This window comes from Etheostoma cragini, chromosome 5 (genome assembly GCF_013103735.1).
Source record: "Etheostoma cragini isolate CJK2018 chromosome 5, CSU_Ecrag_1.0, whole genome shotgun sequence".
Taxonomy (NCBI): domain Eukaryota; kingdom Metazoa; phylum Chordata; class Actinopteri; order Perciformes; family Percidae; genus Etheostoma; species Etheostoma cragini.
The window spans coordinates 18,046,050-18,301,500 of NC_048411.1; the positions used below are offsets into that span (position 1 = coordinate 18,046,050).

Here is a 255,451-nt window from a genome sequence, read left to right on the forward strand (position 1 = left end):
AATTATGCGGGCAAATGTCCACCGTTTATCCAGTCTGATGGCCAGCCATCGGCAACGTGCTCATCGTACTTATGGAGCCGTTTAGGGAGTTGGAGATACGTTCATGCCAACAAGCCTGCCAGATGGCAGGCACCACAGCACTAAAAATGGATGTGAAAAGTCCTATTTGTCACACAGATGAATGAATAGACTCCCTGGTTGAAGAGCTCAATGACATGGTGGCCTGTTGATACAGAAGCGTGGGTTTATTTATCGCCACACTGCTGCCTTTAAATAAAACCCATAGTACAAGACAAACTATTTTGAACCATCGCTGGCTTTTTATAGCCGTTTAGAAGAAAACAAAAATAAAACTGTGAGCTCATACTTCTTCCACTCACCTTTTTGAGCGTACACTAAAGGGATCATTTAATTACCCTTCGCTTGGGTGTGGGATGATGAAATTACAACACTTTATCTTTGACCTTTATCAAACTCTCCATGAGAGTGGCAGGTTAATTTTGCGGGTGCGGCTTGTCTTTCTGTCAATCGAGCTCAAATTTGTATGTCCCTTGACTCCAGCTACAGACATCAATAACAGGTTTATCATGCTGATGAGAGAGTATTAAGCAAAGCTTAATGGGTCTTACCGACAGTGTTAAAGCACACAGACAGCTGTTGAAGACCGAAATGCATAGGGCTTATTAATGTGCAGATAAACAGGGGGAGGGTAGCACTATGTCATTGAATAACTGTGAGTCTATTATGTCATGTTTTTGGGATGCAAAAAAAATTATTTCAGGGTAAAGTCACCATACATTACTGCCCTCACTACTAAGCTTCCTAACGACATTGCCAATCTTCCAACTGAGTGACACCGGAGAGGAGAGGAGAGGAGAGGAGCTAGGGCTGCATAATAAATCGCACTTTTATTGAAATCGCAAAATGGACTGGCGCAATTTCCAAATTCCAAGGGGGGCGCAATATTTGTTGAAAGCAAAATATGTATCAAACCATTCTGAGTTGTAAGTGTTGTGGTGGTGCTGAGAAGTTCCGGCCTACAAATTGTATCCAACAGACTAAATCCTCGTAAAATTCACACTATAATCCTTTTCATTTTAATATTTTTCAACAGAAATGTAAAAAATCCTTCCCTTCAATATCATGACTCATATTACAATTGCAATATCAGTCAAACTAATCACATTTAGATATTTTCCTCATATCGTGCAGGACGATAGGAGAGGAGAGGTGGAAAAGATGAGGTGGAAGCAACATTTCTGCTCTCAGCTTTGTGTTCAGAAACGTGTGACAGAGTAAATGAATTAAAGAAGCAATGATTAAAAGTGACAAAATGAAGGGGGGGGGGGAGGAGAGAATCAGGAATTCTTGTTTGGCTTCATTGCTTCAGCAAAAATCAAGAGACAGATGGAAAAGGAATGTAAATACTGTACGTTGTCTGGCCTTTACATTCATGCAAAGCCAAGATCTGCAACGTAATTTAACTTTTCTCAGAGTCTGCTGGAAAATCCAGACAGCCCACGAAGCCTAGGATGAAGAACTCGTTCAGCACCCTGTTTCTTTGTTTTCCTTTTGGTAAACCAGAAAGGAAGTGAATGACCCGAGAAAAATGTTGAGAGACTCAACTCCTGACGAAACCTGACGAGCACATGTGCGTCCATGCACAGCTGTCGGCTCAATCAATATTGACCTATTTCAGCATTCACAATTGATCTGAGCTAGGGACTGTCTACTCTAAGTGAATGAATCCAGGACCAGGTGAAAAATGAATGATGCATGACTGTCCCCTCACCTGCTCGCCTCCACCGAAGCATGCATTTGCAAGTCAAGTCGGAAGTAACTGTGAAATTATTTATTTTCCAGGAGGTATTGATTGTGTACCACAGAGTTTTCCGATCTACGAGGAAATTACGTTACTACTTCCCGGCCGGGAACTAACACATAGATAAGATGCCTTGAAGGATTTTATTGTTGAGCAAGTTCTTAAGTCAGGACACCTCATTGGACATCATCCAACAGCGCTGCAAACAGCAACATAAATTATCATTAATACACAATGTGAAGGACGGATTTATGAAATCCTTTACCCATGACCTAAATCTACACACGACCCAAATGAATAACTGAGACGTATTTCACATCTCCTGGCAGCCAATTACTCGCTGGCTTTAAGTAAAGCAGATAGTGTAGAATAATAATAAAAAAATCTGTCTTTATCAAGTTAGCATAAATCTCTACATGTCTGCTCTGACAGCTAACCTCGACAAATGTTGATATGCTGCAACATGGTTCTCTTTGATCTCCGTCTGGATGATGATAATAAAAGGCATCACGCCGCAGAAGACCATGAAAACCATCAATAAAACGCACAGCGAGATGGAGGCATTTAATTCAAATGCAGTTTTGAGGTGCCAATCTCCCATGTTGCATCATTTCACCTTGAAAAGGGGAGTACTGACATGCAGAGAACAGACACAGTTTTGTTGTTCTTTCTCCTTCATTCATTTGTATTTTCATCCTCCAGAGGATAACACATCAGGAGTTTGAGGCAGCACAGTTCTAAAAAAAAAAAAAGAATATCTGTGTAAAATTAGCCTCTTGTACCTAGAAGGTCACAGAGACCTCTGGAGGATTAACTTAAAATGGAACCACAAATGCTCTCATCTCCAATCAAATAGGAATATTTTGAATTGAGAAATGAAGAAATGCAATTGATCTATGCCGGTAATCCCCATGATCTTTATATATATATATTCAATAACAGTGCATTGATATACCACAGATCCCGAGTCTACCCCTTATAGCAGAGCAATAATGAGTCACAAGCTACACGTGATCTTATTTGATTCACGCCAACCTTGATGATTACCACTCTTGACGCAGCCCTTAATGTGGTCCGGCTGTGCTCACTGAGTCAAACATGCATTTTTTTAATTTGACTCGAATAATCTACCACAGTTCCCAGAGACACAGTCAGCCCCCTGTCATGTTTTCAGAGAAAATGCCATAATCCATGCTGAATCTCATTTCCTCCAATATTCCCATATTTTTGATGGCACAGGATTTGTGCATGAAGTAGAGAGAGGCACTAATACTGTGAGTGAAAGATTCCCTGTATTGAATTCTTATTGACCAATTCATTTTGCCTGGCATCGTCCCCTTCAAATAAAATAAAATCCAATATTTCAACTCAGTGTGTGGTAATGCATGTCTAAAATACAGCCACAACGGAAATCACAGTTTTACCTGAGAGTGAAGTTAGTCAGCTGAACAGAGCTGGCCATGAGTATGTAGAAGGTGGCGATATCAGTCTTCTTCAGCGGTTTGGAGGATGTCCGTATGACAATGGCATTGCCTAGCTTGAGCCGAGAAAGTGTTGCCATTCCTTTGGGCACCTGCAGAAGACGCACGCTGCCAATCCTCTGCATGGGCGTGACAGGAACAAACTCCGGCTGTGGCTCTGAGTCAGCCCTACGATTTCCATCCACAGAATCACACTTCCCATTGACTTTGGGTTGCGTCTGGTAGTACAACTCCACAGGGTTCCCGGTAGACGGGTCCTGCCTCTCCCTGCTGGTGCCCTCTGACCCTGGAGCAAACCAGCTAGGTGCTGGTGCTAGCTCAGCCAAGCAGGTTCCTCTCTCGCCTCCCATGGCACAAGAACCCTTCACCTCCTGGGTCTGCCAGAAAGCATACACTGTGACACACGGCAGCTCATCAACAGTTCCTTCCCCCCTGCCCCAGTCCCTCCCTGCAACATAGAAGAGCACCCGCACTTTGGGCTTGGAGGAGAAAACCCGAGGCGTCAGCACAAAGGCCTGGATTTTCCAGTCAAAGGTGAAGACGTCTGGCACGTTGAAATGCTGCACAGTCTGGATCAAATCTCGAGGCACAAGCTGCTCTGTGGACATAATGCCGTAGCTGGCGTTGACAGCTGGCTGCCGGATTGCCCGCAAGATAACAAAGGGCTGCGTGTGGCTCTGCATGCTGGAGTTCCTCATGAAGTCCTGCCCAGCCTCCTTCAGGAAGAGGAAGTCAGCATCTTGCACCTCATAGTTGACAGGCAAGAAGACAGGGAAAGGCACCGAGCTCTTAAAGTCAGTTAGCTCTTTACTGCTCAAATCTGTAAGGTAAAAATAGCAAATAGGCTTGTTAAAAGATACAGGAATATGTCATACCACATCTCTTAGCAACTGGAATTCTACTTGAAACTCAAACAGAACTAAGGAATTCATTTCTACTCTACATTTGAGATCGAAATACTGTGAAAAATACCAGCATAAAACACCTGAGCACAAAAAGTCATCCAAGGCCAACTGATCAACTGAGTGGAGCATCAATGTAATACACTAAAAGGCCTCTGAGCTTAACCTGAAAAAAATCCTGTAACAGAGCACATAGGTAAACAAGGTCCGTTTGTTTTAGTTTCTGAGGCTGGGAAAACGCAGCAGTTAAACTCCAGCTTTGCTAAGAGACTGTATAAAAATGATTGGTGTGAGGAGAGCCAAAACCTTCTGTTTACTTTCACATAAAAAGCAAAGCCCTTTGCAGGGATATTCATATTTTCTTTGAACCCGCCTCTTGACTTAGAAGAAAGCTGCAACACTCTCCCCACAACATATCAAAATAATAATAGCAGTATTACATTGGTAAAACTTGTTTAATTGTGTACCTGTTAAGAGATTTCTCTCTTCACGTTCAAGATGGCTCAAGAGATGACACGGGACAACCAAACTACTTTGTACAAAGGGCAACCTGCTCGGCTGAAACACCCAAGAGAGTTGCCCCGAGACAGTTCCTTGTTCCTTTATTTATAGGTTGATACAAACAGAATAGTGTGTGAGTGTGTGTGGTATCAGTCCTAACCGGACTGATACAAACAGAGTAGTGTGTGTGTGTCAGTCCTAACCGTTTGGGCCTTCGTCCTTGTGCTTTAGTGAGATACATGTTTCAACAAAAAGAACATCCTGTGAAATGCTTGCATAAGCTTTATGAGAACAGAGTGTGACAATCACCCCTATATTGCTACACAGCCAAGCAGTTGAATATAGTTGAATATAGTCCATCGAATATATCTTATATCAGTACCCCCCTTTATCCCAATCTTAATGCAACATCTGATGTGCAGCATCATTGAAACTTTAGTAAACCCTTGATGTAGAGACAGAATTGTTGTCCTCTGCATATGGTAAAGTGAACCTTAATAACATGGTGCAAGTTAAAGTTGTCTTTCTGACTATTTACCAAACAGTTTACGGCATTTGCAGAGGACAGCTAAAATAAAATATCAGTATTAGATTAGAGAAAAGGTTAGAAAAAGTCCTACCTAACGTCAAAAGAAAAATACATACATTTTTTACCGCTTATATTTTTCGTACAGTCCCTAATTTAATTTGTGTAACAAATCATGTCACAGAAAGATAATGTACTAAACATGAATTCTATGTAAGTTACTTTTTATGACTTGTTAATGCTACTTAAATGCAAGTAGCAGTAATTCAAAATTGACTTAAAAATGATTGTTTGTCATAGCATTATTTCAATAATACCCTTCCACTGCCCCAGTTTCACCTCACTCATGGATGATCAGCGTTCTCTTTATGGGGAGGAAAGGTGGGATCTGATACATCTGGCACAACATTCAAATCAGGCATCAAAAACTGGGCTTATAATGGTTTTTCAGCTTGTCAGCAGGGCTGTAAATACCCAGCAGACACTCCAAGAAAAAAAACAAGAATGGTAGAGCATCACCACGTGAAGTAAAATAATATATTATGAAATACATCTTGTTATTCAGTAAAATAAAGTAGGTAAGTAAGTAAGTAAGTCAGTAAGTAAGAAGCTTTGTGTTAGACCCATACATTGATCCCAAGGATTACTGTCTGACTGTTAAATACCGATCACAAGTGTGTAGAATGACCTTTTAACAAAACAACAAAACAGACCAACAGCATAAACATTTCCTGATCTGGTTTAAAAGCTTAATGTTAAGTGTCTCAGTGGACATGGGCAGGGGTCACTCGGCCATCATGTGTCCTCATTAAACGTCCATTTTGATAGAATTATGAAGATTATAGCTGCTGACCTGAGTGTGCGCTGTTTATCTGGTGGCTAATTGCCCTACTTGGTGAATTAAGGACAAAAAACACTGGGGTTTACTTGGCAGATTATAATAAAATTGAGGAAGCTGCATTAGCATGGTTGGAAAAACAGCTTTGGTATGGCATCCGAGACCTAAACAAATCATCCCACTGATTTACCAACGTTAACAATGTCTTACAAATGAGATGCTACCTCTAGATCTATAGACTTGTATAAGGTGCATTTGTGAAAGTATAACAATAGTTGGCAGACACACACATGTCTGTCACTGAATTATTAATTGTTATTTTTCCAACGAGGAAGGCTTGAAGCTTTTCTACGTCGATCAGTTGAAATGTCTCTCGTGGTTGCTGGCATTTGGCAGGTATGTCTCATGGCCCGTTCTGCTTTTCATCCTCGCTCATCCACGCCGGCTAAGAGCCTGTCATCATGGTCTGACACTTCACACGACGTTGAATATACAGCATGTGTCAAGATCATGTCAACCGAACAGCCCTCGGCGGAAGACAACAGCATCTTTTTTTTACTTTCTCCTCCACAGACAGACAAGAGTGTCAGTCAAGTTTGCTGACACACTGCATGAGGCAGGGACTGGGTCTGGGAACGTGGCAGTCCTGGCTTTGCCTACCAGTGGCCACAGTGACAGATGTGCTGTTTAATACCCGAGCTGGCAGCAGCTTTGGCTGGAGTGACTATAAACTGGCTCACTGTCTCCTGACGGGAGAATGCACTGCCAATGTGGCAACAAAGTACTTCACATGCAGGCTTATCTCTTTACAGTCGGGTTAGATGGGTCATCTGTGCTCTGCTTGTTATTTCATATGCTTTTCATTCCAGAAAACCCACAGGAGACCACTTAAATGAAGCATACATGGGATAAGTCTATTTTGTAGCAGGGTTTGCAGGCACTGTTTATGGTCCATCCTTCTCTTTGGCCAACAGTTTGGATATTTAACAAGAAGCCAATGTAAGCAAAACTGTTGGTAACTGTGGTCCTCTCATCATGATGAGAGTACTGGCCTCAACTGATAAACACAAGAGCAAATCCGCTGCACCAGCTGTTCCAGCCTCTCAAATCACTCATTTTGAAGACCCTGAGCTCCTCTTCCTCCTTGGCTGAGTCAGAAAGCATCAGTGTTGCCATGGTACAACATGTACATGTACAACATGTGTTGCCAGATGCTACAACTGCCTCTAAAAGCAACCTCTCCAAGACTGCTCATTTTCAATGCCCTGCATTGATGCTTTTTTTTTTTTATGCACAGTATGTAGGTTAAGTGCTTTCTACAAGGGGGGGGGGGGGGGGGGGGGGGATTCCCTTTATACCAATGTTCAAATTTTATGTTGTTGATCAAGTTTTGTTATTCCTTCTCTGTGTCCAAATGCAGAGTTGTTCATATGAAACTAACACTGCTGTACCGCTGAAAACCGCTTTAAAATGGATATGTGAATTTTCATGTGTACAACATCCCTTGGTTGCTCTGTGTTTTCAGCTCGGCCACATATAGGAAGCCATTATATTCCATTAAAGGCTTTACTGCCATGCATTCAAATGGAAAGCAAACATGGTACTTAACTATAAAAAGTGTAGTAAGTTAGCTGACATTTTTTCTGTGCTGTATCTAACTGCACCGTTTACCAAGGGATTAATACAAATCCATTTCAAAGTAATGTTCCTCATCAGCAGTTTTAATAAAAACACAGCTGTTTCTAATGAGCTACATTTTACCCTGCGGTTTGTCTTAAGGCTCTATATTAAAATATTTTCATTGGCATGTCAGCTTCTTTTTAGCGTGCTTGTCTTTTAGCATTGTTCCTCCAATTGTAATCAATCTTTGTGTTATTCTATTAAAATGCTGAGGAACCATTGTGAATTCTAATGTTCAGTAATGACTTTTACCATATGTGCACAACAGCTTGCAGAAGTAAGTCGGCTCCCAATAGCATCACAGAGGACAACGACGGATGTCTACTTTTTAATCAGTAATTGAGAGAATAAAGGAACTGTTTATGCAATCAAATTTCTCTTTCATGCAGTGTTTTAAAGGTTTTTGATCATTTCTTTATGTTAGCGTTATGGGTCACATATCTAGCAATGCGCTGATGACTTAAAATAAGCAAGTGTTGGCAATGGCCTAGATGCAAATGACACTAATTAAGCACCAGTAGCAGATTACATTCTCTATAGTGATGTTAGCACCATGTGTTTTCATCTTTTGACTGGCTGACCTTTCCAGTACATGCATTTTTAGTAAAGCACCACAAGCCATCATAAGGGTCTGACAGCTTGCTGAGAAAAATCTGTGAGAATACAAAGTTTTGAGTCTTTTGGGACACATTTAGACACTTAACAGTCACCTTGGGATGTAAAAAGAGGTTGAAGCTGTTGGTAATCCAGGGACTTTGTTTTTTTTAAAGTTGCATAATTCTCAAAGGGCATCTAGAAAAAGAAGGAAGAACTGTGATCCAAAAAGGTCTGGAGTGTTAGAAACATAAGTAGAATGTGGTGTCTGCTCCAGACACCTAGTGTAATTAAAGCACTCCTAAGTAAATGACTTCACTTGCCTGTTCTGAACTCAAATGTTAGGGCCGTTACAATAACAATGGATGAAATATAGTGAGTTGAAATCTTTCCAGTTGTATTTTATTTATGTTCTGTTGTCAAGTCTCTTTTGCTGATTTGTTGTTGTGCCATTTACTTTATGTCATGACGGTGAATTATCTGCTGGCAACCATGGAGCTGGGAAACAGGCCTGCTCTTACCTACTTTCCAGGAGAAGAGTTAGATGACAAGACTTCTTATCATAAAAGTGTCATGGTCTGGTCAAAGTACTCCACCAGTAGACCATCATATTCCTATCTTACATAAACAAACATACAGCAATAATGTGATCTTATATGTAATGCCTTGAAGGCCTGGTAGTGAGAGGGTGGAGAAGATAGGCAGAGAGAGAGAGAGAAAGGAGGGAGGCTTAAGCTTTTTGCAGTGATTGGTAGGGATTGCTATTTCCAATGAGGCTCTAAAAGCTGATTTAAAAAAAATCTGTTTTACCACAATTTCTCCACTTTTCTCAACATTTTATCTACATGAATGAGCCAGCCTGCATTCACTGGAAATAGCCATCTATAAGGAAGTTATAGGCATTACAGTAAATGCCTTTGTGATGTGCTTGTCTTTATTATCAAAGTTGGGAATTTAGATTGTCTGCTTCGTGTTTGCCCTGTGAAATTAGGGTAACACAGTTTTATTACAGACATCCATAAGGGAAAGCAATACTCCTCATGAGAAGCAAATTACTGAGCGTTAAGGCATGGCTCAAGCTGTAATATAAACCCATCAAGTATTTTACTCCTCACTGATTTCATTCTAAATGTTTTAATATATCCCACAATATATCCCACTCACTGCTGTCATACCCCTTCACCATGATTCATAATTGCTCATGTTTGGCTCACTGGAACGCTGTATCACTGTGGAGTAAAATATGTAAGTTTGCTGCACAAATGAGGACATTTATATATTATTTAAACCTCTAGAGAAGGCTATAGCAGTAACAGTGACTTTGGCAGAAGCTGTTCTTGTTTTCATCCCTGGTGGCCAGTTCACATTGCAAAACACCACAACACGCAAACTATTACTTCCAGGTCACTTACCTTGTGTGAGAACTGCGATTATTGTTGCAAAAAATATCTGTAAGATCCTCCAGCTCTGGTAGTAAAAGCTCATTTTGGCACACTGCGCGGCAAGCTGTTCAAGACAAGTTCCCAGACCGTGGTTTAGTCTCGTTTCAGCAAAGCATGAAGCGGATCGTTTCATCCATTCCTGCGGTTAGCACAATCACCATAATCACACCTGTGTGAGTACAGATTGAAGTGTTGTCCGTGCTGCAGGTGACAGCGCATCGATATCTGATCATCGGCAGGTTCCCCGGTTGTGCGTAAAAGTTGTGCGTAACGTGGAGATGTATCTCCTGAGACTTTGTGCCCGGTCAGAAAATGTGGGAGTCTTGAGCTCAGACTGTGTCACGGAGAATTTTCATTTCGAATGATAATTACCTCTCTAAGCGTAGTGTCTCAACAAGTCCTCCAGGCTGAGTGGGTCTTGCAGACTGCCGCCGCGGCTGGTGCTCCGCGGAGTTAAACGGCCGTTAGCAGATCACGGACTGTCTTGTGCGCAATCCTCAGGGCACTAAACTTATCATCTGTCACTGTTCATCCGCTCAGGAAGCCACGTCCAGTGACCAGCTGGTAGGATTAACCCTACGTTGCTTTGTCTGTCATGTCAAATTATCAAACGTGACATTTTACTCTGTCTACGGATTGTTAAACGCCGAATCTGTTGACTTCACTGTGTGCTGACCCAGAGGGAAACCTACTATAGCCATAATGGGGGATACATGTTACACAAGCAGAATTTGGAAGCGTGTAGTGGACGTTACTTTACCCACCTCTCGGTCTTTATAGTGTGAAGTTGTAAGACGTTCCTGAAAGTAGGATTTAACTACAAATGGTGTCTTTTTAGAGGTAAAATACATTTTCTTTTTAAATAGAAATAATACTTTTCTGAAAGTGGTATCTATTTTTGTTTTACCTCTAGAGTGTTCTCTCGTGACGGAGACCATTGTCTACTGAAAAAGACACACTACAACCACTAGCTGCCTTTTTTTTATGACACACGGGGGGCGCCAAGAGCACTTGAAAAAATGCTAGAAGCGGTTTTCTACTGTATAATCTATAATTTCATTGTGTGGACAATTGGCAAATTAGCGCACCCTGCAGCTGCAGGCGCCCTGCTTTCTAAGAAGATGCCGTGCACAAAGAAGCTGTGTGAGAAGGGATAAAGGGGAGGGGGGGGCAGTTCACCTCTGGGTTGAACGGGTTGCTGCATAGGTGCCGATACCGTGGGTGCTCAGCATTAGCGGAGCAAGCTGATTGCGGTTACGTGTCAGTTAAACTTTTCATCTCCAATCCTATCTGTAATTGGGGCTGTCCTGAGTTGTAAAATAGCCTACTTTACGGCTTAATTGTTGAGTTAATAAGCGTGTTTTTCAAGGGGTGTGCGCCCATGAGCACCCACGGAGGAAGACTCATAAATCTGAGCCTCTGTTTCTGGGTATCCCAAATGAAACGGTCCGGACAGGGGGGGACGTGGGACCATAACCCTCCTTGAGCTTATCACATGAATGCATGATAAGGATCTATCAGACATCTACCCTAACTTTTGGATTGGACTTACTCTACCAGTCATTGTGGCTCGAGCAGAGAAGAGCTTTTCATACCTGAGGTCACCCATGTCCCAGGAACGGCTCACTGGCCTTGCTGGCATCAGTATCAATCACTCAATAGGGGAGCAGATTACATAAAATAACATCATTGATGATTTTGCATCAAGAATGGCCGGAAAGCTCAGGTTTTAGTTTTAGATTGTGTTTTCTGTTCTTTGTTCAATAGTGTAGGCTAGTAATTAGATTCTCTTTAGTGTGTTTTCACATTTGTGTGATGAAGGATTGGTGCAAATGTATTCTACATTTTAGTTGTATATTATTCTAAATATTTTATAGTATTGTTGCTCTCTGCTCGTGTTACACTTTTGTACATTTTTAAGTTAATGTAGAACCGCCACTGACTCCATCCACAATTTGGAGATTAAAAAAAAGTAACTCTAACTGTCTCTGAATTTTCATAATTCTCTACAGCTACATTCCAGTTGTTTAATGTGTATGTTTATTATTCTTCCCCATAATTATGGATGCTTTTCTATACAGATAGACTAGGAATTGCAACCTTGACTGCATGTACTATAGAAACAAACCTTTCCATTCAACCAGGGAAAATCAGGCTAATAAGGACAAACATTGCTTCACACCTACCTCATTATCATGGTTCATTCAACGTTTAGAGATTGGTAAAGAGGGGTTTTCTTCTTAGATTTAAATATAACCAACCATGGACACTGTTACAGTTGTTCACATATTGCCATGAAAAAATTCCCCAGCTGTAATTCCAGTGATATTTGGATGCTAATGGTCTCTGAATAGTTGAGAGTACAGGTGGATTTTTAGTGCCCTCTGATGGAGTTGCTATGTTAGTAAAGCAAAGGTGAGTGAGTGAGTAAGTGACTGATTTACTTGCTTGCAGCCCAGTTGCATCAGAAAATTATTTTTTTAGTTTTCTCCTCATTTTAAATTTTTTTCTTAACAGATAAGCTGATAGATAGGATGTATGTTCATGCATGTACCCTCATTATATTTTTACGCGCAGGTGTTGCATAAAAGAGATGCCACAGGCTTTTTTTAGTTTGTGTATCTTTTGAGAACAGGGCGCAGATTTCAGTAGGATGGAATACAGCCATCCATTACAAACAGACCACGGGTGCTAATATGTTAATGGTTGAACTTGGTGCCCATTTTCGCCCCAAAAAAGTTACTTGTTTGCAGACTTGAAGTGGTAAATGTAATGGGGCTTCATTGACTTATAAAGAGGATTAGGCGACATGTCAACACACAGAGTGTGCAATCAAACCTCCCAGTATCTGAAGACGGGAGGAAGTTGCCACAAGCTACTGCTGTAAGTTTATTTGAGCTCCTCCCTAGCACTGCAGCATTGTGATAAGCTGCAGCAGCATCTGTGTGTTTGGGTTGCTCCAGTAAGCTGTATAGTGCTGCCCAAGGATAATTTAGATCCTTTCCCATGTACCTGCTCCTCAGGCACAGAGAAACGACAACTACACTGTGTATTGAGTAAGGCTGAGAAGATTTACCCCCCAAAAGTGGTGCTGAAGCAGTTGTAGAGGTACAGATACTCTCTCAGTAGTGTTGCATGCACATTCATACTCACAAATGCAGAACTGGAGACTGTATGAAGAGGACATGGATACATGTATTACATGTGCATATTTTGATTGGTTATTTATTTATTCATTTATTAGGCTTATTCTTGCTTTTTCTTTTTTATTGTAAAAAACGTGTGTGTCTCGTATTTAGGTATTTTAAGTTCTTTTGACTATTCTTTTGTATGTTTTTCAAAAGAAACTTCCTTCATTCATTCAAAAACAAATATTTCGTGAAATTCAGCAGGCCTTAATGGCTGCAAAGTCAACAAAATCCCAATTTTCTTTGCTATGTAAATGAAACGGTTTTGACATGAGGAATCGTCAGCTGTATGCTAGAGTAATTTCCCAAGCCAAGCTTTATTTAAATAGGTGAGGCGTGCTCTTGTAAGGAAACTGCCTTTTTAGTCACCTGAAGTACCGCATTTGGGGAATGACTTGTCAGAATTATCACACATTCACCCATCCTTTAACGTGACATTTATCTGTGCAACAAATTTAAAAAAAATCTTAATTTTGTGACCTTCCTGGTGAAATGTCCACAGTAGCTCACAGATGCAGAGGCAACATATGGTGAAACCTGTCAAGAATATGTTAGGGACACTCAAAGGACAGAGAAACAACACAGACGTCCGGATATGCAAGTTTGGATGTTGACATAGATGGATGTCTCAGCAGAGATGTGCTGGAGTGGGGAGAGTGGCCATAAACTGGTGATAGATGCGGGTGCTACGAGCAAGGGAATGCGTTTTCAATGTACATCATCCTTCTGTCTGACAGATAGTGCTAGCTTCTTCTGCTGAGGTGCATTTAGCCACACACGGAGCTCTAATGTTCCCATTCTCATTTTCATCGCAAACTCAGAATGTGAGGGCAGTAAAATTTACATATCTTTTCAACAACAGTGTTACTAACCATTGAAGGTCGAGTATATAGAGTCATAGAGATGATTTATATGTGTGTATGTGTGTGTGTGTGTGTGTGTGTGTGTGTGTGTGTGTGTGTGTGTGTGTGTGTGTGTGGACCAATCTGCATACTCCTATGTGGCTACCACAAGCCCTTCAGCCTGTCTTCAATGAGCTTAAAATGTTTAAGTATTAATATGTTTGCTTTTTGTTTATATATGATAATAATGCAGTTGTAAATGTTAGTTATGATTTGATAAATACTTATGAGTGTCTTAGAAACTGTCTAGAAAGCCATTAGGTGTGATGTTATAGCCTGTTGTTAAAGGAATGGCGCTTATTTGCCTTCTTCATTAAATAATTACATTAATAAAATTAAAATAAACCAGGGGCTGGTTAGAAGAAGAAGATATACTTTATTGATTCCCATTGCGGATATTAAATATTTTTACTCTTTTGGAGTTACACATTACACACAGGCCCAAAATACACACACCTGCACAATCAGGACCTTACACATGCATTAATAGAGAGATTGCAGAGTGAAGGGGCTGCCAATGAATTTGCCCCGTGCAGCTGGGGGTTTGGTGCATTGCTCAAGGTGAACTGGCACCTGTCGCTGTAGCTACCAGTCCACACTCCGTACTTGGGACGTATTGGGCCTTGAACCATTGACTCTCTGGTTCCCAAGCCAAGTCCCTAAGGACTGGACTAGTTCTGCCCCAGACTGAGCTTCTGCTGCCCAGCTAGCCTTTAGGCTTAACATAAAGACTTGACATAGCTAGCCTGACTCTGTAAAGGTAGCAAGAGCTGCCTATTTATTTAATCCATGCATTATCCAAGTGGCAAACTATTCCCTTTTTAATTAGCAAATAAATGTACTGAACAGAGGATCTGAAGCACTGCTGCAGAAGGTACATGATCAAACCGTCTATAGGAGAGTTTTTTTCTCAGGACTAAAAAAAGCAAGCAAGCTAAAAAGACAAAGCACTTTTAACCGCTAAGACTGAACCGCTCATATTCTGGCTAAGTGAAACATTGCATGGATCTAAGTGTGCGGATATTTCTTCTCAGTTTGGAATCATTGAAGCTTTCAGTGCCTTAGTTAAGATTAAGCCAGGAGGAGCGGCGCTCATCCTGCATTGCCTAGTAACCCAAAATATGTCGTTATTAATGGTTATTACAGATAAAGCCGTATGTTAGATTATAAAAACTAACTTGATGATGAACTCTCAGAATGTTAAAAATCAACACCATGTAAGTGTTTTCTATGTCGTGCGGCTTGGGTCTGATCTTGATAATTAATTATTAATCTTTTCCTAAAAGTTGTGTTCACAGCGAGTTTCACTGTGTTGATAAATTGTGACCTTTTTTGAATTGAGAGTTATTTTAAGTTAACAAGTGTGGACATTTCTTGCAAGATGAATCAACACCTCTGAAAATGTGGCTCAAAATTCAAATCTGCTGAAGGTGTTTAAATAACTCATAAGAACCCTGGCATCATGTTGATTTTTAACACTAATGAATGCAGTAGTACTCTGCAGGCAACTGTCCAGAATAAACAGCAAAGTCTGTAGAAGACAGAAGGGCTTGCTAAAGTGACATGAACCTGTGGCCTACAGGAGGAACAATGGAAGGCTTACTGTTGGTGGAGACCTATAGTGGTGGCTATAGTCTCGCATTGCCTAGTCTCACTTTGCCAGACCATCCACCGAGATGGGAGAAAAACGTGCTTTTATTTAATCCCATTTGTTTAAACCAATCACAATTGTTAAGGGTGGCGCTAAACTCTGAATGGAGTTGCTGCAAAATAGTCATGCAAGAGAAAACTTAGATTGGACAGATAATCTAACTAGCTGTCTCAATTTACCCTGCATAGACCTGAGGAGCAGTTAACCATAGTCCACATAAATCCACCGGAGTTTAACCCAAAGAAAGCAGAAGGAAAAGGACATCAGCAAAAATACATGCACCCGGAAGTGTGACGTCAAGGATATAGACTACGACACAACATCATTATGACGATGAAAACCCCTCTCAGTCTCTTCCTCACCTTCTATCATTATGCGAGGAGTATGGAAACCTATCAGGCTTTAAAATGAACTGGTCTAAGTCTGCACTACTTCATTTAAATGGATTTGCCTGCAGTTCTATTATCCCTTCTATCATCCCTGTTGTTAATCAGTTTAGATATTAGGCATTGAGGTCTTCCCCTGCTTAAACCAGATTATTAAACATAAATACTCTGCTGAAAAGAGGATGGTTCTCTCATGTCTGTTCAAGCCCGTATCTCAGTGGTTAAAATAAATGTTTTACCCAGGGTTAATTTTGTGAGCTCTCTGCTACCTCTCTCCCCTCTTGCTGGCTACTTGTGTAAATTAGACTCAGTGGTATCCAAATTTATCTGGAAAGGCAAGCGGCCGGGACTTAAGATGTCTACTTTACAGAGGAGGTGACAGGATGGTGGCCTTTCTGTTCCCAACTTCAAACATTACTTGTTTCTACTTGTTCCTCTTTTTCCTTCAATTAAGATCAGCACTCAAGGCGTACAGCGTCCCTTGGCGGAGGCCTTTGCTCATCCATCCAAGTTATTTACTGTGCACCCTAAAAACTGTAAGAGGGTATCCATGTTTTATCAGTTCTTAGTGATATCTGGTCGCTCTGCCCTTCTTATTGAGAGGATGTGAAAATGCACCACATGAAAAATAATTAACAGCCCGTTATGCACTCTCTGCCCAATAAAAGCACAAGGTACACACAGTGTCTTCACATGATCTGGGAGTGCTCTCCCGTTGGTCGTTTCTGGAACAGGATTGCATCCAAAATTTCCACTTTGTTAAATGTTACGGTGCCTGTTACGGTCAATGTTTTGATTTTGAATGATCTGTCAGCCTTTCAACTCTGTGGAATTCGTGTGCAAAATAGCCTTGTTTTGGTGGAACGTGTGTGCATTCAAAAAATGTTTTAGTCGTGCAACTGACAGCTAGCTAGACAGATAATATAGCTAGCTGGATTACCCTGGAGAGATCTGAGAAGGAGTTAACGATAGTCCTCATTAATAAAACAGAGTTTAAAATTCCAACACAAAGAAAGCGTGAGGTAACGGACATCCGGCCCCAAAAAAGACACGGCGAAATTTGATTATTCAAACAGATCCTGTCCAGTCTTTAAAGTACAGAATGTGTATTGGTATTTGTTTATGTTGTAATAGCCACACAAACAGAGATGGGAAGAGAGATGCTTACAACTTCAAAATGTACTTGGAAAATTGGTTCACTCTTTTACTGGAAAAGCATGCCAATAGTTTTTTTCCTCAAAACTCTTGAGCAGAGAAATGCTCTCTGCAGTTTCCTAATCCAGCCCAAACTGGGCCATGAGAGACAGCTCTCCATGTTTGGGTTGAATACCCTCAGGCAGCCGAAGAAGAGTTTGTTCAGCCTAATCTCTACTGTGCGATGCGTGACTTCTTCCTGCTGTCGTACTCATGTAAACTGCTGTTTGTGCCGCTTTACGTCCGGGGAGTAGTGAAGGGGTTGAAGCGGGAGACTGCATGATGGGAGCTGTCATCTCTGTCCCATCGATGGGTGCTGCCAGTATCCTGTTAATCCCCAGAGTAATTCCACTACCACAACAGAGAAATCAGACACAGCAAGGCAGGCAGGACAGCATTCTGCAGCCCTCTGCACAGCCAACACATTCTCTAGTTTACGCACACAAGCAGCCACTTTACAGCAAAATTGGCTATCACGCCCGATTGACGACTGAAATGAAGTTTACATGTCTGGACAAATAATCAAAATGCATGAAGTAGCTGGGGGTTGCTGTGCATTTTGAGTGAAACTGAGTCACTTCTGGGGTAAAGGAAAATGACATGTGTGAGTAAGATTTGTGACATTTGCCGGTGTTGCCTCGTTTTTACACAACTTCTCAAGCAAGCCACACCAAAATCTCATATAAATACTGTTAAATTAATAAATTATGTATCCAATACAAATAACAAGAATACATATTCTTACTAGAGAAGTCGTTAAGTTTTCTGAGGATGATTTAATTCTGTTTCCCCCCCCCCGAATTGATGGTTATGTGAAAGCGTAGCATCTAAAAGATCATTGAGCCGAGAAAAAAATTAAAAAGACAACACATCTGATGTCACCTCCCTGTGTTGCTTCACAGCTGTTTCAAAAAGTAGAAACCAGATGGGATCTGGCTGGGTGAAAAGCAGATGTTTGGTCGCTGCGTAAAAGCTGCTTCTTACTCTTAGATACAAACGTTTCTCCTTTCTCATATTTTCTTTTTTGCCTCGTGAGGAAGCTTTGATGTCACTGAGAGACAAATAATTCTTACTGGAGGCTGCCATCTTGACAATGATCCAAGAAATATGTTAACAACAGTGACATAAAGCAATAATAAGCTCTCGACATCTAAAGATTTGTTTCCTTTTAACGCAGAAGAAGAAGAAAATGATACATTTAAGGCAATTATCAAACAGCTAGTTTCTCCCCCACCAAAATCATCGGCTACACACAGAATACTCATGTTTTAACAATCCTCTCATTAATTTCCAGTTTAGTTATGGTAATGAAGTTGTAGGGGTAATTAAATCAGCGATCCAGTTTTCAGGCCACAATTAAGCATAGGCCTATGTATCTCATGGAGGATTCATTATAATCCCTTTATCTGTTTCATTCATCTATTATTTATTTCTTCAGTTTTTGTCATGCTGGCAGCATCGCTGTATGGATGGAAATGTCAGTTGGTTGGTCCATACTTTGTACACACATTGATACCTCCCTCAGGATTAATGGTAATAACTTTGGTGAGCTCCACATTTTAATATTTCCATGTAAACTTTGGTTTGTGACCAAATACCTGCAAAACTAATTACATTCCCATCCAACTCAGCTAGAATTTGTGTGTTGTTCTAATTACCATGCTAACACGCTAAACTAAGATGGTGAAAGTGGTAAACAAAAAAACAAAGGAAGCTAATCGTGAGCTGAAAGCAAGATGGCTGAAGGCCTTAGAGCTGGAGGAACGGGTCCACAGATGGGTGCTTGAACAACGTGCTGCCGGGAGAGGCTTGTCAACGGTATAGTTACTTCTCCACGTCCTGGTTCTGTGTGCTATCGCATAGTTGAATAACTGTTAGTGTGTTACAGTTTACATAATGGGCACCTACCGTATTCAGCCTGTTGTTCTGAGTGCTAAATGTCTGTTCTTGGTCTTATGGTCTTAGATTTTGTGAAATACATTTCTAATTCAATGTGACTACAGTCCTGTACGTTTGATGTAACCAAAAACTAATGTTCCGAGAACGTTAAACCAACTTTCTTATGCAACCTAAACACAACCGAAAACTTACCAAACCAAATCTTCAATAAACGTTCCCAGAACATTCTGGCAATCAAAAATTGTTAAATCGGTTGTACCAGTGTGTTAGCATTGTCATTGTGAGGATGCTATTATAAGAAAGGCTGTGACTGTGTTGCAGCATGCTGGCATTAGCATTTAGCTCTGGTGTGCCTAAAGTACACCTTCTATTATTAGCTGCAAGCACGGGTGTATAGTCTTACTGTGGTCTTGTAATAACGATGCCGGTGAAGAAGTTTTTCTTTTTGGACAAACGAATATCTCTCTCTATCTAGTTCTTATTCCCTCTGTTGTTGAAACTGTGTAGAGACATGGTAAAATAGAAAATACAGTAGAGAACTGTGTTTTATAGTTTAATGCCAGCATCATTTGCTCCATGACAGCTATAGTGGATTAAATCTCTACTACAAAACAGTTCGGGTGACAGCTCTAGAGGCCAGACAAGGAGACTAGACAGGCTCTTATTTCAGTTGTTGGCAAGCTGAAAGGCCTTGACCCAAATGTAATATGTTTGCCAAAAGGACATGTACATTCTCAGGATGAGAAGGTTGTTTGCTGTGCACCTTAACAGTAAAAGAGAACCAAAGAATAAATGATAAAGTGAAGTCTAGCCTTGTCTGTAATCGGACAAGTGAACTAAAGGGGCAAAGATGACAGGTTGTTTAAGTGCAAGGACAGTTAAGTACGATGCGGGGAGGCAGCTAAGATATCAATCCACTTTGATAGTGGCTTATAAATTCTACCCAAAGGACCCATGAGTCTGATGAGGTGGATGGAAGGGTCAGAGCGAGTGAATTGCAACACCCCATCGGTTGAACATTAAGGTCATGAGGTGGACCTTGGTAGAATCAGATTGTCAAGGATGAGAGGTGCCGCTGGCAATGTTTAATAAAACATGAGAGCAATCTTCTCACCAGGAGTAAAAGTGTTTGGCAGTTCAACTCCAACCAGCCCAAAACAGATTTCCCCTGTGAGCCAAAAGCACCGCAGCTGCTCATTCACCACGGCTGGCAATCCAAGCTGCCTTCAAATTGACAGCCGTTGCCAAAAGTAGTGCTGAAAATTGGTCAAATATCGCACAGTATCTGACCTCTGACAAAGCTTATCTTGCACAAGAAAACGTATGGCGCTGAAATGATAGTGTCTGTCTGCTCCAGCTCCTCTTTCTGCCTCATTAGTTGCTGATATCGGATAGGTTATCTCAGCTTACAGCACATTTTAAGGTTGTAGCCAGCTCACCTTATCCTGAAAACGCTGCAGCGGAAAGGTTACATTTTTGGGAGAATATCACACCTGAAACTCCTTTTGAATATGATGATTAAATTTGTGTCTGTTGCTTCCCCCATATGTCTCCTATGTAGCAATGGAAGGTGTGTCAACGATGGCTACATCCAGAGTTTGTTCCATTTCAGAAAGCTGCCTGCTACATGGCATGAAATGAGGAGACAGATGATAAGCTTCTCCCTCACGCTCCGGGGAACACAGTCAGCCTTGATGGAAGGAATCATGATGGGCAGGAATCTCAGATAAGTATATACACCACATGATGCATTCACAAACACAATATGGACAACCCATGGTCTGTAATAAAACATGTCCATTGGGTTTTTTCAGTCCTGGATGCATAGAATTCCTGAAGTCTATTTATGTATTAAGAATATGCATGACATGGATGACATTTTTTCATCTGTTGTTATTTACTGGGAGCTACTCTTTGATTAATGCTGAAAACAAAAACAAAAAAACAGCATTTAGTTGTGCAATTTCTGCACATGAACAAAAATAGCCGCCTAAGTAGTAAAGCTTTAAGTAGTGCAGACTGTAAACATCAAACTTCCAAGTCTTCCCAGCATTCTAGAAGACTTTCTGCAATACCTGAGGGGCCCAACATCTTAAGCCAAATTTCTCTTTCAATGATAGAGTGCCAAATTCCAGGATTTACCTGACAAACTGTGATCAAGTCCAAAGGATTAACAGCAATATTCTCTTCCAAAAGTCAGACTGTGTCCTTTTTAAAATCTCCAGAGGGCTCTAGGAAAAGGCCAATGAGTTGATGTCAGAGCTCGACTTTAATTTATTTATATTTCCTTTCGTGCAAGCTCACAACAGCATGACTTGTGGGCTGAGCAGTTAGCCAGCCATGTTATTAGATTTTTTTTAAGGTATTTTTTTTTTTTACCAGGGAGGACGGTGCACACATCAGGAGTTTTAGGGCAGGCAACATGTCAATCTAACAGCAGGTGAATGGACAAATACAACACTTTATGTAATCATGTCATGTCATAGAAGTGATCAGGTGAGTGTCTAAATATTCAATTAGGAATCAGAAGTGCAGCTGTGCTGCCATCTAGTGCTTTAATGCCTCACCTCGCTGGTTGTCGGGCAGCTTGCAATGGGATGTAAAATGAATTCAGCTCTGGACTGCATTCATTTTCTTTTCATTTATCTGCTGTGAAGCAGTGTGTGTGTGTGTGTGTGTGTGTGTGTGTGTGTGTGTGTGTGTGTGAGTGTGTGTGTGTTTGTGTGTGTTGGGATTGCGCCTTCGCACAGCATTTTACAGTGCCAGGAGTGCACATGTCTATAGCAAGGGTAATCCCAGAGGGAATCAAAGCCACAGACCTGGCAGTGTTATTGCCTATCCATTTACCTTCACAGTGCATTTGTGTACTCACAAGTTTGACATTGATAGTTTGCAGTTCACCCACATTACAAAAACTAAACTAAATTCAATAAAAAAAATCTGACATACCTCTAGTGCTATCTCGCCTAGTTTTTTTTAGATATTAATGTCTGAGATTTTTGGCACATCCACAATACATGAATATTACATTAAAAAGTACTTTCTACTGAAAAAATACTTCGTAAGAACTGAAAAAAATCCACAGTGTGTTCTCTGGATATTCAATAATACGGCATTTTTTGTCACTGCAGACATTTTTTGTGGTTTTATTTGACTGCCAAAAATGAAGTTAGCTTGACCTCCACTGCCATGCAATGTTAAAATGAATCTTAAAACCTGGGCAAAACACAATGTGAATGGCTGCATGCGGGTCATAACTGAGAAAACATGCTTTTTTTCTATTGTGCATTGACCAACCCTTTATAGAAATACATTAGGCACTAATAAATGTGTTGGTCAACAAACAAGCAAATCTGAAATCTTAATCTACGTTAATATACCCTATGTGGCCTATAACCATTTTCCTAAAAGTGGAAATGTGAATGCTTACTTGCTTAACATGCTCATAACTTTAATGTCCATTTGCAAAATACATGTTATTCCTATGGTCTAAGACAGTCCAAAAATATTAGTCAACATAATCAACACTCCCAAATCCAAAAACATTAAGAACTGCTCCATAGACAATGAATTGTTTCAGATGGCACTGAGAGCCCCCAGGGGGATTTTCCGAGTATATGGGAACATGTTCTGTTTTAGAACTGAGAATACCACAGTAGACTAAAGCCTATTTGAATATATAAAAAAAGAAAACTTAACATTTTCAGTCTCCCTTTCATTGTCTACGGAGCAGCTCCAATACTTAATGACATCCCAAGTTTGTGACTTACTTCTCTGTTTTCTGGGTTTAAAAGAAAGATAGTTCGTGTTCCCAAATATTCTTTGAACTTTCCTTGGCTATGGATATAACATATTGAATTTTTTTAGTTTAGGTAGCGTTCCCTTTTCATCTCACTTAACAAGATGACGTCAACAGAATTAGAAACTAGCTGTGTCATTAGTAGTTATTGTGGTAGAATTAGTATTATAGCAAAAATAGTCCTTTATTGGACCTACAGTAGCATATCCGTTTGTCACTTCAGGTGATACAGACGTCACCTCGAATTTTGTTGTTGCTCTGCTGTCTTCCACAGGCTGCTGTTGTACTGTGATTCTGCACTGTGATTGACTGTGTATGCAGCGGGATGAGCCACACCAGGACAGAGCCACTTATCACTCCAGGAGCAATGGATGACCGAGGAACAGAGATGCAGCCTGGGCCGCACACTGTGTCATCTGTCAGCCGGCCGCGTAGGTGAACCAGAGGATGAGAGGAGATGAGCAGAACGAGATTTAGAGCCTGGCCTTCCTCACATTATCTCCCCTCACACCATTGCTCATGTTGTGAAACTTCCTGGGCCTAAGAGCCACTGGAACACATTTTTACAACCGGGGGAATAAAAGGACAGCTAAAGGATGACGGAAGGCATGTGACGTGGTTGTGGCTGTATTTCTAATGAGAATTTGACTCCAAATCACTGTACTCATCAAGTACAATGAGTGTCTGGGAATTTGTCTTGTCAGCACTGATGCAAGGACATATCGACAACTCTGCACCAGTGCCAGCCAGACAAATCTCAGTACAGACAGGGGGGTTACAGTTTGATTACGAAACTTCTACTTCACACAGATGGTTTTTGCTGCACATGTTTAGAACAGCGTTTGAATCAATGCATGATTCGATAGGATTAAAAAATGCATTGTATAATGAAACTAACTTTATCCCACGTCTGCATCAAAATAAATGTAAACATGATCACTGACCCAGCCAAAGCCCATCATACATTAAAAAAGCTCTTTTAATAATTGACTACATGCACAGTTCAGTCCAATGTTCAATCTGCCGTGTGTGAGGTATAAGCCAAGCAGGCAGACACAGCTTTCCATCCAGGAAGAGCACAGGGAGGAATGGTGCATTCAGTGGAGCAGACAGGTACCTACCTCTGATTCAATGTGATTTATTTCCACACAGAGCTTAGATGTGGCCACTGCATCGGCACTTCAATTTGGTTTGGGTAGAAAAAGAGTTGTCTGAATGATAGAGTGAGGGCCAGCCATGTTCTCTACGCTCGGCTCCCCCTCAATCAGGCCCCCTGCTTTGGCTGATTAATCCTCTGCACACAGAGTAGAGGCTGTGCCAGGGATTTTGTGTGTGTGTTTGTGTTTGTGTTTGGGTAAACCTCAATCTCTGACATAAGACTGCCTCCTTCTGGAAGCAAGCTGTCATGGTTCATGTTAACATGGGTGCATTTCCATGAAATAAAGCTCAAGAAAATGATCTGGAGTCCTCTATTACCTGCTGTAATGATAAACGTTGTTGTCACCACTAGATGGCAATATCTGCTCAAATAAACGTGGTCATTTTTAAATGCCAGTAAAACAGATTAGTTAGATTATGATCTGTCTTTATGAATTTAATGTGACTTCATGTTCAGTTACATTTAATTTATAGTGTCAAATCATAACAGAAGTTTTTGCAGGGCACTTTACATATATTAAATACTGAGGAATTTATTGCATCATTGAGAGCATCCTAACGGGGAACATCACTGCCTGGTATAGACACAGCACCAAACGGGGCCTCAAGGCTGAACATACAATACGAGGTGCCCTATACCGCCTTAAGGCTAGGAGAATCTTTAAATAGCCAAAGCTCTAGAACTCTATTATTCACATAGAACATTCCCCCATGAGCAACATGGGCAAGAAAAAACATCCCTTAGGGTAAAAAACCTTGAGCAGAACCAGGCGGCTCTGGGTGGGCGGCCATCTGCATCGACCAGTTATGTAAAGCCTGCAAGACAGCATTTAAGAGAAAAATATTTAAGTTATTCAACACAGCCTTTGCTACACACACACTGCTACAGAACTGTCATACAAACTCATGTAGACTACTCCTTCATTGGCACCACCTGCCATGTTCATTTGAAAGGATTTTAAATGGATAATTTCCCATTTAAAATCTTTAAAATCAATTTTTTTCATAGTTGTTTTATTCCCCTAAATCCCTGCTTCCACAGGAATACTCCATAGTCAAATGAAGGAGAGCAAAGAGCTGCAGACTCGCAGCTTTATCAGTCACAACAGCACAGCCAGCCTGCTCCCTGTAGTTCACTTTAATCCCAATCTCCTGGTGCTTTCTCTCAGTGCTCACCCTGAGCCTGGCTGTGTTGGATGAGACTTAGATGAGGGCCCCTCGCATCTTCAAGGCTCTGTGTGGTCAAAGTCCTGCCTGACGTCCCACTGACCCTGCCCACCTCTGAGTATCTGTCCAAGGCCTCCCCTTTTCGCCTGAAACCCCCAAAAGGCTTTGTATCCCTTTATCCAGGCATGAGATCAGAATTCCAGATCAGGATTAGGGTCAGCGTCTGGATCAGTTGTATCAGATATCTATTGAAGCATATCCATCCATCCCTCTTTCTCTTCTCTGGCTTTGCTGGTCCACCAAAAAGACGTTTTATGTTGTGTACCAGTTCTCCTCTCTCTTGGAGATGAGTGACACATCAGAGATAGCCTTTAACTAATCCGATCCTTTATGCTCAGTGAAAGTAAGTTGCGAGCCTGTACCCCTATTTTTGCACTTTATTTGTTGTCGTTTTAAATCATCCTTAATGTCATGCTCAACGTCAGATGGGAGCTCTATGCCTTTTTTAAATTCACTTAGCCAGTGATGTGCCCCTCAGGAACAGAAGAAACTTAAACATCAAAGCAAGACAAGATATCTTCCAGTCAAACTGTTGGTTATTGTTGGAGTGGCTCCAGGAAATGGTTGATGAATGCATTGGCAGCGTGCCTGTCTAACAATGGCATTGTTTCATGGGTTTGAAAGCTTCCCACACTGCTGTCATTATACAACATTGGATTCCAGACAGCAGGGAATGATACACGCAAGGGCATAATGAATAAAATTAAATTTTCTCCTGTGTCTATCTCTGGAGCATCCATAAAAACACCTTCACATGTTAATCTCACAACTGACACAAGCAGGTGAAGATCCTCAGACCTTTTGTCTTTTTTGGGGTTCCTGCTTTTCTTTATCATTTGAGCTCAAATTGAGATCGCTCACATTGTGCACCTATCTGCTGTGCTGCAAATTTTTCCAGCAGGTGGTGTTGAAGAGCTGGTGTTCCCACAGAGACAAGCGCTCAAATGAAGTTGGAGAAAGTGTGTGTGTTTGTTTGTGTGTGTGTGTGTGTGTGTGTGTGTGTGTGTGTGTGTGTGTGTGTGTGTGTGTGTGTGTGTGTGTGTGTGTGTGTGTGTGTAAGAGGGAACTATCCCCAGAGTTCTACCTGACCTCCCATTCCCCTCTGCCACACACCTTGTCAGCAAGTTGGGCCTTATCTCCCACTGAACTGAGCCATTGAGCACACTCTTGACCTTGTCATTATCTTGTACCTTTCTTTGTTTCCACCCTCCTTTCTCCCTTTGTGTGTTTCCTGACTTTCCCTTTCCACACTATTTGAACTAAGATAAGAGTAGTCTATTTACACTCCCCCCCACCCCATCACACACACACACACACTCACTCTCTCTCTCTCTCTCTCTCTCTCTTCATTTTTTCTCACTCCCTTGTTTGTGAAAGAAGCCTTGTGTTTAGTACAAAGAGCGGCCCTTGACCATGACCTTCCGTGGTGGTTTGAGGTGTACTATTCAACTACACTAAATCTTTCTCTCATTTGCAATAAGGATCATACTTTTTGTTCTGAATACAAAGCATTTTTAATGTTGCATTTGGATGCTCTTCCTGCCAAGCATTATTATAAAGATGATGTACAAAGAACTAACTTGGACAGAAGGAAGAGGAAAAACACTTAGGCCTTTAATCTCACCAATTGGGTGCAGCACAAAGCGCAAATAAAGAGTGAATCATAATTTGCAGAGCACCGTGTATCAGACGTGAGAGTGGTAAATACTACTACTACTACTAAGTATAATTGTAAATAATGTGCCCACAACTTCCATTAAATGAATAGTTTTTGGCAAATACTCTTATTCACTTTCTTGCTAAGAGTTTGATGAGAAGATCAATACCCCTCTCAAATCTGTTTGTTCAAGATTAAGCTGGATCCAGCCGCCTGTTAGCTTAACAGGGGGGGACAGCTAGCCTGTACCTATCTAGTTTTATACAGTCTATCGTACCTAAGGCTAGCTAAAGGTTAGCTTATGCTAAAGTTCAGCTATCACGTTCCATCTCGTTGGAGGGGAAAACAAAGACAACAACAACAAAATAAATTTGGGATTTCACAGGGGTTGTTTGCATGATAGTCTGGAACAGTTCAGTACAGTACATTACAGTTCCAGGATAATTGCCTGACATCCTGAGCTTGGCTCACACGCTGGATGTCACTCACCTTCAGCTCTCTATGTGTTGCCGTTCTCAAACCAAAAATGACACTAAAAATAAGTTTTGAAGAAAATTTGGATCAAGGAAGAAGGCAGGACTGCTTGGTTCTTACGGAGAATACGCTACTGTATTGTGTGAACAGTTAACTTAATTTAACATTGTTTGTGACATCTTTTTTTGCGGGGTGCAGGAAAGTTCCTTCCCCATGCCATTTTGCAGAGCTGCTGTTGCTGCTAAGTGCTTCCTAAGACGATTGTGATTAGTTTAAAGAAATACAATCATCCTAGATCAATCTTTTGCTCCTATCCAATAATGTTTGTGAGGAGTAGTCAGACCTTACTCCACAGCACTGGGAAAATAGGTCTGGCAATGCAAAAATTTGCTGGACAATTTCTTAGTCATAACTTCAGACAGAGCCAGGGTAACTGTTTCCCCCTGTCCTTAAATTATGCTAAGCTAACAGTCCCCTGGTTGTAACTTCATACTTGATGGACAGATATGAGAGTGAAAGCAGGATTCAGAAGAAACCTATAAGCATATTTCCCACAATGTTATAATAGATTAGATTTAGTACTACTGTAACATGAATGCTCTGCAATGATTTTAGGTTGGTCATAGTTCATATACATTGCTTAAGTACATGCATGTGTAGTCTGGATCAACAGAAGTACATTGCCCTGATAATTGCCTGACATCCGGCACGTGTGTTGCCATGATTAAACTCGGTTTGCTTTGGAAACTTCTGAACTAGCAAGCTGGTGGATAAGGTGGATTGTCTGCTTGGCTCTTTCAGGGAATGATTGTAAAGATTTACAAAGAATATGTTTAAGGCATTAACTCTCTACCCTCTACCTGGGACGTTTTGGGACCGATTGGTGGGGACTGCTGTTGAAGAAGTGCTGATAAATGATGATACACTGGTAAGTAAATTCTGTTTAAGCATGTATCAAGTAAATCTATATAGCTCATGTTACTGTGTTGTGTGAACAGCTAACTTCATTAAATATGTGGCGTTTTGTTTTGCGGGGTATACCAGTGACCTGGAGATAGGTCTGGCAATGCAAGACTAATGTACAGTATATTTAATTTATGTATCTGTTTGTACATGTGTGTACTAGAGACTTTTGTCCTGATAGGTTTAACAAACCAGCGTATCCAGAGGGAAATGTACATTTTCAAGAACCGATCACAGTAGAGGTTAAAATATCCCATCTAGATGATAATGGAGCAAGCAATTGATGCATTGTATTCCCCAGTATTGTAATAAAGTGAACTATTTCCAGTGTGCACAATTTTGATGTACAGAGCAGAAGTAACCAAGGTATGTAGTCCAGTTTCGATGTTGCTTTTGGAATTACAATATGCATATGCCTCCCATAAAGCAAGCTCCAATATATCTGTCCATCAAAACGTTCACTGACAGCATGAGGAGTGATGTTGCTTGCCTTTGATTCTAATGCTAAGAGCATAATTTATGTAAGATGTTTGAATGGCTTTTTGAGTAAGAATAGATTAAAGGCAGTTTCATGCTTCAGGAGCCAAAAAAAGTGCATGCAAAGCACTGTTTTTAAAACTCCTGGGGCTGCATGAGGGTTGATGAACAGGGCGGGTGCAAATGGTGATTAGCTCAAGCCATTTATTGGGGTAACAAAACAGTGTGCCAATCACGGCCATCCCTTGAGCTTTCCTCTCTTTTCTGCAAATATGAAAGACCTTGTCCCACAAGTGACTTCAAAGGTGGCAGCGGCAGGCCCCATACCAGGACATGGCGTCTCCCCGAGCCCTTCCCCTGAACACATCAAACCCCAGCTGACAAAGCAGCTCTAGGTGGCATAATGAGACGCATCACTCCTTTCAACTATGTGTGAAGTGTGACATTCTCTGTCTTCTTGTGTCTTGTGTTGACACTGTGTGTGAGGAGTTGACCGGACAATCCAGACAGCCCCCGCTCCTTGGACACTAGCCACTAAGGGCAGTATCAAAGCCCCGCGAGTTCCTGAGGTCAACAGTCAGGACTGTGTAAATATACACACACTCACACACACACACACAAACACGCACACACACACACAAACACACACATACATAGAGTTTTGGTGCAGCCCTCCCCCTCGCAGCTTCCTCAAGATTGTTTCTTCTCTGTCCAGCGAGGAAGGCCTGCAGACCAAAACATCAACTGATATCTCAATTCTCATGAATCCTTCTTGGGAGGCTGTGCCAGTCAACTGTAAAGCCATTTTAGTCTATGTTTCACGCACATGTGCACCGTATCAGATAGGAGATACTGGAAGGCATGCTCCTGCCTTGTGACTGACTTTCTGGTATTTTTGGAGGTGATGAAGGCCATTATCAGTGGATTAACAGAAACTAAGAGGGTGGGGGCTCACAGTGAACATACTGCCCTAATTCTCCCTCGCTTGTATCCCATGTATTGCCCTTGTCTACTGGACTGCAGATAAGATCCTTTGGAGGGACGGAAGCTAAGCAACCACGCGCTGCCCCTCTCATATGACTATAATGCCAGAGCCAAACGTAAAAGGCAAGTTCAGTAAGCTGCGTAAAGCTGATCCATGCTCCAATCCAAAGACAGATTTTTCAATTCATCCCGATGCATCGCATAATACAATTGGACAGGTGGATTGATAATCTAACGTGGCTTAGTTTTTTATCCCATTCCCCTCACTTTTCAAATAGTTTACTTGGAGCCTGAGGGTGTGAGCCATCCGGTTTTCTATGGACGCTGAATTACCTCAGAGCGCTCAGTGCCTAGCTCGCTGCCAGAGAGGGAGGCAAGTATTGTTTTCATGACAGAGATCAATGGCTGGGTGAATGTGCTTTAATTCTGCAGGAGCTCCTCTCCCAGGCTAATAAATGCAAGCCTCCCTGCTGACTGGGCTGTCGTGCTGAGCCCAGCGGGGGTCAGGCTTTTTGTGTTCCTGTGCCCAAATTATGGAACCATCAATACGCTCCCTGGAACCAGTCAATAGAAGCCCGCTTTGTGGCCGAAGGGAGACCAACTTCAAGGGTGATAAAAAAAAAGGAAAGAAGTAAAAAGCCTACGCTCTGACACATTTATCAAATAAGATCAAGATCAGAACGTACAGATATATCATACAATTAAAAATTCAGAATGGCTATATATCACCAAAGGGATGCATCCAGCCAAACCTGTTTACACTTTGTTAAGAATTATTTACATGATGGAAATTCTTTTGCAGCGTGAAGCAGGCAGTGTCAGAGAACCATTGTAGTTGTAGTTTTCTGAAAGTCTATGAGTGGATAAAGTGGAGGTAATAGTTATGATAGCGGCAATAACATTGTTATTATAGATACTATCAAAAAACTTGAACTACAATTTTTAAAAAAACGTTGACTTTCAAGATTCTTTACATTTTGCAAGCACCATTAATAAAATCTTAAATAATTAATTAATAAAAACTTTCGAGCATGGGTTTGGTTTTGAGGATACCTGAGACACCACTTTCCTACAAATTACTATGTTGTATTGCCTGAACCAAGGGTTGTGAAAAACTTTTTTTTTAAACACATAGGCGATAAAAACTGTTGTCGTGCATGAGTTTGTTTCCATAGTGCCTCACTGCTGCTTGTAGCATCAAGTGAATTATTAAGTATCCAGCTTCAAAAAGCTTGTAAAACTCTGTCCTCCTCAAAACCTCAAACTTTCTTCTTCCCCTCTTCACTTTTCTCTCCCTCTTTTATTTCTGTTGGCTTCTCAAACATCAAGTTGTCTCCGGATTTTCAAACGGGCTGAAAAATAAGAGTTTCCCCAGCTTGCAAGCGCGTTCAAAGGGCGCGTTCCTCAGATGTGCCACCTTGCAGCGTGGTGGTGGCTGTGCAGGAACAGGATCATTCAGATATGCTAATGGATCAGCGGGGTAGCTCCAAGCGTGGCTTACCCCGCTTTAAAAGACAGCTGCCTTCTCTCTTTCTTTTCATGCCCTACTCTCAGCCTGCCTCTGTCTTTCCCACTCCACATTGATAGCAGGTTGAAATGTAATAACCATTACATTTCTACTAATTAGACAGATAGAGCAATTAGCCGGGGTGCATGTAAATCCAGGTTGTGAAATATATTGGACAAAGAGAGTTCAGAGGATGAGTTTGGGCAGTCATGAACGCAGCTGAGGTTAGAGTCGGCACAGTGTAATGATATCATGCTCAATGCGGAGAGGTGCAGATAATAGAGCCAGTGCCCACTGGCCCTCCCCTTGGTTAAGTGGCCCTCTGTGTCAGCGCCTGTGTATGAGCCGTTGGCTCTGCCGCCGAAGCCCCAGTCCCACACTCTCTTGGGCTATCTATTCTCTCCAGCCAGAGTCATGCTGCGCAGGAATCCTGGGTGATTGGGTTTCTTTCAGGGGCCTTATAGTCAGTCATAAATCGGAGGGGATCTTGCCCGGCCCCTCGCTCTCGCCCCTAACCCTGGCTCCAGCTGGCAGGGGACGATTGTTGGAGAGCCGAGGTCATTGTGGGGTCGCTCTCTGTGGCGCTTCTTAACTCTCCTTGCTTTTTTTTTTTCCACCCCTCCTCTCCACTGTCCCCCCCGCCTCCCTTTTTTTCTCTGTCTCCTGGCTGAGGTTGCTAGGGCTTGGTATTTGCTTTTTAAGACCATGTTGTAATTACAGAGGAGCTCCACTCCCTTTGCCGCCTCCGGCTCCCTCTCCTTTTTTTATCACTGCTGATTGGTGGTAAGAAGCTATACTGGGGCCATCTCACACCCCCCCACCCCACCCCCCACAACAGGCTTTTGTGCTTTCTCTACCCTGGGCACACACAGAACTGATTCATTCACATCTCCTAACCTTCACAGAAGTAGAAAAAGACCATGGTGGCCTCCTCACACCAATCAGACAGAAACAAGAGGAGTGGAGGTGAGAGTCATCTAGAGAGAGGAAAAGGGTGCAGGACTCCCAGCATTTATACGTGGAAACGTATAACGACAATTCTAATTGCAAAATAATAAAAACCTATTTACTTGGTCAACAAAACAGGTTGCTACAGGCTCAGGCCACATTTCATCATGGCCTCTTGGTATTTTTGTATCGAGAATCTTTGTTTGCTGTTTTAGCAGCACTACACCACAGAGAACATCAGACGGAGCCCTGAAATGTCTTTTCTGTGGGATTGCACCCCTCTGCCAACATCTGTGACCATGAATCAAGATCAAAAAGTGATAGTGAAAACAATACCACAATGACAACAAACAAACATGCCATTGGACAATAAGTGGAGGAGGAGTTGTCTGAAATCACAGTTTGGCCAGGGGGTTCCTCACAATGAAGAAGGCAGTTACCAAACTTCTCTGGTGCTGGCTCTTTTCCATGTCTTAATTTGAATCTCTCTTGTAACAAAATAAGATTAAGATAAGATAGATTTTATTGTTTTATTGTTCTTGGACAACCAAACAATATCTGCTGTCGAAAGAATGTACACAGACATAGACTGTTGCAACACACTGCATGGACATGCATATGTTACATGCAGAGACTGCCACTAGGCAACAAAATTGCACACTGCCCCGTTTTTGAGTACATCATAATAGTCGTCATAATATGTGCAGTGAGGGCAACCTGCCAACATCAAATCTTGGTAGAAGAAAAGTAAAAATGTGCATGTGGGTGTTGAAGATAAAAGCAGCATGTCAGTGGTTAGACTGGCTTGCCATTCAGGGCTTTGATGGACAGGGGGACAAATGAGTTCTTCAAGGGAATGAGTCTGCACCGGGGGACTCTGAAGTGTCTGCCTGAAGGGAGAAGCTGGTACTCATTGTGGAAGACATGGTATTATCTTAGGGGCCTGCCTGAGGATAATATTGTCAAAGACAGCCTGGAGTTATTTAATCATATATATATAAAAAAAAAAACTGCTGTAAGTATAAAACTACCAATTTTGGGACAAGAAAGAACCAAATTCATTTACTGTAGCTGCTTCTCAAGCAGTCCTAGGCCTACAAGACAGAGGCCTGAGGTGCAGCAACCAATCACAAATTGTACATATACGCATTAAAACACAGTCTGGAACTAAACGATTGTATCTGCGTCACAAATCCTTCAAAGTGAGCAACACATTTGATGGTATGCAGAGGCTTGTCTTTCCGCTAACACACTTGAAAACAAACTGAACCAAAATATCACAAAAATTCTTACAGCGTGCAGCTATAGAAGCCTGGCTTGTCTTTTATGTGTATGGAAAAGTGCCACAAACTAGGCATTGTTCCCTATGAAATAGGATACAGGCTTGGAAGAGCCATTGTTCTATTTCAGTTTGCTTGAATCTCCTCTGTTGCATGCTGGCTCGCTGCTCCACCGTTCTGACTTCTGACAAACAGCATCTGCACCAGGGACGCCACTTCCTCCCACGAGGCAGATGGGAACAAACCCAGTATAATCACTTCAAATAAACAGGATGCCATTAATTGTTTGCCCCTATCAATTGAAGTGTGTCCCTTGGTATTCAGTGAGAACTTGATTAATCATTTTAATGGATTGACTTATTAGATGCCAATGAGGAGAGATAAAATGTCTGGCAAGGAACAAATGACCACATTACCCTGCAGAGGCCAGGCTTAAGACAGCTAATCCATTTCTAGAGTAACCTCTATAAACTGATGTCTGCATATGAAAGCAGAATCTGTAAGCAACGCGACAAGATTTTGGCACCGGAAGTGTTCTGGTTTCTGCTTGTAGTCCATTTGTAGTCCTAGTATTATTGTGTTTGAGCGGCCTTTACAAATGTAACCAGTCCATTTGGAGCGCAAAAGAAATAGTCCGTTCATCTTTTGAAAAAAGGCAGAACAAATTGCAAAAGAAACAAAATTAACTGATCATGTATCCTTAATATGTCCTGAGTAAGGGAAAAAGCCCCAAAGAATTCCCTTAGGGGAAAGTTAAAAAAAAAGGCCAAATATAGCCTATTCATACTTTTTCTCATGAATAGTGTAAAAAAAAGGAACCTTTAGACTTCATCATGAAAATTACTGAGTTGATTATGTACATCAAGACAAACAAAAAGTGTATTATAAGTTTTTGAAATTGTTTAACATGGGAAAACTGTGCATGATCTACTTAAGTATGTGCTAATTTGCATATATATATATACTACAGCCCTTAACATTGGGTATGGCCAGGTGAAAATGTTTTGTTGAATCTTGTTGACATCTTACAGTATAAAACTTAATGATAAGGTCTAAATGGAACCCATTTAGGCTACCCTTGAACATTGATACATAGAGGCAAGAAAAAGTACTTTAAACCAGCCATTATTAATTGTTATTGCAGAGGGCCGGGTCCGTGGGACTGTTTCTGGGGGATGAGTCTGAGGGAAGAACAGGAGACAAGGGTAAGGAGAATGCAGAAGATATAAGATAGGTACTGTGCCTCTGCAATAATAATTAATAAAGGCTGGTTTAAAGTACTTCTTCCTGCCTCTGTGCATTAATGCTCTCTAATGCCTCTTTTACGTGAGTCTGTTCAACGGGATGGTTGTTGGTTGGCCTGCCTTCTCTTTCGGTCCAGTCGTGCTGCTCGAGGTAGCCCCTTTCCTCCTTCCATTCTCCCTATTACAAGTGTGTAGCGTCCAAATGATTTTGAAGCTGTTATTTAAGGGAAAATAGTTATGCAATGTTGCTTTAAAATCAGGAAGGTTAACTTCTAATGGCAGTTGTGGTAGTTGATGCTAATTTAACTTAGAAGATAGAAGGTGAACCCCAGAAACACATTTGAATTTTTTCTGATGAAGACTGATGAAAGAAATGAGAGATTGAAATGACTGACAGAAGCTGGTGGAACACAGACTAGTCTGACTTCAGCTCTCCTTACTATGCATGAACATGTATGCAAAGTAAAATGATACATTAAAATGCGTGGAAGGATGCCAGAAAATAAATATGATCTCACTTCTGAGCTAAAACAATGTCAAACTTTTCATCTCACACAATGCACTGTACTGCATTCAGGAATGACAGATATCCCTAACACGTATCAGATGTCAACACTGAGCCAAATGTCAACAGGCATAAACAAACACCTCCAGACAGCGGAGCAAACAATCATTAGAGAGGGAGCAAACAGAACGAGTCTTTGCTGAACTTCCTCCCGGTGTTGTCAGGCCTGTGTGCTTTGACGTTGTCACAGCAGCAGGTTAACAGCCTCGGCCGTGGTCAGATCACAAGGGCTGTGACTGCTGGATGAAAGGGCTTCACCAAAAGGTGCTAATGGAAACGTCCTGAACCTGAAACACCAGCCACACTGTCAAAAACCACAGAGGGAATGGAGGTGAGAGAGTCAGGGAGACATGGACACAGATATGTAGAGAGGCTACACTTGTTTGTCCAGACAGAGAGGGTCATGGCAGTGGCAGCATGTCCTATTCTTTATGGCGATAGCTAGAGGACAGGGGACAAGGGTGTCAGTCGTCACCCAGGAGAAGAGCTCGGGGGGGGGGACCATCAAGGTTGCGTCAGCTCCCAGAGGACAGTGGGCCAGTTGATGCCAGTGTCCTCTTTTACGCCTGCTGACTTGTTTGCACTACAGTGGGCTGTCCTCTGTCACCCTGTTTAGAGACAGACAGCTAACTCTGTGCTTACTCTGAACCCAGACTGTCAACAGCACTTGACACTCAAGACGGCACTTAAGACCCAGACATTTTGTTTACTCCCCATTTGGTCTCCCTGTCAGATGAATGAAAGCACGGATCTTCTCAACATCTGCAATAAGGATGAAAAAGAATGATAATTGGATGCAACCATTAAAAAGGTGGCTGTTCTTGTGAGGTTCACACAGAGTGCTTCCTTTTTAAGGCAACACCTTTTAGATGATGAAGCAGGGATTTAGAAGTTAGATTAGTTGTTGCAGCAAAAAGAAGTTACAACTCGCACATACAGACACAAACACATCTCAATTGTGAAATGTTGTCCATTACGTAACAACATGACCAATAACAATTCATCAACCATAGAGGTGGGTCTAGTTCCGATTAGGTTTTCCATGTTGTTTTGAATGAACACAGCAAATCTTAAACTTGGGGGAGTCTGCGCGACACAGGCTTCGAGAACATATATTCTGCCTGCTGCTTAGAAGTGGTTAATGTAAAACTCACAACAACTTACAGTTATATGATTTAAACTCTAACTTTCGTTAGTGGCTGCAAAAATCTTTGGTGTACATTTCCGATCTGTCATAGTAAGCAAGCATGTTGGCTTGGCTTGTTTACTATATTAAGGGAACGCTGCTGTCACCCTGAACGTCCTGCCAAACCCTGTTCAAAAATCTGCCATTTCAACAAAGCTTGATAGTTCATATGGGAAAAAAAGATGTGTAAATGTGTGTTGAACAGCTACATTCGACTAAACATTGTGAGTGAGGTACAGCCCTAATGTCCTGAAACAACAGAAAAATAATTGATATTACTGAAGAGTTCTGAGCTCACTCAGATGTCACCCAATAAATTATGTTGGATTAATGGAGAAAAAAAATCTGCTTCATGGTCAGTTGGAAATCACCTTTAGTCAAATAAACAAACAGATAAATGAAGAAAGGGTTCATGTTTCACACAAACTTACTTAAACATACTTCATGCAACACTTATGTATAAAGTGTTGGATGAAGTATACTGACCTGACAGGCACACTCCACACACCCACCATGTGTGATACAAGCCTTACCCATCCCCCATCTTAAAGTTCCGTACTACAGCTTTGACGGCATGTTGTGACATTTTGGGAAATACACTTATATAATAATATATCTCTTTTATGTCTTTGTGGTAAATATGCATCAATAGCTGAACGCAAGTTAGCTTGGCTTAGCATAGAAAACACAAACAGGTGTAGACATCTGGCCTTTGAACGGAGCCATTCCCCCTCTTTGCTCTGCAGCTAAATGGCTGTTGGCTGTAATCTTATAGTTACATGTCAGATATAAGATAGTATCCATCTTAAGTCCTATCAAGAAAACATATTATCCATTCATTTATAGCTTTGAATTGGTACAGTAACAGCCATAGTAGGGATTGTCAAACTAAGGCATTGAGCGAAGATTCCATTGCAAATTTGCTTCAGTCTGAACACACCTAACAAAAAAAACTTCTTGACTGGGTTCCAATAATTGTTTGTAATGAGAAACTTTGTTTCAAATGTAAAAACAATTACTTTAAAAGCATACAAAGAACCGCTGTAAACTTTTGTCCACGTCTGCTTTTACTTACGAGCTTAAGAGCTCAGACCTGGCCTGGGTCTGTCACACCCAATCTGCACATCTTAACAACAGCCATCTTTGAACATTCAGTGTGCACTTTGTCGTTTCTTGAGTCCCTGGCTTCTTAACGAAGACATCCCCCAAAAACCTGCTTTCAAATCCCTCCACTAAAGCCTCCACATCAGCAACTTTTCCCGTGACGCGAGGCAGCAGCGGTGTTGTCTGCACCAACTATGAAGCAGAAAAAGAAATGTGTGATAGAAAGACACAAATGCATATTGTTTTTATGTGTTGTTCATAATCATAGTAAAAACAGCTCTTCCCAAAGATACCTTCCCATGTACTGTACTTTTGAGATAAAACTAAAGCGTATCAAACAGGATGAGTTAAAAGGGCATGTGAGACAGTTCCAAACAGGACAAGTTTAGGACTTCTGTCGTAGTGGCTCTTTCTTTTGACAGTGTTTGATTGAGTTGCAGGTTTCCCGTTTGATCAATTCAATTCAATTTAATTACATTTTATTTATATTACCAAAGCATAACAAGAGGTATCACGAGACACTTAACAGATAGAGTAGGTCTAGACCACACTAAAATTTACAAAGACCAAACCATACCAGTAATTCCCCTAAGAGCGAGCATTGAGTGGCGGGGAAAAAAATTGTTGCGGGGAAAAAATCTTGTTGTCCAACACACTGAACACATCCGGTTGGTGCTGCAGCGGCTTCTGGAGATCAGACTGCTCGTTGAGGCAGAGAAGTGTGATTTTAGTCTGTTCAGTTCCTGGGCTTCATTGTGGAGAGTAGTCAACTTTGTGTGGACCAGGCAAAGATCAAATCCTTTGGTCTATTCCGACCTCAATTAAGCAATTACAACGTATTTTGGGCTTTGCTAACTTTTACCGCCGGTTCATGCGCAATTACAGCTCTTTGGCCGTTTGGTTCCCTTCGTCTGGTCTCCAGAAACTGTTGCAGCCTTCTCCCTGCTCAAATCCTGTTTCACCTCTGCCCCCATTTTCACCAATTCTGACACATCTCTCCAGTTTGTGGGTGGAGACCTCGGATTTGGGCGTTGGGGCCACCCTGTCCCAGTGCTCCCCCTCTGACCTGCCTTGTGACTACACACACCTGAGTCTCATCTACAATCACCTGCTCCTGCCGCTCACACCTGCCTGCCATCTCCAATCAGCTACAGTTTATCCACCCCGGCTGTCCAACCACTCTTTGCTTGATCGTTACTCCAGTCACCCTGGTGAAACTCTTACAGCCAAACCTGATTCATTGAGTGTCCTTGCCTCTTTGTTTTATGCTAGACAAACCTCTTTTATTTTTTTTCCCCCACAGTCATCACCTCCAGTCCTGTTATTCGTCTCCGGTCAGCTGGCTTCTCCTCTCGTGTCCCCTGCCACGGCACCCTGCTTCAGCCTGTTGCCGTCTCAACTTCCAGTCCCAGTGTCTTCCCCTCCGCTCCTCGCTCCTGGCTTTCCCACACCTCCCCCATGTATCAAGCTTCCTCGTCTCTGCTTCCCTATCCCTGGCATCTCCTTCCTCTCTCCTCTCAGCTCAAATAAATCCCCTTTATTTTGTTGACATGCGTTTGCATCTGTCTGTTCCTTAGCGTAAAAAAAGTCCCTTTTAGGCAGAAACCTCGAACAGCCCAGGCTCTTGGTAGACGCTATATATATATATATATATATATATATATATATATATATATATATATATATATAAAAGATAATGGAACTAAACAGCAGTAGTTATAGTAGTTCATGGTGTAGCAGGACATGGCATGATATAGCAGGGCATGACAAGGCAGTGCATAGATCAACCAGAAGGCACTGATGTGAAATGGAATTAACTTGGTATAATGTTTAATGTCAATATCTGGGTCATATCTGGAACACCAAATGTGTAGAAGTAAAATAGCCATTGCACTTGCTCAGAGTTTGCGTGCGTGCGTGTTGGGGGGAAGCCCATAGGCACATTCCTTAACTGGGTTAACAACAGCTGTCTCTTTGACAAGGGCTTAAATGTGTGAAAAATGTGTACTGCTACTATCTGCAATTTTTAAACAACACCCCTTTATAGTTCCAATTACTTTCTTTTTAGAACGTGTTTTGTCGTTTTTTGTCTGTGAATCGCACCCGCGATGGTATAACCTTTGAACTTCATAGGTTGTACCTTTTGTGGGTTAATTCTTCCCTCAAAAAATGGACCACAAGCTTTATCACGCAGCAACGTCTATGTTCTGGGGAGGGAGAATGACAGGTTATTTAGTGCTGTTTTGATATTTGAGTCGGAGGAATGCCTACAGATACAGTGATCCCTCTGTCTGAAGAGAAAGCCTCACAGATGAGGTAAGACTGCTTACAGCTATGAAACAATATCTGAAACAGATTGAAAGACATTTTCCACAACTTGATTCATGTTCCTTTCAGCTCGCTCCGGTATTACCCCTCACAACAGAGAGGTGAAGAGAGCATAAAAGATGCACTCTTGCATGAGACACGGATAACAAAGTCAGTTGTTGAAGGCTCCAGTGTCGACTGACAGCCATTTTGGATTTTTGATCAGCTTTCCGACATCTTTTGCTACATTGTTCTGCTGTAGATAAAGATTGATGTGCAAGACTGTGTACAGATCCAACATGAGAATTACAGCCGAAAGAAGAAAAAAAACACCCTTGGCCTGCAATGTGTGCAGACATTGATTGTTCCAGCTTGTCTTCATACCTGCTCAGGTTTCACTGCAAGGCTTGTCAATCCCTCCCACAACTTCAAACGCGGCGCAGAATCCTTCACCTTTACCTTCACTCGTGCCTTCACACCTTGCCGGCAACCTGCAGCGCAAGTAGAGTGATTGTAAATTACCCATAATTACCTGGATTTGAGCTCAACATAACAAAGACATCGTCTTTGCTGTTGTGTTATCGTTGGAACATCACATTGGAGCTAGCTCTCTCTAATTAAAGCTGACATCTTTTCGATGTGCAGTTATCTGTTGTGCAGCACTGAGAAAACGTCATCTTGGCCAGATTCTTTGTTTTAGTGCTGAACATAAAAGCAAATAAGAAAGCGGCCATAGAAATGTCTGTCAAAGACACTCTTCAAATGTTCTGGCAAATCAAAATAAACTTGAGAGAGATAGACTCCACATGCGGTTCCTTAAAAAGAGATGCAACTGGATGAGAAGACAATGGCAAAACTTGGCTCTAGGCGCCTGCTTCAATCCACAAAATCACAGCTAATAACAGCACAAGAAGACAATGCTGTTCCCCACGCTCGCTGTTCATGCCACTCTTATGCTTGCCATTAGATGTTCTCATTATTCCTCCCTGTGTCTTAATGCAAAGTGAAAACAGACTTGGACGGCTATGAAAAGTTACCCAATCGCTTAGATGTCAAGCGCTGTGTGAAATCCATTTATCCCTGATCATTATGACAGTGTTTTTCTGTCTGTATCGATAGTCATTTCCTTTCTCCCTGCAGCAGCCTTAGAATCTCCGACACTGGCGCTGAGCACAGCACAGTCCCACGGAGTGCAAGCAAAGGAGGAAATCAATAGAGAAAATATTGCTGCAGGCTCACACATTTTTATCTTGCTTTGAACGAGTCAGCTTTAATTTAGCTTTGATCTCAATTTGCTGCTTTTGGGATAGCTTGGCTGCACATTGAACCAGGAGGAATAAGCTTCCACCAGGGCTTTCTTACAAAAGACCCTTTCAAAAGAGGCCTTTATTTTTGCCTATATGCGTCAGTGTCCATTACTGGTTTGCAGGAATAAAGATAAACAAAATCAAAACAACTAATACTACAGGACTCGGAGACACATGGTGCATGTCCCACGCAGATAGTTTGTCAACTGCACTTTATCTATTCTAGTCAGGTTGTATTTACAGCCAGGCAGAGCAAATGTTGAACAGTGTTAGTAAGGGGGCCACAATAAAGACATCCTTAGTGTTGCTGTCAGAAAGGGCTCAGTGTTGTTTTGGGGTAACAGGTTGACGTTATGCACAGCTGGCGTTGCTCTCACTGCTCTGCCACACCACTCTTCTCCCCTACACATCATTAGAGCTGACACACCAAAGGGTTAGCGATATTATAGCATCACCTCAGGTCTGCTAAAGATGTCTGCCCTTCCCTCATCCTTTTCCAAAACCGGTGCATTCTTAGGGAGCGGAGTTGTTTGGGAATGTGTTTCTCTTTTATAAAGCAGAGACAAAAGGGTAGGATAAATGACCAGGCAGAGAAAAGACCAGCGCCTTGCTGGGGAGAAAGGGAAGGGTCTAATCTAATTTGGGCAGAGGAGGATGTGTGTCTGTGTGTGTGTGTGTGTGTGTGTGTGTGTGTGTGTGTGTGTGTGTGTGTGTGTGTGTGTGTGTGTGTGTGTGTGTGTGTGTGTGTGTGTGTGTGTGTGTACATGGCTGCAACGCACAGTGTGAGGGGACTGTGGGAATGGAACAGGAGGGCTGTGCTGTTGAATGGCGCCTCCAGAGCCAGAAGCAGTGGGGAGTCTCCCCAGACGCGCTGATTCCAGGCCGGCCACTCAAAGAGGGATTAGACCAGAAGAAGGCCTTCCTGATTAGCAATTCACACTCAAGTGCCCCCACGAGGACCTCGGCTAATAACATTACCATCAGCATCCTTCATCGACCCAGGCAATAAAATCATTTCGACTTTTTCCAATTCTCTTTCGTCTTTAACGTCTACTGCTAATCGCTTGCCGTGTTTTAAAATAATTCAGAAGGTCTTATGGGACTTTCTAAAACAAAAAAATGCGTTTACTGTAACTGTGTTTGGTTCATTGCTTCGTCTCAAGCCGCTGAACTCCAACAATCCCCCTCCTCCTCCTCTTATCCCACTCTTCCACCACCACTTCTTCCTCCCTTCCTCTTCTCTATGCTGTTAAACGACCTCCACATGAAAGAGTATGATGTAAGAACACCCCCGCTAAACTAATATTGCTGTGTCAAAGCAGCCTCAACCCAGATGTTATTGGGCTTCATAACAAACATTTATCACAACGCTGTTTATTGCAGATTGCCCGACAGCTTTCCCAGTCATATAACGCTCCACCATCCTTACAATTATACTGATCTACTCTTTAAACACTTGAAAGGTTACAATGACGCAGTGACCTCCTCTTATCAACCCCAAGATATAATGAATGAGGTCAGATGGGACTCTACCCATAATAACGGCAGTGAAACAAAGCAGGTTTTAATCCTGCAAAGTGAAAAGAAGAGTGAAATGAATTAGTCCTCATTTAAACCATATGAGCAAAGAATAGTGCAGCTTTGATGTTGACAGGGCTCTTCAATAATTAATTACTTGATTCATGTGCGTTTCCTCAAAACGTCTGACCCTTTACTAAAACTGATGCTCTTATTAAAGCTTGGGACAGAAAAAATATCACGTGTGATTTTAAACACAATTATCATTGCTTGCAGTTGCAAAAAAACAGAGAAAAAGATGCTTTACCAGCGTGATTTTTTCTTCTTCTTTTTAGCACCAACCTCTTCACAAAATTGTGGAGTGGCAATAAGAGAGAAAATAACAGATTATGTTGATAAATGGGATCATCCTGAGCTAAACGCTGAATGCGTGCGATCAGGAGGGAGAACAGGATCTTCGTACAATGTGCAGGGCATGTGGACAAATGGTCTCACCTCCAGCCGAGTGTGTTGTTTCTTCTCTTTGTGCCCTCTGAAAGAGAAGAGGAGGGCCTTGGTTAAGAAGATTATAGCCCTACCCCACCCGTACGTTTAATCAACATGCCCTTTCAGCGCCAACAACAATGCCAAACATGTCTAAAACGTCCCCCCATCTCTTCCATAGCATACCTCACATGTTGGAACAGCATGCAAGTCAACTAACCACAGCAATTAAGAGAAAAAAACCATGATTACTCTAACTGATACGGAGTTGGTATAAGCAGATCATGTTTTTCCCCCCAAAGAACCGATGGCGTCAATTTCGGAAATGTCCCGTCATAGTGGCGTGTTTGATACCTATCTCATTGCAGGCTACGCAGTATTTATATGTATTAGCTTCAACTCATTTTAACTGATCAAAATTCCCTAAAGATCCCAAGGAGCTTTGCTTCTTCACCCCTTCACTTCTTTCATCCATGGTTAAATATGTAAATAAAATGTCTAAAGTCATTCTTCAAAGGGGAACAAAAGAAAAAAGGCGGCTGAGGGAAAAGACAGCCATAAAATTCCTCCGATTCTCCATAACATTAGCCAGAGGGGGGCCAGCTTCCAGCCAGAGCCGAGCAGCAGGGAGCCAGCTCGCTCCATAGAATCACACATCGCAAATCCCACACACAAAAAAAATAAAATATCTTTTCAGCTTCAGCCATCAAAGAGCCCCCCCCATTCCCCCTCCTTTCACTTTATTAGTTACAGAATTATCTCACAGTTGCTGATTTCTCAGAGATGAAGCTGCGTTGCTTTTCTTCATCACACTGTTATGGTTGCAGAGATGAGATAAAGTTACTGTGTGTGTGTGTGTGTGTGTGTGTGTGTGTGTGTGTGTGTGTGTGTGTGTGTGTGTGTGTGTATGTGTGTGTGTGTGTGTGATGCACTTGTGTGAGTAGGAATAAGCTATAGAAGGGGGCTGTATATGAAACAGGGGGTGGTAGACAGGGAGAAAAAAAAATCATAAAAGAGACAGTAGCTGCTGAGGCTACAGATGCTAAAGACTGAACAGGCCTGATTCCTCCCCTTTTCTTCTCATTTTCAAAGACACATCATCATGACCAAAACAATCATGAAGGAGTGGGAGGCAGGAGGAAAAGACAGGAGCTAGAACAGAACAAAGGCAATGAATTACAACAAACCAGTAGACTGTGTGTTCTTATTAGACTGTGTGACAGTATTATCTTGTCAGCTTCATTACACCAAAGGCAGCGATAATAAGGGCAGATATTTGCTTTGAAACATGCCAGACAGGGTTTCCTAAAAGCTGAATGATCAGTCAATGGAGAGCAGAACTGGCCCTGGCTCTGGAAACACATTGATATAACATTATTCTTCTTCACATTAAAACTGTCATGTCTTTTTGTTCTTCTTCTACGCATCAGCTACATGATGAAGGTCTAGTGAATAGGGAGGGACAGAGCATGCATGTCAGCTGTTACCATTGTCTTTGTGAGGGGTCAGAATATGTCACATGCAGCCTGCTACAACATCTGGGCTTTATTTTTGTTTGACAAAGAAAAAATGCTTTGCATATCATTTTGAATGTGCCACTAAACTGATTTTAACACAAAAATAAAAATACTGCTGAGTTAGAAGTAGGGTATATAAGCGTGGCAGCTAAAAGCATTGCTTACTAACTGGGAACATATTAGCATTGGCCATTTAAAAAAATATAGTGATGAATGTGAGATATTTTTTAGGTCCAAGCCTTTTCAAATATTAACAGCTGGATAAGTGGAATCTGAGAAGCACATGTGCTGCATAGGAGGAGGGTATTGTGTTCATAAGTGTACTCATACCCTATATTTATGCTCCTGCTCCACACACACTGAGCGCGAACAGCTGAAATGCCACCACTAAGATATGCTGTGCTTAAACCATTTAGGCACGCTGGTGCCAGGTTTCTCATCTTGCCCAAACACATTTCTGAAATACTTCTAAAAGCACTTTGGTGACTCTTGTAAAAACTTACTAAAAGCCCTCCTGTTTACTTGGGATCAGTATTTCACCCTTGATGAAGACCACTGCCAGCGCTGGAGTATAAATCTTACCACCACAAACTTTTCATAAGGTAATGTGAGTAAGGTCTGGAGGATCTCACACATATTTAAAAAAAGGTGAAAGGCCTCATAACCTGTTCTTCTATCACGCCACCCAGCTCCTCCATGAACAGACCGACCCAATATAAAACCAAGATGGAGTTGCATTGTTGTTACACACTGTAACAACAATGCATCATCAGGGTTTACGTGCGCCATTTATTACAGGGGTCTATTTGCTGATGCATTTCATGCGGTTTATTTTATGACACACTGTGACTTTGGTGCTGTGTTGTATGTAGGCCGGTTCTCTACAGGAATTGTTTCGCTTTAACGGGCTAATAAAAACACATCCATTCATTCATTTTCTAAAGAATTTATCCTGTCCAGGGTAACAGGGGACTGGTGCCTATCACATGCAAGAGACAGGATATCTGCTGGACAGAGCTAACACATATATAGTTAGTGTAACACTTCCATACTCTATGGGGAGATGGTCGTTTCACCATTTGCTTCAAGAAAGCAGAGTCTTTGGGTGAAAATGCAACAACAGAAACACATTGCATTATGATTGTTGTTGAGCAATATCATTAATTACTTCATTATATTAATTAAAATATCTTCTTCTGAGAAACTTCCATCACTAAGATTACACAACATGGTAAATCAGCATTTGGTTCTCTGCAGCACAGTGCCACAGACACTGCAGCTTTTTAAGATGTGAAGAATGAAACAGCTTTTTACTGTAATGTGTCTGGAAGCCCAGCTGGACATTCACCAAGGAGTGAGATTCTCTTATTAGAATCAATTGATCAATCAATGATTATAATAAGGGGTTTACAGAGGGCATATAAAGAGGTCTCTGTGATGGAAAAGGCCCATTAAATTACCTGGATTTTAAAATAAATATGTACCGTAAATACGGTTGCATTTAAGGTTACATTTGTGATGCCACTCAGAGCTGATTCAATTTCAGTCATATGGTCCAAAAAAGTTAGAGTTAGACATGTGGTGCAAATACAGATTTCACTGTGAGAGAGCTATCTGAGCTACTAATTCAAGCTTCTCGGGGTACGACAATAGAACAATGTAACACTGAAGGATGACATTTTTAAAAGGAATTTCACCTTCTTATTTATTTTGTGGACTACTTCCTCTAATGAAAAAGACAGGACATGACTGCAAGCTGTTGTTGAATTTTGCACGGTTAACATTGGCCAGAACACAATAAACTAAATTCTAAACAGATCCTAAAACGGGATGTGCTTTTATCAACAGTCTCAGACGCTTTCTCAACGAGTGGTTCCTGGTGCGTTCGAGAATGTTTCTAATACAGAAAGCCAAACTCTCTCTTAGTCAACACAATATAGCCAAGGTTTTTTCACTTCAAACATCCGTTACCTTCTCTTCTTTATGCTATGTGTGTGAATATTGTTTGCAAACTTGCATTGTGCAATGAATTAAGCATACTTACTGAAAATGAATTTAGTAAGAAGATGTGGTAAACCCATCTGCTTCTGAATGTTTATACGTTACATGAAATGGCGTTTATAAACAAGATATTATTATTTAAAGGGGACATCCGTGCTACAACATGAGTCATGCTTCCAATCACTTTCATCTTAAATTGATCAGCACTCATTTTGCTTGAACAATATTGAAGACTACGGTCTTGAATCATTATTTTTCAGTTTCCAAAAAATCACTATTGGTGATTCCAGTCAGTCTATAGGGAGATGTCAAACTAACTACATGTACTCAAGTACTGTACTTTACGTGAATATTTTCATTCTGTGCTACTTTGTACTTGATTTCTATTTCAAGGGGGAACATTTTACTTTTCAGCCAACTACATTTATTTGATGGCTGATATAGGTCACATTGCCAGTTCAGATTTTATATACAAAACATGTATCAACAAATAAAACATGGTGCATTTTTATAGCGTAAACTATAAGAATATGAATCAGCACCACCTCCACTTGACCAGCTGCAACATGAAATGCTAGCTGCTTACATGTTAATGTAAGAAACAGAATTCCCTTAACACAACATTGAAGGATGTGATACTCTCAAAGGTGGCATTCTGCATAACACTTAATAAGTCAATTTTATTTATATAGCCCAAGGTAACAAATGACAAATCAGGTGTCTTTAATATCTATACGGCACATGACATCCTTTTTCCTTTTCGGCCCTCACTTCAGATAAGGAAAAACTCCATCCAAAAACCTTTAAAGGGAAAACTAAATGGAAGAAACCTCAGAAAGAACAACTGAGGTGGAATCCCTCTCCCAAGACGGACAGACAATAGAAGACATGTGTACAGAACAGACCACTATAATACAATACACATACACATCACAATATAAACGTATCCATATGAAAAGATGATTCACAGTGTGTACATAATATATGAATAAAATGGATCCAGGAGGATGTCAAGCAGCTTCCAGGTTTTGCAAAACAGCTGGAAGCTGCCTGAGGCACATGGCCTCCACTACACCATGGAACATGGAAAGAACAGGCTACACAACCAGACAAGATGCAAAACACATTATTCACACACACACACATGTATATCATTACTTTACATTGAACAGCATCATCTCTGTTCTTAGACCCATGTACTGTAGTAATGTCTTCCTGTGCATAAGGGACAATATGATAATAGTTTTCTTATGGATTGTCTCATTGTTCAAAGCATTTTCTCAGTTTAAGTAAACATCTGGATTATATTTGGCTATTTAGCATATATTAAACTCTTAATACCAAATCAGAGGTGGCATTGGACCAAACTATGTAAAAATATATAGAAAATGTTGTATAATTGCAGAAAGTAGCAGTAAAAACTGAACGTGTTCAGTCATTTCTCTAGGCTATAGCCTACATGCTATTTAAGAGAGGTGGGGTGCATTCTAAAACTTATTTCACAAGAGAAAGCAATGGAAGAGGGGGAAATAAATATCCTTTTTTTTTTTCTTGCCATGCAGTTACAACATGCAGACAGATAAAATCGGTTGTAACCAAAGCTCGGGTTTTGGTGCGCCTGTGATTCATATAACGCAACATTTTGGGATTCTCATAAAAAATGTGTCCCGTCGAAACTAAAGTTGAAGTTTGGGGATGAGCACAAACAAAAAGAGAGAAGGAAGTTTGCTGCGAGCCCTTTGAAACTGCTGTAATGAACAAGCTGTTCCGCACGATTTGAAAATAATCCGCGTGTCAGTGTCATCTTTCTTATGCAAAGCAGCTGTCTTTGAAGGCGGATCTTTTGGCAGGTTAGACCGGGACGGAGGCTCCGACCAGCTCAGACGAGCGCTGCCACCAAACGCATCGACTGCCTGTTGACGGGATGAGCTGAATCCTGCAATTTTTGGGACACATTTCTTATTCATCACCGAGGATATTTATTTGACTTATTTTCCTGACTGATTGATTGTTTTCGGTGCCTTGTGAGCAGCCGTCCCCGACGCACAAAAGACTGGAGGACAATTATTTGGTTGCTTTTTCCAAGTTGTCGCTCAAGGACTGAAATCGCTCCGCTGCACGGACAGATACTCCGGGGGGTGAAAAAAGTGACGGATGAGTGTGGTTTTTTGGGAAAGAAGTAGGAAACAAATTGGAACACATTAGCACTACCTTTTACTCCCATAGGAGACTGAACTGCACGGTGCAAGAGAGAGGCTGAAAGTAGCTCCAACACTTCAGCTCCAAACTGAGATCGCTTGAAAGCATGGACCTGAACGCACGCGACTTCCAGCGAGAAAACGTGTTGGGACCACGGCGGGGTTTATGCCTTTACTAATTTATTTATTTTATTGCGAGCCTACAATGAGGAAACGATGGTCTTGCAGCAGATAGTTCTGTAAGTCGCCCCCCCCCCCCAACACACACATTGATCTGACACACAAACACCAGCCGGGTTTCATCACTGACTTTTTTTAATGACAAAACCGTGCGTTGTAGGAGGCTAGCGGTGAAACATTTGGCCATTTGTTTTTCTTTAATCATGAAAGGGAGAATGTGTTCAACTGTTAATCCGAGCCTCATCTATGTGGTGCTGGTCCTGTGTAGTGGTGGGTGTTTAGCCATTAGCTCCATAGACCCCGACTGGTCTGGAGAGGGGAAATGTCAACACATCAGCATCCCCCAGTGTAAAGACATTGGCTACAATATGACACGCATGCCAAATCTTATGGGCCATGATGACCAAAAGGAGGCAGCGATAAAGCTGCAGGAGTTTGCCACACTGATACAGTTTGGATGCCACAGTCACCTCAAATTTTTCCTGTGTTCACTGTACGCTCCCATGTGCACTGAGCAGGTGTCCAACCCCATCCCAGCATGTAGAGTCATGTGTGAGCAGGTCAAGCTGAAATGCTCTCCCATCTTGGAACAATTTAACTTCCCCTGGCCGGACTCTCTGGACTGCTCCCGGTTGCCGACCAAAAACGACCCGAACAACCTTTGCATGGAGGCGCCCAACAACGGCTCAGATGAGCCTCCTAAAGTCTCCCACACCCAGCCGCCAGAATTTAGGCCCCAGCGGCCTCTAAACGGACATGACCTGCATCCTAAGGACAGCAGCAGCAGGCAGACGTGCAGCAATCCTGGCAAGTTTCACTTTGTGGAGAAAAGTGAGTCCTGTGCCCCCAAATGCTACCCCAAAGTGGACGTATACTGGAGTCAGGGAGACAAGCAGTTCTCTTTGGTGTGGATAGCCATCTGGTCCATCCTCTGCTTTGTCTCCAGCGCCTTCACTGTGCTCACTTTCCTCATAGACCCACAACGCTTCAAATACCCTGAGAGGCCGATTATTTTCCTCTCCATGTCCTACTGTGTTTACTCGGTGGGCTACCTCATCCGACTGTTTGTGGGAGCCGACAGAATAGCCTGTGACCGAGACAATGGGGTGCAGTATATTATCCAGGAGGGTCTGGAGAGCACCGGCTGCACCATTGTGTTTCTTATCCTGTATTATTTTGGCATGGCCAGCTCCCTCTGGTGGGTTATCCTGACCCTCACATGGTTCCTGGCCGCGGGGAAGAAGTGGGGTCATGAGGCCATCGAGGCCAACAGTAGCTACTTCCATCTGGCAGCGTGGGCCATCCCGGCCGTGAAGACCATCATGATCCTGGTGATGAGGAAGGTGGCCGGGGACGAGCTAACGGGCGTCTGCTACGTGGGCAGCATGGACGTCAAAGCTCTCACGGGCTTTGTGCTTATTCCTCTCTCCTGCTACCTTATTATTGGCACTTCCTTCCTGCTGTCTGGCTTCGTGGCCCTCTTCCACATTCGTAAGATAATGAAAACCGAGGGCGAGAACACAGACAAGCTTGAGAAGTTGATGGTTCGCATCGGGGTCTTTTCCGTGCTCTACACTGTCCCAGCCACCTGCGTCATCGCCTGCTACTTCTACGAGAGGCTCAACATGGACTACTGGCGCGTCCTGGCAGCGGAGCAGAAGTGCGTGGACAGCAGCAGGCCGGAGTCAGATGAGTGCGTCATGAAGACTTCCATCCCCGCCGTTGAAATCTTCATGGTGAAGATTTTCATGTTGCTTGTGGTGGGCATCACTAGCGGCATGTGGATCTGGACCTCAAAGACACTGCAGTCGTGGCAGAATGTGTTCAGCAGGAAGCTAAAGAAGAGGACAAGGAGGAAGGCTGCCAGTGTGTTTACCAGCAGCAGGCCTTACATCAAACCTCACCCATCTCTCAAAGGGCACAGTACTAAATATGAGCCTACACGGCCCCCTCCAACATGTGTATGAGCCGGCTCTTTGTTTGTATTAACCCAAAAAACACTTGTAAAGCCCTTAATGAGACTTTTTAATCAGAGTGCCATCAAAAAAATATCAAGGTTCATGTTTTATTTATGCAAACTGCGTTGACGATATGCAACGTGTTTTTTGTGTCTTGAGCCATCTCATGCAAATAGAGCTGCCTTTGTTTGAGAGAGAAAAATCTGCTACTCCTGGATTCACTTATCCAACTGACGAACTTAGTAGAGAGAAAAAAAAATGGTATTGTCCCCCAGACAAAAAGAGTGGAATAAACTGTTGGGTTGTGCCATGGGGTCACTTGAATAATGTGCAATAGATGTTTTCCTTACAGGCAAAAAAAAACAGACACTTGTACTGTTAGACAGACTGCAGACAATGAAAGGACACCACAGACAATGGAGGGAAATGGTTGGAGAGATAAGTGTTGTGTTTTGATGCTTTTTAATGGAAATGGAGGCAGTGTCATACATATGTTTGAACTGGAGTGAGAGCAGCTGCTCAAGAACTTCTGAACTGCTCATTGTGAGACAAATCCATGCCATAAATGAATCAAGCACTCGTTATTAAGGAGTTGTTTGTACACGTTTACGTTGTAAAACGTTGGTTTTCCATTTTTTTTCCTTTGCTGTTTTATAGCACAAGGGAACATTTGTATATATTTCGAAAAACATCAGATTTTAAAGAAAAATTAATAAAACGTTCTAGTTTTGAATGTTATAAAGCCCAAATTGTGTTTTGCAACTGTGTTCTTCTTATCTCTCATTCTCATACTCATAGCTGGTCTTGTCTTATTTATTTTACTATTGCAGCACTTTTTCTTGTTGCTATTGTATGAAGTTCAGTTCAAAGCCTTCATTTAAATACATTATAAAAATTGAAATCATTCACCGCCATTTATTAATGTGATGGTGCAGTATGTCATAGCTGTGTTTTAACATTTTGAATTCAGAATAGCTTTAAATATAATTGACAGAGATGACCAAAAGGCAACAAAATACATTATTACAATAGTAATAATTGATTGATGCTATGGCCGGTTCAGATCAGCTCATTAATGTTGTACGTACACTGTATTTCTCTTGCTTTGGCAAAACGTTTACCTCTGTAAAAAGGATGTCACCATGCTTGACATGTTGGGGCTTAAGTCAACACACACAGAAAGCATAAAATGCAGCATCACTATTCTTGTTTTTAAATGTTCATGAGGACACAATGGGACATTAATGTTTGTCTCTCTGGTGGCGTCAAAGCCACAACTTAAAGCAAAGAAATTAAAAAAAAAAAGCTAAAGGATTGTACATGGCCTTCCATTTGCTGTTTATAATCAGGGAACAAAGTGACTTTGCATATAGTTTTAGATTGAGTGAGTTCATTTTAATATAAAATCACATTTTATTCACATTTTTGATGTACTAGTGGCTTTATTTTTTTGCATTTGGAATATGTGCAGTTTAAAGAAAAAATTGAATCTTGAAATTGTGTGCATAATTGCAGCCGGAATTCATCAAAGGGAAAAGGGAAAGTGCTGGTGTCATCCCATTGACAAGTAAGCATATTCCCAGTTGTGTGTGTTTGACCAAAATGTCCACAGTTATAGCTGTGGGTTTTGATAACCTGTTAATGATTTTTTTTTAAATTCCTCACTGGCTTTATGCTGGATGCTTACATAACTCTTTGTATAGTTCTTCAACCCAAGCTGAAGTGGTTATACAACTTTTTTTAGTCGCCTCACTCTCTCTCTCTCTCTCTCTCTCTCTCTCTCTCTCTCTCTCGCGCTCTCTGTCTCTCTGTCTCTCTCTCTCTCTCTCTGTCTCTCTCTCTCTCTCTCTCTCTCTCTCTCTCTCTCTGTCTCTCTCTCTCTCTAGCTGTGTTGCGTGTGTCGCTGCGTATCAATGAAGGGGTTATACAATAATCCAGCTCTCATTCAGGACAGGATTAGACCGTTTGAAGGGTTTGACTTTGAAAAGAGGATTGCTGCAAACCAAAAATACAAAATATCTGTCATCTCTTCTCTTCTTATCAGCAAAGCATAGTGGCATTTCTAAAGACACATCTGGCCCGGATTTGAAGTAGTTACATATTGACTGAAGCGGCACTCTGAAGCATGAGTAACTGAATGCATTGTGCGGCACTGTGAGACGTTTGGTGTGTTAAACGATCTTCCCGCTGTCAACAATTTTAAGGTACATGCTCTGAGAGCCACAAGTCTAGTCTTGACTCTAAGCTATGGCAATTGTTTTTTTCTCGACAGTGCTGACTGAGCAACATGAAAACACAGATACTTGAAGTCACTGTCTACATGTATCCGTATGTCAAGACAGAACCACACATATGAAAACTGATAGATGAGTAAGCATAATAGGCATACACCTATGCTTCTTAATGAATGTAAAAAAAAATGATGTACGTTTTATAGTATAAGACCTTTTCTACCTTTTTCTGCTTCACTTTCAAATCTTTTATTGAGAGTTTAAAACCTCTGGTAGAGTCCTCTACAGTTTAATAAAGTTTTAAAAGTGTAGTAATGCTTTATCCCGGAGGGCATTCGAGTTCCAGCTTCAACCCAACCAGTTTTAACAGTCAAAAGCACATGACTCACAACCTCTATGTGGCTGAATCAAAGTCAGCCAGTGTCTATTGATACTCTGAGTTGCGAAAAAGGTGTGAGTGTTTCTGAGAGCTTCAACAGAGGCCACCTGGATAACAGCCCCCGAGGTGTCTGGGAAGGCTGTAAATATAAATGACAGTTACCACCCTCCTCCAGGGCTTTTTCAGCCAAACAGGCTTCACTTCGCTTCTTCTCCTCTCTTCAAAGGGGAAAAAAAATCCTGCTCAGAATAAGGGCAAAGTATTGCTGGCAAGAAAGTTTTTTTTATGTGTGGAAAAATCAGACTCAACTGCATGTATCGCTGGATTTAGGCCTTTAAAAGTATAGATCTTATAACATCAGATCACAGCTTTTCAAGCCAGGAGTGTCTCTCAGCAGAGTGAATTTCAAACATATCTGGTGCTGCTGTTGCTGATCATTAAACACGATGACAGGTTTTATTTGACAAAGCGGGGAAATCCCGACGCAGCTATGTGACTAAAGCCGATGAATCTCAGACCTACATATCATCAAACGTCATCCCACACTCACCCACTTCATGTCTCTCATTCTTTCATGCCATGAAGGAGACATAGCAGTGTTGCCATTGGCTCGTGATTTGTTGACGGAAAGCAGCTTCTGCTTGTATATAAGTGTTGTTGAAACGGCAACAAACCGTTTGATAATTACTTGATTTAATTTAATCTGACTGGTTCACCGGCGAGCCAGGATTTTCATTTTTCCGCACTCTGTAATTGAGCTGATGTTAAGTGCCTTTGGTGGAGCCGAGCAGTATTACAAACATAAAGTCAAAATGACAGAACAATCAAGCCTCCTCTGCAATGTGATGATTCCAGTTTAGAGGGAAAGCTGCGAGGACACAACAACCCCAGTCTAAAACATGAATGCTTCTGTATAAATAAATTACACTACACCTTCTTCTCCATGCCATGTTATTCAAGATTCAAAAATTCCACAATGGGGAAATTCACATGGTTGCAGCAGCAAGGGATAGGGGGGAGGGGGTACAGTAAAAGGCACTCTAAAGAGAAACAAACAATAAATAAATATGAGTAAAGAGAATAAAAAAGTCAAATGTATTTACAGCATAGCACAGTGAGATTATAATTGCGCTGTATATCAGTCCAGGTATGTGTGTGTTTTGTCCATGTGGTCTACTGGGAGCATTGTAAAGTGTGTCTTGAAGTAGCAGTAGGGAAAGACCATTTTGTATGACAGGTGGTGCAGGAACCTGTGTACCTTAACTTTGTCTGCTGCTTTTGCAAACAGTCATAAAGTTCTCTGACACAGTGACATAAATCAAGTCGCTGGGATGACTGGCGGCTGAGACAGATTCTCTTTGATCAGGCTTGGTGGAGACGCCCCATGTCCTCATCCTCAGCTGCTCTAGCAGCACCTGTTTACTAGTTCAGACCTGTCTGTTTGGAAAGCAGTGCTTAGCCTCTCAATGTCACAGACTCATACATGACGCACGCACACACAACATACAGACAAAGGAATTTGGCTGGTGCTCAGGGGTGGGTGTGTTTCTTTCAACATGTATGCTCCAAATGCGCTAGGCTAGACCCACAGTAGTGGAAGAATTATTCAGATCCTTTACTTAAGGAAAAGTACTAATACCACACTGTAAAAATACTCTGTCACAAGTAAAAGTCCTACATTGGAAATGTTACTTAAGCAAAAGTATTTAAGCACTGTCAAAATTGTACTTAAAGTATTTAAAAGTTAAAGTAATTGATGCAAAACAAATTCAGTTTAGGTGTGTCAATCAGCTAAATGTGTAATCGGTTACTCATTTCATCTGCACATGTAGGCCTGCACAGTGTTAGCTTAATTTATAATAAAACATTGTATTTTTATGTGTTTTCTGTGCAAAAAATAAATTTGTAAAGTAACTAGTACCTAAAGCTGTCAGATTAATGTAGTAGAGTAAAAAGTACAATATTTCCCTCTAAAATGTAGTGGATTAGAGGTAGAAAGTGGCATGAGAAGAAAAAACTCAAGTAAAGTACAAGTACCTCCTACTTGTACTTAAGTACAGTACTTGAGTAAACGTACTTACTTACTAAATTCCACCACTGTAGTCCCATACTGATTACATGCACTTCTCTTATCAGACAGCTGCTACATGCAGATCTGAGGCCTTTTTGGGGAGTTTGGCTTTCTTTGGCTGTATTGGAGAATAAAAGAATAGTCGGTGCATCGTCACAAATGAAACAGTTTTGATATCCTGCTGAAGAAGTAACTCAGAGTAAGGGGGTAATTGAAGATTTTAAAAACTTTACAGAGAGAGCTGCAAGTTTTGCAGACCAAAATGTTATCAGAGAATGCAATGAAGGCACACTTTCATCCTTGAAGTTCTTCTGGTACATACATCCAGAGTTCTGAGGATTACGGATGAAGGAGGTGTGGGTGGGCTTCATGTTCTCAATTGATATCCACAGCAAAGAATCTAGGGCAATATAAGAGTACAGTATATATGCTCAATCTGCAGTAACAACCCATGCTGACAGCGGTGACACACACACATGCACACAGGCACACACACACACACACACACACACACACCTCAGTTGTTTCTGCTGAAGGTGAGAGTAATCACACACAAAACCTTGCAACAATGAGTTCTCCCCCCGCAAGGCGGGGGCGGGGCACTTTTTTTCAAATGCATAATGAACTGCCTCGCAGGCCCTCTGCTGATCAAACAAGTGTTTGATAGTGGCTTTGGTTTGAAAGAGGACTGAATATGTTTATTTGCATGTGGAGAAGTGATTGACTTTGAGGTGGAGATCAGGCAGATTAGTGTTAACTGACAGAGACCTGTGCAAACAGACACTCCCCCTGCATACAACCAGGGCAGCGGCGCACTTCCTTGGAGGACTAGTTAGGCTGAATGCAACATCACACAGACAAGAGCTTGGCAACTCCTGCTACTTTTTAGACATTGTTCTTGGTATACAACCCGCCCACCACCACCACCACTTTTTTGGCTCGTGTGGTTCAATGCATTGATAGCTGGCAAACTATATGAGAGATGAGAAAAACAATAATTGGCTATTCATCAAAGATATTTTTCTCAGAATTCACTGCAGAGCCACAATCACAATTAGAAGCACTTTTGTTTAACAAGAGTGATACATTTATGGGAAAATACTGTAATGCAAGGCATACGGTGAAACATGTGGAGATGGGAAGACAGGTGCAGGGGGATTTTTGGCAAATTGTACACCATATCAGACCACAAAACGTCATCAACCTGAATTCAACCTCAGTTCAGGCAGCATTCCTCTCACTGTAAATTAACTTTAAAATACTTTTTGTTCTATTACCTTACAAAACAAGCCACGGAAATAACTATACAGAACTATAATATTAAGATGCCATTGTGGCATCAATATTCTCATCTAACTCTGGACAAGAAAGGGAAGGAACATTTTTATCAAAAATGTGGAACTAATATAAATTAGCAAGTAGAACATGATGTTCTCCACCATCACAATGATGGATATGCAACATTTAACACAACACTTTCAGGTGTAAGCAGGAAATATTGCATTGGTACCCATGCGTTGCAACGTGACTGGGAAGGCAAGAGATTGTGTGGTTATGGATGTGAATAGTCTGGTGTCAGCTGGAAGCAAGGTTTTCGCCATGGTGATTTAGTAGCAGACTCTAATCTGCCACCTTCTTAATCCTCACTGCAAAGAGCTGTGATTTTCTAACACAGCAGCAGAATAACTGTGTGTCTGTGTGTCTGTGTCTCTGTGTGTGTGTGTGTGTGTGTGTGGGGGGGGGGGGGGGGGGGGGGGGGGGGTCGTTAGTCAGTTGACATTCTTAAACTAACACCCCCAAAAATATACAGACAAACAAACTATCGTCTTTGTAGAAATTCAGACGCAGTGATTGGCTGTTGGCTGTAGAAAATCATCAACTTCATAAATGACATTCCATAAAGCACAAACATCATCAACTGCATGTATATGTGAGTACATGTGTATGTGTGTCTTCAAAATCTGCACCGTTTGTCACAAGTGGCGTTTTTTTATAGATGTTATGAAGGCAGTGACAGCATTGATGGTGCAGTGGAGAGAGCAAGCACAACGGGAGACTGTCTACATGTGTATATATTTTTGAGTGTGTGAGTTTACAGACAGTATAGGAGCTATAGAAGGATAGACAGAGGGAGAGGGATGATGATGGATCTGGCAGGGCACTGCTGGGAGAAAATGCCTATGGTTCAAAGACACTTTCAGCAAACTTGACAAAGAAAGATGGCATAGAGGGGGAGAGCATGAAAGCAAACTACACAATCACCTGTCTCATAAACTTGGAGAAAACATCCTGGCCGCGGTTGCAGAATATACTGTGTGCTGACATTTGACTACTTTTATATAAACTCAATGCACTGGACAGCAAGATACACAATAGCGCTATAACTGCAGCTGCTACTACCCATTTAATGATAACTTTCTAACTTCAGGTACTATTGTAAATCCCAAACACCTCACAACTGTGTGTTAATGTTTTTCTTTTCACCCCTAACATACTTGCTAAGAAAAACAATGCAACCAATGTTGGCAGACGGTAAACATCAACCCCCTAAATATGTGCATGCTACTTGGCAACCAGAACAATTTGTATGCATTATTCTGCAAATAATATGTACACAGTACTGTACAGGTACAGATTTCCTTTCAGACTGTAGAAGCATTGGGGAACATGTCTGTGTGTTTGACATTGAACACTGTGGAAGGCTCAGCATTTTTCTATTCTGTAGTCTGACCCAAAGTCTGTCTTGACCACATCCTGCTGACAAGTGGTAGCCAGGCCGCCATTGTAAATGAGAATTTGTTCTTAATGACTTGCATGGTTAAATAAAGGTTGAATTAAAAATTAAAAAAGTAGTAAGAAGTATCCAAGCCTTAAAAGTGCTCTAAGCAATGTTGGCTGTTGTTACTTCTTGTTGTTCTTGTTGTTGATGCCTTTTGTAGACCCTGGGCTGTCTGCACAGACCACTTTTTTTGTACAATGTGTTCTGGGGACATGCAGCTCTCTGATAGTGAGGAGATGTTTGCTGTATGTGACAACACATGTTGTATCTTAAAACACAAGTGACATCTCTTAGAGCACCAATAAATTAAGTAAAATACCACATTGTAAACACTCTATAAACACATTATAATTGTATTATTGCATTGGTATTACTGACACATTAACATGTAAGTAGTATTTTACTGTAGTACCTGTTTGAGGTGGAGCTTATTCAAACTATTTTAAATACAGTGAGGATCAAAGCACCCCCATTTGTGGTGAATATGCAGCTGGAGCCTGCAGCAGGTTAGCTTAGCTTAGTTTACTAAAGTGAAAACAGCTAAACAGCTAGCCTGGTTCTATCCCTTTCTCTATCACTTTTGTTACCTTTGGACAGAGCAGGCCAGCTGTTTCCCACTGTTTACAATCTTTTTGCTAAGCACATATTCTGTTTTGCATATTTACTGTATAATACAAGACTGTCAAAATTGTGTTTCCAGTACATTAGGTGTTGTACTTGAGTAAATGTACCGTGTTCCATCACTGAACACAGCACATGCCCTACATGAGAAAAGCTGTATCAGAGATCTTCATTTCATTCCATGAACACATGATGACAGTGGAAAATGATACGGTGTCTGTTTTCAGTTAGTTGTGGTGTTCCGTTAATTAGTAGTCACAGTATCAGTATTTTGCCATTCAAAGTCTTTTATACAGTTGTAAAACATAGGGTAACACAACAATATCTTTACATTTGTAAGCTTGCTTGTTTTTTTACGGCTCAGAATTTGGCAATTTTTGTCGGTATGGCAAAAATCCTTGCCACTTGCAGAGTATTTTTTTTTGTAGGTGGGGGGGGGGCATCAAGTTAATAGGAATGGGCAACCACAACACAGAACATGTGTCTACAGCAGTCCAAGACAATGTCCCATTTTGATCCCAGCTTGCTTTATGCAGTGACAGGACTGGAAGCAATTTGGGGTAAGTATTGAAAAAACAGCTGAGAAGATGATAAACTACTTTGTTGTTGGGTTTTTGCGACTGTATCTGATACCAGTGCACATGTTCCTTTGAGTAATCAAGCTATAGCATGGCAAAAGAATCTGGGTTTCCTGGACACTGGTGGCGGGCCAGATTGTCTGATCCTGATAATAGTAATGGGAGTGTTGGCAGCAGCAGCTAATCTACACAGAGAAGGGGTCAGGACCCACTTATCTGGCCTGAGTGGAAAATAACGGCCCACTTAGAGGGCCAGTCTTTGATTGAAGCATGACAACCCAATTTAAATACTGTTGCCCCACTAACTGTCTCTGTTTACAAGTGCTGTCCATTTTACGCGTTATTAACGGCGTTAACGCAAACCCATTTTAACGGTGTATATTTTTTCACCACAAGATTAACGTTCTTTTTGGCCTAGCAAACTTTGTAGTTTTTTTCACATGCTGTTGCAACAACCAGTAACGTTAGAAAAATTACAACACTTCAGCAAATCTAACCAAACCCAATACAAAACAACAGGCACGCCGCGCACTTTTTTGGGCTTGCAAGCCGGCCAAAGAGTAGTATCGATGAGTGGATGGCGAGCGTGAGACCCCAAAATGGATGCCAATAAGATTCTGGATGGAAAGTTTACTTTTTAAAAGTTGCTAAATGGTTCCATTGACAAGACCAAAGGCACCTGTGTGTTTTGTCGTGAACTGAGCTATCATTGCATCCCGTCCAGTCTGAAATACCACTTGATGGCCAAGCACGCTGCTGATGCGAATTGTCTGCCCCCCCCTTGTCAAAGTATTTTTTACACCCTTTCATTGATGGACAATGTTACATTGTGTGAGAGATTATTTGCTCCAAGTGTGAATGATTGTTCCAAGTGAGAAGGTTATGTGTGAAATTGAACACTACAGTAGGCTATGTGCCAATGTTGTTTAAAAAAAAAAAAAACATTTGCACAAAGCAAGCCAAACCACTTTTCCATGTTGATAAGAGCATTAAAGTGAGAACAAATAATGTGACAAAACGAAATTAAGGGCCATTTAGAATAGATACAAATGTGTGATTAATTGCGAATAATTGCAAGTTAACTATGACATTAATACGATTAATTGCAATTAATATTTTCATCGTTTGACAGCACTAATGTTTACATAGCAACTTACAGTCTTTGAGGCAGTTTTTCACACTAAAATGTATTTCATTAGCTTTTGATTTGATTTGAGGCGGATTTCGGTTTGCTTATATTCGTAAACTTGTCAACACTTAAATAAAATGCACTCTTATTTGTAGTTTAGATGAGTAAGGAACATCCCCAAAAGATTTAATTCATTCTACACCTCAAAGTCTTCAAGAACAGATGTGAGCATAGCCAGCATTTACATTTTTAATTAAATAAACAGACTGTAGTCCATAACACAGCTGGCCCAAGACAAAAACCATTGCCCTCTGTGGTAAAGGGTGTTCCACAAAAACATGCAAACTATGTATCTGAATATTTACTGCACAACACCTGCACAATATTCTTACAAATGTTCCCAATACAGTGTATCATAAGCAAGAATGGCTGCCATGGAAATAAAGAACTAAATTTAGCTCTCTGTTTGATCATTGCCTCGGGTCATGGACAAGACTTTGAACCGACATGGCTAGATTCACAAAACAACATAAAGACAAGCCTCTGTTCTTCTGCTCTTCAAAGGAGAGAAAGGAGCAGTGCCACAGACGACAAAATGTATGCAGGCAAAAGACTAGATGTAGATGATGGGTGGCGCTGTTGAAGGAATGCTGCTCTGGTTGCTGCTTGTACTTGAGTGGTTATGTGTTTGAGAAATGTGTTTAGTCTGTGTGAATTATAATTTGTGGTGTTTGCTATCAAAAGATTTGTAGCACTGTTGAACTTTTTAATCTGATGTACCGCATCAGCCCAATCAATGTATCCCTATCTACCTCTTCACTGACCTGATATTCATTTCAAATGATTTTCAAGTGGATTAATTAACAATACATAAATTAAGTGGATATAAATGCTATTTATATATATTTGCTTTCATACGATGGACTTGTCGGTGTTTAAATTGTCAATGGTCAATTGTGTTCATGTATTGATCAACCTTCAATTTATTACTTTTGGCTAACTATTTCCAATGTTTTTTACTTTAGGCTAACCATTTCAAAGACTTTACTTTGGGCTAACATTTAAACTGTTTATCCATTACTTATAGCTAACTGTTTTAACTGATCCGTTACATTTGGCTGTTTCTACTGTTTATTCAGTATGTATAGCTAACTTTTTCAACTGTTTATTCATTACAGTTGGCTAACTATTTCTACTGTTTATTTATTACATATAGCTAACTGTTTCTACTGTTTATCCATTACATATAGCTAACTTTTTCAACTGTTTATTCACTACGTTGTTTTAAAAAAACACAACAGCTGCAAAATTATCCCCGTCAGGTTAAAGTACCTCTAGCAGAAATAAACTCTAAACAAATTTACTGAGCTGACTTCAAAATGGAACTAGAAATGCACAGGCAGCGATTAAGCGTTGTTTAACCTTGTGGAATCAGTCTTTCTGGTCTGAATGTGGCAAGAGGCTGGAAGCAGGTCAGGGAGGTCAAAGAGGACTGCAAGAGCTTCTTATGTGAGTCGGACACTTTAGAGGACCACAGCAAGGGGCACCAAGTCACTTCATTGATATTCAAGGATTTGACCCCCTGACAACAGGGATGTCACTGAGGTTAAGACAGCCGTGCCTCTCTGTATTGTGCCGGGCCGAAAGCTAGGGGGTACCCCAGCCCCATCCCCCCTCTGCAAGGTTGTCATGGTGAGCAAAGCAGTCCGGCTGCACTATGTCCCACTCATGTGGGCACATTCTCTTTTTCTTTCTCTCTTTCTTTTCTTTCTTTGACTATATTTCCTTCTGCTTTACCAAGGGGGATGCCAAATGAGCTTTCTGTCCACTGACAATGCCTGGTGGGTCATGGACATCCCCTTACATACATGTACAGTGCAAAGAAGAGCAGACTCTGAAATTTCAAGGGCTTCTCTTCCCAAAACACATGACAACAGATATATTTCCCCACTGTTGTGGGATCTGAAAGGCTGTTTTATAACCAAGGACATGTCGGGTCAGGTGGTAAATGCACGCTTCAGGTTACCAGTCGAGGCTTATTGTTACTGGGACGCTGGCCACCCTTGCCCCCCCCCCCCCCCCCCCCCCCCCCCCCCCCCCCCCCCCCCCCCCCCCCCCTCCCCAGAACCGCCACTGGCTACTTTTGTATCCTTACACATGTCAGTTAATTAGTAATGGACCTCAGTAAAATGACCATAAGTAAAGCTCAGTGATAAGAACAAAAATCAATCAACAGAAATTAATTTGATTCACTCGTAGAGCATACGTTCACCATAACCTTACTGTGTTTTCTAATGGAAAACAACTGACTGATGTCTGGCACTGCAGTGTCTTGTTGTCACACAAATATGTTTCTAGAGCCAATGTCAAAGAAATTAGGCTGAAGGGAAAATTGCAGCTGTGTTTAACAGGGGTTGCTGCTCTCAGGTGATGGGGCATGTCTGTACTTCACCGTATCTGAACCTGACGGCTAATGCATCTGGCTCTGTAATTACACCAGCCTACTATGGCCTCGGGGCCAGAGGAGGCCCTGACACTCACTGTTCCCTCCTAATGCTCTCCCTCTCAATCCCTGCTTTTACTTTCTTTCTATCTTTTTTTCACTCTGTGCACTCACACAGTCAAACAAATGCACACACTTGCAGTCTGCCTCTAAGCACACTTTGCTCTAATTTATAATACAATTCTGCTTTTAGCTGCAATACCACATCAGTTATATTTTAATAATTTGTGTTTTTTTGTCTCCTTTTGTCTAAACCACTCGGTCACAAGGAAATGCTACCACATCAGCATGTATTATTACTGTGTTCAAGGGGATCTTCAGCACAAATTTGGGGGACTTGTGACTTGAGAGATTAAAAAGAAGAATGGTCAAAACCAATATTGAAGAAGCAAAAGTCAAGACATCCTGATTTTAGCCCCTATTACAACTAACTCCATAAACACTGGATCATGAATCAGCTCAACTTATAGATGGCATCTTTCATTATTTTTAGACATCAGCAGGATTAGTTTTAGCAGGTAAAAGTTAGCAGCTGGTTTGATATTTTATATCCATTTTTGACTTACCCACATTCAGTTTCTTCAAAAGAATTTGAATACATTACGAGTGTAGTATGTTGAGGACAGTTTAGGACACTGTATCGAAATGAATCACAATGGTATTTGTTGTTGCCACCAATTTACATGCGAAAACTGCAATTCAATCCACTTTTTGGCTGTTGGCAAAAATTACATTCCTCAGGCTGGTGACATGCCATGAATCAATTAAAAATACACTTTTTCATTCTGATTGCTGTGGTAGCTGACAATGGTAGGGTGCTACTTACTACAGGTCATATATTTTTTATATTTCACATTATAGTGAAACAGTACGCATTTTAAGTTTAAAATATTCACCAAAAATCAACAAAAAGACACTTACCCATTATTAACTAGCAGCCTACCATTGGCAACTACTACAACAATCGGAATGGGAAAATGTCTTTTTTTTTATTCATCGCAACGTAGATTGAATTGCTGTTTATGCACGTAAATTTATTGTGATTTTTTTGATACCGTGTCCTAAACTGTCCTCAACATAATCCACGCAAATATCCAACCTGCTGCTAACTTATAACTGCAGTTGTTTTTTAGAAACAGTTTTAGAACAACTCTCCAGAGCCACAGCATCCCGGTACAGTGGCGGACCCAAATGCATGACTCAGACAGGTGATTAAAGGTAAGTACTTTTATTGTCCAAAGAACAATGCAGGCAACAGTACAGCAGGAGCAGGCAGTAATCGTTGTCAAAAGGCAGGCAGAAGTCCAATAACACTCAGGTAGGCAAAAGTACAAAAGGGGCCGGCAAGAAATGTAAATGGTTAACAGGCTTAAATCCAAAAACACGGGTTGCAAACTCGAAAGAAACCGCTGGAAAGAGTGAGATAAGGACAACTACAATCTGGCAGAGGTTAAGTTGTGAATGGTGAGTATTTAAGTGCTGGGATGAGGGGAAGCTGAAAGCAAACAGGTGAATCAAATTAGGGGCGGAGATGATAATCATATGGGCGGGAAAGCAGACAAAGGCAGGAAGACAAGTGACTGAGGAGGTGACCAAACAGTGGATTTCAAAATAGGAAGTAGATAAACAAACAGAAAACATGGAACACACCACAACAGAAACTTGACAAAATCATGATAGTCGATATTCTAAATATAACTGGTAATTGATTTTTGTGGTACTTTATTTGTGTGGCTGATGTGTGTTGTGCTGCTGTCCCGGTCCACAGCGGGACATAGCTTAGCTTCTGTGTCGGGACTCCTCTCGGGCGTGCCGACCGACGTCTACTACAGGTAACACACTGACTGTGGATAAGTACCTCATACAACACCACTTCAAAATACCCAAACTATCCCTTCAAAGTCTGACATTATGTTGACACAACCTTCCACCCTGACATCCTCCCTTTGTTGCACTATGACACATAACACTACTTCGTCCTTTATTCCCTACAGACAAGAGTCATAGTTTCTATGGCCACGCCACTTTTGGTCATTTTACCGAAACAACTCATGCTCTTGTTTTTCTAGGGAGGATAGTCTGCCTCATGACAAGTAAACTGAACTGCATGTGGAAAAGCAACCAGTGCCCCTTTTAACAAAACAAAGCTGAAAAGAACTACATGCACAAAGAAACTTCAGATTAATAAGTGTTTCACATGTTTGTTTTTTTAATCACTTTTATTCATGTAAAGATCACTGATATACTGTGTGGTCCTCATTGTATCCACAGTGGAAAAGATCTCTTCTGAATACATCCAATAACGGCAGCAAAAATGCTTGATCAGTGAAACACAGTGCATTAAAAACAATGTTTGGAGGAGGTCTTTCATGTGGATCTTGTCAGGTCAGTGTGTGACAAATGTGACAGTGTTATCGACGCATACTTCAGGTCACAAACAATTACTCAACCATGTGTGAGAAGGGCTACTTAAAAGGAGTAGTCCGACAGCGTGAGTTGTTTTGTTTGGATGTGGCACCTTTAAAAAAAAAAAATTGCCTAATATTGGATTTTTTCGAATCCTCACCATCAGCAATAAACAATATATAATCAATCAGCTTTTATTGAAAGACAATATCACCTACACTGAGTCGCCTGGAATAAGAGAACCAATCTTTTCTGTTTAGCAGTCAGCTGTACATTTCCTCTTTATCATCAAATCACAAATTACCCTTCTGTCCAACAAGCAATATCTTACGCTGGAGGGGAAAGTCTATAGACTGTCACTACAAAATCCACTTAGTCTGAATCATTTCATCCCTTGAGCTGTGAAGTAGAGGGAAATAGGGCGTCTGTAGCCAGCCGAATTAGGACGTATGGAAATGAACTTATCTCTGCCGCGACTGCAATAGGCTCCATCGGTATCAGACAACGGCACTCAAGGTCAATGCTTTTCATGTGAAGATAATGTTGCTGAGAAGACACTTGACACTTCCCATTGCATTTTAAAGTCAAAGACCGTAGTATGTCTTCCACTGATCCATAAAATCATTACCAAGCAGCTTTTAACAGGTTCCAAGGACCACGGCTTACTTTTTGAATAAAATATAAACAAGGGAAAATATCAAACCCATTAATCTTTCATTAAGCTCGCCGGATAAAAAAGAATCGCTTAAAGTATCATTCGTTACCATCACTGCGAGTGCAAAAAGCCCCCTGCTAACATCAAAGGCTTCTCAAAGAAACAGAGCGGGAGAGAGTCAGTTAGCTGAATTTGGCTGAGAACCGGTTTGTGGCTGGGTTTTAATTTCGACTGACTCATAATGGCACTGGGGAGGAAATGGGGACCCGGTCTGTAAAGGTTTTTGTTGCATAGGGGCCTTTTCTGAGCAAACAGTCACATATACAATGTGCATGTGTGTGTGTGTTATTAAAAGAGCCGCACATCCAGACTGGATGTTGACAAAGGTTGAGAGCTCATCCTCACTCTCATTTCAGTCTTTGTGTCATTGTAAGATCTGAGGCTTCTCACAGCCAAAGGATAGGGGAGACTCCATTTCAAATACATGTACTACACACACACACATGCACACATATTGCTTGCTTTTGGAAGGAGGGGTGGATGGCATGTTTGTGAGGCCAATGTAGCAGCAGGAACAGACTTCTCCCGCTTCATATGTTTGGGTGGGGCAAACTGTTTAGCAACTGGAGGATCACAAAATCATTTTGAAAATGTATGCGGCACATGTTGGAATTTTTAAAGCATTTTATAGATGATCCAACATATACTGGCTATTGAAAGACACGAAGAAGATAGGCCATGTGCTCACCTGAAAGAAACAATTACGCTCCTTTTTTTCACAGTAGCTTTCTTTCCGTCATTTGAAAGCACTAAAACAGCCTGGCCATAATGCCAAGTAGGTTAATAACATGCAGTGGATTCAGGTTTTAGTATAGCTATGCACTGCTGCTGTTGTAAAGAACTGATTTACCAGGAAATAAAATAAACTCAACACAACTTATTTCTCTGACCTGCATCCCTAACAAAATACAGTGGCCCATTCATTTCTGTCTGCAGTACACAAAGCGAGCAAAGAAGCCTTCCGAGTGACTTCAGAGGCCCAGTATATTACATGAGTTAGTCATGGCTCACACTGAATTAAACATGGGAAGAAGAGTTTCTTTTTATCTACAGCCAAAGTACTAAATCTGACCATTGCAACCGATACTCGCTCGCCCACTTCAAATTCCCCCTGTGATAGTGAAAGCGTGGGAGCTTCAAATGTTGTCCTCATTTTTTAATCGGTTTTAGTTGCAAACTAAAATTTGGTTTGTAGGCCTAGTTGAAAATAAAATTACACAAAGCACTCTTTTCCGCCTCAATCCATGCAGAGAAAATGTGTCATTGTTAGGTTTTTGGTTTGCTCTTTCATGTGTATTTTATCTGTTTTCCTGCACAGGTACATTTAATCAACCAACAGCAGGGTGACAGTTTCCCTCCAAATCAACTCTGTTAGGTGCAATAATAATTACAGTGGACATGACGAGAGAGGCTTGTGTGATAGCCCACTGTTCTTTGGAGTTGGATAATTCTCTGTTCAGCTCAGAGATGTCACAGACGTGTGTTTTGGTCGTGCAGGACTCCTCTTTGCTGGTGTGGAGTTGTGATATTTTTGGACGAGCAAGGATGAAAGCCACGGGTCCTGTGGTTAATGAGATACCAAGGCAGCGGGAATGATGGTTTTAATTAGTGCCCGGGACTGGTCTAAAGGGGGTGTTTGCTGAAGAGCATGCTGAGTGTCCTAGGTTGGGAGTTCAGACCGATGCCAGTCATGCTGTGCCTGGCTGCCTTTGATGCTCACACCCCTCTGCTTTATTCCCACATTGTGCTTATTAGATTTCTTTGCGGCTGATGCTTCACTGCACCTTTGTTCAAACCAATGCTTCGGACAAAGCGAGGCATAACCACTGAGATTTCAACTTCAAATCCCTAGAGTTTCAGTGATGCAGAAGGCAACTTAATCTTTTTGTGGAAATTAAATCGGCAGGGCTCCTATTGTACATTGGCTCTCTGGCAACAGAGGAGATGGATTGTGAGTTTGCTCGGCGGAGACGGCGTGATATTTATTGTTGAAGAATCAACATGCGTGAGTGCGCGAGTCCAAGGGTTAGTATCCTACCAACCATGTATGTAAATTTACCTAAAAATAGAAATTGCTTCTGAAATGATGAAAACTGAATTGAGGAAGATGCCTCCCCGCTGTCTGCTCACATTTCAAGGGAAGAAATCTACAGTAGATTCGCAGGCAGGCTGTGATCCTGCCTGTCCTCGGCTGCTCCCAGCAGGAGAGTGCTGCTACGTGCCTACTCTCAGTTCTCCTGTGGCCCAGCTGTGGGCCAACCCTTGTTGACTTTTCGGAGATCACATGGCATTCTTACTGTGGCTGTCATTGAGGGGGGTCCTGCCTCTGCAGGACTGCCACGGTCAGCATTGGCCTCCTCCTCCTCCTGCTGTCTTTACCCCCTGCATCTCCAAGAAAAAGGTTGTGCTGGCCAGTGTTTAAACACACCACGCATGTTCAAAAACACAACATTTTACAAACAAATCTTTCATGCAACACTCAAAAGTTCTTCTCTCTGCAAACCGACACATTCTTTTTTTTTCAGATCTACTTTCTACATTTTCTTTATTTATTGGACAAAAGCATGCCTATTGAGTCCAATCTTTTTCTACCCAGATTTCCTGTATCTGTATGCACACATAATCTTCAAACAAGTCAAGGCCACCAGACAGACGTTTTTGTTATCAAATGAACAGGAAACTGTGTTTGCCAAATAAATGGAAGCTGAATGGATATGTCCTTGGCATTCAGACTCACAGGAAGTGTAGATAAAGGCTTTGAATCATCTATGAAAAACGTCCTATGATGATGATGATTATGTGTAAACCCAGTGAACGTTTTTTTCTGTAGCAATTTAGCCACAGTGTGTGTTTTTTGAAGGATTGTTTAATGTGGTTTGCTAGAAAGTGTTGCTGAAAGACATGACAGAGAAAGTAAGGATCACATGAAAGAATTATCATGAGTCTGATTTAAAACCTTAAAGTGATAATTCATGTATGAGGTAGCGTACTTCTCCATAGTCAGTGTTTTAACTGCAGTAGCTGTCCCACAGTTTGGAGAAACGTTCATCAACATCTTTTTTTAGTACAGTATTATTTAATTAAAACAACAACACAAGCAACTTCTTATCACTTACTGTAATGTCAGGCCACTTGCTTTGGTGAATGCCAGTCAGACAGGTAATGTGGTTTATTAATGTGAGGTTATATGAAGGATGATCATGTTGTAAAAATATCATGTGTCAGTTCTATTTCACACATATTGTCCTATTTTCACACATTAGGTGACAATGCTGCAATCTGTCTCTTAATTACATTTTTTTTACAATCAATTCAGAACCTTGACGTCATTTTTCAAAACTCTACACACAAAACTCACAACCAATGATCAAATTGCAAATTTTTTCAAAACTCTAACAAAAATAACCGTTCAATATGACAGAACTTAACATAAAAGTACTACTACTTCAAAAAGCAATTCACACATTACATTTCAAATGACTGTCTATTCATTACATTACAGTGATCTAACTAACAATTGATAAAACTACTCAAAGTAAGTATATATACAGTATATATATATATATTGTTGTGTCTGAACAGCAAAGCTGGATGATGTGTTGAATATATATATACATATGAATTTACACATATGTATACATATACACATACTACATTGTTGTTCAACATGCCCGAAGGTTTTTCCAAGATGTTTGCCTAATTGCAATGTAGATGAAAACCTGTGGCCAAAGCAATGTTGATGAAGATGTAGTAGAGTAGTACAGTAAGTACAGTAATCACTTCTTTGTTTTGCTTTTTACAGTACAAGCAAGTTGAGGAACACTGCATTTGATGTTTTACAGTACTTTCTTTTCTATTTCCTGGCTAATTACAGAATTTAGCTTTGATTCAAATAAAACTATGTTGTGATTGTACTGTAATGCTGTTCATGAATACATTTAGATTTTCTTCAATGATTCCACTGTGTCTGTGCTATTACATTGCTTTTACAGGGATGCAATTTCATTTAGTACCATAATGAAACATGAATCACCTATATTTTACTACAATATTTAATGACTGTATGAACAATGACACAGTGAATCAATGGGTAACTTGTGTGTGGTTGATCTAAAGTAAAGTTTTAATGGTGTTTCACAATAAATTGAACCAATGATTGTGCAAGTGCAAGTAAAATTATTGATAAAATGATTGTAAAAAACTGTAATTTCTGTTTTTTTATAGATAGAGTATAATTGATGGCTGCTTATTTAGGGCAACACACATTTTCATACATTTAGGAGAAACCTAAATGTTGTGCTGTGAAAATACATGCCTCAAGAATTTTTTTTGTCAGAATCTGATTGGAAATGATCTTCTCCTTCTGATGGCGGACCACTGAAAGTGAACATCAATGATTTTGACAATACCAACTGAGCACCGTTGCTAACAAAGCTGGGAACTGTTATAAATAGAACACACAGTTTGCTTCAGATTAAACATACTGCATGTTTGGTTTGACTGCTTATTCTTCATGGGTTTGTGTGTGTGTGTGTGTGTGTGTGTGTGTGTGTGTGTGTGTGTGTGTGTGTGTGTGTTTGTGTGTGTAATGCTGTGCCTGCGTCTTTAAACACACTGATGGAGAGCAGATTAGGTTCCATGGCAGGCAAGCGATTAATCTAATTTTCCTAACCCGCTTACTGATATCATGGCACGGTAGATCCTTGTTATTCAGAATCCCCTCTTGTTCCGGTTTTGCAATCAGAAGTTCAAGCTTAATGGGACCACAGTGATTTATGTAGAACGGATGCTTTGATCCTGTTTTGTTTATAACATTTGACACAGGAAGTGAGGTTGAATGCTATGAATATCACATAAACACTACGTATTAATAGAGGAACGTGGTCATGACCGAGATGGGGGTGGTGACATTGTTGGTTTTGATGAAAATAAGGCAAGCATGAATTGTGTGTATTTTGTGAAAGTGCAACCAGTTTGATATACTAACTTTGTTGCATGTTTCCTTTCATCAGCTTTGGGCCATGGTATCTCACGGAGCATGATTAGCGTAAGCGTGGAATCCACGCCGCTGGGGGCTGCAGGGCAAGCTTGAAGCCTGAAGCGCATTCATCAACATCCCTGGCAGGGTGCACCTTTCTCAGCCTCACACTGCTCAGCTTGGAGCCCACTCCTCAGCCACATTTTCGTTTTTTTCTTTCATTCTGACTCTTTTTAAGTGGTCTTTGTTGTTTTTTAAGAGATAGTGTGATTTTTGGAATAAAAAAAATATATATACATATATATTTTACAACAGTGGACTGTCTGTGTCGGGTTTATATTGTTCAGCATTTGACAATATGACATTACTGTGTGTGTGGGATGTTGAAATGTTTCTGTTCGGCGGCTCATAGACACATGCACCATAGTGGAGTTCTGTATCTTATGTGGCTCCTGGTGTGACTTTGCCTTATTTACCCCACAATCAGGCTTGATGACACTGATGTCCTTGCCTTTTTTTTCATCCCCCCTTGGTCTTCTTCCGGCAGGTAAACAGTGACTGAAGCAGAGTCCTCCCAGACTGGTCCCTCAGGTCTGAATCTGTAATCACTCTTAGATCTCAGACATGAAAGACTTGCGTACATCTTCCTTAAAGTGCCCTCTGAGATGCCAAGTTCAGTTTCAAATGGTAGAATGTGGAGAAGAGGGGGAGGTTTGGGAAGAAATAATAGCTTGTGATCGGGTACCTCTTCCATGTAAAAGGAGTGCATAATGGAGGATTTTTTGGACTTTGTCAAAGCTTTCTTAACACATTCTCATGGTCATGAGATAAACTTGAAAGGAAAGGGAATGATAACTCTATACAAAAGGCCATACTGTCAATGTCTGAATACATTCAATACTACAGTCAATTAATTGCGGCCCATCAGTCTGTAGTTTCTATTGTGGGGATAATTTATTTCAGGGGTCTTCAATGTTTTTTAGGCCAAGGACCCCTTAGCTGAAACAGAGAAGGAACAGGGCCCCCCCCCCCACTACATGTTAAATAGAGTTGCATATTAAACTGGGCTTACAATAACGTGTGGGCGGCCTAAAGCCTTTATACATACCTTTTTATAGTGCACACAATGTTAAGCTAACAATTATTGACATATTCATGTATATTTAATACATTATGTTTAAATGCACATACACATGCAGCACAGGGAATCCTTGAAACTTAAATGTATCTGTGGATTGCTACCTTAACTTCGGGCTAGTAGGCCTGTCATCAACATTATGTAAATGAAAAAAAACACGAAATATGACAATTCATCTTTGCTGTTAGTATGTTGGACTTTTGTTAATTTATATTTTCAGACATATTTTAAGTTTTTAAAAACTAAATTTAATTGAAGCTATTGCTTTGTGGCCCCCTGCAGTTACTCTGAGGACCTACTGTTGAAGATCTCTGCTTTATTTTGTTCATTCCCTCAGCCTGAATGCATGTCCCCTAAAATATTCAACATTTACAGTATGCAGTAAAAGGTTGAATCAACCTTCACTTCACAAGTGTTTAAATCTGATGTACACCTGCATGATGCAAATTCACTATATAATTGATTTAACATAGAGTTTGTCTCATCATGCTCACATATTAGAAGTTAAACAGTAACTGTGCAGGCCTAATTGTGGTGTACGTGGAACTGTGGGCTGATAAGCTCATATGAAGATCTGTCAGTTTGTTGCTAATTTTAAAAACTACAACAGTATGTGGATCAGAGCTCTTAGTTTAATCAGAGACCCAGTGAAGTAGGTGTTGGCAACAGACAGCCCAGTCTGTAAATGTACTGTAAGGGCTTTGCTGACATCTAGTGGTCACAATTGAGCTCGCACTGTTAAACAATTGCACACACAGCAGCACTGGGTTAAACGGATCACTGCGCTTAAAAAAATAGTTCATAGGCTTTTTTTACTCATAATACTAGCAATCCTTCAATAACGTCGTTAATAGAAGCATTCTGAAAAGCTGCACTTGTAATATATATTTATGCCGTACGTAAACTGAAGAATTGTTTGATGAAAGTAAAACAATAAAAATGTTCAAGCGCATTCATTCTCTCAGTGAAGAGGCCTATAACTAAACTGCATTCGTATCCTAAGTGGATTCACCTGTGGTAATCTTGCGTTCATCAATTGGGGCCTGAAGACGCTTTCTTCAAAAGTAAATATACCTAAAGTTTAATCAAAATGTATACAACATACGTTGATGTTGACGTAGATGTTTTGTGTGAATCAGATTTCCTAACCATGTTTAGATTTTTACCATCCAGCGAGGTATAGCTAGTCATCATGTCTGTTAACTAACTGAAGCTTACTGTAATTGCTAATAAATCTACTAACATGAGGGCAATGCGACTTAATGATTTAACTAACTTTTAAATGTAATACATTAGTGTCGTATCTTGCGAAAGGGAAGATTTTTATTTGGCGGTATCATTAGCATGCAAATATTAGCTAACATAGCCTCCATATTACGTTAGCTAACGCTAGTTGAGCACATGGAAACGGTAAGGCTTGAGCATTGGGCCGCACTTACCGTTAATTATTAGGCGCCATCTTGTCTGCAACATGTTTGTGGAACATTAGAAATTGTGTAGCGCCAACATTATGATTAATTAAATAATGATTCCTTATATGTATCAAAGGCTTTTGATGGCACAAGTTTTTGTTTGTAGAAAAATGAGTCACTAAATATTTTTAGCTTTCAACTTATCTAGTTTAATTTACCAGGTAATTTTTTTTCTAAAGGTTTTCTTATATTATTTGTTCCTAATTTTGCATTAATGGTGGAGTGTCTTTAAACAGAGCATCATTTAAGACGTTCCGAAAATGACTGGTCGGGCACGAGCTAGATCAAGAGGCAGAGCGCGCGGCCAAGACACTGCTGCACCTGGAGCGGTAAGAGCCGTCTGCAATGTCAATATCTCCGGGTCATTTTACATGACAATGTCTCCTTGATATTTAGAACCATGTTTTATTCCATCTTTTATTTAATATCACTAAAGTAAAAATATGAAAGCGTAATTCTAGTGGTATCTATATAGCAGTAGAAGCAGGAACGGATTAACAATTTCCTGGGGCACTCGAGGGGCCTCTGCCCCAAAGCGACAATCAAGAAATGACCCTATCATCAAGAGGATATAGCCTATACTTCCATATTAACAAATTAGGCTTCTGCATGGCTCAGTGGAGATGTATTTACAATAGCATCAGTATAAAGGGCATTCAATTGACGGAACAGATGCACAAATGTTTAACATATTTTAAAGTGAATCTTCCACCGAACTTGTTGGCTACAGAGTAATTATTAATGTTTCCATATGTAGCCAATCTAATATCTTTTGACTGCAAATGTGAAATAAAGCAGACATCTAGAGAACTTTAAACCAGAAGTATTAGAACTAAGAGTATTGTCAAGAACTCAAACGTTTTAATTATCAAACCTAATGGCCAATCTATGCTTTGCCAATATGAATAACATATTCATATTCCACAACATTACATATTAGGCTAATTCACTTTTATTAACTCTTATGTTTTCCTTTTAATAGGTGACCCTAACACACTGCACCACATCTGACATTAAAACACATAAATATATATATTATCTTTTCTCATCGTCTGTGTTCTTTGCCGTGGCGGCCGCGATAGCAGTTACCCACGGAAACACTGGTACAAATACAGGTTTGCCTATCATACTTCTGAGGCTGGTGACTAGGGTGAACTTATCTTTAGCAGCAGAGGTGACTCTTGGTCTTCCTTTCCTGGCGCGGTCCTCATATGAGCCAGTTTCGTTGTAGCGCCTCATGTTTTGTTTTTTTCAACTGCACTGCATTCAAAGTTTTTGCAGTTTTCCGGAGTATTTATCAACCTAACTTCTGCACAACACAACTGATGGTCCCAACTCCATTAATAAGGCAATAAATTCCACTGGCCACAAGGCAAACCTGTGAAATGAAAACCATTTCAGGTGATTACCTCATGAAGCTCATTGAGAAAACACCAAGGGTTTGCAGCACTATCAAAACAGCAAAGGGTGGCTACTTTGAAGAAACTAGAACATAAGACATGTTTTCAGTTTTTCCACACTTTTTTTGTTAAGAACATAACTCCACATGTGTTCATTCATAGTTATGCCATCAATGATAATCTACAATGTAAATGGTTGGGAAAATTAAAGAAATGCATAGAATGAGAAGATGTGTCCAAACTTTTGGCCTGTAGGTATATAAAATGTATATAATACTTTAGCATATCTACTCAGCATAGGGCTTGTGCTACTTCACATTTTTTAAATGTTAACATCTAACAATTAAAATGACACATTTCATGATGCATTGACATATAGATTTCAATATAATTTGATTTGTAATAAGTTGTCTACTGTTAGGGTTCCACTGCATCTCTTTGAAAGCCTGGAAATTTAGAGGCTAGTTTTCCAGCAATGGAAACACCTGGAACTTTATTTCCTGGATCTTTTTTCTCATTTTTATAATGTTCTCCTCGAAAATAAAATGTAGTTTAGCCCTCACTCATCTAGGTGCTTATTTAGTTTAAAACTTGACTTGTTTGTAGGAAAAGCTGCACCGTATGAGACTTTAAAGGGGGTTTACCAGACTTTAATTTTGGCTCACAAAAGACCAGTGGAAATGCTGTAGATGGTAGGTCTGCACGATTATGGCCAAAATGATAATCAAGATTATTTTGATTGCGATTATTCTCACGATTATTTGTTGTTTTTTAACCGAAACAAATGTTAACGTCACATAGGCTATTTATAACTGCAAGAGGGAGTGTGCTGGACGCTACTCACCGAGAGACGGCTGATCATTGTGAACGGGTCCAGCACGGGTCAAACGGCGGAAACACACGTCGTGTGTATGAAACGTCTGTATCCACAATGCGCTGCATTGCATTTTTATGAACTATGATATTCTGGCCATGGGTCACATCTCTGGCCCAGGTACAGATCCAGGTCCAGCAGCTCAGTCTCTCACGCTGTTACTCTACCAACTTAAGTTAGTTGCATTCAATAACTTCTTCTGTTCTTTGCCGTGACGGCCGCGATAGAAGAGTTACCCGCGGAAACACTTTTACAAATACAGGTTTGTCCCTCATACTTAACAATATACAGCTGTGTTAATAAAAAATTTAAACTGTAGACAAATGTCAGAAGTGTGGACCGGCGGCCGCTGTGTGTCCGGGCGCGGAGAGAGAGTAGAGGAGAGATCACACACAGGCACGGCTTTACAGACGTTTTTTTTTTTTGTAACCATATCCATATAAACAGCATTGCGGAGGATGCGAGGACATAAGCACCGGTGCGTCCTAAAGCAGCTAACAGCTAAGAGACTTTACTAGAACTGCTCACTGCTGTTGTCTGAAAACCACACAGGCGGGACAAAGTGTTGCGTTTACTGGTAAACCTTGAGACCGACGTATTACCGACTGCTATCTGTTGTTTTCCTCCCGTTACTCTGTCCTCTGTGACTGTCTACATCCAGAAACTAAGCTGCACGGGGTGCAGGGAACTACTCTGACTGGCTCATGAGCAGACGGTTAGTAGCGGTAGATGGGCTTTGCAAAAAACCCAGAGCGTTCTATGAAATGACGCTTTAAAAAAATTAATTGCTTGTTCACGCAAATTTGATTGTGGGAAGTCAAAATTGTGATGGCGATTAAAATTTGATTAATTAGTTAGTTAATTGCTATTAACATTTTTTTTACCAAAACTGAATGTTTACATTCATTTCTCTGTAGTAATTAACATTAATGTAACATACTGCTCAGTAACACTAACTGAGAAAAAGCTACATCTATTAAACCACACATCCATAACAAAGCAAACGGTGTAATACACCTTACATAGCTAAGCAGGGGGCTCCACAGCGCTGGTCTGTTTACTGGTGATTGCACGTTGCTAGAAAACCTGAATATCAACACGTGGCTGCACAAGTAATATTAAACAATCTGCACATCTATCAGCTATATGCAATAAGAAACACAGCAATATTATCAAGGTGATTTTATGTGTGTGTGTGTGTGTGTGTGTATGTATAGATAGATAGCTCTCCAAATAAATGTCCTTTTGTAACAAGGGCTAAGTGTAGCAAGGCGCTTATTGAAATATGAATAAACATAGTTAACGTTTACAGTGATAACGGGGCAATAAAACCCATGACAGTTTAGCCAGCTACAGAATAGTTGAAAATTATGTTTAGGGCTACATAACTTCAACAAGTAAAAGAAAAAAAATAGGCTGAATGGGTTTAAGGGCATAATGTGCAAAGAATGTTTGGACGGTGTGTAATGCCTAATTCTGCTTGAGAAAGGAAGGACACACAACTGTGAACTGCGGAATGTAAATAAACAATTGGGATTTTGTATATTTAGCTTAGTTTGAACAGTGTGCTTAATTATAAACATGATCAAATGTATTGTCTTTCTTTCTTAAAGAGCCAAGCTCGAGAACTTGCGCCAGCAGCTTCCCCACCCGCAGAGGGAGAGCTGGTTGGTAGAGGGAGACAGAAAGGTGCTCCAGGACCCTATTCTGCAGAAGGTATGGTCAAACGCAAAAGTCATAAATTTGTTTCTGTAAAGGGATTATGGATATTCCTTGCTTTTCACAGTCTGGGTAGGAAACCTTGGATTTAAGTATTTTTAGAGTGGTGCAACTATGAATTAGGGTTCATAGTTGCACAAATTGACAGTTAACAGTAAAAACATCGCAATGCACAATATCGTCTGGGGGGGTACTTTAAAAAAAATATTTCTACTACTATGGGTTAACAGTTACCATAGAAACGCTCAAACATACATTTGTGTCCTCTGTAAATAGACAGTACCTATGTTTCCAACCACACGTTTTTGTCCGAATTAAGTGTTATCGAATGAAAAGTGCCTTATGGAAACAGTAAATTCAATGGAAGTTCATGAATATTGACTCAAAGGAAATATGTTCAGTCTCATCAGATTTTCTCTGGATCGATACACAGCATTTCCGCTCTGTTTGCACCATAGACTTTCTATTTATTATCAATATAGAGACAGTCTATGGTTTGCACACATGGCTGTTGTCAGCAAAGACAGATGTAACTTGAGGAACATTGTGACAAGACTTTTTGAATTTAATTTACCAGGAACTTGAAAAGGAAATGGCCAGCAAAGCTTAAAAGCCGAGGGACGTTCTCTGGAGTAAATGGAAGGCACTCAAACAGTGAGAGTTGTCTCAAAAAAAAGTTGTCTCGCAATGGTGCCGAAAGGAAAATAAAAGCAAAGTTGCATCTGCATCATCATAGCGGTGTGCCCTTGTTTTCTTCTTATAGCTTGATATGTCGCTATAAGCTGGCACATAACTCCTACAACTTGTGCAATATTGATCATTTGTTGTTAGATGGCATGATCCATTTTGTCTAGAAAAACTTTGTTTACAAATGTTTGCTTGAATTCTTTTGCAATTCAGTTTTTATTTGCTTTAAGGCCGTTTGATGGAAACACACTTTCACCAGCTTTATTTCAGAGTGAGTTTTTTTTAACCGAACTTCAGATAATTTGACAAGTGGATGGAAACTTGGTATTATATGGCTTTGCTGGTGCCTGCTTGTTGGGGCAGTAATTACAAGTTGAACTTCTTTCAGGCCGGATACTCAGAGGTCCGTGATTTGCAGAACGACAGTACAGTGGACCTTTTAAACAGAGAAACAGTAATAACCTAATATACATCAAAACTGCGGTTAAAAAAAAATTCTCACTTACATTTGCACTGAGTAATGCATTCAATAACGGAAACAACTCTTGCAGCGCACATGAACAGAACAATATATTAGCTCACACTTAAACTAGCACTCTTGTGAATTAGCCTGCTGTTGCAAACACATTCATAAATCCTACATAACTTTGTCCTGCATCTACAGGACATCAGACGTACTTGTTGCTATACACACACAGTAGTGTAGACAAACATGTGAGGGCGGGAAAGGAAAGTGTGATAAGTGTTCCACGTTAACGCCTTTTCTCTCTGCTTGAGACTGCTATCTTCAAACCAGTGCAGGGAAATTGAACATTTTTAACAAGGAGATTAAACAAACATGGAAAATAGGCTTACACACTCCGTTAAACATTTCCTATGTATATAATACTCTTGTACAGAACTATAGGGTGCAAACTATTCCTGCTCTTGTACAATGTGTGACATAATGTTTGAGTTTTGCATCGCAATGTACACAAACTGGTTGTGACAGTCTCACTTGTTTTGTAAAGCTATTCTACAGATTTCAGGAGGATTTCAGCAGGTGAAGTTGGGCGAAAGAGGTGGACGCCGCCGGGATTTTCATGATGCAGGGGTTAACACAAGGCAGGCTATGGAGCATGTTAAGGACTCAAAGTCTGGTAAGTCCTTTTACATGAACGTACACCAACCCCCAAATTCCACAGGATGCAAAACCGCTGCGGATCTGCTATTTGCTTTCCATAAAAGGCACTGTGTGTACTTTCACAGACTGCGGAACGGCTGTGTCCCAGCTGTGTGCCAGCTCTGGCGATCCGCAGTCCTCCACAGCAGATACGCAGAGCTTATTTTTTTTGCCGGAGAGCTCCGCAGCAATTCCGCACATGGCAGATAGTGCGGGACAGGAAGTCGAACACAAACAAAACGTCCAGTTAATTCAAAATAAAAAAGAACATGCTCGCGCTACACCTTGGAAACACATCAGTTGTTTCCTTTCTATTCCTCTGGGTGGAAACAAACAGTTTTTTGTGGTTCTATTAAACGTGAATTTGCGAGATGTCGGGGGTCCTCAAGACTTAAGATGTGAGTCCCGGCTGCAGCCGTTCCGCAACAGAACCGGACCTGATAGGTGTTGACTGGCGGCAGATCACGGAGCTGTCGCGCAGAAGAGCCGTTCCGCATCCTGTGGAATTAGGGGGTAACACGTGCAAATGTACATGCCATAATTGGTGGAGAGGGATTATTAAATACTCCCTAAAAAATGTTGTGTACCTCCTCAGGAACATCTGGTGCTGCCATTCAGTTGACAGCAAACTTCTTTCGTATCGTGTCCCGCCCTCAGTGGGTGCTGTATCAGTACCATGTGGACTTCAAACCACCAATGGAGGCTCGTCGTCTGAGATCTGCCCTCCTCTTTCAACATGAGGAAGTACTTGGCTCAGCGCGGAGCTTTGATGGAGCGATTCTTTTTTTGCCTAACAGATTGCACAACAAGGTAATCTGGTACTTCCGACCTTAAACATGTATTAAATGACACATCTGTTTTTACCAGCTGTTAAGAATAAATAATTTAGGGGAGAAAGAAACTTGTAAAATCACACTGTTGGATTGTTAACTGTGTTTTGTAATGGTTTGAGTCCACAAGTCCCTAGAATAGCTTGCACCCTACTAGACCAGAGTGCACTCTGACCAATTAACGGAGATTGCCATCATTATGGCCCCATGCTGTTTCTCGCAAAGCCAATACCACTGCTCTAGAATGGGATCCTGTAAACCTTTCAAATCTTAACACTGTGAAAGATAGTCAAGCTTAGAACGTAAGAATTAATGCTGTTACTCTTCCTCTATAATATTAATAACATCATTTGAATTCCATTTGATATTTGCTTGATGTTTGCTCAATTGCAGCCTGTTAATAATGTGCTACACTAGGGGTGTGCAAAGAAATTACTACATTTACATACTGTGACTTGGTTAAAAAAAATTTAGAATCGTTTTTGAATTGAATCTTGACTAATAATCTATTTTGAATCGTGGAATTTTCTGAATCGTGCACCCCAATTCTACACTACTCAGGCTTATGCATTAACAAGGCCACTACAACTATGTGGTTGTTTCACATTATGTCCACTTGAGGGACTTCTAACATTAGCTTGGCCTTAAAGGGACCTGCACTCAACTTTTACATTCATTTTCAACCACAATCACAAAGCGACAAAAACAAATCAACAGAGAACTCTGTAATGAAAATATTAAGTGTAGTGAAGCGGCTCTGTTTTAAAGGCTAATAGTACTCTGTTAGCACGACATCATGTTGGAAAGCACAGCCAAAGCGATTTGTCATATACTAGGTAAGTTACAAACAATGCCAACTGCATTAATAACCATGCCAAACCGTAATAAATGAAGTCAAAGCTAACTCTGACAGCTGTAGGTCACTCTGGCAGCTATTATAAACTTTCGCTTAGCTGGGAGCTTTATGGAGACAGCTGATGTCACTATACCTTTGGCTCAGTGGATGTCAATTTTAAAGTCCTGTTAAAACTTTTTCCCGTCCTTAGGATTTCCAGCTTTAAGGTTTGATTGGCAAATTATAAAATGTTCCCTCCAGACAAACGGTTTACTTTCTTGTATTGCAATGTCTAACCTTGTGTTTAGGAAACTGTGCTCCACAGTGAGACAAGGAATGGAGAGAAGGTTCAGATAACTGTCACCCTGACAAATGAACTGCCACCTACATCGCCAGTGTGCATTCAGTTTTACAACATCATATTCAGAAGGTAAATCTTCTAGTTTCCAGGTCTTTGATAAAACACAGAACTGAAATATGTAATGCATCAGCCAAGTTAAATGAAACATCCTCTTAATAGACTTTGCCTGTGATTAGTGTACTTGTAGTTATGAGTGTTGCATTTTCACTTCATCGGAAGTAAATCATTACATCTGATTACAATAGCTTTGATACCAATAGAATTCACCGCATTATTTTGGATCATCTAATTAATGGTGTTATTTAATCTCTTCAGGATCTTGAGAATTCTCGACATGCAGCAGATAGGACGCAACTACTACAACCCCAAAGATCCACTGAACATCCCACAGCACAGGTATATTCATTTGCCTTTTTTTTAAATGTACAGTCCCTCCCAGGTGTCACGCATCAGGCATCAAAACTAGGAATCGACTTCACGCCTATTAGACACTCAATTTTGACCTATCACCACAACTTTTCCACAAATTTAGCCAATAACTGCAGTTTCCATGACGTCAACCGATCCCAGAAGTCCCATGTGCCAGACTTGGTATCAGTATGTGACTCTGAGAGCCTATGACCAAGCGGGAGTGAGAACGGGTTTGGTTACACCTTTTCATCAATGCGTTTCTTTTTATTTCCATGACTATTCACATTGTAGATTCTCACTGAAGGCATCAGAACTATGAATGACCATATGGAAGTATGTATTTTACAAAAAAGTGTGAAATAACTCTAAAATAGGTCTTGTATTTTAGATTCCTCAAAGTAGCCACACTTTGCTTTTTAGGTAGTGCTGCAAACCCTTGTTGTTCACTCAATGACCTTCCTGAGGTAGTCACCTGAAATGGTTTTCACTTTACATGTGTGCCTTGTCAGGGTTAATCACTTGAATTTCTTGCCTTATTAATGGCGTTTGGACCATCAGTTGTGTTATGCAGAGGTCAGGTTGATACAATCGACAGCCCTAATGGACAACTGTTAGAATTCTTATTATGGCAAAAAACAATTAGCTAACTAATGAAGTTAAGAAATGACGGTCAGTCAGGCCAGAAAATGGCAAAAAATCTGAATGTGTCACAAAAACCATCAGACCAGCTCTAGAACTGTTAAGAGAAGACTGCACTATTTAGTCTGGTAGATGCCGGTGATAACGGTGCCGTATTGGCACCAGGTTTTGGTGCCCGGATCTACTCTTAGCTCTTTCGGTCTAATTGATAGATGAATAAAGAACTGCCATGATATAAACACAAGCCAAATAACCTTTGACAACGTACGTTTCGGTCCAAATCGGCTACCAGCCTCAACAGCAGTTACGGTTCTGTGTTTTTGAAAAAATAAACCAAATATAAGTTCTTTGGGTGGTTTCATGACAGAAGTCCTGCTTTTGTATATTTATACTGTTGTAACAAATAGTAAAACCTGGTGGTTTGCTACCTTCAATTGAAGAAGAAATATGATTTGAAGGTCGATCTCTAAGGTTTTCATTTCCAAGAGTTATTGTGGTGGTCAAGGCTAAAAACAAATTCAGTTAATAGACAATTTTCAATGATGTGTACGTATTAGTGTGTATATTTTGTTTTGGTTGTTTCACCAAAGAAAAATTCCTTGTATCTGTCCTCATACTTGGCAAATAACGCTAAATTCTGATGGAAATTTAAAAAAAGATCCTGTCTATACTAGGCTGACCATCTGGCCTGGCTACACAACAACCATTTTGGGGTACGAGTCATCCATTATGCTGTGTACTGACGTAAGCCACAAGGTGTTGCGTAGTGAGACGGTCCTTGACTTTATGGCCAACCTGAGGCAAAAGTGTGGAAATCAACGCTTCCCTGAGATCTGCGCCAAGGAGCTTGTTGGACTCATAGTCCTCACAAAGTAGGAGCAACATTTCACGGATACTCACTTACACACACACACACACACACACACACAGACAATTTAGAAGTCTTACTTTTTTTATCAACTATTTATCCTGTTTTTTTTTTTGTTTTTTTTAAAGGTACAACAACAAGACCTACAGGATTGATGACATTGCTTGGGATCACTCTCCCAACAATACATTCACGAGGGGAGACAAAGACATTTCCTTTAAGAACTACTACAAAACTGTAGGTGTCATGCTCTCAACATGATCGGTTTTACTAAAACTACAATTGAGTTCATCTCTCCTGCTTCTACTAATGTTGCATTGAGTCATAATGGCACATACTCAGTACAGCATTTAGAACGTTATTGTTGGCTTAATATAGTCAGTAATGCAACTTAATATTAACCTTATTCTTCGACTTCTATTCTTGTATGATATCTATTTATTTTCTGTTTCTAGCAATATAACCTGGACATCACTGATGGGAACCAGGTCCTGCTGGTCAGCCATGTTAAGAAAGCAATGGGTCCTTCTGGAGGACCTCCTCCCGGCCCTGCCATGCTCATCCCAGAGCTGTGCTACCTTACAGGTTACCATCTTATTCTCCTGTGTGACTTTACTTACAACATATTGTATTAGGTTGTATTGCTTTACCTATAGCAATGGCATTGTTGATCATATGCACCGAAGTGGAGGAATAAAGGTGGACTAGTTTTCCGATCACATGGTTGTAGCAGTGTAGACAGAGTCTGAAGTCCTTATGTAGGTTTTGATGACAGCAGTTTGTCTTTTTGGATGTCATCCATGTTAAACTATAATCAGTGAAATTATTCAAACAATTGTTTTCATTTTTTAAATTATTGTTCTTTGACAGGCTTGACTGACAAGATGCGAGCTGACTACAACATCATGAGGGACTTAAGCACCCACACCAAGTTGGAACCAGAGCAGAGAGAGGAACGCCTCAAGAGATTTGTTTCTAATATACAGACGTAGGTGATAATCCTTGGTTTTATCTTTGTACTTGTGGCCAACTGTTTGTCAGAAATGCTGCAAGCATCCATGTAACTGAACTAAGATCTGCACAAACTAGACAAACATTGTAGCAATTCATGGCCAGACTGCTGGACAGTTCCTATTATTATTATTATTATTATTATTATTATTATTAGCACCTACTTGACCGTTGAGAAGCTGTAAACATCACGGCTACAAATTTTGAAAGGTTATCATAGCTCCTGTCACAACCATGGACTTGTAATCAAACCTAGATACAGCATTTAAGTGTTGCTCAGTGGCGCATATTGCCGGGAAAGTTGAACTTTTGTTTCATAAAATTACCCATTTGACAGGCGCTGCTTCCACACTATGGGGCCCATAACGCAGGCAGACTTTTGATACTGAAACAAGTAATTTTGTGGTGTTTGTAATGCTTGAAAAAAAAAAAAGAAGAAGAAATGTATCCACTGATTTACATAAAACTTTTTTACTGTGGGAAATCTTTTTGGGCCCTGTGGCATCACGTGATGGACGCAAAAGTTGTAATTCCTCTGTTTGGCTGATAAGTGGAATTGGCTTCAAAGCCTAGCGCACTTCCTGGTGGGGGCCTGGTCACAATTAGACACTGTAATATATCTAAATGTGTGTCTTCCCCTACAAGTTGTCCTCTTCTCAGCATCTTGCATAATTGGTCTGTTCATATGCACAGAAATTGAAAAACGTTTTTCTGTCAACATCTTTAGCCATAAAATCCCAGGCTTTAAATGCTAAACATTATCTCATAGGAATACTGATGCACAGGTGGAGTTGGATAAGTGGGGACTCAACTTTGATAAGCAGCTCTTGCATCTGACGGGCAGAGTCCTCCCAGCGGAGAGGATTTTCCAAGGACCAAAATCGGTACAACATTCTTGATTATATTTATTTGTTTTAATTAAATTGATTTATTTTTGATTAAATTGATTTATTTGTATGATTTTAATTAACATTAACATAATTTGTGTCTCCCAGTATGACTACAACCCCAGGGCAGCTGACTGGTCCAAAGAGATGCGTGGGATGCCTCTGATCAGCTCTCCTGTGCTGGAAAGCTGGCTCATGCTATACACCCGTCGTAACGGCAACGAAGCCCAGTCCCTTCTGCAGACCCTCAACAGAGTCTCGGGTCCACTCGGTTTCCGCATGCAGAGAGCTGTTATGTGCGTATAACAACAATTTAACACCAAAAAGTTTCTAACTGCGGCCTTAGAAAGTAAAATGATAAAAAAAAAAATTAAAAAAAAGAAGAAAGTAAAATGATGTATGATGCTCAGGCAGGTACCTGAAATCCTTGAAAAAAAAATAATAAGTTTATCCGAAGTAATTTATATATTTGAGTGTAAAATACATTTAAATGCAGTGGGGTGGCCAGTTTATCTAATGCACACAGGTAAAACAAATGCAGTCTAATATACACAAAGGTAATGTTTAGTTTTTATTGAAACTTTCACTTTAGGATCATTGTGGATGATTCTGTTTGTTCAATTGTATTTTGATATACATAGCCAGAGAAGTGTTTACTTGTTCTATCCTCATTGATATAAATGGGCTAAATAACAATAGAAACACATTCTAACCTCTATAAGGGTAGGATACATTGCAGAACTCTATTAGACTGCATTAGTTTAAGATAGGCATAGGTAACTAACTGGCCATTTTGGTCAATTTATTGTTACCTAAATAAGCAGCTATGGTTGGGTATGTCATTTAACTTTTGCAAGCTGTCATTTTTATTCAGGATTGAGTATGAGGATCATCAGGAGTCTCTTCTCAGAGCCCTGCAGCAAAATGTTGGACCCCAAACACAGATGGTTAGTGCCTGAATGAATCTATGTGAAGTGTATTATACAATATCTGTAATTGGCATTCATATATACATACACACACAAACACACACACAAACTTTAAGGCGTTTGAGACATAGAGATGTGGTGTGTCAAAGCAGTGACAGACCTTCCGGTTGTTTATCAGGTGGTGGTGGTCCTCCCCAGCATCAGGAAGGACAAGTACGATAGTGTCAAGAAGTACCTCTGTGTGGACTGCCCTGTTCCCAGTCAGTGTGTGGTTTCCCGTACCATCAGCAAACCTCAAACACTTATGACCGTAGCTACCAAGATTGCTCTGCAGATGGCTTGTAAGATGGGAGGAGAGCTCTGGAGTGTGGAAATCCCTGTAAGTGGTTTGCACACCAACTTATTTAGGCATTAAAGAAATAAAATGTTAAGATGTGTTTTGGAGAAACCAAATTTGTTAAGCGGATATGAGAGAATGAAACTGGTACAGTGTAATGTTTCATTTATAACAGGGTGTCACATTAAAATAGACACTAAATGGGATTCCCAAGTGGGTGAATCCTTTTTGGGGTCTGTTTGCAATCTTCACTCCATCTTGTTTTGGGGGCTTTGTTTGCTTATTTCCTGTATTTGCAACTTACAAATGTAACATTCACTTACTTATAGCTGTACCCTTATTTAGATTTCTCAACCGATCTAGGCTTCTTAAAAAATGTGTCTGTCCAAGGCTCAAGATGGAGAGACAGACTATTCATTAGTAGAGTTTTTGAGTCCAAGTGTTCTCAAAATTAAGGGAGAAGTAATGTGAAATGCTGGTTCGATAATAACTGGAACACTACTCCTAAGTTGTCCCACTTCTGTGTGCAGCTCAAACAACTGATGATTGTGGGCATCGACTGCTACCATGACACCATTGCTGGGAAAAGGTCCATTGGAGCTCTAGTGGCCAGCCTCAACCAAGGAATGAGCAGGTTAGTTTCTGACAGTTTCTTCCCATATTATACCTTGGTATACAGTCTGAATTAGGTTGTGCTTTACATCTGCACAGGTCTGCTTAGCAGTTTTTTTTTGTGACCTCCCTGTCTTTGTTGCCATAGTACAACCATAAGTTGCATAACATTTCTAAATTCTTTGTCAAGGTGGTTCTCAAAGTGTGTTCTGCAGCACAAAGGCCAGGAAATTATGGATGGACTGAAGATGGCCTTGAGTGGTAATTTGTTTTCCATAATTCTACAAATGTCTATTTCATAGGAATGTTTTATCAGCAATCTTGGCGTAACAGACATCACTTTGTATTTGTTTTCCAGCTGCACTGAAGGCCTATCTCAAGTTCAATAACTGCCTGCCTTCGCGCATCATTGTGTACCGAGATGGAGTGGGAGACGGTCAGCTGCACAGTGTGGTCAACTATGAGGTTACACAGATCAAGGACTCCATCAGTTCCATGGGCCACGACTACGTGTGAGTTTTTCAAGTCCAAGTTGGTCAAATCTCTAGTGTGCTGCCAATGTAGTAACCCGTGATCAAGACCTCCACTGGCTGAAACAAAAAATGCAAAGAGCTCTGGGTTGGATGTAGGCTTATTTACTTCTTTCATATCATTTGAGTGGGGGAGTTCACACACCAAACCCATAAGTACGAGCGTAATTTTACTGTAAATTGCCAATTTTTGATGAAGCCCCTCCACCTGCTCATCCTAGGCCCAAGCTGAGTGTGGTAGTGGTGAAGAAGCGCATCAGCAGCAGGTTTTTTGCTCACATCAATGGAAAGGTGTCCAACCCTCCACCAGGTACCGTCGTTGACTCGGAGGTCACCCGTCCAGAGTGGTAAGTTTGTTTTTTAATCTGTTCCTGAATGTTTTTAATTTATTTTTAGTAGTTTAAGTTAACTGTTACAAGCTTTGTTTGCAAGGTATGACTTCTACATAGTGAGCCAGGCTGTCCGCAGTGGAAGCGTCTCGCCAACACACTACAACGTTGTTTACGACACCAGTGGCCTGAAACCTGATCATATGCAGCGTCTTACCTACAAACTGTGTCACATGTACTTCAACTGGCAGGTAGGCTGGCTTTGAAATCTGTGTTAATATGCTGGTTTCCTACTGCTTGGCTGTACTTTCGCCAAAGGTCTGGAAACATTTTTGAATAATGTTTTAACTTAACTACAATTGTACTAAAAAGTCAGTACAGGAGTGGGCATTTTATATAGTTGGGCATAAAACAACTAATCAGAGTCCACATCAATTAGTCCGATAATAAAATTGTAAACACGGTACCCGCAGCGTCTTAAAAGTTGTTTCATTCACAAATTATTAATTTAATTGACAAAGATCTTGAACTTTTTATTGGATTAAATACATATCTAATGTCATAAGTGAATGTTTTTTGCGTCTTTACAATTTACTACATTTGGTTTGACGTGGATGTTAAAGGACAGTACAGCAACTGTTTATGTCAGTGTTTTTCTTTACGTTGTTGACCGTGGAGTGTGCGTGACACATGAATTTATAATAACAGTGCATCATGTTTTATCATAAATCCATGGACATGGTGAGCAAGCTCAGACAAATTAATCAGTTGTCAGGAAAGAAACGTCTCACTCCGTGTTGGTAACAAGCGAACGTAAGCTTGTCGGGTAGAATGGGCAAAATGTCAATGGATCTGGCCGGAGATGGGGACAAGTTGGCAGACAAGGCGGAGGGCAATGGGGCTGAGCTTAGCAGGACAAGTGCATCTGTGTGTGAGTCAGTTCAGCACAGAGCTGTAAGCCCCACCTGCAGGTCCCTGATCAGTTACAAGACCAACGGAGTGAGGGTTGAGTATAAGGTGAGAACCATGTCGGAGAACAAACGCACTTAACAAAGCGATTGTGAATTAAGTATTGTGGGGTGTTTCAACAAAACGTTGCATTAAATTCAGGTAACTATGGTAAAGAATTATTTTCTCCGGTATAAAATCCACAGATTTTCCATTATATGGCTGTGAATTTGGCATACCATTTCATCCTAGGTGGTATTATTTAAAGGTCTATAAGTCTTAGGTTTAAGTTGAACACCCTGGGGGTAACCTGGTAAAGGTCAAAGATTGCTTTTTGAATTGAAATGCTCTATTTTCTTCCTTTGTGCTATAGGGAATCATCCGTGTGCCCGCTCCCTGCCAGTACGCCCACAAGTTGGCATTTCTTGTGGGTCAGAGCATCCACAGGGAGCCCGGTGTGAAACTGGACGACCTCCTCTTCTACCTCTAAAAGGTTAAACACAAGCTATTTGTTTGGCTGTGACTCTTAAATCACCTTGTGAAAAACCATATGTAAACTTTTGTTACATAAGTTCTCTTCAGTTTAAATGTAAGTTGTTTTTCCAGTGTGTGTGTGTGTGCTAAGAGTTTGTTTTTATTTCTAGCCTCAGAATGCCCTGTGTATAAAGTTATACAGTTCAAGTGTTTTGTTTTACACAGCTAAGACAAAACCTCCAGGTCTAAAGCTAGCACATGTGCTAAAATGAGCAACGATGCACCCTGTCTGCTGTTGGAAATACACTCTGAGGTTTGTTAAGTAGATGGCATTGTTCAGAGTAAAATGTCACAAGTAACTTTAATTGCGTTAACTCAAGCCGGCCCTGAAATGAGAAATATTTCTGACTACATGTCGTGTTGTATTAACTTACATCTTCATTACCAATATTAGTTTATGTAGGCAAGGAAAAAAGTTTTTTTTTTTATGTGTGAATCTTGGAAATCTTACCTGTTAATTATATAAGCAGGTCTTCCAGTGATTTTGTTGCGATAACTGTCCACAGAGGGGAGTAAAAGGATGCTATATTTTGACATTTTTGTTTGTAATAATGTTCGTAGGGTGTACATCTAGGCACAGTTTGCTGTTAAATGATTCTAATAAACATTTGTGGGGCATGTCAGTTCCTTGAGTTCAATCACACATGCAAAAATACAAAATATCAAATTTATTTGGATTTGTTTTTGTTTTTTTTAGAAAAGATTGCACATGCACACCCACACAATAAGTTGTATCCATCAATATAGGCTGATAATTCTTATCATAAAGCTAGCACACAATTGCAGACTTTTAAACAATATGGTCTTCAAGACACCATGGGGAAAGCTTGCACTGTTTGATTATAAATTTAAATGTACAAAAAAGGCAGTTTGAAAATCAAGTATAAACATTTAAAAACAATTGTACAAATGGACAAAGTACAAAAAGAGCAACAGTCACTCAAAATGAATAGAAGCGATGACAACATGGTCCAGAAACAGGAAAAGGTGAACATCGGTTTACTGTACTGAGGGTTAACGTGGTTGTTCGGCCGACAATGGTACAGAAAGTATTACAGAATGTTTTGCATACATTCTTTTTTGGCAGTTTCAGTTCAACTCTCGTGTTTACAAAAAATAGGCTAGCTTTTCAAATACATAATGAAATGGAAAACAATGATGTGAGGAAATAAAGGTTGACTGTTTGATTTCACGCACAAAGACGGACATCTGCACAAGTCTTTTGGGCAGCTTTGACAATACATTGGCTTTCAATTCATCATACATTCACTACTCTACATAAAGGTGTGTGTGTTCACGTACAGTACTTGTATCCTGCACCAACCTAACTCGGGACATGCTGAACAGGCATAAGTAACAATGAGTGATTGGCTTGAATAAACATTTTTCCGATCTAAGATTTTGGGTTGGAAGGGCAGAGGAGGCAGCGTAGAGGTAGCCTTGTGTCTCAATCTTAACTACCGTGAAAACAGTCAAACCTTTAGTCTTCTATTGAAACCCAAAAGTGTTGCATGTTGTGAATCATATACAACAGCTATATCACATAAATTAACTGTTTTTTTTTAATCGGCTTATGTAATATAGTTATCTTTTGAAGAGGTTAGTCATTGTTTTAAATCAGATGTGCATCAGTGTGGCTTCAAAAACAGTGACCTTTTAATAAAAATAAAGTCCCTTCATTCACTCAGTAGCCTCAAAAATTAGTATGCAGAGAACATTTACTTTTTCATTGTTTTCTATGATTGAAAATAATTTCTTGGGCTTTACTATTGATTGACATTGTCAACACCAGAAGCCTTGGACTGTAATGTGTAAGCTCTTGTCCTATTGAAATCACGGACAGTCACACACATCGCACATCACAAGTCAGGATTAACATCTGCAAACAGATTTTACTGACAAATGAATAGTAGGCATGGAACTGCACGGTCTACTGGGTAAAGTACTAACCATTGTGCGATTATAAGGCAAGTACATAGAGGCTGAATCTATTTCCATTCAGGCTGATTTTTAATGCAGAGACCCTGTAGTAGGTACAGTATGTGCTTGGATTTTTAGGTGTCCGGCATGTCGGGGGGGGGGGGGCTCGTCTTGTTTCTCACAATTAAGATAGGGCGTAGGAGTTAATGCTGCTGATGTGTTACACTACAGTTTACTGCGCAGCCAGTCAGCCACATCGTATTAAAGTGCTGCATGCTCCAGGTTCCATACCGAGCCGTCACATTGCATGCACTCTCAAGGGGTCGGGAGGGAATGGGCTGAAGTAAAGCATGCAAACCTCTTGTACAGTTTATGTGGCTGGCAGGCTGTTTGACGTCTTTACCAGGCCCTGTCTTTTTCTTCAGATTCAAAATGGACTCCCACGGTTTTTCTGATGATCCCTCAGTGTTTGAATGACATTCTGTACACAGACACACTGGTCACACTCCCTATGTGGTGTTCTAAGTGCCATCAGACTTGATCAGGTGCAACAGGAAGAATGCCCCGGGCCTTGTCTCCGTCTACAGCAAAACATCAGTCAGAGACTTGGCGGTAAGATGCCACGAGGTTGCGGGATCCTAAAATGAAGCGTTATTGAAAATATGTAGTTGATACTGTTAACAAAATACAAATATTCTAGTCAACAACAGATGTACAAGAATATAAAGCATTTGCTAAGCTCACAAAGGCCACCTGCCCACTGTGTTATGTTTAATTTTTTTTTAGCTTTTAACATTACAAGGAAGTGGTTGACCCTTTCCAAGTATGTCAAATTATTTTACAGCGCCGAGTCTTTGCAATAGTGTCTTCCCTTTGGAGAGCAGTCCCTTTTTCCTTTTGGAGGAGTACATGTCCGGTGGGGCCCTGATGAGACGGCCAGGGATGTGTGGACGCACTGTGGGAGAGCCTGCTCTTCTGGGCGGACCCGATTTTTCCAATGGCACCTAATGGGAGACCCGTAAGGGACAGTTGAGGGTGTTAAAAAGCCAAACGTCTCTCACACCTCAGTCCCTACTCCTAAGTCCTTTCTGTCTCAGCAGGGCATAGCTCTGAAGTCTATCTCCCTGAATGTTGTCCTGCACTCAGGTATAGATATGCTGTACACACTCCCTCCCGCCCGCCCTCTGTCACGTAGTTTTTTTTTTTTTTATGAAGCTGCAAGAATATTCTACAAGAGAACAGAATTTAAGCATGACATTGACTAACTTCCACATCACTGTAAGGTGACATTTCCCAACAACGGGCAGAGCAGTTCCTCTCACATAAATAGATAAATTTGCATTTTGGGAGTGGACATATTTATATCATATTCACTTTCCTTCCCCTTAAACATGTATATAGATATTTACTGATACAACTGGGTTACAGAGAAACTACTAGTCACTGTTCCTTTTCTGTAATCATGGGCTAAAAGGCTTCTTTAAATTGCACTTTGGGAAGACAGATGATCAAAGATTCCATTTATATGAGGCTATATTGATGTATACAATATGTTTCAACGTAAGAACACATCAAAATCATTCTGCTTCATTTTATATTTGACTTTACTGAGTTTAAAGCGAGACTGTGGAACTTTTGAGAGAACAAAAACACATTCCGCCACTTGTAAATGAAAAGTTGAATTGTTCAAAAACAAAGCGCACCGTTGCTCAATTCAGTCCTCAGTACACTCAGTCTGGTGTGACCTGGAGCTTACGGTGGCTAACGGCGTCTAACGGCGAGTTTAGGTAAATATTGCTGCATAGCGGACATTACGGTGTCAGGTTTTCTGACTTCCCTCTTTTTCACGTGTGCTACTTTTGCAATAACTTTTTAGCATTTTAGCAAAATGCTAAAAAGTAGTGCAGCCATTCAGTGCTATCCCATAATTGTCATTTCAAAAGTTCCATAGTCCCACTTTAAATAAATAACTAATAGATAATTGGCTGTGTAAGTGACAGCTCACATCTTGGTTCACAAAATCAGTACTGATTTGAAAACCATGTGAAAAGAATGTGTTTTCTTTCTTGTTTAACATTATTCCTTGATTACAAGAAAAAGAGTCCCAAATCTGGCCAGAGCAAAAAGCCAAATTACATGAGAACTAAACCCAGTTTCAACCAAGTGAAAGATTTGAATGCTTTTCTTTGGATTTTGCGGAGAATTAATAGGCTTTGGGGATTTCTTTCTAGGATGCAGCATGCCATGTTGCACTGAAAGTAGTCTAAATGTTAGTAGCGTTAACTTTAAACGTTTTGATAACTGTGGGTAATTGTACAATGGCCTTTTAGCTCACCATGAGTTACAGCAGGAGACTTATTGCAGGAGACGGACATTGTCATGTACAACACTCAGAGAAACAACTGAAGATACCATACTTCTTGTCTAATGCATTGGCTAGGGTTACTATCTTCTACTGAGAAACAGTACTGAGGAATCCTAAAACTACCTAAAAGGAATGTCATATAAAGTATACATGTTGCATACCAGAAGCTAAGGGTACCCATGTCATCTGCATTAGACGAGGGGAGCGTAATCTTGGTATCCTCAGTTGCTCACTTACGTGACGGAAACAGAGCCTTTAAGGTGTGAAATGAACACTCTTCTTCTGTTTTGCCAAGCGGGTGAGGAAAAGAAATAAAAAAAATATATATATGGTGATGGCATTTCAACAGTTTGCACTATGACAATGGCAAATTACAACACATGAAAGAAATATCTGATGACACCTATTGGTATTTCAACAATTTGAATTATTTGTTAAAGACAAAAATAACCACATATTTACATTTAGTAAATAATTACTTCTGAAATTATTCTCTGATGGCAACATAGGCTAAGTGACCTTTGCGTGCTACTTTACAAAAAAGCAATATACAAAACAAGGCGTTCAGGAGCAGATACAAAAGTTGGACTACACTAGACTTATGTTCATATAAAATGTTCAAGAATTCATGCATCTGGACTATAGAACATGCTAAGCTACAGACTACATAGTTCATCTTTCAGTACAACAAAACTATTTTTACTCTATTAGAAATAATTTGAGATCAAACACAGAATATATTCATAAAGCATTTGTTAGAATGCTGAATATGCATGTGCAAAAAGTGTTAACTGCTGCTTTTCAAGACATGACAGAACAAGTAAAAAGTCACAGGAGGGTTCCCCTCCTCCATTTTACTCTCATTGAGAATGCTTTATGAATACAGTCAATCCATGTATTATACAATGCAGAACTCCCCCCCCCCCCTTCACAGCAGTAAACATGAAAAATAAAAGAACCTCTGTCAAGTATTAGTCTTAAAGTATTTTTTTTCTTCATAGATCTTAGACATCTATTTATTTACAGTGTAATGCTCCAAAGTCAGAAATCCCATTGTAGTTCAATGAGCCACCCACACACGCACAGACACGGTACTAAAGGAGATACAGGGAACTGAAAAGAGTAAATGGATGACAGAGGGCTAGTACTGCGAAGGAGCATGTACCCTTTTGGTCTTTATCCGTGCAGGAGTGTCCTGGGGGTATCGAGATGGTGAGTCAGTGAGAAAAACCTCTACATCATCAGGCACTTCTTCTAGAAAGTTGGAAGGAACAAGTCCTTTGTGTCCATTGAGCTCGCCCTGTGGATGACAAAAGCACAGTGAGACTCTACAGAGTTACTCTACACTTCAACCGTTCGTCCTCCACACTCCAGACTCATTACCAGTCCCAACAGGAGAGAACACAGAACACCAATTTTAAAATCACTCCATTGGCTCCCAGTCTGTTTAAGTATGCATTTTTAAATTTGAATGATCACTTTTGAAATATATAACTGGTCAAAAACTAAAGGGTCGGGCCTTTTCTGCTCGGGCCCCCCTACTGGGGAAAAACCCACACATTGTCTTCATTTAGGTCTCTTTATTTAAAAAAAACACTACTTTACAAATTGCTTTTTTTTACTGATTTTACGGTTATTATCTGCCATTTCTGTTGTTGCTTTTTAAATGAATGTAAAGCACTTTGTTACTTCTTTTGAAAATTATATATAATTTTATATTATTACTATTACTATTATTTTGACCAGGTGCAAAGAAGTTTCAAATCAAAGTTGCAATAGAGTTGAGAGATGAGAGGAACTGCCGACGCGACAAGTATTCATCTGCACAAGCACGTACAGTACGTTTGGCTTTTATCAAAGTGCTCCAATCGCGAATCCCATACAGAAACGTTGTTAAACTACAACCATCCCAGAACTCTGCCGCCAGGCATAGAGGGCATATTAACCCAGTTATAGCTAACCTGAACCGGCTCCCAGTGTCTTTAAGGATTGATTCTAAGGTTCTTGTACTTGTTTATGAGGCTTTTAATGGTTTGAGACCAGCCTACATTGCTTATTCTTTTCATTTTATTATCCTTCACGGCTTCTTATATCTTCTGCTGCCATCTTTATCACACAAATAAAGAAATCGGCAGCTCAGCCTTTTAACCCTTGGTCAAAACTGTAGCACTCTCTACCTGAGAGATGCAAGACTCTACACTCTCACACTGTCGTAAATCACTTTGAGCTACACTCTCTGTATGAAAGGAGCTTAATTATTAAAAATAAAACGTTATATTTATACGTTACATATTATAATTGTTTATGGGCAAAAATAAGCTGGAGCTGAGCTGCCGCTAACATTTGCTTGTTTCTCTGATAACTTATCCAGATGTCCAATGACCAAAATGCATCATCCTGGTTAAAAAAACTACCTGATCTAAGAAGTGTGTTATAAAAATGTGGCTTAAAGCTTGATAAAAAGTCAATTGATGATAGGTTCTGGCAGAGAGAGTTTATGAACGCACAAAGGGGATATGAAGCCATCAATAGACTTGATCAAAACTACAGGTCTGGGTGGTGGTATGGGTGTGGGTGGGGATGGCGCAGACACATGTGTTTGGTGTGGGAGACCTGGGTTTAATTCCCACTGCAATACATCTACCAATGTGTCCCTGAGCAAGACACTTAACCCCTAGTTGCTCCAGAGGCATGTGACCTCTGACATATATAGCAATTGTAAGTCACTTTTGGATAAAAGTGTCAGCTAAATGACATGTAATGGAATTCGGCGTTTTAACAGTGTTGGAAATATATTGGGATAATGGTCAGTACACAACAAAATATATGAAAATATATATAAAGTTTAAATGTACAGTACACAGGCGTGGATGTATTTGTCTCTTTATCAATGAACCATATTCTCTCTGAAGAATTAGCTCATCCTTTGGACTGAAGATTTCACAGGGAGAATGTTATTTGCATAAACTACAGTTTTGCCAGTGCAGAAAATGAATTATTTTACTGGCGGGGTGAGTGAGCACAGATGTGTTTTATGTAAAAATGTAGTTCACAGTAAATAAAGGGAAAAAAACAGACATGGAACTAGAAATGTTTGGCACTTACATAGTAAAAGCCATCTTCATCTATTTCACCAAAAACTGTGATGACGTCACCGGCACAGAAAGTCAGTTCAGCCTGCCAAAGAAGAGAGATGAGATACATTTGGTGTGGTCTACTTTTTCTTGTTGTTTACAGCAGTATATGTGTGCACAAGGCTTTCTAAAACATCAAATGTACTGGGGTTTGATGAGTTTGAAATGCTGTGCTTCCTTCTCCAAATCAATGTGATGCATCTTTAACACGAGTGTCAATTCAGTCTCGGCGGACGGACTGTTGCGACTGCAAATGCATCAAATGTTGGAAGTTTGAAGACAGGATTGCAACACGCTAAGCACATCTGTCCTACGGGATTCGCATGTACAGTATGTAGGAGACAGGTCGACACAAAAGACCAAACCAAGGAGGGGAGATGCTGGCTCAGGCAATGCATGATGGGCTATATTCATGACCGCCGGGGACAGTCATCTGAAGCCCACCTCCTCGTTTGCACTCTAACAAACGGGGGAGGAAACACACACACAGAGCAGACAGTACCGTACCCTCCTCGCCCTCACTCACCTCCTCATTCAGTCTGTTGCCCTCATACTGTGTCGGTGGCAGTGTCAATAGAAAGTTGAGAGTAAGTGAACGGGTGGGGGGTGGGGGTGGGGCAAAGAAAACAGCACGGGAAAGTAATTCAATCCTCTAGCTTACACAAGGCTGACTGTAACTCCCCATTCTACCCTCAACTGTGTACATATTGCCCTGAAGCGCACTTAAAGGAATAGTTTGACATCATCTTGCCACGAGTTAGATAGTAAATAATCCTATTTCCCAAAATGTCAAATTATTCCTTTAAAATCCAAATTGATTAAACAAAACATCAAAAGTCCTCATTTTTTGTGCGTGTGCATCTCAACAAATTTTGTGCTTTTCTGCATTTTTTAACATGATGGTGATGACAGAGAATGGTCAAGACACAGAGAGTAGCTGGAGCCACAGGAGGACAGTACCTCTACATCAACGTTAGGGGAGCTCTCTCGGGGGTCATAGTCGTACAGAGCCACCATCCTCCGTGTAGACATTGGGTGCTGGCGGCCACTCCGCCTGTTCCTCTCTGCGAATAAGAAAACGAACAATAGACAAAAATAAGAAGACTCACTGGGAATATTTTAAAAACTTTACGGAAAGATGTGATGACCAGTGACGACACATGATGGCCGGGCAAACCGGACAAGTCCAACAAACTTTGCAATCTGATCATCTGGCTTGCAAGGTAAACACCTCCAATGTTCATAGCTTAGTGAGAGCAAATGAAGTGGACATGAGCTAACTGCAGTTCACAGATGAATAACAATGGTGAGGAGTGGGGGGGAAAAAAGCAGTAAAGATGAAGCAGAAGAGCATCTCACTGGACACAGACCTCTCTTGGACTTTCTGGACCTGCGATTTATTGAGCGGCCATCTTTGAAACGGTCACAGTTCACTTTACAGGAAAGCAGAAAAAACATAATTAAGTGGGAAGAGCATAGAAAAGGAGAAATGTGTCAGTAAAAGCATTAGTAAAGCATTGAGCTGGTCAGATATATACAGATGGTATGTATCGGCGCAACGTTAGAAAAAGAAAAAGAAGGTGATTTGGTCCTGAAGGAAAATGATGTCTCACCTAACTTCTCCACAGGAGTGTTGAGTGGTAGGAAGCCCTGTTTGAGGAGCTGGTCCATCATGGCGTCATCCTCTGTTTGGATCTCAGAGACCATGTTACAGGGGATCAGACCCACGCGCTCTCGGACCTCCGCCCTGTAGAAGCCATCTGTGTCTTTATTCCCAAAGACCTGAAGCAACGACAAAGAGTCGATGCAGTCAAAAACAAAGGACAGATGTTTTAAAACCTGCAACTAGGACAGGCAAAGATGACTACCTTTGGCATGTAATTCTAAGGCCATTAGCTAAGATGGCATTTAAATTAGAGATGTTTCGATTCCAATACCAGTATCGGAAAAGCCTCCGATCCTGCCGAAAATGCTACTATCGCTATTGGAAAGTACTGTAGTATATGCAATGATCGAATACCAAGTAATAATACCAATATAGCCGTGAAGAAAATCTACTTAAAGTAGTTTATTTATGTTTTTTTCCGTTACGACTCACTTTCAAACTGGATAATAAGAGAAAGTTCTGTGACATTCATTGTTTGTGTTTGTTAATGTTTACAAAGATTTTAGTCTGATTCACACCAAAACAACACAATCCCATTCATACAGGCATAGTAGTATACAGCTGTTAATACATAATAAAATATATGACACACTGGTATCGGATTGGTCCTCAGTATCAGCCCATACGCAACTTCAGGTACCATGAAGCAAAAAATGGTATAGAACCACCTCTAATTTAAACATAGGGGATTTGAAGAAGTAAAAGACAGATACGAAATCAAGCATAATTTTTCTGGTTTATTTTTTTTATTGCTATGTTATGATATGCCATGAAACATAAATCTGTAAATCTGTCTAAGAATCAAGTCAACACCTTAATGATCTGGCCCTCCTTGAATGGCAGCTCCTCGTCAGCAGCGTCGGGGTTGGGAGACATGGACATGGGGTCATAGTCGAACAGAGCCACGAACACACGGGTCATCTCCTCCGGCTCAGACTCCTCGTAGTACTCCGGGGAGCGCCGTCCCCGCCCGTGCCTGCGACCGCCATAGCCTTCTGAAACATAGAGGAGGCCTCTGCTGCTACTACCAGCCTTATACAGCCACGCTGGCTGTAGAGGCAATGAGAGCAGAAGATGTCTCTTTGTTAGAGCTGACAGGGGAGAGGGCGATGACATGCATGTGTGAAAAAAGAGCCAGAGGTCGAGAATGCGATAATTACGCTTTTTGTTGGAATTTTTTGTTTTCACTTAGGAAACGATACTCTTGTAGTGTTCACGCACTAAAAGCAAAAGGATTCTTTAGAAAAGAAAAAAGAAAAAATAGGCTTGTTGCAATTGTAGCATGTCAGGGTTCTTTGTTCACACATCTCTGCTTGCTGGCGTGTCTTTAAACATCATAGCACAGTGATAGCGCAGTACAACACAGCACAGACAGGAAGCACATGTCAAGCAGTTGTTTTGGGGTGCAAGGGGAAACTGAATGACACCAGGAGGACACAAGTAACACTGCTAGCATTGTTCATTGCTGTTTCACTGCCTTATCTCACAGAGGCTGACTTTCAGCCATACATGCTTTCCCGGGATCAGACATGAGCAGGAGAACATTCCTACATCAAATGCAGATGTGCGGTCATGCTTTAAGGCCACATCTGGAAACAATGTGAGGCAATAAAAGGGGCAAAGGAGGAACGTTCCCAAGGGAGACAGCACATTAAATGCCCCAGCAGTTCCTGGCAACGCCGATATCAGTGAGGGGGAAGGGATGAACCTGATATCAGTTCCCCATGCTTCTCATGGATCACCGTATTACATGTTTCAATGGCTGATTGTAAGTCTGAATGATGGCTCAGGGATATACTGCAACCAATACTAACTAAGAAAGTGAAATGTGACTTGTTTTTGAAAGATGTAAAATGTGCTTCAATCGTGTAAAACTCGTCTGACTTTGATGGCAGCAGCAAACCGCAACCGAGTGATACCATCAAGGCAGTCTTTCCTTCTCACTGTGTTGTAAACGGCTCATGCAAAATGAAAGCAAATGCATTACTTGCTCATGAAGGTGGGAGGAGAAGGAAACGAGGAGGTGGCGAAGAAGCTAAAGAAGAGGAGGGCGGGCTAAGTTGCGGTCAGATGGCGGGAGGGTAGCCTGGATATGGAGGGTGAATGGGAAGAGTAGGGGTGAGTTTGGGTTTCTTGGGATTGAAGGTGTAGGAGTACATACAGGGAAGGGATTTTCATTCTCCAAAAAATGGGAAAAGTGGCCAGTCTTGTCTTCCCCCGTCAGCTTTATTCAGCTAAACTAAGCTAAATTAAACAAAGCAGTTAACTGTCCAGCACAGAACAAAGACCACCATATATCACTGCATGTGTTCAAGAAAGACTCATGGCCTTTTTCTGGCCTTGTCAAGGGTGAATTGTCATTGTCAGCTGCACCACATACCATATTGATCCTCTGAGGACATAGATAGCCATATCCTGCGCCGAGCTACACTGCCATAGTAAACATCCTCCTTGACGGGTGAGAGGTTCCCCTCACTCCCCTCACTGTTACTGTCCATGGTGATCTCTACAGAAGATACCAATCACAACGTTACGGTCAGAGATCCCCCGCACACACACTCTGCTCTACCCCATGGCCCATTCACGCATGCTGAGACAGTAGGATGATGAGGTTGCCCTGAGGTGGGGTGGGGGGCAGGGGGGTGTACAAGGCAACAGGTTTCACTCTGGAGTCACTGGGTGTAAAACAGCAATGCTTGCACTGTTGCATGGAGGTCAAATTGGGTGGACATGTAAACATGTCAGCCCACAGTAAACACAGGCATAGGGAGTGTATCTGGGATAACTTTCCTGCAAAACTGCATGTGAACAGTTGGAAAATCCAGCTTGCGAGGATGGATAGCTACGGGGTGTGCATCCCCCCCCCAACCCCAAGAATAAGGGCCTACATGGTTGTTTAAGCTCTATGGGAGAGATGTACAGCTCGGCTCACATGGAAAAGGGAAACACATGGTATAAATAGCACAAACATCAGTGGCCCTGCAGGTGGGGGATGACGCATCTCCTCGTGAGGTGACCTCACTAACCAATGGATGGGATGGGCCGTTGCTGAGGGGGGTTGCCACTGTGAACCGGCCTCCTCCCTGAGTGCTCCAGGCGATCAGCGCTTCCATGTGATGCTGAGTTCCCAATGATCTTTAGAGTAAAAAACAAAAGGCGAGCTGTTAGAACAAGAAATCACCTGCGTTGTGAAGATAACTAAACATTAAAAAAAGAACCCCACAATCCTGTTAAAACAACATAAAAACCATAAGAGCAAATGGTGTGATTTCCATTTGTCCTTAAGGAGGCAAAATGATAGCAAAAACAAAATCTATAAAAACAATAAGGAAACCCAACAAACCATCAAAACAAGTAAATCAAATCAACCCCCAACAAAACAACATGGACTGGGGATATAGAAAGATCAGATGTTTAGCTAAAGACCATTTGTTTGGTATGTTTTGTTCTGTGCATGTCAGCTCCTTGATGAGAAAAGAACGCAAATGGCAGCACAAAAGACAGAAATGATGAGAAAATAGAGAGAAAGAGTGGATGAAAATGCAACGAGTAACAGTGGAGGGTGAGTGTGATTGAGGAATGGATAAAGATGTAGTTAGATGAGCAAAGCCATTACAGCTTCAGCCTGGGGCTTTGTATTACAATAATCAAAACATTTGACTTTGAAAATGATGATGAACAAGATCATTTTTTTTGCTGAAAAAAGTGAAAGAGACAACAAGAGACAATGCGCATGGGTTGGAGGCTAAATGAATAACCGCAGGCTGCAGAAGTCATGATCTAGCCTTATTTTATGTGTGAAGCAATGAGAGATGGGAGATGATGAAATAAAGCTCCAAGCACAAGGTGGAGCGATACGGCTGCAGCTCAAGAGGGCGAGACATGGAGAGCAACAAATGAAACGGGCAGCCGGCATACAAAAGGCAGAGGAAGAAAAGACGGGAGCAGCACGTCCCCATGCACTGCACACAAGACTCTCCTTTAAGTGGAACCTTTCCTCTCAAAGACATGAGAAGTCAAAACTTGGCTAAATGGCCTTTAGGTAATTGAAAGCTTTACTCTAAAATCCACCTGACATTCTGAGTACAAGCAAAGTAACTCACACAAAATAAAACATCAAATCAGACCAACCATGAACCACGTGATAACTTGTCATAAAATGAAAAACAAAATGCCAAATGAAAGAAAGAAAGGGGTATACATAAAGAAAAACAGACAACATTAAGAATACAGAATGGCTGCAGCTTGCTGATGGAAAGTACAGCAGAAAGTCTGAATCACACACCAGCGGCTGGTCCCGGTTGAGCCTGGACAAAGACTGGACCCTAGCCTCCCTGTGGGGGCTGTAATAGACCCTGTCCAGCTCGTTGAGCCTGCCCTCGCTCAGGGCCCCTTCCCTGGGGTAGTTTCGCTGACCAGCCTCCCGACCAGGCCCAAAGTGCTCCCTGTTCCTAAAGTCACCTGTGTGTACCGACTTGGTTGCAGTCCCTGGGATTTCAGAGAACTCCTCCTCTATACTGCACTGGCGGGTCAGAGTTCTTTTACGGCCCATAGCCAGCGCCCGCCTTTCTACCGGGCCTTCACAGTGAATGACCTGCACGGGCCCCCGCATGGGGCTTCCGTGAGTATAGTACCCTCGATAACCCCGACCTAGAGAGCCTTCTTCCTCACTGCCACAGTCTAAACCACTGTCGGGACTCTTGGTGCTCTGGCGGTTGGGTCGTACCAAGCTGCGGTCGTCTGCGTTGTAGCAGTAGCGGCTATCAGTGAAGCGAGGGGAGGAGCGCTGACGCTGCAGGTAGCGGGAGCTCTTGCCAGGGGTGTGATGGTTGTGCATGTGGGTGTCCTGGGGGTACATTCTCCGCTGAGTGTGCGGCGTTCCCGGCCGGCCGCCCTCTTCGAAACACAGGCGCTGGCCCATGCTGTCCACGCAGTCCGAATCTTCCTCGGCCACCTCGGGGATGCTGTGGAGACGCTTGCTGCGGAGCGACTTCTGCTTCACCACCTCCCTTTGGAGGTCCCAGCAGTCTCTTTCCTCGGCTAAGTCCTGACGCTTGTAATATGCCTTTAATTATAACCAGGAGGCAAAGTTCCACAATTTCACAGTTCAGTTAGTCAGTTCAATTCAAAAGGTTCAGTTTAGATTTTTTTTGTGAGGAGGGTTGAAACGTTTTTCGGAGGTTTTAGAACAGGCAGGAAACAACACAGTTTGTGAATAGAACAAATGGGGGGGAAAGACAAAATAAAGACAGAATTAGTTATTTGTGGCAATGTAGTAAGACATGCAGTCTCATTCCGTGAGGAGAAAAATGGCATGCTCTGAACAGGAATCTCAAACTGAGCGAGGTTAAATGTAGAAAAAATGAATTTCACTTGTGAGAAATGAGAAATATCCCCCCAAAAAAGTGAGTGGCAGGCGTAGTTAGTGCCACAGGTGAGGTTAGAATGAAAACATCAATGGGGATGAAATGGAAAAGAATAAAAATACAACATGAAGCTGAGTAAATGGAGGAATCAGCTTGCACATACTGTATAAGGACACTTCTGTGGCAACAATATCAACTTTAGTGAAACGTATGTTCAGAAGTAAATTTGACAATTCGTCTTCAACTTAACGGTATCTGTATAAAATTATTAGATCATAACTGCAAATGTTTTAAAATAATAATGTTTTTACATAAATATGATAAAGGCGGAGGAGTGGTGTTTGATGTGCAACAGTGATTTACAAATAGATGACAATGACATAAAGGAGATGCAACATTTGTGTATTAAAGAGTTAATACACGAATGACTAACCCTCATGAACAACCCTCATAGTAACTCTACTAATACAAAGGACCAGTCAGCAACTAATGTTTTCCCCTCACTCTCATAATGTGATGTTTTTTTTTGCTTTTTTTCACCCACACATTCCCACACATCCCCACTGACAGACCAAATGAAGACAGGATCATGTTCCGACAATGTTAAGATTTACACCCACATTAGGAATATTAAATCTTAGGACATGGCAGACGTAAACAAACGTGAATATTTCCATTTAAGTACTCACTTAAATGAGATTCCCATATGCATTTGATGATCCTTTGATACAGTACAGTATGTTAAAATTTGCACATCAATATCCCATTCGACTTTAACACTTGTAACACTCCTTTGGTGTGGTATAAAGAGCATCAAAATGCAATGCAAACCATAACAAAACATTGCGCTTTTTGTTTACAGCCTTGGCCCTTTTAGCAAGCAGTACACTAATGTATACACAGCCATTCCCATGAGATCAGCCTTGACTGACTACAGTAGTACTGGGGAGGGGGGGTTGGAGCAGGCTGGGGTGGGAAAAGGATGACTCAGCTAACACAAGGCAGGGGAGCTCAGCCAGGCAAAGCCACAACGGGCCTGGTTATTGAGCCTGGGAGAGAGAACAGGTACCGGTACAGGTGGCAAGACCCTCCCTCCCTCCATAAACCACTTGTCTTCCCAACCGTCCTCTGTCCTCCCCTGGCCACTACAGACTGTAAGGTGTGCAGTATGTACCTTAAGAGTGTTGTGAGAGTTGATACTGCGCCTACGACCCTCTTCCAGTTGCATCTCAGAGTAAAGATCTTCCTCGTCCTCTTCCATTATGTCGGACAGGTCCGAACCCCGGCTACTCTCCGTGTGGTACTCCTCACTGTGGCTGTAGTGGGGATGATGGTGCTAAGGGAAAACAAAGACAGAGAACGATGAAAGGGAGCATATTGGGTAGAGATTAACATGTTTTAAATTCTTATCTTTATATATTGGTGACATCTAGTGTGCTGGATTATGTGACAATACTTACCATTACCAAACAGACAAAAGAAAGGTGTCTACACTCTACAGAGACTCAGAATACCACAGCACTCCCTGATTAGCACCAAATGATGGCACTTAAAGACTCTGACAACTCAATGCAAGTGCAGAAGCAGCTCTAAACTCCAGATTGGCTGGCCAACATGCAGAATGCCAGTATGCAATGTTCACAAAGTTGTGTGTGTTGGTGAAAACTCTTGTATAGCTACAATTATGCAAATGTGTTGCCAAAGTAAAATTTCAGTTTACAACTGGCTTCGTTAACTTTTCCTCCTTTTCTTATTTGAAAAGAAATGATGTATACAAGATTCTAAAAAATATAATTTTGATGCCATAAAGATGCTGACATAATTACAAGGTGCTTCATTTTGATATGATGGGATGTGATTTCATTCAACTTGATTTTGCCTACATATAGGTACAGATTCCACACTCTTCCCAGAAACAAGTGATATACATTCACTAATAGTCTGTAAAGTACCTACCTGTCTGCCCAACTCTGAGCCTCTGAGGAATTCATCCACCGAGGCTCCTCTTCTCCTCGCATGAGGAGAGTCGTAGCCATCCTCCTCCTCGTCAGAGTTGAGTGGATGCGAGGCGTTACCTCGCTCACTAAAGATGTTCCTTTTCTCAAACTGATAAGAGAAATGTTAGACATTTAGATTGTACAGGAGACATGGCCAAAGGAGAGGGATAAGTAGATCAAAAGTTGCAACCAACTCCTCAACACTGCCTAACTTGCAAATAAATTTAAAAATACATTTTTGCAGATAAATTTAACAATTTGGTATTGGCCTTTTTCCTGATGAAGTCCTAGTACAGAAACGTTCACATTAAATGAATCTTTGCAAGTTAGACAGTGTGTGGGAGTTTGCTTCCAACTTTAGACATTTAGATAGAAAAAAGAACGTAAAAAAGAAGCCAAAATGTTGCTCTGGTCTAAAATCATCTGACCAAAGGACTACAGCTGAAAATTAGCCGGCTGACTAACACTGGCACATTTACAGAACTGTTAATTAATGAGTGTTGTCCTTTATAAAATAAAGAATAAGACTACTTGTTGTGTTAATGGTTTTTAAAACAGGCTGATTTTCAGAAACAAGTGAAATTATTTTATCATCCGGACAGTTATTCCCCTTCACATAAACGCAAATCGGATTTCCATGCTCTAAGCATAACTGTTTACATAAATTCTATTGTAATAGAAATTGAGACAATTACATCCACAAACCTGATTTCCCTCGGCAAACACTCTCTGGGCAGCTTCCCTGGCCATGGCCTTGGCGATGGTGTTGGGGATGGGGACTCCCTGAGGCTGTGGCAGAATCCTCTGAGGAGAGGGAGATCGCCGTGGGTGGAAGTGCGGCGGCTCCAGGTTGGGTCCACGCATGGGAGGCAGCGGAGATGGGGATCGCTCCCAGGGCTGGGCTGTCCGCAATCCCACCTCGTGCTCTTTGGTTTCGGGCTCTCTGGCACTTACTAACGGTTTGGACTTGGGCATGGGGTGGCACTGGAAATGAGGCTGGGAATGAGAAGGGGGTTGGCAGAGGGGCTGCGAGTGCGGCTGTGCGTGGGGCAGCGTGTGGGGCTGGGTTCGAGGCAGAGGCTGCACCTGGGGCTGAGGATGATTCAGGGGATACGTTGACGGATAAGGAGGCTGGGTTTGTGAGTGTACCGGATGGGACTGCGGGAGCACCATAGTGTGGGAAGGTGCAATGGTTCGGTGGGAGAGGCGTGGAGAGCCCAAGAGATTGTGCGGGATGATGGCCACGGGCGAGTCCTGGGACTCTCCTTGTGTTGATAACGTCCTTACAATGAGTTCCCTGGCCTCCAGACACTGGATCCTGTTTAACTCCACAGTCGTATAGTCTGCTGTGGGGTATAATACCTCTGCTATCTGTATTCACAAAGGAACCAGAGAGTCTTTACCAAAGGGCAATTCAGAATAACAGCATACAAAAGAATTTACTCTGTAACCCAACCATCGTACAAACTGCATGTATTTCCAGCTCTTGCATCTCTTTCCATTGTTGGCTGATATTTAAATCTATCCAGCATTTTGATTTTGGTTTGAAATTAAACTGGACATTACTGTGGTTGATACAAAACACACACACACACACACACACAGACACACACACACACACCAGCTCCTTGTGGAAAAGGGATGTGGGACAGATGCAGCACCATGGAGCCTGCTCGGGGCTGGTTATCAGCATTATATAATTTCTCCAGGAGATGGCAATAAAGCCCTTCACATAAAAGTCACAGTTGAGGAAGGCAAATGCTGCCTTTTTCTAAGAACTGTATTATAACACTTGTTCTGACATTTGGTACCTTTTGTCCCTTTGTGCACACGGCATAGCCAATCACACTGGCACCGTTGGAGGTTCCTGAAGAAGTCAGAGGTGGCGGCTTCCATCTGACCTGCAGGACCCCCGGCGTCTGACCACACTGGACCTGCACCTCCTGGGGCGGAAGAGGGGGCCCTAAGGAGCACAACACACACACTGGATAAGGAGAGAAAAAAAAGATGACCTCGGTACTATAGACTTCTCACAGTTCTATTCAATGACCATTTCACAGCGGTGTGAAATAAAATTATTCTCATTGTAGGTGAACGGTATTATATGTCTCAGATCTAAAGTACTGTACCAAGAATTGTATTCAAAACGTAATGTATATTAAATTCCAAATTCTACAAGCATTTTCAGTTTCACTGAAATGAAGAGCTGGTGTGTGCTGTACACTGAGCCAGTGATAGGTGAATGAAGCATTTATATTCAAAACACTGAAATTTGTAGGATGATTTCGTTATATTTATGGTCATTTCTGTTCAGGGTCATGGTGTATATTCCGAGTTTCATTCATAGATGTTGAGGCACAGGTTGAAAAAGCCAAGTTTGCCAAAATGCGGCCATCAATGTATGCATAGCAATATCCTGTTGCCAGATTCTTATTGACATTAGTCTATGAAGCATAAAAAAACACAGTTTGCTATTTCCACCATCTGTCAGTGCTGCCTGCATTCTAAACAACATACCCATCTGTGCAGTGCTGCTGCTCCCCTGTAGTCATACAGTGAGCACGAGAGAGCAGACGCAGTCAGCAGTATCTCAGAGCTGCAATGTGCAGCTGTTTGTGTGTCCGAGAATCTACATCAACACAACCTTAATCACATTTCTGTGCTGACTGTTGGCAGACCACACACACAGTCTCGGAACAGCGGCAGTGGTTGTTTGGAGATTTCAATTTCTTCTTGTCATTTTTAAACTACGCCTGTCATAAACAAAAAGCTCCTCTGAGAACCGAAACAAGTGTGTACATGAATATTTCATTGGACCCACTTTCATTAATACTGGACACAAACAGCAGGTCACTGATATCCAGGCAGGGAAATGGAGCCTGCTCCGTGTGACAAATATAATAAATTTTGTATCGCTAACAAGTAACAAAGTCGCTTGCTTGAAGAGCACATGCCGAGTGTGAAAGCCTAACAGTCCCGCCAGACACTGTCCTCCCTATTGACAACAGTTGTCAGCCACAGACACTATTTCAGATGCCTCTAATTAACATGTTCAATAGATTGATCATTTAATGAACTCTGAGCATGCCAACAGAAAATGTCACATCAAACTTCAGCCTCACTCTCTCCCTGTCCTTCCCTCTCTTTCTCCCTCATTACCTCTGTGTCCTCCCTTTATTCACGCCCTTTCAGCCTTTTTTCTATTCATTACTTGACTTTATACTCTCTCTTTTATGTCCCGTTTGCCTCTTATGTTCTCAATGACTTCCATTATCCCAGTACCGTAACAACAAGGTTTTCACTCTCCTTTCCAAGTTGAATAAAGGTTAAATAATAACATTCCCTGTATTTAAAACACTCATATAAAAAGTGTCTGAACCATGGCTGACTACACCATATCAATAGATTTACACACAGACAAACAAAACATGTGTCATAAATGTAGATGGCTGTGGAGACAATCACTTATATTATATTCTCACATTAAAAGTCAGGCTCTGAGACCCAAGTTAAGTTCTGGCAACAGCAAAACATCACCTGTGTCTCATGGGAGAAGAAATCCCAGAGATCTACGCTCACTATTTACACTAATTTGACTTCGAGAGACAATGTTTGCAGTGTTAAAGCTCCATTCAGCAAATGCTTCTATAATGTTTTCTCATTGCGCTTTTCTTTTTTTTTCCTACCATGCCTGTGTCTTATCGCAGCAGTACACACACAAATCCTTAAGGGCAATCTAAAAGTGGCTGGGGAAAAATGAAAATGGCTAAGATGTTTGTCAGGTTTGTAAATGTTTATAAATGGGCTTGAAGCGTGTGGCAGAGTAAATAAATAGATTGCTATTTTGGATGTAAATTATCAGATGGCTTTCATTGTGAAATATCAGATGACTTTGAAAATACAATATTAGACTACAAGAACGGGGGAGGGCAGGATAGCAATGTTACCTCTTTTCCATGAATACACCTTTAACACAAAACTTACAAACTGACTGCATTTGCAAATAAACTAACAAAACTAAAACTTTTGTTCAGTCCGAGCACTCTCATCAACATTGTTTCCAGCCACAATCTGCATCTTTCTCTCAATGAAAAAGCTCTGATAAACCCACTGTACACTACCTTCCAAGCACTATTGTGCATAAACATAAAGGGGATTTTGCAGCAAAAGAGCAAGATGTTTTTCTTAGTTATTAAAGAGATAAAAGATAAAGATAAAATTCTCTCGCACCACGCAGTTCAAAGTATGTATTACAGCTGCCGTGGCCTTCATGCTTCAAACAGCTGGTCTTTTGCTCTTTTCAATATCCTTTTTTTTTTCTTGGTGAAGGAGAAGACTCCTGTTCCTGAAAATTTGGAAGCGACGATACCCATTGGAGGATTAGCAACACCCGTGAGTTCATCATGTGACAGAGAAGACGTGAAAGGCGGATCAGTTTATCCTATATGTCCCTTATCGGCTAACATATTTCAAGATGGCGCACGAATATGGAGCATCTACCCCTGTTCATGCAAACAGAAATGTTAAATTTCAAGCCAATAGGAATACTTGGAATTGATGGTGGTGGTAAATAGTCATGAAAAAGGACAAATTTGTGAACAGGCAACTCTGATTTTGATAATGAACAACTAAACATATGCTATACTTCAGGACGGCACTGCTTCGAGCTAAATGCCAACATCAATTGCAAAAATGCTGATGTTTAAGCAGGTTAAATAATAATCATGTTCACAATGGTTAAAAGTCAAGGGATCACAAGACCACAAACTATTAGAATTCTGAGGGGGCTATGAATATCTGGACCAAATATCGAGGCAATCCCTCCATCAGTTGTTCATATGATTCACAACCATAAATCTTTGTCAAGAAAGAAAATAAAAACAAGAAAAAGTCAGGGGACTTCTAAAGTCATAAGGATACATTTTCTGGTATCTGTACCAATTTCCAACTGGACCAAAGCAGAGGACCGAGCAACCCCTCAAGAGAGCTAGAGACATGTTAGCATGGATACAAATATCCCAGTAGGTTTAGACTTGAACTATACAACAATACACTGCAGAGAAAGAAGTCCCTGCATTACTGAACAGGTTAAAGTGCTAACGTGAGTAGTGTTTTGGAGGCTGACCTGTAGGCTGAGTGCAGAACTCCACAGAGATTTCCCTCTTGTCCCTTTGACCCATCGGAAGCTGCCAAGGCACCTGATGCGGCTGCGCCACAACCTTCACCTTGTAAACTGTCATGGACTTCAGGTTGAAGAACTTGTACTTATAGCCCCCCGCCTTGACCATGTCGTACTCTGCACCATTGAGGAAGATGGTGTGACTGTAGTTGCTGTTGCTGGGCATCCAAGAGAGCTCAGCAGAGACCTGCGTGATGCTGTCCACCCGCAGGTAGTAAGGTGCCACCACCACATCCTTTCCCACGAGCAGAGTGCACCGGAGCTCGTCCGACGGGCCCCGGTCGGTAATGCTCTGCACTGAGATACGGTAGGTGTTGGTGGCCAGATTGAGCTTTTCAAGAAGAGACTTTGTCCTGCCCCCGTAGGGGACACTCATGTGCACCTCCTTATCCACCAAGACATTGTAGCCACTGATGGAGCCCCAGCCCGGTGGGACCACAGGAGGATCCCAGCCAATAATCACACTCTTGGCCAGTTGTTTAATCAGGTTGATGCGGCGGGGGTAAGGCACAATGTCTTCACCAACCTCGTCAGTGCTGACATCCAAGGTTCCTGTCCCATTGCTGGAGGAGCCCAGGAGGTCCATGCCCAAGCTGCTGGTGCTTAGACAGTCTAGTTTACTGTCCGATAGCAGGCTGCTTATGCTCGTTCCCATTCCTGTGCCGAATTTCAGTCTCTGAGGCTCCAGGCTACTGTGGTTGAGGTAGCCAGGTTCTTTAGCCACTGTGTCCCTGTGTTTGGCAGAGGGTGTCTCCGCATCTTGGACAAATTCCACAAAATTGGATGGGACGAGTCCCCGCTGTCCATCTAGCAGCTCTCCTGAGAAAACAAAATAGTATATAGTTGGTATTGTGGAGATTTACAAATAAAAGATTAATGCTATCAAGGCAGGTCAGACCTTCATAAAAGCCATCCTCATCCATCGTCCCGTAAACGTAGAGGTACTTCCCTGCCACCAGGGGGAGCTCTGCCTCAGGATGCTCATTAGGGCCATCGTAAGGATTGTAACTACAGCGGGAAAATATGAACGAAAAATTCAACTTCCAGAAGTGTTATATTTTACACATATTTCTTTTTACAATTACTCAACATCAGGGTTCTTTATGTCAACTGCTACAATTCCCTAACAAGTAAAGTATGTCACGGTAATCTGCTGAATTTTGCTTTGAAAACATAAAGTTTGTTTCTATTTTTTATCTAATTTATTCAATTTGGTTGTTTTTGTCCTTACAAATATGAGAGAGCTGTGTGGGTTGCTCTGAGGTTTCCAATTATTTTCATGTGCTGACAGGTAATTTTCCTTACAGATAGAAACAGTGAATCATCTTTAAGTTAGAGAAATCAAATGATCTTAGCAAGATGTGTCCATGACTTGACCACAATGAGCAGCCAGTTCAGTTGACTGTAATTTAATTACATTTTTATTGTATACTCTTTATTGATCCCCAATGGGGAAATTACCATTTACTGTTGTTATTACACACTCCACAAAGGCCTGAAATACACAAACGCACACTAATAGAGAGATTAGGGGAGTGACCTGCAGTGCCTTTCTCAAGAGCACCTAGGCAGTGCCCAGGAGGGGAACTTGCATCTCTCCAGCTACCAGTCCACCTCTGTACTTTGGTCCGTACAGGGACTTGAACCCGCGACCCTCTAGTTCTTCCAACCCAACTCCCTACAGGTTGAGCTACTGCCACCCCTAAATAGGTATGTAAAGCATGTGGCCACCTTCTCTTATTTATCACACTCTGTTAGGACATTAACATGTTCGGGGGGTTTGCGTTCCGTTGGCACAAAGCTTCTGTTAATACTTACCCAAAAAATGCACCGAAACCACTCAAAACATTTTGATAGTTGTTAAAACTTTTAAGAACTTGTTGGAAACAGTAAAGAGTCTCATCCTTCACGGACCTGATCACAAAATCTAGGAGGAGGTTTTATTTGTTGTCTGTGTTCAGTGTTTCAGATGAAACAAGATACACTGTGAAGTAGTAGTAGGTGAATAAGCAGTTGTGTGTTGTGTGTACATACCTGTACCGAGCAAGACACAGACGAACCTTTCCCGTAAACCTTAGTTTAGACCTGGTAGTTGAGCTGAGCTCTTTGTCCATCTAGAAAACATGTTAAAAAAAACTCACAACATCAAATTCTCTTTCTGTGTTTTCACCTTTCAACTCATATTCAGAAAACCAGAGTGAGTGAAGTGTTCAAGCTAAGTATGTCAAAATGATTTGGCAACAAAGCAAGTTTAGTACAAAAATGCCAATATGTTTAGAGATACTGAGGAATGCTGGATCTGTAAATTGCGGTGTGCTCTGGAATTCACAGACAGTCTTACAAAAAAGTAAACAAAAAGCACATCATATTTCTTTTGTTTACATTTTTCACCTCCTGTGCACAAAAAAAATGTTTTGATCAATCCAACATAGTGGGCCTGCATGGATTTGCTCTTGTTCAGCCCGAAACCATTACTTAGATTTAAATGAAGCAGCTATTCCCCCCAAAATTGTTACAAAATGCTGTCTATACTAAATGGTAACAAAGGCACAAGAGAGGTAACATATCTAACACTGAGTTCACTTAATGCTGTATAGGACTCTGCAATATCCTTTTACCTGAAGTTCACTAATAACAGGATTTCATTTAGGTAAACAGGACTAAAGCTAATCTAAGTTGTTGGGGATTCTTCTCTCTTGCAGCCCACATTGTGATTTTGGATGTTAAAGTTTCTTAGACACATTTCTATAGATATCATGCAAAGTAAAAATGGAGAAATGTGTATTAAGGAAACGCCATATGGGCCACAAACAGACACTATCAAATACCTCCGAGTGGGAAGCCCGTGCTGGGCTGCTGACTCGGCCACGAGTGAGGAATGTTGGCTTGACAGAGAGGAGCTCAGGCTTGTCTCCACTGATCTGGAGTGGTCGAATGAACTCAGATATCAAAGATCTGCTTGTTGGAGCCTCATTGCCTGTGGAACAAACAGACCTTCTCTCATCAGATCTTCACATCACAAGGTAACAGAACTTATATCAAACGTGTGATCAAAAGATAGAGAGATACAGAAAAAATAAACAGCAACATTTTAACATTGTGTAACAATAATTGGCATTATGTAAACACAAGTGTATTGTTCTAAAATGTAATGAAAAAAACAAAAACAATACAAATACCAATAATAGTACCCATACTTAATAACTAGCTGATTATGGTTGCCCCTTTTAAGTCAGTTAGTCAACTAATTGTTAATTTTAGGTTTAGTCATCAGAACTATCTTTTAATTCTTCATGCTAAATGACTTAATTCCATTTAACGTTTAAGCACATCTCAGGTAAACAGAAGATTAAGTTGAGGACAGCCCTACAGCTGATTTTAAATTGTTTACATATGTTATATTATCTACTAACTCTCTTTTGAAGGTACTACAATTTAAATACATGTTATTTGATCAGGTGTCACTTAGGTTGATATCTCACAGTACTGTACTCTTTTGTAAAATTTGTAAAGATATTTAATGAATTGTACTTGATAGCAAGAGCTGAAGGATATTACTCTAAGTAGTGAAGCATTTGGGAATTAACAAAAACATGTCAGAAACAAACAGAGAACAGGTTTTGCCAGCTAGAGGCTATTTCTCATTGTGATTGATTGTTTCATAAACAGTTTGTGTTTGTTGCGAATTAAATCAGAAGCTTCTCTGACTTCTAATTTCAGCTGCAATTCTTTCCATTATGAAGGAACTGACTCCTTTTTCAATATGTTCAGTTTGCAGTTGCTGCCAGCAGCTCTCGCATGACAGACATAATGCATGTGTTCAATTGCACATCGCTTTAGTAAGAGTGGGCTACATCAAGCAAAATGAATATGGTTTTATTATTTTCTGTAAATATAGGTAAATATCCCATAAAATCAATATCATTATATATATTTAATTAATACATTTATAATGTATAAACTTTAGTCACAATTAAGATGCCCCTTGGAAATATTATAATGAATCAATATTTCTATTTATTTTGCTAAAAATAGTTACGATATATGAGCAGTGAGACATATCTGTGTTAAAAAAAACAAGAGATAAGGATAAGATCCTACCTTTTCCTATGGGGGCAGCCAGTCCATTAAGGAGCTGTGAGAGGGATTTGTTGGGCGACCCAGGAGATTCACATAGAGTTAGGGGTTCAGTGCTGAGGATATCAAACTTCCCAGCCTGGAGCCGGAACTTCTCCAGCTCTTTTGAAAGGAGGTTGAACTGCTCACTCTGAGACCGACATTTTTCCTCCAGCTCGCGGACCTTGGCCTGATGGTGGTGAGGGAGGAGAGTCATCAAGAGAAGAGTTAGAGACAGAGAAAGAGAGAGAGACAGATAGAAGGACAGACAGACAGGGGCAAGTAGAGAAATGATGGGAAACAAAGGAAAACAACAAAAGACAAAATAAGGAAACCACAGGATGCAGGACGGAAAATTCTGCACACAGAAATACTACACACACAGTACGGTAGGTACGTATATGATGCTATACGTCTACTGTCTACACACTACTAGAACATGGAATAAGATTTACTTTAGGACTTATAACATGTGGATTGGCCATTGCAGAGAAAAAAAAACATGTTGCAATGACTTGAAGACAGTATAAAAATCGCATGCACAACTACAATTACTGCTAATAATACTGAAAATAAAAAACTTGCGTCTAGGCACTGTGCATACCCAAACTGCAGAGTGGCATAGAGGAGGAAGCTGATAATATTCAAAATTTTTCTTATTGTCGAGTAATTCCTTGAAAAGACCAAAACCAACAATAATTTAGTCCTACTAAGAAATATTGTCTGTGTAGCCAAAGCCTGGTACTGTATATCTTATTCCTCTGTGCCGTAGAGCTCTATTGTTGTCCTAAAGCTATTAAAATCACACCAATGAGCCACATTGTTGCACTGGGTAACATGTTCCTCCATTATGTTGAACATGGGCATTGTGGTTTAAGTCAATCCCACATACTGTACAGCATCCGGCTGCTGTAAATACTCAGCTAAGCAATAAATCCATTATTTACTTCTGTGTGGGGAATGTTTCCTAAAGACTAAAGTGCCAAGCTGGGGAATTTGTTGTTTTTGTTTGTTTTTACGGTAATGTGCATTTGTGACAATACAGAATATCTGTTTGGAAAGATGTACGTTGGGGATTAATGGACTTGGGGGAAGTTAGAACATACTGTTGGTAGTGGTGGTTTCATAGGATTTAGCAAAAAAATAAATGTATAAAATAACACCAGCTGTAAGCAGAAAACCTATTGCACAAACTAACACTGGTAAACTGAACATAATTGTTTGGGCAGGTATAATAGAAATTCCAGGTGCTAGAGCACTATTTCTCAACTCACTTCTCAACCTGAAACTGCAACAATCTGAACCGCAGATGCTCAGGAGGACACTAAAGCTACCATGGAATTTTTGTTTAGCACTGCCCAACACACAGCAACGCCCCCTGCTAATACACTATGATATTCTGTCCATTTCATGCACACAGATTCTTGCTAGATATAACATGCTGTTAGCACACAGACACAAAAGGAATTCCTGCATTTGTAAAACTAGAACAAGTAAATTAAAAGGTATTAGTTTTAATAGTATCATACAGTTCTCAGCTGTATGAAAAGTACAGTTTGCCAAAAAACATGCTGAGTAACATGCAATGCTACAACGAAAACAGGATCACATGTACCACTATTTGGCAATGTGATCCTTTGATAAAAATACAGTCTTATAAACTCAAAAAGGTCTAATATCTACTGTATGCATCAATAATATAGACAAAATGAGTAATATTATGTGGATGAAAAACTGAAAAGCTAAAATATCTGCAATGCATTAAGACTACCAGACATTGTATTGCAATTTATTTAACCAATAAAATAGATTTTCTGCATTCATTTATTGTAGTCTGATCTTTTTATTTGTCAACATCTATAACACACACTTTTTAACACGTGTTTGGTCTTATGAAGTTAAATTTGCACACCTCAATGTGTTGATGGGCTTTGATTATGTGGGATTGAGGTCGGTCACTGAGGCCCCAGGCATTCCTCTTTAATTGAAGTCGATCCATATTCTGAATCTTTTCATCAATTGTTAAGCAAGTGTCGCTGAATTTTTCTTTATGATCAAGTCAGAAAGACCTCCAGTTTATGCTGTCAGTCATGTTCCAGACTTTCAAAAAGCTCTCTTTGATGGGAAATGTGAAACAGAGCTGAGTGGGTAGTAAAGCCCAAGAAAAGAAGCAGCCCTGAATATTTCTGAAAACCAAAGAGCAAAGAGCAGATCAGATCAGATTAGTTCTGGGCTGATGTATGCTTTATGTTACCGTTTACCTTTTGAGTACCACTTGTATATTTATTGTGTTTATCAGTAATACAAAACTTAGATAGTGATGAGTAATTTTGTTTGTAATGTGCTGTTACCACCATACCTCCTGGGCCAAAGTAAACATAGGGGGTACTGTATACCCTTATTGACTATACTGGGAAATGTTAAAACTGTCAAGTAAATAAATAAAAACAATTCTGAAATACCTGCATGCTGTCCAAGTGGTTCTGTATAAGCATAAACAAACACCCATTCAGTAAAAAGAGATGTAGGAAAGAAATAAAGCACAATTACACATGGGATCACTCATACGCATCTTAAAAGCACAACTCCTCTGAACTTATGATCTGCTTTGACACCCGCCCATACGCATCACCTTATTACAATGCTAATAGTAAGAGATAATGTATTTTTTAATGGATTTTATAATTAAAAGTCTGTGACATTTAGTTCTTTACAATGTAGTCCCCTTTCTGGAAAAAAGGCTATTTACACAACTCTGATGTTAAGTTTAAAAACGTACCTCACAAGTTAATATATCAGTCAAATATTGTTAAAAGAAATCTTTATATTTAGCCCTAAATTGATACATAAAACTAAAAAGTCAAAAAGCATTCAAATGTAGGTGGTGCGGTCACAAAGAGCAGGAAATGGCTCTAGGTATACACAGGTCTGCCCCAGGGCTGACTACACCCTTATCCTGCAGCAGCAGCAACCACATAAGCACACACAGTCAACCCCCCCCCCCCCCAAGAGTCCAGACGCTCACCTCTAACAGATGGACTGCGCCTTCATGTTCCTTTTTTGCCTCAACCTGAGCCTGGGAAATACAGGGTGCAGCGTTTCAGTTCACTTTCATTTATATTGCAGTTAAGTTTAAGTATTAAGCGCCAATGAAATGCTTTTACAAACAAAATTTAAAGACCTCTTCATTCACTGGTGCTCAGGGTGAAAATGTTTGAAAAGAAAGCCACCAGCTCTAAGTGAGACCACGACGACCATGTAGGATGAAAGTTATCTGTGGGTTTTTTTGCACCATTTTCACCTTTTATATTTTATGGGTTTTTTAATACTTGTTTAATTGTCAAAATAGTAAATTACGCAACATGAAACAGCATGTGCCCACAAGACAGTTAATATACTAGATTTGTCAGTTTACTACACTTACCTGTGAAGACCACTCTCCTGTGAGCATATAAACCCGAGATCTCAAACTAGGTCACATCTAGCCAGATTTTTTTTTTTCTTATTTTGTTTTTCCCCGATATAGAACATTTGGTATCACTTTACTTGGTATTTACATAAGAGTGACTGACATGAACATATGACACATGAACCCTAAGCCTAATCCTAACCATACCATAACTTGTCAAGACAAAACAAAATGACAATTACTGCAAGAAGCGTTATGTCATAAATGTTTATGACTTGCTAATAATGTTTATGACACGTTCATGACAGTGTCATGTCACTCTTATGTAGATACCTTCAAATAAAGTGAAACTGAACATTTTCTAGTAAGGCTCCTCCTCCAGTTATAGCACCATGTATAACAAAAAAACTGTCTCTTAAGTTGCATTGAAATAAATAGTTGACACATCGTTAGTCATATTCTGATACCTGATGACTGTCTGTGGTATACAAAAACAAGTTGTCCATTTATGGGGGGGGGGGGGGGGGGGGGGGGGGGGGGGGGGGGGGGCTATGTGTCAGTGTATTTCTTGGCTCTAAATAGTGACTCATAAAACTGAGAACTGTCTCACTTAAGCATAGGCCAACAGGACTCTTCACAGCACACCTGACAACCTAATGGCTCTTTCTTAACCTGAAAGAAAGTGATGTGACAGTTGAAAGAGAACTTGGAACAGAAAGAGAGAAAGAGAAAGTGGACAATTCCTTTTCAGTGCAACTCCTTCCTGAATCATCTACATCCAGAAATCTGCTATTCACCAGGAATACAGGCTGTTCAAGAGCCCCCACTAGGAAAGAACAGCCTGGCCACTGGTCCTCAGGTAATTGGAGTTTGAGAACCCTTGTCATCTATCTAAACCGCAGATATCCCACACTCCGATATATGCTACAATATATTGCAAAGCAGAAGTGTGATCCTGGCTATTACTTAAAAGATTATTTTTTGGGTATTTTCGGCCTTTATTTATAGGAGAAGGAGAAAACATAAAGTGGGGGGGTTACATGGGCAACAAAGGGCCACAGGCTGGAGTCGAACCTGTGGCTGCTGCAACAATTAAACCTCTGTATATGGGTGCACATTCTACCAGGTGAGCTACCCAGGCGCCTCTTGCTATTATTTATATATCTATCTATATTTAATCTGCCAGGGTTTATGTTTGAATGGCTGTTACTTCTAAGAAAAATGGCCTGGACTGAGGCTCTGTGCAAACAAACATAATAGTGAACACAATTTAAATTAAGGAGGCTAGTGCATTCAAAAGGAATGAGGCTGGTGTATTATAGAAGCATTGAACTGTATAGAATCATAGCATAATGCATGCCATTTTTCTTATGAGAACTAGAAACATCTGTTTAGAAAAACTGTGTTCCACATGAATATGAGAGCATCTGTGGACTTTTATAAATCTACTTTGCAGGCAATTAATTTAGAAGAATGCAGAGAGCAGCCAGTGTCTGAAGGAAGATAAGGCAGTAATGAGCCTCTGTTAATGAAAGGGAAAAAAAGCTGAGAACTCTGCCTGTGAAAGGCTGACTGTGAAGTTAGAGCAACACTGCAGCAACAGCAACACTGGGATTACATACACACTGTTTCGAGAGAAGGCATTGGTGACGATTCCTATCACACTATCAGCAATCTCCGCCATTGCTGGGCTTGCATTGGCATTACGGTCAGCTCCAGTGCACAGAGGAGGAAGCCCGATCATCAAATGGCCCGGGCGAGCATTTATGTTTAAGCAAGCCTATAAAAAGTGTCATATTTACTTTGGGTTTTCAAGAATTGATTTGCTTGCTTGTAACAAACAAAGAGCAGTGCTCTTGAAACGTTGAGCACTCAGGGTTTGGAGAGGGATAAGACAGCTGAAGGATGGGGTTAAGAGGATGCTCCAGGAGCGCTCTAATAGTGCCAGTGATGAAAATGTTGAGTTGTGAGTGCTACAGCCTATAGAGATCTCTTTCGTTTGCTCTGCTCTGTTTATTACATCCATGAGTAGACTTTCACCTTTGTTAAACTGTACCGGTGCTCGTAAAAAAGCACTTTTGACTCATGATGCGGGCCCAGGCTGAGCAAAAAAGAAAGCCCAAACCTGGTGGTGCTGTGAGTGTAGAGTAACCTGAGCTCCCTTACCTTCTGAAGAACTTCAATCTCCTGCTGCTTGGCATTGAGTACAGCCAAGGCCTGCTCATGCTCCAACTCTAGCTGCTGCCTCCGCTCTGCAGCCTCGCGCATATGCTGTCCGCAGGGGGTGCAGGGGTTGAGAGCCGGGAGTGAGGATTGGGAGGGATGAGGGGAGGGAGGAAGGGGGGAAGGAGCATAGAGAGGGCTGCTGTTAGTGGAACTAAAACCCAACGGCACTGAGCCAACACAAAATGCATCTCCAGTCTTCTACTCCACACTCAGAGACAACACAGGTGTTAACATGTGCACACACATTACACATACAGAGGCTGGTAATTAACAGTGTACTGACCTTTAAACCCTTAAAAAACACGAAAGACATAAACTATGCCACAGCAAATGCCATGTGAGAACAGTTTATGTCAAATGATCTGCGGGAGAGATCAGATCAAATTGTGCACGAAAGGTACTCATGGATGAGGACTAGAGATGCTTTGCTGTGTAAACAAAAAAAGAAACTAACATCAATCCACAGTCAGGTTTGCTGCCCCCTTTAGGTAACACAATACCTGTTCGAAGTCTGGTTACTGGTACTGTTTGAAAAGCTGTCCTCAGCGATGTTGTCTTTGCATGATCAATACAGGGTTTTACGTTACATGAAAAGGGTGAGCAAACTCCGTAGCGTGCTCACGTATCTGTGGTCATCCATAAGAACAAAAGAAGCCATACAATACAAGGGACTGAATGCTAGGCTCTTCATAACACAATATGCCTGTGTCATCCAGTCACATCACTGCTCCCACTATAGGTGGACACTTTCAGGTGAAAAAGCAAATGACTTTTCCATGCCAGTAAGAATCTAAGATAGGTAATGTCATCAAATGTGTAGGTGACATTATCATCATGAAGGGTGACCAAGTTTCTCTGTCTCCTCTTTCTCCCCCTCCCGTCATCATAAAGCCAAACTCTTTGTCCTGCCTCATGCAAAAATAACATTCCACAGTGCTGTGGTCGTAGCCAGGTGACCATTCGTACGCCTGGCAAGCAGCCCACGGATAAAAGGGGGAGATAAGCACAGCCACTGAGGTGGACAGAAAGCATTCAGAATGGGATTGAATAGGACTGCTCCCTAACAGATGGACATATCAGTGATACCTTATAAATCTAGCAGGGGGAGAAGGGACAGGGAAGATGGGAAGGGGCGGGTCAAGGAGGGTAGGACTGCATGAAAGGGCGGAATAGGAAAGGAAAGAGGGGCAGTGTGCTCCAAGCTTCTACTCTTTCACAGCTCCTGGTCAGACCTCCCAACACGACACTGGAAGGCAACAGACATGTCAGGGACATTAGACAGTAAAGCGGAAGATACCCAGATGGAGGCAGTGTAGCACAGGTAGGAGAAAGGGTACTGGCAAAGGGTTAGGCTCCATAAAAACACCTGAATTAGGATCCCGGGATAGGCGGACTACTAGAACTAGAAAGGCACACAGTACTGAGATACTGTACTGTGCGCTCAAGGCTTCCTCACCTTGAGCACCTGCTCTAGGTTCTCCAGTTTGCCTTGGAGCTGGTTCCTCTCCCACAGGGCTAAATCTCTCTCCTGCGTCACAGCACCAAGGGTCTCTTTGAGCTGGGCATACTCAAACTTCACCTGTGCAGACAGAACAAGCAATGAGCAAGAAGACTGAGTTTAAGAGTGCAGCAGCTCTACAGTTTATCTATTCATATGGAGTAAAACCAGTCAAAAATCATGGCATCCTATTTAGTTTTTACACTGACCTCAACTGATTTTCAGCCTCTCTTAGAATACTGGCTGTTTCTTGTATTTCTTTGCATATACGAGTGTGATAATTCTCTTTCTCCCCTAAAAAAAGGTTAACCATTGTGGTTTCCTGGTCTAGATATGTTTCCTGCCCCCTAAAGTTTAATGAGTCTCCAACCTCTTTGTTAGAAAAGGGTCATATATAGTATAGTGTTTGCCCTACGAACGTGAGGAAAATAGGGATAGAAAATGATATTGTGTCTACTTACTCTTCTACTTACTCTTCATAATAAGTTGTTATTTTTTTTGGTACAGCTTAAGTGCAGGTGTCCTGACTTTTTCTAAATGGCGAAATTAAAATTAGCCTGTGGAGTTTAATTTTAAATAGCAAAGGGTTGTTTACAGTCAGACTCATCACCATTGGCTATTGGTCTGATAACAGTTTAGTCTCTGGGAGCAACTGCCAATAATTCAGGTGCCGAGACTTCCTCTTCCATGTGCAATTTAATTGTTTACAGCCTGAGTCAAAACATTTTGTAGGTGTTTTAAGTCCAGGCATCATTTTGGCTAATCTCTATAAACAGATTTCCATAGGACTGCTAGTAGATTGGTTCTGAGATGGCCTTTCGGCCAATGTGTTCTACCTCGTTTGTGCCCCACACAGACGTTTCACCTGCATAGAACCAAAGCCCTCTAAAATGTGATTGGTCAATACTACTCGGACTATAAAAGAGTATAACAGTGTATTATAATATATGAAAACTGTTTGCATCCATGTTAATTATTTGCAGTCTGTTTCTTCCCTGCATTTGGCTGTTGCATTAGCACTTTATTTGGCACACTACTGCCACCTGACAGTCAGCACAACAGTGTGAAACCATTAACAGGAATCCCGCACCACCTGAATGTATGTGCGTAGGCCTGACCCATCAAGCCATTGTAACTAGTTGTCAAAAATACCACAGGGTACCTTCATGGGTGGCTCATAAACTGTCCACCATTACCCAACTATACTGTGTTTCAAGAGCTTTAGATTAAATACATCATTGCAGACTATAACAACTGTGTAATAACTACATGGTGGTGGTATGCAGATGCCAATGTAGCAAAATGACACATTTGCCAATGAGCAAATTTCCCCTGATTCACACTACAGAACTAAAGATGGAGGACAGCGTTTTAAAGAGTCATCATCTTACAAAAATAACCACTTGTTAGGTTGGGATTTTACAATTGATATAAGCCGCTGTCATTCATTATTTAATAGCTGTTATTTTAAATTAAATAATACAGCTAGATCAACCAGTGACAATGGTATTCAAGCTCTTGAAGCAGCAGTGGCTCAATTAAAGGTTTGCCACCTGTTTCCTTTATTCTAGGGTGAACAAAATGTCAGGAAATGTCAGTAACACCATTCAGTGTGATCCCAATTCAAAAACACTACAAAGCCTCCCAACTGACTACAGAGTTGAATCTTTTTGTCTTTTTTTTTTTGTCTTTTCAGTGTCTTTTTTCTAATTCAATTGTACAGCTGTTTCTATTTTTCTGGTTGTCACTGTTGATTTGAAGCACTATGCTGTAATAAAAAAATGGTTTAATGCCAGCTGAAACATTTGTAGCATTTAAAAACAGGCAGAAATGTGATGGGGGCAAATGTGGGAGCTGGCTGGTTTTGCTGATAAAAGCATTTAAATATTCTAATAATGCAAGAAAAACACAATTCACTGACTTCCATGGCTGTAGACTAAAACATTAATACATTATACACTCTTCATTGTTAACCAAGCACTAAGGATTCAATTGACTGAAGTAATTGCACATTATATTAACACTGTACATCAATTCAACACCAATAAGGTTTGTACTGCAATTATGAACAGCGTATGAAAAATGCAAATATTCCTATTAATAGTAGTAACTGGTCTCCCACGGGACGGATGTATTGTCACTTAAGAGGCAGTATTTTTCAATCAGCTTTTTAGAGGCCCCTTATCAGCCGCAAGATGACTTTCCTGTAGCCATAATGTGGCAAGGCCCCTTCCTCAGAGCAGCCATGAATGACTAATGATTCCTTGAGGAGGGCGTTTCAACAAACACCAGCAAAGCAAAACACAAACAGAAACCAGTGAGTCTGCCTCTGAACCGCCCACCACTACACAGCAAAAACTATCCGCATGGATTGAAGCGACTGTCAGACCTAATGTAGACAGATCGAATGGAACTATATTGGATTCAGCAGAAGCAGGTCAACAGTCTATTATGGGTAAAGGGAGTTGCCTTTGTAGACCCTCCTAGTTCATTCAGACAGGATAGGGATCAGAACACCAGGGTGTAAGCGAGGGCTAATATCCGCACTGCCCTGCAGAGTGCTGCTCTCATATCCGTGAGTGTGATAACAGTTCAGGATAGCTGCTCCAAGAGCCACCCATGTCTTGATAAGACATTAATAACCAGCATCCCACCCTTCTTCAACCCAACAACAACTACCTGCCAATCAGCTCCTTCAGGAAATTGCCTTACTGTCCACAGAGAGAGGCCTGGTGCCTTTTTTTTGTCAATCTTCTTTGTGTTATCAGCTCTAAATGCCTTTGAGGTCTTGGGGCTAAAAGGAAGGTTGAGGGTGTTTTCATAGAACTGGAGGTTTGCTGCTTTCATTTATATGCTTAAAATCGGAAAAACAGCTGCATCTATCCAGCATCCTATTGTAGGTGTAGTTTTGGCTAAGTAACAGTGTGACCCAGAAAGTCATCTCACAGAGTGTTAATGTAAAGACAAATGAGGCTGTGGCCTATGAAGAAACAAGACAGAGTCTAATGCCATGTATAGCAGCTCTGTGAGGCTGTGCTTAGGAACTGCACTGCTTTGTGCAAAATACTAATGTAAGCATCCTAACATGCCTAAAATGACAATGCTAACATGCTGATGTTTACCAGGTAATGGTCACCATCTTAGTTTGAGAGTTAGCATGCTAACATTTGCTAATAAGCACATAACACAGAGTACAGCTGAGGATGATGGGAGGATCATTAGTGTTGCAAGTATTATAAGTTAAGGGATCAGAAAAGATACTACAATTCATCTTGAGGGGAACATGAACAACTGTAGCACATTTCAATGCAATCCATCCAATAGTCGTCGGCACATGTCATTCAAAACCACTTCTGGGAACGACGAATGTCTGTACCAATATGTACGAACACTCATCCAATAGTTGTCTACATACATGGAGACAGACAGACAGACAGACAGACAGATAGATAGATAGATAGATAGATAGATAGATAGATAGATAGATAGATAGATAGATAGATAGATAGATAGATAGATTCATAGATAGATAGATACATAGATAGATAGATAGATAAATATTTCACTAAAAAACTAAACATGTTAACCTCATGGTGGCATAACAGGGAATTCCAAAGTCACTAGGATTCATCTTCTGGCGACAATCAATGTCAATCCATCCAATAGATGATAAAAGAGGATATTTCTGACTGGACAAAAGTGGTTGGCCGACCGCCAACAGACAGACAGACGGACGGACACTGACATCCAAAAATCCACGACGCCAGCAAAAATCATGTTTTACTGTAGGTGTGCTCACAAGACAGTGATACGCTTATAATCATTACAAATGTAAATGAATGAGATGTATACAGTATAAAGCCAAAACCAAGGGCTTTTCCCCTCTTACCTTTTCATACTCAGATGTCTTGTGGCTATTGTTGAACAACTGGAGGTTCAAATGTTTGTTCTCCTGGAGGAAATCTTCAAGCTCATTCTCCTAGGCGAAAGAGGCAGAAAGAAAACAGTGTTTAGAACCCCAGAAAGTCACAATGATTAAACCAGAGCACAGCACTCTAAGCCAGGGTGTTGTTAGCGATAGTCCATGCATTATTCATCTTGAGGTTCTCTACGTTCTAGAAGCTGCCATTTTAGCCACTACAGTGAAACAATAATAATAGTGTCATAATAATAGCTTTTATGTCAGTGCCTTAAACATACTCGAATAGATGTAAAAAGAAACCAAGAAAATGTTCTTCTTCACCGCTCTCTGTGAGTGGATGTAAATTAAACATGCATTTTCTGATACCCTCCTAAGCACACACACACACACACACACACACATACACACACACACACACACACACACACACACACACACACCGCCTCTTCTCCCCACTCACTTTCAAAGCGTGTTGAGCTGAGGGTAAAAAAAAAACCTTCAGTGCAGAGAAAGAAAACTTAATTACATTCAATCAACAGTCATGAGGCGTGCCGTGTATGCAATTTATAGTGTCAACTGGAGAGTTCTCTGAGATGTGCAATTCACTGTGGCTACAGCAGCATGTAGGCCAAGTGTTGTGCTTGTCAGGAGCAGAAAAAAACCAACTGGCTCATGCATGATACGTTTACTGTAAAAACAGTGCTTCTTAATGGCTAGTCTGCTCCTTTCCCCTTCCAGTATGTTTAACCTATGAAGGATGTTTCAGAAGCAAATTGAGACAGGAGTTACCATTACAAAACAAACATGCATGCAAGTGTCATTTGCTTTAGTGATGTTCATAAAGCATTGTAAAACATCTGCGCGGTCTGGTAAATGTACACCAAAAACAATTTTGACACGTCACAGTAGGAGAATCACAGGCGTAAATTAATAAAACAAATGACGGCTGTATTACATTTCTCTGCTTCAGTTTCAGGGTCCTGATATCAAGCATGCTGGCTCACTGTCACACTGTCACTGGGAATACAACAGAGCCATCGTTAATGTTATTAACATCACCTGTGCTTTTCCTACTGTGACAAGTCCAAATGTCGGCTGTGATAAAAGCCTACTGTTCGTGATAACTCAGATGCCCATTTAGACTTGTTGATGATTGATTGCTGACTGCTACCAGGTGGTGTATGTATATGTTGAGTATATTAGGCTGTATCTGATACCAGACCTAGTGAGGTCAAAATGTACAGCAATGATGTAAGCTCAATATACAGTTATCCTTTTTCTACAGAATTATAAGGTATGATAACTCAATTTCAAAAAGAACATTGCATATACAGCAGATAATGCATCGTTAAATTGGTATATGTTCGGACATTGCTATTAGTTCTTCATGATAATGAAAGACTATAAATAGCACTGTGAATTGGAGAAATCTATCAACATCAATTCAGCACAAAAAGCACAGAGGATTTGGCATATTTTTCATGGGTGCAACCCTCATCCTCAGCTCTGCTGCTCATCCCACAAACGCATGTTCCTTACAAATGAGACACCATTTGAAAGAGAACTAAACAGACTTTCCAACGGTACAAGATTTATTGCCAACAAGCATTGTTACCACAGAGAAATAATCTACCAAACACAAATGTTTGGTAGATACATTTTTGTGCTAATTTTTAATTTACTAATGCATATCCTATGCTGTAATTTTAGGAGTGTTATAGCTATTTCTACGCAGGCCTGTGCACAAATTACACGTATAAATGAAGGAACTGTTTTATTTGTAATGGATGGATTATTTTGGGGGATTGTGAAAAACATGCATCAAATCATGTATCATTATGCAGTATAGCTATAACCCACATACTGCATTTTCCTGCTACACTACAATGACTACAAACTGCTTTTACTACTCACTGCTTCTAGAAATAGTAATATTAATAATCATGGACATGTACTGTGTGTACACAAATACAGTGTATATCCTGTACATAGAACACCATTGAGAACAAACACTGTCAAGGACAAGCAGTGAGCAGTAAGTAAACAACAGCCTGAAGACAGCACCAAAGTCACATCTGAGATCTGCTGCTTTTCCATTCATTTAAATTCTGTCACGTTCCCGAAAAATGATTGGCATTTGAAACTACATCAATTGTGTCCAGTCAATTTTAATGCTTCCCGTACAAGCATTAGATTGCATTGGCATTCCTATTCATGCATTGATCCATCAATTGGGAGCTAATGTGGGCTGGCTAAGCCTCCAGGTGTTCATTCTGAAGGACAAACAGCTACTGAAAAAAACAAACAGAGAGCTCACATTTTACTGTATGCACGCTGATTAACACAGTGGACTGAGATACTGAAATTAAAGCTTGTTGTTGATTTAAGCATTTCAACGTAGACTGGCGTGCTCATTTAAAAGCCTTTTTGAAAATGAGAAGCAACAGCACAGCACACACATAGTGATGCAAACCAAATTGTCTTGAATACAGACAATCAGCTGGTTCTTTGTCCTGTATTGTTGACGCGTTAACGCTTTAAAGAGATCAGTATACGTCATAATCCCTTGACAAGACACATTTTTTATAGAGAGTGTGTGAGCCTAGTGATGAAGAGAATCCCATGCAGAATACATCATGGCCTATATTGAGCTGCCTCCAACATTATTCAGCTGAGGTTTTCTGCTGAGCTGTGATTTGCCATTTGAGATTTGCTTCGAATAAGAACACCAATGTACACATAAAATGTACTACACTGCATAAATACTTTTTGATTAATTATTTTTTGTAATGCTTTAAGAACTGGCTAATATATATATATATATATATATATATATATATATATATATATATATATATATATATATATTTGCAATGATACAAAAAAACAATATAGTGTAGTAAGCAAACAGACAAAAGAACACAACAAATACATTTATATATAATAATATTGTGTGGATTTAAACAGGGAATTCTTTTAGATGTGTTCTATTCATTCTTGACAAGCCAGGATATAGTTTCATCAATAATGCACTATGGAACAATAGCATTAGGCCTGAGGCAGAGTACCTGAGTCGCTTCTATGTTTGAAAGCAGTGCAGAGGCAGTCGCATGTCCTGTCCAGACATGATCTGATTCAGCCTGGTGTGCCAAAGCTGTGTGTTTAATTTTGACATGCCTGACCGATGAATCAACTCTGCCATTTAACACAGGAGCAAAGCAAACATTCCACCCACTTACTCTCTGCTCTGTAGACTCTGTGTAAACACTTGTTCAGTATAGACGACATCCAATATCACTATTGTACTAATAATCAGCTACACCTTTTCAGCCAGACTCTTAACGTATTTCTTTATCCTCACCATCTGCTCTGAACCCTGCCCTCCTGACTACTGGCTGCTTGTTACAATGATAACATTAAAATAGGAATATTATAAGGTATAAAACTTTTATTATTGGACGACTGGCAAGATTCCAAAAATGTAATTGTGTATGTACAGTTGAAATGTACTGACTTAGCTGCACAGTGTAGTGTAACAGTAAAGGTGAATGTTTCCAGGTCCTCTGCATACTTTTGCTCCCTATAAAAGAGTGTATAAAGAGTGTTTTTGTGCCTAAGTGACTAATTGGAACAACAATTTTTGAAAATGGTCCAGTGTTCTAACTAAGCCTTGCCTACAGAGAAGTATTTCTGAAATCTTGCAGTGGTGACTTGACATCCACATTGTTGAAATCATCTAAATATTTACTTATTTGATTAGGACAATGCACATTAATGAATATTTCTGTAAATGCTCCACTGTTAGCCAATTGGCTACTTTTCAACTGTAGGCCTAACTAAGATGCATGTCTTTTTACAGGACAATTCAGGAGAGAAGGAACAGAGAGAGGAGAGACGAGAAGCTGAGGAGGAAGAAACAGAGAGAGGAGAGACCGAGAGAGGAGAAGCTGAGCGGTTATGGAAGGCTTGTTTAATGTAGACGCGCTGACAGTTTTGTTATCATTACCTAGAATTCCTCAAAGGAGCGGCAGAAACTACGCACTATAGCTTTAAGCTTTCTTTAAAATAGTGTCAGAATCTCATCCCTTCTCATTCTCGTGAACCAAATCCTGTGCCTTGTCTCGTAAGTGGTATGTCTCGTCACACCCCTAATTTGTAGGAATGCATTTTTTTTTTTACCTGGAATTTTTCTCCATGTGAAACAAAACCGTAGCAAGGGGGAAACGCTCCTTGTGTACAGACTGCAAGTGGACGTACATTAACTGTGCATAATTGCTCCGTAGGATTAAATTGCAACCCGTTTTGCGGCTGCATGCTGCATCCCTCTTGCTCAATACTGGACCAATTTGAAAAAATGTTTTCCACATTAGTCACATGGAAAAATAGGATCCTGGTAAAAAAATACAGAAGATCCCCTTTAAGCCTGACACATCATGGTACATAAACATACAAACATAAACAAGAAACACACAGTAAAATACCATCTCAAAGATCTGATTTACTGTAATATGTAAAATGCAACCACAAAAATCTTGACATTGATTTCTGTTTTTTTGCTTTTGCACATAAAATGCATGCCATGTGTACAAGCAACAAGAACTGCCAATTCTGCCTTTGGCAGAAGGTGTTTGTGCTTACAAACAGCTCATAAAGAAAGGTCAGCAAACCTAACAAAGGCAGACATTTCACATTCCATTCCTTGGACTTGTTAAGTCTGCTGTCTGCCTCGGAGTTAATCTTCAATTAGCACTGATACATATTCCGGCAACGCTAACACAGGTAACTGTCGCCATGGTAACAGGCATTAAATGCTAGCGGAGGTATTATTTCTCTGATGGTCTTTAGCTATATCCTCGATACCCAGGAAGGTTGGGGTTCCAGATAGCTATGCCAGTGTTTGCTGTCAGACACTCAGTTATAATATATACACGACAGCTGAACTCACCATGAAGAGACATGGCATTAACGGCAGCTGGAATATCAAAGTCTTGAAAAATGAACGTATGTATATACCTGTATATGCTGTCAGTGTCAATGTAAATAGACTGTTAGAAATCTACTAGCAGAGGAGCTGCAACTGAGTCCCTAACAGCAGCACCTAATTCTGTATGTGCACTCTTTACTTTACCCTGAGAAGGAGGAAAAACAGAGGACAGACAGAGAGGCAAGCCAGTTAAGACCAAACAGGGAGTGACATTACTGTCAACTCGCCATCCCCTCACAGTGTTCATTGGCCTTGTCTGTGTTTGTGTCTCTGTTCCCGGAGCTCAGTGCAGAGGGAGATAAGAGCTGTGCTGCAGTCTGTGGAGACCAGTCTGCCATTTCTGCACGCTATTTGGGGACAGTTTGTCCTTTGGGTAGCTTCCCCCCAGACTCAGCAGGCAGACAATGGTTGAGGAGGGAAGTGCTGCTATGGGCTGGGAACGTGGGTAGCAAAGGAAACAGTCCTAATGGAGTGTTTATTTGGGGCAGGAAGCCACACACAAAGACAGCTCATCTAAAGACGAGGGCTTGGGGGCATGAGGGGAATTAATTAAAATAGTCTCGGACCAAACCTGGCCATTTAAATTACTGCTGAATCTCTCCAGCTCCTGCCTTTCATAGGAAAAGTCTCGCTCCAGGCCATCTGCTCTACTCTGCGCCTACTGATGCTTCTACAGGTTACACAAATGTATCAGTCGTATGTAGTGCTCTAAACATCCCAACTCACGAAGCAGCTCTTATGTCAGTCATACAACTCCCTGTGTTTCCCAAACCGTCGGCTAACAAATGTCTACACTTACACATCCTCTAAAATTCTAGTGAATGTTACTGACATTAAACTCAACATTTTGCTGCAGAGCCCATGGGGACCCCAATTTGACAAAGACTACTGGAACATCATAGCAGTAAGATGTAATTCTCTCTCAGAATAAACTAAACAGAAGATGAGCAAGGCTCTCCATCTTGGTATAACCAAATAAATCGTGAGTGTAGTTATTCTGCTTAGCGGGGCTTGGTTAACTGTAATGGTAAAACCCCTCCGACCAGAACCACTTAATCTTTATTTGTGATTTACAACTCTGATGTCCTTCTGCTGTGAGGGACTGATATAGAGTTTTATTTGAGGTACAGTACTACTCCCTACTAAAATAAACACAACATAGCAGCGGTAATAACTGCCACTGCTGGTCAATGGTTACTTCAGAAAACATAGCATTTAACCTGGCTCCAACTGAAAATCCTCCACTCCTCAGCACCACCAAAACAAGAAAAGTTGAATGCACACAGTTATATTTGACCTGTATACATTGCATCATTTCAGGCAAACCATACTCTTCGTAACACAAACGCCAGCACAGCCACAGTGTTTAACCACCCAATTGGTCTTCAGGACTTCACTTCAGTCCATCATAAACTCTGCAAATGATGAAATCATAATTTCAACTTGTTGCAGCTATTCATACTTTGGCCATGCATCATTAAAACCAGTTTCCAATCTTCTTCTTTTCTTCATTGATGTATCTTTTATGGGGCATTACTGCAGCCCTCTGTGGTTAGAAAAACTCAACAGGGTACCTAGCAGCATGCTAGTTGGTCAGTGTACAGTTCAGATAATTAACATCACATCAACATGTGAAGTGACATGACTAACCACTGGGCCATTCATGACATTAAAAGAAACTTAATTGTAATATTGATTTGGAAGTTGAGCATATGAGCAATCCTGAGCAAAGAAGATTAACATAAATTTAAATTTAAATAATGCATAGCTAAAACTTCCAGATAACACATGTAAAAAAGAAGCGTTTTTGTTTTGTTTTCTTCTCTCAGCAGGTTCCCTCCACCCAACCTTGTTTTTTTCCTTCTCTTTGCCTTTTGTCCTTAGTCAACATGACACTGCATCGGAAAGGATGACATTTCTGGGGCACTGTGAGAAAATGTCCTTCAAAAGGCACCATATGAAAATGCAAGACTTGTGTAACATATCTCTGACCTTTTACAGTGGTCACCATTACTGGAAAAATACACAGGGTGCTGTGCACTGCTCAATACCTAAATAACAGCCGGGTTGTAAAGAGCTCCATAAGCTTATGTGTATACAAAAGAAATATACCAATAAATGCACAGGCTAAGGATAGTACTGATGTACACTGCGGTATCCTTATACATCATATTACTATACACTGTTTAATTCTGTTTATGTATGATCACACACTGCAAACACTTACTGCTGCAAACAGTATCTCTCATTCTCAAATGTATTCCCCATGCAAACAAAACCAAACCCACAGAACCTGCAACTTGCAGTAAACCGCCTCCATTTTTTCAATTTCAGTCATCATCGCCTGAGAACTAAGCTATCATTACATTAGCCCCGCCACTCTTTTTCTCAAGGGACATTTGTATGTGATGATAGCAGGCAAGGTTCTCAGGTACAAATCAATTTTAGCCTCTGTTCTCCTATCGCTCAGAGGCCAGGGTATATTTTTGGAGCACTTACCAAAGTCTGACATGTTTGGTTCTTTTTCTTCACCTCTGCTTCAAGTGCTTCACACTCCTTTCTTCTGGTGCTGATCTCAGTCTCCTGGGGAGGGAAAAAAACAATCTGAGGACAGCTGCTATGGTTTGTCGGGAACAAAAGCTTCCTGAAAGAACTCAGTGAAACTAGGAAGGGAACGAGGAAGGGAGCAAGGGCATTTCATTATTCAGCTGTATTTAGGTGTGTGAGTGTATGTGTGTGCAATCATGTGTATATGTACTGTATGTGTGTGTGCAACAGAGAGTCATTTTCAGAGATTATCTAATAGATATTACAAAAGGTTTTTGTTTTCAGTAAACAGGTGGTTGGAGTGATTCTGAGTTTCAAGTGTTGATGACGTAGAGCGTGGTCCTCTAGGAATGATTTGTTGAAAAGTATCAAACCAAAATCTGATTAAAAGCCTTAACTTAATTTATGTTTGTTTATAGTGGTATTTATTTATCTCAAACAATAAACAATGTTGCAAGACAAAACAAGAACATCCAAAACCACAAAGTAAAACACAAATAATCAGAATTTTACCAAAAATAAAAATAAAAATATAAAAAGGATCAGTTTGAAGAGGAGCAGGTGGAAGCAAATAGCTTATTTGGTCCTGCCCATATTTCACAAAATCATTTTACAACAAAGCAAGAAGATATGCAAATACAGCATACAGTTTGTCAGGTCTTACAATAATTAACAACAATATCTTTGCATTACAATTCTTTCATATGTTTTGGTCTGTTCTTTTCTGTACTGATCAAGTAATGTTTTTTTTAATCTATTTTTGAACTTAATGATATTATGGCTCTGTTTGATGTCATTGTTCAGTCCATTCCATAAGGTTTTGGCTTGTTATATTGTAGTAAACAAAGACAAAGTCTACAGCATGGCTGGCCCTTCTGTGAGGTTGTACTCAGGTTCATAAGTGCTAAAACTAAAACATGAGCATGCTAACATACTCACGATGCTAACTGGCAGATGTTTAGCAAAAACATTTTTAAATCAAATCGAATTTCTTGAGCAAATAACAACATCTGCAACTACAGGTTTCCATGACCTTAGCATTTAGCTGCATTTAGCAGGGTATGTGAGAACACTGGAGTAGCGTGCCTGGAGCAGATGACCATATATAGAAAACCGTCCCGGTATGACGTCATACCGAGCCAACAGTAGAAAAAAAATGAGCATTCAGAACAGTGTGAAATCTGAGGTACTTCTTTGCTCACAGGGATTTCTTTTATATATGTTTACCTATGCTGAACTTTGTCCACATTTAATATGAACATTCGGCATCGTAACTTAGAGATGACGGATAATACGGAAAAGCATAATAGGTCTCCTTTAATTAATTAAGCTGCAAAGAATGATATTTAAGTAACATTATTCAATAATTATGTGCTTCAAATATTTTTAGGGTCTTTGTTGCTTTTCTATTTTTCAGCTTGATTAGACAATTATAATAGAGCTTAATATCCATCAGAAATAGGGTACAGTTTGGTTTTTAATGGTCCGTATCGAGTCTGAAGCCTTTCGTCACAGCAGCCATGTCTACCTGTCTACACAGCAGCAAAAGCACAGGTGTTGCTAATGACATTAACGACAGCTCTTTTCCATGTTACAAGAAAACTCCACAGAGCACCGTTGACTACGCCCTGCGCCTTTTCTGCTGTAACATGTCAAAAAGCATACCCTCTTAAAAGGTCTATTCTGTCTCTCATGTGAATTAGATATAGCAGTATGTTTTATTACAGTATATCTGGACATACACAGTATACTAACGCCTGTTATGGCTCCATCAAGGAGCCATTCAACTAAGGGGCCAACTCAATAATTCATTGTGATGAATGATGTGATAAAAAAGATAAAAATCCCCCCAAAATTAAGCTAAAACACTTTTTTTTCATGGTTTATACACTTTTTTAGTTGTTGAGTCTATTTCCTTTCCCCCCAAAAGAGGTCACTTACTTGTCATAGCAGGGAAAGCACAGGTGTAACTAATAACATTAACAATGGCTCTGTTCCAGTAAGCCAGCATTTGCACTAGCAGAGCCCTGTCCCTGATACTTCTGAATTGAAGGAAAGCAGTCTTAACGTTATTAATTACACTTATGCTTATTCTGCTATGCTTATTATATTAGACTTAGACCGACTTTACTGTCTTTCAAGTTCACATTCACATTTACAGTTGAGCGAGATTTTGTTGCAAGGCTTCGAAAAAGGAAAAAAAACAGAAGACGAGTAAAAAGAGAAACAGTATAAATATAGTTACGTGCAATATAAAAAAATATATTATTATTGTTATTATTATTATTATTATTATTACTATATAATTATTATAAAACAATTATGACTAGTGAAAATATCAATTAATATTGTAAATTTAAAGTTACATAAATGCAAATAGGGTTCACAGTGTCCATGTAAAGCGACCAGTGTCGTATGTGTGGGAGGGGGGGATTATTGGGAGTTCAGAAGTCTTATGACTTGGGGGATGAAGCTTTTTTGGAACCTGGTTGTTCTGCATTTGAAGCTGCTGAACCTTTTGCTAGAGGGCAGCAGGGAGAACAGTCCATGGTTGGTGTGGGGGGGGGTCCCTAGTGATTGACTGAGCCCTGGTCAGGCAGCGTCTGTGAGCAGTTTCATGGATGGAAGGAAGGGCTGTCCCAATAATTTTCTCCGCTGTCCTCACCACTCTCTCTACACGTTTCCAGTCTGCGTCGGTGCGGGCCCCAGACCAGACAGAGATGCAGCTCTGTTTATGTTTAAATGTTTATGCACATGTGCTACTGTAAGTATATTCTGTCTCCCATGTAACTGAATATGAATAAACTGAAACTAAAATATTTAAATATGTTTGCACATGTACTGGAGATTGCATTCTGTCACATAAGGTTCAACCAGTGCCTACTGTAGCTGACACCTAATATTCCCTCCTGAGGTTTTTAAATGCCTGTTATGTAACCATCAAGCAGCTGTTTAACTGGGCTGACAGCTGAATGCTGCGTTAGCTAGAATTACAATGAAAAGAAGTTGAGCTATCTTCACAATGTGTGATTAGAGCCAAAACATTACTCAAGTCTGCCACAGTTTCTAAGGAGGATGACTTGTTAGTCTATCAGCTTTCTTCAGAGAATTCATCACCACTGGCTTCTCAGTATGAGCACAAGGGTGACAGCTAGAAATGGGATATCCTCTTCAAGCTGATTGGGTGTTCTGCCCTGCTCTGGAGATGCCACATCTTTCTGTCACTCCACTCTAATCAGAAAGTTAAATTTCTGGCAAGCTCGGATGCATTCATTAGTCAAGGGTATACATATTTAACCAGAAAATACGCACATTCTTTATGGGCATTCATTTGCAATGCATAGCCAACTATTGCACTGCTCTAACAGTACAAAATAGATCAAAGTGTTACATCACCCTCCAGTTCCTGTGTTTATCAGCAGACTGAGCTCTCCATCAGTGTATGAGAAACAGTCTTGCTATGGATTGGAGTGAAAGTGCAGCTGGATGTTCCAAGATTAGCGTATAGAATTAAACAGGATTTCATCTGTGTCAGTGTGTGCTACTACTACCATACACACACACACACACACACACACACACTCTGGTAGCATGGCACCACGTGTCCTTCAGCGAGACTAAAATAAGCCCCAGAGAAGGCACCAGAAGCACACATCGTACAATGGTACAATACTTATGTTAATATGTTGCATGTGAGAATGCACAAATGTGCACTTCATCACAGAAAACGCTCACAGCTTGGTTTGACTTTGAATATATAATGGAATCTGTTGAAATGGAAGACATCAGCATGAACCGCGAGTGCTGATAATATTCAATTAGACAGTGAACGATAAGGTCAGAAAGCAGGACAAACGGAAGAAGGAGCTTTGAAAAAGCTTTGACCCTTTTGAGATCAGTAACCTTGTGGTGTCTCACCCCAGGCAAGGGACAGTGGGTATGATTCAATCTTTGACCCCTTATCTGTTGAAGCTGGTCAAACAGTGATCCTGTATGTTAGCATGCGCTCTAGTATTTCCAGCCTTTTGAGGACCAAAACCCTTACATGGACAGTACGGAGGATGATGTCCTCTGAAGTGGGGTTGTCATGATTAAATACCTAATTCGAATGAAGTGTTCAGCTGGATCTATAGTTTTGGTTTTAGAATTAAAATGATGTTCAATGTTTTAGTTTTTGTTAAATAAAAACTGCTTTATGTTTGGGTTTTGTATAAAGTTAGGGTAAGAGTGAGGGTTAAAAATGACATAAATGGGGCAGCCTCTAGCTCCCCCAGTAAGAGCGTTAGCCCCATGATGGCTAAGTCCTGCAGCGGGCCGGCTTCAAATCCAACCTGCGGCCCTTTGCTGTATGTCATCCTCTATCTCTCTCCCCCTTTCATATCTATCCACTGTCACTAAAATAGAGGGAAAAAGGCCCCCCCCCCCAAAAAAAAAAAAAATGACATACATAAAACAGGAATGTGGAGGAATGTGGTGGAGTCCCGCCTCCACGTGAAATAAATAGTTGTTCTGTTCGACTGAAAATATGCCTGATCGGGAGGGGGGCCAGTTGTGTCTGCCAGAGAAAATGAAACAAAAGCACGGCAGATTTGAATGGTTCCAAGCTAGTTTGTAACTGTAGATTATATGGGATTTCTAACACCTAAAACTTCACAGTTTTTACCTACAGTATACAGTCAACAGAAGCACACACACAAGATGAATGAAATTTTGAAAGGAGTAAAAAAGATCTGTTCAAAAAAAAAACATATAAGTATAATATACGCTACTACATTGTCTGATTTCCTTTAAATTAATCACATAGAGCCCCCGTGGACAGCTTGTCATATCTCACGTGTGCTGGTATCTTATTTGTAGAGTTATTAGAACCAGACAGCTTCAATACACACAATGGATATTTCACTCACACACTTGCAGACACTCAAACACAGCTCTTAGGCTTGCTAAAGCCCATTTGTTTGGAGCACATTTGCCAATGTTCAATTAAAAATCCCTCTGATAAAAGATTCAAATGGCTGCCATTGTGAGTAATGAGCTCCTGTTTAAGTGAAGAGGCGTTTACTGCAGAGTAGATGAAGACAGATGAGAAAGACCATCCCCTTAGGCTGGATATAGCATTCGGGCCTCAGTGCCACTAATTCAAATGCATGCGCAAGAGAGGTGCATCTACAGCGATTTACAGTGCCTCCATGTCTGTTATGTACTACAGTATAAGCAGCATCATTTTCACATTCTGCTTTATGGCAAAAGATCTTTTAAAATAAATATCTTGATAACTTCTTTACAGGTTAATGTGAAAGATCTCAAAAAAAGTTTATGGATAGTTTTAGGTCAAGTACAAAAGTACTGTAGGATATCGTCAACTATTTCTTACAGAATCTTTGGTAATTAGTTGATAAGCCAACAAAGACAAAATAAATCAACCACAATTTTGATGAGTGATTGATCAATCATCATTCATCATGCAAAAAATTCCAAATATTGGTTGGACAAAATGAAGACTTCACCTAGGGCTCAGGCACAAGGCACAATTGTCTTGTAATTTCTTACATTCTTGTTACATCTAACATTCTATAGAATAAAAGGGGACAAAAGGATTGACAATTAATCAATAATAAACATAAGCCCTACTAAAGCCTTACTTTTTCTATTGTTTAGCAAACAAGATTTATAGCAGTAAATAAGACCAAAACATTCCATCTAGTGCCATCATTGCGCCAATACAGAGCCCCCCTGGGGTCAGCTGAGGTGAAAAAAAACTAAACCGTGAGCACAGAGTAAAAATCAGTTCCCTCGGTTTTATAAACTGTTTGTATGGACCATCTATTAACTACAACGACACAAAAATATTTATTAATTCAATGTGTGTTTTGTCTCCAAAATTATCTTTTAAAAATATGTGCTGTAGTAAAACTAGCAGAAGGTTAGCTATCATCAAGGTAAGTTTAGAGACACTACCCTATTTAATCATTTAATTAATAAATAGTTTTGTGTCGGTGTTGTAGTTTGGAGACGATCCATAAGCACTCGTCTTTCGGCCTTCTCACCGCCAGCTGCTCGTCGAGGTGATTACTCCGCGTTAGAGGACCATAGTTGGTAACCTGGTTACCTTAGTACGTTAGCAAAGATGCCTCACTTGTGAGTTAATAACATTTTGCGGTAGAGTAATTGATCCTGGAAGTTTGAATCACGTTTATAAAACCGAGGGCACAGATTTTAAATCCGTGGGAACAGCTAATAAAACAGAGGAAACAGATTTATTTTTAAGGTTACGTTTTTTTCTCTCAGCTGACAGGAGGGGCTCCGTACGTCGACATTATGATTTGTGTCAGACTTTGTTTCATGAACAAACCTGCAAATTAAGTGGCACAAAATCAGCCTGTAATTTGTGTTTTGTCCTAATTAGTGAATGGTGACTTAGATGGTTAACATGATAAATATTGCCATATTAACATTAGCGTTGTCATTGTGCGCAATGTTAGCTTAAAGCCTAGGCAATTCTTGACAAAAAACAACAACCATTGAGTATATCTACAAGTGGCTATTTGCTCCAAGTCACACACCCCCCCCTCCACACACACAGAAACACACACACACACACACAAACAAACACACACAGAAACACACACATCTTTCCTTTTACAAATAAACTCACAAAACATACCTAAAAATCGGACTTGACTACTAATTATCATTTACTATACTTAAGCCAATGTAAGCCAACGTTTTCCAAAACAAAGCAACTGAAAACAGCAGAGCCTCAGCTGTGAGCCCTGATCACAGCCGTCTTGGTGTTTAGCACCATGGAGAGTTCCCCTGCCACAACAACAGATCATGTGCTGTGTACATATGGTTTACTTCAACTTATTCTGTTGCTGCTGACTCTCCACTGCGAGTTCAATGCACAGCAACATCTTGATGAAACTAGATGGACAGGGCGCCTGGACAGCTCAGTTGGTAGAGCAGGCGCCCATATACAGAGGTTAAGTTCTCCAAGCAGCAGGCACGGGTTCAACTCCCACCAGCTCATTCCCCTTTCATGTATTCACCTGTCCTGTCAAATGAAGGCCTTTTAATGCCCCAAAAATAATCTTAGAAAAAGAAATGAGATGCACATACTACAGTATCATTTCTGCAATGACTAATTAACATGGAAGGCTTTCCCTATCCTATTCTCAGCATTCAGTCTTCTGATCTTTTGTAGTTGGGAAAGCTCTGTGTATAATCTCTAGCGAGCAGGGGTAACCTCATTACTCTCTCTCTCTTTCTCTCATCCCTTGTTGCGTTGAATATGTATGATGCGTAATGATGGGTAATAATCCTGCCCATGGCTGAGCAAAAACTGCTAACATTTTCTACCGAGGGTTGATTCTATCTAAACAGCAAATATCTGATGGACATATCAAATAAAGACAGACATGCACAGGAGTAAGACTTCCTCCAGGATAAGTTTTAAAGCAGCCTCTGCTCTTCTTGACAATGTTGTTGGTTAACTTCACATATAATAATGCTGCAATGTGCTACAACTCAGCCGAGCTACATTAAAATAAAACTGATGGCCACTAAAGATAAAGCACTTGACTTTTTACTGGGAGTAGTTATGTTCAGAAACAAACAGTATACCACCTCTAACTTTGGCACATACCGTAATATTTACGGCTTATTTCTTGCCCCTCAAAATGTCACTGGTGTTCCCCGAGATACAGTATATATATATATATATATATTTATATATTGTCCTGAGACACTTTGTTCATGTTTTTATGTGTTTTATACTTTTCTCTAACCAAGCTGCAGCCAAAAGGAAAGGGCATTAAGGAGGATGTAGGAAAGAATACCAATGTTTAGTGTTGTCAGGGTCATTAAAGGAGGATTCACCTCGGGGCAGACTCTAGCTCATGTAGTAAGAGTGTGCGCCCCATGTAGGCTGGGACATTTGCAGCGGCCCAGGTTCAAATCCGACCTGCGGCCCTTTGCTGCGTGTCGTCCCCTATTGCTCTCCCACTTTTCTTATCCACTGTCACTCTGAAATAAAGGGAAAAAGCCCCTAAAATAAAAAAAAGAGGATTCCCCTCTATTACTCAACAGGCACCCGTTTCAATTAGCAACATGGAGTATATGACTATACTGCACATACTGCTGGCCCAGACACGCAGTAATCTAGTGCAGGACAGCAAGCACTTGTGATATCAAATCATTTCAAATGGCAGAGTAAGTTACATAACCCTTACAGCTTAAGTCTGTGTGTGCAAGGCACAGATGCTTGCACTCCACTAATACTGTACTCGCCTGCAAGTGTGTATCTGTGTGTGTGTGTATCTGTGTGTGTGTGTGCGTGTGTTTGTGTGTGTGTGTGTGTGTGTGTGTGTGTGTGTGTGTGTGTGTGTGTGTATGCACAGCAACATGCAGACTGGCTGCTGAATCACATGTACAGAAAAAAACAATTGTAAATCCCTGAGGTCAACAAGTCCACACATTCGTACACACAAACACACACACACCAAAATAACTGACAAATGGAACATAGAGGAAGGAATAAAGAGTAGGGTGAGGAGAAAAAAGAGTGGTTGTAAATGAACATTTGGTCATGAGAGAGATATGTAAAAGCAACAAGGCCTGGATATGAATGCAAATGAAAAAGAGGGGAGAATGGGCGAAGGGAAAAATGGGATGGAGGCAGGATTTACTGTCTAAGCTCTTCTGCTCTGCAGTATTTTGTCCTGGGTGTAAGACCTCAGCGAGGCGCCCTCTATCAGGCATATTAAACATCATGCAGGAGTGGCAAAAGGAGTTGCCTTGTCTGGATTCTACTTTCTCTCTGTCTTTCTCTCTCTTTTTTTTCACACTCTATCTCCCCACTACCAGGCTCCACATGCATTGGCGTGCCGCAGAATCAGAAATTAAACTGACCTCTCTGAGCCACCAAACGCTACACTACCTGCCTGCTGATGTCTTGAGTCCAACACACTACTACTGAAGAGCACAAAGGTGTAGAGAGAAAAATAGGGAATACTGTTGTCATGACAAGGTAGAAGAGAATGAATAATACTGAATGAAAAAAATTGACATAATAACAAAGGGGACTAATCTGCTACTATCACAGGCCTATATAACAAAAAGGAGAAAGGATGAAAGGAGAGTGACAAGAGAGGGAAAAAAAATGATGGACTGGGACCTATAAGAAAATTTAAGGTTGTTGGAATAAGAGGCTAATTTGAAAGAGCAGGCTCAGTGTGTATGAGAGGCTCCAGGACTGTAAATCTGATAATCCCACTGCATGAATATAAAGATGTCAGATGAGACTTTTACCTTAATGGAAACTAAACAATGACTCATGCAGCCACAACAGACTCCTACAGAGATAAAGGAGGGTGCTATGCAGTGCCATGCATTCATTTTCCCTATGACAAGGCTGGATTCAATAATGCACTATTATAGAGAAAAATCATGCATGATCAGAGAATAAACAGGTTTTATTTTTTGTGTTTAGGCAGCTGAACCATTTCGCTGACTAAATGTCCACAGAGAACATCTGATGATTACTGCTACAACCAAGCAATGTTGTTGCCCACTCACACACAGAGGCTTACTCATCCCCAGCTGTATTTGCCGGCCAAGCGTCTGCCGACCGCCATTTAATTCACATGGTAACCTTAATTTCTCATGGCAGCGCCTTGAAACAAAAGACAGTTCTCGTAAAACATGTATCACCTCTGCGGTTTTTATTGTGACTGCTGTCTAGAGAACACCCATCTCACCAACACATCAACCACACAGTATACAGTGCTAGGTGATGTGTGTCTGTGTATGTCTGTGTGTGTCTCTGTGTGTGTGTGTGTGTGTGTGTGTGTGGGGGGGGGGGGAGTTGGGGCAGGAAGTTGTTTGATCTACATTGACTGTAAACTTTGGGGATTGACTCTCTACAACACAAAGATGAGGCTGTGGGATGTTAATCTTGTGTTCTTCCTTTTCATTAGAGATTGCAGAACACAGCGCTTGATAATACTGCAGAGATCTGTAGAGCTTTAAGGGTTTGCAGCTAGCTCAGTCACATAGATACACACACGAGCTGAATACTCTAAAGCCAGGAACAAAATATGTTTAGAGGGCACTCAAGCATCCATATTTCAGTCTCACTAGGAATTTGTGATCAAAGGAGGACATTATTGCAAATTCAACCAATGATCTAAATATTTGAAAGAAGTTGCAGGTTTTCCAACATTTCTGTCCAAAATATATTTGTTTCCCCTATTAATGGCCATTACATACATTAATAAAAGCAAAACTCAACCCAAAGTGCTTTCTCAGACAGCGCTTACTCCTAGGCTGGTAATCACTCCTGAACAAGTGCTACTATAAACATACCTTTTTTTTCCCTTTATTTCTGACAAAAAAGTAGAACACTGCCTACCAATGTTTCTGAACAGTCCCTGCAAAATCAATCATTTTTGGCCAGATTCACAAGAAGCACCGTGATATCCTTTTGAGGCTGATATTTAAAAATACAAACAACCCATTTCACAGAAATTAATGTAATGATGGCCAAAATAATATCTAGGCCTCAATGTCACAAAAAGGACGGTAGGTACTACCTACGGACTATACTCAGCTTGCATTCACATTCTTTTCAGTGTTACAGACTGTCATGTTAATGGTCAACATGTTTACTTCAATATTTTACTGTCAAAAGATGACAGAATGACTTGAACACGTGTCTAAAATAATGCTGAAAGCCATCACAAGAGATTTGTATCATTGCTTGGTTGGAAGAGCTGAGGTTCCCATAAATACTCAACACTGAGACCAGAGCTTCACAGCTGGCTCAGTCTCATTAGAGAGGCCAGTAGCCGTGCAGGTAGATGAGCCACTGAGATGATGGACTGTTCTCTGAGCCATCCAGACAGTGTTCAACCCTTGGGAGGCACTGTCAACACTGGAAACTGAGCAAGGGTGCAAACACAGGAAAGAACCATGAATCAACCACTAATACAATGCACCTGTTCACAGAGGAAATCAAGGTAGTTGTGGGGAGCAGTAGAGGCCTCTGTTTATTCTTTTTAGCAGCCCGTCGGCCACAGACACACACACGGAGAGCACAACTTGCCTGTGTGACACAATGTAATTAGGTGATTTAAATGATGAAATGGTTTTCAATTAGATCTTGGGCAGGGGGGCTCTTCTGTAACTATGAGCCTGAAAACAACCATCTCCTTCCTTCTACTGTCTGTAATGCTAAAAAATAATTTGATATTTGAACTATGTACTCTATTTAAATTTTAAATATCTGCAAAAGTAATATAAATTCACAAGTTAAAAGCTTTCTAAGGTACCTCGCTCTACAGTATGTATGGGTTGGATTTTGTAGTTTTTATCCAAAAGGTTAATGGCTAGTGGCCCACTAAAATAAAAAAATAAATGAAGTAGTTAAGACATTTGAGTAGCTCAAACTGAATAGTCCCAAAGTTTATCTAGCCACATGTGTTTGGACTGTAATGATTGGGTAATGTTGCCCTACAGGTATTTGTTAAGTCAAATTTTTGATATGCAGTATGAATCCCACAAGTATTTCATTAAAAAAGATATACAGCATTCAGCATAAATTAATAGGCAGTTTTGATACAAAGAGACGAACTACAAGCTCAGGCAGACATATCAGAAAAATCTATGTATTGGTTAAAAAAAAGAAAAAAGTAAAAGGAGCAGCCATCGTTCCCTTCATGCCGTCTACTTTGCCAGAATCACTCACTCCTTATCTAAAGGGAGTTGTGCTCTCACATCTGCGCCCCTCTCAGTCAGAAGCCAATAGAGAAGAAGAATCTCACAAACCTGCCATGATCAAATTAATTCACAGTGAACCAGGCTGTCGTTTGTCTGCACACTTGGGCCCCAACCAGATAAGCTGATTATAACACAAAATATTACATGCTGTCCTATTTGTTCTGATCCAGTGTTATCCTGATGTCTCTGGTAATGCAAAATCACTGACCTATGAAATGTCAAGGTAAAGTAAGATGGATAATTATGACCTACACACAGTGATCCTTCAAATTCAAGCTGGTGCAGCCTTTGGCACAAATTAGCACAGAAAGACAGGACACCCTCTTCAACTAACTGGATTACCACCTTTGTTCTACTGCATCAGACAGCAATAACACCTCTTTGTTGATGCTGTTGTGATTCATTGCATTAGTGTAGGAGACTTTGATACACAGTCTGCACTAACCAGCACAAGGTGTGATGGTAGATCCCCATTCTTTGCCTCAGTTTTAAGCTTAATTTAACTGAATTTAAGGATACACTCTAAGCACACCCTAATTCTACACTGGACGCTGCTAATTTTGCCATTTTCCTGCCCCACACGTTGTGAGATCAGGCTGATATAGGTGACAGGTCTGTCACCAGCTGAGGGGCCCCGTCTCCCGCTTTGATCCTCAGCCAGAGCCACAGACATATGCTGCTCCATCCTGCAGGGAGGAGCTGTACTGGATGCAGGAAACAGCTCTACATTGCCTTTCACATTCATTAACTACATTTCAGCAGCTGGTGACCAATTAGTTTACTCTCCAGAATGCCAAACCAAAATATAATGAGTGCACCTTAACTTTTATATCCTTTGTCAAAGGGGAAGAAACTTAAAGTTAGCAGAATACAGTTTGCACAGTTCAAAAGTTGGCATTTGTTTGACTCTGGTTTGTTTCTATTTAATTCAGGTGGAGACTGAGCAGATCCTTGTGTTTTCTAATCTGAACCTCAGCACCAGACTTAAGCATTCCTCCTTTAGCCCAATCTTCAATCCTTGCCAAGAGCAGCCTGGCCCTACAGAAGTGTCCATTAATGGGTCTTTAATGCCAGAGAAAGAGGAAAATGGAGAGGAAGGTCATACGTGGTCTGGTGCAGAGGATCATCTTCTTGTAAACGTGTAAGTTAGAAAGGCTGCCTGTCTGTGAATTGATCATTATGAGGTGTCAGACGTGGCTTTTGGCCTCAGCAAAACCAGACAGACTCTGATGTGAGGAGTTTTCACATTAGGGGTGTGGGTGAAGAGATCCTGTGACCAGTAATGGGAGACAGGTGGTGCCCAGGAGGAGATAAAGAGTGAGGCTCTTACCACACAGGAGTCTGGCACGATCACAGCAAAAACAGACGCCTTTGCCTCCCATCTGGGGGACAATCTCTAACTATCACTGCCAATTTATAGGACACTCAATTACTGGTCATTACCTTAGCAAGGACTTGCTGTCTACAGCTTACAAGTGCCAAACCATACAAGTGGTCAAACGGAGAAACTAAATAATACCAGCAATGGATACACAATTTTGATTCAGCTCTATTATTATGGTTCTTCCCTTACAGATGAACGGGAATTGTTTTCGGCAAGTCCTGCATTGTAATTACGTGTGCTTGCTCTGGCCCCGAATGTTTTATTGCATTGTGAGAGCAGGCTAGCGGGGGGGTGGGACAATTGTGCTCTGGCACGGTTCAACTGGGAGCATGCCAATGTTAGTGTCTCTGTGAGCCTGTGCTAAATGCTAACACTACCCACATGTTAAAAATGACGATGCCAAGACGCGAATGTTTAGCAGGTATGATGTTTAACATGTTTAAAATAGACAATAATGCTTTAGGGCATGGCTACCTGGTTTCTGTGCTTTTGTCTTAGGACTGTGACCTTTTCAATGTGTTTTCTGTTCATATAAGTTAATTAAAACATTTCTATCGACACTGTCAAGTTCAGTGTTCGGTTGTACTAAAGGACACTCTAATGAGTCGACTTTTCATTTTTTTCCATTTCCATTACGTACATTTTGTTTTAATCACGTTTTTAGTTACCCAAAATAAGTATCCCAATTGATATCGGAGTTAACGTGAATTAAGGGATGCACCTTGCTAACAAAGCTAGCCAGCTAGCATTATCTGGTAATTTAGCCCCACCCTCTCGTCCATAAATGGTCAATTCTGGCTGCAAAAAAAATGGCGACAAAGAAAGTTATGGGATCACCAAAGTTGTTTCAATTCATCTTGAGGGGACATGAATGTCTGCACCAGAGGTCATGGTAAACCATCAATTGAAGTCAGAGAATCACCAAGTCATCCCTATTCATCGTCTAGGAACCATGACAAAAATTTAGATTGAGATAAATCCAATGACCGCAACAAAATATTTTAATCTCAAGTGCCCTTCATAATATTTTATTTTTTATTTAGTTATTTTATATTTACAGCAACAAAAACTGTCCAGAAATTTAGTAAATGATTCAAAAGATGAATGTGATTATATCAGAAAATCTACATGTTAACTTTCAGAAACACTCACAGACACTGTGGTCACACAGACATAGGAGCCAAAAAAATGAGGAGGCATCCCCGCTGAGGCACAATTGAAAACAAATGACTTATTTTACAGGAGAGATCCCTGTAATTCTAGGGTAAATGAAGGTGAAATCTTAATCACCAGACCTTTACTGGCAAACTGAATTTAGCATGTATGGTGATGTCACAGATGCTCCAGACAAAAGATCATGACAGGTGGCATTTTTTGTCAACATGAATTGAAGTTAAGAATAATATGAACCCTGCTGTGCACCGCCAACAGCATAACAGAAAGTAGTTGGTCGTGTGGGAGTGACCGAGTCCAGCATTAGCATATAAACAACAGCCTGGAGTAAGCGGCTGCTGCTGCTGCATAAGGCTTGATTGTCAATATGCTCGCTGGTCCTCATCCAGGGATCAGAGAGGGGCTGTCAGGACTTTGATTCCTGCACATAGGGGAGAGGATAAACAGCAGAAAAACTACATTTCAACCTGTCAATCAAAAGACTCTCCATTTGTATCACTATGGACTCCAATTTGAGTATTCAGAAGGACAAAAAAAGAACTCCAATTTTGCTTTTCGCTTTGAAAAAATTGACTCAAATGGAAGGATCCAAAACAGACAAGTATATGGTAGACAGAGAGAGGCCAGAATGTTGTCTTACTGCTGTAACAACCGTCCCAACGTGGGATTTATTTTTTCTGGATCTAATTCACTGCACTGAATTTTTACAAGCAGTAAAGCTGATTACAGATGTTGACTTCTTTCTGTATTTAAGACCAAATACATCTCTCAGGTCATTTTAGAACTGTATAAATGGCCAACATAATTCAATGCTTTGTGCAACAAATGGCGACAACATATACTGTACCTGGAGACTTTCAGACAAAGCGGACCTGACTAAGCGCTGTAAAATATGTGTATGTATGTGTATGTGTGTGTGTGTGTGTGTGTGTGTGTGTGTGTGTGCACCATTGTGTGTGGTTCTCAAAAAGGAAACTACTGTAGCAACATCAACTTCTGCTGCCTCCATTCAGCAGAGCCTGGGTAATGCTGGTTTGGAGGGAACAGAGCCACCATTAGTACTGATCTAAGCACATTATGTTCACTGGAACTAACTACTACGCAGCTAGTATGTTGTCTGAACACATCAAGCATGTATAAGTTTTCACAGCCATTGTACCAGCTTTTTGCATAGCTGCTTGCATTCAGTGACAAAACACAAACAATGTTTAGTGCTAGATGGTTGCTTTTATCAGTCCAGTGTGGTGAATATACATTGCACAATAAGCCATATTCGACCCTTTGTGTAACACATTCTTTCCACTGAGATCGCTTAAGCAAATCTTGCACTGCTTTCAGCAGTTACCATGGCATCTGTGCTGGCAAAGCAAAAGTTTGTATTTGAAACTGAAGAGATGTTGTTTTGCAAAAGGTTTTACATCTACATACAAATTGATGCAGAACCTTACTATGCCAAGATTGTCATTTCTCCACATAGAACACAATGCTACATCAAAGATGTTTCTTTGCAGTCTACAGACAGCACTGCACACATAGAGTGTCTCCATGTTTTTCAAAGGGTTTTTCATGCTCTGAAATATAAAGCAACAATGTGTGTGTGTGTGTGTGTTTGTGTGTGTGTGTGTGTGTGTGTGTGTGTGTGTGTGTGTGTGTGTGTGTGTGTGTGTGTGTGTGTGTGAGAAAGAGAGCGTGACCTCACCTCTCTGATATCCCAGCTCATTCAATTAAAACTCTGAACTACGTCAAATATCTCTCTGAGGCTCATTTACCACCTTAATAGTGTCTCAGCTAAATGTTGATATCTGAGGTTCACCCAGTGGGTGATTTCAAAGCAGACATACTTTCAACACACTGAGTGGAACTGAATGGAACATGAAGGGCTTTTAATTTGTGGGACATACTTTGCCAGTCATTTCTCTCTTCAAATGACATGGTTATGATGATGTGTGTTGCTGAAAATGGCAGAATATTAAACAAAACATAAAATACTTCACAGAGTCCCAGACATGACATACAAAAAAAAAAATTCTAACTTGTGCCCACGAAAAACTTATTTGTGGCCAGGATATGCTAATTTGTGACAATTGTGACTAAAGGTGACTATTCATCATAATAGGTACTTTTGACACAATGTTCTTCCGTTAAAGCTTGATTTATGGTTCTGCGTTGAATCTATGCCGTAGGTAAATACGTATGTAAGTGTAGATACTTACATACGTATCAATGCAGATGGTGCGCCATAGGTGCAAACCCTATGGCGCACCCTATTCAACAGCGGCTATATGTGCTTTATATAGGTTTATCCCTTCGCGCATGCGCAGTCTTGAAGATTTTCTTTCCCGCCCTAGCGTCCAGCTCGGGCCTCAACTACGTCCGCATTTACTGCATAAATACAGAGCGGACCCGTTGTTCGTCTCCCAAAAACATCAGCTTTTTCTTCAACTAATGTTCTAGGAGCAGGTGGCCCGGACCTTAGAGGGCTACGCCTATACAAATAGAATCTGGAGTTGCCAAAGTAACTAACGTTCTATTTCGTATAGGCTTCGCCCTCTAAGGGCTACGCTATTGGGTTAGGGCGAAGCTGATGTAGTCAATGCCACCTGCGGCACAAGGTCCACAAGCCGAACATACACCACATTGCCCCAGCAACAATGTACAGAGGCTAGTCAGAGTCATTCTTCTGACAAGGCCTGCCCTGCCAATGGCGTGGCCGGAAAAGGTTCATGAGGCCCGCAATATGATGCAGTAGTACAATGATTAATGGGGGTTAAGCGTGATTGACCCTGTCGCGCAAGCAACGGAGAGACATGATTACCTCCATGCATGCAACATGATTATGACAATGTATAAGATAAGGGCTGTGTCTCACAAGAAATACCCCAGATACAGGAGAGGTGAGACAGCAGAGCAGGGTCATTGCAGCACTAGGTGTGAAGGAGATTGGCAACAATCAAGGCATCCGCTTTTTTTTATTTTTTTTTAATGCACATTCAGCGCGGCATTAGCATAGCCTGATGTGCACCTCCCCAGAAATGTAACTACACATCGGTGGCGACACAGACCGCAACAACTGTGGTTGGTTCGCTCGGCTGGGCTCGATAGTCTTGCTTTTCCCCCTACTCATTTCTGGGTTCTCCTGTTCCTTGAACAACATGAAATCAAGAAGAGAGTTAACTTTTCCTGCTACAGCTTTCTAATCGTGGTCTGAAAGCACAGGGGAGGCACTTGTTTTCTCTGTCCCTGCCGCGGGAGTTGGTACTCGCTCCGAAGCTGATCCCTCACACTCTCCCCATGCATGCTCATATACTGGCTCTGCTGTTCTCTTAAAATGATATGCTACAAGACACTGACACAACATCACACAGGTATAAATCCTCACAACGGCGTAGGCAACTTATGTATGCTACATAGAAGCGTAGGCTCTGTGTAAAGACTCCGTACAACAATGAATCAGACTTGCAACTTTTTTACTTTCACTTTTGATTGCAGCAATTTTACTTTTAATAGACTATACATTTTCATTGCCCCTTTAAAAACAAAATACTGTGTTTGCTTTACGGTAGTCGCACAGTGTAATCTACACCAACTTGCCAGTACACTTATGATCCCAAAAACTTGGAGAGCTATTATAAAATACAGCCGTCCACTTTGCATTAAGATGAGGCAGAGCACACAGGAAGCCGGCTGACAACAAAGGACAGATCATCCTCTCTTCTTCCGCTGGCCCCCACTGACCTGCCTTCACACTCCAGTACACAGAGAGAGAACCATGCGCTGCATGCCAGTGGCAATCCACAGCTTTTACTGACTCCCAAAAACATAGACGGCTGTAATTTGCAATTCAAACAAATCAGTGCACCATGCATTCTCCTTTACCTTAAAAACCATGAACTAAGTAAGGGACAAAGTTGGGAGTGGGGGGGACTCAGGGGAAAATAGAGAGACAGGGAAAGAGATGAAAACAGGAGTGAAAAGGAAGATGAGAGGGAGAGTGATTGGTAGCTGGCTGCCATTTTGGCCCGGTGGCCCCACGGCTGATGCACAGGCAGGGTTGCGTAATGCGTCCGCATGCAGTGTGAAACACGGCAAACAGGGCTTCAGCATGTGTAGCTGAAGAGACCACTCAAGCCATCTGGGGAAGGGAAGTTATTTCAGTCAGCCCATATATACACAGGATGAGACAGTCGTGTTTTGACACAGAACACTAAAAATAGCACATTCTTAATAGAAAAAAACAGAGCCATTCGAATCCAAACTGGCACGAGAGGGGAGAGATAAAACATTTCTTCCAAAGACGGTCCTTAGAGTTGAATTAGGGGGGCATGGTAAATAAGAGAAGAGTGACCCGTTGCAGGGCAAACCACTTTGAATGTGAAACAGCTCACACATCTCCCGGAGACTGTGATCCCACCTGACATGAGTGCATCGCACTAGGCCATGCAGCCACAATCGCAAACAATAAACGAACCAAAGCAATTAAGAATCAGCATGAGCAAGTTTGCAGATCTGTTATGCAATTCTCAGCCTGTGGGGCCGTGTGTTAGGAAATGGCGGAAGACAGGCCTGTTGTGTTTTCTACTGCACATATATGGCCATTAATCATGCTTGGTCTCTTTGCTCTTTTTCTATTTCCAGAGAAGCGTAAGCCGGAGGGTAGCGGACCTACGGCACTGCAGCACGTGCCGACTGGACTTCAGCATCACTGCAAATGTCACACAATGTTAGCTCGTTCACTGGAGGGCAGACTACGGTGAGAGGATCAAGAGGACAATGTATAAATGGCACCTTTGCACCTCACTCTTTATGGATGTAATGTCTGCTACTGCTTTGATCTGACAAATAATGCTCTCCGCTAAAATAATGACCTTAAACTTGGTCTGTTATTTGCGAGTTCTCTTTTATAGAGGCATTAAATGCATCTGATGAATGCACTCCTGAAGTGGCTTGGTTGCAGATAAGAGAATCGGTTGGCCTGAATGAATGCAAAATGCACTTAGGGCCTAGCAGTGCAAAAAACACCAGCTGCATTCCCAACCTGCAGGGAACCAAAGGGAATTCTGATGAGTACAGGTATTTCTGTAAATAGACAGACGGAGCAGGTCGATCAGCACACATGAACGGGTCTTGGGCCCTATCTTGCACCTAGCGCAGCGCGGCCCAAAGCCCGACGCAAGTGACTTCGCTATTTTAAGACCTTACAAGAAGGTGTGTTCAGGTGCATTGATGACATTTAACAATGCGCTGAGATGCATATGTGTCTGTCTTTTAAAAGGACTGGGTGATGACACTATGATTGTTTTTTTGCATGGTATGCCCAAAACACAACTATGAATTAATGAAGACAGTAAGTAAAACCCTTTTGAACCATGCACCCGGCGCACAGACTCTTTTTTTCCGCCAAAAAACTGGCAAAAGTGGATTTGGACACGCCCTATACACACCTGCGCCATGCTCTTCACACTGTGCTCTTGTATCGTTAAAATAGGGCCCATTGTGTGTGTTAGAGCCATATGAAAGCTCACTTCCCTCTCTTCCCTCTTTCTCTCTCTTTCTCTGGGGTGCATGAGAGGAGAATTCTGCAGGGTGTGTTGGAGTGTGAGTCATCATCAGTGCAGAGAAAGAAAGAGGGGAGAGGCATTCTTTAAGTCAAAAGCAGTGCTTATGGCAGCAATGCAGCAAGGAAATACTCCCTGCCTCTTTAAAAAGGGTTATAATCCACAACAAATATCAAACAACAGCAGGTAAAGCACTCCCAGCAAGTAGATGTATAATGCTACCTGGGTGTTATGCAACAACAGGTCAGCACATCAGCTCTAATGTAGCTTGTTAAAGGTACAGAGCATCAGACACTGTTGTTTTGGGCCAAAGCCTAAGCTTAATGTTTGAATAATGAGTGACTTTCCATCACGGTCATGTTACTGTAATAAAGACAGACCTGCACACACCACAAGATAGTTAACAAGGTCTGATGCAGTACAGAGTGTAAGGTAAATGTAAAATATTCTCCATAACAAATTCAAATTAATTCATCTTTAGAACTCAAACCGTGGATTAATTGAATAGTTGATCGACAGAAAATAATCAGCAAGAATATTGATAATGGTTTCATCCCTTAAGTCAGTTATTGTGAAACAACTCAAATATTCTCTTTAGTCCAACATCTTCAATAATAGGGTTTGCTTGTTTTCTCTGTTTTAAATTATAAACTGAATAATTTTGGTGATTGGACTGCTGGTCAGACACAAAAAAACATTTAAAGACCTTGTAACGGTTGTATTATATACATACTACTAAAGACTAAAAGAATAAACGATCAGTAAAAAAAATAACTAGATGAATCATTAATAAAAATAATAGCAGCCCAGCTCATCAGAAATATTATGAAATCAAGACTGAATATGAGACTATCAACTTGTTAAAGTCCAAATTTTCCTCAACATCTTTAGGATTGCAGCAGTGACACAAAAGTGTCTGACACTGACAGAGACTGGCACATTTTCCCATTGTGAAAACTTGCCTGAACTTTCCCCGTCCCTTCGGAATTTGCTTACCCACACTGTACAAAGGTTAGTTTTTTCCAAAGCGCTCTTACTGGCCTGTCCTTACCTTCTCCCACACAGAGACGGTACAAGCCTTAAAGACTAGTTCCCTCATATCCAGACAAGCAGGTAACAAATGGTAGGTTTCTTCTGTCTTCTCCGATCTTCACAAGTCTGTCTAGACCAGAGCGGACAAAGAAATAGACGGATCTCTCTTCACAGAATTCTCAAACTACAGCAGAAGTCTGCAACCTGATCCTGAAGTTCAGCTGAAGTCCATGCTGTAATCCAAGCCTGCTGATCACATTACTGCATTCTGCAATGGCTCCGGTCACCCAACAATACATCATCGCAGACTCTTGACACAGTAAATACGTATGAACTCAAGGACAGCATAACAGCTACATGTGGTAAAGAACAGTCTATTTATTTTCAGCAGTGGTAAAACAAAATGCTTTTTTTGACAATGTACACAGGTGTTTTTCAACTCTAAGCCATTTTCTGGTCATTCTCTTATCCTTTACGGGATGGCAAGTTAAATATTCACTCCCTGGTAAGTGGCTTGGTGGCATATTTGGCTCCTTGAGATCTCTGTCAAACTAAACTTTAAGTTTGTAAAGTACATTTAGATGCAGCTCTGGGAGTGGGAGATCTTTTTTGAATGCCGATAAATAATACAAAATACAGTAGGTGTTTATATTGATGACTGATGATTTTTGCTATAATCTGCCTATGTACAGGACTTTCCCAATCTGGCTTTTGATTGACCGGTAAGCTCTGGAATACCAAGACATCAACTGAAAAAAGGAAAAGGGAGAGCGATGCAATCGAAGCAAATGACCCAGAAAACAACATTTTTCTGGTGAACTCATTGGACAAAAAGTCATGTCAGCAGCATGAGTCATCCCAAGTCAGCCTGTCAGGACCACTTGCCCCGCACACTCATCCCGAAGCAACTACTAAGAACAAAATCTCACAGAGGACAGCATTTCAAATGCAGCAAGAGGCAGAGTCTGAACCTTACAGTCCACAAGCCTACGGAAGAAAAGAAAAACACTGAAGAAAACGCTCTGGTGAACAAGCATTCCCAAATGAGACAAAGGAGCAATTTGAGGAAGCAAGATAGGGTTATAGAGGAATACAATAACAACACTCCAGACACAGACACAGCTCATCACGACTCTTCTGACACTGTGAGTGGCCAGTTTATCAGTCAGCTCCTCTGTCCGTATGAGAAACGCTGGCAGCCATTGTTGGCCTTTAATTCCACCAAGGCGCCAATCTAATTAAGGGGCACTAGAATGAGCACAATCACCCACCTTCTGATGATTTACAAATACACAAAGATTTCTAAATAAAGCCGATTAATGTATTCTACAAATGAGAATATTTATGAAATAAAAGACAAAAAGCATTTAAGAGCATTGAGCACAAAACAATTGCCACTGAGTGCACTGTATGAAGTTACAACCATATGCTAAAGCTCAGTATATTACATCAAAATGAAAGCTGCAGTTGGCATTTTACAAAAGAAACAACAGACTTTTTAGTAGAGTGAGACCTCCTCCCCTTGCAGCCCCCTTCCTCTCCCCTCTCTGTCCAGCCCCTCCCATCATGCGAGCATGCGCATATGCATGCACCGGCTTCATACAGTAACCTATACGAGTACTGATCATTCATTTTATCCCAATGGCAATTCTATTAGAATTACTGTCAGCATTCTGGGATGGGAGAAAAACATGCCCTGGTTAATTTCTTTAAACCAATCACAATTGTCATGGGTGGTGCTAAGCTCTGGACAGAGCCAGGGAGCCTCTGAAGGCTAAACTACTGGCTGGTTTACCTTTCCCCTTTCAAACCACCTTCAGCGTGCCTTTGTTAGGATGGCAGCTGTAGGAGGTGCCGCGGCTGGAGCCTCTTGTCCTTGTTGCCATCAGAACGAGGAGTTGCCTGTGTTCATGCTATGCAAAAGGCTCAAGCTCAAGACCAGCTCTCCTGACTGTTTTGACAGAAAATATCTGCTCCATGGACAATAAACTGGACTACTACTTTTCACAATTTCATTCCTCTATGTACTATATATAGATGGACAACAATAACGTTTTTTTTCAATAGTTTATCCTTGCATTAGCTGCAGCACAGAGCCTAAGGTCACTGTTAACAGAACTTTTACCGGAAGGAGAACAGGAGGCTTTCGCTCTGAAATGATCTGTCATTGGCCAAAGTCTCCCGTCACAGCTGTATTATCTAAAGCCTGAAAACAGAGCTGAGGAGGTGCAGAAGTCTAGTCTAGTCATAGTGGTCTAGTCTAGTCATAGACCACTTAAATTACAACATGCTGAAAGGTTATTATGAATTTTTTGCCCAAAGACCCCCAAAATAAACTACCAACCGCAGCTATAAATGGATGGATAGGGGCCTGTATACACAACATTCCCGGTTTGATTTTGGCTGGGGATTCATGACTTGCTCTCTCTCTCTATCCCCAAGATATTTTTTGCTATCGCCACTGTTGCTGTCTTATGAAAGGCAAGAAATAAATGAATAAAAACATTTTGGGTCAAAGTGGACTCAGCATACAGCTCATAAAGCAAAGACGAGAACAGTGAGGCCTCATGTCTAGTGCTGTTGCCGAAAAGCTGAGCACATTCTGTGAAAATACTGGATTTAAACATGGGTGTATTGCCCTGGACAAAGATATTCTCAGAATAAAGAACTGTTACGCTACTTTCAAAGATGCAAATCACTGCCAGATAGCACAAAAAAACTGAAAAAGGTTTGTATTTTTTTGGTCCGTATTCCCCCTAAAATTTGCAATGAGAGGTCTATATTACCAAGTTGCAGAGCAACATGCAGATTGCTAAGGTCACAAATGGGGCTTTATGAGGCAGTACTTAAAATTGTCATGCTAACGTTGACAAGTTATTAATGACAATGCTAAGATGCTGATGTTTAGTAGTTATAATGTTACCGTGTTAGCATGCTAACATTCATTACTATGCACTAGGGTCCAGCTAAGACTCATGGGAATGTCAACCAAAATGCTCAGTGCCAAAACAAATCTAGACGAACAGACAAACATGATTCTGGGTTAAAGGTTTAGACATGAACTGGGCCTTTAAACTGCTCTTTTACTTGACATTGAAGCTTGGGGACTTCAATGACAGGCATTGTAATTAGCCACCATATAATAGGAATGACCTTATTAATCTGCTGCTGGGTCACAAGCAGATCTAGGTTACCAAAACACATGAGCAGGTACTGTTAATACATACATATATATATATATATATATATATATATATATATATATATACACACACACACACACGCACACACACGCACTCACATGCATAGCTGCACAAAGTCAGATCTTTCTTTAGCGAGTATCAATATTTATGCACTGGCTGAGTCCATAAATACCAGTGGCCAGTACCAAAATCAATGCACGGCTGCTACATATTTTAATCTGACTATGAAGGTCACATTATTCCAACAACACTTGTGAGAAACACACACACACACACACACAAAACAAAATCAAACAGCAGCTTTTGCATTGCACCATGACCCTGTCCCAGTTCAACTAATGTCCGTGAAACACATACTGCATTAAAGGGTGTAAAAACAGAGAGAGCTCAGCAGCCATAAATGGATTTAAAATGCCATCACATGGCATATGCTCTAGCTGGCTGCGTTCTCAAGGTTTAGCCCTGTGTAACTCATGTACATTATAGATGAGACAGAGGAGAAGGGGAGTGTTCAGTGGAGCACTATCAGTTACCAGAAGGCCAATCTAAATCTCCCCCGTCATGACTTAACTCTATTTCAGAGCCACAGGGGTGACACAGCAACAAGCTCAGCCTTCCCTGCAGGCAGCTGTAAACTTAGGCACAATTTGCCAGCCTCCATGGAGCTGCAGCAGAAAAAAGAAGAAAAAAAATCAGTGTTCTCATTTCTAAAACTGAGGGGGTGCCAAAGTGATTCCTGCCATCACATGAATTTGTCACTTTGCTAACAGGGCTTATGAAAGTTAGATGAACATTTTACGATCTTGTTAAAACTGGTTACATTATTAAAAGGCCACATTCATCCTGCGAGGCGAGAAGGAGAGCTTGTAGCAGATTGAAATTTTAATAAGCTCAATGCAGTGGCTAGAGATTGAGAAACTTGGCAGAGATTTAGCTTTGAAATCCTCAATGTGGGCATGAGATGAGTTAGCCTCCTTGTATCGTGCGTGCACTCAAGCAGTCAAAAGACAGGAGATGCTGAAAACCTGTGATAAACCCATTAACCGGCTTAACTTCAGACACTTCCCCAGCATTTTAATATATGATATGAAGCAATGTTTCTATTGCTAATAATGAAGTATACACTGCTGAAATTGCAGGTTTTCCTACTTACAAAGCATTTAGAGGTCTGTAATTTCTTATCGTAGGTACACTGTGAGAGATGGAATCTAAAACAAAAAATCCAGAAAATAACATTATATGATTTTTAAATTATGAATTTGAATTTTATTGCATGACATAAATATTTCATACATGAGCACAGAAATTATTAATTGGTACAGAAACCTTTGTTAGCATTTACAGAGATCATGCTTTTACTGTAATTCTTGACCAGGTTTGCACACTGCAGCAGGGATTTTGGCCCACTCCTCCATACAGACCTTCTCCAGATCCTTCAGGTTTTGGGTCGCTGGGAAATACAGACTTTCAGCTCTCTCCAAAGATTTTCTACTGGGTTCTGTCAGTGTCACCCAAGTCTGGAGACTGGCTAGGCAACTCCAGGACCTTGAGATGCTTCTTACGGAGCCACTCCTTAGTTGCCCCGGCTGTGTTTTTCAGGTTGTTGTCATGCTGGAAGACCCAGCCATGACCCATCTTCAATGCACTTACTGAGGGAAGGAGGTTGTTGGCCAAGATCTTGCAATACATGTCCCCATCCATCCTCAATTCGGTGCAGTTGTCCTGTCTCCTGTGCAGAAAAGCATCCCCAAAGACTGATGTTTCCACCTCAATGCTTCACGGTTGGGATGATGTACTTGGGGCTGTACTCATTCTTCTTCTTCCTTCAAACAAGAAGACAACAGTGCTAACAGTGCTAACCAAAAAGCTCTATTTTTGTCTCATCAGACCACATGACCTTCTCCCATTTATCCTCTGGATCATCCAGATGGTCATTGGCAAACTTCAGACAGGCCTGGACATGCGCTGGCCTGAGCAGGGGGACCTTGCGTGCGCTGCAAGATTTTGATCAATGACGGTGTAGAGTGTTACTAATGGTTTTCTTTGAGACTGTGGTCCCAGCTCTCTTCAGGTCATTGACCAGGTCCTGCTGTGTAGTTCTGGGCTGATCCCTTACCTTCATCATGATCACTGATACCCTACAACATGAGATCTTGCATGAACCCCCAGACCGATGGAGATTGACCATAATCTTGAACTTCTTTCATTTTCTAATAATTAAGCCAACAGTTGTTGCCTTCTCGACAAGCTGCTTGCCTATTGTCCTGCAGCCCATCCCAGCCTTGTGCAGGTCTACAATCCTATCCCTGATGTCCTAACACAGCTCTCTGGTCTTGGCCAATGTGGAGAGGTTAGAGTCTATTTGATTGAGTGTGTGGACAGGTGTCTTTTATACAGGTAACGAGTTCAAACAGGTGCATATATACATACATATGTGTGTGTAGGTGCATGTGTTTATAGTGTGTTTCAGGTTTTGTTTAACATTACTGTATGGCATGTTATCTCAAACTTGCATGTTTTTTCACAAATAGGGATACATGGTAGCACACCACTGTTGAATGAATACAGAGAAAGCAGTGTGATGCTAAAGCCCACGGTCATAATGACAAGTCAGACCATATATGAAGGTGGCTGGTGTCAGCAAGCTTGGAAACACCTGAGCCTGGAGGACACTTGAAAGGACTCTCTTTCTGCTATCTCTGATAAGGCTGAGATAAACCGTATCTCAGCATCACAAGTGTACCTTGTTATCTAGGCCTAACCATTGACTACATACAGTGCTGTGTATCTATGTTTGCTTGTGTGTGTGTGTGTGTGCGTGTGTGTGTGTGTGTGTGTGTGTGTCGGTGTGTGGGTGTGTGTATGTGTGTCCTTCTCGATGTGTGCTTGCTGGCACCAGACACTGGTGTGTGTAAAATCATGCCATACACTCCTCCAGCTCCTTGCAGACCTGTTACAGCAAGGATGCAATGGGCCTTGTTCCAATAGCAACACAGTCTTACAGTTTACATTCAAGGCTTGCATCTCAGTCAGGAAATAGGACAGGTGTGACAACCATGTTTACTGCTCATGAATGATAACACGTTTTCTCTGTGTACTGATTAGTGGCTGTACAGGTAGAACATTTTTAAATGCATTAATCTTAATTTGAAATTATGTTTAAGCCATTTGTAAAGTAAATTAAAATCCTAAGCATTTACAGTTTTACAAGTAGGGTAGTTATTGGTTTCTTCTAGGGTGGGATGCAAAGTTATAATCAGTATCTGTTGTATGTCACAAACATGTTCATATTCCTATCTGTATCTTCATTGATAAAGGAAGTGGACAGGGCCTACACCAAACATTAGAAACCGTTTAGATTGCTTTATGTTGTTGTTCTCTGCTGCCATTTATAATCCTCATATGTGTCTTGTCACATACAGTATTTAACCATTAACATACCTCAATTAATCAAAAAGAATGAAACACAATTCGTATTTGAAACCTAATCTAGACTAAATTGAATAAAAGCTTTGATACTGTTTATAGTCCCGAAGGAAATGGATAGCAAAACACACATAAGGCCGGTTGAAAATGGAAAAATATAAATCAGAATTGCACATGGCCATATTTCCTTTCATGATTTCTGATTGAATGTTAAATTGTTAAAAGGTGTTGACAAAAAACACGCCATAATAGCTCACTGGACGTATTGCATAATTATAAATAAAAAAAAGAAAAGAAGAGTGTGCAGGCAATTAGACAAGGTCCAGATGAAAATAAAGTAAGTTTGAAGCACAGAAATTAGAATGAGAGTAGAAAAAATATTTAACTGTTAGTTAGTTATTAGTTCAAGAAAAAATGGCGATTAATATTAGTTGTTATGTTGACAACACCCACCTGTGGGGGCGTATTGTGTGTCACACTCACTAGTTTGAGAATTCTATTTTCTTGATGACTTACAATATAAGTATAAAGCAAATAAATCCAGCAGTCCTCAATTCCTTTCTAGCAGTAAGGCATGGACTTAGCGCACAAATGATCCCTCTACATGCTTTGTCCTACGCCACTGCTCATTGGTCGCAAAATCTCACTTGAGGGACTATGCGACTTTCCACAAGGCGGTTTTTATAGGAGAGTTTATGCAGAAGTTAGTCTGCTACAGTCACAATTCTTTGCAATCAAACACATAAAACACATAATAGTGGCGTTTCTCTGATCTTCCTGCTATGTCCATTCCATCTCATTCTACTTCTATAGTTTGAAGTGAAAAAAATGGCACCTGTGCAACATCAGTCAAGTTTTGTCTTACACTGCCTAACACACCTGGTAAAGACTTGTATTTATGGTAGTATTGGTACTACTACGAGTACTGAAAATACATTTTGCTGAATGTCTGAATATTTAACTTAAAACTATCTACACCCTAGTGTTTTTATGAAAAATCACTGCAGATCTAGCAAGAAAGATCTTATTGTAGATTATCATACATTCTGCACAATGTTAAGTTTGTAAACAATTCCCTCTTGAGCAGAACTTGGCAGACGTGGGGCTGCTACTACAGACGTAATAAAGAAACACATTGGTATCAAGGAAAAACCTCGGTGCTCTCTGAACATCAGTAGGACAATGACTGATAACTAGTCAGTCAACTGGAGAAGCAGGAAGGGCTGCTGAGTGAATGTTGTGTAGCAAAAGCAGTGTGCGGTCCTGGGTCAGCCAGCAGCATCTGAGCGTTAATAAGGGGGGTAATTGAATTAGAGGATCAGTGGAGGCCTGTAGTGTAGGCGCCACACAGCTCTAATTTCATTACAAGTGATGTAAACATGAGGTTGGCCCTCAGCGCAGGGGCCTCCCACATCAATACATCCACAAAATGCTCACAACATTTTTTTTATAACAAAACCACAAATCTACACCTGCTTGTCCATCCTGTCTAACCGTGTAGACATTTCAACCTATGTGTTCATGAGAGTTGTGCGGTTACATGATTAAGTACCTAATGTGAATCAGGGGGGAAGAAATCTGCATTGTGTGGCCCAGAAGCAGTTAGCACTCTCGTCTCAAAGCAGGAAGGAGATTGATTCTCAGCCCTTTCTGTGTGCTGGTTATGTTTTCTGAATATGAAAAGAAATATGAAAAAATAATAAATCTAACATTGGTGGTTGTGTAGGCGAGAGAACATGACACATTAAGTTGACATCAGGGAATATTTTTTGTTGTTTGTTCAGAAGAACATGATGGCTACCCACAATCTATGACATCCATACTGCAAAGTGATTTTTCCAATCTGCGTGATACATATTTATGAATGTGCTTTGTCCTGATGACTCACTTGATCATCAAACTGAGCACAGCCCAAGTAAAGCTGTAGGCTTGACTGTAGGCCTTCTTCCGGTGATGAATAGTTATGAGGGCAGGAGTTAACCAAGGGGAAACTGTTCAAATCCCTAATAAATCAGCTGTGACTATGCTAATCTCATTGGGGTCACATGCTCACCATTCCAACATGCAGGTGAGCCAATCAGAGCACAGGAAGAGAACCGATAGATATGAAGACAGAAGTAGTCTTTTCCAAAGGTAAAAAAAAGAGAATTGCATTGCCTAACTCTTTGCCAAAATATCACACATGTAATTACTTCATCGGGCAGTAAATCAGTATAAATCTTCTCCACTTTAAACAGCACATCTGTTCACACAACTCACATCTAGCATGTGCTTAATGCTGAAAAATGCTCAAACCTTGCTTTAACCAGTCTTTGACAGATATGCCTCTTTCATTTTGTGACACCCTGGAGAGCCTGCCAATTTACCTCACAAGTTTACCCCTGCAGCAAAGCAGGATGAAAACATGGAGGACAGACTCATCAGGTAGAGAAACATCCCACATCCACTGCAATTCCTGTTTTTCAAAAATATAACTCTGTAAGGAGCGTGTAAGGAGAATTAACAGTGTTCTTCTTGCAAATGAAAAGTTGAATTCATGAGCAATAAAACGCACGATTGCTCAAGTCATTACTCTGACAGGTTTTGACGATACTGCTGTATTAACAGACGATACTAGGTCAGTTCACTCATGTAATTAAACTTCTCTGTGTGTGTTCTAGTCTACTCTTCTCTACAAAGGTTGCCTCTGTTAGACAAGTGTCACTTTTGGCCTCAATTGCCACTGTACAGCCAAAGTTCCATTCTACATTTCTTTTTAAAAATCAAGTGGCTTTGGTGGAAAATAACTGGGAGGTGAACCTGGGTTGTGTTTATGTTTTGTTGCTTTTGCATTCTGAAGAAGAGCTGCAAGAAAATCCTACATCTCTCACTTTCTACAATAGTTGATTGGTTGAAGATTTCTGTTCTGTTGGTTTGCACGCACTGATTTGGCAACAGATCCAGATCACCGCAACATGAGCAGGATAATACTTAAAATATTAAGCCCTGTGTGTTTTATCTGAATGTGACTGAAACACTATATTCCTGGGACATCATTTTTCAAAACTATAGGTGCATAATTTAAAGGCGGGAAAGTCACTGAAGACAGAGAACGGATTCTTTCTTCTGCCACTCTCCTTGATCTCAAAAACTACTGCACTGTCATAAACTTAAAAAGTCCTTTAGCAGAGGAAAATGTTATGTTAACGTCAACTTTTGCAGAATAACAAGTATAACTTTGCATCTGTGAAATTCCCACGTCAGCAGAAAGGGGCAACAAAATGTAGAAAAAACAAGATCTCTAGGGTAAAGCTAAAAAAAAAAACATCACTTTTATCAAGATTGCTCACAGGAAGACAAAAAACACTGTGCATAAGACGGGTAGATTTAACAGCTGCAGACAGCTGTGTAAATGAGGAAGGTACCTTTACCAGAGTGCATCTGCGGTTTGTTGATTGCATCTCCATCCTAAGATAACAGAGCTGCAGACTAATGGAGCTTGCTGAAGAAGTGCCTCATTACCACTTCACTCAGTCTTACGTAGGTTGATAATTACTGATGCTACGCCAATCTTTCAGAATCCATTATTGGTTGTTTTTCAATTTCAGGGAACTAACAACAGCACCTCCAACCCACCTACCCCCTAACCAATACCCTTGTTCCTCCCAGTCCTTTTCTCCGTTGACTGAGCAAAACACCAGCTTAATGACACTATAGAATGCAAGTTGACTTCAAAACAGTCGTTTCCCAGCAACTGCTACAGGTAAGAGGGAAGAACCTTTGTCTGACCGGACCTTGCTCAAGGATGCTATAATTACCAGGATATTTTTGGGCTTAATGAAGGCAACAACTGCCAAGCAATACCATAAACTCCATAATTCACATTAAACCTTCTGTCTGTTAATTGTCAAAAGACAGGCAAATGTTCTTTACACAGAATTTAGAAAGAATGACAGATGAATACATGTTTTTACATTTTACTTTTTTACTTTACTCTGAAAATGCTGCACTTCCCCGAAGAGATGCTGACAAGCTAATTGTCAAGTAGTGCTGTCACAAGCAGGTGGAGAGTTTTAGAATAAAGTTCACACCACCCTCATTATGTAAACAATCACAGCCAGTACTGCTAACCTTGCACTCCTAGGGACTACAGCTGGCGGACTTTACAGTAACAAGAAGGCTGCGCTCTGTGTGTGAGACATGAAGGTTCAGGAGATGTGAAAGGCGTGTGAGTAAAGTCCTGTAAAGTCCGCGCAACGTATCCAAACCAAAACCAGGGAATATAAAAGAGAAAAATGATACAGACGACATCTTTGTTATTTTCTTGTACCTCCATTATTGCCAATAAAATGGATCACTCTTCAGATCACTAGGAAATATCCCTTAAGTTAAATGTTAATTAACACTAGCGCTGTCAGTTAAACGCGTTATTAACAGCGTTAATGCAAACCCATTTTAACAGCGTCCATTTTTTTATCACAAGATTAACATTCTTTTGGCCTAGCAAACTTTGTAGTTTTTTTCACATGCTGTTGCAACAACTAGTAACGTCAGAAAAACAACAACACCACACCGGATCTAGCTAGATTGGAAACAGAACTACAGGCACCCCGCACACACTTGGTTGCGCTTGCGAGGCTGCCAAAAAGAAGTAGCGTTACGTTTTGAGTGGATGGCTAGCGCTAAATGGTTGCCAATAAGATTCTGGATGGAAAGTTTACTTTTTAAAAGTTGCAAAATGGTTCCATTGACAAGACCAAAGTGATCTGTGTGTTTTATCAATGATCAGTCTGAAATACCACTTGATGGCCAAGCACACAGCTGATGCAAATTCTCTGCCCCCCCTCCCCTTGTCAAAGTATTTTTTTCACCCTTTTATAGATGGACAGTGTTATGTTAGTGTGAAATTGAACACTACAGTAGGCTAAATTCCAATGCTGTTTTAAATATAAAAAAAAAAAAAAATTGCACAAAGCAGATCAATCCACTTTTCCATGTTGGTAAGAGTATAAAAATGAGAAAAAGAATGGAACAAAAAGAAATCAAGGGACATTTAGAATACTTAAGAATATGCGATTAATCGCGATTAAATATTTTAATTGTTTGACAACACTAATTAACACACAAGAAAAAGCTGCTAAAACAAAGCTTCAGTTTATGGTTCAGCCAAAAGATGTCCCCCATAACATCGCCCTCGGTGAAAACAACAAGTCTGGTAAGTGCTGAGAAGACACAGGAGAGAAAGCCAGCAGCCCCACAAAAACTCACACAAACACACACACACACACACACACACACACACACACACACGACTCATCCCCCTTACACAGGCACCACACTGAGGTCTAATCGATGCAGCTCATTCATACTGAACCACAGACGTCAGGGGAAGCCGGGGGAATTACAAGCAGCCTCCGCTGTGAGATCGCAGCCTAGAGGAAGCCAGGGGAAGACAAAACCAGCTCCGGTCTGTAAACCTGCCGTTCACTGTCCATGGCATTTTCAACAACATGGCTACTGGGTTCCCTCGCTTCACAGGAAATGACACCGAACAGGTACAACAGTACTTAAACTGGATGGTTAAAGAACAATATGCCTTATTTTGGACATTTAAACATGATCTTAGAGGTTGACCCCACTAGATGGGTTACTCCAGAGCTCTGTAGTAGCATCAACATACACTGTGTTGACCAATCAATCATCATTCAAAAACTATATTTCTAAAAAACAACAAATAATTAACTCAGAACTGGTTCAGATGAGCAGCAGGAACAGATTCACACTTTAGGGGTACTATTACGGCCAAACCCAACGCCAAGTCTATATCCTTTTGTTTGCGCTGATGGGCTGATTGTCTGACAACATTATCGATCTCATGAGGCTCTTCTTGTCCGAAGACAGTGGTGTGGAGAGTGGAACGTGAGCTGAGAAAAAGGCTTTCTGCAAATCTATTGTTTCGGAGTAGGCTACAGAAATGATAGGCTCCTGTTATCTCAATATTTAAACAATTTCCACACTGAGGATGAGGTTGTTATAGTTTGATGACCACCTGTATTCATTTTTTAGCCAGAGTACAAGATTAGAGACAAAAAGAGAGAGCGAGAGAGACAGAGAGAGAGCGGCAGCAGGAGGGTGAAGTAGAGGCCGAAGGGCTGTGAGGATCGGGATACTGGTAGTGCACCCATGAGCGCCTATATGACCAATGAATATGTTTTCAGGAGTGGGACCTGTTACTGCCAGATATCACATCTGTGTATGTGTCCAGTGATTTCCATTGCACACAAGGCTGTGTCACCATGTCAGGATTTCCCCCTCTAATCAACAGTGCTGTGAGACACGAGCAAATAGGAACCATTGTTTTTTTAAGGTAATTTTTTGGGGCATTTTAGGCCTTTTTTTCCACAGGACAGATGAAGACATGAAAGGGGAGACACAGAGAGGGGGAACGACATGCAGTAAAGGGCTGCAGGTCGGAGTCAAACCTGCGGCCCATGCATCGAGGAGTAGACCTCTATATTTGTGCGCCTGCTCTACCAACTGGGCTAACCCGGCCACGGAACCATTGTTTTTATTGAAAATCTCGACTAGCACTCTCCACACTCCTGTCTTTGGACAAATGTCACATCCTGGGAGCGATCATTTTAATAGCAATCTGAGCCTGTCAGGAACAACAACAACAACAAAATCACTTTAAGTGGGGAAAAAAATCAAGGCTGCACAATTGCCCCTTTAGGTTACATTGCAGCTTGGCCTGCGGCGGCTCATCACTGCGATTTTGCTCAACACTGGACAAATTTCCATTTCAAATTTTTGGTCACATCAGTCTATTAGACATAAACGCATGGAGAAATAGGGTCCAGGTTGAAAAAAAAACAGGCATTAAGTGGCATTGTCTCTTTTACCTGACAGGGTCAGGGGTCATAAAATATAGACGCACTTTGACCCCAATTAATCCTGAGGTTGACTCTAAATGAACACAAGCAGAAGCGAGCACAGCTCTTTTTGAAATTAAACTGGAGACAACTGGTGGAAAAATAACTTGTGGTTCACAAGAGAGAGGAACATGAAAGCCAGACAATTGCTCAAAGCAAAGGCCTCCACAGCAGTCTTCAATTGCACCTAATGGACCATGCCCAGTCCAGCATCAACAAGCCTTTATCTCCTCTTTCACACAGAGAACTTACCAGTAACTTCTGCTTTTGTCTTTGGTGGCTCAGGGTCTCAGGGTTGAGTCTCAGAGCTCTACTGTTGTCCTTTAGAAAGCTGTCCAAATGCTGCACACCTGGGAGCTGGAGGTGTAACACTTCATGTCTCAGCTGTGGTGGGGGGAATACACAAAAAAAAAAATCTTAGTCAAATCAATATAGTTATACTAATACTGTTCATGTTTATGGTGGTTTTACAGTTTAATTGTGCAGTTTTTGGATAATTTATTCCAAGTAGTCCACTGTTGGTCCCACTGGTGATGAAATCTGCTAGCCCTCTATCTCTGAGTGTAGGTGAGTGGCCGCTCAGAGCCAGCAGGTGGTCTGACAGGAAACACAGCTAACACATACACTCTTGCAGTGAAAACAGTGTGTTCTCCCTTTATTGATCTTCACAAGTTCAGTCTGACAATAGAAGAAATTATCTACTAGACCACCTGCTGCTTTGGACGTTGGACACAGCATTTTACTTAATTTTGCTTACATTGAAAATAAAATGTGCAATCTAGTTTTAAAAAAAATCACACAATATAAAAACAGAATAAAATTGTTTTGTTTTTATAATGTTACAATGTTTTTATTGAAATTCTTTTAGATAACACAAACCCAGGCTGCCTCTCTCTCTCTCTCTCTCTCTCTCTCTCTCTCTCTCCTCTTCCACTCTTCATCTGTATACTTCATCCATAGACTATAGGCTACTCTGGCTCAAATGAATACAGGTGGCCATCTAATTATAATGACCACATCCACATTGTGGAAATCATTTAAATTTTGAGCCGTGGCATTGAACATCTTTTAGATAACACAAACCATTAATTTCTGTAGCCTACTCCAAAACTACTTTTTTATAATGGATCCGATGTAAAATCATCCTGATAGGCTGTGCTTGTTAATCTGTGAACGTCACAAGTGATTGGTATGGTGAGTTAATTGTATTATCCCAGTTATCCAGATACTTCACACAGCTCTGTTTACTCACATTCCAGAATCTGCAAACAACATGTTGACCGAGTGTTTCAATGGAAAATAACACTTAAGCACTCATTCAACCAGATACTTAGAAACCCACACAAGTCTAAGATGCCATCGAGGTAAAATAACATCCTCTCTCCATGTTCAACCACTTAGCCAGCAACGCTGATAGCACAACCTAAACTGCTTGTTATTGCCAAGCTAGTGGAGCTGGCTGGAAATAATAATGCCCCCTATTAAATTATTCATGGCTCCAATCAGGTGGAACCAGATGCTGCTTTTGTGTCATAGAGGGAGAGCTGTAACTCAACTCAAGCATGGAAGGCCATCGCAGGCATGGAGGTGAAGACTTCATGGAACAAGCATGGATGCTGCTGGGCTTCAAAACAAAACACAAGATGTCATGACACTCGCTTGGCTGTTTCCATGTGACATTTCACTGCAAGTTTTCAGGCAGAGGACCGTGGCTCAGTCCAAATGGGTGCAAAGCCTGAGGTGCTGCTCGCAGTTCACCAACCCTTGGTTGGTGTCGCTTTGTAACCCGCCCCCGAGACATTTGCGGCCGTAGCCAGAAGATGACCTTTTTTGTCCATGCAATGCTTTACTGCTGAATACTAATGCTACGGTGCTGTGTGCCCGCCACTCATGGGAACAAGCAATGCTATTTTTAGCCACATGTCCCCAGCTGCACATCTCCAACCCGGGGCCAATGGGCAATTAGTTTTTGTTTCTAGTGGCAGGAGGCAGTGCCGTAACCTCCCAAACGCATATAGACATCTGGACAAAGACTGTCTCCGTCGTGCCCCGTACCACTGCCACAAGGCACTACTCCTAAAGTTGTGTTGACACTCCGTCCATGTGAACCTTTATAGGTGCTGAGAAGTAGGGGTTTTACATACACATGTCCAGGCTTTGCTTGGTTTGGTTTGGTTTGGCTCAGTGCCTCAGCCAATAACGATTTGCATTTACAATGGGGCTACTTCCTTGAAGGTGTGATTTCAGTGGCGCGGCTTTTCAGGGCTACGGCTGCTGTTACAAGCCTGAGAGACATAAGACAGATATCCAAACATACAAACTAGGACACAGGAGATAAACTAAAACACAGAGATTCAGTGAGAAGCTACATAAATACGGATACGTTTAAAAACATTGATCTTTCTGGTCTCCAGCCCAGACATGAGTTAGATTGAGTCTGGCAACATAGGAAGAAAAAAGGGGGAGTCGTCCTGGTTTGGCCGGGGTCGGCGAGACATCTCACTGGTTGGTGAGGCAAGTTTTGGCACTAAAACTGGTAAAGGAAACGCAAATCAGCGCGGCACGGTTTGGCTCGGCACGACCAAAAGTGCAAATGGAAAAGCTCTTCTCCCCAACATCAGCTGCAATTCACTCTGGAAAGAAAGTGACTAATTTAACTACTCATGCAATAATTTGTGGCCTTGGCTGAAAATGACATCATCCTGTGTTTCAAAATAAGCAAAAGTGACCCGTGGTAAGTCCAAACAACTTCATGTTTCGTCAAAAGGGGCCATCAATTTTAACTGTCCACAGACTGTATTTCAGAAGGAGTTATTCATAGAAACGCAATCAACAATTATTTTCTTTATCAATTAATCTGCCATATATTTAACTACAAAGTTTGCTAGGCCAAAAAGAATGTTGATTAAAAAAAATCGACGCTGTTAAAAAAGGTTTGCATTAACGCCGTTAATAACGCGTTTAACTGACAGCGCTAGTTTTAATTAACATTTAACTTAAGTGATATTTCCTAGTGATCTGAAGAGAGATCCACTTTATTTAATAAATGCCCAACACGATTTTCTGAAGCCTGACTGAACACACTCAAGCTAAAGCTAGGCAAAGTTCAATATTTCTTCTTGAAAAACCACGTATAATAGATTTCCAAAATAGTTGTCTATTCTTTTCTTGACCATTAACATATCAATAATTTTACTCATTTCACAGTTATTTAAGACAATTTTTGAGAAGCAACATTCACAAACATTTCAGCACTGTGTATGTGATTGTCTGGCTCAGAAACACACATTAGGATTGGATTGAATTACATTTCAGTATGGGCTCATTATTTCTGATGATTGTCAAAGCCAAAGGTAAGCTTTCTGTTTTCAGTTATACTAGGATGAAAATTCCATGCAGGCATTTCTAATTAAGAAGAGTTAGACACTTTTTTGTTTTTTCAGTGTACAGACATATCCACAAAGTCATGCTGGGCCTTACTCTTAGACTGTCAGCAACTCTAAGATAACACAGTATATTATGATATATCTCGCTGAGCGGGTATAATGAGTCAGTTTTAGAGTCTGTATTTCATGACGGCCTCTTTAATTCATTTTAGTCAGGGCAAAGTTAATTCAATCCACCTTATTACAGCTTCTTCATGCAATTACCCTGTGCCCCTGTTCATTGATGGACCAGCACGGAGGTAGTGGATTGGACAGCAGGCTTTTCAAGCCCACAGAGACCTATGAACAATGTAGCATACCCTATCATACAGTAAACAAAAATGAATCACTGCAAAAAAGAAATCATTATGCTGCAGCACCTAATGCACAGCCGATTTTTTTTTTTTAGTAATCTTCTGTGAAATTCCACATGATCGGGGACATTAGAGTCAATTACATCCCTACATAAAACACAAAGCATTAACTCTAGAGCACATTATCATTTTGTTAATCATCCTCAACATTAAAAGTGGTGTAGAAACAGCAAGTGTGCCTTGAGCTGATGGCAGTGTGTCTGTAGCACTGCCTACCAATAACATGTTATCAAAAAGAGTGCAATTAAGCTCCAACATGGTTGACAACACACAGAGTAGAGCATGTCCGTATAAAGGATACGAAGAAACAACATAAGAATATAAGAAGAAAGAATATAAAGAACATTAGACATGGTGTTCAACAATCACTCTCCATTGCCTTTTTGTAAAAAATACAATTTAGCAAGTTTGGGTTAAAATAACCTCCGCAACAAAAAAATCAACACAATACTGCTTTTTAAAGAAAATGTAAGTGCAGTGTGGACAAAGCAGACACAGTAAGCAAAACCTGTAAGCAGAAAGACCGAGACAGAGGTAGAGACCGAGAATAAACCTGTGGAGATAAGCTTTTTTATTACAAAGCAAATCCTGACAAATAATCACTGTCTGTGGATTTTGGCAAGATCCGCATAATCATCCCCAGCCCCCACCCTCGGGCATCATTGTCCATCTTTCAGAATGCATCCAAACAGCCCTCAATCTCACAGAGCTGACCACAAACACAGATTGGATTGACAGCTATGAGAGAGCCAGAGAAATCTAAAAAAAAACATGTTTCATATATGTTATGGGTTGTTTGACTAGTGCTAACTCAAATCTTGTTGGCGTGGAACAAAAGGGCGCTTTGCCTTGGAGTCTTTCTCTCCTGCACTGATTCCTATAAAGACAGACAACAACCTGCCAATAACAATGTAAAACTGATAAAGCTGAAGCATACAGCAAAAGCTTAGTACTACCAGTGTAAGGCCTGCAGCTTTTAATGCAAACATTTGCTGCTGTGAAAATGTGGCAGCTGTCAGTCATATCTGTTAAGTGAGTGACAAAGTGACAAAAAAGGGAAGTGACAATATAGCATCACCCTAACAATGAACCAATACAATTAATTTCTGGGGGCTCATGTAATCTCATGCTGTTTACACCAGATCAGTGTTGTCTATCTGACTAAGTGGACAGCCCTGATCAACTCCAGGCACAATCAATTATGAATGCAGTCAGATCCCTGAGGTGATTATCGGCTACTCTCCTCCGACCTCCAGAGAAGTTAGCAGTCCAGTCCCTCCCACGGTTGTCTGAGCCCGACTACAGCAGTCAGTCAAACTGCCGACATGTCGACAGTTGGCCCAACAAATCTACTAAAATTACATTTTAGCCGCAGGAGCTATGGCGTGACACAAACATGCTGTAAACATACATATATGCACATGTGTAATGAATAAGACAAACTGAAACACGCTGGTGTAAAGGGAACATGCAAGTAGATAGACCTATAGACCCTAGACAAGAACATGTACATACACTCAACATGTGTGTAGAGTGGATCTAATCTAGGGGGATTACATAGCACAAAACATCTACATTAATCTGCCCTCACATGGAAAAAAAAAAACTCTGGACACACAAGAGACACATGCTTGCTTTGTCATGCACGGACAGTCCAACAATCGGAGCAAGTGATGCGGTTGCTTACAATGATAATGCACTTTCACTCTGCTGTCACTCTGTCTCCTGGAGCCATCTTTGGAGAGATTTCCGGGTGAAGATGGGGTTATGTAACAGCGGCCGTGGACCCTGCTGTTCATATCACTAATGCTTCACACTGTGGCGGGGTCACGTGCTTTATCCAGGCCACATCCAGGCGCCAGCAGCAGCAGCAGCGTTCCAGCTGTTACTACTGCCTAGCCTCAGTCACTCAGGGCCATGCTGAGCCGTGCTCCTCTCACACTGTTACATTCTTGTTCAGCACCTCAACACTCCTCCTTTTACTTTTGTCTCTCGAACATACTTGAACTGGAGACAATGTGTCATACTACCATTACTGTTCAGCTTATCCACAATGAAATGTAGACACTACTCATACAGGAGAGGCTTATGCATCCTTATGGGATTTCATCTGGGCAACTCAATCACATACTGAAGGGGAATGATATTGTAAAGAAAAATTTTGATCCCAACTTTTTTTTGCCAACAACTGTCTCTACATTGCCAAAATGTTAAGCACAAAAGGTTGCTCAATGTGTCACCACCCGAGGTTAAAAACTCTACAACTGAACACCATGTGCTTACTATTGAGTGTTAACCATCTTGATTTAGACCTACACTAAAAAGACCAGCTTTAAAAGGGAATTTTCAAATAACTTAGCATCATTACTACTTCTTGTGAACACGCTCAGCATTTGTTTTAACCTGCTTCATAGCTTCAGAGCCAAACTGATACAACAGCATGCCAGTTTTATACTTTTGGCTTATTACAGATATACTGGTATGTGCATGTATGTCAGTGTCAGTGTATAAGGTCCAAATAATAGCACTACAGAAATCTCAATGATATGTTTGAGGTAAAGACTTTCTCCATTACAAAAACTGTCCACCAGGGAGCACTGACTGAGCTGCTGCAATTAATAATTTTATTTTAACAATGGATCAAAAGTCTACTCTGTGAAAGGGGCGTCTTGTAGTGACAAACCCACTGAGAATTATCACCAACTACAGTTCATCTCACCTCTACTGAGCCTTTTAGTCTTACAGCTTGTTGTTTTAGTTTTACAGCCCACAACCTTAATATTCAGTTCACTGTCAGTCTTCTCATCTCCCCATTTCAAGACACAGCAGGTTATTTAGCAAAAGAAAACTCAGATAAATTCATTTTACACTACCTGCCCTGCACAATGACACTGACTAGCTAGTGAATACAGCAGAGCAGCTAAAGAGCCAGATATTTCCATCAGGCCTTGCTGAAGACAAAAATAGAGCTGGAAAGAGAGTGAATATTGAACATCCATTTAGACATAATCACAACTCCAAATTAATGCTAATTGTGTTAAATGTCTGGAGGGGGCGTAAACCAGGTTTGTTACCAGGCTCAACATATACCATATACCATACCATATATGCTGATAATCATTTTTGTGTTCGCATTTTGTTTGTGCCAAAAAAAAAATATTGCTCAGTAAATATTGATCACAATTCTTTAATAGCCAATTTTAAGTATCTTTATCAAAAACTTAAATTCAGAATAGTTTACTGTGACTGAAAACAAAATGTCTGAACTCCCAATGCAGGAAACCCCACCCATTTGGTGCTACTAGAAGGAGGAAATAAAAACAAAAAATGTTATGCAAGTATTATTTGACCGAGGGCTGGATTAGAAAAAAAATGCTCAAGAGTACTCTGCCTCCCCCCTTGACCTCCCTCCACCACCAACACCACCCTTTGCCTCCTCTCCCTCTAATTAATTGCAGAGAAAACAAATTTAAGTTAAAATATGAATATCCGTCTCCTGTGCATAGTGAAGATAAAAGTCACTTTCTGGGAGCTCAGGGATAAAAAGTGAAATGATGAATGACCATGCCTACTTGTCAAGGTGGACAGGAAGAGCTACAGTATGAATGAGAGTTTGTGAGTACTCTCTCATATCCGAGGTGTGGGTCTAGACTGACAACCCTAATTATGGGAGCTCTTCAAATGAGTGACCTTGGTAGGCAGCAGAAACACACACACACACACACACAAACACACACACACACACACACACACACACAAACACACACACACACACACACAAACACACACAGACATATTTTCGCACAGTGAAAATCACAGTTCAGCCTCAACTGTTTGTCCCCACTGCCACCCTCTGCTCTCATTACTGCCACCTATAGGATCTCATTGCAAACTGAGCTCTGTAGCTGATGACACAACATACAGAAACACTTAGACCTTTTAAAGATTCATGAATGCCCTCTACAACCCACAGTGTCAATTTAGAATGCACATACAAACAAACCTTTTTGGTATGCATAAAAATGTTTTAAAAAGAAATATCACCAATGACACAGTGTCAGCTGTTGGGTTAACATGTCTTCCACTGGGATACAACACTGATGGATAATCTTCACAAATGTTTGACAAAATCCATGCAAGGTAATTGATCAAAATCAAATGACTGTTGTCTACCAATTAGCATCCAGAAAGCGTTATCTGATCTGGCATGGCAGTGACAACCGGAACCAACGTCAACCCTAAAAACCATGTTATATCACCAACAGACAATAGCTAAACACACTGCTCCTGTTATGCTGACATAGGTATTCTTTTTACACACACTGCAGCATGTTTTCAGTTAGGACGGGAAACTCAATAAAACAATATGATAGTGAAGCCCCACTGCATGCAAATGATGTGCAATGTCCTCTGGCTCTTCTCGGTGCTGGACATTCTGCCCTCCTGTGAAGAACACCTCAAAACATCTCTTATCCATCTCTTAAGAAATGCATAAAAGGGTAGGAGGGCTGCATGCGTACGATTACCAGAAGATTACATTTCAATAATTGTAGCCGCTAAGAGTCGGAAACACTAAAACATGTTGTGATGATCCTTATCCCTCCAGCAGCAGCAGCAGCAGCAGCACAGGGATCCTGCAGCAGAGGCAACACAACAATCCTTTGCTCAGAAAAACACATACGGTTTGACAGCGGACAGTAGATGGTACAGTACCTTAGCAGCGGCTGTAAAAGGGCCGATGCAGTGGCAGGTGTTTCCTACTGTGTTGAAAGGACAGAATAGCAGCTGAACCCGGGATGATGGCTATGGCAGCTCGGTAGAATAAAACGGTTCATCAATGCTCGGCAGAAAGAGGCACAGCCAAGCAGCGAAGGGAGAGAGAGAGACAGCCAGCGAGCATCACTCAGCTCACACTACCGTGGCTGTGCAGCAGAGCACACACACACACACACACACCAACACGCCCCCTTTCGCTCTCTCTCTTTCTCTCTCTCTCGATCTCACTTTCTCACACACACACACACACACACATAAGTCACACAGACACAGGCACGCAGGGGTGCAGAGGCAGTGCAGTGCGCAGCAGTACTGAGCAGTGCTCCCTCTCCAGGATGTCTTTAGTCTTTCTTAATCAGAATTGGTCATTCTCTGTCCTATTCTCAGCAGTCACAGACAATCCTGTCAATAAAGCCTTCCAGCCGTGTGCTCCATCGTATCGCCTGCCCACCTAACCACCACTGATGAGCAGCCATGATTGAAGTTGGCAAGGTCATGTGAGGTTCTCTGTTCCTTGGTCTTTGCTCTCAGATTTGTTGCAGTGTTTCCCGGCTATTTTCTTTTTTTTTGCAGGCTGATACAGGGACTCTGCCTTGCCTCGTCATGGGTCATTATGCCACAGAGGCTACCCGGAGGCTCACTTACTGAGTAGTAGACCAGACCAATCAGCTATCAGAAACAGCAGCCACATCCATATCATCCAATCGCAGATCAGGAAATCAAGTGCAAAAGGGTATTAATGGGGATTATTTGGGCCATCCTGTTTTTTTCCCACTATATGGAGATGTGGGGGAGAGCGGCAGAGGGTGCAGTATGGATGCCCTCTGTGGCTGACAGTGGTGGTGCACTGTGTTATGGGGAAAGGAGAGAGGAGAAGCAAGACCCAAAACAGATATGCTTTCCTCAGTGTGGATGCCTAGCAATCACAGCAGCTCCTTACCTCTGTAAGGAGCATTCCCTCCCCACCCAGCGGGACCCTCTCTGCCATCCCAGCTGAGAGCTTACATTCATTGCACAGCGGGTATTTAACACTCAAGGCACCGCCACATCCCACATGATTGATGAATGTTCCCGCTCATGTCCTCTACCTGCTTTGTAAACACTGAAGGGGGAGGTGCTGAGCTCTGACAATGGGAAGGAAGCCCACCTGATGTTTATACTATGACATCAGCCGCTATGGGCAACTCCGCTGTCACTGCCCAATGTGAGTCGAGTGCAGATTTGAGTCGCGCATGCTTAGATTTAAACGGTTTCTGGCATAATTTGTGAAAACCATAAAATTATAAACTTTTCTCATTACAAACAACATCAGAAGATGGAAATCATTTAAAAAACGTTGTAGCTATCTATGATTGTTTGATTAGCTCGAGACGCCATTCCAGTGACAGCCTTTGTTGTGTTTGACTGCTAACTTGTAGCCAGCAGGCAACAAACTTTGTTAAGTAGGTCAATTTTTACTGTATTGACGTAACAGAAGTCTCTCGTTTGCAACTTGTTGGCTACTTGTCGCAAATTGATGCATGCGCAACTCAAATCTGCACTCGACTCACATTGGGCAGTGACACCACTGTAGATTATATCACCTCTAGGGCCATTAGTAAATTAACTTAAGCCATAACTCAGCAGCATACAAAGTAGAACTGCAAGCATTGCACTTTCTGGATCATTTTGGCAAAGGAACTGTGTTTATGAATCTGTTTTTATTATATTATTCATGAATGTAGAAATGATGAATGTATCTCAATAAAGGAGAATAATGCTAGGTCTACTGTATTTTATCAAAGCTGCAAAGCTCAAATACTGTAGCTAAATGTCTGCAAAGTTTGGGTCAAGCGGAAAGAAAAAGACTGCAGATAATGTTTGAGCCAAGCGGGATCAAGGCATTGTTGACTTCTCACTAGGGAGGGCAGAGCCATTTAAGGTGCATACTGCTACTGCTGGTCCTGTGTTAGTTTATTTTATTATTTTCTGAATAATGATTCAGAGGATGCCTGCCTACCTTAGAACGTTAAAGGGAACCAAACGTGTTCAGACAGCTGTCAGAGGATGTCAGAAGACAGACCAGCAGCTCCGGGCCGGCGTTAACTAGCTGGCTGAGACACATTTGGAGGTGTGAACAACTGTTTTGACATTCCCTTTTGTGAAGGGTTCTGCAGATTAACAAAAACTGTGTGTGGTGCAAAAACAACAACACAATAAGCTCAGCTAGGTCATATATATACATACATCAAGAGGCAGCAAATAAAAAAAGAACAAACAACAGCAAAAGATATTTGCAGATAACTATTGATGCAGTCAGACAAGATTTACATAAGATATTCTTAATAACTTGTATATGGTGACCAAAACAGGTAGTGGTCTTTGGTGTCAAATTCACAAAGGTCTAATAACCAAATGCAATGATCTGCATTGTATAACCTCCTGGTGAGTTCATCACACCCATCATCTTCCCCATTCCAAAGCAGGGCATTAATGCTAGCATTTGTGGCTGCAGGGCACTTGCGCGGTAGCACGCCTTCAGAGGCAATACCATCCACAACAGCCTCCACTGAGCACTTGACTTGCACGTCTCTCGTTTCTAGATCACTATCCTGTCTGAAGGCTCCAGTGCTTTCAAAACAAGCATCTTGTGAGCAAGGCGAGTCAATGGATTAATGGCAAAGGTTGTATCATTACACCCCTGCTACTCTCTTTGCAGGTACCTGATACGGCTTCCCACTCTCCTCTCCTAATGTCCCTATAAGCAAATGACTGTACCTATGCAATTTAATCAAGCTGTTTAATTTTATGAACAGCAGCTACATGACAATGTGCCAATAACAACTTTGATCTATCATTATTATTTTTAAACATTATTTTTTGAAATTTTAGGCCTTTATTTCTGACAGGACAGCTTAGACTGTCTTAGGGGAGAGAGAGTGGGAATGACAAAAAGCAAAGGGCCGCAGGTGGGAGTTGAACCTGTTGCCGCTGCGTAGAGCACTAAGTCTATTTATATGGCTCTACCAGGTGTGCTACCCAGGTACCAATCTAACATTTTTCAGACAGCAGAGACAAGGACTGACTTTTCCAAGTACCAATAAGAACTCTAGGGTTGTAGGTTGGGATTCATAACAGTAGGTTAGGCCATTTTTATATATGAATATGCAGTTATATGAGATCGGATTCTGAACAAGCCGCCATGACAGTCTGACTTTGAATTTCCGGAGAAACCAGACCCACGTGACGCGTTTGTCCAATCAACTGCCCATTTTTATTTTTGGGCAACAATACAGATTATGGCCGCCTGCTGTTAAGGAGATGTATAACGTCTCGTCACTTTGGTGCGTTCCGAGGCACTTTTTTGACCAACTCGAGGAGACTGATTAGTACAAGTGTCTTTTCTGCCGAGGGTCGGCCGTCTGGTTGGTGTGTCAGGGGCGTATTAGGGCTGCACAATATATTGTTTTTTATCGTCATCACAATATGAACATGTGCATCGTATCGTAAAAGGATGCAACATCTATCCCAAGATAGACAATCAGAAATTTTCTGTCTTAGTTGAAATAAAATATCAATAGTGGCGTCTAGGAGATTACTGAAAGCAGCAGAAATGCAGAATTGATTATGTTATCATATCTGTTTATTTATCACAAGCAGTATCGTTATCGCGATATTCAACGTTATCTCAAACAGCATATTTTCCTCATATCGTGCAGCCCCAGTTTTTATTACATAAAGATAAGTCATGATTAGTGTTGGTTAGTATCCTAACTCAGTTACTGTGAGCAATGCCACATCTTTAAAGCAGCTATGAGTACTTCAGGTCAAATGAAGAACCGACTCCTCAAATTGAGATATAATAAAATATCTCTAATGTAAGTCAGCGTGGCTCAACAGTTTTTGATTGAACTTAATATCACAAGTTCAGGGAATTAACTCAGTTTAACATGTTCACGCTTAAGTAATTGTTTAAGTTAAGTATAGTTAACTTATATCTTTAATCAAGGCATCAGGCGAACTAAGATGAGCCAGCTTAAAGTGATTTACAGTACCCTTTTAAACCACCCATTTAAACATCCCCATGCATTTTATCACATAGTCACACACACAATTAATCTGCCAATGGACAAAGATATAAGATACTTAGAATTTTTCCAAACCATCTGCATTTTGCACATCTGGATTATAACTGCATTTAATTTTGTATTATCTAATTTCTGCAATATGATGCTTGAACTGCAAAATAAAACTGGTTATGCTGTCTTAAGTCAATTGTGAGTGTACATAGGAATGCACTACCAGTAGTTGCCACGAAAATGTATATAAAGAAAAATGCCAGTGTTTCTACACGAGGCTAGCACTGATATTATTATTATTATTATATATTATGGTTACAAACAAGGTAACTAGATACGTAATTAGTTTATTATCAACTTACATATGTAGATGTGGGTATCTACTATTATAAACTAATGCAAAACATGTAGCAAACCTGCCCAAATGCAATTAATTTGTAGACACTGCATATTTTGTGCTGTATTTCATCAAATCCATATTACATAATAGCATGTTAGGTAATCTCTTTGTTCACAAGAAAATACCACTTACAGGTAATAAAGCATTGCAATATTTTTATGTTTGGTAGTTAAATCAACTGCACAAGAGACAATAGTTGGATGGTGGCATTTGTTAATGATGAGCCTTGGTGACAGGAAAGAGCCCTTGGCTGAGAAGTGCAAGGGGGGGGGTCAGATTATGGCTGCAGGCATCAACAAGTGCTGATCCCGCCAGTGTCCAGACACGGCGGAATCAAAGCTTATTCATCGAAAGCTTAACAACCAACACACATTCAAACAACACACCACACTCACCTTATCTGTGCCTCTAATCCGGCTGTTCTTCTTTGCTGTGCCAGACCGTTGTCTCTGGCTCCATGCTACTTCCCACTGCGACTGTTTCAGGAGTTTCTCCATCTTGCAAGTCTTCTGACAACCCATTGTCCCCTGGCACATAAAAACAGATATCAAGTTAAGTCATGCAATCACATTACATTTCAATGATACAATCCCTGTTTGTTACGAGCAATAACCTACCATGACAGAACGGTTTGCATGCTTCCCCAAACGCTTGTCATAGTCAGCAGTGCCGGATGATGTCATAACTCCAGCATGTTCAGATTATAAATATCTGTATTACATAATAATGGATGTTGGATTATTGTTAGTACACAGACTGAGGAGATGCCACAGCTGCCGCAGGAAATGCACAAAACTATGAAACCATCTAAAATTACATTTGAATGATTACAAAAAAAAGAGATAAAAGCTGAATGTAAGACATATGATGTATGTTTAGAGGATACATTTCATGAAAAAAATGATCACATGAATGTGGAAAAGTAAACCTTTTAACAGTGTCCCTATAGAAATTACTAAATGTGTAGGGTTTTATTTTGCTTTAACGCAACAAGGTTGTCAAAAGCATTGCTAGTTAAAACTATGATATATAAAGAAGACATTTAGATTGTCTACATAAATGGACTAGAGCCCACAATTAAAATTTTCATTTATCTTGTTTTTCTAATTGTGATTCACAGTGGCTGTGGGCTATAATTTGTCCACAGACTATTAACACTGTTCAAAATCAAGAAGATGTGTTTTTTATTTTACTACCACCCACCTCAGATGCAGCATAAGCCAGGCTCCAGCAGAAATGAGGCAGCAATTAAAACGTCCAGTGGGCCGGTCATTAGTTACACTACAGTTTCCACTGGGTCATCCAGGCCAGCGTTCTCCAAAACTCTGCAGAAGACACTATTAGCTGTTGGATTTTCCTTCCCAGTCAGCTATAATTTCAGTTAGACCAAGCACTCTATTGAACTATGCAATTCACTCTAATTGTTTTAAGAGCCGATACATATCTCATACAGTGCACCTAGTAACAGAACAAATCTTTCTGCAGCCTTCAAATGAGAGTCACTTCTACACCTTTTAAAACAAAAAAAGCTTAGAAGGTTATATCTGCACACTAATGAGCAGTTCCTGCAAATTTTAAACACAGGATTTTGGCATCCAGTAAGAGTGTAACATAGTTTGTACTACGGTTGGGCAATATGGAAACATTTTACAACAGACCACTGTCAGCCCAAAAACTTCTGATTGGCAATATACAGTATATTTGTGTAGGTGTGTGTGCTTAAGTAGAAGTAAAAGTAGACAACCTGAACTACCTGAAACGATTTATTGAGCAGGGAGTAACTTAATAAGAAAAAGTATTTGCCCTACTTACACACATGTATGTATGGCTATGGTCAGTTTATGGTTTGTTATAAAATCCTCTCCTGATTAGCTAATCTCAGGGGTTTTCCTGACTCCGAAATCGGGCTTTGGGGGGTGACACACAAACCAAGATGGTCCGTACAGTAAAGGGCCTCTGTTATCTAATTTGACAGAAATATATGCATTCGCCTGTAATTTCTGACAATTTGATAAACAGAAATGCCTTTTTCGCTTGAATAAATGGAACCCATTGACAAAACTGCTACATTAATTACACATTACATTCATATTTGAATACTACCGTTAAAATCACAGGGATTAAGTTCAGTACAGCCTAACTCTGAACAGTAAAACTTTTAGTTTAGGGCTCCTATTCAAGTTCATGTTATGCTTGTTCAACAATTGTTTGGTAAAGTGCTAATAAACACATTCAGAGGGGATTGGAATTTCTATTTTTTCTCTCAATTTGTATCATTTTAGCATTGGTGGTCCTTTGGTGCTGGCTAAAACCTTTGGCGGGAGCCGAACATTGCTCACAAAGTTCCCATGTCAATGTTACAGTAATAGTATACTCCAAGTACAAGAAAAATGCTTTTGTTGCTTGCTGTCTTTATAATGTTATGATTTGGCAAATAAATCAGCAAATTAGATATGTATGAACCATGACTTTTGTGTAAAAAAGTGATATAAAGACCATCTACATGTTACAGTGTCTTTAAAATAATAGTTCACCCCAAAATCAAAAATACATATTGTTCTTCTTACCTTTAGTGCTATTCATCAATCTAGTTTGTTTTGGTGTGAGTTGTCCGTTATTGTTTCCTAAAGATGTCATATGTATATGATGGAACTACGTATGCACTAAGCGTCAAATAGGAAAGCGTAGAGGCGTGTGTTTGTGGCGCAACACGTAAACTATCCTCCTACGCTGAGCTGTGACCATAGACTGTAAAAATTAATGTAAAAAATAATGTTATAACATTAATTTTTAACAGTGTAGGCTGTAACGTTAGCTAGCTCATGTTGTCATGTGCCTCATTGAAGCTAATTATCTCATATGAGATAATGATGGGACGTTTCAAAATGAGTTGCCTATAAATGTGTTCACTCCCCTTTTTACCTGTAGAAACGCATCTGTTATATAAGTATAATTTGTCCTCTACTTTTTTGTCTCTCTTCATCAGACTGCATTAATGACCTAGTTAAATGGTTAATAAAGTCATGAAGAGGCGCCAACAGTTAGCTTAGTTAACGTTATATAGTAGTTCTGTATGCATAAACTGCTAACCTAACGCAACAAACACACTTCCTGCTTCAATGTCAGCACGGTTCTCTGATGTACAGAGATCAGAGCAGCCTTGTCACTCGGTGCTTGCTGCATTCCGCGATGTTTGAAAACCATATTTACGTTACGGGGAAGGCCATAATCTGAATTTCCCTCTATGGAATTTCCCGCTTTAGCCATTTTTTCGCTATGAACAGGGTCATGAGGGGCGTGGCTGCGGTAAGATACCGACCAGCCTCAGCAGAGTAAAAGTTGGCCTTCCGTTCATGGTTTATGTCTAAAAATTTATGTAAATGTCTCTGATAAATTGCAGTAATATTCTCCTACACAGTATTATATTTACATGTTATCAAGACATTGTAGTTCTACGGTGTCACCTTGTGAGCTGTTCTTCTTTTATTTTGAAAAGCGCCGTTTTCTTCTTCTGATATTTTTGTGATGTTAAACTTCCTGCTACTCTCGCTTCACAATCGTAGACTGTTAATATTGATGAATCAATCAATCAATTATTAATCAATATATATATATACAGTCTATGCACAATGTGGTGCTCACTTTCTTTAACTGTCTATGTGCCACGCATTGTCGGAGCAACAAGCTCCAAACTGTGAGGGTGTGTCAGGCTAGATAGCATGCTAGCTGATGGACAGAAACTCTTTGATTGGAGCCCTTGGAGTGCGGAATGAGTTCGAACATAGGCTGTTTATGTGTTAATTTCACATGACATTTCTGTGAACAACTATATATTGTATTCTATTTAAAAGAAGCATATGACATTTTATCTGTCATAGCCTACAATAAAACGTATTTCATTTCACATTAGTTAAATATTAAAATGATTTGTATTGGCTGTAAAAATTATTAATATCTGAACATGATTTATGTGCAAATAATTTGTGAAGTTACATAGAATCATTTTGTATTACTTCTCTTTTATTTTGTAGTTTTCACGCTGTTCATGGTGCATGTGCCTGGTCCTTGTTGAGAGGAAGAAATAAATTGACACCCGTTTGAAACTCTGCGTCTGGATCAATAAATCCAAGGGGCCACTACAATAAATACATAAAAAAATACACATTCTAACAGAACAGTTTACTAAAACATACCAGACCATACACTAAATCCCAATAAAGTAGATAGGCCTATAGTAATAAGTAACTAGGAAAACTAACAAGAACACTTTCCACTATGAGGAAACACTCATAGTGGAAAGTGTTATTGTCATCGTGATTAGTGTTGTAAAAAACATTGACAGTTGAACATATTCTAGTAATATGCAGAAAATATATAGAGAGACAAGTAATGATCACACAGTTACAGCAAACAGAGTAAATTGGGCTGGGGGGTAAAGTATGTCTTCTAGAGGTCATTGTAAAAGGTAGGCTTATTTTAAAGTGGAGGAAGGATGGCTACACCAACAAGGAAACAGTAATGCAACATTAGGGATGCCATCTGTGCATCTTTAATGCTGCTTTAAAAAGAATGTGCGTCGGAGAACATTTTCTACATGTAAAGTATAAATATGGCTAGTAAGACAGTCCTCTCCATATACTGGAAATTTTGAAAATGTGATCATTCTCAATTCTGTTCACTGTCCCAGTAAGCATACTCTCTCAGACTACAGTATGGAACATACATACTAATAATTTACTCAATAGTAGTGTTTTTTTAAACAAAAATACACTAATTACAATAAAATACACCTTCCAACACCTACAGCCTGCCACAAAAAGTACTGATCCAAATAAACTGCTGTGTCCAAGTTAAATCACAGTTCATAATATCACTTGATTTGACATGTAGGATGCCTTGCTCAGTGACTTGAAAACACCCTCATGTACAGATTTTAAAGACATTCACTGGCATTTCATTTTACTTGCACCCCTGAAGTTTCCTTTGATCTAATTCAAAGAGAGAAAAGAACATGGCCTCCGGGGACCTACTTCCACTTTCTTCACTAATCTTGTTTGGTTGATTACATGGAAGTAAAACGCTTTGTGCAAAGTGCTCATTAGTCCTGAAGTAAACAGCACCCTTTGCATCTTTCTGTTTTCCTCTCAACAAACCAAACCTCCAAATGTTTGGAGTGTTGAAAGAACAGAGAACACAACCTTTATTCTGACAAATTCAGACTATGTATGACTGACATATCCAACTTTATCACCTTTGAAATGAAAGGAAATAAACAAAACTAAATACTCTTTGCAAAGTCTTTTTACGCTCTATCTTTTAATTACATGAATTAATTATTCAGTTTCAATATAAAATACAAGATATAACTTAAATAAACAAAAGAATTAAATACCAAAATATGAATGTGTGCTCTTGAAATAACATCATCCAACAGTCCTACGTTGTAGCATGACTTTTTTCACATTAATATTTCAGTCATCACACACCGTGATCATTATAAATGTATCAAATGTAATAAATTAAGGTTTCATATGAAATGTCAACAAGGCACTTTTGTAAGGTTGCTGATTTTGAATTATTGAAAAAAGCGGTCAATTCTGTTTGACTTGAAAATATTTTTTTGATTTAGATACAGTTTACTAGAAATGCTTGCAGAGGATACGTTTTCTCACAATTTTCTATTTATAAATTACTCAACAGCTGCAATAATTTTACATTCAATTCACATGAATTACAGTAAATATATAAAAGGACAACAGGACATAAGGAGCATTTATAAGCAATTCAACATCAATTCATAAAGAGAATTGAAATATCATTTGAATATCAAAGCTTGTTTGACATTTTGGGGGAAACACTTATTTGCTTTCTTGTCAAGAGTAAGATGAGGAGATGGATATTATATCACTCTTATGTCTGTATGGTTAAAATGAAGCAGCAGCAGCTTAGCTTAGCACAAAGACTGGGAGCAAAGGGAAACAGCTAGCCTAGCGCTGTCCAAAGGTAACAATATCAGCCTACCACCATTTCTAAGGCTCACAAACTAGCACATTGTATCTTGTTTGTTTAGTCTGTAAACAGAAGTGTAAAAATGACATATTGTGTTTTTTTATGTGGGGCTATCTGCATGGAGATGTGACTTCCTGGAGCTCCTACTAGTTGCCTGGCAACCACGCATTGACAACAAGACTCCAGGAAGTCACTACATCTAGCCAAGAAATAGTTTGGCTCATAACCCCCCTGTGAGACCATAACATGCCATATTTATTGATTTTGGCTAGCTGTTTTTTCTGTTTCAAGTCTTTATGCTAAGCCAGGCCAACTAGCAGCCGATGATACCTTCATATTTACCATACAGACATGAGGGGAATCAATATTCTCTCTCAGCAAGAAGGCAAATAAGCTTATCACTGAAAAATGTAAAAAAAAAAAAAAAAAAAGAAAATGAGTCTGTTAGAGTCATTAGAGCATAAATATCTTAGAGTGATACTTAACACGCAAAAACAGCATCTATACAGAACACACACCAGTGTATAAATCTGATGTGCTGTCAGTGTTCATTATACCACTGCCAAGGTAAAGGGATGAGTCCAGACAGGATGCTTTGTTCCAGCTGTAAAGAATTGCTCCAGAACATTATATCATGAGGTCTGATGTTACTGGTGCAAAGTGGATCACGGACATCATACCTACGTCAGTGTGGTCATGTGAGCCTCTCTGTATTGCTGTTGGATAATGAATGTTCTAAGTTTGATCACTACGGGAGATGACTACAGCTGACAGCTGTGAGGGTGTGACCCATGGAACCCATCACTCAGAGACTCCAACTATTATGATGAGTAAAAGGAGTAAACCTGCAACCCCACAAATGGCAAGGCTGAGACATTTCTGTCAAAAAGAGAAGGAAAGAGACAACTGCGTTACATTTCCTTTAAATCATTCAACGGCTAAATGAATGAATAGATGACTGAATGAATGAATGAAAGTTGTGTTTAAGGAATGGATGTTTTGATTAATTGTTACTCACACAGTAGTTCTCAAACAGGGGGTTTGGTTAGTCCAACAGACAGGCCAACAATTAGTGCAATGACAGCAAGCAGGATCAACAGAGCAAAGGCAAGGATAATGTATTTCTGCCAAGTGAAGAAAAGGGTGTTATTTGAACTTTAATTCAAAGTGGGATACTATTAAAGATGCTATAAACATATTCATATGGTAGTTGTGACTTTGATATCCTGTATAATTGACATTGTTTTACTTGTTGGAAAGACACACATACCCTCCGGGATTTTTTCTGGTATCTCACTGCTTTTTTGGTCTCTTCTTTTGCACTACAAATGTATTCGACTGCATTGGAGACGTTCTTCTCAATGTTGTTAACCATGTCCCCCTGTAAATGAAAGAATCATGATGTTTTTATTTATTGCATCTTTTATTGGGTTTTGTATTGGTTAGGGTTGCAATAGTATACCGATTCCATGGTATACCATGTAATGAAAGTTTTTTTTTTTTAATGTTTTTTTGATCTACAATCTTGAACATTTTATTTTTTATTCGGTCAAAAGTTACTTTTTACACATATTTCCATAAAAAAGGGTTTATGTGTCAATTATAATTAATTGTTTGATCAACAACAATTTACAAAAAAATGTCATTCCTTTAAAGGTCAGGGTTAAGAATAATAATTGTGTAATACCACATACCAGTGAAAACTTAGATATATTTGGAGATGGTTATCACACCGCTTTAACCCTGGTCTCGGTAGCATTTGCCAAAGAAACGTAGTGGCTACATACTGATACACTTGGGAGATATACAGTAGGAAGTGTCAAACTCTTAGACATTGAAAAATAAGAGTACATTTCTAATAGGTAAAGATAAACTTTTACCTATTAACCTTTACATTTAGATGTAGCAGTTACCTGAGTTTCTACCAGCATTGCCATGTCCATGAACATCACATGGAGCTCTCTGATGCTCGACTCCAGACGCATGATGTCCTGGTGTCGTGACTCTATCTCATTTAGGGCCTGACGTGTGATCTGGGAATCAGAAATTATCTAAGGGAGAAAGACAGAGCGAAAGGCAAAATATTTTATCCCAAAAACACACCACAGAACCCCACCCTAAATAATTTATTTCTCCATCACCACTAGATGGCATTGATAGCTTGTAACCCTGCAATAACAGCATACTGTGCACGGTAAAGCACGAGTAGACTTACATCAGATGTGAAGATAGATGGATTTCCACTTTCTAACATGCCCTCCAGTTCTTCATTGGTGGTCACTCTTCCAGCTAAAATAATAAATAGCAGACAATGATTAACCAGCAATGAACCGAACCTAGAGAAGGGTTGTTGAAGACTTCTTCTTCAACTGGATCCTAGATCTAAAGTCTAAAGATCTAAAGTATATCTAATCTATATTAGATATAATTTACAGGCCTGTGAAGATTTTATACTGAAAAGGCTGCAGCTACTGGTAGCTTGTTAGGAGAGAATGTAGAGTCCTGACTTTTAATATGACACCACTCCTACTCATTTCCTTTTAGTTTTGCTCTGCAGTATCTAACAGTAAAATATGGAAGGCCAGTGGACTGAACTCTTGATCCATTATTTATCAGAAGACTTGTTATGCCTAAAAATCTGGTTACAGTTTATATATATAGTAGGTATATTTTAAGATCAATTAACACACCCTGTTGTATTAGGGACTTGCATTCATTGTTCTTGTAGCGTGCTTTAAAAAAAAAGGTGTCTGACATTTAATAGACAAAACTCCTGTCAAGAATGTAAACAACAATTGTCTGTGCTTAGCACTGGTACAATATATACTGTTGTGTGCTTAATCCCAGGTTAATACAATACTGCTGTGTATAAAGCCAGCTGTCTGGGTGAGGAGAAGAAGCCTTATTGTAGCTCTATCGATTCAGCTGAGGGAAAAATAATGTCTTTGTTATCCATCCAGGGGACAATGTAACCAACACAATGCTGACTTTTCCCCAAGTAGTGAGAGATGTATTGTTTATTGACACAACAAATTAAGACTTCATTCCAAACTGATAACATGTTTGACAGCGTTAAAGTAAGACACACTGAAGGTTACTGTCGAAGTTAAAGCTGTGGTAGGCAATTTATTTTAGTTAATTTAAAAAATTTAAAAAATCCATAATAATCTTTCAGCATATTGTAATTCAAGTGGTCTGAGACAAAAAATTAGATCCCCACACTTCCTCTTTTTTACTTAGTTTTTAGGCTTTCAAAAATCTAGCCTGTGATGGGAGACTTAGGCCAATCACAAGTCATTTCAGCTACTTGCGCATTGTTATTTTACTATTTATTCAATATAAGTAGGTTGTACATTTTTATTCTCAGCTTGTTTATAATTTACATTCTTTTTCATTCCTCTGAGTTTAAATCTTATCTTATCTTTCTGTATGTGTGCTGGGTTCTTGTTAGTTGCTGCTGTGACACAGTAATTTCCAGTTTGGGATCAATAAAGTCTGTCTGTCTGTCTGTCTGTCTATCTATCTATTGTTGAATTATAGACAGCTCTTGCTGTGGTTTCCAGTTTATTGCCGGATAAGGGTTGTATTTGTGACTAAGATTATAAGTGTCTGAGGAACAAAAGAAAGCCAGCAGCCCTTATAGAGAAACAGCTGCTGCAACCCTATAAAAAGAAAGCTTTCTTTTCCTGGAGCCATGTGTCCTCTTGTACTAAACCCTCCCTGGAGATACAGATCTCTGTGCAGGTGCTTACTGTATGTCACACACCTTTTGCAATGGCTATACCTCAGAGAGTCTGAGCCAAACACAGCGAAACACACCACTATGACAACTCATCAATACACGTCAAGCAGAAAAATATCACTTCTGAATGATGTAAATGAATGGTGTAAGTCCACGACAGCTCAGGTTGAGGTTCGTATGGCCATGTCAAAGACAGGTGAACTACTGTTACACAGGCGACTGAGCCCTCTGCCCGTTTCCCGGGAAACGCAAACACAACGAGCCATCTCCAGTATCAGGCTGCAGTGTGGAGAACCAGAGCCTCTCATTAATGCTGGCCGCAGGGACTGTGAGAGACAGTCCTTATTTTTTGCCTTTTTTCTACTGTCTCGTGTTCTTTATGTACATGTTACAATGCACCTAATGCACACTGTCTTTGAATTTGTTTGTCCATGTAATTCTGAACAGAGATGACCAAACAAACTGTGGAAAATGGTGGAAAAATATCAAAACACATATAAACATATAAACACACATTTAACACAAGTTAAAACTAGCTTGTATGAATGATAATCCACCTATATTGTTATTTACACTGTATATTGTGGATTCTGTAGATGTTGCTAGTTTCCTCCTCATTTCCATTTATTATTGTTTCTCGGGACCTAACGCTTGCTAGTTAAGCATCTTTTCTAATACTGGTTGGTGCTCTATTGTACCGTATAGCCTATTTTTTGATTAATTCTACTACCACAACTACTGCTCATTTCCATTAAATTCCATCAAAACTCACAAAACATTGAAAATCCACTGTTTGGATGACTTTGGTTTATGCAAAAGAAAACTTTGACATGAGAAGAAACCTGAAACTTGCTGCTGATGTTAGTTTGGTTTATATCCAGAGATGCAGAGAGGAAACCGGTGTGGTCTCTTTCCTGGATCCTGTGCTAACACAGCTTCAAGGTTTTATTTATCTCATTTGTCTCATTTATCTCTAGATTTACAAATCTTGACCATGCAACCAAATTCAATCAATTGATGTGTTAAAATGGAAGTATTTCCTGTTTGTAGCAACAATTTACTTTCATTATGATAACTTTAAAGTTTCAGAGACTTCTCTATAAATATAGCCTATAATTCCTGGCCTCAGGAGGGTTTAGGAGGTCCATTATTTTACACTTACTTATCTCTAGCTGTCTCTGGATCCTTCCTTTGCTTCTTTCCCGAAAGGAAACTTGAGTCTCATTGTACTGGGTCATGACCTCCACAAATTTCCTGGACAGCACTGTGTGCTTAAGACAAGTGAAAAAACAAGGACAGAGGTTGAGAATGTGGGCATTTGACTTCTGTATTTCGTTGCATTGTACCTGTACATGTTTAATGACAATAAAGTTGTATCTAATCTGAATCTAATCTAATTTGCGATTGCAGAATTCAGTGATTTACTACCCTAATAGCAAAATACTTACACTATTGAAAGTACTATATTAAAAGTACATTTGAATGCTCTTAATTGTCATGTTCTATCATCTCTTGAAGAGCTCATAGTACCCTATTGCCCCAATAGAGCACAGTGCGCTCCCATAATGCAGTGTTTGTTTTGATTCCAAGAGTCTTCCAAAAGTAGAAAGGGAGCCTGAGCTTCCAACTACCAAACTCCTCTCCTGTGGAACCAGCTCCCTGCTTCAATTCGGGAGGCAGCCATCGTCTCCACATGTAAGAGTAAGTTTAAAAACACTTCTCTTTGATAAAGCGTATAGTTAGGGCTGGCCCAGGTTTGCCTCGGACCAGCCCTTAGTTATGCTGCAATAGGTTTAGACTGCAACAGAACTTTCTATGACACACTGAGCTCCTCTCTCCTCCTCCCTCTTTCCATCTGTGTGCATTCATGTCCCATTAATGCATGTTGCTAACTTAGCTCCAGGAGAGAGTGGGGGCTTCTTCCCTGGAGTGTTTTCTCGCCTCACAGATTTCCTTGGATTGTGTTTTCTGTTTGCTGTGGTCTTGCTCGACGCCCTGCTACGCCTCGCACTGGTTATACTAATATTACCAGTCATAGTTATATTATCATTATTGTTACTACTCTAATATCTTGGATACATTTACACTATACAAAAACATTTCCCCCGACTGACAGATGATGGAGATGATCATCATGTATGAGCAGTATAAGTGTGTACGTGAGGAGATAGCAGTCATCAGTTTGTTTCCTGACCTGTGTTTTCTGGATCCTGAAGTCAACAGAGGATCTGTTAGCTGCATCATCTTTGGGCATACTGTGTTCCATTGCTTCAGAGAACAAGCAATAGAGAGTTAGAATAGAATATAATAGAACATTTTATTTATCCCCATAGGCAAATTCACATGTCTAGCAGCTCAAAGAAGCCACCACATTTCCACACTAAAACCACACTAAAACACTATAATGTGGATACGTTACACAGAAGCCAACATCACCTTTGGTATGGTGTAGTCAGTTAACAAGTGTGACAATCACGTCAAAGTTGAACTCACATTTAAGTTTAGTTCGCACCACGTTGGCATTCCCTTTGATGTCATTTGTCAGTCCATCCAGTTGGTCCTTTGTTCCTTCGCACGGAAACAAATAGGGAAACATGTCAGACTTGGTGTGGTGATGAGGAAAAATAATGTAATTACTTTGCCTCTGTAAATATTGGATTTCTGTGATTTCAACTTGTAACTTGGCAACAACCTTTTGGCAATACTGCACAGATTGCACACAGAACAAGCTCTTTGTTCCATCTCTTGTGACCATTTTCCATGTCATAGATCTTAAAACATTGTACTGTGTTACATTAAACAGAATCACTGATGACGCTATGGCACTGTAAACTAGCTCTTTGTCTTGCAGGGTCCTCAGGCTCACACACTGAACAAAGCCATCAGAAATACTTTGAAACTATATCTTTTTAGTAAGAGAGAATTTACATTGTACACTGGTTGCCTGCAAATATTTGCAATTGACAGCATGTTTGAATTCCTGACTGTTGAAATGGTTCCTGACATAACAAGTCAGAGCCCAAACTACAATGGTTTGTGAGTTTTGGAGCAAAACAGAGCCATTTCATTCACAGGTTCCCGGTCAGGCAGCCATTCATTTACAATGAGGAGAAAAAGGTAACAAAGGAAGTGAGACATTTTCACTCTGTGCCTCACAAGTCAAACTCCAAGCTCTCTCGATAAAAACTGAATGCACAAATGAACCCTGAAAGAAATACGCAGACATGTCAACATTGAAATTCAAATGCCCTCTGTGTCCATCTGAATTCTTTATAAAGACACACACTTACTGTCATCAGGGTTGGGTGCAGACAGGATGCTGCTGTGGATCTTCCTCACCTCTTCCACTTGGTAGGATATGTTATCAATGAGTCCTCTGACTTCTTCTACCTGAATCCATCAATAACACATCAGCATTTTGAGCCATCCCGGTCCCCAAACCTGTGCACATACTGGAAGTTGCAGTGATGATACCCACCCTTCTGAAGAAGCTCTCCATGAAGCCATCTCTGTCCACTGCGACTGCAACGTCCTCCTCTGCTCCAGTCCTACTCTGTACGGATGAAAAACGTGTGTGAGTGACTTTTGTGCAGCCAGAATGTCTTTACCTGTCAAGGTGTTTACAGTTAAAGCAAGACACTCACAGCCTTCAGTTCAGTCAATCGATCCTTCATCACACCGAACAGCTTGTCTCCTGCCCGGATAATTCTAGTAAAACACCCGATGGGTCATCCTGTAAGTCTCCGTGTGTACATTGGTCCACTTTGCTGTGCACTATGAGGTCGAGATCGCGGACTTGGGCTAAGAAACACAGCAGGCCTACGTTAACAGCGTTATTGAGGCGACAAAAATAGGTAGAGGGCGCGTCAGGCCTTGAAAAGTTTTAATTTGGCAAAACGGGATCTAAAATACAGCTCTAAAAAGTAATTCTCTACGAAATAAAGGTCGAAAGTGATTTTTTCTTGTCGTGTCGATAGTTCTTGTTGCATAAGCGCCAGTAACAGGTCCACAATATCTCTTTCCCCGGGATCCGCCTCTCTCTCTCTCTCTCTCTCTCTCTCTCTCTCTCTCTCTCTCTCTCTCCACCTCAAGGGATTGGAGAAACTAGCCCCCCCACAATTAAATTGGATCGGACCGTCAACAAGCTGCATTAGCAATACTATTATGATTTTGGGAAGGTTGATATTAGAAAAGGAGGAATATAACATTACCTACAATAAAAACTGCAAGTAGCCTACCTCTGGGTCAAAGTACTTTGATCTTTTGTGGTTTATTATACGAAAACCACAGTAATATTTTAAAAATCTGATTATGAATTTTACTTTGACCACAAACACAACACCATGCAGTTGGGATAAAGTACATGCGCACATGCGCGCGGCTGGGTGGACACTAAACCACTGGCTATGTGGCCACACAGTGGCGCTGTTTACCTTGACATGTTGCTAAGAAAGTGGACCTTGGCAGCATGGAACTTGACTAGTGGTGCTTCTAATTACTCCCCCCTACTTGTGGGTATTCCCCAAAACTATCAGTATTTCACTTACAATCGCTACAAGAAAGACAAAGTGTGACCCACAGCTCATTTTACACATTTGACATTACCAGGATATTTCTGCAGGAAATTTACAGTTTGAAGTAAGTAGTCGTACATCTTCGAGTGGTTGAAATGTAATTAACCAAACATATGAGGTGACTTATAAACGGTTATAGTTAATGTTGATACAGTGTCTTTCCAACTCCAGTGATTTCTAGGTCTGCTTGCTTTTCAGAAAGCACCAATCAGTAGTATCCCTTTTGTTCCCAGAGAGTCCGGGGTGGGTGTTGTCCTGTAATTTAACCCAATTTCTAAACAAGTCATGAGACCACATGTGCATACGTATCTTTTATCTAAAGACATTTGGCTTGCACAGTGCAGATCCTGATCTCATTCATTCCTCGCGCAATCTCCAATTACGCATAAGTAATGCCATTTACGCACAGTTCCAACGCCCCTCCTCAGAAGATCCAAAAATGACATCACGTTTTGCAATTCCCACGTTCAGTCCAACAAGCCAGTAAGGAGCTTCTCCTTGCCATTTCCAAATGCAGCCAGAGAAACACAAAGAAACAAGTACTAGTTCACTGTATCACGGATTACAATTCTTTACGTGGAAGTTAAAATTGGTGTTCAGAATTTTATCATGAGAGCAAAACTTCTGAAGTGTTCCTGTCTCATGCGAGAACACTAAAGTGATTCATTTTTATTTTTTCTAGTACTGGAATCATTATTTATCTATATTGCAAAGATTGGACACATGGACTGATCAGAAGTTTTCACAGCTTGGAATAATGAGTGACCCCTCCTGGATTCATCTTTGTTTGGAGATTTAATAGTTGTTTTTAGAAAAGACTGCGTATGGTATATTTTTCAAAAGCTATGGAATTTCCTTTACAAATTCACCTTTTTACAGCTTTGGTCTCCTGTATCAAGGTAAGATCATAAACACAACTACTGTCCCATCCTCTCCTAACATAGTCGGATCATCTTTTTGATAGCAGCCTTTACAAATATATTTGATTTTTTTTTTATTTACAGGTTTATGCTCAAGTGGTACAACCTGTGAAGCATCCAGGTAGTAAGGCATTTTTTATGGGTGATAGTGTGATTGCTTTTATAAAATTTATTTTGTGATGAATACAGTATCTATCTATCTGTCTATCTATCTATCTATCTATCTATCTAGCCAGCTAGCTTTCATTTTCCATACTTTTAACGTTTTAAGTTGCCAAATTCAAATAAGATGACATTGCACAGCTAAATACTAGATCAGAAAAACACAGTGAACTGTAAAAGTGTTTTACCGTCTGCTCAGTGCCAAACACCAAATAATGCTATTGATTTGTTCACTGCCCTACTCATTAATCAAAATAGTTTGTATAACTTTTTCAGCTGTTGGGTTCATTATTATCAATCTTTTAATCCCCCTAAAATCCTAAGTGGAGTGCCAGGAAAATCAGTTTTGAGTAATAGGACAGAGCTTGATTGGGGGGAAAGCCCTCTCTGGATAATGTTTACCCGTGAACTCTTTGTCCAGGCCTGCAGGTGTTGGCCACGGCCTCACATTATTGGCCTCTTGATGCTGTGGACGGAATCCATGAGCTGTGGGACCAGATTGGAAACAGACCAGGTTATGTTAACGGAAGTAGCATAAGTATGTGCATACATAAATATACTCTGTATACTCATAGGAATGCACCACCTAAAAGTCTTGCTCTCTGCATGTACTCAAGCTGTTTTTTCACCTACCACCTTCAAGCCACAGCCATCATTCTTTTTTGTGTGCTGCCGTGTTCAGAGTGTTAATACTGTATGTCAGATTTATCACTGAAATTATAGAACACTATATATATATATTTGCTGTGTGGTGTAATTTATGGTTTATGCTGCAATACTTTACTGCAATACTTTACATCCCATAATCTGGAGGTGGTAAAGGTCTGTAAAATTTAGCCATTGGGTCATTATTCTGCATTTTAGAGTTGTTTTAATTGGTGACGGACTGACAGACAATAACGTCTTCCACATGCATTGAGTTTGCAGTCATGTGACTGTGTCACTACATAAGAACGTTTTCATACAAATGTTTAAGTTTTAGAGGGATCAGGTATAGACTTGAGCTTGATGTGTGGAGTCACTTTGAGCTAAGGAAAATCCTCAAGTGAAAAGAAAAAGACCTCTTTGAGCGCTGCGGCCACTGTGCACTCAGCTCAGCATCACTCTGTCTCATACCTGCACACCACGTCCCTCCTGTTGTCCTTCTCTCACTGTTCTCTTGTGTCCCGTTATGTGTCTTTATTGGTGTGAATCACTGTTTTTCTCCGTTGTCTTTGTCTAGCTCTCAGAATCCACAACCACACTGTGCTCCCTTCCTCCCATAACTCTTCCTATGTGTATACCAATGACTCTGCCTACACTAACATTTCTGCAACAGTAGGTGAGAATCAATCACTCTTACCTCACTGAAATTCATTTGTGCATCACTCACTTGTGCTCTTTGTTGTCCTATCTGTATCTACACGATTGAGCGTTTCACACACTTCTCCCTGTTCTGTCTTTTGTCTGTGCAGCACGACATGAGGAATTCTTGGCTTTTTAGTTGTATGTTATTGTTCATTAGCTTTAGTCAAACCAGAGTTGTTACATATTGATACATCTAAGCCACTTGTTTAATGCATTTACATTCTTTTACGAGATACCAAGAAAGCTGTAAAAACCCTTATGTTCATCAGTTGCACAAAACAATTTATGATTTGTTGACTATTGAGGGATTTTGGATAATTTGATGTGTTGGGTGAACAGCGAACTGAACATCTGGATTATCAGATTATAAGAAAGCCCCCTGGCTAGCTCATAATTGTCCCGCGAAATGATGCCCTTAATTTGTGCTTTGCTGCAGATATTGTTGAAGGAATGGTCAACAAAGGCATCTTTCTGAATGGAGATAATGGCGGTACCTTTCTCCACTTTGGAAACTACCAAAACTCTTGTATTAGTGACCCTACTTGGTGTGGTCCTAATGGTGAGTGCACAGTAATTTATGCACACGACAATATGGCAAAACCCTAATTATTATAACCCTATCTTAGACTTGCATTCATGGATACAGGTGATTTTTCATAATTCTTTCTAGGAATTACCTTCTCCTTTTTTTGGAAGAACTATGAGGCAGAGTCCCGTTTTGCTGTAGCCTCTGGAGGGAAAGTCATCTCTAATGGCTTCTCTGTCTACACCAATAACTATGGAGGATATGTGGAGTTTTACACCCGAGGCAACAACCACAGATGGAAAGCCAACATCAAAGTTCCAGGTACTCTGGATGAATTTTCCTTTATTATTACACACTGTTTTCCCATAGGTAAACATATGGACTGTATTTTGATATTGGAAATATATATTTTTTGGTTTTCAACCGTAAATTGTTAGTTACGTAATTGCATCCATGGTGTGGTTCACTGAAACCAGATGTAGCCGCAGACTGTTGATTTGGCAAGTTGCGGGTACATTTCTTTTTATCTTTTGCTGTATCAAAAAACATAATTATTATGGACGTGTAATAAGATGTGGTCGTTTCCCTCTTAATAACAATAATGTTTGGTGATTAAACGCCAAGTTAGATGACATTTGAACCATAATAATGGTCTGAGTATGACCAATACTTTAAATTGTGAGAATAAAGATTGGATTTAAATGAGATGAAATGATTTGGTAAACTGTTTAGACAAAATTGAAAAAGTCTTAAGGTTATGTGAAACTTTTACAGCCCAGTGTTTTGTTCTCAAATGACTTCTGTCATCTTGTTTTTGCTGCAATTACTCAAGGTTGTGTTCACCGGGCGTCATAACTCAATTTAGATTTGAGTATTCAGTTACAGATTTTCAACTTCATCTGGTTCTCATACAATGTGACCATGGCTGTATTAAGAGAATGATTGTAACATGTCGAAGTCTCTGGACATCGGTCACTTCTCTCTCATGTGTGAGCAAAAAGCTTTGAGGGTGATAGATTAAACCTTGAGGTGCCATATTACCAATACAATTATCACCGAAGGCTGAGAATGTTACATTAGACATCTCTCTGCATGAAGTGAAAGTTATAGCATTTGAGTGGGGGTGGTGTTTGGCACAGATGGTTTAGATTCTAACCACAAATGAGATGTGCGCTTGGTTGGTTTGCTCTTTTGGTAGAAGTGTTTTCAGATGTGTTGTCTAATGTCCTGGGAATCCTTATTGTCAATTTACTTCAGAGATTCAAGAAAGTCAGTTCTTTGTAGTGTGAAATTGACTGGAGAGAGTTTGGACCGGAACAGACCCTGGCCTCAAGTTGTAACAGAGTCAAATGCGGTGTTTTGAGCTGAAACTGAGAGTTGATTAATTAATTAGATTTAAATGAATCAGCAACTATTCTGTTGAGCATTTAGCATCTTTTTAAACCATTTTTAACCAAGCTTGCATTATTCTAGAATATGCTAGTCTGCAAAAGACATCTTATCAAACTTAACGTTAGGTGTTGCTACTTTTTGTTGATAGGCTAGCCAACATTAGCGAGCTAACACTTTAAACCCTAAACAGTGTCAACACCCTTACAGTCTATGCTCTAAACTAAGATGGTGGTTAACAAGGTAAACATTATACCTGCTAAACATTAGCATGTTTTTTTTTCTAGCATGGTATGCTGACATAAGCATTTAACATTAGCTCAAAGCACCGCTATGCATTAGGAGTGGGAATCTCTGGGCACCTCACAATTCGATTTGATTGCGATTATGTGGACAAAGATTCGATTCTAAACCGATTATTGCTGCAACAATTTTTTTATGTACATTTACATGCATGATTTTAAAAGGTATACATATAAATCTGATTTTGTTAGACATATACAGTATTTGTCACACACCAGATTAAAGGAAATAGTTTTGCCTACTGGGTTTTTTATTTTGTAGTCATTCCATGCTTAACCCTTAAACATGCTTGTGAAAGTTACCTTCTCTTAAAGTAATCTTCTATGTCAGAGGCTCAGTCATCCTATCCTCTTTCAGTCTCAGTTTTCTGATTTGTAAATGTCTGGCGACAGTAACTTTTAAATAAAAATCAACACATTTGAAACACATTTTTTTATTTTTAATAATCGATTATTAACTTATCAGAATCGAGAATTGAATCGTTCTACAGAGAATAGCGATGCATCTATAAATCGTGATTAGCACTTCTGCCTTACAGCAAGAAGGTTCTAGGTTTGAATCCAAGTTGTTCCGGGCCTTTCTGCGTGGAGTTTGCAGGTTCTCCCTGTAATTTGCATGGGTTTCCTACGGGTGCTCCGGGTTTTTTCCCACCATAAAGACATGCATGCTAGGTAACTAAGACTACACCAGCTAACACTGGTGCATTTACAGAAATGTTGATTAATGGACATTGGCCTAATCAAATAAATAAATCTACTACTACCAAAATACAAATATTTCCTGCTTCCACCTTCTCTTCTGTAAGCTCGTTGCTTTGCCTTTTCATATATGACAGTCAGCTGAACATATTTCGGTTGTTTGGACGAAACAAGCAATTTGCATGTGTCATCCTTAGACTGTATTTAATAGTGCCCTGGGAAACTACTATGGGACATTTTACAAAGAAGTTGATTCATTGATTAATCAAGAAAATGATTTGCAGAATAACAGAAAAGTTAGAACATCATTATTCTGTGTCACTATCAACAGCAACAAAAATATTTTAGATGAAAAGCATATTGATACAGTATCTGAATGTCTGTGTCCTGTGCAGTTTTTGATTATTCTCTTTCTTTTACTTTTGCATTGGTTGCTTTAACTGTGTTGCAGTGCTTTAAAACTCTACATAAATCATATATAGTGTATATATGGTACGTTTCCTCTTTCAGGCCCTTACTGGACCCACATTCTCTTCACATGGACAATAAAGGATGGTCTAAAGGTATACATCAATGGGACCTTCATTGCTGGTGACAGAGCTGGCAGTGTCTCAGCGAACTATGGGGACCCCTACCCAGACCTTGTCATCGGAACTGGAAATGATAGAGCATATGGTCACTATGTAACAGGCGCCTTTGATGAGTTTGTCATCTGGGAAAGGGCCCTTTCACCTGACGAGATCTTGCTCTACTACAGTGCAGCCATAGGTAGGACATCACACTCTACTGGAAAAGTATTTTTAATGCCATTCTATGACATGGCATATCTCTGACAATGCTTTGCTCCCTCTTGACTCTGCTTTGAGGAAAATGGGTTCAACATTCCATAACTACATTCCATTTACAGTATTCAGGCATAACAATAAGACATTAAACTATACAAATATACCCCAGCTCCCTGTTAAATGGTTCTTTTTGCAGAAACCATTCCATGACCTTCAACATATAAGTGCCACGGCTCACACAGTTTTGCCTTATAAGTATTTATAAGAGTGCAGAAGCATGTTGGGTTGCAGGGGCAGATCATTTTTTGATTTGATGTGACGGATTATAACACGTTGTTTTAAGGATAGTTTTTGTAGCATTTTTGGCCGTTATTTATGACAGGTAAGCTTAGACATGAAAGGGTAGAGAGAGGGTAAATAACATGCAGCAAAGGGACGCAGGTCGGAACTGAACCTGCGGCTGCTGCGTTGAGAACTGAGCCTCGGTAAATGTATAAGCTCTACCAGGTGAGCCACCCATGTGTATGGCTAAATCACCTTTTGTTGTATGTGAAACACACTGATTAGTGGCGGGGAGTGCTACCTCTTCCATTGTGTGTATTGTTAAAGTATATGAAAACTATCACTGTGCTCTGTTCAAGCTACAACTGCTGACAATGTACGGAGCATGAAGTGCACACTGCCTTGATTTTTACTCCAAAGTCGTTACCAAAAGCAATATATTTCGCAGACCATTACCAGACGCAAAGAGCCCGACTGTTATGGTTACAGCAAAAATATTTTTACTTCTCCAGAGCACACATAAAATGTTGTATTGAACCAAAGAAGAGCAGGAAAGGTTCAGGCCGATACCTCTCATGGATGTCCATATATGGCCATTTTATGGTAGCTAGTCAGTTCTGTTTTTATCAAATGACAACAAAGACATAAAATGTATCTTATCCTTGTACAGAAGCTAGTGGCAGAGTATTATGTAGTTGATTATCCCAGTTTTGTGGAGGTTGTAATATATCTCCTTTCAGGACTGATTATGGTCCAGCCTCATAAACTGTAAGCTGTATGCTGATGAAACACAGCTACATTACAGAGGCCTTGGTCAGGTACAAAGCAAGGATCTAATAACAATAATGCTTCTTGCAAATTGCAAATCCAAATGTAACACAAAGTGTACATATCACACGAATGGTTCGTAATGTATTGTAATAGAGCTCTTGGTATTGTATTTTCCAGGCCAGGCTATGGTTTCTGCCACAACACCCAGACTCTCCAAAGAAATCACTTCAACTGAACCAACAGTCGTAAGTTTGCCAACGCTGACTCTGCAAGGCTCAATGGTCCAACAGCAAATGTGATACCTAAATGCAATTGTGTAAACTACATGTGTGTATCATCATAAATGTAGCGTCCATATAGAAATGGTATGAAACATTTGCATACACATTTTGGGACTAAAACTGTAAACTGTACACAATATGCACAATATTTCTTTTTGAGCTGTTGTTTCTTTTCAAAGATTATAGGAGCTGGATAAAAAGGATATTAAGAGCACATGTGAATAGATTCATCCTGTTTATTAAAGGGCTTTGGATGTTGAAAAGGGTTAAAGAAATAGAAGAAAGTGAAGACAGCTGCTCAACACTACGCACAAAATGGCTCCCTGTAGGGCACTGGACTGAAAAAGAGCAACACTGAATCACTTGTCCAAAAAGTATCCCAAACTCAGGCTGTCACTCACTAAACATCCTGTGTACGTTGGAACTGGGTGCGTCTTCGGAAAGTTTCTCCTGATAGTAAACTTCATGTGATGCCTGATGTGTTGTCTCCCCAGAGAGCCACTGAAGTGAGTCCTCCTGTCATCAGCAGTAAGCGTGAGGACGTCCATAGCTCCCAGGACCCAGAGTCTTTGCCGATGTTGGGCTTCCTTAAGGCACTGCCCAATAGGACCATTCCTCACAACACTGCCAACAACCTCACACAGGTTTTGGAGCACAATCCAACACACACACACAAACGTTTCTCACAACCAGTTCACACAGACACAATGCCCACCCAAGTGCATATGATGCAACAGTTCCGTGATGTCCATTTTCTTCCACCCAGGCTTTTCTCAAAAGTGTGGAAGAAGTGCTGTCCTCTCCAGGGCTGCCTGAGGTAAATGAGTTCACACTGTTGTTGTGCAACGTTCAAACATGACATAATGTAACATATGCAATTTGGTGAAAACTTTAATCCAAGCCACTAAGGGGATCCATGAGTTTGAGATTTTAACACCATATATTTTGGCACAAGTGGTGCCAGCAGCTATAACAGCACCTGGCAGTGTACCCACACAGGATTACAGTATGAAGTCAAGCTTAGTGGTGCAAATTGTATAAGACAGTGCTGCTGACTATTAAGTGCCCTACAACACAATGCTGTGGATGTAATTTGCAGCGTCCTGTTACTGTACACTCATCCTTGCCAAATCTCCAGACTCTTATACACAAACACATTTTTGCCAGAAGAAAGACATTGTGAGCAAGTGTGTGGTTTCAGTGCATTGAGTGCTCAGAACAAGCATGCTTGTTTTTTCTAGGAGCAAGCTGAAACAGATGTTCACATAGGAGAATGCAAAACTTGGACAGTAGATACAGTGTTTAGTAAAGCCCTCTTGTGAATACCATATAGGATCAGATTCATGCTGAGTGTTTTAAAATGTCTTTATCAAGTTTTTGTAAAGACTTTTAAGCTTCGATTTAGGCCTGTGTACTGTTATTAAATAACTTAAATAAAAACTTGTGCTACTGTTAGGCCACATAGCTTAGCATTACAGCTAAAAAAAGCAGTTTAGCATTTAGCATTATCCCATAATGTCATTTGTGGCCGCTGTTTAGCAAAAGTTAGCAAATTGTATCACTTAAAAGGGTAATTTGTTTAACCCATATTTGATTCACTAACTCTTTTTCTTAAAAGTGTATTAGTTTAGTTAGTATTTCTCCAGCTTTATATTGCAATCCCATCAAGCTGGGGGACTCTTTCAGCTCTAAGAAAAATTGTGTCTAAAAGACAGAAATTGTTTTAAAGATGTGACTCCAGATTAGCATAAGGCAATGCTGGACTTTAAAGGCAGCGACTGAATTGATTGCAAACCTTTTTTTGTTGGGTCATTGTTTAGCAGCAGTCCATCCCTGTGGTCAGCGGTCTTATCGAGACCGTGGACAGAGTGTTGGAACACATGGTGACTAACCTGGAGCCCAGCCCAAACTCTCTCATCTCTCTGGGTGGAAAATCTTTTGTTGCAGGTCAGTACGCTGTCACCTCTCCATAAGGTGACTCAATGTTTGTAGTTTGTGTGGACAAAGTAAGAGAGAAAGGATATGGAGCATCAAGCTGACATCATTAGTTTTCTTACTCAGAGGACATTTGCGGGTCAGAATAGCAAGAGGTCAAACCCCTCCACTTTCACTCATGTGTGTGTGTCTTTGCATAATATTTTGTTTGCCACTGAGCTTGTTTGGGTCTTTCTCCCAAGAGTGGCTTCAAATCTTTCATCCACCCCTGATAAAGCAGATGTGACTTGATGCTTCTCAGTCTGTTTTTCTCAGCTTTTTCTAACCTCTGACCCCCGCAGATTACTCTCTGATGAAATTCCCACAGAACTACAACCTGCCACATTACCGCTTCCCCACACAAGGCAAGAGTTACATCTCTGTGCCTGGAGAGGCTTTCACCATGCAGTGTAAGTGCAAATATTACAGACATGACATGTTTTGACTGATGCATGAAGCAGACCTGTCTAGATTCTCTGTATAAAAAGAAGAAGCTTCTCTAGGTTGAGTGTGAATACTGCACATTAGTCGTGGTCTGATTCTGCCAAGAGAAAGTTGTCCAGCTGTGAGGGTCTTGTTATTTGCCAGTAATTTATTATGCTAAGATTTAGGACTTCTAACATAGCATACAGTGTAGGACAGGAGTGCCATGAGAGCTTTTGTGTGAGTTTATGGTGCCCCGTAGAAATCCAGCTATGACTTTAATGTTGGCAGTTACCCTTTTATTCAAAACAGAAAGAATGAGGGAGAGAGCACTTTTTCTCCACTTCCCTCTGTCATTAAAAAGAATGGACTCACATAGCGGCGTGAAGGAGCAGTAATTTGTTTGACTTTGCGTTCAGGTCAGATACCCTTGGCTCCACCTGACCACTACATGCATTTTGTTGCCATACAATCACTGGAATAAACCATTTTAATAACCCATTAAAGGACTCTTATCAGAAATGGAACATGTGTTATTGCTTGACACATTAGAGCCAAGAACTATCATCTCAGAGCTCTAAATACCTGGCTGTATGAAATGCTCCATGGGGTGGTTTTATATCCTAATTAAGTTGAGGGCATGCTATACATTAGTGTGTTTGGATACTTTATTATGTTCTTTCTTTTCCTCAGGAGAGTTGTACAAGTAAACTGGCCACCCTAAGATCTCTTGTGGGACTTGCTGGAGGGCTTTCTGTTGAAACAATTTTTTTGGAAGGTTAAAATCTCCCCTGCAGCACACACACCACACATTCGTTTGACATCAGCAAGATTTTGTTGCCATATTCCGCCCGGGTAGAGGGTCTTTGAAAAGAGGAACAGGGCCATTAAGGATTTCCTCCAATTTCATTGTTTATCTTGCAGTATTGAGAAGGGACTGAGCTTGACTCCTGCTCTCCTGGTGGAGTCATGTAGAGGTTTGATAAGAAGTCTCCCTTTCACCCTTGTGCGAGTATAGGGTTGTCTTAGCTTGCCGGTGCCACTGTGCAGCGACAAGGCAGCGTTAATTAACTTCCCTTCTTTGTGAGCATTTTAGCAGCACTGTATTACATTCCCAGCCTGCTGCACAGGACGTTCAACTACTGTATGTTGTGTTGTTTTCTCCAGCTCAAACCACCATCGTTGGCCTCTATTACCACAACATGCACAACTACTACAAGGAGATCAGCCCTGTCAAGACCAGGTAGGAAGACAAGGCAACACCCAATGTGAAAAGTCAGATATTGTTAGTCCAGTCCAATCATACCACTTTGGTTTTGGCCAGGGTTTCATCCAGGAAAATATATTCTAAACAAAATCCTTGAAGCAATTAAAAAACAAACAAATCTGGCTTCTCTCTCTGTACTTCCTGTGCGGTGCATCAGGTCCACTGGCACTAAGGCGCCCCTGCTTCCTGAACCACAGAAAGGGTGATGCCTGGGGCCCGGGCCTTATCTGTCCTCTCGCCTATCTCTCATCTCACCACTCAACCTCCACTGACTGATACACCCTGCTATTAGCTCTGTGAATCTCCCCCCCCCCCATGCCCCCACTCCTAAGTCATGTCTCAATACTGGACCAGCTTGTCCACTTGTGCTGCTGTGTTTTCCAACCGAACCTGACACAACAGCAATTGAGCAATCTGTTTTCCCCACTTCATACTTCAATAGAAGTTGAAGTACATGTGACATATGTGACGGTACATTTGTAGATTTTTCTGACTGACTGTTTTCAATAAGGCTCTCCCACTGGCCCGTCTTTTCTGTGTGATAAGAATGTCAAGTATCATGATAGAGAGGTGAATCTTGTATGATCCCATTGTCACATATCAGATTGCTTTGTATAATTATTTAGGCAATGCTGCTTGCTGCTTGTCAGTTTGATTAATTACATAAACATACAGCTGTTCAAAGTCTCACTTTAATGCTACTGCTCGGGGCTGTGTGTTACACAAGTGTTGATGAGTCCCAGATGAAAGGTTTTTTTTCCCCAGATTGATCGAACTCCATTGGTGAAATGATATGATACTCAACATTCAGAACAATAATATGGCAGTAAACAAAAAATCTGCAAAGTAAAGATATAGTGTAGTAATATATTCCTGAGCAAAAACAAAATAAACACTCCCCTTGTGTGTGTAGTGATCTAAGCTTCTTTGTTTTTTGTTTTGATAGCCCGTTTGGCTGTGCGTGCAAAAATGTAGGTATTTCACGTATTGGGGAATGGTCTGTGAGAGCCGTGTGGAGGCAATCCCAGTCTTCTGTGTTTTTAGTATTTTGAGTACATCCACTTTAAAGTCCCTATTGACTTGTTCTTTCTGTCTCTTTTTTTTGTATTTTTATCGGTGGCTCTTATTTCTGCCATTAGTCTTTCTTCCTGTCACGCTGCCTTTCTTTTTTGACTGTCAGGATCAACGGAGCAGCTGATTTCAAGAATCACAAGATCCAGGTAGCAAGCTGTCTGATCTCTCTAAAAGTGGAGCCTTCCCCGTCCCTGTCAGTCAACCTCTCTGGAGCCCCACTCATCAAGATTGTCCTCACCCACATTCTGGTAAGAATCAACCCGTACAATGTCCTTTATCTGCTATCCTTTTTGTGTGAGTCAGTCATGCTGGGAAAATTGAGTTCCTTTCCAGTTGGCGGGTGCTGTTGTTGGGTGTGGGACACCCACTTTATCAGAGGAAAGAGGGCCATGGTTCTGTGACTACAGTAGCCGGATCCCCCATTTGAAATATATCAGCTCTATTTTTGGTGTTCTCTTACGTAAGAAAATAAGTGTTTATCACTGACCAAGGCTTGTGCAGCTTGGCACCCACCAGCACAAAGAGCGAAGTCTATTTTGGTTTTCATAGAGTGCCTAACTCTTCCTTAGTTGAGCATGTGGCTTTCAGAAAGCTGATTATGGACATTTGAAGTGCAGGCTTAGGGCACTTTGAAAAGAACAATAACTTTCTTTTATGAACAACATATTTTTGTTGCTGCTTTATGGCAGGAGCTGTGCCATTTTTTCATGGGAAATGCAGTCGAAACTCATCATGAAAATTAACTTTAAAATGTTGTATTAGCATGCTTTTCTGTAAAGCATGCTAGAAAGTAATCCAATACACATTTCACAGCCATTTGAATACATATATATTTATATATATATATATATATACACTACCGGTCAAAAGTTTGGGGTCACTCACAAATTTCCATTGGACTCCATTATAGACAGAATCCCAGCTGAGATCAGTTGCCTTGTTTTTTTTAACCAGTGCAGCAGTTTCCAGATTACATTATGTGCTTACATATTTGCAAAAGGGTTGTTTAATGTTTTCTTAGTTTAGTTTTTTTTTTAATATCAGATTAGTAAACAAAATGAGCATTTGGAACATTGGATGAATGGTTGCTGATAATGGGAAATGTAGATATTGCATTAAAGATCAGCCACCCACTCAGATCAGCTGTATATTATGGAGTGAAATTGAAATTTGTAAGTGACCCCAAACTTTTGACCGGTAGTGTATATATATATAATTATTTGCACATTAACAGGATTATGAAGCCATTCTTTTCCTCTATATAAAGTGATTGAGTTAATATCCTGTTAGACTATCATACAACAGCATTAATGAGCCAGTTGACTAAACCCCCAACAATGTGGCTCAGTTTAGTTTACAAGTCCTACAAGAATTATTCACTTTCTATTGAAGTGGATTACCATAACATTTTGTTTCTCTCCTCACTCGTAAGAGCACAAATAAAAGCCATGCAGCTTTATGAAACCATGGTAATATGGCTTTGTTTGCCTTCACATTCCCAAGTGAAATAAATGTTTATTCTGCAATCATTTGGCTTGGTTTGTGTGAGAGTGATTACTTTGTTTGTTTAAGCAGACACCATGGGAGAGGGCTTATAATCTACTTTGTTATGGGTGCGCTGGAAATGCTCACAAGCTCTGTTGTCCATGGAGTCGAGGTGTTTCTATTTTAGTGGGATTGCCTGTACTCTTGATCTAAGGATAAATCAGGTTTCTTACATTCTTTCCCCTCGGGTCCATTACAAATAAGCTGTTAAACTTATTACTAGCTAGTACTTATTGGAACGCACCACGCCAGCATATTTAAATTTAATTCAGGCTGCATAGTTTGGACGATGAGTTTTATTTAGGAGCTGAATCGTAATTTGGCAAACAGCACTTTTGGCTGTGATCACGTACAGAAAAAGGGTTGTTTTGCTGGAACTGCTTTGCTGCAAAGTCCTGTTGTTGGATTTAGTCAAAAAATCGACTATTTTTGGAGTTTTAATGTCTTTGGCAGCTGGTGGATACTTATCACCTTCCTAGCTTGGAGGCAGGGAGGGCGGCACACACAGTATGAGGCCGACCTTTCCCATCATTGTTTATGTCGCTCTTTACTGTGTGCACAAGTTAAACCTCAAAGATGTCCCCACATGGCACCAGTTCAGTGGCTGGGAGTAAGTGATTTGCAACTGACTTCTCTGTTTATCCCAAGAAGGTAGACAAACACCCAGTGACTTCATTAAAACTTACCGGGGGGGGGGGGACTGAATGTGTTTGAAGCAGAATGTGTCAGCTTTCTGCTCTGTCTTCTCTTGCTGTCCTGGTAACAACAAGTCATGTGTGCCATCTCTTGTTCTGTATAAAGAGTCACCGACTATCATTGCTCCGACCCAAATGTCATCCATTTTCTACATCTGACACCTGCCATGATAAAATGTATCGTAGCGGGGATTGATGGAGTCACCAACCCTGTGTCATGGCAGGTACCACCCCCTAAAGAGTATGTGCTTGGTGTCTGATTGAGCCTGCAGTCTTGATTGATGCCCTCTGAGTACACTGAAACTGCCTGGTGAGGTCATGCAATTCCCAGTGGACTCAGTCAGAGTCAATGTGCCGCCATCGCATGTTATGTGGCACGGAGCGGGTTTGATACCCAGACAAGGTGTTATCAAGACTGCTGGAGGCCCACATGCTTTCTCACGCCATTCGGCTGCAGTGTTGATTGGACCCTGGCTCCATCAGTGATTTATTACTGCTGTCTGACTCAGGTTTGGTTTGAGAGAGCCGAAGGAGAGAAGAAGGGGAAAAAAGGGAGGGTGAGAGGCATCGGGGTCTGTAGTTAAACATTAATACATGCATAAAAAGGCTGAGACCTCCTCCCTGTCCGCTTCTTCCGTCAAAGCATCACGCTGATGGTATGAAGTGAATGAATGGAAAGATTGATTTCATGCGCACAGTGGATTTATAGGGTCAAAACTGACAGGATTTTAAAAACAGATATTGGCAAGCGAGCCTGACTTTACAGGCTTATGAAGCAGTGTGTTAGGTTGGCGGCTCCGTAAGAAGGGCCGAGGTGAAAGGGTGAGACTGGGTGGCGGCACTGGAAGAGCACTAGTGGTCTATACTTGTCCCTTAATTTACTTTTATTTCATTTCATTTGTGTATGTGGTGTATGATGTAATATAGAACTACGAATGATTAGTTTAAAAGAAATTGCTGGGGCGGCTGGATAGCTCATCTGGTACGGAGGCTCAGTCTTCAGTCACTGCGGCCGCAGGTTTGACTCTGACCTGCAGCCCTTATCTGCATGTCATTCGCCCTCTCTCTCTCTCCCCTTTCACATCTTCAGCTTTCCTATATAATAAAGGTCTAAAACACCCACAAAAATATTTATAATATTTGTTCAAAATTGTATTATTTGCTTTCTGGAGTTAAATGAGAAGATCGGCACCACTTGCAGTATAGAATATCTGAATGTTAAATATAAAGCTAAAGCTAGCTTAGCTTCAAGACTGGAAACAGTGGGGAACAGCCCGGCTCTGTATAGAAGCGATCATATACTTAAATTGTAGCAACACGCTCTAGCTGTTTCCGGTTTCCATGGTAACTGCGAGCACCACCGGGAGACGTCGCTGTTATGCTTAGGATTGTGGGTAGTGTGGCTGGGTTAGCTCAGTTGGTAGTGCATGCGCACATATGTAGATGTTTACTTCTCGACACAGCAGCCGTGGGTTCAGCTCTGACCTAAGGCTCTTTGCTGCATGTCATTCCCCTTCTCTCTCCCCTTTCATGTCTTTGTCTGTTGTGTGGAAATGAAGACCTAAAAAATAATCTTAAAAAGGGACTGTGGGTAGTGTAGTACTTCTCTATGATATCGTGGACAAAACATGTTTTTTCCTAAAAAAAAAGGTTGATATCACACAGAGCTCCAAGCTGAGAAGAGCAGCTTTGTGCACAGGCGTCACCGAGGGAAGCCATACGCCGTCCATGCGTGCCCACACAAACAGAACACAGAGCTAGATTCAAATCGACAAACTATTCCTTTAAGACAAACCCAAGAGGGGTAGCAATCTTGTCATCTAACTCTCCGCCAGAAACCAAGTGTTTTTTTCCCAAAATGTCAAATATTTGCTCAAACAACTTTTCTATGCACACTCAAATGTATGGATTGGATCATTAAATGTATCAAACTAACCCAGATGACTTCACCATTACTTATTCTTATTGTCAGATATTATTTTCTAGTGACTGGACTAAGCCTGCCATTAAGCTGTGTCCATGTATCCAGCTCCCTCCCATAATTTAAAGAGCATGTAAGAGAGTTTGGTGGGAAGTAAGTAAAGAGGTCAGGGGCAGAAGGGGAAATTGGGAGGTTTGTGTTGACAAAGACGTCTAGACTTGTTGGAGCTAGCGGATCAATTGTTCTTTAACTTTGAAAATAAACTGCAAAGGTTATTTATCACTTGACCCATTGTGTATGCCAATGCTAGTATCAGTCTTTTCTGCCACAATAATAACCGCTCTTATTTGCCAGTCTTTTTATAACTCCCAGCACACGCCTATCTTAAACCTTGTGGGCAAAATCTCTCCTCTCTCTCTCTCTCTCTCTCTCTCTCTCTCTCTCTCTCTCTCTCTCTCTCTCTCGCTGTCCCAACCACCCACACCCATCCATACACCAAGACATAAATAAACACAAATTGGGTGAGCCCACACACTGATCAATCACAGATGGAAATCTGGCTGTTGCTATTTTTTTCTTGCCAAAAGATTTTAGATTCTCGCTTCACGTCTCCTCTCATTCAGCACCCCCTTTCTGTCAAACTCAAGCCTCGCGACCACCACCTCTCTCACGACGTGCTGAACAGAGGCAAGCGGGAGCTGGTCCTGATTCTGTCAAGATGATTCTTTCTATGGACTCAGATAATGTTCAGACAAAAATTCCAAACCTGTGAGTGTATGTCACACAGGTTTAAAAATCTGCATGAGAAATTCAAGCATCTGAACATGTGACTTGATTAAAATTTGTAGTTGTAAAACAAAGGTGAGAAAAACATGTGCATACTGCAAGGTTATGCAAAGATAAAACAACAGACACAACTGAATGTGTGGAAGAAGTAGGCCTATGATAAATAGAAAAAAAAAAATCACAAACAGCAGTGACATGAAGCTAATTTTAAATAAATTTTGTAGATGGGCAGGTTTTGGTATTTCATCATGTAAAAATCAGGGGGAATTGAAACTTTAGGAGAAGAGCAGAGGGAAGGGAAGGAAAATCACAAGGGTTGGCAAGCAGGAGATGCATATTTGATGATTTATCAGAATTAAAACATTTGTAGCATGTATACTGTGTATATATATATATATACTGTGAATTTATATATATAGATACATATATAATACGTCTTCTTTATTGTTTATAATAGATTATCAGTTGGTTTTCATGCAAGATTCGGTGGTGACTCATGGAAACTAAAATCAAGGCGTCAAAATGATTGCTCCAGGTTGCAAGCCATTCACGGAGCTCTGTGGTTTAACATGTGTGCCATAAGGAAGGGGGCAGCACTTTAGTGGCAGATGTGAATATTTATATTTTATGTACTATTTCCCACGTTAAAACGTCTCTGCAAAGACTCAAAATGTAGTCCCTTACGTAACAAATGTTCCTACAGAAACCAGAGAAATGTTACAGTGGCCTCATTTGAAAGACTTTGGGGAACATATGACCTTATGCATGGAGAACCTCTCCCGTTGTCCTGTGAGTTTACTTCTAAAAGTCATATTTGTTGCTCTGAACAATTAACAGGTGCAGTACAGTATTTCTCTGAACGTCCACCGCTCACCTTTTAAAAAAAAAAAAACATTTCTGTTCATTTTTTTTTTATTGTCCCCAGTTTTCCTCACACCCTGCCTGCATACCTATCAACGCGTCTCGTTTTTATTCAGTGTCTACCTCAGAGACCACAGCTGCATGTCTTATTACATTTCCTCTGGAGGCATGATCTCACTCAAGGCCAGTTACGTTTTGTTGCATGGACTCTGCATGGGTTGTGTCAATGTGATGCTTTTATGTACTGACCTTAAGGTGGTTCAATGGGCAGGTTTTTCTCAAACTCCAAGTCAAGTTTTAAGCTGTGGTTGCTGGACTGAGTAATGTTACACCATACCTCGGTATGCCTTTCCCAGACACACTGCAATAAAGTGTTTCCTTACCTTACTAAATTTAAGAGCATTCTATGTAGTTTTTTTTTGGGGGGGGGGGAGGCAGTTTAGCCATTGTTAAAACCTGGCTAAATTAGCCTTTCTGTTGATTTTTATTTTACCTTTCACCTACTGTACACACCTCCACAAAAACAGAAGATGAGGGTAGCTTTAAATACTGTTTTGTCATTGTCTAGAGTGTGACTGATGGGTTTTAATGCTGGTATGGAACTTGCTGACAGCTGCACTGTTAAAATGTGATATCTATACCGAATAGAAAAAGTGCAGTCCAAATTACACTCTGGCTCTGTGCTCTCAAATATTTGGAACGTGTAAAGGAAAAGGATAAGATGGCTTACTTTTTCACTCACACTGTGACACAGTGTTTTTTCTTTCTTCCTGCTTTTTAAATTTAGCATAACCAAAGCCTGTATTTAGACTTCTTTTGCTCTTGGGGCATATATTGTTGTACCACTGCTGGCTGGATGAGTGGGTGTGTGCAGAACTTTGTTCCCTTCATATTTATTCAAGGTCCACTCACTCAAGTGTGTGTGTGTGTGTGTGTGTGTGTGTGTGTGTGTGTGTGTGTGTGTGTGTGTGTGAACAGGTTCAGGTTCAGCTTACTTTATTGGTACCCGTGGGTAAACTAGGTTTACAGTCTAAGAGGCAGGACACCCTAAAAAAACAACAACTGTGTATTCCTACTAGCACTTGCCTGTTTGTTTGGAATTGACTGTTGAAATGAGGATGATAGGTGGTGTGTAGCGTTCTCCATCTTTTCTTTATTTTTGCCCTGCTTGAGAACTAGCTGTCAAAAGCTAAGATTTAAATTAGCCCAGAGTTGCTCGACGTCTAGGGATTTGCAGAGAAATATGCTGTCGGCATTTTGCTGAAGCCAGCTTAACCACAGCAAGGCTCCGGCTTCAAACTTCCAGCTCTGCCAGTCATGGGAGGTCTGAAAGACACCAACATGGACAGAGAAGCGTGCATGTATACCAATTGCTGGGTTGTGCATGTCATCTGCAACTTAAATGCTTTTGTGATGCATGGAGTGTTTATTTTCATCCCTCGATGTTTTATCCAACAGACTCAAAGCAGTCATAAAACAGCGAACGGATGAGGCGTGCTTTGAGTCAGAGGCATATACACATCAGATGGCAGCCAGCGGCTCTCATGCTGATGTTTGAGGCTTTTTGCTTACAATCACAACTGATTAGAGTGGTGTTGTAAATGGCTGGTAGGGCTGTGTTTTAAGTAGCAAGTTATCAGGACGCACCATTAAATATCTGTTACGCTGTTGACCTGGCAACAAAGAGTGTTTGTTCTCTTTTAAAAGAATTGCATCATGATTTACAGTTATAATACCCTCCGACTGAAGAGAAGAGAGGGGCGGAGTTGTCAACTGATCCCCATCTGGTGGTTAGCTGGGTCAGGGGATGGGGGAAGACTCTGGACAAACCTGGTAAGCCCAAACGGATAGTGTGGGTAAATTGGAAACATCTGGAGAAGGCCCCTGTTTGACATCAGCGCATTGGGTGCGGTATTACAGTCAATTTATCGCAGTGTTGTGACAAAAAGAGAGCTGAGCCAAAAGGCAAAGCTCTCAATCTACCAGTCAGTTTTTGTTCCTACCCTCACGGTCATGAAGGCTGGGTCATGACCGAAAGAATGAGATCCAGGGTAGAAGCGGCCAAAAAAGGGTTTCCATAGGAGGGTGGCTGGTGTCTCCCTTAGAGATAAGGTGAGAAGCTCGGTAATCCGAGAGGAGTTCGCAGTAGAGCCGCTGCTCCTTTGGTCGAAACGAGCCAGTTGAGGTGGTTCGGGCATCTGGTAAGGATGCCTCCTGGGCACCTCCCTAGGGAGGTGTTCCAGGCACGTCCAGCTGAGGGGAGGCCTTGGGGAAGACCCAGAAGGGATGGAGGGATTACATCTCCAACCTGGCCTGGGAACACCTCAGGATCCACCAGTCAGAGCTGGTGAAAGTGGCTCGGGAAAGGGAAGTTTGGGGTCCCCCGTGACCCGATGCGAGATAAGCTACAACCAATGTTACATTAATATATTACATTACTGTACATTAATATGCATACCCTTATGATATATATAATAAGACATTGACTTATAATGTATTATTTTCACATTGTTGTACATAAAGTATCTAAATATGTCTTCCACCTCTGATAGCTGCTAGTTGACTAAGATTTCTTTGGTTGATTAGTTTAATGCTTTTTTCATGCTGAATGACTTATTTCCAAAGAACTTGTGAGCACCTCTCTAGTAAACAGAAGTTGTTGCATGATTCCTTGTACAGAAACTCAGTTTTACAATCAACTAATCGATGAGCAGACAAAATTCAATGAGCAGCCCTAGATTTTTGACAGTTTTGTATTTTACTACCGTTTCGGTTGGGGTTAAAGTAGTTTGGGTCAAAGTAATCACTGTAAATTGAGCTCTGGTTGACATATGAGCCAAGTGGGACATAGCGAAATAGTAGCACCAGAAACACCTTGACTTTCTAGGATTCATCAGCCTCTCTCTCTCTGACCCCTCTCCTCTATCAGCCTGTCACTATGTATCACTCTGCTGTCACTAACTTTCACTCTCTTCTCTCTCTCTCTCTACATCTATTCTCCATGAAAGGCTCAAAGTGATTTCCAAGGCAACGTTTGCTGGCCTTCTGTTATTAATAAAGACTTGGAGCTCCAGCTCCAGCCTTGGCTGGTGGCGGAGGCCTCAGGGCACCAAGGGAATGGCGTGCGCACAAAGCTCGGCCAGATCTCTGAGTGCATTTTAACACTCACCCATTAACTTTCAGGTCCTTGCACCTCTCCTCAGATATCAACTGGAAAACACACGCAGGATGTACCACAAACAGACAGTTGCTATAGAGGAAGCATGGCCAAACAGCCTTCCTTATATGTGTGATGGTCTGTTAGTCAATGTATATTTAGCTTTTGTCCGGTGCATATGATGATTTGATAATGATGGATTGTTTCCCAAGAACAAGGGTTTCAGCTGTGTGCTTACTCTGCATAATTAGTCTTCCTTCATTGGACATGAACAACAAAGGGTCAGTGATTGTAGAGAGCAAATACAACACTGTAAAGCAAGGCTTAAAGTGTGCCAATTGCAGTTTGTCTTTCTTCCATCTGCTTTCATTTACACCCAACAAGCAATGTGACTTATTAAAGCCCACAGGGGAGCAGTAAATTCACCCACGGGGTTGCTTGCAGCCCGTCAAAGTTGGAAACCGGCTTGTGATGATGGGGTGCATTCACGGCACTCCCATGGTTCTTAAACCCATTGTGCTGCCTACTCTAATGGGCCAGATGCATGTCCATCCATTGCATTCATCTCAAGGGTCATAATAAGTGATGACTAAAGAGCTGCATGTGCAAAACAGACAGAATGAGACCAACGATTCGGTTACACAACAAAGTTAACGTATTGTGCTATGCTTTTCAATATGAATCATTGAGTCTGTGGGCCAGGAAACAGACAGCCTGAGTGTCAGTTTCACTCTCTCTCTCTCTCTCTCTCTCTCTCTCTCTTTCTCTCTCACTTTTTCCAGAAGGAAATAATGCAGACACAGTCCATCTAATCATACACTTATTCAGTCTGAGAGTCAGAAGGCTTGGGGAATGAGAAGAGGTGTGCAGTCTCTCGGTATACTCCCAACCAGCCAATGAACATGTTGTTTTCTTCAGATGACAGATTGAGGAGGGTAGTGGTTTGACCTGAAACCAGGGCCAAGCCCCAATTACTGCATTCTTGCACTGTAGCCATTAGCTCACTGTCTCCGGGGACTCCAAATCTCATATTAAGGAATGACACAGAAAAAGGGGAGTTATAATCAAATAAGATTCTTGAAGACAACAGGGATTTCAGCTCAGTGTAATAATCACCTTTGCTGAGTGTTGATCGCCGTCTTGTCTGTTCTTTAGTATGATGTCAGACCTCTTTAGTTCTAGAGTCTGAGGTCTTTAATTGGCATTTAAGCACCAATAAAGTGTCTTTATTTTGTATCATAAGCATATATAAAGTGTTTTACTTCTCTTTATTTAATGCTTAAAACTTTGTTTATTGGGTTTTGCATCAAAGCATTTATCAAAAAATATAATTAAATCTTCAGAGGGATAAAAAAAAGCTAAATATACAGACTTTTCTACCCTTACTGTATGTAATATATCAAGATCTGACACTTCTTTTAAGCATATGCATGGAAAGAAAGCCAAAGATCACAAAGGAAAGAATGCTGCTGATTTGTGTCTGAAATATTCCCCATTGCTTCTTGATCAAAGCACATTTTCTGAACAGGTTTGCTTGAGTTTTGCTTGTAATTTAATGAGCTAGTACAATTCAAAAGCAGATGTTTTCCTATTGCACATTCTAACAATTAAGGCATCTCATTTTCTTTTTCTTTTTCAGACTAAAGAACAGCAAGAGCAAGTCCTAAATCAGAGCAACAAAGTCTTCCTCTACTGTGCTTTCTTGGATTACAGGTGGGTCTGTGTTTGTGATTTAGATGCAGCATGTCTCAATTATTCATTCAGATATAGAGCCAAAGGGATTTTGTATCTTGATTGTCAACTCATTGCATGTTCTTTGCTTAAGTCTAAAGGCTTTAAATCCTAAGTAATGACCAATGATTTGGAATAGGTGTACTTCCCTTTTCCCTATTCAAATGAAAAACAGCCAGTGTTACATATGTTACATGTGTTCCTGTTTCAGTTTGTTGTATCTTGAGCAACAGCCCTCTGTTGAAATTTTTTTTTATCTGATAAATGGAGCCAAAAACACTACTAAGAAAGTGTAAATCATTTTAAGAAAGGGAGTGTGTTTAAGCTTGGATTCAAGGGCTTCCTCTCCTCACTCCCCTTTGCGCTGCAGCTCAAGAAAAATGTGATTTATTGGATTGCCCTGTCAGATTGCCCTGGTAAATTCAGCAACAACGAAATGATGTCTGGTGCCTCCCTGAATAGATCATGTTGAGTGATTGTTGCCAGCAGTGTCCCTATAAAAACCTCTGAGTATATTTTATCTGTAAATAATACCTAATTGTCATCTTTTTCAGTTCCAAAGAGGGAGTATGGTCCAATGAAGGTTGTGTACGCTCAGATGGAAACATGACATACTCTGTGTGTTTATGCAACCACCTTACCAACTTTGCCATACTTATGCAAGTGGTGCCCTTAAAGGTAGGATATTTAGTTACTTTTCAAAGCACCTCCATTTTTCTTTTATGCATATTAACCCTCTGAGAACAAAAGACGCACAGTCGCATCCAAACGATGTTTGGCAAAACTCCCACTCAAAAAGCGATGTTACAAAATGCATTCACCATTTTAATTACCCGTATACATAATCTAAGACTTTGGTAAATTCATTTTAAGCACCAAAACAATGAATACAACACATCATCAGTTAAGGTTTGTAATCAAACGATATTTGAGGAATTTAAAAAAGCAAACATCAGTGTTTCAGCTTTAAAGACAAATAATTCGTTTACACTAGGGCTGGGCAATATATTGATAATATATTGATATCGTGATATGACATTAGGTATTGTCTTAGACTTTGGATATCGTAATATCCTGATTTGTTTTCTTCTACTGGTTTTAAAGGCTATGTTACAGTAAAATGATGTACTTTTATAAACTTACCAGACTTTTCTCCACTTTGATGGAGACATTGCTAATGTAATTAGTAACACCTGTGCTTTTCTTACTGTGACACAATGCGTTTCATTAAATCTGTGTAGGTAACTGTAAACCTCCCACTACTACTTAGAGGAAAGAATCTTCCTCTACCCCAGCCATATTCAAAAGTGTGTGGCTTCCTCTGTGTCTTTGTCACAAATAAGTAGGAACATAATTGGAGAGGAAGCACCGGTTAACCACACAGTAAACCACCAACCCAACCCAACCCACCAAAGCCCCCACTTCAGCCTTTGGACAGTTTATCGTTCCTCCCTGTAGGTCAATTGTAAGCAGACCTACATAGTCACAATGTCGGTTTCACTGGTGGTTTTATGGTTCTAAGTACTTCGGACAACCATGATTAAGTGTGGTATTTTTGGGTTGTTGCACAGGTCAGTGGTCCGTTTCTTAAGGACTAAACTCTCTCAAGAGAACGGTCCCTTCTCCAAAAGCTGTCCTCTTAAAACATCTGGGGGGATTCTTATTCTCTTCTCTGAACACTGTCCTGCACAGTATTTTAGAAGAAAAAAATTATCTTTATTTTTTGTTTTTTCCAAGTTAGTCACATTCATACACAATGTATTATACAGATATGTGCTTACAAAGAAGCTTTAAACCCATGTACTGGACTTTCATCACACCTGTCTTTCAGGTCGCTATAGCCCAACCAAAAAAATTAAACAAAAACCCAGCACTCATACTGGCACACACAAACCAGGACAGTATTTTAGATTTTTTACATTATCTGCATGTGGAGCAATTTGGAATGGCAAACGTGTACATTGTCACCACAGGCTAACTCTTTGTTATCCAAGATTGTGTTGCACGGGAGTATGGTCAGCATCCACTATGGCTTCTTTAAATAGAAAATTGGGACTTCTTATTGCAGCTAAGTGGGCCAGCGCTTTATTTAAGGAGCAGAAGTCTATTTGATGCTATACTTTCCCTTAGCCAGTCTCTAATTAGTGGGCTGGCTCATCCCTCAGCTGCGAGGGAACATCCCACATATCCCTTTTTCTGGAAGGCTGAGACTCCTCTGCCCTTGTAATGACAAGGCACACGTGAAGACAGTTAATGGAGAATCAAACCCGACCCCTCAAAATAGCCTGAACTCCAAAACAACATCAATGTATGAGGCTGTACAGCATGGTTATGTGCATATGAAGAAACACAGTGTGTCACTCTTAAGCTTCTTGGATTTTTTTTGAATGTCTCAAAATCATAACAAAAAAGTAACTGACTGCACATTTACGGTGAAAAAACGTCCATCAAAAACTTTCAAGACATCATGAAAAAAAAAAAAAAACCATAATATGTGAATACTTTTCATCTAGAAATGTTTTGATTCCATCTTTTGTTTTATTCTTTACACAGGAGGATTTAAACTGTTTTGCTAAAACTTTATGACAGGGAGTCCAGTCTTGGAGAGTACTCTGCCTGAGAAATAGAGACAGTATTGTGGTCACTGTCATTAACTACACAGGGAATGATACAGGCTATATAAAACAGGCTGAACTAGCTTTTCTAGCGTTCTTGACACAATGTTCAGACATACTATACCATGTCGGCAAAAAAAATTACGTTTTTACATGTTGTCTTGTCCATTGTTAATGGAGATGTGTCTCTGTACACAGCTCACTAGTGGCCACAGGGTGGCACTATCAACCATCGGTTATGTTGGCTGCTCAATATCCATCTTCTGTCTTGCCATCACTCTGGTCACTTTTGCAGTTCTGTCGTGAGTATCATCACTTTAACAACCTTTACCGCACATCTGTATTAAAAAAATTTACCTTTTGTGTTTAATATATGTTGTATTACCAAAATGACCAAAGTACTTGAAAAAGTTAATGTGATGTGCTGCTGCTTCTGCTTTACAGGTCAGTGAGTACCATTCGTAACCAACGCTACCACATCCATGCCAACCTGTCCTTCGCCATCCTGGTGGCTGAGATCTTACTGCTCATCAGCGCTCGCTTCGACCCGGGCACGGTACATCCACTGCACTACACATGTTGTTGATGATGATTATAATGTTAATATAGATAGATAGATTTTCATTGATCCAAACATGGGAAATTACAGTGCTACAGCAGCAAAATATCAGACACACAGCACAGATTATACTAAATAGGGTAGAATACAAGGACAAAGATTGAAAAAAATGAAGACAAAAAATAGTGGAGCATGTGGAAACGTATATACAAGTTAGGAACAAAAATGTTAAATAATATTTATAAAGATGTTAGTAAAACCTGTGTTCGTACAAGTTGCAGTAAGTGCAGAATCTGAATCTTATCTAACACTCAGTGATGAAGTCTGTGACAAATTGTGTGGTAGGAATGATTTTCTGTAGCGGTCGGTGCAACATTGAAGCTGTTGGAGCCTCTTAGACAAAGTGCTCAGCTGTTGGACCAGTGTGGGGTGGAGAGGGTGGTTGGGGTTATCTATGATGGGTAGCAGTTTTTTCAGCGACCCCTCCACCACAGCTTCAAATGTTTACTGTTTGCAGCCGATAACGGAGCCAGACTTCCTGTCAGTTTGTTGAAGACAATAAAAGAAACAAATGTGATGATGATGATAATGAGTGATAAAATGAACGTTGATTATTGTGGTGAGGATGATAGGATTAGTGTCTTGCCATTTATTCTAATAATATTCAGATATTCTAGGATAATAGTGAGAGGTTGTGTAAGATCGTGACTAAGATGATGTATGAAGTGTAATAAAGTGTAAATTGTAAAATGTGGTTAAGATAAAGACACACTAAATGATTAAAATCGAAATTGAAAGGTAATACATCTAAAATTAAAATAAATGCCTTTTAAAAATAATAATGCGTACACAAAACATAATGAGGGGAATGATGGTAAAAGGCCTTGTCTCTTGTCCCTTGTCCCTTGTCCCTTGTCCCAGCTGCCTTGCAAAGTCATGGCTGTCCTGCTTCACTTCTTCTTTCTGAGTGCCTTTGCCTGGATGCTGGTTGAGGGCCTCCACCTCTACAGTATGGTGGTCAAGGTGTTTGGCTCTGAGGGCAGCAAGCACTTCTACTACTATGGCATTGGCTGGGGTAGGTCTGCTCAGCACGCTTTAATCACTAATATTAGATGGAAAACACAGGTGATATATCTTATTGATTATCTTATTCATCTTATTGTGTGTCAATTTCTTGTTTGTGTGTTCAAGAACACACTGTCATCCTAATGTATTGTCCGTGATTTCACCCATTGTTTCTGCCTCTACCTAACGCAAGGCCATTACTGTAAATATGACTGGGACCTTTTTTAAGTTACCTTATTGGTCAAACATTCCTTACACAAAGAAAGCTACTCGGACCCTGTTGAATAGATTTGCTTGGAGTTGCATATTCCAGCATAACAATTGCCTTCTCTGATCTAAGTGAACTGGAGTTTGATGGACAGATACAAGGAATCTGGGACATTCGTATACTGTCTGTGGCTGCTGGGGAATGCAGTCTCTCCTTCACATGCTGAACCCATTAGTGGAAAAACGATCCCTTTTTTATTACTTCCTTTCTTCTGTCCAGAGTGATTTTTTTCATTTTGTGTGGCCATCTACGAATTTTATGCTGTAGACTTGTCTGGCGGTTAGAAGTGTAGCTGTTATACATAAAAAGTCAAAAACTTGATTTATAATTAATTTCAGCTGCTATCAGGTGTGTTGAAAACTGTTGACTTATTTTTCATTCATTTCCTCCTCCAAAGTAAAGGTTTCCTTGTAGTATAGCAGTATGTAGTTTTTCCAGGGAACTTTAGTAATTATTTGCACAGGTGATACAATGGGTGGAGTTTACCATGTTGGACAATATAATGAGTGTCAGAAGGTTTAAAAGGCTCTTTACAAGGCTAGTTGCTAAAATTAACTGAGGCATACTCCCAGATGACAATGTGAAGGTTGAAATACCATATGAATTATGTTGTAATCACTATTCAGCCTTGATGTGTCATAATGTATGTCTGGGGGAAAGACTTTTAGGTATATAAGTGGTTTTGAGATTATTCCTAAATATTTCTTTTGGTTTGAGTCTTGTTGATCTAAGGGCCGTGACACACCAACCCAATAATGGGCCGTCAGACAGTCTGGCAAGGTCGGTGACTCCAGTCTGTTTGGTGTGTTTTGTGCAGTCGTCCGTCTGGATTGGTCTGGAGGGGCCGTCGGCCTTCATTTTGGCTGTCCTGACATCCTGCTGAGCGTGACTCTCAAAATCTCTCAAAATCGGACAAAAATCTTTTAAACTGACCTTTGTCAAACTGAAATGAAGACAGATTCAGCAACTGCATGGCCTATTTCTTGCTTAAAATACCTTCAGAAAAAGTAAAATATAGAGTAAGAGTAAATTATAACAAAATTTGACATTGTATTCTGAACAAGCCGCCATAACCATAGACAGTTAAAGAAATGGACCAACAGATCCGGTTGCTCTGGACAGAGACCAGTGAAGGATATCAGAAAGCACTTTTCCGGTGAGGGCTGAGCGTTAATGCGCAGCCTCCAACTGAGCTTGCCGATGTAGATGTGACGTGAGCAACCTGTTTGAAAGTTTTAAGTCTTCTGGTAGCTGTGCCAAGAGAAATGTCCATCATTCCAAATATTGCAGAGAAGGAGAGCGTAGGTATATGTTAGAAGATAACATAGGCACAGGCTAATTATTGCTAACTAACATTATAGTTAACATTAGTAATTAACCTAAACAGTTAATGTAAGTCAAAACTTTCTACATGATTCTCCTGACAACATGGTGATTTGTTGACTATGCGAAAGCAAATCGTTAGCCGATTTTTACAAAAACGTCTGATATGGAGCCAAAACGTGTGGTATAAGGAAATGGAGCCTTTAGTACATTGTTGTGTTTCTTTTAAAATAAACAATGGACAACTTAAGTTTTTAAACGCTTCAGATGTAAAGTTATTCGTTGTCAAAGTGGCGCCAAATGAATGGCAGTCAATGGAATGCAAATGGCAGATGGCAGGTGAGTGCTTGGTAGCATTAAAATGGCGCCATAGGAGCTACAATTCGTGGACACTCACTTACCCCCTTGGCCATGACAGTCTGGCTTTGAATTTCCGGAGAAACCAGATCCACGTGACGCATTCATCCAATCAGCTGTGGATTTCATTTTTGAGCAACAATACATATTTGTGCCACCAGCTGTTATGGAGACGTATTACGTCACATTGCTTTGGTGCGTTCCGAGGCACTTTTTGACCAACTCAGGGAGACCGATCAGTCCAAGGGACTTTTCTGCCGGTTCTGTCTGGTTGGTGTGTCAGGAGCTTTAGAATGTGGCTTGTGTTAACGCTGTGAAATGCCCCTGTGGCCCAGGTCCAAGGGGGCAGGTTTAGTGTGGGTCAATTTTTGTTTTGTAGAAGTTTTCTGTGGAGTTTTTCACCAGAAGTAGTGCTATGGAGCAAGGTTTTTGAGAGTCGGGGCAAATTTATATTGTGATGGCACACATACACATGCACAAAGACACAGTTGGTGACAAAAAAATGTAGCAATGTGCTAACAAATGCCAGGGTGGAAGAAGACAGCTAGTAAGCAAACATAGATGTAAACAATGCATTTTGCAAAAGTTGGTTTTATAAGGAAGGAACCAACTGTACTTGATGCATATGCATAAATATATTTTTAGTTTGATGTCCTGTAATAACCACAAACTAATTGATACAGCTGATGATATGTTTGAAGGGACTGTACTTGATTGGAACTTAAACACAGCAGGCTACTGGGTACATGCAAAATGCAAAGGAAGCTGAAGAAAAAGATGGTCAATGGTCACATTTCTGCCCCTCGGGCCCAATAGCATGGGAATTTAGTCATGGCTACTGTGTGACATGTTTAGTGAATTTGTAACGTGTGTGTTTTTCTTTTTTTTTCATCAGGCTCTCCATTGGTAATATGTGTGGTATCCATGACATCAGCTCTGGACAGTTATGGCGAGGTCGACAAGTAAGTATGACCTTTGAATATTATTATTAATATATTCAGTATTATATCGACATCAATATCATCTCACATTTTGGATATAATGATATGACACAGGTGTCTTTTCCTGGTTTTAAAGGCTGCATTAGTAAAGTGATGTCATTTTCTGAACTTACCAGACTTATTAAGCAGTTTAATTATTTGTTTTTACCCACTTAGTCATTTTATCCTCATTTTTGTGGATTATTTAGGATTTTGTGTAAGCACCAATAGTCTACCCAACAATATCGACATTGATGCATTTAGTCAAAATAATTAGATTTTTTCAATATTGCCTAGTTCTAGTATGGCGTGCACTTTGAAAAAAATAAAACCCTATGATTTATATGAAATTAATTTTATTCCCTCAAGGCTTGTCAGGTTATTGCATTAGAATGTGGAAGAAATTGTAACCAACCAATGTGTTTAATGTCATACAGAAGTTTTTAGTTCAACAGTAACCAAACATGTCATTCCAGATTTACATTCCAGCATTATAGCATTTTGTTCTTTCTAACCCTTCCTCCTTGTCCTTGATTTCTCAGCTGTTGGCTGTCGCTGACGAATGGAGCCATCTGGGCATTTGTGGCACCGGCTCTTTTTGTCATTGTGGTGAGACAACCATCAGCATTTGTCATTTTTTACAGTTCACAACTTGCGGCATAATTCAAACTACAGTTTCATCTCTATTCATTGTAGATGTATACTCTATTCGAGGAGGAAAGAATCATAATACTCTCTCCTGTGCCCGTGTTAAATGTTTTTCACATCCTTTCTGATTTCCAGGTGAACATTGGCATTCTCATTTCCGTGACCAGGATCATATCTCGAATCAGTGGAGAGAACTACAAGGTTCATGGAGATGCAAACGCAGTCAGGTGAAATTATTTGTTTTCACGGTCAGACCAGTTCTCTTATTAAAAGCTTATAATTTAAACATGTTTGTGTCATGCTTTGTTTCTAGGCTGACTGTGAAGGCGGTGGCAGTGCTCCTGCCTATACTCGGCATTTCATGGATCTTTGGCGTTCTCGCTGTCAACACACACTCTTTGCCTTTCCTTTATATTTTTGCTGTATTCAACTCGTTACAAGTAAGTTTCCCACTAAGGGACTTTTTCTTTTCCAAAATGTTTGCAGCCATTTGTGAATATTATGGTAAAGTTGAAATTTTTTCCTTTTTCTTTAGGGGTTCTTTGTCTTCTTATTTCACTGTCTTCTCAACTCTGAGGTATGGTGCTAAACATGTTGGATTTCTGTTTTAATGTTTTGATTTGTCACGTCTTGTGATAGTAAATTGTACACATGCTAAACCATCAATTTATCTTAAATATTATAATTAGTATGGAAGGGACGATGTTCTCTGCTGCAGCCCCAATTTGTGATTTAGGCTGATAAGAGGTATTCTGCCTGTTATGGTTGTGCATCTTTCTGTAGGTCAGAGCTGCTTTCAAACACAAAACCAAGGTGTGGTCTCTTACCAGCAGTTCCATCCGAAACATCAATGTGAAGCCATTCAACTCTGACATTGTGAGTGCTGCTGGTGTTACGATTTGCTCTAACAAAAATTAGTTGCTCAACTGTTAACTGCCTGAGTCTAACATTTTACTTCCCATCCTAGATGAATGGAAACAAGGAGGGCGTGAGTCCCACGAAGATGAACACATGGGAAAAAAGCACCAACTCGGCTAATCGTATTGACCTCTCCGCTGTGTAGAACCATTTCTGTCCGTGACAGGAGAGTAGTCTGAAGCTCACTCAGTAGAATGACAAACACTGGCCAGAGTATTCTCCCACTATGTTATGTAATGAATCAGACACTCATCTGCTCAAGTGAAAGTGAGACCAATGGAGGTGTTTTGTAGCTGAATAGTAGCTTCTCCTTTAAAGACAAACAGACTCTAAGGACTGTGCCTTTTTATTATCTCATAAAAACACATTGTGTTCCCAAAAACAAGAGCAGGAATTTCTGAGGATGTCAGTGTGAGTCTTGACGTACAGGAGTGTAGTTCAGGGTCCAGCATCAATGCTCTGTGTGGTGGAGCTTCTAGATTCCATCTGACATCTGTATATTGCAGTGGATTTAGTAATTAGCAAGAGTTTATTTAACTGATGCTTATTTGCTTTCTTGCTGAAAGTTAGATGAAAAGACTGACACCACTTTCATTTTTGTTTAGTCAATATGAAGCCACCGCCAGCAGCTGGTTAAAAAGAAATACCAAGGAAAACTGTATATTTTCCTTAAATATAGTGTTAGATTTATGCCTTACAGCTATAGTGCGTAGTATCTGCCTCCCCCATGAGGAATTCTAAGTAATGACAACAAAACTGTTGGCGCGACCACATGGTACAAGCCTACTGTAACCGTGCCATCACAATGGACAAATTTGCTTATTTTTCCTGAATTAACTTCTCCAAGATTCACCTGATTCCTACAGCTTTAATCAAATGTTGGGGACACAACAACTGCATGATAACAATGGCTAAAGCAGCAGTGAATTCAACCCTATGTAAATCTGATATAATGTATTTATTTATTTTGTGATTCTGAATTCTCTATCATGTCTTCTGCAAAGTGTCACAGCTTAACAATTGGTATGTTCTCATGTTGAATTGTGTGTCTATTTGTATGTTTTCCTATTAAAATGAACTGGTATATTTGCAGTACCTCACATCTTAGTAAGCTGCAGTATGTTATGCTTTTTAAGGAATCGTGAATACTGGCTGTGGTTTGGACACAATTCTGTGAAGTTTATGTTTTAGCTATTTCTGTTGCAATTTTCTTTCAAATTTTCTTAAATCTTTTGTACAATGAAATATGTTCTACAACAGAGGGACTTTACAAGGTTGTTGCTTTTATTTCTTAAAATACTGTGAGAATAGAAGGAGATGACATCACTTATAATGTCAATGATCTTACACTGTACCAACATTAGGCTTCCTTTACTCTAAGTCACTCTGCGCTCACTTTTCGTGTCAAATCTAAAGTTAGATATTTCAATATGCTTGTATGGCCTTTAATGATTGTTGTCTTATGGTACTATGGTTTGTGCTTCCAATTATCTTTATTATAAAATTGTTTATGACAATAAATCAGCGTAATGTTTCTTTATTACATGATGTTCACATTTGTATTTTTTAACACTTTACTGTTTGGTCTATACACAAACACACAGAATACAATGCTTTGAAAATAAAGCAAGATAAGGAATAAGATAGACTGTGTGTGTGTGTGTGTGTGCGTGGTGTGCTATGCGTGCATGCTTGTAACTGTGATTTACATGATTATTAATCAATTTTTGATAGAGAAGTGTTAAGGGAAAGGTTCACAATTTCCCATGTCTGTCTTCAAACAGTTAGGTGTATGTACATTGAAACAAATTGCTTGCTGTAATTCATCCTATTCATGTGGACTACATTCCAAAGTTTATCTGAAAATTATATGAAGCTTCAGCAGTCCAAATTAGACAAATCAAGTGGGTATCTTCCAAAGTTATAGTCTTAGAACAAAATTCTCTCATTGTATTAGGCCACTATCCCTCCACTGTACCTCAAGAAAACAGTCCGGAGAAACACAAAGGACATATAGTAAAAATACTTACTTTCCACTTGATTTGGTAAACTCAGACTGCTGGAGCAAGCCTCATCCTAGCTGCAGATAAATGTTGGAATATATTTACACATAACACCAACTGTGGATTTAGGTGGTGGAGTAGAGATGGTGAACATGGGTTTTATTGTATGTGGAATATGTTTTTGTTTTTTTTATATTTCGGTAGTCTTTGTTTGAGTGTTATCATTTGAGACTGATGGAAAAACCGTAGCATACGTACCAGCGCATAACAAAATCGCTGTGCTGCTTGATATCTAAATTAAAAACATCAGTAACCACGACAGTAGCTAACTTGTAAAATGGCTGCTTCTTGATACAGGGGTTTAAACATAAATCCTAGCCAAATGAAGTTATTGAATTACGAGTTGTCCGTGAAGGCGTCAGCATCAAACCTCTGCCTGTTTGTTTGCGCATGCTCGCCGTGAGATATGAATAACTCAGGCAGCGCATGGGTAGAAAGGTAAGCAAGACAATAATATCTGAGCTCAGTGTCTAAAAACAAACAGCGTTAACAACACTAACGTGCGCTTTTAACTTGAACCGGTTCTAGAAAAGTAACAGGGACTAATTTTAATCGTTAAAAGGCACAGCCGGTTGCTAATATTTTATAACACAGTTGTTGTTTTTTTTACTTGTTGTGTTGACAGAAACTTCTTAATGTTGTCATCGTTGTTTTCTTCGAGTATGAAGCTTGTCACGTGTGATGATAGTATTTTCCATCGATGATATGGGATTTACCGTCACGAGGGAAGAGTCGTGGGACTGTACGTCTTTTTCAGTTGGAGAATCAACCTCTTGACACTTGAACGCATTTATTTTGTATTATCCATGGAGTCTGTTGGGAAGTTTGAGTTCAACAGGAAAGACCTGATTGGTCACGGCGCCTTTGCAGTTGTGTTCAAAGGCAGACATAAAGAGGTAAGTTTTCCAACTGAGACCGATTTGTCTTGTCTTTGTCTTGATAAATGTAAGTCCAGTGTATTTATATCCTGCTTTTATTTTAATTTTCAAGAAACGTGACTGGGTAGTTGCTGTGAAATGTATCAACAAGAAAAACTTGGCCAAATCTCAGTCTCTGCTTGGTAAAGAAATCAAAATATTGAAGGTACTAAAGTTGACTTTTTATGTTGCCACACACACATCCTGTGTCAGTCTCTCTGTGTACCTTTTTAACTTATATTTCTCCCTCATCTCCTCTAGGAACTCAAACATGAAAACATTGTCAGACTACTTGACTATCAGGTAAATATGGTTTGTCTTCTCTTTTCCCCGCTCACCTGTCACACACATCATCACAGATATATGCTGGGTAACCGCACAGCAATACACAGGTGCAGGCTGGGACTTTGCTGCCACATGTTGCATATGTTGACATGTTGCCTCAACATTGAGCGTCACCAGTCCACGTGATACAGACTTGGCTTTTGGATGTTGTAGTTTTTTATGGTTCTACTAGTAACCTCAGTGACCTGAACTGGATCTGTAGATTATATTAAATGAAAGTGTTCTTCATTCAAACGCATTATTCTAAAGTACTGAAACCTGGGTGGGTGAGCGATTTCTTAACATGATATTGATATTGTGTGACTATATGCCATAGACTAAATGAATGTCTAAGGAATGAAAGAGGACCCACACAGCACATCCAATTAACTATTTGCTTAGATGTGAGTTTGCCTGAGTGTGTGTGCTTTCCTCCTCTCACTTTACTGACACCTGGCATACACCAGACTGGGGTTAGCTGATCTCTCACTATTCCTGACAGATGGCAGGGTGCAGCCGGACAATGGCTTATAAAACACAGAGTCTGAGTAGAGTCTCACAGCAGACAGGCACCGGCATGTAAGGCTAGCGACTTTAGATGATACATTTGAAGTCAGAGCCTTTTGTGGACCGCAATGTGTTACCTGGCATTGGCACAACCTGCTCCTTCTATTATCTGGTAAACTGATACTTACTGCCTAGTAATAGACATGGTGTTATTATTACAAAAGTACACATGGTCAACACTTCTTAGGTTTCTTTAATACAGAGACTCTACTAGCTATAACTTTATATAAAAGACACCCTAAACTTCTCACCCTTTTGCCCCAGCACATGTCACCTCAAAACTCTTTTCAATGCTAATGAAAGCAGAGCGCCTAATTCGGGATAGGCCCTAAGTCATTCGGGGGGCCTGGATAGGGGCCATGATGGGGTACAGTTTCAGGCCCTGAGTTAACTGTTGTCACTGGGCCAAGAATTTCTAGAAGTGCAGCTGATTACAGGCCAAAAAAGTGTTAACCTAGTCTGAGAAATGAGCTGGTATCACTTGTTACAGCTGCTAAGACATTGATGTATTAATAATTACCCATCTCTCTACGATTTTTTCACACTAAGTTTATTCCAGTTACTGTACTTTAAAAAAATAATATTAAGCATCTATCTGTTTTTCTCAATAGGAAATGGGAGGATGTGTGTATCTCGTCATGGAGGTGAGTTGTGTCAGAAATATGAATGCCTCCTCTGTGGAAATAAAAATGAAAAATCACATTTACTAAATAGCAGCATTATCAACGCTTCTATTAAGACTTGTCTGTGTCAACTTTTCAGTACTGCAATGGAGGCGACCTGGCAGAGTACCTTCACTGTAAGTTTGCTACATCCTGTAGCGCTTAATATAGCTCAGGTCTCACTACTGTAAAGTTTTCTGTGTCACCAGTGGTCAAAGCAAACAAGAGGACGTTCACACTCCTCAGTGTTGAAATAGAGGATCACACTTAGAGTTTGTTATCTGTAAACATGTGTGGAGCAGCTTACCGTTGCACTGGCAGGTCAGTTTGGCTTTTAAGAGGCTTGGCTAAGCGTTTTCAGTGTTTTGAAGAAATAATAGGATTTTCAGGAGGCAGAGCAGAGCAGCCATAGAATAAGGTTACAACAGGTCAGTGGATAAATGATTCCTAATTCTCCCAAGTGCTTAACACAGATTAAATTAAACCCCTAAAGTTATCCCCCCCCCCCAAGGTTTTTCCTTATAAAGGATGTAGAAACCAGTGCAAAATGAGGGGCAAAAAATAACTCAGAGCCTTTATTTTTCAGTTTTGTGATTTTTTTTTTTTTTGTGAAGTTTGAATTCTCAGAATGATAAAAAAAAGAAATTCTCCTAATTTCTCATAGGCTATGCACTGAAAATGTTCGCTGTCTCAAGTTTCAAAACCTGCTCCAAAATATAATGACACAGCTGAGGGCATGGGGTTGATTTTTCTCAGGCTGAATGTACCTCGCTGGTGTCTGTTCAAATACTAATATGGATCATTAGTCTAATTCTCTCACCTTGCCAGCATCTCCTATTTTGTAGACTTGTTCATTCAGTGTCCCTGCCAAGGAGACATATCCAGCTATTTGCAGCACAACACTCAGTCACTCTTGGCAAGGTTCACAGAGCACCCACATGACCCCACCCATCTGCCACTCACTTATCCCCTGTGCTCCGATGGAAAAACACTGCAGCTAGAAATACTGAATATACTGGGAAGGGGCTGTGTGGGGGTGCTAGCATGTCTGACGGCCCTGACATTAATATCCAAATGAAGTCCCCTCGTAAACAAAATTCTCTTCCACGAAGTTTGAGAGCAGTGACGCTTATGTGATGAGAGTAGGTCATCTTCACCTTATATTATATGCGAGTTTCTGGTGAGAGTGTAGAAACAAACAAAGTACCTTACATTTTAAGTTAGATCAAGGACTGCAACTAACCATTAATTTCATTGATTATTTTTGTAATTGGTCATTTCCATCACAATTTCCCACAACCAAGGCCGACGTACTTAAACAGTCCAAAAATCCAAAAATATGTAGTTCAATATATAGAATACTAGAAAAAGCTGAAAATATACACATTTGAAATTCTATACCGACAGTAAACGTGGCGGGGCCAACATGCTGGGATTAAATGCCGACAGTGTGTATCTACATACCATGCAATATGATAAACCTTCTGTGTACTGTCATGCTAACTTCCTCCTAGATCATCTTGTGTATTTCATCCCTCTGACCCTCAGCTAAGGGCACATTAAGTGAGGACACCATCCGAGTATTCCTGCAGCAGATCGGTCAGGCCATGAAGGTCCTGCAGAGCAAAGGCATCCTCCACAGAGACCTCAAACCCCAGAACATTTTGCTCTGCCACCCAGAGGGGCGCAGGTCCAGCCCCATCAATACATGCCTTAAGATAGGTAATGACTTCACTTCGCAGAGTATTATGCTGCTTTCCGACCAAAAAAAGCGATCCGGCGATTCTCCGCAGGGTTGTGCGATGGTGGGAAGGTCCCTAAAACGGCCCATTTGTGTCTTGTTGTGTTCTTTAGACCCCCCCCCAAAACGACTATATTTCACAATTACTGTTTTCCGTCACTATGTTTATAGATCTCAAAGTTTCCAACCACACTTGATGGCAGCTTCATTTTACGGAGAAAGAGAGAAAGAAAAGAGATGAGCAAGACCCATCTGTGCTTGTTCTTCATTAATGTTTCACTAACTCCTGGCCAGTTCAGTGCTTGTGTTTTTTGTTCTGAAACCTTCTTGTGGCGGCGAAGGCATTGATGTTTCCTGTTTACTGTACGGGACTCTCACATCGCCTCAAAACTGACTGCCAACGTAGGACTCGTTTCTCCAAAATTTGAGTCGGTGTCAAATTTTCGCAAGAGGCCGCTGTGATTTTTTCCCCGTCTTACACTACCACCGTTTAAAATTAGTGGAAAGACCTGTGCTGAGGGCCGACGGAGGCTGTGCGAATGCAGACTTAAAAGAAGTAAATGTACTGTGTGATGTGTCTGTGAAAATGCGTTGGTTGATGGTGAAGTTAGTTAGATTGTAATTGCACACACAAACACACACATACACACAAAAGTGTATGACCCTCACGTTATTTCTCTCCTTCCAGCTGACTTTGGGTTTGCACGTCATCTCCAGACAAACACTATGGCGGCCACGCTGTGTGGCTCTCCTATGTACATGGTGAGTATTAAGATCTCTTACTTTCATGCTGGATGTACTGTCACTGTGTCCCTAAGCTGTAAGTTGTGTTTGTCTGGTCACAGGCTCCTGAGGTCATCATGTCCCAGAACTATGATGCCAAGGCTGATCTGTGGAGCATAGGAACTATTGTCTACCAGTGTCTGACTGGAAAGGCACCATTTTACGTAAGTTGTACTTAAAAGCGCGCACACACACACATGCAGATAGAAAAACTGTAACATCACTCTTTTTAGGTGTTTAGGTAAAAGAATTGAGCACTTTGCCAAGAAATGCTCCCGTCCTAGAACGGGCAGAACTCGTTATTGTCAACACAGAACTGAACATCCCTTTTACAACACAGAGAAACAGGATCCACATTGCAACATCAAAAACCACCTGCCTGCTAGGTGACACTCTCCCTGATCTCCAGTGTTAGTAGTTGGAAAATGCTGGAACAGCTTGACTACTTGTTAGGAAAGCACCTTGTTTATAGATGGGGTGGGTGCGTGGAGGAAATGGATGGGTGCCATTTCTCCCGACCCAAAGCAAATATTGCTTCACAGCCCTGGGTAGCACTTTCTCCTGTTGACGTGGCTGCTCAGATGACACTGTTGAACTGTTATTTGCAGAATCCAAGCACAGTTGTGAAATATGAATAGACACATGCTAATGTTCTGTCTCGTTTTTGGTCCCTTCTTTGTCTGAAGTCCATTTCTAGTAATTAAATTAAATAATTATCCTCATATGCGATCAGCTGAAGAAGAAGAAGAAGAAGAAGCATTCTTTTTCATTGTTTGACCTTTTGTAACTATGGAGGTTATTTATGTTTATGTTCAGTTGATTACATTTTCTCTGAGAATGAGAGCAAAGATTGACTTCTATTTCTGTCAGGCAGGTGTGTTAGTTTAGATAAATCCTAGGGTCAGTGTGAGGTTAGCTGCTGCTGCTGCTGCTGTTTACTTCGCTGGCATCTCTAAGCATTCTACTTTGCCCTTGTAGGGATCACCCACACATTATTTATATTTGGATTATATGCTCTGTGGTAACTATTTTTTAAAATATTTGTGTTAATGTAGTAAAATAAATAGCTTCCGCTATACACTATCATTTATAGAAATGCATGTTTGTAAGGATGCCGGTGCATTCATTTGCATATGCTTATGTGTGTTAGCAGTCATTTTGTGTGTGTGTGTGTGTGTGTGTGTGTGTGTGTGTGTGTGTGTGTGTGTGTGTGTGTGTGTGTGTGTGTGTGTGTGTGTGTGTGTGTGTGTGTGTGTGTGTGTGTGTGTGTGTGTGTGTGTGTGTGTGTGTGTGTGTGTAGGCCAGCACCCCGCAAGAGCTCCGTTTGTTTTATGAAAGCAACAGGACCCTCCTACCCAGGTTAGTTGATGACCCCATGTCAACACACTTCTATACCACACACACAGGAAGATGATGGAAGGGTGTAAACCGGCGTTACAGGGAGAGCTGTCCTCTCTGCACTCACTTTGCTGATGGGTGACCTGTATATATGTGGGTGATGTTTGGAGTGCACACGGACAGTTTCCAAACCAACTTGCAAGAGCATACACAGGCACATGTACACACATATGGGTAATTAGCACTCAATACAGCCCATAACACCACTAAAAAAAGTCTTTATGTGCAAGGAACGTGTACAGTCTCCTGATGACTGATCATCGAGAACTTTCTCCATCAGCCACTCTCACATAGTTTATATTTGAAAATCTATGATAATCTATGATACTAAATCGAGTTGTCCTGCCTATGATATATGTCTCTACATGAGGTGCTGTCCATGCGCAACGTGCCTTGATATAGTTTGACAAATGCCCTTACAGTCAGTTCTCCTGGCTATTTAAAGTCATTTTGAACACTGAGTCATTCATGCTCAGAACTTGGACCTGGAAAGGGTTCAAAGGGATTTGTGGAATTGTTCTCCTACTGTTTTTATGATGTACTTTGCCAGATAAAGACACTTTATAAGACGCAGTGTAAGGAAGCATGTTTGTTATTTTCTTGTCATTCTATTAATAACATGCTTCAAGCTGCCAGCTAGTGACCTGCACAGCACATTTTCACATATCTTACATAGCTACACACACACACACACACACCCACACACACACACACACGCGCACTAAAGCCGCAAAATAGATGAAATATTCACTAATTTTATCTGATCTTATGAAACACAAGTGACCTAAATATTATTTATTTTAGGACCACATATGTCATGCAAAACCCACTGAACACACTGAAGCAGCAAGTTAAAAAAATATATATATATATTACTAAATAAATATGAAATCAACATGTAAGTTACACATACAGTTAATAAAACTGCATGTTAGAAATTAACCCACTTAATGATTTTCTTCTCTTTCTCAGCATCCCAAAGGAGACTTCTAGCAACCTAAGACACCTGCTGTTGGGGCTGCTGCAGAGAAACAACAAAGAACGGATTGGCTTTGGTATGCCTCTGCCTTTTTAACATTCAGAATTGCTTTTCATAATTACATTTTAAAACGCCTCCCTTACACATAAATATTTACATTTGCAGATGAGTTTTTTCACCATCCTTTCTTGGAGACAAAGTCATCCACAAAGAAATGTAAGGACTTTATCTTATTTGTTGCTGTACACCTCAGAATAAATAAAGGTGCTGTAGCCGGGGTCTTACTGCAAGCACATTTGCTTTATGGATGTTTTCTTGACAGGCTCTCCAGCTACCGCGGTCCCCTTCCCCAGTTCAGGCTCGGTCAGTTCCTCTAGCAGCTCCTCCACATCCCATCTGGCCTCTCCTCAAGTGTGTTCACCTCTCTATAGTGGTTTTATTAAACAAAATCACTTGGTCAATGATGTGAAGTGTCTTTTTAAATAAAAACAGTAAGCTCATAGTGTATTAGGTTTTTATAATCTACCATAGTTATGATATTTAAACAGTTCTTTATTTTACACTCTCTTAGCATTCCGATGGAGAAATGCACCGACCTCTGCCCAAAGCGCAGTATTTAACTACACTGGACACCCCCGGCTTCCTGCTGAAAGATGTAGCCAATGAAGACAGTAGGAATACATCAACTTACACAGAGGACTATGTCATGGTGCCTGCCCAGTTTCTAAGTAAGACATGTAAACCTTACTCTATAGATATCTGTAATTCTTTTCTATTATGCAAATTTTTCGTCACATCAGCAAAAGGAGTCTGACTATTTCTATTTTATGGCTTTGTAGGCGAGTGCACGTGTGAAGTCGAATATGGGTCACCCATTGAGAGTTGCCTGATATACAGTGGGTGAGTTGTCACTCAGAGGGGTACACAATATCAGTTAATCAGTATCATAATGTCCAAGAATATGATGCTTTTTTATATGTACAAAACAGATTTGTTTATAAATATTTTATAAACAAATCTGTTATTAAAACATAATAAATATGCAGACATTTAAAAAATGTTAACAAATATCATTTTTAAGGAGCTCACTAGTGGCTGAGAGAGGTCCCAGAAATGCAGGGAAGACTCCGCCACCCTCGCCCCTTCTACACTCTCCTTCCAAGCCTGTTAGGTAAGAGAACGGCAGGCAGGTTCACATTTGGGTTGATATTATGGGTTGAGAAGGTGCTTTTACTTTTTTGTGAATTCCACTGTTATTTTTAAATGATTTATAAAAAATGACATTCCTTTGTGTCCAATTCCTTTCCTCTTTCATCCATGCAGCAAGCCTGTTGAAATCGTTCGTAAATGCAGCCCTTCGGCACCCATTCCTGTCCCAACTCAAATCCAAAACTACCAGCGTATTGAACAGAACCTGCAACCTGTCGGCATGCAAGGCTCCACCAGGCATGTGTTTATCTCTCCCCACACCCCACCTCAGTGTCTTGTTATTACCCATTCTCTTCTCTTTTTCTAACTATCTCTCATTTCATTCAGGGTCACACTCTGCTGTGCTAGCAGCACCTCCCCACAATGTGGAGGCTGTAGAGCTCCAAGTCCAGGATTTGTCCTCAACTCCCCAGGGGTTGGAGGAGCCCGACCCCTGCAGTCCTCCCCCCTAGGTAGTCTTCTCAATCAGCTTTTGTTTCACCTATTTAGGGAGTGTTTGTTAAGCATAGCTCTTCTACGGCAACTCTCTAGGTCACACTCCTACAGCTTAAAACACTAGATGGAAATTTTTCAGTGAAATGGCACTTGTTGTTGGCCACCAGAGCCATTTGGGTGTTAACAAAAATTACACCATCTGAAACATGTCATGTACAGTACGGAGTTGTTTTGTGGTAATGTGTTGCGATTTTCTCTGTACCCATAGTCCCCTGTGCCTGACTCACATCTATGGTTTAATCTTTATAATACTCTGCACTCTAGTGGGAATTACCCCAAAGACCTCAGAGCAGATTCTCCCGCTCAGCACAAGAACTGGACGGCTCGCTGGCTCCCCTGACATGCAGGACACCTCCAGTCCCAAGGTCAGCATCTAAAACATCTCTATTAATACACACTATCATGCACATTTCTTTCACAATGCACACAGAATATTAGCTGGTGCAATTTGGTTTTGCCTCTCTTCGTATAAGCAAAAGTGACTATTGCATTACACTTTCACACAGCTTACACAGCAGAATCAAATTGATCGCCTAATTATACGGTATACGTGCTAGTACATACATTATGTTTTGAAAACTGTTATTTCCTTTTAAACAGGCGGTTAATTCAAGAATGCCAAACCGAATGAGGACAGTCCTAGACTTGCAATCCCTTGACCCATGTCCTGCTTCCCAGACCCACCTCAGCAGGAAATCAGCCAATAACAGTGGGCCTTTTAAAAGGTCTGACCTGTTTATTGTTAATATATTATTAAAAATATACATATATAATTATTGTTATATGATCATATAATCTGCAAAATCATATGATAGTGGAATTAAATGTCAATTTGTATGTGTTTATTTTACTATTCCACATCTACTAAAGACTTCATTCATATAAAAATGAGGCATCGGGCACCTAGAGATTTCACACGGTATAAAAGATACTGTACACTGTCTGATGAATTATTTAATGCTCTCGATGGTGTCTGTGGCTGTATTAAATGTCCAGATCACTGAGTGCAGGCAAGCTGTCTGACATGCTACTGAAGGCGGCCTATGGAGCTCACCTTTTTGAAGAGGGAAGCGACGAGAGCCTTAACTGTGAGAAAAGCATGGATATGGCAGGTACCAATGGAACAAATAGGACCAATTTTCTACTGATGCTGTTTGTCTTTGTTCACCAGTATTTAGGAGTTTGTAGCTGTTGTTGTAGGTTAGAAAAGATGGGTATATATTTTACAGCCAAATTTTGAATTACCCTTATACAAAGATAGTGCTTTATGTAATAGTGAAATCACTACCTGTGAAATAAACACACACATAATTAACAGGAAAGGTCAAGTGTTATGTTTGCAACATGTAGAAGTTACAAATTGCATATTTTGAAGCATCTACTGCTATGACAATGACCATGTCATTTACTCAGCTGCACACTTCTCAAGGACATCTTGGACATTTGACCTGAACTCTAGTTTTCTCCTACAGCACCACCTACTGGTTGTCATAAAGGCTTTCAATACTCCGACAGCCCACCTCCTACGATTTTCACTATGGTTTCTCTGTCCAGAGGAAACACTCCTCCTGATACCACAAGGATGTTCTCAGGTAGATGTTCTAATGTGAATATTGACTTACTGTCAATTGCAGTATTTTAGCATGTGTTGTAGAAGGTTTGTGAGAAATCGCTTGAGTACATTTTTGACAGCCTCCAATGATGCTGTATTCTTTTGTTTTATGAACTTCTTTCTCCAGTTTAAAGTCAATTTCCATCACTTGTGCAAATTAAGTAAGGTGTAGTTATTCAATTAACATAATCTAAAGCAAAACACAAGCACTAAGAGCCCTTATTAACCAGGTCAAATTTGAGGTAAACGGGCGCCTGGGTAGCTCACTTGGAGGACCGCGCATCCATATGTAGAGCATGGGTGGCTAAAAGAACACACTGATTGGTTACATTCAAGCTTTGAAATCAAAATAATAACAAAACAACACATAAAATAGAGCAACCTTGTTATTTTACACCTAAAACATGTTAGTTACTCCCATATCAGTTACATCAGTCACTCCCATGCTCTCTTCGTTACCCGTATTTCCTCTGTTCAGGGTTCAGCTGTATTTGTTGTTGTCTGAAATGCAGGCTCCCCCAGCTACATTAACTCAGCCTGGTTACTGAACAGTCGGCTTCTCCGGGAAGGAAGCCGTAGAAACAGTGAGACTGAAGCCATGGACGCGACTCCACACAGCAGTCTGGTCTTTCACCCTCCAGAGCTCCCAGAAGATACACTGATGGAGGTACAGACGAGTACTATGAGACGATTCTGTGAGGTGAACCCTCCAGGTTGTTTTGAAGTTACAGTATTAATGTACATTTGAAGATGCAAATTTAGATTTCAAATTAACAGTTGCAGCCTTCACAGTATGTATTCCTTTCACAGCAGGCTCATACAGACGCTCTGAGTGACCTGCGATTCACTTTGGCTTTTGTCCTATGTGTCATGGAATTGGCTTCTTCCAAGGACTCGGCGCTGGATGCCATCAGCAGTCCTGATGTTTCTTTTCTAGAGCAGAGCTTGGTGACGGATCAAATTAGCCTCCTAAGTAAAGAATGGAGGTGAGAGTTTTTGTACATTTTCTGCATCTATATATGTTTATATACAATAGGTACCTTCTTTCACAAATGTGCTTGGGAATGACCGCTGTTTTCTCTGTGCATATTCCAGCTATGCAGAGCAGTTAGTTTTGTACATGAAAGCTGAAGAGTTTCTGTCATCAGCACTTCACAATGCTAAAGAGACTATCAAACAAGGCCGACTTCTCCCCTCTGCTACAGTCAAACAAGGTGAGACCAGTGACCTCTGGTTCTGAGTACTAAGCGCTCTGCTTTTGTGGACTTGAAAAGTGCCTGTTAAATGTTTGTAGTTTGTAGTCCTTCGAGAAGAACAAGAGCTTTTGGGTGTTATAGTAAGTGATGATACTCTAATCTGACCACTTCTTTCAGTAACAAGTAATCTAACATGTTACTATTTCCAAACCAGTAATCAGATTAAAGTTACTTACCCAAGTCACAATGCATTACAACTATATTTTTGTCATTGTCCTTAGTAAAAAAAATACATTTTTGCTGTATTCTTGCGTCTCGGGTAGTGAAGTCACGCATGCAACAAGTCAGGTTTTTAGCATGAGGACAGTTCACGTGTACCACGCAGCAACTCAAATGTAAACAACAATGGTGGAAGGGGAAAGGGTGTGCGTTTTCTAGCTTGAAATACACTATTTTGAGTTTGTGTCAGCTAAAGATGGCAATATTAAGGTCCGTTGTACACTCAGTGCTGGTGGGGATGCTATCTAGCTACAAAAACACTACGTCAAATTTGAAAAAAACATTTGGAGTCGCAGCACTTCGCAGTCAAACACACAAAGCAAGTTGCAGGTGGTGCGTAGCAGGGAGCAGGAGGTCTCCCACCACCCAAACAACAAAAGCTGGACTTTGGTTCAAAACCAGTAAGTGGAGGAGAGGTGAAAGAGTTGGTCGGGCCGTATGTTGTAGAGGAGATGCTGCCCTTAAACAGGGATGACTCGCTCTCTTTCGTGCCATAATAAACAAGATCCCCACTACTATCAATGTCGAGCTGCCTCACAGTAAACCAGTTGTCATTTTTAAGTTTTTTTTTTTAGAACCAGTGTGTTGCCACAGTTAACTGTGGCAACACTGGTTATAGTCTAAAAAATTCAAAGGACTAAAATTGTGAAGAGAGCAGTGATCCATCTAGGTAGTCTGAGGGAGAATTGACATTCCGTGTTAAAGAGTTATGACAAGGGTCAGTTTATCTCTGAATAATGAAGTTTATTTGCATACTGTATTTCCTTTGTGCAGTGCTCAGGAAGCTGAATGAATTGTACAAGAGCTGTGTGATGTACTGTCGCACCCTCAACCATCGCCTGCAGACCTTCTTGCTTGACAAACAGAAGCTTATGGACCGCTTCAATGGACTTACAGCAGAGAAGCTCATCTACAGCCACACTGTGCACATGGTGAGCTCATCTCACAGCAGGGGATGTTGATATTCATATAAAATCAGGTTCTATCCAGCATATATCCAGTATGTATCTTTATCTTAGCCCTAATGTGTGTGTGTTCTTACTGCATTCAGGTACAGTGTGCTGCTCTAGATGAGATGTTCCACTATGGCACCGCATCAGTCCAGCGCTATCACAAAGCCCTTTTGCTGATGGAGGGTCTGTCCCGGATCATCACAGAGCAGAAGGACATTGACAGCATTGATAAATGTATGTGTGGCAGCACTGTGACACACAAACCACAAGATAGTAGTTTATTATGCTAGAATCAAACCACAAATGAATTCCTCATGTAAGCTTGCTTAAGTCTTGACAAGATTGTATTCTAATCTTATTTTTTTAATCTCTCTGTTCTCAGGTAAGCAGTGTATTGAGCGACGCCTTTCTGCTCTGCAGAGTTAAAAGTAGCAATGAGCTCTAATGCATTATCTTGCCTCATCCATCAGTCCTGAATGTAGATGGATCCTCCTAGACTGTCAGTACACACAAGCACTTTGATCTGTCTTAAAGGAAATGACCACTGGAGCATTTGCTCTTATCCTATACGCCAGTCTGTCATCTTTACATAAATGCACAGAAATGTCTGGAAGTCCTGTTTTGGACAAGTTCTTTAGGATGTTGAAATGTCATGATTGTTTTAATACTTGGATCAGGTACATTGTTCTAAGTATTTGTTTGTTTTTTGTTACAGACTGTATATAATGGTGTGTTTTTTTGTGTTTTGCACATAGATTAATCAGATTAAATAATTGATTTTAAAAATGTTGTACTTGAAACAATGATTATTTAGTTGTTCTTATACTCTGTATTTAAAGCGTTGGTGTTATGTGTACTGTAAAAGTCTGGATATTTTGAATGAGATGACCAAATGTGTAGCAGTAATAGTAAATGTGCCTGCTTTTTTCTATTTTTCATCACAGTAGAGTAGTGGACGTGAAGGTAATGAAAGTATGTTTGACCTTATACAATATAAGTCATATAGACTTACATCATGGACTGCACTGCAATAAGTATATGTTGACATTTGAATGGGATTTTAGTTAAACATTAACTGATCCAATAGTTAGTGTTATGAACTGCATGCCACATTGCAAATGTGTGTGTGTCTGTGTGTGTGTGTTTGTGTGCGTGCGTGCGTACACACAGTTTGTATTTCCCCCCAGCTGTTTTGATTAATGTAAAAAAGATTAATTTGTGAATGAATTTGTACATGACTTTGCCTGATAGTAGAATAGTTTATTTAAATGTCCTATTTAATACTTTGTGAAAATGTGTTAAAACGGAAGTTTGTTAGAATTGATTTAATTGCCTTTTCTACTAGTATTTTATGACTGCCAGTTACATTTGCCAAAACGAATTGTTACACACTGTTTGATGAAATAAATATTTATTGTTAAAACTATTAATTCTCAGTTCTTTTGTACTTTGCATGTGAATGCTAAATCAGTATGTCTTGTTTGCCACAATATTTGACTTAAATTACAATTTTGACCTTTGTCGTTACATTTACACTGTTTCCTGAATTCCAGGCTCCAAATAGTTTATTTAATTTGTGCGTAATCACTTACTAAGAATAATATACAAAATGAGGCCTCTTGACTTAAAATAAGGCGTTTAACAACGTAATCGTTTCACGGTTTAACCATTTCCTGGAGACAGATCGACATCCGGGTTACACAAAAGGTTGCTGCGGTCGCCATGTTGCTGAATGAAATTAGCTCCAAAACATTGAATAGCCGCTAGCAATATCGATATTTTATTTTTTCGCGGAATAACATTTGTTACAGCATGTGCTTTATTGTAAATATGACTTATGATTTATGAAACTACTACAGAAGCCCCGTTCCCCGTAAGTAACACCGTTGAGGTGATAAAATGTATTTATTTATGGGCAGTTGGCCTGCTAGCAATAACAAGCTAACATCTTTAGCATTGGCTAGCACACGTCCGGTAGCAAGGGTCATTCTAATAGCTGAAATGGCACAGATAGTATTATTCTAGACATTAAAGCTTGATATTTGAAATATACGTTGGTTTTAATTATCACCAAACTCTTAGTCTATATCTAATTGTTTTGACAATTGCGGGTGTTTATGTATCATTGCCCTGCTACTAACTAGCTAGCGTTGGCTAATGTTACGCCCCGGACCGAGCTGGTGGCAGCTAACGTTAACATCGTAACAAACAATGACAATTAAAGCCAGTACAAACTAAATACTGATATATGTAGCTCCTTTTTGTTGTAAATACAGGGCCGTTATTACGTTGTTAAAACGAGTAGTATACAACAAACTCGAGTTTTTTTGCGCTGTAATTTATATTAACAATAATATGTCACCAGAAACGTTACATTACCTTTGTTTAATATGCAGGTTTGCTTTGGCTGATTCACAGCGGTAAACAAGATCAACCATCATGTTATTACAGGATAATCTATATCTGGCGATATAACCTTATATTTCAGTCTGGTGCTCGCTTACGTGCAAACCGGTGTAAAATGAGGTGTAGCTATATTACGGAAAAAGGTGTATCTATATGTTAAAACTTCTTAATATAAAACGTTAAGTGCTTACAAATTGTATGTTTTATTCCTAGCTAAATGTATCATCCCTTCCTTATTTTACTTTTAACACGCCCTCGCTGTAACGTTATAATAATGGGTGAGGATGCGCAAGCTGTCAAGCATGAAGCCCACCTGTTGTTCTTTTTATCTGCATTACTTAGTGTAAATGCATGTGAAGCTTTTTATGTGTATGTATGTAAGATTGGTCACGTATGGTCATGTATTTAATACAATAAGTGGGTGATCTGGAGAAAAGCACTCTGTCATGCTGTACGTCCTTTATATCAACATATTGATGATTGTTGAGAAATAGTTTGTATATAAAACAACAGGACCGGAATGTTGATTTTAAATTATAGACTACCTGTCAAGTTAAGGAACAACACAATCATTGTAATCATCACAATAGTCTCAAATCAAATGGGGGAAAAAATCACTATTGTCATGAATCATCACTGAGTTGCATTAAGTTGCGACACTGTATCCAGAGATGTTAAAGATTTAGCTTCTGTATAAACGATATGGCTTAATCCCTTGACAGTTCACGTATGCATATATTTTATCCGTAGGTTTTATAGAGAACCTTATTTAAATTACAATTTATTATATATGTTTGAAATCTGGGACCATGTTGGGTGACCTAACAGAAAAAGCCTTCTGTCTGACTTCTTTTTGGGTCACGTTCAATAGGTAAAAATCACTTATTGTTGTGCTTTGCTGTGTCCTTTCTATAGATTATTGTGTTTAGACATAGTAACAGTGTCACGCAATGCACCATGGAAGTGGATCACAGAATATGCAACGACAACTTCAGAGATCCAAGTCTGTCAGTGGGGCTGAAGCAGAGGAGCAGCAGCAGCCCACCACCATGGCAGTCACACAGCAGCAAGCTACAGTTAACCACCCTCAATCTCCTGTGACCACATTTTCTTCTGCTCCCAGCCCTTCAGCTCCCCAGTCGCCCAATTATCAGATAATCATGAGTCGTAGCCCAGTCACTGGTCAGAACATGAACATCACATTACAAAATGTGGGGCAGATGGTGACTGGTAACCAGCAGATCACCCTAACCCCACTTCCCATCCAGAACCCAGCATCCCCTGGCTTCCAGCATACTACGCCTCAGTGGAGGTTTGAGCATGCTCCATCCTCATACATCCAGGTCACCTCACCTGTGCCCCAGTCTTTGCAGCCCCAAAGTCCCACCCAGCACAGCCCAGTCCCTCTGCAAGGAGTGACAAGGCCAGGAGCACCTGCAACAGCATTGGGTGTATGTGGACAGAGTCCAACACGATTTGTGGAAGCTGGTATGTTAGTGCGACAAATCAGTTTAGGCAGTCCATCGGGAAGTGGCCACTTTGTTTACCAGGAAGGGACAGGACTGGCCCAGATTGCCCAAGCCGCACCTGGCCAGATACAGCTGGCCTCTCCAGGAACACCAGGCTCTGTGAGGGAACGCCGGCTCTCTCAGCCTCACTCACAGACTGGAGGCACCATCCACCACCTCGGACCTCAAAGTCCTGTGGCAAGCGGTACTGCTCTCCCCACTCTGGGCAGTCCTGGTCACATCACCACTTCCAACCTACCTCCACAGATCAGCAGTATCATTCAAGGACAGCTGGCACGCCCTATGATATTTGAAAAGACGTCGCAGGGTGTGGTTGCTGGAGTAGGAACCACAGCCACGGCATCATTCAGTATACCCTCCTCCATTCCAACGTCTAGTCCATCCCTCACCAGTCCAACCCAGGGGATCCCCAACAATCCTCTTGCCCTCACCAGCATGTCTGTGGCCACTATAAAAAAGCAGGCTCCCAAGAAGTTAGAGGAAATTGCTCCTTCTACTCCAGAGATTGCACATCTGAGAAAACTGTGCCTGGAGCACAACACCAAGAAGATGGAGAGCCTGAAAGAAGTGTTCAAAGAATACCTGATTGAGCTTTTCTTTCTGCAGCACCTCCAAGGTAACATGATGGACTATGTAGCTTTTAAGAAGAAACCCTGTGTTCCTTTGTATACTTACTTGAGACAGAACGACTTGGACCTTGAAGATGAAGAGGAAGAAGAAGAACAGTCTGAGGTCATTAATGATGAGGTATTACATTGGATCAAGTAGAAATTTTACAATTAAAAGAAAATTGTACGTTCTTTAATTTCATCTAATTAATATTGTTAATCTTTCAAATCTGACTTTTCAGGTAAAGGTTGTTACTGGAAAAGATGGCCAAGCAGTGACACCAGTTGCCATAGCAACACAGCTTCCTCCCAATGTTTCTGCAGCTTTTTCTGTCCAGCAGCAGTTTCAGGTGATAGATGCACGCTTGTTCAAGCATTTATTACAATTAATTTATCTATTGTTTATTTCTTAAATTCTATTGAATATCTTTATTGCTAATCCCTCAAGTTTTTTTTGCAGGGACACCAAGTTGCTGGCACAATTACAAACCCTGGAGACATGGATGGCTTTAAGAGGCAACAGGCTATGGTGCAAGCAGGTAGGGCAAGGATCGTAGACTCCTGTCTCGACTATGTTGCTTTGTTTCCTCCCCGTTTGCTTTATTTTCTGTTTGTTTTCTTTTCTCCCTCTAATTGCTTCTGCTTTTAGATATATGGCATCCTCTACTAGCGCTTTGTGTTGAAGTCTTAACCCAAGGAAGGAGAGGTGACCTGTAAGGTCTTCCGAAGGTCATTAGTCTGTGCCGAGTGCTTTTTTTTGCGTTATGAGGGTATTGTGTGTTTTAAATCCCAGATCAGGCTAAGAGGTCCCGGATTGACGTTGGTCGCCATGGGCTGATTTTCCAGCATCCTGGTGTAGCTCTAGGATCACCTGGCGTTCCACTCCAGCAGCTTATGCCAACTGCGCAAGGTAGGAGTGCTACTATCGGGCCGTTCTATGTTCTGTTCGATGCTGCTGGACGTATCCCCTTCCTCAAACTAAGGAGATTTAAAAAAGTGAATCACACCATTCATCTTCTACAAACAAACTTCAAGCAGCATCAACAAACTTCTTCATCCATCTGCTGGATTTCTCAGCAGTCCACATGACGTTCAGGCATAGCTGTACCAACACCAGCTCTCTCTGTCAGGATAAGAAGACAATCCAAGTCTGAAGAAGAGTAGCCACTCAATGAGAAGATGCCATGTCTTATGATTTTCCTTTTTTGTTTTAACTATTGGTCACCCGTCGTTATCCATCTCTTCTTTTCTGAAGTTTGTTCCTATTAGTTATCTTTATTTGGACAGACCTTCCCGTGCTGATGGATTTTCATCTTATTTGAAGGTGGATCACAGAAAGTGGGAACCCTGTGTCGATTCATTCACTTTCCAATGGGTTTTGCTTGTTTTCCCATTTATGAACCCACATGTCATTCTTCCTTTTGGTTTCCCATTGTCATTCCTTCACAAATCTTTTTCTCTGTGATTGTCCGTCCTTGCATCATCAACAGGGATACAAAGTCATCAATCTTAAATTCATCTTCAAGATTGTCTTTATTTATCTCATGTTCGCATTAAGTTGATTTCCTTCCATGTTATTTCATGGCATTTTATTCTGACTTGGCTTCTTTCCCTCAGTCTAAGTAGGAGGGGGATCATGTGGAGGAGTTGCATTCACGGAACAGGTTTTTGCGATTGTGGTGGTATGGGTGTGTCAGGGCCAGGTGTTGATGGCGTCTAGGCAAGGTGGTGTGACGTGCAGGGAGGTAAGGCAGGTGCTGCTTTAGTGTGCACAGCTCCGCTCAGGCCCGCTGTCTGCAAGATCCCATGTGTGTCTTTTTGCTCACCTCTGTGCTTTGTCGCTATGTGAGGCATCCAGATGCCTTGGTTACGGCTAAAATGACAACGCTTCATGCATGCCAATCATATGGTGTTTTTTTGAGTGTCTGCTCTGTATCTTTTGTTTTCCTTTCTTCTCCCTGTCTCTTTAATATGAGATTATTATTTCTTTGTAACATTTCTATTCTTTCTCTCTTAAAACTTGCACGTATAATTTTTGATGTTTTTAACCACATTCTCTCAACATTTGAAATGCAATATTGTGGTTTTGCATTAATCAAAGTAGTATTTAATTTGAGAGACATGTAGATTCTCACATTGATTTCCTTTATTCTGTAATCATTTCGCTGTATGACTCATTAGTTTCCGCTCTGACCATCAGGAAGTAGTACACTACTGTTGATTCATACAGTACATCTAGTTCAAGGTTCTGAGGAGCTATCATAGCTGAAGCTAAAACTGTCATTTAAAATGGTTATCTACTCTTTTATTATCTACTCAGTAGCTTAAAAAGAAATAACTTGATTTAAATGGGTCTCTCAAATATATATTGAGGGAAAGCTACCACTTAATGGCATTTAAATGCTTTTTGTTCAAGCAAGAAATTTAGAAAACACTTCACCTAAGATGCCAAGATTGTCAGCTTGATTTTTTTTTACCATCTTCCTTTGTGTGCTTTTTATACTACCTTTGTCTTAATTTGGTTACCGTGTGTACAGGCGGGATGCCACCTACTCCTCAAGCGGTCCAGATTGCAGGACAGAAGCAGAACCAGCAACAGTACGACCCATCCAAAGGACCTCCAGTGCAGAATGCAGCCAGCTTGCACACCCCTCCTCCCCAGCTGCCAGGCAGGTTGCCCCAAGGTGCCCTTCCTATGGCAGGCCTGTCCATGACACACTCTCAGCAGGCTCAGTTAGTGGAGAACACAGTTCAGTCTGGTGGTCAGCTCCAGGCACAGGTGAAGGTGCAGGCAGGTGGGCCTGTCCTGGCCACAGTAAACCCACACACACAGCTCCAGGCCCAACTGCAGCAGCAGTTGCAGCCGGGCCTTCATCTCCAGTTGCAGCCCCAGCCGCAACAATCCCAGGCCATAATGTCATCAGGACAAGTGGTCAGTCTGCCTTAAACCATACAAATTAAATTTTCATGTATTTTTTTGACTAAATGGTGAGACTGCAAATTTTCCTATTAAGAAATTGTTTTCTCCCTTTATTATAGACTGTGGCACTTGCTCGCCCTGGTACAGATTCCAACCTGCCAGTTCAGAGGATTATGACCAACTCAATATCCATGGCATCCATATCTCCTACTCCCAATTCTGTTCCAACCCCCCATACTGCAAGTCCGCTCCGCCCCCTTGGCCTCAACATCAACCCAAGCACCCAATCCAAACTGACTGGCACCAATGGCATATCCACAGTCAAAATTGGGGGCTTTGGTCAAAGTGCAAGCATGCAGTCCTCACAGGAGTGTTCTCAAGATAAGCAAGTTGAGCAGGCCAAACTGGTGAGTTCTTTCAGCACAGTGGTTCCCATGACTTTCTGCCAAGCCTCCCTCTATTTACACTTATTGCTAGTAGTTTTTTTGTGTAAACGTCTGTTTCCCATGCCAGTAAAATCCCTTTGAGTTAAATTGAGGTAATGTTTCTCTGTGAAGGGGCGAGAGAAAAAGAAGTAGAAATGCGCAACAATCTGCAGTTTTTCCGCAAAGGTCAAGAGCCACAATGCGATTTGACTGAGAGATTGGCAGTCGGCTCCATAGTTCGAATTTTGGTCACCGCTATATGTTTTCTTGGTTTTGTTTTGGTAGTTGTGGGGTTTGGTGTAAGTTTATCGTCTGCTTAAGAGGTAATAAAGTTGTTTTCACAGTATGTATAATTTTAACTTCTGTTTGTTGTAACTGTTTCTATTTCCTAGGAGAGTCAAGTGCATCAGCGCATCTCTGAGCTAAGGAAGGAGGGCCAGTGGTCAGCCAGTAGGCTCCCCAAGCTTGTGGAAGCTTCACGTCCAAAGTCCCACTGGGACTACCTCCTGGAGGAAATGCAGTGGATGGCAGCTGACTTTGCCCAGGAGAGGAGATGGAAAGAAGCTGCTGCTAAGAAGGTATTGGCAGGCATTTATTGAGAAATGACACATCATCATCAACAAAAGGAGGAGTCACTGCAGAAACTTTTGTCATGTTGAAAGCCAAACTTTCTCAATGTGTCTCCACTACAGCTTGTTCGGACATGTGCCCGTTACCATCAAGAGCAAAAGAAAAGCGAAGAGAGGTCAAAGAAAGAAAGAGAAATTCATCTTCGTCACATTGCCAGCACAATTGCCCGAGAAGTGGAATTTTTCTGGTCAAACATTGAGCAGGTATGGTTATTCATTTATATATTTATGTTTCCAAATTATGAAACCCTCTCATAATTTATAAATTATAAGAGTGTTTATCCCGGTCTGAATCAGTTTTTCTTCTGTCAGGTTGTGGAAATTAAACTCCAGTTTGAAATTTATGAGAAGAGGCTAAAAGCACTTGGCTTACAAAAAGCGTCAGCCAAAGGTAGGTCCTACTGAGCAATTACCATAAATAAAATACAATACATTTGCTCCATATCATGAGCTTTTACTTTCCCACCCATTGGTTTCAGGTTCAAAAGTAAACTGTACTGACCTATCTTGCCTGTAAATACATTTTTTGTAATGCACTTAAATTACTTGTGTTACAGTACCTTGTCATTCAGCAGGAGTTAAAGATGATAAAGAGGTAGGTGCTGCTCTGACAATAATGAATGACAATGCAAGTGCACCTGTTGAGTCTAATTTATACACATTCTTCATATATATGTATATTTCTTTTTAAAGGAGAATGCGACTTCAACTAAAAAAAGAAAATCAAGTTCATCCTTGGTTGTTGAACGTGGTATGTGTCAAACTATCAAAGCAAAGATAATGACATGGATTTAAAGACTTTTAACAGTTGCCTTTAGTCTGCAGAATCATTGACAATTTTTCAGTATTTGTCTTCATTTTTGCCCCAGATGAAGAAAGCACCATAGAGGAACAGGAGGCCATGGAGGGGGAAGCAGACCACAAAGCAGAGTTGGTTGACCTGGCCAAAGATGGTACTTCTTGATTTAAATTCTTTGTCTATGTGAAGAGTTGGGGTACCTGGACTACACAACACATACTGACGCTATACTGCTGGAAGTAGTTTTAACAACAAATACGTTTTGTAAAAAGTAACCTTATCTGAACAGAAAATTGCTGTGTATGGACAGACATTGTGATAATAATGTAACGTATTTATATGTTACCCATGCTTGTTAACAAATTTGCTATACACTACTGGTGCCCATAATGGTGAGTTAAACACACATTTGGTATTTATACTGTGGAAATGTTCTTGGGCACTGTATCATTTTCAAATTACAAATTAAAAGAAATTACACTTTTTTTCCCTTAAGTTTACCATACAAGTACCAGTATTACTTGTATCTGTGTTTGTATTGCTTACTAAGATGCTTTTGTATTTGGCTTTTAGCTGAGATGCCTCTTGATGCGTTGAGGAATCAGTATGCTGGTGCCTACATGGACAGCTTTGATTGGCCTCAGCCTAGTCCTCATAGTGATGAGGATGGCATGGAAGAGACTGAAGGTGCCTTTGTAATTTAAAAATTAAATTGTCATGTTCATTCTTATACCCATTTTAGCTAATAGTTGTGAATGATGTGATGGGTGAAACAGTTGATATTCTTGAATTTCCAGAAACGGAGTGTCCTGCAGGCAGTCCACCTGAGGCAGTGTTGATTGATTCCCTACTTAGTGTGGACCAGTACCGAGGTGCTGATAAAGCCACTTCCTCCGACTCTGATAGAAAGCCTGCCAGAGACATAGCGGAAGTGGCTGCTGCAACAGAGCTCATCCTGCCAAAAGGCAGCTTCAGGACAACTTCCTCAGTAAGACACAAAATCATGCACAAACACACACAAAAAAAAAAAAGTTTTTGTTTTTGTTTTGTTCACTGGTTTTTTATTTCACTAGACCCGCAACACAGCTCCTTTTCTACTGCATGGGTCGCTGCGAGAGTATCAGCAAATTGGTGTGGACTGGCTGGTAAACCTTCACAAGAAACACCTCAATGGCATCCTTGCCGATGAGACGGGCCTCGGCAAGACTGTGCAGACAGTGGCTTACATGGCCCAATTAGCTGGCCAGGAGGGTAGGCCTCTGTTATACACAATGTTATACACGAACAGTGAATATTTTTGTTTAGTGTTATCATGTAAGTGAATGTCACAAAGATGTAGTAATTTTTTTTGTCCACAGGCATCTGGGGACCCCACCTTATAGTAGTAAGGACGAGCAAGTTGCTAAATTGGGAGGTGGAGTTTAAGCGCTGGTGTCCTGGGCTTAAGATCCTTGTGTACCTTGGCAACAGAAGGGACCGCAGATCTAAGAGAATGGTAATTAAACAACAAATATTGTCAACATTATAGGCCTTTTTTTCCAATGAACGGCTGTAAATGTGATAATAATGTATCTGATATCTACAGTGGTGGGGGGATGCCAACAGCTTCCATGTATGTGTGACATCCTACAAGCTGCTGATGAAAGACCAGAGTCATTTTCTGAGGAGAAGGTGGAGGCACCTTGTCCTAGACGAGGTGCAGCTCATCAAAAACATGACTCAGAAACACTGGGAAACAATCTTTGCTCTCAGAAGGTGAGCAGGGTGATGAACGTGATTATAATTTTAGTTTCTCAAAAATCAGGGTTATAATTTTTCAGGTTTGTTTATTCATTTTTAATCTGTAATGTGAATCAGGGTTAACAAGCTTTTTTGGGTTTTCCTGATGATCACAGAGCTAAGAGCGTTAGGGAGTGACAGATATCCATCTGTGTATATCCATGTCTGATGATTTTTTCTTTCTTTGTGAAATAGCTTTTAATATTCTGCCAGATGTTTTTTAACAAGGCTCAGTTGACTGAGTAAGTGAGACATTTTTTGCACATCTTGCAGTGAGCAGAGGATTCTCCTCATCAACACTCCTCTGCAAAATACTCTAAAGGAGTTGTGGACTATGATCCACTTCCTTTTGCCAGGAATCACCAGGTCATACTCTGACTTCCCTGTTAAGGCAGGCACAGACCAGAACCAGGACTACTGCCACAAACTGGTCATCCGTTTGCACAGGGTGAGTATAGCACCTGCAAATTCCTCTGCCTATTAAACTGTGCCACATGAAACATGATTGATTTAGTCTCACCTGCAATCCTTGCAACTTACATATGAAATGTTCTTACTCCTAACTGTAGATGATCCAGCCTTTCATTCTGAGGCGCTCCAAAAGGGATGTGGAAAAACAGCTGCCCAAGAAGTATGAGCATATCCTAAAGTGCCGTCTTTCCACTAGACAGAAGAGCCTTTACGAGGATATCCTCACTCAACCAGGGTGAGATATTTGCTCCACTCGGATAGTTATATTTTGATATCAGTGTAAGGTTTTCCCTGGCGCTGAGAGTAATACTTGATCTTACTAGGGACGATGTGTGCTTTACAACTACTTAAAGACATGCTTTTTTTTTTTTTTACAGATTTAAAATATGTGTGTTTGTACACATACATACATACATACATACATACATACAGTACACATACAGTATATACATACACACATACAAAAAAATGTGAATACAAGAACTGTTTTATTTGTGAAACAGTTACAAGATACATATAATATTGGTTGCTTTTTTTTTTTCTTTTTTCTTTTACATAATCATGTCTTCTGTCTCGGTGTGCTCCTTTAGAGCTCAGGATGCGCTGAAGACCGGTCATTTTGTCAGCGTGCTTCAGGTCTTGATGCAGTTGCAGCGAGTGTGTAACCACCCTGAGCTGGTGGCACCCAGAGAGACCAGCAGCTCTTACGTCTGCTCCTCTTTGCAATACAACGTCCCATCACTTGTGCTGGGAGCTCTTCAGAATGCCTCAAGCAAGGTATACACTTGTTCTTTGCATTGCTGATGTGCACCAAGATGTTTGCTAGCCCTATTGTGACATTGTGAAACAGATACCATGGTTTATTGGTATCACTGGACAGACAAAGTGAGCTGCATTAAAACATGACTTTGGGTTCTGGCAATTTATGATTGGCATTCGTCACTACAGTTTATCCCATTTAATTAATCTAATAATC

General features: G+C 40.6%; 8 protein-coding genes and 1 long non-coding RNA gene across 44 annotated transcripts in view; 5 read left to right on the plus strand and 4 right to left on the minus strand.

Annotated features, from left to right (window-relative positions):
- LOC117944829 (transmembrane protein 132D) overlaps positions 1-10,389 on the minus strand; it is a 31,756-nt gene extending 21,367 nt beyond the window's left edge. Inside the window, exons 1-2 of the mRNA XM_034871991.1 lie at positions 9,757-10,389; positions 3,247-4,123 (exon numbers count right to left, since the gene is read on the minus strand). Coding sequence (XP_034727882.1) covers positions 3,247-4,123; positions 9,757-9,919 — 1,040 coding nt within the window. The 5' untranslated portion in view covers positions 9,920-10,389. The remainder of the gene's footprint in view (positions 1-3,246; positions 4,124-9,756) is intronic.
- A 27,562-nt stretch (positions 10,390-37,951) lies between these two features.
- On the plus strand, positions 37,952-52,468 carry fzd10 (frizzled class receptor 10). The gene is made up of 2 exons (XM_034872441.1): positions 37,952-37,962; positions 48,765-52,468. The coding sequence occupies exon 2, from the start codon at positions 49,294-49,296 to the stop codon at positions 51,055-51,057; it is 1,764 nt and encodes a 587-aa protein (XP_034728332.1). The 5' UTR covers positions 37,952-37,962; positions 48,765-49,293; the 3' UTR covers positions 51,058-52,468.
- A 21,094-nt stretch (positions 52,469-73,562) lies between these two features.
- Positions 73,563-90,574, plus strand: piwil1 (piwi-like RNA-mediated gene silencing 1). The gene is made up of 21 exons (XM_034871036.1): positions 73,563-73,640; positions 74,287-74,377; positions 77,936-78,038; positions 79,739-79,867; positions 80,486-80,700; positions 81,864-81,985; positions 82,232-82,312; positions 83,641-83,838; positions 83,963-84,071; positions 84,290-84,419; positions 84,705-84,822; positions 85,615-85,729; positions 85,841-86,028; positions 86,607-86,679; positions 86,840-87,040; positions 87,529-87,632; positions 87,801-87,871; positions 87,969-88,122; positions 88,362-88,487; positions 88,573-88,720; positions 89,791-90,574. The coding sequence occupies exons 2-21, from the start codon at positions 74,309-74,311 to the stop codon at positions 89,905-89,907; spliced, it is 2,571 nt and encodes an 856-aa protein (XP_034726927.1). The 5' UTR covers positions 73,563-73,640; positions 74,287-74,308; the 3' UTR covers positions 89,908-90,574.
- Positions 90,575-91,676: 1,102 nt separating this feature from the next.
- rimbp2 (RIMS binding protein 2) lies at positions 91,677-183,111 on the minus strand. 26 transcript variants are annotated; one of them, XR_004656551.1, is made up of 31 exons: positions 182,979-183,111; positions 182,393-182,486; positions 182,171-182,302; positions 168,995-169,126; positions 134,233-134,316; positions 126,717-126,806; positions 122,786-122,908; positions 121,270-121,374; positions 118,720-118,770; positions 118,157-118,177; positions 115,680-115,884; positions 114,407-114,555; positions 113,613-113,692; positions 112,477-112,586; positions 111,525-112,397; positions 108,211-108,383; positions 107,105-107,770; positions 106,359-106,508; positions 105,577-105,738; positions 103,322-104,101; positions 102,063-102,171; positions 101,417-101,542; positions 99,850-100,031; positions 98,984-99,152; positions 98,741-98,803; positions 98,331-98,434; positions 97,897-97,923; positions 97,342-97,413; positions 95,402-95,536; positions 94,398-94,518; positions 91,677-92,875 (listed from the first exon to the last, which is right to left on the minus strand). XR_004656551.1 is itself a non-coding variant. In XM_034871009.1 (31 exons), exons 2-30 carry the CDS (start codon positions 182,456-182,458, stop codon positions 94,492-94,494), a joined length of 5,145 nt encoding a protein of 1,714 aa, XP_034726900.1. In that variant the 5' UTR covers positions 182,459-182,486; positions 182,979-183,111; the 3' UTR covers positions 91,677-92,875; positions 94,474-94,491. The 26 variants fall into 26 exon arrangements, 25 of the variants coding, with proteins under 25 accessions (XP_034726900.1, XP_034726899.1, XP_034726909.1 ...); XM_034871009.1 differs by having other exon boundaries at positions 94,474-94,518; positions 108,211-108,362; XM_034871008.1 differs by having other exon boundaries at positions 94,474-94,518.
- LOC117944338 lies at positions 151,629-160,561 on the minus strand. Its single transcript, XR_004656552.1, has 3 exons — positions 160,551-160,561; positions 153,409-153,414; positions 151,629-151,849 (listed from the first exon to the last, which is right to left on the minus strand). It is a non-coding gene; the product is annotated as an uncharacterized LOC117944338 (long non-coding RNA).
- A 4,891-nt stretch (positions 183,112-188,002) lies between the features above and the next one.
- On the minus strand, positions 188,003-195,565 carry stx2b (syntaxin 2b). Of its 2 annotated transcripts, XM_034871956.1 has the most exons (11): positions 195,171-195,565; positions 195,005-195,079; positions 194,817-194,916; positions 194,020-194,094; positions 193,721-193,794; positions 192,689-192,797; positions 190,000-190,073; positions 189,698-189,835; positions 189,055-189,165; positions 188,803-188,908; positions 188,003-188,663 (listed from the first exon to the last, which is right to left on the minus strand). In XM_034871956.1, exons 1-10 carry the CDS (start codon positions 195,198-195,200, stop codon positions 188,813-188,815), a joined length of 882 nt encoding a protein of 293 aa, XP_034727847.1. In that variant the 5' UTR covers positions 195,201-195,565; the 3' UTR covers positions 188,003-188,663; positions 188,803-188,812. The 2 variants fall into 2 exon arrangements, with proteins under 2 accessions (XP_034727847.1, XP_034727848.1); XM_034871957.1 differs by lacking the exon at positions 188,803-188,908 and having other exon boundaries at positions 188,004-188,663; positions 195,171-195,564.
- A 988-nt stretch (positions 195,566-196,553) lies between these two features.
- adgrd1 (adhesion G protein-coupled receptor D1) lies at positions 196,554-229,256 on the plus strand. 3 transcript variants are annotated; one of them, XM_034871954.1, is made up of 26 exons: positions 196,554-196,999; positions 197,105-197,141; positions 197,604-197,720; positions 198,405-198,503; positions 198,966-199,088; positions 199,200-199,376; positions 201,956-202,213; positions 203,461-203,528; positions 204,059-204,208; positions 204,331-204,381; positions 205,388-205,511; positions 205,841-205,948; positions 207,129-207,204; positions 208,409-208,550; positions 218,907-218,980; positions 219,553-219,676; positions 221,812-221,915; positions 222,058-222,169; positions 223,094-223,247; positions 226,081-226,147; positions 226,708-226,774; positions 226,949-227,040; positions 227,127-227,253; positions 227,349-227,390; positions 227,597-227,689; positions 227,781-229,256. In XM_034871954.1, exons 1-26 carry the CDS (start codon positions 196,925-196,927, stop codon positions 227,874-227,876), a joined length of 2,757 nt encoding a protein of 918 aa, XP_034727845.1. In that variant the 5' UTR covers positions 196,554-196,924; the 3' UTR covers positions 227,877-229,256. The 3 variants fall into 3 exon arrangements, with proteins under 3 accessions (XP_034727845.1, XP_034727844.1, XP_034727846.1); XM_034871953.1 differs by having other exon boundaries at positions 196,555-196,999; positions 205,385-205,511; XM_034871955.1 differs by lacking the exon at positions 198,405-198,503 and having other exon boundaries at positions 196,556-196,999; positions 205,385-205,511.
- A 938-nt stretch (positions 229,257-230,194) lies between these two features.
- Positions 230,195-243,513, plus strand: ulk1a (unc-51 like autophagy activating kinase 1a). 2 transcript variants are annotated; one of them, XM_034872275.1, is made up of 28 exons: positions 230,195-230,232; positions 230,420-230,690; positions 230,785-230,877; positions 230,973-231,014; positions 232,214-232,246; positions 232,365-232,401; positions 233,813-233,986; positions 234,694-234,767; positions 234,851-234,952; positions 236,089-236,147; positions 237,159-237,241; positions 237,331-237,381; positions 237,488-237,576; positions 237,737-237,893; positions 238,005-238,065; positions 238,247-238,336; positions 238,489-238,611; positions 238,702-238,826; positions 239,134-239,234; positions 239,470-239,594; positions 239,860-239,981; positions 240,342-240,461; positions 240,994-241,148; positions 241,292-241,467; positions 241,577-241,695; positions 242,731-242,888; positions 243,008-243,143; positions 243,292-243,513. In XM_034872275.1, exons 2-28 carry the CDS (start codon positions 230,601-230,603, stop codon positions 243,333-243,335), a joined length of 2,739 nt encoding a protein of 912 aa, XP_034728166.1. In that variant the 5' UTR covers positions 230,195-230,232; positions 230,420-230,600; the 3' UTR covers positions 243,336-243,513. The 2 variants fall into 2 exon arrangements, with proteins under 2 accessions (XP_034728166.1, XP_034728167.1); XM_034872276.1 differs by lacking the exon at positions 230,195-230,232 and having other exon boundaries at positions 230,242-230,690; positions 239,866-239,981.
- A 1,083-nt stretch (positions 243,514-244,596) lies between these two features.
- The window catches only part of ep400 (E1A binding protein p400), a 31,235-nt gene continuing 20,380 nt past the window's right edge, over positions 244,597-255,451 (plus strand). For 4 of the 7 annotated variants that reach the window (XM_034871290.1, XM_034871289.1, XM_034871292.1 and 1 more), the window contains exons 1-20: positions 246,266-247,591; positions 247,695-247,802; positions 247,913-247,991; positions 248,246-248,362; positions 249,990-250,384; positions 250,492-250,779; positions 251,190-251,375; positions 251,490-251,630; positions 251,739-251,817; positions 251,984-252,021; positions 252,120-252,177; positions 252,296-252,379; positions 252,799-252,912; positions 253,023-253,213; positions 253,299-253,476; positions 253,584-253,720; positions 253,811-253,980; positions 254,278-254,452; positions 254,574-254,710; positions 255,066-255,252. In XM_034871290.1, the coding sequence (XP_034727181.1) occupies positions 246,266-247,591; positions 247,695-247,802; positions 247,913-247,991; positions 248,246-248,362; positions 249,990-250,384; positions 250,492-250,779; positions 251,190-251,375; positions 251,490-251,630; positions 251,739-251,817; positions 251,984-252,021; positions 252,120-252,177; positions 252,296-252,379; positions 252,799-252,912; positions 253,023-253,213; positions 253,299-253,476; positions 253,584-253,720; positions 253,811-253,980; positions 254,278-254,452; positions 254,574-254,710; positions 255,066-255,252 (4,188 nt within the window). Of the gene's footprint in view, positions 244,783-246,230; positions 247,592-247,694; positions 247,803-247,912; positions 247,992-248,245; positions 248,363-249,989; positions 250,385-250,491; positions 250,780-251,189; positions 251,376-251,489; positions 251,631-251,738; positions 251,818-251,983; positions 252,022-252,119; positions 252,178-252,295; positions 252,380-252,798; positions 252,913-253,022; positions 253,214-253,298; positions 253,477-253,583; positions 253,721-253,810; positions 253,981-254,277; positions 254,453-254,573; positions 254,711-255,065; positions 255,253-255,451 lie in introns of those variants that run through there. The other 3 variants (XM_034871288.1, XM_034871294.1, XM_034871291.1) reach the window with 2 other exon arrangements.

What these genes read in the sequence shown, in the direction of transcription:
- fzd10 (XM_034872441.1), top strand. Translation starts at nt 49,294, where the DNA reads ATGAAAGGGAGAATGTGTTCAACTGTTAATCCGAGCCTCATCTATGTG.
- piwil1 (XM_034871036.1), top strand. Translation starts at nt 74,309, where the DNA reads ATGACTGGTCGGGCACGAGCTAGATCAAGAGGCAGAGCGCGCGGCCAA. An exon ending in TTGGACCCCAAACACAGATG is followed by an intron (nt 86,680 to 86,839) that starts GTTAGTGCCTGA and finishes GTTGTTTATCAG; the next exon opens with GTGGTGGTGGTCCTCCCCAG. An exon ending in TCTGGAGTGTGGAAATCCCT is followed by an intron (nt 87,041 to 87,528) that starts GTAAGTGGTTTG and finishes TTCTGTGTGCAG; the next exon opens with CTCAAACAACTGATGATTGT.
- rimbp2 (XM_034871008.1), bottom strand. Translation starts at nt 182,458, where the DNA reads ATGACATCATCCGGCACTGCTGACTATGACAAGCGTTTGGGGAAGCAT. An exon ending in GCGCAGTCCATCTGTTAGAG is followed by an intron (nt 118,178 to 118,719) that starts GTGAGCGTCTGG and finishes ATGCTTATACAG; the next exon opens with AACCACTTGGACAGCATGCA. An exon ending in ACGGCCCATCCCATCCATTG is followed by an intron (nt 101,543 to 102,062) that starts GTTAGTGAGGTC and finishes TATCTTCTGTAG; the next exon opens with AGATCACCATGGACAGTAAC.
- stx2b (XM_034871956.1), bottom strand. Translation starts at nt 195,200, where the DNA reads ATGAAGGATCGATTGACTGAACTGAAGGCT. An exon ending in CCAGAGACAGCTAGAGATAA is followed by an intron (nt 190,074 to 192,688) that starts GTAAGTGTAAAA and finishes TTATTATTTTAG; the next exon opens with CTGGAAGAGTGACCACCAAT. An exon ending in CATCTATCTTCACATCTGAT is followed by an intron (nt 189,836 to 189,999) that starts GTAAGTCTACTC and finishes TTTCTCCCTTAG; the next exon opens with ATAATTTCTGATTCCCAGAT.
- adgrd1 (XM_034871953.1), top strand. Translation starts at nt 196,925, where the DNA reads ATGGTATATTTTTCAAAAGCTATGGAATTTCCTTTACAAATTCACCTT. An exon ending in CCTCTCCAGGGCTGCCTGAG is followed by an intron (nt 204,382 to 205,384) that starts GTAAATGAGTTC and finishes GTCATTGTTTAG; the next exon opens with CAGCAGTCCATCCCTGTGGT. An exon ending in CTACTATGGCATTGGCTGGG is followed by an intron (nt 223,248 to 226,080) that starts GTAGGTCTGCTC and finishes TTTTTTCATCAG; the next exon opens with GCTCTCCATTGGTAATATGT.
- ulk1a (XM_034872275.1), top strand. Translation starts at nt 230,601, where the DNA reads ATGGAGTCTGTTGGGAAGTTTGAGTTCAACAGGAAAGACCTGATTGGT. An exon ending in CTCTGCTACAGTCAAACAAG is followed by an intron (nt 241,696 to 242,730) that starts GTGAGACCAGTG and finishes TCCTTTGTGCAG; the next exon opens with TGCTCAGGAAGCTGAATGAA. An exon ending in ACAGCCACACTGTGCACATG is followed by an intron (nt 242,889 to 243,007) that starts GTGAGCTCATCT and finishes TACTGCATTCAG; the next exon opens with GTACAGTGTGCTGCTCTAGA.